This window comes from Lithobates pipiens, unplaced genomic scaffold, assembly GCF_037356315.1.
Source record: "Lithobates pipiens isolate NorthernLeopardFrog02 unplaced genomic scaffold, aLitPip1_a1.2 Scaffold_55, whole genome shotgun sequence".
NCBI lineage: Eukaryota > Metazoa > Chordata > Amphibia > Anura > Ranidae > Lithobates > Lithobates pipiens.
The window spans coordinates 3024445-3312802 of NW_027507877.1; the positions used below are offsets into that span (position 1 = coordinate 3024445).

Below are 288358 nucleotides of genomic sequence, written 5' to 3' on the forward strand. Positions count from 1 at the left end.
TACTGACCTCTGTACACTGCATTACACTGTATTATACATTAAATTCAGTTCTGTAAGCAACACCTTATTTTCTGGCAGTGGCCCTCCCGAGATTAGACTCTGGATCCGCCCCTGCATCACATGCATAGATAATTCAGTCTAAAAATATATCCTATGTCCAAACAGGATTGGTTCATGCTACTGATGTTGCAATTAGTTGTAGGCGTGAACTTGTTGTAAATTGCATAAAAGAGAAAGATATAGCTGACTGTTCAAACTGTACTTGTGTCTTGCAGAGCTGCTTTTTTAAAGAGTCATCTCCTAAAATGTCAAAGACTTATAAGTTGGAGGTAAAGACGGGGACTGACCTGGCTGCTGGCACCTGTAATGATGTCTCTATTGTCCTTGTGGGGGTGAATGGAGAAAGTGAAGAACACCGACTGTTCCATAAATGGAGCAACTTCATACCTGGAGCTGTGAGTATCACTACATAGTGCTGACAGTATTGTGGAGTAAGGAGAATTTGTTTAGCTGTCTAAGTCAATCCCAGAGCGTTTCCTCCGTTAAATTCTAATGAGGCAGCTGAAGTTTGTAGTTCTGCAACAACAAACCCCCCCCGACAGTTGTAAGAAGATTGTGTTGGGGTTATAGAGTTAGTTGTAAGAAGATTGTGTTGGGGTTATAGAGTTATTGTGTGCAGGAATATTAACAATTACCTAATAATATCAAATATTGCAATGGTCATTATTACTACTATATCTTGTCTATATCTTATCTTTTTAACTACTAGACTTCCGCCTTTCTTTATTTTTTTTGTTTTTTTTTTTTATATAAAGTTGATAGAACATAAAATCAAAAACAGAGTAACAATGACATAGTCTTGTGGATGTATTAATAATACGATGGTAATGCAATACATTTTACATGAGAACATTACTATTTATATGCCAACAATAGGTTATCCGGTAGAACAGACATAAACGATTTATTCGTATGTTTTGTAAAAGTATATATATATATATATCCCTTTCATGACTAAGCCTATTTTTGGAATTTGGTGTTTACAAGTTAAAATCCATATTTTTTGCTAGAAAATTGAACCCCCAAACATTATATATATATATTTTTTTAGCAGAGACTCTAGAGAATAAAACGGCGACTGTTGCAATATTTTATGTCACACGGTATTTGCACAGCGGTGTTTTAAATGCAACTTTTTGGGAAAGGGGACACTTTCATGAATAAAAAAAAAACAAAACAGTAAAATTAGCCCAATTTTTTTGCGTAATGTGAAAGATAATGTTACGCCGAGTAAATAGATACCAAACATGTCACACTTTATAATTGCACGCACTTGTAGATTGACGACAAAGTACGGTACCTAAAAATCTTAATAGGCGACGCTTTAAATTTTTTTTACGGTTACCAGGTTAGCGTTACAGAGGAGGTCTAGTGCTAGAATTATCGCTCTCGCTCTGACGATTGCGGCGATACCTCACATGTGTGATTTGAACACCGTTTACATACGCGGGCGCGACTTCCGTATGCGTTTTCTTTGCTTCGCGAGCTCGCGGGGACGGTGGGCGCTTTAAAAAAAAATGTTTTATTTTTTTATTTATTTTAAAATGACTAAATTGTTTAAAAAAAAAAAAAAAAAAATTGATCACTTTTATTGCTGTCACAAGGAATGTAAACATCCCTTGTGGCAGTAATAGGTGGTGACAGGTCCTCTTTATGGAGGGATCGGGAGGTCTAAAAGACCCCCCACCCCTCCTTTACACTTCAATGTATTCAGATCACCGAAAACGGCGATTCTGAATACCGGATATTTTTTAAAAAACCGGCGCCATTGGCAGCATGACGTCGCTTCCGTGTTTACGATGAGGAGACTGGAATGAAGCCGATTACGGCTTCGTTCCAGTTCCTCCCCAGCAGCCGGAGGCGTCAGATCACGAATCGGTGCTCCCGATCGAGCGGGAGCACCGGTAACAGCGGCGGGAGGGGGGGACGTCCCCTCCCGCTCCTCCGGCATAACAGCCGAGCGGCTTTTAGCTGCATCGGTTGTTATGCCTGGATAGCCAATCGCCTGCTGAAGAAAACGGTACTGGGATGATGCCTGCAGGTGCGGGCATCATCCCGGTATAACCCCCGGAAGCCGAGTACGCAGATCTGCGTACGCTCGGCGGGAAAGGGATATATATATATATTCATTTTCCAATGAGTAAGTTATACGAGATAGAAGTAATAGTTTGAGTTTGGGGGATAAGGGAGAGCGAGGGAGGGAAGTGACAGAGATGGTACAATGAAGTATAGACCAGCGAACCCGTTTTACAAACTTTTGTATACTAGTTTAGTCTATTGTATATTGAGTGTTTTATAGACTGGGGTGTTTTTGGATCCTAACCAGTTGTACCAAATCAATGTGAATTTAGTTATTTTTCCCTGTGATATGCTAATCAGTTCTTCTATTTTTTTCAATGTTATTTATTCTAAGAAACCATTCTTTTTTTGTTGGAGTAACATTCAACCGCCAGTGGCAGGGGACGCAGTGTCTTGCTGCATTTATCATGAACATTGCTAGTGATTTTAGATACTGATTTTTAGAGATCGAATTGTGCTGGGTCAAGCCTAAGGCCGCGTACACACGCGCGGACTGTTCGCCCAACTTTGTCCGTCCAACAGTTTCGGCAAACAGTCCGCTCAAACTTAGCATGGACGGACATGGCCACACACGACGGACGAACAGTTTGCTGAAACCGTGCGCGATGACGTGAACGGCACGTACGACGGGACGAAAAATACGACGTCCTATACACTGCATTATAGCTTTCGGCGTGAAAATCCTTTCTGAGCATGCGCGAGACTTAGTTGGCCGAACAAGCCTACACACGAGCGAACAGTCCGCTGAAACCTTGTTTCAGCGGACAGTTTTTCGGAATTTCCGTAAGACCTTGTTCGTCCAACTGTCCGCTGAAACTGTCCGCTGAAGCCCCACACACGAGCGGACTGTCCGCCCAAACACTGTTCAGCGGACAAGGTTGGGCGAACAGTCCGCGCGTGTGTACGCGGCCTAAGATTTTTCTGAGGTGGCGACTGAGATTGTAATTTCATATACCATTTTCCAAGAAGGTCCGGATCAGTGGGCAGGACCACCTTATATGTATCATCGAGCCTTGGTCATGTTTACATCTCTAGCCAGGGCTAGATTAACCACTAGAGATCCGCGCTATAGCCAAATGACGGCTACAGCGCGGACCTCCTTTGCCGGGACAACGTCTATTGACGTCGTCCCGTGCACGAGCGGCCTGCGTGCCCCCTGAGGTCTATTAGACTCACCTGATCACGGATCCGAGCAAGGGGTCGACCCCGACCCCTTACCACGTGATCAGCTGTCAGCCAATGACAGCTGATCATGTGATACAACGGAGTCGGGGCCGAGGAGAAAAAAAAAGAGCCGATCACCGGCGGCCGTGATCGGGACATCAGTCCCGATCACGGCCAGCTTACCAGTGCCCACCTGCCCACTGCCAGTGCCACCTCAGAATAAATAAGTGCCCCCCATCAGTGCCACCCAGCAGTGCCCATAGTGCCACCCAGCAGTGCCCACAGTGCCACCCATCAGTGCCCACAGTCTGCCTCAACAACGGTGCTGCACCCCAGTGCCACATATCCGTGCCCATCAGTGTCATCTACCAGTGCCCATCAGTGCCCATCAGTGCCGCCCATCAGTGCCCAGCAGTGTCACCTATCGGAGCCACCTATCCGTGCCCATCAGTCCCATCTATCAGTGGTACCTATCAGTGCCCCTTAGTGCCACCCATCCGTGCCACCCATCCGTGCCATCTTATCTGTGCCCATCTTTGCCCATCAGTGCCGCCTTATCTGTGTCCATCAGTACTTTGCCTATAGGTGCCACCTTATCTGTGCCTATTAGTGCTGCCTTAACTATGCCTATCAGTGCCCACCAGTGCAGCCTATCTGTGCCCATCAGTGCAGCCTATCAGTGCCGCCTCATCAGTGCACTTCAATGAAGGAGAAAAATGACCTGTTTGCTAAATTTTATAACAAACTATTAAACATGATTTTTTTGCATCTTTTTTTGTTTGTTTAGCAAAAAATAAAACTCCGAGCTGTAACTAAATACCACCAAAAGAAAGCTCTATTTGTGGGAAAAAAAATGATAAAAATTTCATTTGGGTACAGTGTTGTATGCCCGCGTAATTGTCATTCAAAGTGCATCAGCGCTGAAAGCTGAAAATTGGTCTGGGCAGGAGGGGGGTTTAAGTGCCCAGTAAGCAAGTGGTTAAGAGCATCATGTGCTTGGTGCTGAGGATTTTGGTGGACCTTTTACTGGGCACCCTTATGTGTTTCCAAGAGCCCGTGTTGGCATGCGCCCAGACTCTAAAGGGTGCATGCCAACTAGAGAAGCCTGGCATCTGACTTGCCAGGTTTGCCATAAGGGCCGTCCATTGGCGTGTGCACTCTGAGCTTAAAGAGTGCAGCCGAGAGGGCCAAACACTATGGAAGCCCCAGAATTCTGCAAGAGCCTTGCACTGGCGTGCCCCAGGCTTTCCGTTAGGACTGCTCATGCGGCGCCCAGCCTACACTAAAATTATTATTAGCGGAACACAAACATAACAGAGAACCTGCGTAAATGAGCCCTTTTATAATAGAACAGGGAGAAGGAAGCAATTACAGGAACAATGCCCTGTGTCTCTCCCTGCAGCAGCTAAAAGCTGGTGGGAGGGAGAGAAACCAGCTTTTATCTGCTGCAGAGAGCCGCACAGGGCATCTTTCTGTAATTGCTCCTCGTATCGACAACACTGATTCCTCTTGCTGTTCGGGCCTCTCTGTGTGCCGGGGCCCCCCTACAGGAGCACTGGTGGTCCCCCCCTATCAACAGCCCTGGCGGTGCCCATTATCAATTTCATCACAGTGCCCAGGCGGTGCATGCGGAATGCAAGGCCCATCAGGGGAGGACTCTGTTGGCCCATTGCTTTTCATGAGCAGTGTGTTCTTTTTGGGTGGCTGGGCCTATATTAAGGTAGGGGGCCTGGAGCTGCAGCTCCAATAGCCCCTACGTTAATCCAGCCCTGTCTCTAACATTTATTGGATATTTGAGGTGAGAATTTATGAAGCAAGGAGGGAGTTCTGTACCATCTTGTTATAATTTTGAAACCACACTCTCGGGCGGCTACATTCAGAGAGCCTTTGTGAGCATGCATATAGATTGTCTCCCAGTCTGTTTGTGATAAGTTTATGTCAAGATCCTGCTCCCATGCTTGACACGCCCTATTGGAGGAGTCTGTTTTACCCTCAAATAGTGAATTGTACAGAGTGGAAATTATATGTCTTTGTTAAATTTTTTATTTTTTTTTGAACATGGGTCTTCTAGGGCCGTAGAGACTCTAGACCAGGATTGTACAGTTTCTTTTCTGGTCAGGAAGTATCCAATGTGAGATTATATTTGGATGAATTTCTTTGTTTAGCGCCTCTCTAGAGAGAAGTGTTCCTTTTTGAACCACTTGAGACCCGCGCTATAGCCGAATGACGGCTACAGCGCGGACCTCCTTTGCCGGGACTATGTCTATTGACGTCGTCCCGTGCACGAGCGGCCTGCGCACCCCCTGAGGGGCGCGCGCGGCTCGCTCTGTGATCGGCGAGTCTATGAGACTCGCCTGATCACTGATCCGAGCAAGGGGTCGATCCCGACCCCTTACCACATGATCAGCTGTCAGCCAATGACAGCTGATCATGTGATACAACGGAGTCGGTAATCGGCTATTATTCCTCCTCGCGCTGACAGCGCGAGGAGAAAAAAAAAGAGCCGATCACCGGCGGCCGTGATCGGGACATCAGTCCCGATCACGGCCAGCCCTGCCAGTGCCCACCTGCCCCCTGCCAGTGCCATCTCATTAAAAAATAAGTGCCCCCTGTCAGTGCCACCCAGCAGTGCCCATAGTGCCACCCAGCAGTGTCCACAGTGCCACCCATCAGTGCCCACAATCTGCCTCAACAACGGTGCTGCACCCCAGTGCCACATATCCGTGCCCATCAGTGTCATCTACCAGTGCCCATCAGTGCCGCCCATCAGTGCCCAGCAGTGCCACCTATCAGAGCCACCTATCAGAGCCACCTATCAGTGCCCATCAGTCCCATCTATCAGTGGTACCTATCAGTGCCCCTTAGTGCCACCCATCCGTGCCACCCATCCGTGCCACCCTATCTGTGCCCATCTTTGCCCATCAGTGCCGCCTTATCTGTGCCCATCAGTACTGCCTTATTTGTGCCTATCGGTGCCACCTTATCTGTGCCTATTAGTGCCGCCTTAACTATGCCTATCAGTGCCCACCAGTGCAGCCTATCAGTGCCCACCAATGCAGCCTATCAGTGCCGCCTCATCAGCGCACTTCCATGAAGGAGAAAAATGACCTGTTTGCAAAATTTTATAACAAACTATTAAACATGTTTTTTTTGTTTTTTTTTGCATCTTTTTTTGTTTGTTTAGCAAAAATAAAACTCCCAACTGTAATTAAAGCGGGATTCCACCCTAAAGTGGAACCTCCGCTGATTGGATCCCTCCCCTCCTCCGGTGTCACAATTGACACCTTTCAGGGGGGAGGGGGGTGGAGATACCTGTCAAAGACAGGTATTTTCACCCACTTCCGGGCATAGACTCCCGTGGGAGTCTACGCCATTTCCTGCCCTGCCGCGCTGTCTGCTGGGACACACACGGGTCCCAGTGACAGCGTGGAGATTTCCCATTGCGCGGCGCGGCTCGCGCATGCGCAGTAGGGAACCGGGAAGTGAAGCCGATTCGCTTCACTTCCTGATTCCCTCACCTAGAATGGTGGCGGCAGCAGCCGAGAGGCCGAGCGATCGATCGGCCTCGGTTGCCGGCATCCCTGGACCCCGGGACAGGTGAGTGTCCATTTATTAAAAGTCAGCAGCTGTAGTATTTATAGCTGCTGGCTTTTAATATATATATTTTTTTTTTGGTGGAATCCCTCTTTAAATACCACCAAAAGAAAGCTCTATTTGTGGGAAAAAATGATAAAAATGTCATTTGGGTACAGTGTTGTATGACCGCGCAATTGTCATTCAAAGTGCATCAGGGGGGGGGAAGTCTGGATTGTTCCTTAGTGGGGTGAGCGGGCCAAACCATGGTGAGGGGATTCTGGGTATGAAGGTAATTCTAAATATCTCTAGAGTGGGACCTATGAGAGGGTGGGTTTTGGCGGCTATTGGATGATGTTTTGGATGTATCCATGGAAGGGATTTAGCAGGTTGGGAGAGTTGTATTTGTTCCAGTGACACCCAGTCTTTAACTATATGATGGCTGTTCCAATCCATTATTCTTGATAGAAGGGCTGCCTTGTGATATTTGCGTAAATCAGGGAACGCAATTCCTCCTTTATTTTTTTTTTGGTAGATTTAGCCTAGTGAATTTGATTCTGGGGGTGCTTACTTCTCCAGATGAAGGAAGTGCATGCTTGACGGAAAGAGGTAAAGAAAGGTAATGGTACTCTAATAGGGATTGTTTGAATGGCAGAGAAAGCGGGGCAGTATTGTCGTTTTGATTAATGAGGCTCTCCCAAACCATGACGCATTTAGTGAGTTCCATCTCTTTAACCACTTACCGACCGGCGCACGACGATGTACGTCCTATTTTTTTTGAAGAGGGATATCCCGGTAACGGCAGCAGGTGCTGCCACAACCAAGATATCCATCTCTTCAGGCGCCGGTCGTCTGTACGATAACGGTGGTCTCCGCGGCGGATTCGCCATGAGATCACCACTATTGACGGCGGGAGAGGTGCCACCCCCCTCCCGCCTCCCTCCCGCACCTTCCGCCGCTTACCGGAGCCGTCGGTAGCGGCGAAGGCGATCGGGTCCTTTTGCTAGCTGGGTATGGAGACGAGTGAGGCTAAGATGGCCCCCCCCACTCGTCTCTATACCATAGGAGGGCGGAAGTGACGTCAAAATGTCACTTCAGCCCATACCTCTTAGCCCTTGTACACACGGTCGGAGAATCCGTCGGAATGTGTCCTATGGGACCGTGTTGTCGGATAATCCGACTGTGTGTGGTCTGCATCGGACTGATTCCGTTGGAATATCTGTTGGACCCAATTTTCCAACTTGTTGGAAATATTTTTCGACCAACTGGTCCGATAGGACATACTCCGATCATGTGTAGAGAATTTTGATCGGACAAAGTGCCACGCATACTCAGATCAAATTCCTACATCAAAGCTATTGGCTACTAGCCTGAACGTAGTCCCATCGTAACGAAACGTTCTGAATGATTGGATTTTTCGACAACTTAGGCCGCGTACACACGGGCGGATTGTCTGCCCAACTTAGTCCGCTGAACCGTGTTTCAGTGGACAATCCGCTCGTGTGTGGGCTTCCGCTGACTTTTTCAGCGGACAGTCTGACGGACTAAGTCTTTCGGAATTTCCGTAATTTTGTCCGTCCAAACTTGGTTTCAGCGGACAGTCCGCTCGTGAGTAGGCAAGTTGGACGGACTAAGTATGGCGCATGCTCAGAAAGGATTTACACGGCGAAGGTTGCATTGCAGTGTATTGGACGTCGAATTTCTAGTCCCGTCGTACGTGCCGTACACGTCATCGCGCAAGTTTTCAGCGGACTGTTCGTTCATCGTGTGTGGTCAAGTCCGTTCATTCAAAAGTTGGACGGGCTGTCTGTCGGATTGTCTGACGAACTTAGTTGGGCGGATAATCCGCCCGTGTGTACGCGGCCTAAGTCCGACCGTGTGTATGCAACAGTTTCGGACAAGATCCGACTGACAAAATCCAACGGATTTGGTTGTCGAAATCTCCGACCGTGTGTACAGGGGCTTAAAGGTATATTTTTTTTTAAATGTAATTTTTATTTTATTTTATTTTTTTATTTTTTTTTGCATTTTAGTCCAATTATGAGATCTGAGGACTTTTTGACCCCCCAGATCTCATATTTAAGAGGACCTGTCATGCTTTTTTTCTATTACAAGGGATATTTACATTCCTTGTAATAGGAATAAAAGTGATCCATTTTTTTTTTAAAACAGTGTAAAAATAAATAAAATCAATTAAAATAAATAATAATAAATTTTTTTTTTTTTTAAACCCCCCCCCCCCCCGTCATGATGAGCTTACGCACAGAAGCAAGCGCATACGTGAGTAGGGCCCCGCATATGAAAACGGTGGTCAAACCACACATGTGAGGTATCGCCGCGATCGGTAGAGCGAGAGGCCAATAATTCTAGCCCCAGACCTCCTCTGTAACGCAAAAAAAATGCAACCTGTAGAATTTTTTAATTGTTGCTTATGGAGATTTTTGAGGCTAAAAGTTTGACGCCATTCCACGAGCGGGGCGCAATTTTGAAGCGTGACATGTTGGGTATCAATTTACTCGGCGTACCATTATCTTTCACAATATAAAAAAAAATTGGGCTAATTTTACTGTCTTATTTTTTTTCCCAAAAAAAGTGTGCTTGTAAGACCGCTGCGCAAATACGGTGTGAAAAAAAAGTATTTCAATGACCGCCATTTTATTGAAAAAAAAACAATATAAAATGTTTGGGGGGTTCTAAGTAATTTTCTAGCAAAAAAAAAAAAAAACAGTTTTAAACATGTAAACACCAAATCTGAAAAAGAGGCCCGGTCCTTAAGTGGTTAAATCATCCTTTATTTCTTTTAAGATTGGTGTGTAATTGAGCTTAAATAGATCATTCAATTTAGTAGGTTTTTCTATTCCTAGATATGTTATGGAATGGTTGGCCCACGAGAAGGGGGCATTTTTTTTAACATAGCCCAATTGAAGATGGGGGTAATGTGATGCTGAGGGTATTGGATTTTGAATGGTTAATTTTCAAGTTTGATATTAATTGGAATTGCTCTAGGTCGGTGATGGCGAACCTTGGCACCCCAGATGTTTTGGAACTACATTTCCCATGATGCTCATCCACTCTGCAGTGTGCCTAAGCATCATGGGAAATGTAGTTCCAAAACATCTGGGGTGCCAAGGTTCGCCATCACTGCTCTAGGTATTAAATGAGATTGGGTATAGGTATATGGGCGTCTGAGAGAAAGAGAAGCGTGTCATCTGCAAGGGCTGCAACTTTATATGTTTGGTAATGAATCTGTATTCCCTTTATGTCTGGATTAGATCAGATTCTGTTTAGTAACGGTTCCAGTGTGAGGACGAACAAGAGAGGGGATAGGGGCAACCCTGTCTTGTACCATTGTGCAAATTGAAGGCGGTAGCAGGCATGTACTGGCCATTGGGACTACCGGGAGTTTCCCGGTGGGCCGATGGCTCAGTGGGCCACTCTGATGTAAGAGGGCTGGTGATGGGACACTCTGATGTAAGGGGGTGCTGATGGGCCACTCTGATGTAAGGGGGCTGGTGATGGGACACTCTGATGTAAGGGGGTGCTGATGGGCCACTCTGATGTAAGGGGGTGCTGATGGGCCACTCTGATGTAAGGGGGCTGGTGATGGGACACTCTGATGTAAGGGGGTGCTGATGGGCCACTTTGATGTAAGGGGGCTGCTGATGGGACACTCTGATGTAAGGGGGCTGCTGATGGGACACTCTGATGTAAGGGAGTGCTGATGGGACACTCTGATGTAAGGGGGCTGGTGATGGGACACTCTGACGTAAGGGGGTGCTGATGGGACACTCTGATGTAAGGGGGCTGGTGATGGGACACTCTGACGTAAGGGGGTGCTGATGGGCCACTCTGATGTAAGGGGGCTGCTGATGGGACACTCTGATGTAAGGGGGTGCTGATGGGCCACTCTGATGTAAGGGGGTGCTGATGGGACACTCTGATGTAAGGGGGCTGGTGATGGGACACTCTGTTGTAAGCGGGCTGGTGATTGGACACTCTGTTGTAAGGGGGCTGGTGATGGGACACTCTGATATACGGGAGTGCTGATGGGACACTCAAAATGTATGTGGGCCAGTCTGGATGAAGTCCAGGGCCAAATTTCTGTCCCAGTCCAGCCCTGGGCGGTAGGGTCAGAATATAGAGCTTTTATATATGCTCTCATTCGAGGTAGAATACCAATGTGGGCAGGTGGTGGACTGACCATTCGGCCACTGCCCGAGGGCCCCATGCCACTAAGGGGTCACTAGGGGGCCCCATCAGGGTTGCCAGCCTCTGTAAAACCAGGGACAGTATGTAAAAAAAATCTGTGTTTTATTTACATCTGTCTCTGAAATGTCCCTTACCGACATCCTTTTGGTCTAAAAATCCAGAGATTATAGCTGCCCCACCTCTCCAGTACCTTCTCAGCCAATAGAAACATGTCTGTGTATCCTGTGTGATTGTATATTGTGTGGCCCCCATAATCTCTAATTGCCTGGGGGCCCCATAATCTCCTATTGCCCGGGGGCCCCATGAGTTGTCAGTCCACCCTTGAATGTGGGTTAAGACAGCGTCAACATAGTCCTAGGCCACTCTGTTGAACGCCTTCTCAGGGTAAAGGGAGAGGAAAAAAGGCTTGTTTCTTTTTGGATGTAAGCCAGTGGTTTATGTTTATTGCTTTGATCATATGGCCACGTCCTTCTCTACCGGGAATAAAGCCTACTTGATCGAGGGATATAAGGGAGGCTAATAAAGGGAGAAGTCTATTTGCTAATATTTTGGCATATATATTTACATTCGACATTGATCAGGGAAATTGGCCTATAGTTTGTAACCCGATTGTGATCTTTACCTTCTTTGGGAATAACTAGACATGTGCAAAAGGAAAAAAAAATTTTAGTTTTGTTTCGTTTTAATTCGTTAATTAATTAATTCATTTAGTTATATTCGTTAAATTCGTTTTCGGATTTCATTTCGTTTTCTACCAAATTCGAAAAATCGGTCGCATTAGAAAATATTTCAAGCAAATTCGAAAAATATTTCTACCGATTTCGAAATGATTTCAACCGCATTCTAAACTATTTCAACCGAATTCGAAAATATTTTGCGACCCGAATTTGGGGCCATGTATCTCGGGGTCACTTGGTGCTAGAAACCCCAAATTTGGAGATGTTGTAGTGCTGGTTCTATTGTGTTTGCATACCAAATTTGGTGTTTCTAGCTTTAAGTGACCCCGAGATATGTGGCCCCAAATTTGGGTCGCGAAATGTAATTCTCTGCTGCAGAAAAGTGCTTGACATTTTGTGACCCGACTTTGGGGCCACGTATCTTGGGGTCACTTGGTGATAGAAACTCCAAATTTGTATAGGTTGTAATGCCAGTTCTATTGTGTTTGCATACCAAATTTGGTGTTTCTAGCTATAAGTTACCCTGAGATATGTGGCCCAAAATTCAGGTCTCACAATGTCATTCTCTGCTGCAGAAAAGTACGTGGCATATTGTCCATATCTGGGGTCACTTGGTGGCAGATGACGTGGCAAGTGGACAATCCACAACTTGGTCACGTGCCACTCGTGGGTGGTCATGTGGCACTCGTGGCCGGGAACGTGGCACTCGTGTCATGTCATGTGGCACTCGTGGCAGGTCACGTGGCACTCTTGGACGGCCACGTGGCACTCATGGCAGGTGTTGTGGCAAGTGGACAATACACAACTTGTGGCAGGTGACGTGGCAAGTGAACAAATACAATACACAACTTGTGGCACGTGACGTGGCAAGTGGACAATGCCACATGACCAAGTTGAGGATTATCCACTTGCCACGTCACCTGCCACAAGTTGTGGGGTTCCTAGCCCCAAGTGACCCTGAGATATGGACAATATGTCAAGTACTTTTCTGCAGAAGAGAATGACCTTTTGCGCCCCAACTTTGGGGCCACTTATAGCTAGGAACCCCAAATTTGGTATGCAAACACAGTAGAACTAGCACTACAAAATCACCAAAGTCGGGTCGCAAAATGTCAAGCACTTTTCTGCAGCAGATAATGACATTTTGCGACCCGAATTTGGGGCCCCGTAACTCGGGGTCACTTGTAGCTAGAAATCCCAAATTTGGAGATGTTGTAGAGCTAGTTCTACTGTGTTTGCATACCAAATTGGGGTTCCTAGCTATAAGTGGCCCCGAGATACGTGGCCCCAAAGTTGGGTCGCAAAATGGCATTTTTCAAATTTGATTCGAATTTTGTTTGAAATCGTTAGCATTGTAATTCGGTAATTCGGATGCATCCGAATTTCCGAATAATGAAAATGTGTCCGAATTTCGATTCGGAACGAAATTGAATGCACATGTCTAGGAATAACAGATATGTGTGCTTCCAATAGTTGTTCTGGTGGATTTTGTACGGATTGGAGTGAGTGAAAAAGAATTCAAGAATCTAGCCTTTAGAATATTAGTGAATGTCTTATACTCTTGTAGGGGGTAGTCCATCTGGTCCTGAGGCTTTGACTATTTTCATGTCCTTGATAGCTTTATCGAAATCAGGGCCTGAAATCGGGGCTTCAAGTTCTTGGTCCGTGTTTGATGCTATTTGGGGTGGGGCTATATTTCTGTAGGACGTTTTGTATGAGATTTGTGCTTAAAAAAAAAAACACACAGTAAAGTTAGCCCAATTTTTGCATAATGTGAAAGATGAAGTTACGCTGAGTAAATAGATACCGAACATGTCACTCTTCAAAATTGCACAGGCTCGTGGAATGGCGCCAAACGTCGCTACTTAAAAATCCCCATAGGCGACGATTTGTTTTTTTTTTTACTGGTTATATGTTTTGAGTTACAGAGAAGGTCTAGGGCTAGAATTATTGCTCTCGCTCCAACGTTTGCAGCGATACCTCACATGTGTGGTTTGAACACCGTTTTCATATGTGGGCGGGACTTACGTATGCATTCGCTTCTGCATGCGAGCACATGGGGACAGGGGAGCTTTAAAAATTTTTTTTTTTGTGTGTTCATTTTACTTTATTTATTTTATTTTTGACATTTTTTTCCCCAAAAATAAATTTTTTTGATCACTTTTATTCCTATTACAAGGAATGTAAACATCCCTTGTAATAGGAATATGGCATGACAGGTCCTCTTTACAGTGAGATATGGGGTCAATAAGACCCCACATCTCACCTCTAAGCTGAGAAGCCTGAAAAAAAAAAAAGATTCTGGCTTTGATCGTATTGGCGAGTCGGTAGAAGCACCGGAGGGCGGTAGGAGGGGGGGGGGGGGGTGTCTATGGCTGGGTATTGCAGGGTATCACCGACTATGGCTGGGTATTGCAGGGTATCACTGACTATGACTGGGTATGGCTGGGTATCTCAGAGTATGGCGTTGCAGAGTATTGCGTTGCAGAGCATTGCAGGGTATTGGCGGGTGTTGCAGAGCATTTCAGAGTGTTGCAGGGTATTGGCAGGTGTTGCAGGGTATTGGCGGGTGTTGCAGAGCATTGCAGAGTGTTGCAGGGTATTGGCGGGTGTTGCAGAGTGTTGCAGGGTATTGGCGGGTGTTGCAGGGTATTGCAAAGTGTTGCAGGGTATTAGCGGGTGTTGCAGAGTGTTGCAGGGTATTGGCGGGTGTTGCAGAGCCTTGCAGAGTGTTGCAGGGTATTGGCGGGTGTTGCAGAGCATTGCAGAGTGTTGCAGGGTATTGGCGGGTGTTGCAGAGCATTGCAGAGTGTTGCAGGGTATTGGCGGGTGTTGCAGAGCATTGTAAAGTGTTGCAGGGTATTGCAGAGTGTTGCAGGGCATTGCAGAGTGTTGCAGGGTATTGGCGGGTGTTGCAGAGCATTGCAGAGTGTTGCAGGGTATTGGCGGGTGTTGCAGAGCATTGCATAGTGTTGCAGGGTATTGGCGGGTGTTGCAGAGCATTGCAGAGTGTTGCAGGGTATTGGCGGGTTTTGCAGAGCATTGCAAAGTGTTGCAGGGTATTGCAGAGTGTTGCAGGGTATTGCAGAGTATTGCAGAGTGTTGCACGGTATTGCAGAGTGTTACAGAGCATTGCAGAGTGTTGCAGGGTATTGGCGGGTGTTGCAGAGCATTGCAGAGTGTTGCAGGGTATTGGCGGGTGTTGCAGAGCATTGCAGAGTGTTGCAGGGTATTGGCGGGTGTTGCAGAGCATTGCAGAGTGTTGCAGGGTATTGGCGGGTTTTGCAGAGCATTGCAAAGTGTTGCAGGGTATTGCAGAGTGTTGCAGGGTATTGCAGAGTATTGCAGAGTGTTGCACGGTATTGCAGAGTGTTACAGAGCATTGCAAAGTGTTGCAGGGTATTGGCGGGTGTTGCAGAGCATTGCAGAGTGTTGCAGGGTATTGGCGGGCGTTGCAGAGCATTGCAGAATGTTGCAGGGTATTGGCGGGTGTTGCAGAGTGTTGCAGGGTATTGGCGGGTGTTGCAGAGCATTGCAGAGTGTTGCAGGGTATTGGCGGGTGTTGCAGAGCATTACAGAGTGTTGCAGGGTATTGGCGGGTGTTGCAGAGCATTGCAAAGTGTTGCAGGGTATAGCAGAGTGTTGCAGGGTGTTGCAGAGTGTTGCAGGGTATTGGCGGGTGTTGCAGAGCATTGCAAAGTGTTGCAGGGTATTGGCGGGTGTTGCAGAGCATTGCAGAGTGTTGCAGGGTATTGGCGGGTGTTGCAGAGTGTTGCAGGGTATTGGCAGGTGTTGCAGAGCATTGCAGGGTATTGGCGGGTGTTGCAGAGCATTGCAGAGTGTTGCAGGGTATTGGCGGGTGTTGCAGGGTATTGCAGAGTGTTGCAGGGTATTAGCGGGTGTTGCAGAGTGCTGCAGGGTGTTGGCGGGTGTTGCAGAGCATTGCAGAGTGTTGCAGGGTATTGGCGGGTGTTGCAGAGCATTGCAGAGTGTTGCAGGGTATTGGCGGGTGTTGCAGAGCATTGTAAAGTGTTGCAGGGTATTGCAGAGTGTTGCAGGGCATTGCAGAGTGTTGCAGGGTATTGGCGGGTGTTACAGAGCATTGCAGAGTGTTGCAGGGTATTGGCGGGTGTTGCAGAGCATTGCAGAGTGTTGCAGGGTATTGGCGGGTTTTGCAGAGCATTGCAAAGTGTTGCAGGGTATTGCAGAGTGTTGCAGGGTATTGCAGAGTATTGCAGAGTGTTGCACGGTATTGCAGAGTGTTACAGAGCATTGCAAAGTGTTGCAGGGTATTGGCGGGTGTTGCAGAGCATTGCAGAGTGTTGCAGGGTATTGGCGGGTGTTGCAGAGCATTGCAGAGTGTTGCAGGGTATTGGCGGGTTTTGCAGAGCATTGCAAAGTGTTGCAGGGTATTGCAGAGTGTTACAGAGCATTGCAGAGTGTTGCAGGGTATTGGTGGGTGTTGCAGGGTATTGGTGGGTGTTGCAGAGCATTGCAGAGTGTTGTAGAGCATTGCAGAGTGTTGCAGGGTATTGCAGAGTGTTGCAGGGTATTGCAGAGTGTTGCAGAGCATTGTAGAGTGTTGCAGGGTATTGGCGGGTGTTGCAGAGCATTGCAGAATGTTGCAGGGTATTGGCGGGTGTTGCAGAGTGTTGCAGGGTATTGGCGGGTGTTGCAGAGCATTGCAGAGTGTTGTAGGGTATTGGCGGGTGTTGCAGAGCATTACAGAGTGTTGTAGGGTATTGGCGGGTGTTGCAAAGCATTGCAAAGTGTTGCAGGGTATCGCAGAGTGTTGCAGGGTGTTGCAGAGTGTTGCAGGGTATTGGCGGGTGTTGCAGAGCATTGCAAAGTGTTGCAGGGTATTGGCGGGTGTTGCAGAGCATTGCAGAGTGTTGCATAGTGTTACAGGGTATTGCAGAGTTTTGCAGGATATTGCAGAGTATTGCAGAGTGTTGCAGGGTATTGCAGAGTGTTGCAGGATATTGCAGAGTATTGCAGAGTGTTGCAGGGTATTGCAGAGTGTTGCAGGGTATTGGCGGGTTTTGCAGAGCATTGCAGAGTGTTGCAGGGTATTGGTGGGTGTTGCAGAGCATTGCAGAGTGTTGTAGAGCATTGCAGAGTGTTGCAGGGTATTGCAGAGTGTTGCAGGGTATTGCAGAGTGTTGCAGAGCATTGTAGAGTGTTGCAGAGCATTGTAGAGTGTTGCAGGGTATTGAAGAGTGTTGCAGGGTATTGGCGGGTGTTGCAGAGCATTACAGAGTGTTGCAGGGTATTGGTGGGTGTTGTAGAGCATTGCAGAGTGTTGCAGGGTATTGCAGAGTAATGGCAGGGTATTGCAGAGTGTTGCAGGGTATTGCAGAGTATTGCAGAGTGTTGCAGGGTATTGCAGAGTAATGGCAGGGTATTGCAGAGTGTTGCAGGGTATTGCAGAGTATTCTAGAGTGTTACAGAGCATTGCAGAGTGTTGCAGGGTATTGGCGGGTGTTGCAGAGCATTGCAGAGTGTTGCAGGGAATTAGTGGGTGTTGCAGAGCATTGCAGAGTGTTGCAGGGTATTGCAGAGTGTTGCAGAGCATTGTAGAGTGTTGCAGGGTATTGCAGAATGTTGCAGGGTATTGCAGAGTGTTGCAGGGTATTGCAGAGTGTTGCAGAGCATTGTAGAGTGTTGCAGAGCATTGTAGAGTGTTGCAGGGTATTGCAGAGCATTGCAGGGCATTGGCAGGGAATTGAGGGGTTACATTTCGGTGAGCAGCGATGTGGGCACTGAAGATGCAGCCCACATCGCTGCTGACACCGATCTCTTCCCCCTCCGCTGTACCGATCGGGACAGAGAGGGGGAGGGAGGAACCGGCGTCATAACATGATGCCGGTTTGTTTACAAGTGATCGCTCCGTCATTTGACGGAGCGATCACGTGGTAATCGGCCGCGATGAGCGGACGCTCTCACGGATGCTCTCGAGTGCGTGCTCCAGGGGGCGGGGGAGAGCAGAATTCTGGGAGGCCGTTAATTACCGGCCTCTAAGAGTTAAACAACCGCCCTGAAGCCGTTAATCGGCAATGGGCGGTTGTTAAGTGGTTAAACTTCCCTCCTAAAAGTTTTTTACCTTAAAATTCCCTCCAAAACTTGGGGTGCGTGTTATACGCCGGCGCGTGTTATACGCCAATAAATACGGTACGTTTGCTATGGTGATGGGATGAGATCTCCAATTTTCCTTTGAGGAATATGTATCTGCCTTCAAGGGTATTGGAATTGGAATTCTTTAAGAAATGTGGATCTTTTTTTTTTTTCAGGGACGGTGAGTCCTTTTGCGTTTTATTGAAAACCATTTTAACCGGTTCCCGACCAGCGCATGTACGTCGGCAGAATGGCACGGGCAGGCAAATGGGCGTACCTGTACGTCCCTTTAAATTTGCTGCCCTGCCATCTTGAGCGCGCCGCCGGTGGCATGCTCCCGTGCTGGTCGGGACCCCCGTGAGTCCGGTCGCGGGGTTCAGCGGACTCGATCGCCGCGGGCATACCCGCGATCGTCTCACGGGGCGGCCGAATGACGAAATGCCGTTGTAAACAGCATTTCTCCATTCTGCCTAGCAACTAGTGACGCTGATCTCTGCTCCATGTGATTGGAGCAGAGATCGGTGTTCACTAAATGAAAGCTCAGCCCCCAACAGTTAGTAACACACCCCTAGGAACACTTAATCCCTACACTGCCACCCACTGGTTAAACCCTTCACTGCCAGTGTCATTTACACAGGAATCACTGCATTTATATAGCACTGATTACTGTATAAATGATAATGGTCCCAAAAATGTGTCAAAAATGTCCGATGTGTCCGCCATAATGTCGCAGTCACAATAAAAATCGCTGATCACCGTCATTACTAGTAAAAAAAATAATAATAAAAAATTATTAATAAAAATGCTATAAAACTATCCCTATTTTGTAAACGCTATAACTTTTGCGCAAACCAATCAATAATCGCTTATTGCGATTATTGATTGGTTTGCGAGAGATAAACCTCTCCCCGTGCTTCCTACTGAGCCTGTCACCGATCGTCTCTTCCCTTTTATAGGGAAGGATGATCAGTGACGTCACGTGGCGCCCCCCTACAATAAAAAAAACACATAACCTCACACATAACCCCTCCTCGCCCCCTAGTGGTTAACTCCTTCACTGCCAGTGTCATTTACACAGGAATCACTGCATTTATATAGCACTGATTGCGGTATAAATGACAATGGTCCCAAATATGTGTCAAAAATGTCCGATGTGTCCGCCATAATGTCGCAGTCATAATAAAAATCGGCGATCGCCGCCATTACTAGTAAAAAAAAAATATTAATAAAAATGCCATAAAACTATCCCCTATTTTGTAAACGCTATAACTTTTGTGCAAACCAATCAATAATCGCTTATTGCGATTTTTTTTTTACCAAAAATATGTAGAAGAATACTTATCGGCCTAAACTGAGGGAAAAAAATGTTTTTTTTAAATATTTTTGGGGGATATTTATTATAACAAAAAGTAAAAAAAAGAATGCGATGAAATACCACCAAAAGAAAGCTCTATCTGTGGGGAAAAAAAAGGACGTCAATTTTGTTTGGGAGCCACGTCACACACAACTAATGCCTGTTCACTAAACAATGTAAATCGATATGAATGAGCCCTTGTACACACGGTAGGAAAATTCCGATGGAAAATGTCCGTGTTGTCGGATAATCCGACCGTGTGTGGGCTCCATCGGACTTTTTTTTCCATCGGAATGTACGACCAACAAAGTTTGAGAGCTGGGCTATAAAATTTTCCGACAGCATGATCCGATCGGACTTTGTCCGATCGTGTGTAGAGAATTCCGATCGGACAAAGTGCCACGCATGCTCAGATCAAAATTACGAAGACCAAAGCTATTGGCTACTAGCCTGAACGTAGTCCCGTCGTAAACGAAATAACGTCACCACGTTCTGAACGATCGGATTTTCCGACAAACTTTGTCCGACCGTGTGTATGCAACACCAGTTTCGGACAAAATCCGTCAGAAAAAAAAAAATCTGACGGAATGTCCGACCGTGTGTACACGGGCCAAAGGTTAATTATACAATCTTAGGCATTTATGTAGATCAGCCACTAGAGGGAGCCATTCTATAAGGAAATTTAAACTTGTATAAAATAACAGATCATAAAACGTAGATTATGGGTAGAGATGGCCTTGCGGTTCGCGGTAAACTTTGCTCGTTCGCGATTCGCCAAATGCGTTTACATTGTGAAAGAACTTTGACGCATGACACATCCATCATGGGGTACAGGACTTCCAATTGAGATATTTCAGCACATGGACATACACAGCCGTGGCCAGGAAGTGCCATGGTGTTCTGAAATGCAGAAGCATTTGAGCCACAATGAAAACTGCCAGAGGACACTAGAGCCAGGGAAAAAGAGGAAAAAAAAAACAAACTGCTGCCATGGAGGAAAACCGATGTCACAGGCACCATCTTCAGACCCTACCAGTTCAGCTGCACCACTCTGGTTGTCCTGTCTTGGGCATACACGGGCTGCCCCCCCCCCCCCCCCCACCACCAGGGCATTATGCCTGGAACCACTCACCCGCCCTGGGTTCTCACACCACTTCATCAATGTGCCCGACTCTGGCCCGAAGGGGCTCATTCGTCCGGACGGGACATCAAATAAAACGTAAGTGCGCATGCTGTAAGTGGTCCAAAGAGGAGGACAAAAAAGGAACGCAGTCTCTGTCTGAGAGCTCACATTTATGGGAATGGAGTCCTATAACATCGGAGAGGAGATGGGGTTAACCCACACGTGGACTGCCATGGAGTCTGTCAGGACACATAGATAAAGGCTACCAATGAAATATAAAACCACTAAAAATGTTTTAGCACTTGAGAAATAAATAACGGGAAGACTTATTAAAACTTGACATATTTCTCTAAAAGTTTTTTTGTTGCTTTCGCTATATGTTTATTACACTGAATAATTAGTTGATCATTAATAGCCATTTTTTATGAGATTTGTTATGTTTTTTTTTTTTTTATATGAGCACAGTATTTATGCATAGGCATGGTTGCCAACTGTCCCGAATTTCCCGGGACATTCCCGGGATTAGGACATTTGTCGCAAATTAATTTTGTCCCGGGAAATTAGATTTGTCCCGGGAAATTCAAATTTCCTGTTTTTTGCCGCCGGCCGCCATTTTTAAGAAGACCAGAATCTGGTCTTCAATAGAGAACCTGTGCCGCCGCCCACCCCTGCTGCCAGTGTGTGTGAAGAGCAGTGGGCGGTGCCACAGTTCAAAGTCAGCGCGGCAACGACGGCTGCCGCTTGGAGGACAGGAGATCATATGTCCTGTCGGGGGCCAGTCCGTGCAGTGAGTATGTTGGGGCCAGTCTGTGTATGTGGGGGCCAGTCTGGGGATGTGGGGGCCAGTCTGTGGATGTGGGGGCCAGTTTGTGGATGTGGGGACCAGTCTGTGGGGGCCAGTCTGTGGATGTGGGGGCCAGTCTGTGGGGGCCAGTCTGTGGATGTGGGGGCCAGTCTGTGGGGGCCAGTCTGTGGATGTGGGGCCAGTCTGTGGGGGCCAGTCTGTGGATGTGGGGGCCAGTCTGTGGATGTGGGGGCCAGTCTGTGGGGGCCAGTCTGTGGGGGCCAGTCTGTGGATGTGGGGGCCAGTCTGTGCAGTATGTGGGGGCCGGTCTGGAGATGTGGGGGGGGGCAGTCTGGATGTCAGAGGGGCACCAGATGTAAGGAGGGGCTCCACTGATGGACACAGATGTGAGGAAGGCTGCTCTGATGGGGCACCTGATGTAAGGACAGACTCCGCTTGGGACACCTGATGGAATCTGGTGACAGGCAACGTGGCTAGTGATGCGCTCAGGGCTCCCACTGATTCTACATTATGGTGAGTTAAATGATTTAATTTCATATTACAATGTAATAATAGAAATAATGCGCTTCAATCATCCTGACACCACAACAATCATGGAGCCGGGATGATTGAAGCGCCAACACCAGGTATTTGGAGTATCTTTATCTGCTGATTTTCAAACTCTGGAAAACACATATTGCTATTGTGGTGTAGGATCAGGGGGCTGCTGTCTCTCCTTTCCCTCTCCCCCCCTCCTTTCCCTCTCCCCCCCTCCTTTCCCTCTCCCCCCTCCTTTCCCTCCCCCCCTTTCCCTCTCCCCCCCTCCTTTCCTTCTCCCCCCGTATTCATCTCAGACTCTAACCACACCCCTTTGAGCCACGTGTAAGCAAAGTCCACCGTTTTACGTAAACCACGCCCATATTTTGCCGCACCCTTTTATATGCCACACCCAGAACCACATGTCCTGCCCCCTAATTATAATACAACTCCGCCTACTGCCAAAAAAGTGTCCCATTTTTTTTTTTTTACAATGTTGGCAACTATGCATATGTTGGGAGCGCAGCTCTTTATTTAGTTGCATTATTCATAAAGTACAAAATGTATCACTTGATCTTTAATCTACTTTTTTTTTTTTTAAAGTCTGTTGATATCTACCCGCACGCCCTTTGAATTATCCATGACCAGTGCTTAGATTTGTAGTGTGTGCAAACTTCTTAAATTCTACTTTTGGCTTTCCCAGGTGACAGAGTTTACGATCCCTGTAAACGAAGACATTGGAGAACTCCTGTTTATTAGGCTGTCCATGCAGAGCTACCTAAATTTCCCTCTGGATCCCTGGTACTGCAATTATGTCAACGTGACCTGTCCCGAAGGCCAAACCTACCAATTCCCGTTGTATCAGTGGATCTTAAAAAGTGTGGAGATCCCGGAAGGGAAGGGTGAGATACGACTTTATCATTCTTATTATTATTATCGGAATTCTATTTAACTATCTCTTCTGTGTATTTCATTTTCCATGTGAGGCAGATGTGAAATATTACCGAAACATTAATGGTATGAGTTTAATTGTGGAGATCCTCAGGGCAGGACTTGGGGTGGTGCGGGCCCCTGGGCTTGGGTCACTTTCGGGGCCCTACCTTCTATACATTACTGTATTTATTGGCGTATAACACGCAACCGGCGTATAACACGCACCCCAAGTTTAGGAGGGAATTTTAAGGAAAAAAAGTTTTAGGAGGGAAGTTTAACCCCTTTCCCGCCGAGCGTACGCAGATGTGCGTACTCGGCTTCCGGGGGGTATACCGGGATGATGCCCGCACCTGCAGGCATCATCCCGGTACCGTTTTCTTCAGCAGGCGATTGGCTTTTCAGCCATAACAACCGATGTGGCTAAAAGCCACTCGGCTGTTATGCCTCCCGCCGCCTCCCGCCGCTGTTACCGGTGCTCCCGTTCGATCGGGAGCACCGATTCCACGTGCGATGCCTCCGGCCACTGGGGAGGAACTGGAACGAAGCCGTAATCGGCGTCGTTCCAGTCTCCTCATAGTAAACACGGAAGCGACATCATGACGTCACTTCCCATTTACTTGGCTGCCAATGGCGCCGGTTTTAAAGAAAATATACGGTATTCAGAATCCCCGTTTTCGGCGATCTGAATACATTGAAGTGTTAAGGAGGGGTGGGGGGGTCTTTTAGACCCCCGATCCCTCCATAAAGAGTACCTGTCACCACCTATTACTGTCACATGGGATGTTTACATTCCTTGTGACAGCAATAAAAGTGATCACATTTTATTTTTTTATTTTTTTAAACAATTTAGTCATTTTAAAATAAATAAAAAAAATAAAAAAATAAAAAATGTTTTTTTAAAGCGCCCGCCGTCCCCGCGAGCTCGCGAAGCAAAGAAAACGCATACAGAAGCCGCGTCCACGTAGGTAAACGGTGTTCAAATCACACATGTGAGGTATCGCCGCGATCGTCAGAGCGAGAGCAATAATTCTAGCACTAGACCTCCTCTGTAACGCTAACCTGGTAACCGTAAAAAAATTTTTTAAAGCGTCGCCTATTGAGATTTTTAGGCACCGTACTTTGTCGTCAATCCACAAGTGCGTGCAATTATCAGGTGTGACATGTTTGGTATCTATTTACTTGACGTAACATTATCTTTCACATTACGCAAAAAAATTGGGCTAATTTTGCTGCTTTTTTTTTTTTTTTATTCATGAAAGTGTTCCCAAAAAGTTGCGTTTAAAACACCGCTGCGCAAATACTGTGTGGCATAAAATATTGCAACAATCGCCGTTTTATTCTCTAGAGTCTCTGCTAAAAAATATATATATATATATATATATATATATATATATATATATATATATATATATATAATGTTTGGGGGTTCCAAGTAATTTTTCTAGCAAAAAATATGAATTTTAACTTGTAAACACCAAATGCCAAAAATAGGCTTAGTCATGAAAGGGTTAAGGAAAAAAAATAAATTTAAATGCCCATCAATGCAGCCTTATCAGCGTCCATCTGCAGCCTTGCCCATCCATCTGCAGCCTTGTCCATCCATCTGCAGCCTTGCCCATCCATCTGCAGCCTTGTCCAGTGTCATTTGCAGCCTTGTCATTGCAGTCTTGAAGTTTAAAAATGGAGCTGCCGAGATACATAGTCTTCTTTATCTCTGCAGCTCTCGGATCCTCTAAGCGTCTCTTGGCGGCTCTCGGCGGCTGCGGGTCCTCTCGGCGGCTGCGGGTCCTCTCACAGTCCCGAGCGGAGCCGAGAGTAGCCGAGTGTACTCGGCTCGGCTCACAGTCACGCCCAGTCCCTGTGTTGTGTCCGTCATATGGCGGGACTGGGCGTGACCGTGAGAGGTGCGTAGCCGAGTACACTTGGCTATGCATCGCGCCCACGGGGCCCCCTATTGGGGGGCGGGTGCCCATGGGCTTGAGCCAAGTCAAGCCCAATGGTAAGTCCAGCCCTGGAGATCCTTAAAGCTCTACTAAAGTTCAAATAAGCTCACTACGAAAGCGCAATTTGTCCTTCCCCACCCATCGGTGTGGTGTACTATGTGTGCTTCTATTGGCTTTGTCTTCTTTTTCGCACTCCCCTCCCCCCCCCCATTTGGCCCAACAATGGACATCTCTTCTATAGTAATGTTTGGAGATTCTTTCACGCATTTGTGTAGAAAAAGTAGAGCCTGGTTTTGAGGGTTTTTGGAAACTAGGATGTACGTAGAGGGTAGAGATTTGGGGGTTTTGCTGGAGGGGAGGGGCGGCCGTTTATAAGAATGTTTTTTTTTTATAATAGTATATTCATAGTTCCACCCATGACACAGTACTACAGTTTATTAACACAACAACCAGTTATCTCAGTCCTCTTTATTTTATTAACTGCACCATACTGGGAATATCTAATGCCAAGCTGCTATGGGGCACAGTGAAATTTAGGTATTTGGGTATCTGAATGTCAAGAAGGGCATGCCAGTAGACAACATGGTCCCTCCGGACCGACTTCGCGGTAGAGGTCGACCGATATGGGTTTTTCTCTGGCCGATGCCGATATTTAGAAATCGTGGCGGCCGATGGCCGATATATGATGCCAATTTTTTTGGGCCGATATGTTAGGCCGATTTTTTTTATTTATTTTTTCCTTTTTTTTTTTTTTTCCCCCTTCATCTCATAAAATCTAAGTTGGACACCTTTCACACTGGGGCGTTTTTTCAGGCGATTTTGGGCTAAAAATAGCGCCTGTAAATTGCCTTAAAAACGGCTCCCCTTCAGTCTGTGTGAAAGCCCGAGTGCTTTCACAATGAGGAGATGCGCTGGCAGGACGTTAGCAAAAAAAAAAAAATCCTGCAAGCAGCACCGCTCCTCCACCACTCCTGCCCATTGAAATGAATGGTCACCACTGCTTAAGCAACATGCAATGCGATTTTGCAGCAGCGCTTCACTGCCCCCTGCTAGCAGCCGAATAGCGGGGCTAAAATGACGGTAAATCGCTGCTAAAACTTGCAGCGTTTTACCGCCAACGCCTGCCCGATCCAGTGTGAAAGCAGCCTTAATAAGTGATGCAGAAAATTTCTTACACATTTATTAAACAAAACAAACCTCCAATCAGTTCACTTGTATGTATAATTTAGATAAAAAAAAAAACTATTTATTAAATAGACAAAAACAGGTACTCAAAATTTTTGGACAAAAAAAAAAAAAAGGGCTAACTTGCATTTGAAAGACCTCTGCGCAAATACCGCGTCACATAAAATATTGCAACAACCGCTATTTTATTCCCTAGGGTCTCTGCTAAAAAAAATAATATATATATATATATATATATATATATATATATATATATATATATATATATATATATATATATATATATATATAATTTTTTTGGCTTCTGAGTGATTTTCTAGCAGAAAATACTGGATTTTTACTTGTAAGCAACAAGTGTCAGAAAAGATTTAGTCTTTAAATGGTTAAATTGAGAACTTCTACACAGGGAGTTCAGCCCATTGAAGAAGAAACATTGCATCACTTTGATCTTTTCTTGGCAGCCCAGAGAGGAGGAAAGTCCTTCACTGATGTCTTCAGGCAACTTACATTGACTTCTATCACAGAAGTCTTTTGCAAGTCTCGCTGAACATGTAATCGGCTTTTTTATCAGCACAATCGGCCGATGCCGATTAATTAAAAAAATGCCAAATATCGGCCGATATATCGGTCGACCTCTACTTTACGGGATAATTTATGTTTCCTCTTGTAGACATAGCAATTCGGCTAATACTTATGTGCATGCATAGGTGCGCATACACATGCTCATTGGCATGCTCACGTGCATTTGTGAGAGATGTTGGCGCCAAAGGAGCTGTTTAAACTGCGCCAGTTCTCAGAATCAGCGCTGGCCTGTATCCTGTGACTCTGTCATTCTGCATCATCGTTCCAGTTGCTGACCCAGCTAGTCCAACATCTCTCGCCAAACTCCGCTTGCACCGACCCTGGCTTGTCCCTGACCACCTCTTCTGCATGCTCCATTTGCTTCTGTTCCACTGATTGGTTCCTGACTAGGGATGAGCTTGGTGTTCGACTCAAACATCAGCCGTTCGTCTGTTTGGCAAATTCAGAACTTTGTGGACCATTTGCACCATATTCATGTGGCGCGAACACCTGTATCTACCCTTTATTGCTGGTGTTCTCTAATACAGGCATCTGCAGGAGTTAAAGTGGGTGTTGTGTGCCTCCAGCACAGTATACACCTGTATCTACCCTTTATTGCTGGTGTTCTCTAATACAGCCATCTGCAGGAGTTAGTGGGTGTTGTGTGCCTCCAGCACAGTATACACCTGTATCTACCCTTTATTGCTGGTGTTCTCTAATACAGTCATCTGCAGGAGTTAAAGTGGGTGTTGTGTGCCTCCAGCACAGTATACACCTGTATCTACCCTTTATTGCTGGTGTTCTCTAATACAGCCATCTGCAGGAGTTAGTGGGTGTTGTGTGCCTCCAGCACAGTATACACCTGTATCTACCCTTTATTGCTGGTGTTCTCTAATACAGGCATCTGCAGGAGTTAGTGGGTGTTGTGTGCCCCCAGCACAGTATACACCTGTATCTACCCTTTATTGCTGGTGTTCTCTAATACAGCCATCTGCAGGAGTTAGTGGGTGTTGTGTGCCTCCAGCACACTATACACCTGTATCTTATTGCTGGTGTTCTCTAATACAGCCATCTTCAGGAGTTAGTGGGTGTTGTGTGCCTCCAGCGCAGTATACACCTGTATCTACCCTTTATTGCTGGTGTTCTCTAATACAGCCATCTGCAGGAGTTAGTGGGTGTTGTGTGCCTCCAGCGCAGTATACACTTGTATCTACCCTTTATTGCTGGTGTTCTCTAATACAGCCATCTGCAGGAGTTAGCGGGTGTTGTGTGCCTCCAGCGCATTATACACCTGTATCTACCCTCTATTGCTGGTGTTCTCTAATACAGCCATCTGCAGGAGTTAAAGTGGGTGTTGTGTGCCTCCAGCACAGTATACATCTATATCTACCCTTTATTGCTGGTGTTCTCTAATACAGCCATCTGCAGGAGTTAGTGGGTGTTGTGTGCCTCCAGTAGTGATGGCCCGAACCTCCGACGGGACGTTTCGCGAACGCGGACCGTGAACGAGGCCGATCGATCGCGAAACCGAACGTTTGCCGCGGGCCCCATTGACTTCAAACCTTTAGGTCGAATTTTCAGCCACGAGGTAATTATTAGCAGGGAAAACATAGTCCCACCACCTGGCCAATGACATAATACATGTATGAGGTGAATTTGGGATCGATAACTACAAGCATTCTTTTTTTATTTGGGAAATTGTTCTGACAATTCAGGACTGTGGAGCGCATGAAGGCAATGGAGGAGAGGGAAGGTCAGGGACCAGGGTAGGCAAAGAAGAGGGTGCAGGAGATGATCACCAGCAGCGTGACATACAGCAATGACACATGCACCGTTATATACAGCACTGACAGCAGCACCGTGATAGAGGGCACTGATATCAGAAGCGTGACATACAGCACTGACATCAGCACAGTGATATACAGCACTGACAGCAGCACCGTGGTAGAGAGTACTGACATCAGAAGCGTGACATTAAGCACTGACATCAGCACCGTGATATACAGCACTGACAGCAGCACCGTGACATTAAGCACTCACACCAGCACCGTGATATACAGCACTGACAGCAGCACCGTAAGCAGCCCCAGGAGTAAGTCAGCACAGCACAGGGATGGTGTGATCCCCTCATAATAAGAACCCCCAGGAGGAAGTCAGCACAGCACAGGGATGGTGTGATCCCCTCATAGTAAGCAGGCCCAGGAGAAACTCAGCACAGCACAGGGATGGTGTGATCCCCTCATAATAAGAACCCCCAGGAGGAAGTCAGCACAGCACAGGGATGGTGTGATCCCCTCATAGTAATCAGGCCCAGGAGAAACTCAGCACAGCACAGGGATGGTGTGATCCCCTCATAATAAGAACCCCCAGGAGGAAGTCAGCACAGCACAGGGATGGTGTGATCCCCTCATAGTAAGCAGGCCCAGGAGAAACTCAGCACAGCACCGGGATGGTGTGATCCCCTCATAATAAGAACCCCCAGGAGGAAGTCAGCACAGCACAGGGATATCATAAGCAGCCCCAGTAGAAATATGACACCGCTCAACCTCTTCAAAGAGGGGGGTAGGGGCATATAGTACGGTGTGCTTTTTTGGGACAAGGAAGTGAGCCAAATGAAGAAAGAAGGTCTGTGTGCTTGATTAAAAAAAATGTTTATAGACATATACATGGTCTACTGGTCACATGTGTTGAATTCCTCCAAGATCCATGCCTCATTCATTTTTAGAAATGTGAGGTAGTTAACACTGTCGTGAGCTAGGCGAGTACGCTTATCGGTCACGATCCCCCCTGCTGCTCTGAACGTCCTTTCGGACAGGACACTGGATGAGGGGCAAGCCAACAGTTCGATTGCAAATTGGGCAAGCTCTGGCAAGAGGTCAAGCCTGCCCACCCAGTAGTCCAGGGGTTCATCACTCCTCAGAGCGTCCACATCGGCCGTTAACCCAATGTAGTCGGACACCTGACGGTCTAGGCGTTCCCTGATGCTGGATCCGGATGACACCTGTCGATGGGTCAGCTGAAAGAATGACCTCATATCGGAAGTCACCAACACATCTTCAAACCGGCCTCTTCTTGCAGGCGCTGTTGGATTGGTATATAGAAGTGCCAGACCCACACTGTGGGTCTTAGTATCTGATGTCTCTAAGACCACCTCCAAAGTGTAGTGTAAACCATATACGGATAAATGCAATTGAATACAAAAACAAACCATAAATACGTGTCAAATAATGTGAATTCCCCAAACACAGTATAAGTATATCAAACTCTGTGTATGAACCCCTAAACCATAAAAATGAGAATATGAAAAAAATATTTGCTATTAAGCATAAATGGGCTATCAAAAGAATATATGTTTGTGTTTAGAGACACTCTATATAATGTCCATATAGTCATGTGTCAAAAATAATAATAATAGAATGTCCATATAGTAAAGAAACACCAGTGAAGCAAAAATTCAAATGAGGTACGGCAGTGAAGAAAAGTTCCAAACGGCTGAATTACAGATACACGAATTGAAAATCTTCTCCAAAGATGTGGTGTGCTTATCCCATCACCGAATGAATGAATTGGCTCCTTACTAGATCCAAGCGACCCCCCGTTACAGAGGGTCACCACAAGCAGCAGCAGTCAAAGGGTATCCGGATAACACTTCCTCCTCAGGTGATCACGAATCTTCCACGCGATAGGGTTATGGCTGTCACTCACTCCCAACTCGACGTGGTATCACATAAGGAAAAACATAGGCTCCAGATAGTGTAAAACCAAATGACTTTAATTTTTAAAAGCGAACGTAAACACTTACATAAAAGACTTTAAAAGCAGGTTCAAAACAAAGACGTGCACCGGCCGGATACACGCCAACGCAGAGACCAACCCGTCCTTCCTGGTCCACAAAAACGAACACGACTGGGGTGACGTCGACACGTTCGCACCGCCCTACGCGTTTCGTAATAATTTACGTCGTCCAGGGGCCCCTGGACGACGTAAATTATTACGAAACGCGTAGGGCGGTGCGAACGTGTCGACGTCACCCCAGTCGTGTTCGTTTTTGTGGACCAGGAAGGACGGGTTGGTCTCTGCGTTGGCGTGTATCCGGCCGGTGCACGTCTTTGTTTTGAACCTGCTTTTAAAGTCTTTTATGTAAGTGTTTACGTTCGCTTTTAAAAATTAAAGTCATTTGGTTTTACACTATCTGGAGCCTATGTTTTTCCTTATGTGATACCACGTCGAGTTGGGAGTGAGTGACAGCCATAACCCTATCGCGTGGAAGATTCGTGATCACCTGAGGAGGAAGTGTTATCCGGATACCCTTTGACTGCTGCTGCTTGTGGTGACCCTCTGTAACGGGGGGTCGCTTGGATCTAGTAAGGAGCCAATTCATTCATTCGGTGATGGGATAAGCACACCACATCTTTGGAGAAGATTTTCAATTCGTGTATCTGTAATTCAGCCGTTTGGAACTTTTCTTCACTGCCGTACCTCATTTGAATTTTTGCTTCACTGGTGTTTCTTTACTATATGGACATTCTATTATTATTATTTTTGACACATGACTATATGGACATTATATAGAGTGTCTCTAAACACAAACATATATTCTTTTGATAGCCCATTTATGCTTAATAGCAAATATTTTTTTCATATTCTCATTTTTATGGTTTAGGGGTTCATACACAGAGTTTGATATACTTATACTGTGTTTGGGGAATTCACATTATTTGACACGTATTTATGGTTTGTTTTTGTATTCAATTGCATTTATCCGTATATGGTTTACACTACACTTTGGAGGTGGTCTTAGAGACATCAGATACTAAGACCCACAGTGTGGGTCTGGCACTTCTATATACCCTAATCATATTGGGTATTTGTGGTTAGCGCAGTTCTTTTTTCTTTCTATTTCTGTTTGGTGTATTTTTGGTGTACATTTGAATTGCAGCTTCCGTTCAATACTATTTGTTTTTCCCGTAGCGCAGTTTTATCCTCTTTTTTCCTGCTGTTGGATTGGTACCCGCAAATCCTTCTCTGGGAGTGGGAATTGCTCCTCTGCCAGCGCACGCAAAAGCAGAATGCAGCATTTCTCGAAGCAAGGCCTGGAAGTGCTGCATTCTGACAGCCCTCTGCGACGGCGGTAACATTTCCGCCATTTTGTGCTTGTACCGGGGGTCTAAGTACGTTGCCACCCAGTACTGGTCCTTGACCCTTATGCTTTTTATACGGGGGTCCCTATTAAAACACTGGAGCATGAAGGCCCCCATTTGCACTAAAGTGGAAGCGGTGTGGTGGCCTGGCTCCTGCTCATCATCCAGGATAATGTCGTCCTCTTCATTCTCCTCTCCCCATCCACGCACAACAGGGATCCCAGAAAGGTTTAAAGCACGCTCTTCTTGCTCCTCCTCATCCGCCCCGGCACCATCCTCCTCTGACTCCTCTTCAGACTCCTGTTGTTGACTTGTCTCAGATAGAGTAGCCCCCCCTGGGAATTCATCCAGCATTGCGACTTCCTCATCTTCCCACTCCTGCTCCTCCACAGCCTGATCAATGACACGACGCAATGCACGCTCCATAAAGAAGGCATAATGTACCATGTCACTGATGGCGCCATGGCTGCGACTGACCAGTTTGGTGATCTCCTCAAATGGCCGCAGAAGTCTGCATGCGTCGCGCATGAGCAGCCACTGGCGCGGTGAAAAAAACCCCAGCTCCCCAGAACCGTTTCTTTCGCAGAGTTCATACAGGTAGACGTTAACTGCACGTTTGTGCTGGAGCAGCCTATCAAGCATATAGAAGGTTGAGTTCCATCGCGTCGGGCAATCGCAAATAAGACGTCTGACCGGCAGATGGTGTTGCCGCTGAATGTCAGCAAGGCGAGCCATGGCCGTGTAAGATCTTCTGAAATGGGCCGAGATTTTCCTTGCCTGCCGCAAGATGTCCTGGACCCCAGGGTATTTGACAAGGAATCGCTGCACGACCAAGTTTAAGACGTGTGCCATGCATGGCACGTGCGTGATTTTGCCCTGTTTCAATGCGCTAAGCAGATTGGCACCGTTGTCACACACCACTTTACCAACTGTCAAATTGAGCGGTGTTAGCCACTGATCTGCCTGTGAACGCAAAGCTGAAAGGAGTGCTGGGCCAGTGTGGCTCTTGGCTTCCAGGCACAACAGACGCAGCACGGCATGGCAACGTCTCACCTGGCATGTGGAATAGGTTCTGGGGAGCTTGGGCGGTGCAGCGGAAGAGACGCTAGCAGCGGAAAAGGAGGAGTCAGCCGAGGAGGAGAGGGAGGAGGATGGAGTAGGAGGAGGAGGAGAAGAAGAGTCAGGCCTGCATGCAATCCGTGGCGGTAAAACCAAATCTACATGGGTGCCACGGGTTACATGCTTGACGGCCGTCAGAAGGTTCACCCAGTGGGCAGTAAAAGTGATATACCTTCCCTGCCCGTGTTTGCTAGACCACGTGTCTGTGGTCAGATGTATCTTGGCACCGACACTGTGTGCCAGAGATACATTCACTTGCCGCTGAACATGGCCATATAGCTCTGGGATGCCCTTCTCTGAGAAATAATTTCTTCCTGGGATCTTCCATTGTGGTGTTCCAATGGCCACAAATTTGCGAAAGGCCTCCGAGTCCACCAGTTTATATGGCAGTAGTTGGCGGGCTATCAGTTCTGACAAGCCAGCCGTCAACCGTTGGGCAAGAGGGTTATCCGGCGTCATCATTTTTTTACGCTCGAACATTAGGCCCACGGAAGCCTGCCTTTTTGCAGAAAAACGTGAGCTTGGCGTGATGGAAGGTGGAGTGGAGGACAATTGTGAGGAGAGAAGAGAAGGAGAAGTAGAAGACGAGGCTGGACGGTGAGAGCCTGGAGTGTGGCTTTGTGTGTTACGTTGCTCCCACTGGGCTCAGTGATGGCTGCTCATGTGCCTTCTTAACCAGTTGCCGACCGCCGCACGCCGATGTACGTCGGTACAATGGCACGGGCAGGCATAAGGACATACATGTACGTCCCTTGCCTCCCGCGGGTCGGGGGCCCGATCGGGCCCCCGCCCGGTGCCTGCGGCGGTCGGTATTCGTTCGGGAGCGATCCCGGACGAGGGGACGGCCATTCATTCATGGCCACCCCCTCGCGATCGCTCCCGACGAATAGAAATCCCCGGTGACATCACTTCCTCTCCTGTAATGTAAACACAGGAGAGGAAGTGATGTATTCTCTCCTCCGTGTCGGTATTTTTCGTTCCGACACGGAGGAGAGCGGATCAGTAAGTTGCACCAACACTCTACACACACAGTAGAACATGCCAGGCACACTCACACCCCCCCTTTACCCCCCGATCACCCCCCCAATTACCCCTGCCCCCCAGTCACAGTGACACCAATGTCATTTTTTTTTTTTTTTTTTTTTTTTTTGCATTGGTGTCATTTGTGACTGTAATAACTGTTAGGGCAGTTAGAGTTAGCCCCCTTTAGTTCTAATGTACCCCCCTAACCCCCCCAATAAAGGTTTAACCCCGTGATCACCCCCCGTCGCCAGTGTCACTAAGGCTGGGTTCACATTGCAGCGGTTTATGAGAACGAATGTGATTCGCACCGCACTGCAGTGCAAATCACATCCGATCTCTGTGCGATTCGAGTTCAGCCATTCGCCGCACCCGCCGCACCCGCCACACCCGCCGCACCCGCCGCAAATTCGCACGGGACCCTTTTTTTGGCCCGCAGCAGAATCGGATCGCATGGGTGTTCACACTGATCTGGGGGTGTCAGTAACATTTCACTGACACTCCCAGCAGTTCGCATAGGGCAGTGTGAACTGCCGCCGGGAGGCATGCGATGCGGGAACCCGCCGCGGATTCGCGGCGTTTCCGCATCGCTCCAGTGTGAACCCAGCCTAATAAGCGATCATTTTTCTGATCGCCGTATTAGTGTCACAGGTGACGCTAGTTAGGCAGGTAGGTATTTAGGTTCGCCGCAGCTTTTTATAGCGCCAGGGACCCCCATATACTACCGCATAAAGCCCCCTGATTGCCCCCTAGTTAACCCTTTCACCAGTGATCACCATATAACTGTTACAGGTGACGCTGGTTGGTTAGTTATTTTTTTATAGTTTCAGGGCACCCGCCATTTATTACCTAATAAAGGTTTAACCCCCTGATCACCCGGCGGGTGTCATTTGTGACTAATAACTGTTAGGGCAGTTAGGGTTAGCCCCCTTTAGTTCTAAGGTACCCCCCTAACCCCCCCAATAAAGGTTTAACCCCGTGATCACCCCCCGTCGCCAGTGTCACTAAGGCTGGGTTCACATTGCAGCGGTTTATGAGAACGGATGTGATTCGCACCGCACTGCAGTGCAAATCACATCCGATCTCTGTGCGATTCGAGTTCAGCCATTCGCCGCACCCGCCGCACCCGCCGCAAATTCGCACGGGACCCTTTTTTTGGCCCGCAGCAGAATCGGATCGCATGGGTGTTCACACCATGCGATCCGAGTTTGCAGATCGCACTGCGATATGCGAACTGATCTGGGGGTGTCAGTAACATTTCACTGACACTCCCAGCAGTTCGCATAGGGCAGTGTGAACTGCCGCCGGGAGGCATGCGATGCGGGAACCCGCCGCGCATTCGTGGCGTTCCCGCATCGCTCCAGTGTGAACCCAGCCTAATAAGCGATCGTTTTTCTGATCGCTGTATTAGTGTCACAGGTGACGCTAGTTAGGCAGGTAGGTATTTAGGTTCGCTGCAGCTTTTTATAGCGCCAGGGACCCCCATATACTACCGCATAAAGCCCCCTAATTGCCCCCTAGTTAACCCTTTCACCAGTGATCACCATATAACTGTTACAGGTGACGCTGGTTGGTTAGTTATTTTTTTATAGTTTCAGGGCACCCGCCATTTATTACCTAGTCTCACTAGTGTACCCCTAAATTTAGGGGTGTCTACTTTCCAAAATGGGGTCATTTGGGGGGGGTTTGTGCCATCTTGGCATTTTATGGCCTTCAAAACTGTAACGCCCTTAGAAAGCCTGAAGGCGGTGCTTGGTTTTCGGGGCCCCGTACACGGCTAGGCTCCCAAAAAGTCCCACATATGTGGTATCCCCATACTCAGGAGAAGCAGCAGAATTTATTTTGGGGTGTCATTTCACATATGCCCATGGCATGCGTGAGCAATATATCATTTAGTGACAACTTTGTGAAAAAAAAAAAAAAAAAAAAAAAAGTTTGTAATTTTCCCGCAACTTGTGGCAAAATATAAAATATTCCATGAACTCAACATGCCTCTCAGCAAATAGCTTGGGGTGTCTACTTTCTAAAATGGGGTCATTTGTGGGGGTTTTGTGCCATCTTGGCATTTTATGGCCTTCAAAACTGTAATAGGTAGTGAGAAGTGAACTCAAAAATTTACGCCCTTAGAAAGCCTGAAGGCGGTGCTTGGTTTTCGGGGCCCCGTACGCGGCTAGGCTCCCAAAAAGTCCCACATATGTGGTATCCCCGTACTCAGGAGAAGCAGCAGAATTTATTTTGGGGTGTCATTTCACATATGCCCATAGCATGTGTGAGCAATATATCATTTAGTGACAACTTTGTTAAAAAAAAAAAAAAAAAAAAAAGTTTGTAATTTTCCCGCAACTTGTGGCAAAATATAAAATATTCCATGAACTCAACATGCCTCTCAGCAAATAGCTTGGGGTGTCTACTTTCTAAAATGGGGTCATTTGTGGGGGTTTTGTGCCATCTTGGCATTTTATGGCCTTCAAAACTGTAATAGGTAGTGAGACGTGAACTCAAAAATTTACGCCCTTAGAAAGCCTGAAGGCGGTGCTTGGTTTTCGGGGCCCCGTACGCAGCTAGGCTCCCAAAAAGTCCCACATATGTGGTATCCCCATACTCAGGAGAAGCAGCAGAATTTATTTTGGGGTGTCATTTCACATACGCCCATAGCATGTGTGAGCAATATATCATTTAGTGACAACTTTGTGTAAAAAAAAAAAAAATTTTTTTTTTGGTCATTATTCAATCGCTTGAGGCAAAAAAATAAAATATTCAATGGGCTCAACATGCCTCTTATCAATTTCCTTAGGGGGTCTACTTTCCAAAATGGGGTCATTTGGGGGGGTTTTGTACTGCCCTGCCATTTTAGCACCTCAAGAAATGAGATAGGCAGTCGTAAACTAAAAGCTGCGTAAATTCCAGAAAACGTACCTTAGTTTGTAGATGTGACAACTTTTGCGCAAACCAATAAATATACAATTATTGACTTTTTTTTTACCAAAGACATGTGGCTGAATACATTTTGGCCTAAATGTATGACTAAAATTGAGTTTATTGGATTTTTCTAATAACAAAAAGTAGAAAATATCATTTTTTTTCAAAATTTGCGGTCTTTTTACGTTTATATCGCAAAAAATAAAAATCGCAGAGGCAATAAAATACCATCAAAAGAAAGCTCTATTTGTGGGAAGAAAAGGACGCAAATTTTGTTTGGGTACAACATTGCATGACCGCGCAATTACCAGTTAAAGCAGCGCAGTGCCAAATTGTAAAAAGACCTCTGGTCATTTACCAGCAAAATGGTCCGGTCTGAAAGTGGTTAAGGCGGTCGTCCCTAGGTGAGTGTTGGGCTTACCGCGACTAATGCGTTGACTGCAAAGATTGCAGATGGCAACGCTATTGTCAGCAGCGGACACGTTAAAAAAAGCCCACACTCCGGAGCCATGTGCCGGTGTCCTGGGAGCGCCAGATGTGACCGTACATGGTCGATGACTCGCTCCTGATACATTTGCAGTCTGCTTTGTCCCTCCTGTGCAAAGCAAGTTATTTCTGCTTCTCCTCCCTATCTGCTGGTCCATATCTCCCTCTGAACTCCCCTCCTCTTCCTCTCTTGTGGGCACCCACGTGACATCACTAGACATGCCATCATCAACGTCACCTTCCCCACCCCTATAAGTAGAGATCTCGGAGTAGGCAGCAACACCGGGGACCAACCTCCTCCTTGGGCTGATCTGGGTACTGTCGTCAGACTGCTGAGTAGCGCTTGTTGCTACCTCCTCTTCCTGATCCAATACCAAGAGTGGCTGAGCATCAGAAATGTCCTCTTGATATGGATCGAAAAATAATTCCTGTGACTCAAGCGGAAGGTATGTGGTGGTGGTGGTGGTGGTGTTGTTGGTGGTAGTGTCTTTGGGGGTGCACATAGCAGAGAGTGAAGAAGAGGGTGCAGATCGAGAGGATGAGGAGGGTGCAGAAGAGTAAGGCTGAGTGAGCCACTCAACCAAGTCTGCTGCGTCCTTTAAAGTAATTGAACGCACCTTCTGCAACTTCCCACTTTGGCTCAAGGCTGTTGCTCCTGCCCTACCCCTACCACCCCTGCGGAAGGGCCTGCCTCTTCCTCTGCCTGTCATTTTTTAAATCACCCTGTGACAAAACTCTTAGTCCCTATACCAATGAAGGACTGCTGCAGTATAGGGCAGCAGTCAGCAGTAGTGCACCTCAACCCTATCTATTGTGGACCGATAGTGGTCCTTACAGAACAGCAGACTGTTCCGCACTCAACCCTATGTACTGTAGCACCCTAGACCAAGTTACCAGTCCTTATAAGAACTTTTGTGGACCAAGCAGGTTGTGTGTTAGTGATTAGCAGACTGTACGTCAGTCCCTATACCAATGAAGGACTGCTGCAGTATAGGGCAGCAGTCAGCAGTAGTGCACCTCAACCCTATCTATTGTGGACCGATAGCGGTCCTTACAGAACAGCAGACTGTACCTCACTCAACCCTATGTACTGTAGCACCCTAGACAGACCAAGTTACCAGTCCTGATAAAGAGCTTTGTGGAACAAGTGAGTTGTGAATGATTAGCAGACTGCAGCAGAAGGGCAGCAGTCAAGTATAATATTCTTTCTATATTTGGAAGAAAGAATATTATACGTGTACAAGCCTATTACCATACCACTGATACCAGTCCTGAAAAGAACCTTTGTGGAACTAATAGTAACAGCAAGTCTTTAAACTGACCCTCACTGCCTGACACACTGCTTCCTTCCTGTCCCTATACAAACTGGCAAAAAAGAGGAGACTGGAACGATTAGTGGTTACTGGAATAGCTCTTTTGTGGACCTGATAGTAACAGCTAATGATGATGATGATGATGATGATGACGACTAAACTGACTCTCCCTGTAGCACACAGCGCTCTGTCCCTTTCTCTAAACTGACAAAAGACACTCAGGCTGCTGCAAGAATCAGTAGCACAGCAAACCTATATACACCTAACACCTATACCAGTCCTGAAAAGAACTTTTGTGTACCAAATAGCTAGCGTTTTATCTGTCCCTACTCCACACAGCAACCTTTCCCTATAGTGACAGAAGAAAGAATGTAAAATGGCCGCCGGATCGGGTGTATTTATAGGTTAGGGGGAATGTCCAAGTGTCCATGTGCTGTCATGTCTCAATTGGCTGTCCTGTACCCCATGATAGACGTGTCATCATAGGTCAACGTTCTTTTACACATTAAACACGTAAGTCCGCCGGGGCGAACGATGGGAAAAGGCGAGCGAACGAAAAATTTGCCGCGAAATCTGCAGGAGTTAGTAGGTGTTGTGTGCCTCCAGCACACTATACACCTGTATCTTATTGCTGGTGTTCTCTAATACAGCCATCTGCAGGAGTTAGTGGGTGTTGGGTGCCTCCAGCGCACTATACACCTGTATCTTATTGCTGGTGTTCTCTAATACAGCCATCTGCAGGAGTTAGTGGGTGTTGTGTGCCTCCAGCGCGTTATACACCTGTATCTACCCTCTATTGCTGGTGTTCTCTAATACAGCCATCTGCAGGAGTTAGTAGGTGTTGTGTGCCTCCAGCGCACTATACACCTGTATCTTATTGCTGGTGTTCTCTAATACAGCCATCTGCAGGAGTTAGTGGGTGTTGGGTGCCTCCAGCGCAGTATACACCTGTATCTACCCTTTATTGCTGGTGTTCTCTAATACAGTCATCTGCAGGAGTTAGTAGGTGTTGTGTGCCTCCAGCACAGCACAGTATACACCTGTATCTACCTTTTATTGCTGGTGTTGTCTAATACAGCCATCTGCAGGAGTTAAAGTGGGTGTTGTGTGCCTCCAGCACAGTATACACCTATATCTACCCTTTATTACTGGTGTTCTCTAATACAGCCATCTGCAGGAGTTAGTGGGTGTTGTGTGCCTCCAGCGCACTATACACCTGTATCTTATTGCTGGTGTTCTCTAATACAGCCATCTGCAGGAGTTAGTGGGTGTTGTGTGCCTCCAGCGCAGTATACACCTGTATCTACCCTCTATTGCTGGTGTTCTCTAATACAGCCATCTGCAGGAGTTAGTGGGTGTTGTGTGCCTCCAGCGCAGTATACACCTGTATCTACGCTTTATTGCTGGTGTTCTCTAATACAGACATCTGCAGGAGTTAGTGGGTGTTGTGTGCCTCCATCACAGCACAGTATACACCTGTATCTACCCTTTATTGCTGGTGTTCTCTAATACAGTCATCTGCAGGAGTTAAAGTGGGTGTTGTGTGCCTCCAGCACTATATACACCTGAAGATACCCCTTATTGCTGGTGTTGTCTGTTGCATATCTTGCATATTAACCTTTACAATTAGCACTTTTGATTTCGAACGTTCGAGTCCCATAGACTTTAATAGGGCTCTAAAGTTCGTACAAATTTTAGGTCCATTTGAAGGTTCTGGTGCGAACCGGGGGGGGGGGGGGGGGTTCGGCTCATCCCTACTCCTGACTTGGCTTGTACCGTGACCATGCTCTTGCCAACTCCTGTGTACCTGATCCATCCTGCCAGTGCATGACCTGGCCTGCTTGACTCTTCTAATCTTCCTGTTGTTTCCAGTACTTGCCTTACATCCTGCTGGGCCTGCTGTTCCACAGTCTGCTACCGGTCTTAATTGGGATTGGCTGTTTGGTACTTCTATCACAGAGGTGTCAAGCTCAATTTATTCGTGGGCCCCATCAGCATTGTGGTTGCCCTCAAAAAATTATTTGTCAGTTTAGGTCAATAAATATTCTTCTGAATGAAAACGAAAAAGTCCTGCGCAAATCGTGCCACTGAAAAAATAGGATGATAAATATAAATGTGAAAAACAAGAGTCAATGGAGAACTCATATAAATAAATACACCAATCAGTGTAGGTGTATGGTGAAAAAGAGCAGGACCAAATGTTCCAAAATATCAGGCTCTCAGAACTCTCACCTCCAAGCAGGTATAATCAGGCAAAATACAGATGATCCCAGTAAACTTCTCTTTTAATTTCCTGTGCACAATTCCCAAGTGATATAGACTTCTGCCACTAGAGGGCCAATTCAAACTCTTGTATATAATGCTGCAGCATTTGTATCCTCGTGGTATAAAACTTGAAGAAAACACAGAGGGAAGGAGGGAAGGGAGAGAGAGAAGGGACTCCAATAGTGTAGTGGTTCCAATAATTCAATAAATTTATTAAGAAAAAGCAATGGACTCTCACATTTAAAAAGAAAGTTTCAAACAGATAGAGATCTGGCGTGTACCGCCAGTCTTACGTTAGTTCCGGTTTGTCCTACGGCCACTCCCTACGCGTTACGTCACCACGTGACTTCTTCATGGGGAAGTCACGTGGTGACGTAACGCGTAGGGAGTGGCCGTAGGACAAACCGGAACTAACGTAAGACTGGCGGTACACGCCAGATCTCTATCTGTTTGAAACTTTCTTTTTAAATGTGAGAGTCCATTGCTTTTTCTTAATAAATTTATTGAATTATTGGAACCACTACACTATTGGAGTCCCTTCTCTCTCTCCCTTCCCTCCTTCCCTCTGTGTTTTCTTCAAGTTTTATACCACGAGGATACAAATGCTGCAGCATTATATACAAGAGTTTGAATTGGCCCTCTAGTGGCAGAAGTCTATATCACTTGGGAATTGTGCACAGGAAATTAAAAGAGAAGTTTACTGGGATCATCTGTATTTTGCCTGATTATATCTGCTTGGAGGTGAGAGTTCTGAGAGCCTGATATTTTGGAACATTTGGTCCTGCTCTTTTTCACCATACACCTACACTGATTGGTGTATTTATTTATATGAGTTCTCCATTGACTCTTGTTTTTCACATTTATATTTATCATCCTATTTTTTCAGTGGCACGATTTGCGCAGGACTTTTTCGTTTTCATTCATTTATGTGATAGTTTGTGTTTACTATTTTTTGTCCCGCTGCATTTCTTATATTTAGCAGCACTTGCACTTTTTTCATCCCACAGGTTATTTTATTATACTTTGTAATATTTTCCATTTTTATGCACATAGATTTATTTCACGTTTAGCACTTAGTGGCGCGAGGGTCCATTTTTCACAATAAATATTCTTCTACATATTTTTTTTACTTATTTTTCCCTCCTCATTTGTCCCCCCTTCCTCCTCATTTGTCCCCCCTTCCTCCTCATTTGTCCCTCGTTCCTCCTCATTTGTCCCCGTTCCTCCTCATTTGTCCCTCGTTCCTCCTCATTTGTCCCCCGTTCCTCCTCATTTGTCCCTCGTTCCTCCTCATTTGTCCCCCGTTCCTCCTCATTTGTCTCCCGTTCCTCCTCATTTGTCCCCCGTTCCTCCTCATTTGTCTCCCGTTCCTCCTCATTTGTCCCTCGTTCCTCCTCATTTGTCCCTCGTTCCTCCTCATTTGTCCCCCGTTCCTCCTCATTTGTCCCCCGATCCTCCTCATTTGTCCCCCATTCCTCCTCATTTGTCCCCATTCCTCCTCATTTGTCCCCCGTTCTTCCTCATTTGTCCCTCATTCCTCCTCATTTGCCCCTCGTTCTTCCTCATTTGTCCCCCATTCCTCCTCATTTGTCCCCCGTGTCTCCTCATTTGTCCCCCGTGTCTCCTCATTTGTCCCTCATTCCCTCCTTATTTGTCCCTCGCTCCTCCTCATTTGTCCCTCGCTCCTCCTCATTTGTCCCCCATTCCTTCTCATTTGTCCCCCGTTCCTCCTCATTTGTCCCCTGTTCCTCCTCATTTGTCCCTCATTCCTCCTCATTTGCCCCCCTTCCTCCTCATTTGTCCCCCGTTCCTCCTCATTTGTCCCTCGTTCCTCCTCATTTGTCCCTCGTTCCTCCTCATTTGTCCACCCGTTCCTCCTCATTTGTCCACCCGTTCCTCCTCATTTGTCCCCCGTTCTTCCTCATTTGTCCCCCGTTCTTCCTCATTTGTCCCTCATTCCTCCTCATTTGCCCCTCATTCCTCCTCATTTGTCCCCCTTCCTCCTCATTTGTCCCCCGTTCCTCCTCATTTGTCCCTCGTTCCTCCTCATTTGTCCCTCGTTCCTCCTCATTTGTCCACCCGTTCCTCCTCATTTGTCCACCCGTTCCTCCTCATTTGTCCCCCGTTCTTCCTCATTTGTCCCCCGTTCCTCCTCATTTGTCCCTCGTTCCTCCTCATTTGTCCCTCATTCCTCCTCATTTGTCCCCGTTCCTCCTCATTTGTCCCCCATTCCTCCTCATTTGTCCCCCATTCCTCCTCATTTGTCCCCCATTCCTCCTCATTTGTCCCCCGTTCCCCCGTTCCTCCTCATTTGTCCCTCGTTCCTCCTCATTTATCCCCCGTTCCTCCTCATTTGTCCCCCGTTCCTCCTCATTTGTCCCCCGTTCCTCCTCATTTGTCCCTCGTTCCTCCTCATTTGTCCCCCGTTCCTCCTCATTTGTCCCCCGTTCCTCCTCATTTGTCCCTCGTTCCTCCTCATTTGTCCCTCGTTCCTCCTCATTTGTCCCCGTTCCTCCTCATTTGTCCCCCGTTCCTCCTCATTTGTCCCTCGTTCCTCCTCATTTGTCCCCCGTTCCTCCTCATTTGTCCCTCGTTCCTCCTCATTTGTCCCCCCGTTCCTCCTCATTTGTCCCCCCGTTCCTCCTCATTTGTCCCCCGTTCCTCCTCATTTATCCCCCGTTCCTCCTCATTTGTCCCTCATTTTGGTCTGATCTGTAGAGTTGTATATAAAATGCAATTTTTATCTATCAAAAAATGTTCCCAGAGCTAAACCTTTCATCTGATCTCTAAATTGCTGCATTTGTAAATTCCAAAAGTCGATATAAAGGAAGAGTAATGGTAAAAAAGCACTTGTGGGTTCAACCAATCGTGTTCTTTTTTTTTGTACAATTCTTCTTTAATGGGGCGTGGCAAGGGGGTGTGTCCTATGCCTGCGTACTTTTGCTGATTGGTGTCCCTCATTCCCATCTCAAAAAGTTGGGAGGTGTGCATATGTGCTAAATGGGGGGGGGGGGGGGGTATTGCAGTAGCAAATGTGTGAATTTATAAACTCTTTTGTTTCAGGTGTTGTGATCACTAAAAATACTTCCCCCGCTCTCCAGCAACAAAGAAAATTAGAACTGGGGAAAAAAAGAGAAACACACAAGTAAGTGATCAGCACCTACCTTCTATCTCTGTGTGGTGGAAGGGGTGTTGTAATTTATGAGGATATACAAAAATAGAGCGACAATTTTGTAAAAAAAACTCATAATTTTTTTACTTTTTGCTATAATAAATATCCCCCCAAAAAATATATATAAAAAAAAAAATTTTTTCCTCTCAGTTTAGGAGATTACCTATTCTTCATATTTTTGGTAAAAAAAAAAAAAAAAAATCACAATTAGCGATTATTGATTGACAATTTTGAAAAAAAACTGATTATTTTTTTTACTTTTTGCTATAATAAATATCCTTCAAAAAATATATAAAAACATATTTTTTTTTTCCTCTCAGTTTAGGAGATTACGTATTCTTCATATTTTTGGTAAAAAAAATAAAAAAAAAATCACAATTAGCGATTATTGATTGGTTTGCGCAAAAGTTATAAGGGATAGTTTTATAGCATTTTTATTCATTTTTTTTTTTTTACCAGTAATGGCGGCGATCAGCGATTTTTTTTTTTTTATTTTTTTTTTTATTGTGACTGTGACATTATGGCGGACACATCGGACATTTTTGACACATTTTTGGGACCATTGTCATTTATGCAGCAATCAGTGCTATACAAATGCACCGATTCCCGTGTAAATGCACTGGCAGTGAAGGAGTTAACCACTAGGGGGCGAGGAGGGTTATGTGTGAGGTTATGTGTTTGTTTTTTTTATTGTAGGGGGGCGCCACGTGACGTCACTGATCATCCTTCCCTATAAAAGGGAAGAGACGATCGGTGACAGGCTCAGTAGGAAGCACGGGGAGAGGTTTGTTAACACAGACCTCTCCTCGTGGGACACCAGTGGCGATCGGGTCCGCTGGTCCCGCGGCCACGGTCACAGAGCTCAGGACCGGGTCAGGAGTGTGCCGCCACCGGCGCGCTCCCGACCCACGGCTGGGCACTTAAAGCGGGAGTCCACCGGGACTCCGCGTTTTTTTTTTTTTTTTAAAAGCCAGCAGCTACAAATACTGCAGCTGCTGACTTTTAAATAGTGACACTTACCTGTCCAGCGCGCCCGCGATGTCGGCACCCGAAGCCGATCGCTCGCTCGGCTGCCGGGTCCCGCCGCCATCTTGGGTATGGGAATCAGGAAATGGAGCCTTTCGGCTTCATTTCCCGGTTCCCTACTGCGCATGCGCGAGCCGCGCGGCGCAATCCGGACGGTCCCCGCTGCCTCTGGGAGCTGTGTGTTTCCCAGCAGGCAGCGGGGCACTTGCTGAAGGGGGCGGGCGCTTGCGGAACGGGGGCGTAACCTACGCTCGTTCCGCAGAGAGCTAGCCCGGAAGTGGGTGCAGTTACCTGGATTATCCAGGTAACTGCACCCCCCTCCCCCCTGAAAGGTGCCGATTGTGGCGCCGGAGGGGGGGGGGGGATTCCGATGAGCGGAGGTCCATTTTAGGGTGGACCTCCGCTTTAATGAATCACGTACCGGTACGTGATTGTGCCCAGCCGTGCCATCCTGCCGACGTATATCGGCGTGAGACGGTCCTTAAGCAGTTAAATAAGAATTACGGGTTTGATGAGTTTTATGGCTTGATGCACTCTGAACACAGGAGGTCGGCCGCTTTGCCCCGGGCGCCCTTCAGAGGAATGCTTTGCATTTTCCGAATGAATACAAAGCATTCTCTGATTGGGCAAGGTGGAGAGTATAACATCACTGCTCGGCCTCTCCACCTCGTATAACCACTTAAGGACCGCCGCATGACAATGTACGTCGGCACAATGGCACCAACAGGCACACGCACGTACATGTACGTGCTTGCCCTCCAGCGGGTGGGGGGGGTCCGATCGGACCCCCTCCCGCTGGATGCGGCGGTCCGTTTCGCTTCAGGAGCGATCTGGGATGAGGGGATGGCCATTGGTCTCTGGCCACCCCCTCTTGATCGCTCCTGGCGAATGAGAAGCTTCCCCCGCCTGTGTAGTGTAAACACAGGCAGGGAGGAAGTGATGTCATTCTCCTTGGGGCAGTCTTTTTGACCGGACTGCGAGGAGAACAGAGAAAGTAAGTGTGCACCAACACTACACTGACATGTAGGTACACATAGGTACACAAATCATTTTTATGTTCACCGCCAGGTTTTTATAGCGTTAGGTACCCCCATATACTACCTAATAAAGATTTTAACCCCCTGATTGCCCCTAGTTAACCCTTTCACCAGTGATCACCGTATAAGTGTTATGGGTGACTCTGGTTAGTTTGCTTTTTATAGCATCAGGGCACCCACCATTTATTACCCAATAAAGGTTTAACCCCCTGATCACCCGGCGGGTGATATCAATTAGGTTTTAGGGTCAGGGTCTGCGTTGCCCCAGGCAGCGCTAGGTTAGTGCCAGTACCGCTAACACCCACACGCAAAGCATAAACCTCCCGTAGTGGTATAGAATCTGAACAGATCAATATCTGATCTGATCAGATCTATACTAGCGTCCCCAGCAGTTTAGGGTTCCAAAAAAAATGCATTGTTAGCAGGATCAGCCCAGATACCTGCGTTTTGCCCCTTCGCCCAGCCCACCCAAGTGCAGTATCGATCGATCACTATACAAAACACTAAACACATAACTGCAGCGATCGCCGAGTCAGGCCTGATCCCTGCCATCGCTAACAGTTTTTTTTTTGGTAGCGTTTTATATTTAAATCCGGAAGACAGTGCTTGGATTTCGGGGTCCCGTACGTGGCTAGGCTCCCAAAAAAGTCCCCCACATGTGGTATCCCCGTACTCGGGAGAAGCAGCAGAATTTATTTTGGGGTGTAATTTGACTTCTGCCCATAGCATGTGTGAGCAATATATCATTTAGTGACAACTTTGTGCAAAAAAAAAAAAAAAAAGTTTGTAATATTCCCGCAACTTGTGGCAAAATATAAAATATTCCATGGACTCAACATGCCTCTCAGTAAATAGCTTGGGGTGTCTACTTTCCAGAATGGGGTCATTTGGGGGGGTTTTGTGTTATTTTGGCATTTTATGGCCTTTGAAACTTTGATAGGTAGTGAGGAGTGAAATCAAAAATTTGCACCCTTAGAAACCCTGAAGGCAGTGATTGGTTTTCGGGGTGCCGTACACGGCTAGACTCCCAAAAAGTCCCACATATGTGGTATCCCCGTACTCAGGAGAAGCAGCAGAATATATTGTGGGGTGCAATTCCACATATAACTATGGCATGTGTGAGAAATATATCATTTAGTGACAACTTTTTGTAAACTTTTTTTTTTGTGTCATTATTCAATCACTTGGGACAAAAAAAAAATATTCAATGGGCTCAACATGCCCCTCAGCAATTTCCTTGGGGTGTCTACTTTCCAAAATGGGGTCATTTGGGGGGGGGGGGTTGTACTGCCCTGCCATTTTAGCACATCAAGAAATGAGATAGGCAGTCATAAATTAAAAGCTGTGTAAATTCCAGAAAATGTACTCTAGTTTGTAGACGCTATAACCTTTGTGCAAACAAATAAATATACGTTTATTGACATTTTTTTTTTACTAAAGACATGTGGCTGAATACATTTTGGCCTAAATGTATGACTAAAATTGAGTTTATTCGATTTTTCTTATAACAAAAAGTAGAAAATATCATTATTTTTCAAAATTTTCGCTCTTTTTCCATTTACATCGCAAAAAATAAAAATTGCAGAGGCAATCAAATACTATCAAAAGAAAGCTCTATTTGTGGGAAGAAAAGGATGCAAATTTCGTTTGGGTGCAATATTGCATGACCGCGCAATTACCAGTTAAAGCAGCGCAGTGCGAAATTGTAAAAAGACCTCTGGTCCTTAGGCTGTTAATTGGACTGGGGCTGAAGTGGTTAATCAGAAAATGCTTTGCATTCATTTTCGAAAATTCCAAAGCATTTTCCCGAATCCCGAGCTTGCTGAGAGGCTGACCTCCTGTGTTTACAAGGCATCAGGCTGACCACTCAGCAAGGGACCTGGAAGAAAGTAGAGATCACTGGAGTGGCGGTGATTTCCAGCTTCCAGGGGCATTGGCCAGGTATGGTATATACTAGCTGGACCAGTGTAACTATGTAAAAATATAAAATACCTGGAATTCATCTTTTATTTAACCTTGTTATCCATTTTATTTATCTATTTATTTATTTTTTTACATCAATAGCTATTAGACATGTGCACACTGAGATCTTTCATTTTCGGAATTTCGTTTTCATCCCAAAAATACATTTATTTATTATTTATGTCGAATCTTTTCTCTCTGTGTCGAATCTTTTCTCTTTGTGTCGAGTCTTTTCTCTCTATGTTGAATCTTCTCTCTATGTCAAATCTTTCTATGTCAAATCTTTTCTCTCTATGTCAAATCTTTTCTCTCTATGTCGAGTCTTTTCTCTCTGTTGAGTCTTTTCTCTCTATGTTAAATCTTTTCTCATTATGTCAAATTTTTTATCTCTATGTCGAATCTTTTCTCTCTGTGTCGAATCTTTTCTCTCTATGTCAAATCTTTCTATGTCAAATCTTTTCTCTCTATGTCGAGTCTTTTCTCTCTATGTCAAGTCTTTTCTCTCTGTCGAGTCTTTTCTCTCTATGTCAAATCTTTTCTCTCTATGTCGAATCTATTCTCTCTATGTCAAATCTTTTCTCTCTGTATCAAATCTTTTCTCTCTATGTCGAATCTATTCTCTCTATGTTAAATCTTTTCTCATTATGTCAAATCTTTTCTCTCTATGTCGAATCTTTTCTCTCTATGTCGAATCTTTTCTCTCTGTGTCAAATCTTTTCTCTCTGTGTCGAATCTTTTCTCTCTATGTCGAATCTTTTCTCTCTGTGTCAAATCTTTTCTCTCTGTGTCGAATCTTTTCTCTCTATGTCGAATCTATTCTCTCTGTGTCAAATCTTTTCTCTCTGTGTCAAATCTTTTCTCTCTATGTCGAATATTTTCTCTCTATGTCAAATCTTTTCTCTCTGTGTCAAATCATTTCTCTCTGTGTCGAATCTTTTCTCTCTGTGTCGAATCTTTTCTCTCTGTGTCGAATCATTTCTCTCTGTGTCGAATCATTTCTCTCTGTGTTGAATCTTTTCTCTCTGTGTCGAATCTTTTCTCTCTGTGTCAAATCTTTTCTCTCTGTGTCGAATCATTTCTCTCTGTGTCAAATCTTTTCTCTCTGTGTCGAATCTTTTCTCTCTGTGTCAAATCTTTTCTCTCTATGTCAAATCTTTTCTCTCTACGTCGAATCTTTTCTCTCTGTGTCGAATCTTTTCTCTCTATGTCGAATCTATTTTCTCTCTGTGTCAAATCTTTTCTCTCTATGTCAAATCTTTTCTCTCTATGTCGAATCTTTTCTCTCTGTGTCGAATCTTTTCTCTCTATGTCGAATCTATTTTCTCTATGTCGAATCTTTTCTCTCTGTGTCGAATCTTTTCTCTCTATGTCAAATCTTTTCTCTCTATGTCAAATCTTTTCTCTCTGTGTCGAATCTTTTCTCTCTATGTGAAATCTTTTCTCTCTATGTCGAATCTATTCTCTCTATGTCAAATCATTTCTCTCTGTGTCAAATCTTTTCTCTCTATGTCAGGGGTCTCAAACGGGTGGCCCTCCAGCTGTTGTGAAACTTAAAGTTCCATCATGCCTCTGCCTATGGGAGTCATGCTTGTAACTGTCAGCCTTGCAATGCATTATGGGACTTGTAGTTTTACAACAGCTGGAGGGTCACCAGTTTGAGACCCCTGCTCTATGTCAAATCTTTTCTCTCTATGTTGAATCTTTTCTCTCTATGTCAAATCTTTTCTCTCTATGTTGAATCTTTTCTCTCTGTGTCAAATCTTTTCTCTCTATGTTGAATCTTTTCTCTCTATGTCAAATCTTTTCTCTCTATGTTGAATCTTTTCTCTCTATATCAAATCTTTTCTCTCTATGTTGAATCTTTTCTCTCTTTTTGTATTTTCAGATTCATTTTGTATGTTTTGTGAGATTGGCTATATTCATTTTAATGTTTTAATATTTTTTTTTTCAGGAGATTATTTCTGTATGCACTTTGAGTAATCTCTGCTAGTCCAACCTACAAAGAGAAATGGAATCAGCAGATTTTTTTTTTTTTTATAGTAATGAAAAATATATGCAAACTAAAAAAAAAATGAATGGATCTGAAATAATCAATGGAATGAAATTATTTTCAGATTCATTCATTATGTTATGATTCAGAGATGGATCCACCACACCACCTCCATCCAATCCAAACACAATAAGCAGGAATCATCATCGCATTTCACTTTTATACCTTGCTGTATTTATTGCAATATGTTTCTATTTTATATGTAGTACTTTTTTTTTTTTTTTTTACAATTTTTATAATAGTGAAAAATGTTAATGCAACAGAAAAACAAAATGGATCCTGATTTAATTAGTTATATCCAAATGAAACAAATGAATCTGATTGTTGGTTATAATTTATTTTGGATTAGTTGAAATTCATTACTATTGTGATTTAGAAATGTATGTCCAGTGCCTTGCGAAAGTATTCGGCCCCCTTGAACTTTTCAACCTTTTGGCACATTTCAGGCTTCAAACATAAAGATATAAAATGTTTATTTTTTGTGAAGAATCACCAACAAGTGGGACACAATTGTGAAGTGGAACGAAATCTATTGGATTTTTGAAACTTTTTTAACTAATAAAAAAAATGAAAAGTGGGGCGTGCAAAATTATTCGCCCCCCTTGCGTTAATACTTTGTAGAGCCGCCTTTTGCTGCGATTACAGCTGCAAGTCGCTTGGGGTGTCTCTATCAGTTTTGCACATCGAGAGACTGAAATTCTTGCCCATTCTTCCTTGCAAAACAGCTGGAGCTCAGTGAGGTTGGATGGAGAGCGTTTGTGAACAGCAGTTTTCAGCTCTTTCCACAGATTCTCGATTGGATTCAGGTCTGGACTTTGACTTGGCCATTCTAACACCTGGATACGTTTATTTGTGAACCATTCCTTTGTAGATTTTGCTGTATGTTTGGGATCATTGTCTTGTTGGAAGATAAATCTCCGTCCAAGTTTCAGGTCTTTTGCAGACTCCAACAGGTTTTCATCCAGAATGGTCCTGTATTTGGCTGCATCCATCTTCCCCTCAATTTTAACCATCTTCCCTGTCCCTGCTGAAGAAAAGCAGGCCCAAACCATGATGCTGCCACCACCATGTGTGACAGTGGGGATGGTGTGTTGAGGGTGATGAGCTGTGTTGCTTTTACGCCAAACATATTGTTTTGTATTGTGGGCAAAAAGTTGGATTTTGGTTTCATGTGACCAGAGCACCTTCTTCCACATGTTTGGTGTGTCTCCCAGGTGGCTTGTGGCAAACTTTAGACGAGACTTTTTATGGATATCTTTGAGAAATGGCTTTCTTCTTGCCACTCTTCCATAAAGGGCAGATTTGTGCAGTGTACGACTGATTGTTGTCCTATGGACAGACTCTCCCACCTCAGCTGTAGTTCTCTGCAGTTCATCCAGAGTGATCATGGGCCTCTTGGCTGCATCTCTGATCAGCCTTCTCCTTGTCTGAGCTGAAAGTTTAGAGGGATGGCCAGGTCTTGGTAGATTTGCAGTGGTCTGATACTCCTTCCATTTCAAAATGATCGCTTGCACAGTGCTCCTTGGGATGTTTAAAGCTTGGGAAATCTTTTTGTATCCAAATCCGGCTTTAAACTTCTCCACAACAGTATTACGGTTCTGCCTGGTGTGTTCCTTGGTCTTCATGATGCTCTCTGCGCTTTCAACAGAACCCTGAGACTATCACAGAGCAGGTGCATTTATACAGAGACTTGATTACACACAGGTGGATTCTATTTATCACCATCAGTCATTTAGGACAACATTGGATCATTCAGAGATCCTCGCTGAACTTCTGCAGTGAGTTTGCTGCACTGAAAGTAAAGGGGCCGAATAATTTTGCACGCATCACTTTTCAGTTTTTTATTTGCTAAAAAAGTTTAAAATATCCAATAGATTTCGTTCCACTTCACAATTGTGTCCCAAAATTTTATATCTTTATGTTTGAAGCCTGAAATGTGGCAAAAGGTTGAAAAGTTCAAGGGGGCCGAATACTTTCGCAAGGCACTGTACTTCTGAACCTCTGAATAACAAAAAAATTTGGCTAAATTTCTATTCCTAACAAGACAAATTGCACATGTCTGGTGTATTATGCACTCGTTCTAATGATGGCTGTATGGCATTTCTCAGGGTAACTTTCTTGATGGTGACAATACTGGACTATAACTGTATAATGTGTGTAAAAATGGCCACTTGTAGTCCCCCATCAGAAGCCTGTATGACACAATATAGAAAAAAAAAATGGGCTAACTTTATGGTTGTCTTATTTTTTAATTTAAAAAAAGTGAATTTTTTCCACAAATTGCTCTTGTAAGACCGCTGCGCAAATACGGTGTTACAAAAAGTATTGCAACCACCACCATTTTATTCTCTAGGGTGTCTGAAAAAAATATATATAAAAGGTTTGGGGATTCTAAGTAATTTTCTAGCAAAAAAAAATAAAAAGTATTTTAACTTGTAAACAACAAATCTCAAAAAGAGGCTCGGTTCCCAAGTGGTTAAGGTTTTAAAGTTTTTGTAAACCCTTACAAACCACTTTGACCTACAGGTAAGCCTAGATTAAGGCTTACTTGTAGGTCCAAGAAATATCTCCCAAACCTATACGGTTTAGGAGATATTTGCACGAAGATGGGCACCGCTGTCTACGGGGTGCAGGTGGGCACTGGTAAGCTGGCCGTGATCGGCGCGCAGGCACACTGAGCGTGGCATCCTCGATAACGAAGATGCCGCGCAATGCCGCGCGTCTCAGCTCCTGTGCGCATGCGCGGGAGTGACGTCATCGCGGCTTCGCCGAATGACAGCGGCGGAGCTGCGAGACCCACCGAGAAGATGGATGCGGCGGACTACAGGGGACAGCAGTGACTTCGCTGGCTCCTGTGTCAGGTAAGTGACACATAATGGGCTACTATGCGATGCGATGTGATGCGATGCATAGTAGTCCATTATGCTTTACCTTTGCAGGGAATGAAAGAGGAAGTAAACTGATCAGGGTTTACTTCCTCTTTAAGTAAGTGTCAGAGTTAGAGATTTGGCCAAGGATAGAGTCAAAGGTCATGGCCAGAGTCAAAGATTGGGTTCAAAGTTCAGGTCTGTGTATTTTAGGTGGAATTATTATTATTATTATTTTTTTTTTTTAAAAAGCATTTTTTCAATTTAGTATCAGTGTCAGTTCATTTTTAGCGTGTTTTAAACAGGATGAAAAAAAAAATATGCAAATGCAAAATGCACACTTTTGTTTCTGGGCCTTACTATGGGGTACAAACAAGAAAATAATATGCATATATGAGGTATCGTTAAAATCATCAGGAGCAGGAAAATTACATTTTGGATTGTTCTTAGGTGGTGGGTTATGGTAATAGAAAGAAATATACAGATTTCGATTTTGATTTTAACCACTAGAGATCCGCGCTATAGCCAAATGATGGCTACAGCGTGGATCTCCTTTGCCGGGACGACGTCTATTGACCTCGTCCCGTGCATGAGCGCCCCCGTGCATGAGCGCCCCCTGAGGGCGCGCGCACCGTGCTCTGTGATCGGCGAGTCTATGAGACTCGCCTGATCACGGATCCGAGCAAGGGGTCGATCCCGACCCCTTACCACGTGATCAGCTGTCAGCCAATGACAGCTGATCATGTGATACAACGGAGTCGGTAAATCGGCTATTATTCCTCTTCGTGCTGACAGCGCGAGGAGAAAAAAAAAGAGCCGATCACGGCCAGCTTACCAGTGCCCACCTGCACCCCTCAGGAATAAATAAGTGCCCCCTGTAAGTGCCACCCAGCAGTGCCCACAGTGCCACCCAGCAGTGCCCACAGTGCCACACATCAGTGCTCACAGTGCCACCCACAATCTGCCTCAACAGCGGTTCTGCAGCCCAGTGCCACATATCCGTGCCCATCAGTGTCATCTACCAGTGTCGCCCATCAGTGCCCAGCAGTGCCACCTATCAGAGCCACCTATCAGTGCCCATCAGTCCCATCTATCAGTGGTACCTATCAGTGCCCCTTAGTGCCACCCACCCGTGCCATCTTATCTGTGCCCATCAGTGCCGCCTTATCTGTGCCCATCAGTACTGCCTTATCTGTGCCTATTAGCGCCGCCTTAACTATGCCTATCAGTGCCCACCAGTGCAGCCTATCAGTGCCCACCAGTGCAGCCTATCAGTGCCGCCTCATCAGCGCACTTCAATGAAGGAGAAAAATGACCTGTTTGCAAAATTTTATAACAAACTATTAAACATGATTTTATTTTTATTTTTATTTTGCATCTTTTTTTGTTTGTTTAGCAAAAAAATAAAACTCCCAGCTGTAATTAAATACCACCAAAAGAAAGCTCTATTTGTGGGAAAAAAATGATAAAAATTTAATTTGGGTACAGTGTTGCATGCCCGCGCAATTGTCATTCAAAGTGCATCAGCGCTGAAAGCTGAAAATTGGTCTGGGACTGAGGGGGGTTTAAGTGCCCAGTAAGGAAGTGGTTAAAAAAAAAAAAGATTTGTTTTACTATTTTGTACCAGTTTTCTATGATTAAAAAAAAAAAAAGAAAAATCGGGAGATACAACTTATCATTTACCACCAAATTAAAGCCCAATTTGTCCTGAAAAAAAAACAAAAAAAACAAAAACAAAAAAAAACAAAAAACAAAAACAAACAACAAGGTATAGTTCATATGGATGCAGTAAATAGTTAATGTGTACATTTTTACAAAAAACGCATGTCAAAGTTGCAAAACTGCATTTAGTTATTTAGATTCGTTTTAGCTTTGTTCATTAAGGGGTTAAATCCGCTACTTTAGAATTGCTTGTAACTAAACGCTGACTTGGTTCCAGTAACTGTACCTTTAATAATAATAATAATAATAATAATAATAATAATAATATTCTATTATGTAGGTGGAAGGTTTATGCGGAAGGTGTCCCACGTTGCATTGATTTAGCAGATGATGATCCAAAGAACCTGCCTCCGAACGAACATTACTCCTTCCAGAAGCAGGCCGATTTTACTTATACATCAAATTCCACGTATGTAACAAGCATCTATTTCACTGCAAAGAAATTCCAGACAATATAAAAATTAACATTGATGTTGAATTGCCTGCCACTGATTCAGTACACTAAAGCAAAATAAAAAAAAAATAAAAATATAAGCTACTAGTCTGTAGAAAACATGGAAATCTTGTCTAGTGCCCATGAAATGTCACTTCCAAAATGAGAAAGCGGGCACTGAACAGGTGGTATACAGGGAACTGGTGGAGGATGCACACTTGGAGGTAATTACCGTATATACTCGAGTATAAGCCGAGATTTTCAGCCTCTTTTTTGAGGCTGAAAGTGCCCCCCTCGGCTTATACTCGAGTCATCGCTGTCTGCCTGCTCGATCAGCGTGTCGAGCAGACAGACAGCGGCCATTCTATAATTCAAAAGCCGCGCCTCCGGCTCCGCCTTCGCCTGTGATAGGCGGAACACTGAATTTCCCAGCAGCCTGTGTTCCGCCTATCACGGACATCGTCTCATCCTCGTACTACGGACGAGGATGAGACGATGTCCGTGATAGGCGGAACACAGGCTGCTGGGAAATTCAGTGTTCCGCCTATCACAGGCGAAGGCGGAGGCGCGGCTTTTGAATTTTACAATGGCCGCCGAGGCGCCGACGAAGAGCGGCGATCCTGGCAAGGCACGGGACGGAGGCAAGGCACGGCACGGCACGGCACGGGACGGGACGGAGGCAAGGCACGGCACGGGACGGAGGCAAGGAGGCAAGGCACGGGACGGAGGCTCGGGACAAAGGCTCGGGACACAGGTAGGCTGGACACACACACACACACACACACACACACACACACACACACACACGGACACACACACACAGGGATGGATGGATGGAGACACACACACACAGGGATGGATGGATACACACACACACAGGGATGGATGGATGGAGACACACACACACAGGGATGGATGGATGGAGACACACACACACAGGGATGGATGGATGGATGGAGACACACACACACAGGGATGGATGGATGGATGGACACACACACACACAGGGATGGATGGATGGATGGACACACACACACACAGGGATGGATGGATGGATGGACACACACACACACAGGGATGGATGGACGGACACACAGGGATGGATGGACACACAGGGATGGACGGACACACACACAGGGATGGACAGGCATGTCTCACCCTCGGCTTATACACGAGTCAATAAGTTTGCCAGTTTTTTTGGGGGTAAATTGGGGGCCTCGGCTTATATTCGGGTCGGCCTATACTCGAGTATATACGGTAATAATAACGGAAATGTGCATTAATTAAAGCTTAAACAAACGGCTAGAGATAGCAAACAAAAATAAATTGGGGGGGGGGAGGGGTTTACTGACGCATTATAGGCTGTCTGCTTTTCCAATCCCCTAAAGCCAGCCATGAACGGCTTGAATCTCGGGGCCGGTTCAGCAGGGTCCGGCCAAGATTCAAACCATCTATGCCCCTTGTACACACGGGTCGGAGATTTCGACAACCAAATCCGTCGGATTTTGTCCGAAACTGTTGCATACACACGGTCGGACTAAGTTGTCAAAAAATCCGATCTTTTGGAACGTGATGGCGTAATTTCATTAGGATGGGACTACATTCCACTACCACCACCATGCTTCACTGATGAGGTGGTATGCTTTGGATCATGAGCAGGTCCTTTCCTTCTCCATACTCTTCTCTTCCCATCACTCAAGTTGATCTTGGTCTCATCTGTCTATAGGATGTTGTTCTATATCTGTGAAGGCTTTTTTAGATGTTTGGCAAACTCTAATCTGGCCTTCCTGTTTTTGAGGCTCACCAATGGTTTACATCTTGTGGTGACCCCTCTGTATTCACTCTGGTGAAGTCTTCTCTTGATTGTTGACTTTGACACACATAACACCTACCTCCTGGAGAGTGTTCTTGATCTGGCCAATTGTTGTAAAGCAGGAGTGCCCAACCAGTGGCCCAGGGGCCACATGTGGCCCACGGAGCCCTCTGATGTGGCCCTCGACATCCTGCTCTCTGATGGCGGGTTGGCAAGCCCATATCTTGGGTTGCCGAGCCGCCACCCCAGAGCATCAGTGTTGTTAATGAAGCTGGCGGTAGAGAAAGCAAGTGGCTATAGAGCTGCCTAAATAGATGCTTCCTGTATAACGCCACCTCCTGGTACAGGCAGAGTGATACCAAATGCACTCAGCCAGCGATACCTGAATGGAAGACTGTTATTAAAGGTAAGTTTATTACTAAAATCACAGTGTATATATGGGCATATCTCTTCTGCAGTGGTTACTGGGCTGCTTTCAAACTGATCCGCAGGTGCAGCGCAGAACACCTCTGGCGTTCCTGTGGGTTAGCTGCACTGAGCCATAGACTTCTGTTATTACCTGCAGCTGTGGGGAGATTTCAGAAAGTGCACCACACCTGCAGGATATAATAGATGTCTAAGGCAAAGTGCAGCTAACCCACAGGAAAGCCAGAGGTGTACTGCACTACACTTGTAGTGCAGGTAAACCACAGCACGTCAGTGTAAAAGCAGCATTAGGCCCATTTGGCATGATTGGTCCCCAATCCGACCCTCCATTCACCTCTATTGAGCCACAGATGTATACACCCACCTACCTCCAATCCGGTCCACTCCAGTCCACTAAAAAAAAAAAAAAAAGCAGAAAGTGGGGGGGGGGGGGGGGGGGATCCGTCCCATTCCATCATAGCAGATCAGATCGGAAGACCCATAGATTAGAGTGAGGCATGTCCGTGTCGGCTCTGCATATGCAGGGTGGACATGAACCTGTCATCCACCCGCTCCACTCATTGTGGCCCTCGATTGGTTACCAAGTCGCTTAAGTGGCCCTCACTCTTTAAAAGGTTGGGCACCCCTGTTGTAAAAAAGTTTCTTCACCACGGAAAGAATTCTCCGATCATCCACCACAATTATTTTCCGTGGTCTTCCGGGTCTTTTGGTGTTGCTGAGCTCACCGGTGCGTTCTTTGGATGTTCCAAACAGTTGATTTGGCCACACCTAATGTTTTTGCTATCTCTCTCTGATGGGTTTGTTTTGTTTTTTTCAGCCTAATGATGGCGTCACTGATAGTGACCGCTCTTTGGATCTCATATTGAGAGTTGACAGCAACAGATTCCAAATGCAAATAGCACACTAGAAATTAACTCTGGACCTTTTATCTGCTCCTTGTAAATGGGATAACGAGGGAATAACGCACACCTGGCCATTGGAACAGCTGAGCAGCCAATTGTCCCACTACATTTGGTCCCTTAAAAAGTGGGAGGCACATATACAAACTGTTGTAACTCCTACACCGTTCAACCGATTTGGATGTAAATACCCTCAAATTAAAGCTGGAAGTCTGCAGTTAAAAAAAATCTTATTTTTTTCATTTAAAATCCATTGTGGTGGTGTATAGAGCCAAAAAGGATTATAATTGTGTCAATGTCCCAATATTTATGGACTTGACTGTATATTTGGAACCTAGGGCAAAATGAAACCCAGGAGTAACCAGAAAGGTGTATGAGTACAACGTGTGTCTGAATAGGTAAAATAATAGAGAGAATAGAGACCTATACAAGAGTATATATATATCTGAAAGTGAGAGTAACTAAAAGGTGATGAATAGCCATAAAAAGCAATAAGCAATTTTTACCAGATAGAATAACTCGTGTTGTATAGTACATGGCATAGGCATGGTCAAGGTGCAGATTGACCCAGAGAAAAAAAAAAAAAAGAGATGCCCATAAGTGTATGTAGTCCTCAACAAGGTGGTATTTATAGCAATTGTGTGGCCACGGGTTTCTCCCCGAGTCACGCAAGCGCCAATTAGGGAGGGTGTCCAACCTGAGCGGTAGGGAACCTCTTGGGCATTGGCACCAAAAATTCCCTCCTGGTGTGAGAACTGATGTAAACCATGCGCCGGCATGACAACGTCAAGGAATGATGTCATACGTCCAGCGCAGGAGGCGTGGAGAGGATGCGCGATGGGAAGGACCTGCCCGATCTCCCGCACTCAGGGAAGGGGAGGGGCCCCGGAGCACATTGCAGCTCCCGGGAAAGCATTGGACTAGTCCTTCAAACCACACTTTTCAAAGACACGTAAACAGCACAAAATCATGGAATTATAGCACACAAACATGTATACCAGGCACTGTCAAATATTAACATAACATCCCGCCAGTACCACCTCTATGCCAACGACACCCAGATCCATCTCTCCACTCCTCAACTCACCCCCTCCATCTCCTCACGGATCTCCAACTTGCTGAATGACATATCAGTATGGATGTCACATCACTTCCTTAAACTCAATATTTCTAAAACTGAGCTTCTTATGTTTCCTCCTTCACGATCCCCTCCCCCCCCCCTCCCGTGACTTCACCATTAATATCAACAAGACAACCATTGGTCCCTATACACATGCCAGGGTCCTGGGTGTAATCCTTGACTCTGACCTCTCCTTCAGCCTCCGTATCCAATCACTGGCTAAATCCTGCCGCCTTCACCTCCACAACATCTCCAGAATTCCACCTTCCTGACTAATGACACCACAAAGCAACTCGTTCACTCCGCGATTATTTCCCGCCTTGATTACTGCAACTCTCTCCTTAAAGTGGTGCTGCACACACAAAAAAAAAAACAAATTCATAAAAAAATAAAAACATTTGGATTTTTTTAACTCGCCTCTAAATGCCTGTTGCTAGGGGGTCCCTCGTAGTCTGCCTTCTTCAGCGCCTGGGCTGGTGACATCACTTCCCCTCGGCGCAGGAAGGGCTCAGCTCTGCCCCCTCCCTCCCGTCAGTCATCTGGGACACGTGACAGGTCCCAGATGACTGCGTGGCTAATCGCGGTGCGCGGTGGTAAGTGTCTGATTATTAAAAGTCAGCAGCTGCAGTATTTGTAGCTGCTGACTTTTTTTATTTTATTTTTTTTCAAATGGAACTTCCTCTTTAATGGCCGATCCTTACACAGGCTCCTCCCCCTTTCAGTCTATTATGAATGCTGCTGCTAGACTAATACATCTCACTAATTGAACTCGTGACTGCCGTCCCTCTCTGCCAATCCCTTCACTGGCTTCCCCTCCCCCACCGTGCAAAATTCAAAATACTAACCACAACTTACAAAGCCATCCACAACATCGCCCCCATCTACATCACCAACCTCATCTGTAGATATCACCCAAATCGTCCCCTCCGCTCCTCCCAGGACCTCCTGCTTTCTAGCTCCCTTGTTACCTCCTCTCATGCTCGCCTTCAGGACTTCTCCAGAGCCTCTCCCATCCTCTGAAACTCCCTGTCCCGGTATATCCGATCCGCCCCTACCCTGTCCACCTTTAGGAGATCCCTGAACACTCATTTATTCAGGGAAGCCGATCCTACCCACACCAAACTGTCCCTGAGCCACCCCCCATCACTGTCCCCGAGCCACCCCCATCACTGTCCCCGAGCCACCCCCATCAAATCATTCTCTGCAGCTATCAGCTTTTGTACCACCACCCCCCTCCCTTTAGAATGTAAGCTCTACAAGCCGGGCCCTCCCGTAACCTTTTTGTATTGAACTGTAATTGTGTGGTCCCCCCTATGCATTGTAAAGCGCTGCGTAAACTGTTGGCGCTATATAAATCACGAATAATAATATGTATAGCAGAGCACCTCGATCGGGGTCTGCCATCTGACAAAAAATGACTGATTATATATACACTCCTCCATCACGGGTTCAATTATTGGGGTTATTGGGACTTTAAATGAGGCACGAATTGTAAGAACCGAGTGCCTCCATCCCTATTCAGTTAAAAATAAAAATTTAAAGTGGTTGTAAACCCTTACAAACCACTTTGACCTACAGGTAAGCCTAGATTAAGGCTTACCTGTAGGTCCAAGCAATATCTCCTAAACCTTTGGTTTAAACCTATGGTTTAGGAGATATTTGCCCGAAAACGGGCACCGCTGTCTACGGCGCATGCGCCGTAGACAGCGGCGCGCATGTGCACTGAGCGCGGCATTTCCAAGAATGGAGCTGCCGCGCGTGTCGACTCCCGTGCGCATGCGCGGGAGTGACGTCATCGCGGCTTCGCCGAATGACAGTGGTGGGGCTGCGAGACGCCACCAGCAAGATGGATGCGGCGGACTACAGGGGACAGCGGCGACTTCGCTGGCTCCTGTGTCAGGTAAGTGACATATAATGGGCTACTATGCGATGCGATGCGATGCATAGTAGTCCATTATGCTTTGCCTTTGCAGGGAATGAAAGAGGAAAGTACACCCATCAGGGTTTACTTCCTCTTTAAAAGGAGTTGGGACTTTAAATGAGGTGCGCAATAATGTCAGTAATAAGTCATATACCGTATATACTCGAGTATAAGCCGAGATTTTCAGCCCCTTTTTTTAGGCTGAAAGTGCCCCCCTCGGCTTATACTCGAGTCACCGCCGTCTGCCTACCTGATCAGCGTGTCGTGCAGACGGACGGCGGCCATTCCACTGTTCAAAAGCCGCGCCTCCCTCTCTGTGATAGGCGGAACACTCAATTTCCCAGCAGTCAGTGTTCCGCCTATCATGGACATCCTCTCATCCTCGTCCGTAGTATGAGGATGAGCGGATGTCCGTGATAGGCGGAACACTGACTGCTGGGAAATTGAGTGTTCCGCCTATCACAGACAGGGAGGCGCGGCTTTTGAACAGGGGAATGGCCGCCGTCTGTCGCAGACGAGGAGGAGAGGTGCGGCTTTTGAACAGCGGAATGGCCGCCGTATGTTTTTATGCTGTTCGGTGCAAAATGGCACACGGAGCTGCAGATGGGCACAGAGCTGCAGAAGGACACAGAGGCTGCAGATTGGCACACGGAGGCATGCACAGGACACAGGTAGGCTGCAATGGACACAGGGAGGTACACAGGGAGGTATGCAGCTGCAGATGGGCATTGTTGACCCACTTTTCCACACTTTTGCTGTAACAGTAGCTGCTGCAAGTCTCATCTTCGGCTTATACACGAGCCAATAAGTTTTGCCAGTTTTTTGGTGGTAAATTAGGGGACTCGGCTTATATTCGAGTCGACCTATACTCAAGTATATACGGTAGTAGACGCATCAATGATAATTGTATAGAAATACTGGAAATGGTGACATAATGCAATATTACACAATAATGTTGAGAGCAAATTTTAATTTTTTACCGACTAGAGATGGAGGCACTATGTGCCTCATTTTAAAGTCCAAAAACGTCTCTCTTTATTTAACCCGGGATGGAAGAGCGTATATATAATCAGTGATTCTGGCTATCTTGTCAGATGGCAGACCCTGATCGAGGTGCTCTGCTATACATATTTGGATGATATGTTCATTTTTGACCAATGTCTGGTTTACATATTTGTGTGCTTTAATTCCATGAGTTTGTGCTGTTTACATGTGTCTGTGGAGCGTGTGGTTTGATGGACTAGTCCAATGCTTCCCTGGGACCTGCGATGCGCTCCGGGGGCCCCTTCCCTGAGTGCGGAGGATCGGGTGGGTCCTTCCCTGTTGTGCCATCGACGCCACGCCTCCCACACTGGACGTATGACGTAATTCCTTGACGTTATCATGGTGGTGCGTGGTTTACATTAGCGCTCGCACCATGAGGGAATTTTTGGCACCAATGCCCGAGCGGTTTCCTACCACTTAGGTGGGCGCCTACGTGACACTAGGAGGAACCTGTGGCCACACAATTGCTATAAATACCACCCTGTTGAAGACTGCATACATATATGGGCATCTCTTTTCTCTCTGGGCCAATCTGCACATTGACCATGGCTATGCCATTTACTATACAACACGGGGTATTATATCTGGTAAAAACTGCTTATTGCTTTTTATGGCTATTCGTCACTTTTAGTTACCCTCCCTTTCAGGTATATATATATATATATATATATATATATATATATACACTCTTGTATGGGTCTCTATTCTCTCTATTATTTTACCTATTCAGACACACGTTGTACTTGTACACCTTTCTGGTTACTCCTGGGTAGGGATGAGCTGCGAGTTCGACTAGACCATTGCCTGTTCATCCATTCGGCGAACAGTGAACAATTTGGGGTGTTCGCGGCAAATTCAAAAAGCTGTGGAACACCCTGTACAAGTCTGTGGGAGAAATCTAAAGTGCTAATTTTAAAGGCTGATATACAAGTTATTGTCCTAAAAAAGTGTCTGGGGACCCGGGTCCTGCCCCAGGGGACATGTATCAAAGCAAAAAAAAAAGTTTTAAAAACGCCTGTTTTTTCAGGAGCAGTGATTTTAATAATGATTAAAGTGAAACAATAAAAGTGTAATATTCCTTTAAATTTCATACCTGGGGGGTGTCTATAGTATGCCTGTGAAGGGCCGCATGTTTCCCGTGCTTAGAACTGTCCCTGCACAAAGTGTCATTTCTTCAGGAAAAAAAAGTCATTTAAAATCACTCGCTGCTATAATGAATTGTCGGCTCCCCATAATACAGAGAACACTCATTGAAAGTCATTGATATAAAAAAAAAAAATGGTGGAGTTCCCCCAAATTCAATTGCCAGGCCCTTCAGGTCTGATATGGATTTTAAGGGGAACTCCATGCCAAATAAAAAAAAAAAATGCTGTGGAATTCCCCCCAAAAATCCATACCAGACCCTTTATCAGAGCACGCAACCTGGCAGGCTGCAGGAAAAGAGGGGGGATGAGAGAGCACCCCCCCCAACCGTACCAGGCCACATGCCCTAAACATTGGGAGGATGCTTTGGGGGTCTGTGACCCCTCAAAGCATTATGTCCCCATGTTGATAGGGACAAAGGCCTCATCCCCGCAACCCTCGCCGGTGGTTGTGGGGGTCTGCAGGCGGGGGGCTTATCAGAATCTGGAAGCCCCCTTTAACAAGGGGACCCCCAGATCCTGGCCCCCCATTTGAAATGGTAACTGGTAGATTGTACCCCTACCATTTCACAAAGAAAGTGTAAAAAAAAAAAAAAAAAAAACACAGACACTGTTGGGATAAGTCCTTTATTAAAGCGGGAGTCTGCCGGGACTCCGCGTTTTTTTTTTTTTTTTAAAGTCAGCAGCTACAAATACTGCAGCTGCTGACTTAAAATAGTGACACTTACCTGTCCAGCGCGCCCGCGATGTCGGCACCCGAAGCCGATCTCTAGATCGACACTCGGGTGCTGCCGCCGCCATCTTGGGTATGGGAATCAGGAAATGGAGCCTTTCGGCTTCATTTCCCGGTTCCCTACTGCGCATGCGCGAGTCGCGCGGCGCAATCAGGACGGTCCCCGCTGCCTCTGGGATCTGTGTGTTTCCCAGCAGGCAGCGGGGCACTTGTGCAAAGGGGCGGGCACTTGTGGAAAGGGGCGTAATCTACGCCCCTTTCCGCAGACAGCTATCCCGGAAGTGGGTGCAGTTACCTGGATTATCCAGGTAACTGCACCCCCCCTCCCCCCTGAAAGGTGCCAATTGTGGCGCCGGAGGGGGGGGGATTCCGATGAGCGGAGGTCCATTTTAGGGTGGACCTCCGCTTTAAAAAAAAAAAAAAAAGATTCCAGCGGTGGTAATCCACTCTTGCTATCCATCAATGGCTGATCTCTTCTCTGGGGTCCAGTGATGGGTGATCTCTTCCGATGGTCCAGCGCATCCTGTCTCCACCGGAGACACCGTGGGAATCCCGGCAGCCTGACAGTTCTTAGCTGAGGAGGGAGGGGCCACCCGTCACCTGACCCCACCCCCCTCTGATGCAAGGGGAAACCCGGGCTTCCCCAGTGACGTATGGGTGACCCCGCCCCCCTCTGATGTAACACAGTTCACCCATCGCTGGACCTCGGAGAAGAGATCAGCCATTGCTGAATACCAAGAGTGGATTACCACCGCTGGAATCTTTATTTTTTATTTTTAATAAAGGACTTATCCCAACGGCGTCTGTGTTTTTTTTTTTTTTTTTACAATTTATTACACTTTCTTTGTGAAATGGTAGGGGTACCATTTTAAACAGGGGGTGGGCTCTGGGGGTCCCCTTGTTAAAGGGGGGCTTACAGATTCTAAACCCCCCCGCCCGCAGACCCCCACAACCACTGGCCAGGGTTGTGAGGATGAGGCCCTTGTCCCCATCAACATGGGGACATGGTGCTTTGAGGGGTCACAGACCCCCAAAGAATCCTCCCAATGTTGAGGGCATATGGCCAGGGCATGGGGCCCTCTCTCGTCCCCCCTCTTTTCCTGCGGCCTGCCAGGTTGCGTGCTCGGATAAAGGGTCTGGTATGGATTTTTGGGGGGGGAACTCCACGCCATTTTTTCTTTTAAATTTGACACGGGGTTCCCCTTAATATCCATACCAGACCTGAAGGGCCAGGTAAGTGAATTTGGGGGGAACCCCACGCAATTGTTTTTTTTTTTTAGTTTTTTTGTTTTATCAATGACTTTCAATGACTGTTCTCTGTATTACGGGGAGCCGACAATTCATTATAGCTGCGAGTGATTTGTGATTTGTGCAGGGACAGTTCTAAGCACGGGGCACATGCGCCCCTTTACAGGCATACTATACACACCCCCCAGGTACGAAATTTAAAGGAATATTACACTTTTATTGTTTCACTTTAAGCATTATTAAAATCACTGCTCTCGAAAAAACGGCCATTTTTAAAACTTTTTTTTTGCATTGATCCATGTCCCCTGGGGCAGGACCCGGGTCCCCAAACACTTTTTAGGACAGTAACTTGCATATTAGCCTTTAAAATTAGCACTTTAGATTGTGAACGTTGGAGTCCCATAGACTTTAATAGGGTTCTAAAGTTCGTACAAATTTTAGGTCTGTTCGCAGGTTCTGGTGCAAACCGAACAGGGGGGTGTTTGGCTCATCCCTATTCGAGAGACTTGTTGCATAATATCAGAATGATACAGGTAAAGGATATACAAAACATCATGTAAGAACCATGTAGAACAAACAATAGCAACATACAAATCTAGAATGAATCCTGCACAAGGTACTCCTGGTGATTGTATGTTGAAAACAATATCATGACTATAGTATAACTGAGGTTTACTTCACTGCTGCACCAACCACCCAACTCCGATTCCTATCCCATTACCATTAAATGAGACCACACCTTTTTGGAGTCATTAGTGGCCGTAGCAGCCCCTTTATTAATCAAAACAAATAATAACATGTCAAAACAAGACATCATTAGAATTATCATTTAAACTAATAAAACTGAACTCGTTGGTCTTCTGCAGGGCATTCCCCCTCCCACCCCATTAACATAACGCGCAACATGCACTGCGGTCGTCTTAACTGTAACTAGGCCTCAAGCTGACGTGCTAGCTCAGAGACAACCAACTCTTGACCGCAGTGCACCCATTCACCATCTTCCATATAACCATCGTTATATGGCATCCCAGCAACAGGTCCATATCTCCAATGGGTCCCGCATCAACTTCTCAGTGGGGAGGGGTTATCTTCCTTTACCTGCACCGACCAACACCCGCCAACCCCTACGACATCCAGCACCCCTGTGAAAGCAAAAGAGGTTAGCACCTAATAACCAACCACAGCCCTCCGGGCCAACCAGCGCCCAAAACCCGCCATGTATTGTCTGCTTAGATAAGGGAGGGAGGGTGGGAATCTTCCTCTGCGCCGACTGACGCTGGGGGCGGGATGAGAGCTCAACTCTCGCTCTAAAACCCCGCCCCCTGGAACTTGCTACCAATCATGAGCGTTGCCCAGTTAACTAATTCATGCCCTCCTTTCGCCTACCCCGTGGTCCGTCTCCAGGCTGTCCTTTATATCTTCCCAAGTGTAAAGGGGAACCAATATTAAACCTGATCATGGCACTCCTCTGCAACTGTCTCAGGAAAAAAAATCCTTTTTTCTTCAATATAAAAGGAAAGGTAATAAGGTGAAAATATAAGGGTAAAGCAAAAGATAGAAAAAAGGGGAGAACGTGAAAGCCAATGGGAGAAGAGAGATTAAGAAAAAAAAGGGGGGAAAAGGTGAAGGGGAAAATTAAGGGAGAGAATGGAGGGGAAAGTCCGAACCCCTTTTAATTTTAAGTGTACAATTCATAATGTCTTCATAGTAATTAACAATAGTTAACATATTTTACTAAATCGATTTTTTGGAGTGCACGTGTGTCAAAAAAAATATGGTTCGTATACCATCTGGTGCTCTTCGCTGAGGAATTTTAGGGCCATAACCAGGCAATCTTTTTGCCCAAGACAAGGTTTCATCTGAACTTTCCTGGTGTCTAATGCCGCATACACACGATCGAGTTGTCTGGCGTACTTAGTCCGACATACAATCCGGCGGACTTTCTACCGAACGGACTTGGCCACACACGGACGCACAGAAAGTCCGACGTTCGCTTGCGCGATGACGTACAGCACGTACGACGGGACTAGAAAAAGGGAAGTTCAATAGCCAGAAGCCAATAGCTTCCTTTTTTCGTACTTGCTTCTGAGCATGCGTCATTCTTAGTCCGCCGGACTAGCATACTGACGAACGTATTGAAAACCCAAGTCCGACGGGAAGATTGGAGCGCAAAAATACTTTCTTAGTCCGCCGGACTTCACGCTGGAAAAGTCCGCTGAAGCCCACACACACATGATCGAATTGTCCTGCTGAAATGCGTTTCGGCGGACTAAGTACGACCGGACAATCTGATCGCGTGTACGCGGCATAAGCCTCAGTATGGCTGTTACCTGGCATGTCTGGTTTATTGGCTGTAGTCCTATGGTCTGTTAGTTCTGACCCTTCAAATAAAAGATCTGCAGGGAGAGGCTGGACGCTGTGTAGAATTTATTAGGTAGATACTTCTGTGTACCAGCATTATCCATCCATGACCGGTATTAATAATCATTGTCTATTTTCTCTTCTCTTAGTGGCTTAGAAGTACAGCTGAATAGATATGCCTCCAACACTGATTCATGGCATAACCTGGAAGACATTAAATTGGTGTCCTCCCTACGAAAATCACCATATTCAGGTGTGTAAAATTTTGCTTCTGAATCTCTGGTATACTCTTCGAAAGTGAACTTAGTAATTAAAAAAAAAAAAAAAAGGGCGACGGTTCAACACAACATAGCGAACACCCAACAAGAAAGGCACCACATCCTAAAAAATATTGCATGAGTGAAAGGGAAAACAAGGACAGAGGGATTTTCATGGTGCAACAGTAAATTTAATTATAACACGCTAGTTAGACAAAAGGAGAAAATTAAAAATATATCAAATATTTATTGAAATCAAGGTTAAAATTCATTAACACATATACAGCATGTAAAAACTTTGGTGGTCGCAAGTAATGTAATACAGCGGTATTTGTATTAGCCCTTGTACACACGGTCGGAGAATCCGTCGGAATGCGTCCTATCGGACCGTGTCGTCTGATAATCCGACTGTGTGTGGTATGCATCGGACTAATTCCGTCCGAATCTCCGTCCGACCCAATTTTCCAACATGTTGGAAATATTTCCCGACCAACTGGTTCGATCGGACATACTCCGATCATGTGTAGAGAATTTTGATCGGACCAAGTGCCACGCATGCTCAGATCAAATTCCTACATCAAAGCTATTGGCTACTAGCCTGAACGTAGTCCCGTCGTAACAAAATTATGTCATCACGTTCTGAAAGATCGGATTTTTCGACAACTTAGTCCGACCGTGTCTATGCAACAGTTTCGGACACAATCCGTCGGACTAAATCCGACGGATTTAGTTGGCAGAATCTCCGACCTGTGTGTACAAGGGGCTAAGACACACATTATCCCGACATGTTTTCGCAAAGATATTTGCTTCCTCAGGGGATGTGTGAATGTTCCAATATACAAACTTCTAAGTTGAAAGAAAACAACATAATTACACAAGTAAAGTACAAATGGAAAAAAAATGCACAGGTTCAAGAGCACCACAAAGAAAGGCGATCCCCACTAAACCCCCCCCCCCCCCGAAAAAAGACACAGAACCCACCTTTGACCACTGTAAAGATAGTGCAATCGTGGATTGGTCCACCTCAACAAATACCCATTACCATGATAGACCGCAGAGGGTAAAAAAAAGACCAGCAGGGGGACTATTAAAAATAACATGAGAAAATGTGTTTGTTTTAATTAATAAAAAAAAAAATATTAATTAAAAAAAAATATATATATATTTTTTTTTTAAACAACTGGAAAAATAAAAAATACAAAAGATTGCCAAAAAAAGGCAACCAAGGGGGTAAAAAAACCCTCCCAAATAAAGTAGCAAATGTGATCGAAAAATTACACAATACTTACATAAAACAAAAGTCCCCAAAGGGTTAATGATCGCTTATGGAAGAGAAATCCGTTACCGGAAAGCCAGTTAAGCAGGGAGGGTTTTTAGTGGGGATCGCCTTTCTTTGTGGTGCTCTCGAATCTAATTTCCGGGCTGCATTCCTGGTGTCTCCAGGGGAGGAAACCTCCTCAAAGGTAGAGCAGGAGAAGTGGCAAGCAGCCCACTCCGGCCACAGCACCCCCAGTAAGCTACATAAAGGGGGAGCTGCCAGAGGGAAGAACAGTTGATATATAGAAGTTATAAACCGAAACACCTATTAAACATCGGTTTCACAATCTGAGAGTGCAGAACAGGTAAAGTCAACTACCTTGCGACAACATTGGTAGGGGAAGTGGGGGGGGGAGGGGTTAGGGGGTAAAGGGAAAATATCGGTAGGGGTAAATCTGAGAATCGTAGCAAAGCTAGTAGAGCAGGGGATGGAGCCCCGCATTGTCTTGGTAGCTTAAATAACCTGGGATAAAATCCCAACTCACTCTGTTGGAGCCCCATGAAGATAGCAGTAACCTGGGAAGGGGAGAAGGGAGGGGAATAGACAAATTGGGGGAGTACACTGGAGTGGGGAGGATCAAAGCAGTCTTTCTAGGAAAAAAAAGAGAGGGGTCCCTTCTGGGGAAGGCCAGTCCAGAGGGTCCTGAGAAGGACCGGAGGGGTGCTGAGAAGTCCATCACCTCCTCCTAGGATCCAACTGGAACAGAGGGGTTGGGGTCAAGTTCCCAAGGGACAAAAAGTCCAAAGAATCACTTCGGGGGTACAGAATCACGGTGCCTCTTCGTTTGCTGCTTCACCCACAGTGGGGTCAAGGGGCTGTTCGGAGGGGGCCTCTTGGATGTGCTTATGCGGTTCTCCGATTGGTGGGTAGAAAGATCCTGTGAGATGAGCCCAAGATGCAGGAGAAGACGTTCCCCATTCTGGAAGTTGGTGAAGCTGTAGGTTTTTTCCTTAAACTGGAACTGCAGGCGAAAGGGAAAAGCCCATCTGTATTTGATCAGGTTTTGATTGAGAATATCCAGGAGGGGTCTGAGGGATCTCCTCTTTTGAATTGTGGTGGGAGAGATATCCACGAAGATTTGGATTTTGTTGCCATGTATGGCCAGATTGTACTGGTTTTGAGATCTTTTCATAATTTTCTCCTTTATCCCATAGTAGTGGTGCTTAACTAAGATATCCCAGGGGAGCCTATACTGGCGGGGGGATTGCAAGGCCCTGTGGGCCCTGTCCAATTCAAGCTTGTGGTCCGGAATAGGGATGAGCTTCGTGTTCGAGTCGAACATACGTTCGACTCGAACATCGGCTGTTCGCCCGTTCGGCAAATTCCGAATGTTATAGGCTGTTCGCACCAAATTCGTGTGGCGCTCACGGCCCACAATGCACTGCAGTGGCACAGTGCATTGCTGGCTCATGATTGGCCAAGCATGCACTGTGACCCCGCATGCTTGGCCAATCACAGCGCCGGCAGCGAGGAGAGCCATGATTGCCCACAGGCAGGATGCCTGCATGGCATCAGCCAAGCTATTAGGAGTGTTGACCAGAGGGGAGTGAGAGAAGCCTGCCAGCGATCTATTCAGCAGAGATCTGGTGGAGGCTGGAGGATGCCAGGAGCTCATGGTGTGTACTCACATCAGCAGAGATAGGCTGGGGGGGGGGGGGGGGGGGTGGAGGGTCGGCAATGTTGTCCTGTATGTCGGTGTCACCGCATGGGAGAGGAACGGCCGCCATCTTAGGAGGTTCAGAGGTGGTTAGGCCAAAATGTAGCTGACGGCTGACGACCGTTTTTGGCTGGCCTCTTGTCATATGGGCCTGTGCTCTGTACTGACCGGTGTTCGGGGGTGGTAAAGCTAAAGGTTCCCGCTGGCTGGAAGGTGTTATTTCTAGCACTGAAGGGCCGGAACGGTGTGGAGCTCCCGTTGAGTGTGGCGAACCGGAAGTCCCGCTCATGCGCACAAACATTCCGTTTTTTTAATGACGTGGATATTTTCTCAATATAGAACTTCTATGTTAACAATTCAGGTAATTTATCTCATCTATATATATGACTCAAATGCCTAATGACTGTCAATGGCGATATTTCTAACGTTAAATCTCTGTATAGTTCATCTTGAATAGCTCTCCTGTGGCCCCCTCAGTCGGATTATGTGGCGCAAGTGGCGCAATTGGCGTTTGTAGGCAAGATCATATATGAACCTACGCCCTAAAAATGGTAAAAATGTTTAAGCTTACTATAAACACATGATAATTATATATTGTCTATACTTTTACTATACTCAATATCTTGGTTATCATTGAAATGTGCTATCTCGGTACACTATTGTTGATAGCAATACATGTATGATATACTCTTGATCTGTATTTTCTTATTTGTTTTAGTTTATCCACTAAGTGTACCTTTAACTCCTGAGGAAGCTCGGAGGCGCGAAACATGTCGAGTGGTATACTCTGAAGTAGGCCCAGACTGGCCATAGGGCATACCGGGCGTTTGCCCGGTGGGCCACGGTCCCTGGGCTGCATTTTGTAGCAAGAGCAGCCTTTTGATGACTGGGCCGCACAGCGGGAGGTAAGCGGCGACTGCGGTCAGGACGGGGTTAACACAGACCGTGGCCGCCGCTCACCTCCCGCTATACGGGCATTCCTAAAGGCGGAAGAGCTGCCTCTTGGGGCTGCCTCTTTACTGGTATGAAGCTGTCTGTATAGAGCTGTCTCTTCACTAGTATGAGGCTGCCTCTTTACTGGTATGAGGCTGCCTCTTTACTGGTATGGGGCTGCCACTTTACTGGTATGGGGCTATCTCTTTACTGGTATGGGGCTGCCTCTTTACTGGTATGGGGCTGCCTCTTTACTGGTATGGGGCTGCCTCTTTACTGGTATGGGGCTGCCACTTTACTGGTATGGGGCTGCCACTTTACTGGTATGGGGCTGCCACTTTACTGGTATGGGGCTGCCACTTTACTGGTATGGGGCTGCCTCTTTACTGGTATGGGGCTGCCTCTTTACTGGTATGGGGCTGCCTCTTTACTGGTATGGGGCTGCCTCTTTACTGGTATGGGGCTGCCTCTTTACTGGTATGGGGCTGCCACTTTACTGGTATGGGGGCTGCCACTTTACTGGTATGGGGGCTGCCTCTTTACTGGTATGGGGGCTGCCTCTTTACTGGTATGGGGGCTGCCTCTTTACTGGTATGGGGCTGCCTCTTTACTGGTATGGGGCTGCCTCTTTACTGGTATGGGGCTGCCTCTTTACTGGTATGGGGCTGCCTCTTTACTGGTATGGGGCTGCCTCTTTACTGGTATGGGGCTGCCTCTTTACTGGTATGGGGCTGCCTCTTCACTGGTATGGGGCTGCCTCTTCACTGGTATGGGGCTGCCTCTTCACTGGTATGGGGCTGCCTCTTCACTGGTATGGGGCTGCCTCTTCACTGGTATGGGGCTGCCTCTTCACTGGTATGGGGCTGTCTGTATGGTGCTGTTTCTTTACTACTATGGAGCTGTCTATTTACCGGTATGGGGCCATCTCTTTACAGGTATATGTCCATCTACTGGTCTGACGCTGTCTTTTTGCTGGTCTGATGCCGTCTTTTTGCTGGTCTGATGCCGTCTTTTTGCTGGTCTGACGCCGTCTTTTTGCTGGTCTGACGCCGTCTCTTTGCTGGTCTGACGCCGTCTCTTTGCTGGTCTCTGGATGTCGCCTTGCTCTTTTGGGGATGTCTCTTTGCTTGTCTGGGGCCGTCTCTTTGCTTGTCTGGGGCCGTCTCTTTGCTGGTCTGATGCCGTCTTTTTGCTGGTCTGATGCCGTCTCTTTGCTGGTCTGACGCCGTCTCTTTGCTGGTCTGATGCCGTCTTTTTGCTGGTCTGATGCCGTCTCTTTGCTGGTCTGACGCCGTCTCTTTGCTGGTCTGACGCCGTCTCTTTGCTGGTCTGACGCCGTCTCTTTGCTGGTCTGGGGATGTCGCCTTGCTCTTTTGGGGCCGTCTCTTTGCTTGTCTGGGGCCGTCTCTTTGCTTGTCTGGGGCCGTCTCTTTGCTTGTCTGGGGCCGTCTCTTTGCTTGTCTGGGGCCGTCTCTTTGCTTGTCTGGGGCCGTCTCTTTGCTTGTCTGGGGCCGTCTCTTTGCTGGTCCGGGGCCGTCTCTTTGCTGGTCCGGGGCCGTCTCTTTGCTGGTCCGGGGCCGTCTCTTTGCTGGTCCGGGGCCGTCTCTTTGCTGGTCCGGGGCCGTCTCTTTGCTGGTCCGGGGCCGTCTCTTTGCTGGTCCGGGGCCGTCTCTTTGCTGGTCCGGGGCCGTCTCTTTGCTGGTCCAGGGCCGTCTCTTTGCTGGTCCGGGGCCGTCTCTTTGCTGGTCCGGGGCCGTCTCTTTGCTGGTCCGGGGCCGTCTCTTTGCTGGTCCGGGGCCGTCTCTTTGCTGGTCCGGGGCCATCTCTTTGCTGGTCTGGGGCCGTCTCTTTGCTGGTCTGGGGCCGTCTCTTTGCTGGTCTGGGGCCGTCTGTTTGCTGGTCTGGAGTCATCTTTGCTGGTTTGGGGATGTCTCTTTGTAGAATTGAGGATGGTTCTCGGGATGAATATCTGGTCACCAACCACCCCCGTGAATGCCTGCCACACATCTCTGACCTACTCCCCCCCAGGGACTGGGCTGCCCAGTTTAAAATGCCCGGGCCTGATTCTTGTCCCAGTCTGGGCCTGCTCTGAAGTGATAAATGATACACAACTTTGTTGTGTTCTATCTGAAAACATTGATGTGGATAATTTTATCTTTTATTTATTTGTGAATAATTTTGTAATTTTGTTATCGAAATAAAAAAAAGTGTGCTTTTTTTATGACATATATTTTTGTCATTATCTATTTACCACATATAGCACCTTAAAAGTCCCGGGGTTCTTGCTTAACCCCTCCCCCCCCCCCCGTCTTTGTATTTGTTTACTTACTTAGGGATGTGGTGCTAAGTCTGTCTGTGTCCACCCCGTTTGTTGTATTAGTATAATGGCGGTTTTCTTCCAACTCTCTGGTATGTGCTTTACTTAGGTCTTCCATAATGGATGTATACTTTTCTTTGTTCCTTTTGAAATCCTGCCAGCTTACACAGGATTCTTTGTGGGAAGTAAGGATGAGCCGAACACCCCCCTGTTCGGTTCGCACCAGAACCTGCGAACAGACCTAAACTTTGTGTGAACTTTAGAACCCTATTAAAGTCTATGGGACTCGAACTTTCAAAATCTAAAGTGCTCATTTTAAAGGCTAATATGCAAGTTACTGTCCTAAAAAGTGTTTGGGGACCCGGGTCCTGCCCCAGGGGACATGGATCAATGCAAAAAAAAAGTTTTAAAAACGGCGTTTTTTTCAGGAGCAGTGATTTTAATAATGATTAAAGTGAAACAATAAAAAGTGTAATATTCCTTTAAATTTCGTACCTGGGGGGTGTCTATAGTATGCCTGTGAAGGGGCGCATGTTTCCCGTGCTTAGAACTGTCCCTGCACAAAGTGTCATTTCTGCAGGAAAAAAAGTAATTTAAAATCACTTGCGGCTATATTGTCAAAAAAATGACGTGGGGTTCCCCCTAAATATCCATAGCAGACCCTTCTGGTCTGGTATGGATATAAAGGGGAACCCTCCATCAAAAAAAAAAATTGACGTGGGGGTCCCCCTAAAAATCCATACCAGACCCCCTGATGTCATACTATACTATAGACACTATGCATACTATAGACACCCTCCAGGTACCACATTTAAAGGAATATTACACTTTTATTGTTTCACTTTAACCGGTTCCCGACCAGCACATGCCGATGTACGTCGATAGAAAGGCACGAGCAGGCATATTGGCGTACAGGTACGTCCAATATTCGATGCCGCCCTGCCATCGGGAGTGCGCCGCCGGCAGCGCGCTCCCGCGCTGGTCGGGAACCCTGTGAGTCCAGTCGCGGGACCCGCGGACTCGAACGCCGCGGGCATCCCTGCGATCATCTCACGGAGCGGCCGAATGGAGGAAATGCCGTGTAAACAACATTTCTCCATTCTGCCTAGCAACTAGTGACGCTAATCTCTGCTCCATGTGATTGGAGCAGAGATCAGTGTACACTAAATGAAAGCCCAGCCCCCCCACAGTTAGTAACACACCCCTAGGAACACTTAACCCCTACACTGCCACCCACTGGTTAACCCCTTCACTGCCAGTGGCATTTACACAGGAATCGCTGCATTTATATAGCAGTGATTACTGTATAAATGACAATGGTCCCAAAAATGTCCGATGGGTCCCCCACAATGTCGCAGTCACAATAAAAATCGCTGATCGCCGCCATTACTAGTAAAAAAATAAATACCGTATATACTCGAGTATAAGCCGAGATTTTCAGCCTCTTTTTTGAGGCTGAAAGTGCCCCCCTCGGCTTATACTCGAGTCATCGCCGTCTGACTGCTCGATCAGCGTATCGAGCAGACAGACGGCGGACATACTACAATTCGAAAGCCGCGCCTCCGCCTCCGCCTCCGCCTGTGATAGGCGGAACACTCAATTTCCCAGCAGTCAGTGTTCCGCCTATCACGGACATCCTTTCATCCTCGTACTACGGACGAGGATGAGAGGATGTCCGTGATAGGCGGAACACAGGCTGCTGGGAAATTGAGTGTTCCACCTATCACAGGCGGAGGCGGAGGCGCGGCTTTTGAATTGTAGAATGGCCGCCGAGAAGAGCGGCGATCCTGGAGCGGCGATCCATCAGCACGGCACGGGACGGGACGGAGGAGGCACAGGACGACGGAGGCTCGGGACGACGGCTCGGGACGGAGGAGGCTCGGGACACAGGTAGGCTGGACACACACACAAGGCTGCACGGACACACACACAGGGATGGATGGATGGATGGACGGACACACACACACACACACACACACAGGGATGGATGGATGGATGGACACACACACACACACAGGGATGGATGGATGGACACACACACACAAGGCTGCACGGACACACACACAGGGATGGATGGATGGATGGACACACACACACACACACACACACACACACACACACACAGGGATGGATGGATGGATACACACACAGGGATGGATGGATGGACACACACACAGGGATGGATGGACGGACACACACACAGGGATGGACGGACACACAGGGATGGACAGCCATGTCTCACCCTCGGCTTATACACGAGTCAATAAGTTTTCCAGTTTTTTGGGGGGTAAATTGGGGGCCTCGGCTTATATTCGGGTCGGCCTATACTCGAGTATATACGGTAATAAAAAATTAATAAAAATGCTATAAAACTATCCCTATTTTGTAAACGCTATAACTTTTGCGCAAACCAATCAATAATCGCTTATTGCGATTTTTTTTACCAAAAATATGTAGAAAAATACGTATCGGCCTAAACTGAGGGAAAAAAATGTTTTTTTATATATTTTTGGGGGATATTTATTATAACAAAAAGTAAAAAATAATGCATTTTTTTCAAAATTGGCGCTCTATTTTTGTTTACAGCTCAAAAAATAAAAACCGCATCAAATCAAATACCACCAAAAGAAAGCTCTATTTGTGGGAAAAAAAGGACGTCAATTTTTTTGGGAGCCACGCCACACGACCGCGTAATTGTCAGTTAAAGCGACGCAGTGCCAAATCGCAAAAAGTGGTCTGGTTTTTGACCAGCAAAATGGTCCGGTCTGAAAGTGGTTAATCATTATTAAAATCACTGCTCCTGAAAAAACGGGCGTTTTTAAAACTTTTTTTTTTTTGCATTGATCCATGTCCCCTGGGGCAGGACCCGGGGCCCCAAACACTTTTTAGGACAGTAACTTGCATATTAGCCTTTAAAATGAGCACTTTAGATTTCTCCCATAGACTTGTACAGGGTGTTCCGGCTTTTTCGATATTTGCCGCAAACAGCCCAAATTGTTTACTGTTCGCTGAACAGGCGAAAAGGCAATGTTCGAGTCGAACTCGAAGCTCATCCCTAGTGGGAAGTAGACTTTCCATGTTGTGGCATCCCCGTTCCATTTTCCATTGGACTTCTCAAGTTGGAGACACCAACATTAACAAAACGGTACATTTCTCCATGAGTATATTTGGAGACAGAAAAAATATATATATACATGAAGAGGCAAAGTATGCTGCATCCTGTACAATTGAGTATTCCAGCCAAGCAGCCACTTGCTTCCGGGCAATCTACTGAGCGGGGTGTAGGACGGAGGAACGCGATCTATTACACCGGCTTGTGCCTCGCGGGGGCAAGGAGTGGGTGAGATTACTGAAAGTTTATCGCACACCCTGGGTCCGCCGTGACCGATTTCGATTGCATCATCAATGTTTGGTTTGCTGTGACAAGATTTGTGTTTGGCACATGTTTGGAGCAACTCATGTGGGGCATTTTTACATGTGGGGCAAACTGATATATGGCATCTAGGACAGTGTTTCACGCATTACGGATATCGTTCAAGTGCATTTGGCATCATATCCAGGAGTGGATGAATGCGTATGTAGAGATGACACTTTGGACAAGGTGTCTGTCATGTACAAATTTAGCTTTTGCCTCAGAACAGTAAAGGGGTTCTGAGGGGTAATTGTGCAGGTTTAACTTTGACATCAGTTTGGCTGGGCTGTGTACGGTGAGGTGCACATGGCAGGCTCAGAACCAGGCCTGGTTGAACGCTTTGGGTATCAGCGTTCCTCTGAGCCAATCAGTGGGCGAGTTTGGCCCCGCTGAGGAGTCTGGGGAAGGGTACATAAGATGTTGAGGTCACGTGTCCGTAGTTCATTTCGTGAGGCCCTAGCGGTCTTTTCCTGACTCTGGAGCGGGGTATCCCTGCGACGGGTCCTGGTCACGGGAGCGTTCGTCGCCCCGCAGCATGCTTCAGTAGGCTAACCTCAATAGACCCGCCTGGTCTAGAGTAAGGATCCGTCTGTTCCCGAGTCTCGGAACCGGCTGGTCCGAGGCGCAGTCACTGAGGGAGGATTCAAGGTGTCCGGGTGTACTCTCGGCTTGGAGGGGCACTGCAGCTCGTGTAGGCAACTGGAGGAGGACTCTTCGGAGGAGGGCCAACAAGCTGGAATCCTAAGAAGTGCCTGGTTTCTGAGTTGTGAAGGACATTGATGAATCCACGAATCCACGAATCCACGCTTTTTCCAGTACTGCCAAGGAGACAGAGCACGTTCCAGGTACTGAGGAAAAAGGTTCCTGTTCACTTTCTGTTACAAGTTACTCAAGGTCAAAGATTTCACAAGTTCTGGATCAAAGTTCTGACTGCCATAATCTCTGGCTAGAGATTTGTTCAGCCTTGAAGCGCCCAGCTGCGAGTGGCTACGCTCTGGGTGGTATTAGAGACTTTCTGATATTAGCAGTTCAAGGTACCTGAGTTTCTCCACCCTTGCCCTCTGTTCCCATACGAGACTGTGTTTGTTGGATGTTACCCCTGCAAATAAAACCTTTTCTAAAGGACTTTTATGGTGTCAGCGTCCAAAGTGTTGGGTAATAACTCTGGGAACCATTAGACCAGGAAGAACCAGCCAAAGGGAGGTAACCGGTAAGCTCAAAAGTTAAGGCCGCCCTGCCAAGGGTTACGGCCACTACACGTGTTAAGCCGAACACGAGTGTGGGAGGCAAATCTATTGGGTGAGTGTGCTTGAACAAGGGGAGTGGAGGAACGAGCACAGCGGTGTGCTGGGAGATTATCCAATTGGATTAACCTGGGTTTGATTCTACACCATTCATTGGACTGTTTTTATTTTGAGAGATTTGAATTTCACGGACATTTATCTTATAATATTGACTCTTAGTATACGCTGGGTGATTTGTTTGATTATATTTTGTCACGCTTAATTATATATATTTCTTTATGAGCAATTGAGTAACAATAGTGGTTATACTTGTTTTGCACTGAATAATCTTTTTCCTGTTTACACAGTAATTTGTGCTGCCTGTTTATATGTAACTATTTCTTATTAGGGATATTTAGAGAACGCACTACTTAGGTTGCTGTACATTGCCTTGTGAAAGTATTCGGCCCCCTTGAACTTTTCAACCTTTTGCCACATTTCAGGCTTCAAACATAAAGATATAACATTTTAATTTTTTTTGTGAAGAATCACCAACAAGTGGGACACAATTGTGAAGTGGAACAAAATCTATTGGATATTTTAAACTTTTTTAGCAAATAAAAAACTGAAAAGTGGTGCGTGCAAAATTATTCGGCCCCTTTACTTTCAGTGCAGCAAGCTCACTCCAGAAGTTCAGCGAGGATCTCTGAATGATCCAATGTTGTCCTAAATGACTGATGGTGATAAATAGAATCCACCTGTGTGTAATCAAGTCTCTGTATAAATGCACCTGCTCTGTGATAGTCTCAGGGTTCTGTTGAAAGCGCGGAGAGCATCATGAAGACCAAGGAACACACCAGGCAGGTCCGTAATACTGTTGCGGAGAAGTTTAAAGCCCGGATTTGGATACAAAAAGATTTCCCAAGCTTTAAACATCCCAAGGAGCACTGTGCAAGTGATCATTTTGAAATGGAAGGAGTATCAGACCACTGCAAATCTACCAAGACCTGGCCGCCCCTCTAAACTTTCAGCTCAGACAAGGAGAAGACTGATCAGAGATGCAGCCAAGAGGCCCATGATCACTCTGGATGAACTGCAGAGAACTACAGCTGAGGTGGGAGAGTCTGTCCATAGGACAACAATCAGTCGTACACTGCACAAATCTGCCCTTTATGGAAGAGTGGCAAGAAGAAAGCCATTTCTCAAAGATATACATAAAAAGTCTCGTCTAAAGTTTGCCACAAGCCACCTGGGAGACACACCAAACATGTGGAAGAAGGTGCTCTGGTCAGATGAAACCAAAATCAAACTTTTTGCCCACAATGCAAAACGATATGTTTGGCGTAAAAGCAACACAGCTCATCACCCTCAACACACCATCCCCACTGTCACACATGGTGGTGGCAGCATCATGGTTTGGGCCTGCTTTTCTTCAGCAGGGACAGGGAAGATGGTTAAAATTGAGGGGAAGATGGATGCAGCCAAATACAGGACCATTCTGGATGAAAACCTGTTGGAGTCTGCAAAAGACCTGAAACTTGGACGGAGATTTATCTTCCAACAAGACAATGATCCCAAACATACAGCAAAATCTACAAAGGAATGGTTCACAAATAAACGTATCCAGGTGTTAGAATGGCCAAGTCAAAGTCCAGACCTGAATCCAATCGAGAATCTGTGGAAAGAGCTGAAAACTGCTGTTCACAAACACTCTCCATCCAACCTCACTGAGCTCCAGCTGTTTTGCAAGGAAGAATGGGCAAGAATTTCAGTCTCTCGATGTGCAAAACTGATAGAGACACCCCAAGCGACTTGCAGCTGTAATCGCAGCAAAAGGGGGCTCTACAAAGTATTAATGCAAGGGGGGCGAATAATTTTGCACGCCCCACTTTTCATTTTTTTTATTAGTTAAAAAAGTTTAAAAAATCCAATAGATTTCGTTCCACTTCACAATTGTGTCCCACTTGTTGGTGATTCTTCACAAAAAAAATACAAATGTTATATCTTTATGTTTGAAGCCTGAAATGTGGCAAAAGGTTGAAAAGTTCAAGGGGGCCGAATACTTTCGCAAGGCACTGTATGTTTACAAACCTTTTCTGTGTGTTTATTAGCGCCACACACCTTATTTTATTAATAAAAATACATTAACTACCCGTTTACGATCCTCTGTAGAATGTACACTAAGCTGCACATGCGCAGCTCAGTTTAAATTCCTGCACAGTATCTGTGTGACCAGAAAATTGCATTTCTGCGCATGCACAGGAGTGATGTCAGCTTGCAACAGCCAAGGAGAAGATTCCTGCGCCAGCGAGTGACCTCCACAGGCATCGGGCCATTAGTGAGAATTCTACTTTAAGCCACTTGTATACTTGATCACCCCCCTCTGTAGCCACTTCTTTAATATCTTAATTTTTAAAGCTCTTGCATTGCAGATATAGTGAGTGACATATGGACGGAGGATACTTTCTTTGGAAGCCAATATCTGAATGGAATTAACCCCACACTGATCAAGAAATGCGTAAAGCTTCCAAATAACTTCCAAGTTAACGACGACATGGTGGCTCCATCCCTGGGGGAATGCAGCGACCTACAGAAGGAACTCGAGGTAAAGTTATTATCTGCTGTGGAGATATGGATCTTAAATTATACTATCCAATTCCAATAAAAAGTTGGGACGTCTTGTAAAAATCTACAGAAAAAAAACGGATTGCAATGATTTGCCAATCTCAAAAACCCCATATTTTATTCACAATATAAAATGCATCAAATGTTTAAACTGAGAAAATGTAAAATTTTAAGTAAAAAATAAGGTAAATTTGAAGTTGATGGCAGCAACACATCTCAAAAAAGTTAGGATAGGGCATCAAAAAGTGGTACTAAGAAGGGAGAGCTGGAAGAACACGTTGCAACTAATTATCTTATATTTTGCTCCATAATATGCACTTTTTTCCCCCAAAAAATGGGGGAAAATGTCTCTGCGTCTTATGGAGCGAATACTGACCAGGCCAACTCCTGGTTGAGCCTGTCATTCACAGAAGACAGAGCATGGAGTACGGCCGTGTGACAGGCATATGCGATGATGTTCTCACCAGTCACCAGACACAGGTAAAGCTGGAGAACATGGGACAGGTCTGGCTGCAGTACATGGGACGGGTCTGGCTACAATACATGAGGCGGGTCTGGCTGGAGTACATGGGGCGGGTCTGGCTGGAGTACATGGGGCGGGCCTGGCTGGAGTACATGGGGTGGGCCTGGCTGGAGTACATGGGGCGGGCTTGGCTGGAGTACATGGGGCGGGCCTGGCTGGAGAACATGGGACAGGTCTGGCTGGAGTACATGCGGCCGGTCTGGCTGGGGGTACATGGGGCGGGTCTGGCTGGAGAACATGGGACAGGTCTGGCTGGAGAACATGGGATAGGTCTGGCTGGAGAACATGGGACAGGTCTGGCTGGAGAACATGGGACAGGTCTGGCTGGAGAACATGGGACAGGTCTGGCTGGAGAACATGGGACAGGTCTGGCTGGAGAACATGGGGTGGGCCTGGCTTGAGTACATGGGGCGGGTCTGGCTGGAGAACATGGGACAGGTCTGGCTGGAGAACATGGGACAGGTCTGGCTGGAGAACATGGGACAGGTCTGGCTGGAGTACATGGGGCGGGTCTGGCTGGAGCACACGGGGTGGGTCTGGCTTCATGTAATTGGCACTGGTAAGGCTGCATTTAATATAAATGCAATGTAAATATTTTAGTACACATTTCATAGTACATTTCATAGTTAGGAAGGTTGAATAAAGACACCAGTCCATCCAGTTCAACCTTGGTGAGTGTCTACAATTATCCCTATCCCTGCACATACCACGCCCACTGCGCGGATCGAACGGTGCCATCTAGAACCTTTTAAAAGATGCAGTTCTCCTGGTGTGCGAGTGGAGACATAGGGCTTGTTGGGCACGTGATTCTGCAGGTTTTTGGACACAGTTGCATCAGGTTAAAGGGGACGGAGCTCAGAGGGAGTACCGTCTTCCCATATTTGTAAGCAATGTCTTCCAGGAAAAGAGGAACAGGGAGCAAGACCAAAACAGGGTTAAGAGCACCTCCTTCAAAACCAGAGATCAAACTCTTGAGGATATTATCCCAGTTTCCCCTGAAGGTCCTGCAGCTTCTGGCCTAGCTGAGCCATTACATTTGTCAGGCATTGTGGCCACGGCTGGTGCCCCTGCCTCAGCTTATGTTACTAAAGATGATTTGGCGTCTGCCATAGCTGGCCTTGAAGGTAAAATAGCGGATATGATTGCCTCGGTAACACAAGCAGGGAGAAAACGTAACAGATCTCCCTTGCCAGAGCCTGATCCTGATGGTGAGTCATCTGAGCATCAGGACTCTAATATCCAGGCAGGACCAGGGGTCCCAGACCCAGAATGGGGGGAGGATCTGGTCGCAAAGGATCAAGAAGGAGAAGCTGAGGACTCCTCAACTAGAGAATCTAGCTCGGAGGAGCCGCTCTCAGCCTCCCATTCCCAAAAATTATTTGTCCAATCTCTGACAGAGATGGCTCGAGCTGGGTTTAAATTACCCCCAGTTCAGAAGACTGGACCCTCCTGTTCTACTATTGGTTCTCTTCGACCTCAGCAAGGTTCCCAGGCATTTCCTGTGCATCCGTTATTAGAACAGGTGATCTACGCAGATTGGGATCATCCTGACAGGATATATTTACCTCCAAAAAGGTTTCCCCTCTTGTATCCTATGGAGGAGAAATTCAAGAAGTGGGGTACATTTCTGGTGGATGCTGCCATTTCCTCAGTAAATAAAAATTTGACCTGCCGGGTGGATAACGCCCAGGTATTTAAGGACCCGGCCGATAGAAAGCTAGAATCCTTGCTAAAGGCCTCCTTTGCAGTAGCTGGTTCAGCTGTTCAGCCAGAAGTAGCAGCTTTTGGCATCTGCCAGTCCTTAAAGAATCATGTTAAGAGATTGGTTAGGAACTTTCCTTGTCAAGGAGAAGCTACCGAGGAATTATCGGAGCTCCCTCGCGCCTTGTGCTTTGCAGTAGACGCGTTAAAATATTCAATCCAGCAGATGTCTCGCTGTGCACTTCTCTCTGTGCATATGCGCAGGGTCTTGTGGCTAAAAAAAAAATGGTTGGCCGAAACACCATGCAAAAAGCTTCTTGCAGCTTTTCCCTTTCATGATGAATGCCTGTTTGGCGAAGATCTGGATAGGTATATCCAAAAGATCTCAGGTGGGAAAAGCACTTTCCTCCCTGTTAATAGGAAGAATAAGCGACCCTCCTTCAAGATTCCCCATGCTCCAGGATCTAGTTCTTCTTCTCCCAATTGGTATCGATGGCCTCAGCAGTCTGGTTTTAAAAAACCGCAGGGTCAGAAAAAACCCTGGACTCAAAGGCTAAACAAGCCCAGTTCCAAGTCTACCCTGTGAAGGGGCGCGCCCGCTCTTACGGATGGGGGGGGGGAGGCTTCAGCTGTTTTTGGATGCTTGGGAAAAACAAGTTCAGGACAAGACGGTCATTTCCATCATAACGTCAGGTTACAAGATAGAGTTTCGGGAGTTTCCTCCAACTCTGTTCCTGAGCTCAAGGGTTCCGGTGGAACCAGAGAAAAGGAAATGTCTGCTCCTAGCCTTAGAGCGCCTGCAAAAGCAGGAAGTAATCATCGAGGTCCCACATGGAGAAAGGTTCAAAAGGGTTTTACTCGAGGCCCATTTTGGACCTCAAGTCTCTCAATCTTATTCTAAGCGTCCAAACTTTCCGTATGGAATCGACTCGCTCAGTGATAACATCCCTAAAAAAAGGGGATTACTTGGCGTCCATAGATATCAAGAACGCATACCTTCAGGTGCCCATCTGCATGCTGCATCAACGTTTCTGTGTTTCGTGGTAGAAGGGCGCCATTTTCAATTCGTCGCATTGCTGTTCGGTTTGGCCACGGCCCCTCGGGTCTTCACAAAAATTTTGGCCCCTGTGCTGGTGGTTCTATGATCCCAGGGAATTGCTGTGGTAGGATATCTGTACGATCTTCTCTTGAAGGATCAATCTTGTCCCGTCCTGGTCCAAAACATCTTGAGGACCGTTGAGATTTTACAACACCTAGGCTGGATTCTGAATATGAACAAATCAAACCTTCATCCCACTCAGGTATTAATGTATTTGGGCCTAAACTTGGGCACCGTCCGAGAAAAGGTGTTTCTACCCCCTGTAAGGATCAACTCCATAGTGGAGCTCGTCCGGAGGGTGAAAAGAGAAGAAAAAACATCCGTTCGGCTTTGTATGAGGTTACTGGGCAAGACCATATCATCTTTCTACGCAGTCCCTTATGCTCAATTCCACTCCAGATTGTTCCAGAACAACATTTTAAGAGCCTGGAACAAAACCACTCAAACTTTGGATCATCCTATGATCCTGTCCCCACAGACTTTACAGGGCCTAATTTGGTGGTCAAAGACCAGCAATTTAAAGGTCGGGAAATCATTTCCACCAGTGGCCTGGAAAGTTGTGACCACAGACGCCAGCCGTCTGGGCTGGGGAGCACTTCTGGAGGAAGCTTCAGTCCAGGGACAGTGGTCTCAAGCAGAAAAGACCTTGCCCATCAATCTCTTGGAGATTCGGGCAGCCCGGCTAGCTCTGCATTTCTGGACGACCAAGCTGCAGGGTCTCCCGGTCCGAGTTCAAACCGACAATTCCACAGTGGTCGTTAATATCAACCACCAAGGGGGCACCAAGAACCTAGGGGCTCAGAAAGAGGTGGGTCACATATTGAGGTGGACAGAAAGGCATGTGCCGTTTCTGTCGGCAGTATTCATACCGGGGGTGGACAATTGGAAGGCGGACTATTTAAGTCACTAAAAGTTGTTGCCAGGGGAATGGTCCCTTCATCCCTGGGTCTTTCTCCAGATTTGTCAGCATTGGGGGACCCCGCATGTGGATCTCCTGGCATCCAGGTTCCATGCCAAATTGGACAAATTTGTATCCAGAACCAACGATTCTCTTGCAGTCGGGAGGGACGCATTGGTGGCTCCTTGGCACCGGTATTCCCTGCTGTACACCTTCCCTCCAATTCAAATCCTGCCGCATCTGCTACGCAGGATACAGGAGGAGCGAAGACCAGTGATCCTAGTAGGCCCAGCCTGGCCCAGGAGGTCCTGGTACACGGAAATTGTGAAATTGGCAGTAAGGGACCCATTGCTCCTTCCGTTCACTTTTCGTTCGCTGTATTTGACGGCCTGGCTATTGAGGCCAGGGTATCAAAGGACCGCGGGGTCAGAGGTGCAGCCTTGTCCACTTTGATAAATGCTAGGAAACCGGTTTCTAGGGTTATTTACTACAGGGTTTGGAAATCATACATTTCCTGGTACGAAGGGAAAGTGCACTTAAAATTAGCATTAGGCACAATTAAGGGTCAGATTTCAGCCTTATCAGTTTTTTTCCAAAGACCAATTGCAGCCCATTCCTTGGTGTGTGCCTTTAAGGGAGTAATGCACCGAAGACCGCCGGTTAAGCCCCCCTTATGCCCATGGGACTTGAATTTGGTACCATCAACCCTTCAGAAATTACCCTTTGAGCCTATTAAGCAGATTCCTTTAGTCCTATTGACCAGGAAATTAGTCTTCTTGGTGGCCATAACTTCGGCCAGAAGAGTGTCGGAGTTAGCCGCCCTTTCATGCAGAAATCCTTACTAGATTCTGCACCAGGACAGGGCAGTCTTGCGCTCCCGTCGGGAGTTTTTGCCGAAAGTAGTTTCCAATTTTCATTTGAATCAGAATTTCATTCTGCCCTCCTTTTTTCCAAATACCAGGTCTAAGGAAGAAAAGTTACTCCACTGGCTGGATGTAGTGAGGGCTATTAAAGTCTACTTAAGGGTGTCAGCTCCTTTCAGGAAAACTGACTCTCTATTTATTTTGCCAAAGGGTCCTAAAAGAGGATTCGCCAAACTATCATCCAGGCCAGGGGCAGTTGGGACTTGTCTAAGCTGTATCTCCCTCCCCTCAGGTGCATTGCTTTAGGACATCCCAGACAGTCATGAATAAATACTCTGTGTCCCGTGATGTATGATAAAGAAAAACAGATTTTTAAATACAGCTTACCTGTAAAATCCTTTTCTTTGAATACATCACGGGACACAGAGATCCCTCCCCTCTTTTCTGTGAATTTAATTGCTTGCTACAAAACTGAGGTAATTCCCGTATGGGAGGGGTTATATGGGAGGAACCTTCTTGCTATTGGTTGCCAGTGTCCAATCACCTAGAGGTAGCGTATAACCCAGATAGTCATGAATAAATGCTCTGTGTCCCGTGATGTACTCAAAGAAAAGGATTTTACAGGTAAGCTGTATTTAAAAATCCATTTTTTGTATAGCACTGATTGCTGTATAAATGACAATGGTCCGGAAAATGTGTCAAAAATGTCTGATGTGTCTGCCATAATGTCGCAGTCATGATAAAAAACGCTGATCGCCGCCATTACTAGTAAAAAATATCTATATTAATGACAAATGCCATAAATCGATCCCCTATTTTGTAAACGCTATATCTTTTGCGCAAACCAATCAATAATCGCTTATTGCATTTTTATTTTTTTTTACCAAAAATATGTAGAAGAATACGTATCAGCCTAAACTGAGAAAAAAAAAAATTTTTTTATATATTTTTTTGAGGGTATATTTATTATATGAAAATGTCAAAATTGTCGCTTTTTTTTTTTTGTTTATAGCGCAAAAAAAAAAAAAAAAAAAAAAAAAAAACGTAGAGGGGATCAAATACCACCAAAAGAAATCTCTATTTGTGGGGAAAAAAAAAGGGACGTCAATTTTGTTTGGGAGCCACGCCGCACGACCGCGCAATTCAGTTAAAGCGACGCAGTGCCGAAACGCAAAAAGTGCTCTGGTCAGGAAGGGGGTAAATTCTTCCGGGGCTGAAGTGGTTAATGTGCATGAAATACATAAAAAAAAAATCTCCAAACGTTTTTTTTTACTTACTTTTTTATGACTGTTATGCGGTCCCTCGAAATCCACCTACTTTATCACCTCGGCTCCTGACGTCATTTCCCTCGATGCCTCCGCTCGCTACTGCTCCTGGGGAGATGTGTGTCATCCTTTCCCAGGAAGCAGTGGGCAGCGCTGAGGGCTAGGTTGCCATAACAACGGGGCGGGCACTTCCGCCGGCGACGCCCCTTTTGTTATGGCAACCTGTATACTTTACAGCGCCGCTACGGCGCATTACTGAGCATGCGTGAGAACGGGGCGGGGGCATGCTGGTCACTCAGCTGCACCACAGCCCGGGAAGATAGTGCTTGTGGGCTTCACATGCCCACAAGCACTATGGAAACTGCTACTAAACAAGAATATAAGATATATTCCTATATGAAAATCGGCAATCGGGCGCCGATTTAATCAATAAAAAGCGCGAGTTATCAAAATAAACCTCGTAACAAAAAGATATGCATCCTAAAAATAATTAAAAAATTAAAAAGTAACAGTGGGAACTCCGCTTTAAGTTTTGGATACAGTAGGGAAGGGTTGAAACCCTTGTCTGTTTTTTTCTTTTTTGCTGCGTCACAATAGGATGGATTTCCTCCGAGACGCAAGAAGTGAAAAGAAATCTGAACCTTCATAGGAGCTTCTGATCCATGTGTGTTCTTCTATCCAAAATAAACATCATTTTTGGTTTTTACATACACTTTATTTAGCTCAATGGTTTGGTCCTATGTAACAAAATAAACATTTTGCGCACGTAGAGTAAATTCATTCATTTACTGTATTTCACTGCTGATCAGATTTTGTAATTGTTACCTTTCAGAGAGGTCACATTTTCCTGGCAGATTATGAGCTTTTGAAGGATATTCCTGCTAATACTATCAATGAAAAGCGTCAATACATTGCAACCCCTATGTGTCTACTGTGGAAGAATACTCAGAATCAGCTTGTCCCGATTGCCATCCAGGTATTTTCACTTATGTATTTATGGTTTTAGCACCCTTCTACATAGACTGTGAGGTCAATTTAGTATGAGGTTACTGTAGCCAGGGGGGGGGGGCAGATTTTAGTTTGGCCTGCTCAAGACTCTACAGGCTGGAAGTTTGATTGCCTCCCCCCCGACTCTAGGAGAAGCTTTTGAGAATTAGGGCAGGTGTCAGGTCACCTTGAGGCGAAGTGACAGGTGCACACCGTAGGGATCAGGAGTGCACCGCAAGGTTGTGGACCCTACGGCTGACTGCTGCGGACAGGAGACAGGTCCCACTGGGGTTAGAGCGCAAGATTCCCTGGGGCACGGAGTCTAAGAGCCAGCAGGTGTTCACCAGAGCCTCGAGTGGTGAGGATGGACTTGGCTGCAACTGGCTCCAGGTTGCGACCCCCAGGGTCCCCCAGCTCACACCCACAGTAGGCAACAGGAGGATAGGGATGGTGAGGGACAAAGCCAAGGTCGGGGCCACAAGCAGACAGACATAGTCAGGGACACGCCAAAAGGTCAGGATCACAGGCAAACAGGGATAGTCAAGGACACGTCAAAGTCGGTAACGGAAAACAGTAGAAGAGCACACGGCAGGTAACAGGAAGCTAACACACAAATGAATACACAATGGTTGATCAGCACTGATGGCCTGCAGTGCACAGGTTAATATAGGGCTCCCTGATAGGGCCTGGGGTGGAGTCATGCTTAGAGGAGAGGTTATAAAAACCACCAGGTGGAAGTGGCTGGCCTCTTAGTCTGAACACATGAGGGGAGGTAAGCAAACGCAGGAAGATCACTGCATAACCATGACAGCAGGAGGATGCAAATACCTTGCCTAAATATTTAGTAGGGCCTAACCAAACCCTGAGGAGGTGTATCCAGATGGTGGATGGGTTCCTGTTAAATAGGCTGGAGTCCAGAGGAAAGGGTTCTTTCCCCTGTGAGGAAATAGATCTCTTTTGCCCTGGAGCACTCCTGGGCTGGATGCTGGACTTCTCATTTGGGTGGTCATGCCCATGGACTGTGTACGCTTTGGGACCCCGTGAGTAAAACCTCCTCTCGAGCTAGAGTTTTCTTGACCTTGGGCACTGAAACTTGAACTACTTCAGTCTTCCATTATTTGTGCTACTTTTTTGGTGCCTGGTTCTCAGCTGTGCACATATATACTGCCCTAGGTGAATATCATTCCCTTGAGAATTACTAGTGCTACTATCAAGTTAGAAGTCTCCTCCATTAGACATCTGCTTCGTTTTGGGGTATCTTGCATTGCTCGCAACTGGTCCGGGTGGGGGGATCATCAGGAGGACTGAGGAGCTAGATCAGGCTTTCTCAACCTTTTAACCCTAGAGGAACCCGAAAAGTTATTTTTAAAGGTCTCGAGCAACCCTTACTAAAACCAATTTATCAGGGGTCAATAGGAACAATGCCCCAGATACTGGCGACCAATAGGAATAATGCCCTCCGCTTAAAGTGGTTCTGAGGTTGCCACCCTTAAAAAGACAGCTAAAAAGATATTTGGTGTCATGCTGCTGGCATTGCTAAGTGATGTTGAACCTTGAACTCCGTAGGCATCATCAAAAAAGTGGTTCATTAGCCACCGATCAAGGAACCCCTAGCAACCTCTGGAGGAACCCCAGGGTTCCACAGAACCCTGGTTGAGAATGGCTAAGCTAGATGGTCTCTTGGAGGAAGTCCAGATGAACCAGGTCACCAAAAACATGCTACCCAGATCCTTGAGAGCAGTAAGAGACTGCACCTTGTTGTGGCCTACAGTGAGCACAGGCTGGATCTGTTCCCCCTCCGTGCACTTTTGCACATTTTGTAGCACAAAATGAGGCCCACGACGAGTTGATCTTGAGAGTCCCTGATACTTGTGTATTGCCTGGTAAAGGAGTTAAGGAAGAGCTGCCCCAATTCTGCAGATTTCAGAGAATCTGCAAAGGAAGGTAGATGGGTTGGAATACCCATATGTGCCTAAGGCTATCATGGAGGAAATAGAGAGAAAGAGAACAAAGTGGTATGGAGAGGACCTCTAAAATTACCTCTGTGTTCCCAAACATTTTAGAAACTACAGTTACCCTGCCTATTGGATAAGGTTCCTGGACATTAAGGCTAGCAGGAGTTTCTTATTCACAAAGATAGCAAATTCAAAAGTGTACAAGGACACAGTACATACAGCACTCCTAGGAGAAGTGCAGAGTCACTTAGACTATTGGAACCTTCATCTGTATCTGTAGACCATCAACAGGGTAGAGGAAGGAATGATGCAACTGGATGGATGAAAGAGTAATCAATGGATGGCTGAGCAGGAGAAAGGACTGAGACTGGAACCTCCGCAGCTCCTGCAGAAGAACTGGGTAGGATCACCTCAATGCAGAAGAAAATGAACAGCACGGCGCTGAGGTTATTATTATATAAAAATCACTTTATTAAAATAATTAGCACGCTTACATTGAAGTTAGCATGAAAAGGGAACACCTGAGACCAAACAACAGCGATCATTGTGGGGCTGTAGGCATCACTTAGCAAACAGAGACCAAGGATGACAGGGCACCAGCCAGCTCAAGGTATGGATAGTATCGGCAACGTTCTCAGCTGTCAAAATGACTGGTGGATGTCGGGAGAGGAAAGAGGGTGTGCATGCCACGCTTCCAGGGACTTTGAATTTGAAATTTGAATTTGAGAAAGGCATTTGAAAGAAAAGGCGAAGTCCCTGAAAACGCGCCATGCATACCCCCTCTCCCGACATCCACCAGGCATTTTCACAGCTGTCATCCTCGTGTGCGGCTGTGAACGCTGCTGCTACTATTCATTTGTACCCTCGTGAGGGCTGCTGAGTATAGTAGACCACCTGTCACCCTGCCCACACTTTTTACACTCCTCAGAGACCATAAAGCAGTCCTTGCATTTTGTTTGCCCAAAAGGGGGGGACTTATGGGATACCCAAGCAGGTGATCAGAACATTGCAATTTGGGACTATACATACATCCAGTATATACATCACTCTATTTCTTCTCCTTTTCAGGACCAGCTAGCACTGATTTTGTAGGCCTGACACTGGCTCAGCCAGGCCCAAAGTAGATGCCCTTTGCAGGCAGGGACAGCGGGCCCCTTTTAGTGTAGCAACAAAAATAGGGTAGTTCTTTAGTGCTCGCTGGCTGCGTGGCTACTGAGCCCAGTACCACATCTTCAGGCCCTGACAGCCCTCCTGGCTGCAGCTGCCTCTCTCCATTTCCCATGTTTCCACAGTTCTCTCACCTGGTTCTGTACCCACCTCAGACTGCAATCTCCCAGTCCTCTCAGGCGTGTCTCCCCAGTCCTCTCAACTGTGCTTCACTCACCAGCCCTCTTGACTGCATCCTGTTGGTCCTCCTTGGAGACTAGATATAGATATATAGATGATATAGATATATAGATGATATAGATATATAGATATATAGATGATATAGATATATAGATATATAGATATATAGATGATATAGATATAGATATATAGATGATATAGATATAGATATAGAGTGATATTTGGGGGTTATTTAGCCTCTGTGTAGAGCACACCAGTGAGCAGAGTCCACGCCAGTTATGCCATTTAAGGGCTTGTTGGCCCACTTTTTTTAAAAGTAAACGAAAACAAGTCCAATAACAGGAGGGTTTCAGCTTTCCACAGCAACAACGTAATAATAAACAGGAAAATACCAAGCCACCTGGCTCTCTTCAGCAGCGCTGCCGTTCAGGCTTTACACTTCAGCCCTCTTGGCCATATAACAGAGATGTTGTACAACTACTGTACCTCTTTTTATCTTCCTTGCTGCTCAGCCCACAGCTTTGGGCCCTCTGATTATACCATGCAGACATGCATGCTTCTCCCTTGCTTGCCTGGACTCCTCAGGAGGGTAGAGCCCAGAACCCTGGTCTTGGCTCTGTTGAAAGCTCAGAACCCACCTGTGCAATCATCCAGCCAGACTTCTGGCTGTTCCCAAAACCCGGTCCCAGGATTGGAGATTCCGTCCCACCCATAACACTATGGAATCTCCGGGCTCCAGGTTCCAAACTGGATTTTTGAAGACAATGAGGAAACTGAAAAGCCAGTTTAGTCTCAAACAAACAACTCCCCTGGAGCCCCTCAACCTGCCTTGTTGAGAACCCTGCATCCTTCTGCTGGTGGGGTACCATACTACCACTATCTATATCTATATATATATATATATAATTTTTAACTTCATTAACAGGTGTGTGATTGATATGAGGTGTACTTCCATGTGTAGGGTAGCAGGAAGGGACACAGTAGCCGCACCCCAACCACAGCACAGAAATGGCATACAGAGTTGAAGACAGTCAGAAGAAAGAGAAAATATGAAGTATATATTAATCTCACTTTCAGTAATATAATTCATCATAAATAGTTGGGTGAACTTTTGGAATAGTGAGAAGGACACTATTGGTAGAGCATCAGACATGCACCCAAGTCCTCTTCCTTAAAAGGCAGGGGAAAAAAAAGCACCGCTTGAATGCTACTATGTGAAAAACCGTCCAGCACTGCTGAAAGGTGCAGGTTTGCTGAGAGAGGATGTCCAGACTCCAAAATGAATAGCAAATGCTGCCAATCTGAGCCACACTGACACAAATCCACCATGAGGCTTCCGCTCGGTCTCCCACCCATCAAATGCATTTCAACCGCTAAGGGCTTAATCATAGATGCCAATTTAGCAGGTGAGGCGCATTCAAGGCGTGTGCCCGATGGGTGGGAGACTGAGCCAAAACATTATGGTGGATTCCTTTTGGTGTGGCTCACATGGTTAATGGTGGTTACTAAGGTTGAATAAAGACTCCAGTCCATCCAGTTCAACCCAAGTGAGGTGTCTACAATTGTCCCTATCCCTGCACATTGCACGCTCGCATCCGTCCCTGCCCTCAAGGAGCCCACGGCCCAAGGTTGCACGGTCGCATTGGTCCCTGGCCCCATGGGGCACACGATCCAGGGTCCATAATCCAGGGTCCCCATTCATATACTGGGGCCCATTTTGGACGGGGGCCATTTGGCCTACCTGTGTGTCTTTGGGGTGTGGGGGGGGGGGCTGGGGTGCCTGGGGGGGGGGGCTGTGCGGGGGGTGTGTGGGCTCTGGGCGGGTGGTGTTGTGGTTGGGATTTGAGCCAGTGACCCTTTTTACTGCTAGGTGAGAGTGCTAACCACTACACCACTGTGCCGCCAATTGGCTGTGTGCAGTATTTGCTATTCATTTTGGAGTCAGGGCTACTGAGTCCAGGCATTTAGCATTGACAGAAGTATGATGGTGTAAATAATGGAGAGGATTGCTTTTTTTTTTCCTTTTTTGTTCTGGATGTACATGCCACTAGTTTAAAGAAGAAGATCTATCACCAGAAGAAAATTCATCTTGTTAAATCTACCTGGGGATCCTGTGCACATAGCATTTGTCCCACATCTAAACCTGTGTAGGGATTTGTGAGCTGTGTTGTTGGATAGCTCTCTTCTGGAGTACTCCATTCCCAAGGGTGCTCAGTTCCAGGCAGGGGCGCACTGAAAACTCATGGGGCCCCCGGGCAATAGGAGAAGATTATGGGGCCCCCGGGCAATAGATTATGGGGCCACCCAGTATACACACAGACAAACAATACACACACTGTGTATACACACACAGAATACACATACACACACTGAAAAGGTACTGGAGAGGTGGGGCAGCTATAATCTTGGTATTTTTTTAAAAACACAGATTTTTAGATACTGTCCCTGGTTTTATTGAGGATGGCAACACTGATGGGGCCCCTTAGTGGCATGGGGCCCTTGGGCATTGCCAGAGTGCCCGAATGGTCAGTCCGCCCCTGGTTCCAGGCCCCCCCGCCCCCCCATTTACCAAGGCTGATGTGTTCTAGGCACCCCTTTTCCCAGGCTGCTCTCTTCCACTCGCCCCTTAACCAAGGCTGTTCTGAGCTGCTCTGCTCCAGACTCATGGCTTATCCACCTTTCACCCAAGTTACTCTGTTCCAAGCTTCCCCTCTCCTCAAGTTGTTCAGTTTCCACACCCCCCTCCTTCCCAGGCCAGACTGTGCATTCAATTACACTAGCATGCTTTGCAAGCGCTTAAGGAAAAGCAGCATGAATGAACTTTTGTTCAAGAAAACAAGTTTGTGATGCCTGGACCATTATACAAGTAATTCAATGCAATATAATGGTAAATAAAACAAGATCAAAACAGTAAAATACAATACTTTGGGTTAAATGTCATGGCCAATAAATAAATCCCATGATCTTTTTTTTGTATTCCAGATATCTCAGACCCCCGAAGAAAATGTTCCCATCTTCCTGCCCACTGACTCAAAATATGATTGGCTATTGGCCAAGATCTGGGTGCGTAGCGCTGATGTTCAGTTGCATGAAGTTGACACTCACCTTCTCCGTACACATCTCCTAGCCGAGGTCTTCTCAATTGCAACTACCAGGCAACTTCCAATGGGGCACCCAGTGCATAAGGTGAGTAAAGAGTCTGCAATTTATTAATTATATGGAGAATGACTGGATATTTTGCTGTTCCCTAGAAGAATTACCAGCAAATGAGCCATTTCTATTAAAATGACATATAACAGAGATGTCGTACAACTATTGTACCTCTTTTTATCTTCCTTGCTGCTCAGCCCACAGCTTTGGGCCCTCTGACTATACCATGCAGACATGCATGCTTCTCCCTTGCTTGCCTGGACTCCTCGGGAGGGTGGAGCCCAGAACCCTGGTCTTGGCTCTGTTATAAGCCCAGGACCCAGCTGTGCAATCAACCAGCCAGACCAGGCTGTTCCCAAAACCCGGTCCCTGGATTGGAGATTCCGTCCCACCCATAACACTATGGAATCTCCGGGCTCCAGGTTCCAAACTGGATTTTTGAAAACAATGAGGAAACTGAAAAGCCAGTTTCCTCCCAAACAAACAACTCCCCTGGAGCCCCTCAACCTGCCTTGTTGAGAACCCTGCATCCTTCTGCTGGTGGGGTACCATACTACCACAATATATATATATATATATGTCACTTACTACTGACCCCTCAGCTCTGCATCTACTATCAACCTCTACATCACCTACTCCCAACATCTGAACTCGCTTACACCTGACCCCTGAACTTTGCGTTGCTTACTATTGAACCCCTGCACTCTCTGTCCCTTTTAAGCCACAGCCAGTCTTCAATGAAAATCGCACCCAATTTTACTGCGCCGCTCGGCACCAGACTTTTTCCCAGCTGCGGGGGCTCAATCTTGCGCACACATGCCCGCTGCTTTCAGAAAATGCCCCTGACCTGAGCTCATCATTGCGCATCCTTTACAGATGCTTGTATGTGACATCACATACATCCCATACAGTACATCACATACATCACATACATCCCATACAGTACATCACATACAGTATATCACATACATCCCATACAGTACATTACATACATCACATACATCCCATACAGTACATCACATACATCCCATACAGTACATCACATACATCCCATACAGTACATCACATACATCACATACAGTACATCACATACATCACATACAGTACATCACATACATCACATATAGTACATCACATATATCACATACATCACATACAGTACATCACATACATCCCATACAGTACATTACATACATCACATACATCCCATACAGTACATCACATACATCCCATACAGTACATCACATACATCACATACATCCCATACAGTACATCACATACAGTACATCACATACATCCCATACAGTACATCACATACATCCCATACAGTACATCACATACATCCCATACAGTATATCACATACATCACATACATCCCATACAGTATATCACATACATCACATACATCCCATACAGTACATCACATACATCCCATACAGTACATCACATACATCACATACATCACATACATCACATACAGTACATCACATACATCCCATAAAGTAAGTACATCACATACATCACATACAGTACATCACATACATCACATACAGTACATCACATACATCCCATACAGTACATCCCATACATCACATACATCCCATACATCACATACATCCCATACAGTACATCACATACATCACATATAGTACATCACATACATCACATACATCCCATACAGTACATCACATACAGTACATCACATACATCCCATACAGTACATCACATATAGTACATCACATACAGTACATGACATACATCCCATACAGTACATCACATACATTCCATACAGTACATTACATACATCACATACATCCCATACAGTACATTACATACATCACATACATCCCATACAGTACATCACATACATCCCATACAGTATATCACATACATCACATACAGTACATCAAATACATCACATACATCACATACAGTACATCACATACAGTACATCAAATATATCACATCACATACAGTACATCAAATATATCACATACATCACATACAGTACATCACATACATCCCATACAGTACATCACATACATCCCATACAGTATATGACATACATCACATACATCACATACATCCCATACAGTATATCACATACATCACATACATGAATGAATGAATGAAATACTTATATAGCGCACAATGCGAACTGAATCACCTCTAGTACATCACATACAGTACATCACATACATCCCATACAGTACATCACATACAGTACATCACATACATCACATACAGTACATCACATACAAGCACGTGGGCTGGAGGCAAAAGGTGGATCAGCAGGGACTAGTGTGCCAGGACAGGTAGATGCCTCATCTCTGCTTCCCTGCACCGCTCTGCATATCACACATATCATAGATGAGAAGAAGGTACAGCAGTGGGGTAGATGAGCAGGAGGGTATGATGGTGGGGCAGATGTACAGGGAGGTACAGTGGCAGGGCAGAGCAGAAGAAGGTACATTGGTGGGACAGATGAGCAGGGGGTACAGAGGTGGGGCAGATGTACAGGGGGTTACAGCGGTGAGACAGATGGGAAGGGGGTACAGAGGTGGGCAGATGTACAAGGGGTTACAGTGGTGAGACAGATGGGAAGGGGGTACAGAGGTGGGCAGATGTACAAGGGGTTACAGTGGTGAGACAGATGGGCAGGGGGTATAGAGGTGGGGCAGATGTACAGGGGGTTACAGTGGTGAGACAGATGGGCAGGGGGTACAGAGGTGGGGCAGATATACAGGGAGTTACAGTGGTGAGACAGATGGTCAGGGGGTACAGAGGTGGGCAGATATACAGGGGGTTACAGTGGTGAGACAGATGGGCAGGGGGTACAGAGGTGGGCAGAAATACAGGGGGTTACAGTGGTGAGACAGATGGGCAGGGGGTACAGAGGTGGGGCAGATATACAGGGAGTTACAGTGGTGAGACAGATGGGCAGGGGGTACAGAGGTGGGGCAGATGTACAGGGGGTTACAGTGGTGAGACAGATGGGCAGGGGGTACAGAGGTGGGCAGATGTACAGGGGGTTACAGAGGTGGGGCAGATGTACAGGGGGTTACAGCGGTGAGACAGATGGGCAGGGGGTACAGAGGTGGGCAGATGTACAGGGGGTTACAGTGGTGAGACAGATGGGCAAGGGGTACAGAGGTGGGGCAGATATACAGGGGATTACAGTGGTGAGACAGATGGGCAGGGGGTACAGAGGTGGGGCAGATATACAGGGGGTTACAGTGGTGAGACAGATGGGCAAGGGGTACAGAGGTGGGGCAGATATACAGGTGGTTACAGTGGTGAGACAGATGGGCAGGGGGCAGATAGGTGGAGCAGATGTGCAGGGTATGACAGTGGGGGACAGTGATCTGAGGCATGAGAGTGCAGGATGTTCATTAGTCACTATTACTCTTGTAGTTTACAGCATTTATTTTATCAAAAATCATTTTCGTGATTGAGAGTGTGAAGTAAATTATTTTTTTTTGTTTTAAAATCGTCACACTCAATTTCTTTGAAAACATTTTTTGGCGCACTGTGCTCAAATGGTTGCCTGGTATAGAGGCCGCCTTTCCCCCCCCAAGCACCAGTCCATACACACCGGCTCCAATAACTCCGTCTAGGGAATGGATTTTTTTTAAATATTTATTGCTTGGAGACACTTTAAACAGGAGAGGGGTTGTTGCTCACACATCCCCAAGATGGGTGCCTCAGAACAGCAATGGAGTCCATAGGCTGCCTCAGAGGCAACAGCCCCATGAGGATGGGACCCTCTTTGCTGAGTAAAGAACAATCTCTCCAGGGCTCCAGACTAGGGATCGGCCAAACACCCCCCCCCCCCACCCCCGTGGTTCGGTTCGCAGCCAGAACACCTCGAATAGGCAAAAAGTTCTAGCGAACATGCAAACCCTATTTAAAGTCTATGGGACACAAACCTGAAATATCAAAAGTCCTCATTTTAAAGGCTTAAATGCAAGTTATTGCAATAAAAAAGTGTTTGGGGACCCGGGTCCTGCCCCAGGGGACATGGATCAATGGAAAAAAACTGTTTTTAAAACAATTGTTTTTTTTTAACCACCTCAATACCGGGGGGGGAGGGGGCACTTAAACACCTTCCTGCCCAGACCAATTTTGAGCTTTCTGCGCTGTCGCAATTTGAATAACAATTGCGCGGTCATGCTACACCGTACCCAAATGAATTTTTTTTCCCCCCACAAATAGAGCTTTCTTTTGGTGGTATTTGATCACCTCTACGGTTTTTATTTTTTTGCTAAAGCAAAAAAAAAAAAAAATGTTTTTCTTTTGTTTCAGTTTCAAAACGTTGTAAATAAGTAAGTTTTTCTCCTTCACTGATGAGCTCCGGTGAGGTGGCACGTATGAAGTGGCACTGATGAGGTGGCATTGATGGGCACTAACATGTGGCACTGGTATGTGGCACTGATAGGCGGCACTGATGGGCACTGATAGGCGGCACTGATGGGCGACGCGGATGGACACTGATAGGTGGCACAAATTGGCACTGATAGGTGGCACGGATTGGCATGGATAGCTGGTCACGAATTGGCATGGATAGCTGGCATGGATTGGGACAGGAAATTTACACTGTTAGCTGTACACTCACTACTTTACATTGTAGACAAAGTGTCATTTCTTCAGTGTTGTCACATGAAAAGATAGAAGAAAAGATTTACAAGAATGTGACTGAGGGGGGGTGTACTTACTTTTGTGAGATACTGTAGGTAGATTTCTCATGGTGGTTAAACTTCAGCTATAAATTGATAGAAGGCAATAAGGTAACCTATCATGATATTTTAGCTGTCTAACCTACAGAAAATGCCATTTCTTAAACAAATTGTTTTTTTTTGTTTTTTTTTTTTCCCTAGCTGATAATTCCACACCTTCGCTACACTCTAGAGATAAACGCCTTTGCAAGGACCCGGCTCATTGGAAAAGATGGAGTCTTTGATCGTGTAAGAACCAAATTGATGGCTACATTGCTGCTGGCTGGACTGTTCCATTATTGGCCCAGGCAAAGTGATGGCCCTTATGCCCGTGTACACACGGGCCCGGACTTTTTATCTTTTCAAATGTTTTTATTGAGATTTTTAGCAGAGTTAGTTACAACAAGGGTTACAAAAAAAAAAATATATAGTAATAAAAGTAACATAACACAGTATAATGTAGTGACAGGGTTTTCTCAGCATAAGATAGCATAGAAACAAATAATCCACAATAAAGAATAAAGTAGTATTCCTAAGTATCTAATATTCATAGTCATAAAGGGACTCGAACAAGAGTAGGTCTCTTAGAATTTGTATAATAAAGTCCGTAATATAATTATTGTAAGATTTATAAATAGCAATATGGATATCGGCCACTTCTGGACCCCAAGACACCCCTCACAGGGATCTATCTGTGTCTTGGAGTACCTAGGCCAACATCCTAAAGGAAATTCAAACACAGTAGTTATCTTTTATGAAGGAAAATAAAGATCTATTCTTACTCCGCAGCTCAATTCAGATAAACAAATATGTGATATATTTGTCACTTTGCTATGAAATTATTTTTAAAGCCATCCAAAAAAAAAAAAAAAAAAATATTAAAACGCACAGGAGTTCTTTCTTCTATATGATTAAAGAATCAGCATTATCTAAATCGCGGAAGTATAATTTTTGTACCATATACTCCAAGGTTCCCATAGTTGTTGTTCCTTAATATATAGGGATTTGTCATTAGGAAATAACAATTCATAGGAGTGATGGAGTTGGGTTAATTCTATAACTTCTGTCATAGTAGGAAGAGAGTCAGTTTTCCATTTTCTAGTTATGGATAGTCTCGCAGCTAAAAGTATATGTGTTACTACTTTACGATATTGTTTGGGAATCGTATGTAAATTCATATTCAGAATGGCTAGTTCTGGTGAAAGTTGAAGGACAATACCTGTTACGGAAGTGAGTAAATGGGAGATTGCCTGCCAGTAGTTATGTAAACTTGGGCAGTCCCACATAATATGAAATAGGGTCCCCAATTGGGTACAATTTCTCTAGCAATTAGGTGACGAGTTCCCCTTGAATTTTGCTAGGATATGTGGAGTCAGGTATTGTCTTTGAACAATTTTTTGTGCCAGTTCCCATAGTGTAACACATGCAGTGGCCCTATATATGCTTCGTAGGGAAGCCATCCATTGTTTAATTGAAAAGTCTTGCCCCAAATCTTGTTCCCATTTAAGGAAGGAAGGTAGTTTGCTGGGTATGTTTTTTCCCCTAGAATTGGGTATATTGTAGATACTCTTTTCTGTGAGGTGGCATGGTTATTGAGGAAAGACCATATTTTAATCGGGATTGAAGCTCTGAGTTGTGGATTGTGTAGCAGACACTTTTCTATTTGAATATATGTAGATCGCTCAGAATTCGGAAGCTGTAATTCATTACTTAACTGAGAAAAAGACTTTAATGAGCCCTGTTGGAAGAAGGAACCAAGTTTGATATCCCGACCCAAATTCCAGTCGTGTATTTGTACGCCAGGAATTAATGTTGGTATAATTGTTAGAGGAGGGTTTAACACCGTGATTGGAGTTTTATCCCATTTGTATGTGATGATTCTCTGCCAAGAGTGTAGCGTCGCTTTCACCGTTGGTGAGTATTGAGCTGTAATTGTGGACTTAATTTTCCTACTAAGTAACCAGAATTGCATATTAGGCTGTCGTGTGATGTCTTTCTCAATTTGTCCCCATAAAGTTTTAGGAGTAGGCAAGAACCATTCTTGCAATTGGGTCAAAAGAGTTGCGTCATAATAATCCTGTGGATCAGGTACGGTCGCACCACCTATATTTCTATGTTTAATTAGTATATGGTATGCGCAACGGGATTTTTTGCCATTCCATAGATATTTTCCCAAACTGCTTTGTAAGGATTTAAAGTAGTATTTAGGGATACATATTGGAAGGGACCTGAGTTGATATAATAATTTTGGTAAGGTCATCATTTTGAAAGCTGCCAGGCGACCGGCCCATGTAAATTCGAATTTACTAAGTGTTGTCAGATCTGTTTCAAAATGTTTCTTAAATGGTAAAAAGTTTGTTTTAAATAACTGTTTTGTTTTGTTAGTGAGAGTGATTCCTAAATAAGAAATCCCCTCGTCTTTCCAGTGGTAGGGGTATTTATTAGACAATAACTGCCTGGTTGTGTTATCTAATCCTAGGTCTAAAATATGGGACTTGGTTTCATTGATTTTATAATATGATGCTGCTCCAAATGTCGTTAGTATATTTTGGAGATTTGGGAGAGATGAAATAGGATCAGACACTATAAGCACTATGTCATCTGCGAACAGACTTATTTTTTTATCTATTTGCCCAATTTTTATACCACATAGTTTTGTGTCAGATCGTATACGTTCTGCTAGAGGTTCGATGGCTAAATTAAATATTAAAGGAGATAAGGGGCAACCTTGTCGTGTTCCATTCGAGATGCCAAAGGGCCTAGACATCATATCATTTGTGTATACTCTCACTGAGGGGCCCTTATACAGTGCAAAAATTGCCGATAAAATATTTCCATGAAAGCCGAATTTTAAAAGCACTGATTGTAAATAGCCCCAACGGACCCTATCAAACGCCTTCTCTGCATCCAAAGAAAGGAGCAGAGAAGGCGTTTGATGTCTCTCAGTGAAGTGTATAATATCAATCAGACGTCTTGTTGCATCTGAAGATTGTGGACCTTTAGTAAAGCCAGATTGATCTTTGTGAATGAGGTCTGGTATGTAGTTCATCAGTCGATTCGCTATTGCTTTGGTGTATATTTTGATGTCAATGTTCAATAATGAAATCAGTCTGAAATTTTGGGGAGCATTGGGATCTTTGCCTGGTTTCGGCAGTGTTATGATCAAGGCCTGAAGCATCTCAGCCGGAAATTCTGATTTGGATGCCGCTTCATTAAAAAGTGAGCATAAGTGGGGAGCCAGTATATCTCGAAGTAATTTATAGTATTCTCCTATCATTCCATCTGGGCCCGGAGATTTATTGTTGGGCAGTCTATAGTTCTAGCAATTTCTTCCACTGAAAATGGGACGCTAAGATCAGAGATTTGATCAGTAGTTAATGATGGGAGACTAATAGTATCTAAGAAATCACTTATTATCTTTGGGGTAGGTGTGGGAGTTTGAGAATCATCTTTAAGATTGTAAAGGGAGCTATAATAACAGCTAAATGCATTCGCTATGTCTTGGGGGTCTTGCAATTTTTCCCTAGTAATAGGGTGGTATAGATATGGAATCTTTGATTTGGAATATCTGCCTTTGATCCGAAGTGCCATGTTTTTTCCTGCTTTGTTGCTAGTATGGTAATATTTAGCTTTAAGTTTTCTAGTATGTTTTTCAAATGTATCCAATAAAGTCGTTCTGAGTTCCTGACGTAATATTTGTAGTTTAGTTTTCAGTTGTTGTGATGGGTGACATTGGTTTTGGGAATCCAATGTTTTAATGTCAGCAGTAAGTTTCTCAATGGGTTTCGTTTTATTTTTCCTGAATTGAGCATTCAGCTGCATTAGGATTCCCCTACTAAATGCTTTATGAGCACCCCATAGGGTGGCGGAGTCTGACACCGATCCCACATTATATTTAAAGAATTCAGTTATCTGGTTTTGTATAGCTGTAGCATAGGTAGGCATTTTGATAAGATATGCATTTGTTCTCCATAGAAAATGGGTCGTTTGAGAGTGTTTAGGTAGAATAGTCATACTAATTGGGGCATGATCAGTCCAAGTGATGGGTGCAATGTCAGACTCCCTCACCCGCTGCAATAACCACTTATCCGTAAAAATATAATCGATACGAGTATTGGTATTATGTACCAGGGAATGATATGTGTATTCACGATCTCCAGGATGATGGCATCTCCATACATCATAGAGAAAATTTTAAGTGCACAGTTGGTTCTGGTTTTGGGATTAGAAGTGTCTAGTTCTTGTTCATGTATTGTGTTGAAGTCTCCACAAATTATTAAGGCACCTTTTCGGCATTTACCTATTTTTCTCATCAGGCCATTCAGAAAATGGGATTGCCTTTTATTAGGCGCATACACATTTACCAATGTAGTAAGTGTATTATCAATGGTACATATTAATATGAGGTATCGTCCATTGGTATCTACAATAGATTCATGCAATTGAAAATTAACTGAATGATGTATGGCAATAAGTACTCCCCTTTTTTTCTGTTGGCCTGATGCTGTAAATATGTGAGGAAAGTTCTTATGGGTGCAAGTGGGAGTAGCGCCTGTTTTGAAATGGGTTTCTTGTATACACAATATTTGACATCGCTGGGTGTTAGCCATTTGCCACATCGACGCTTTTTTTGCTGGATGGTTAAGACCATTAGTATTTAAAGATATTAACTTTATACTCATAAAAGGATATTAATAAGATGGAAAAAGTAAGTACATACTAGCCTGATAATAGCTTTAAATTCTACTTCCATGTGAACAATCTGTAGTCTGAAATGACTATGAATGTCCAAAAATTTAGTGACTGAAAAGTTTTGATTCAAATTTTGTAGGTTCACAACATACCTGTCCCTTTGAATGCTATGAGTTGTGTATAAGATACTGTGAAGAAAAAAATAAAAGTAAAAGCACAAACAAAAATATAACCAAACATTAAACTTAACTTGCAGTGGTAAACATTTCGGGCCCGGACTTTTTGACAGCAAAGGTCCGACGGGACAAATTCGTCGGACAATTCGACCGTGTGTGTGTGTGTTGGGGGGGGAGCTTCATCGGACCTTTGCTGTCAAAAAAAAAAATCAGACGAACTTTACCTTTTTAGAACATGTTTCAAATCTTTTTTTCCGACGGACTCGAGTGCAGGGTCGAAAAAAAAAAAAAATCAGTTTGTCTGTATGCTAGTCCGGACGGAGGGAAAACCGACGTCAGGGCAGCTATTGGCTACTGGCTAGGAACTTCCTTATTCTAGTCCGGTCTTACGTCATCACGGTCAAATCCATTGGACTTTGGTGTGATCGTGTGTAGACAAGCCCGATAGAATTCAGCCCGCCAAGGTCCGGTCGTGTGTACAGTCTACAATCGGTAGAATACACAGCAATTATTTTTCTTTTTTTGTTCTCCAAAAACTTTTATTATTCTGTAAATTATTTGTATTTCTATAACTGTAAAAATGGTGTTGGTTGGGGGATGGGGTGGGGTACAGAAAGATTTGTGCATGGGGACTAAAAATCCTTGCTCTTTGTGCAAATGTCTACCTAGAACATATTTTTTTTTTTTTTTATTGAATGTACAGTATATTTATGCCGTGCTTTTTTTTTTTTTTTTGTTTTTTTAGTCCATCCTGCCTAGGCACATGTGAAAGATAATTACATAGTTACACAGTTAGTCAGGTTGAAAAAAGACACAAGTCCATCCAGTTCAACCACAAAAAAATAAAAATAATAATAATAATAATAATATTATAATAATAATATTATAATAATATAATAATATAATAATAATAATAATAATATTATAATATAATAATAATAATAATAATATTATAATAATAATAATAATAATAATAATAATAATAATAATAATAATAATAATAATATAATAATAATATTATAATAATAATATAATAATAATATTATAATAATAATATTATAATAAAATAATAAATATATATATATATATATATATATATATATATATATATATATATATATATATTATCATACTAGCCTATATACCCAATTCTATACCCACAGTTGATCCAGAGGAAGGCAAAAAACCCCAGCAGAGCATGATCCAATTTGCTAAAGCAGGGGGAAAACATTCCTTCCTGATCCCCCGAGAGGCAATCGGATTTTCCCCGGGTCAACTTTACCTATAAATGTCATCCAGATATATTACGTACACTTAGGAAATAATCCCGAACTTTCTTAAAGCAATCCACTGAGCCGACCAGATCCACCTCTGCAGGGAGTCTATTCCACATTTTCACAGCTTTTACTGTGAAGAAACCTTTCCGTATTTGGAGATGAAATCTCTTCTCCTCTAGACGTAAAGAGTGTCCCGTGTCCTCTGGGTTGACTGTAAAGTGAATAACTCAACACTAAGTTCACTATATGGACCCCTTATATATTTGTACATGTTGATCAAATCCCCCCTTAATCTCCTCTTATCAAGAGAGAATAAATTCAGTTCCTCTAATCTTTCCTCATAGCTGAGCTCCTCCATGCCTCTTATCAGTTTGGTTGCCCTTCTCTGCACTTTCTCCAGTTCCCCGATATCCTTTTTGAGAACTGGTGCCCAAAACTGAACTGCATATTCCAGATGAGGTCTTACTAATGATTTGTACAGGGGGGGCAAAATGATGTCTCTCTCTCTGGAGTCCATACCTCTCTTATACAGGAAAGGACTTTGCTCGCTTTGGAAACAGCAGCTTGGCATTGCATGTTATTATTGAGCTTTTGATCTACCAAAACCCCCCAGATCCTTCTCCACTATGGATCCCCAAGATCCTTCTCCACTATGCATCCCCCCAGATCCTTCTCCACTATGGATCCCCCCAGATCCTTCTCCACTATGGATCCCCCCAGATCCTTCTCCACTATGGATCCCCCCACATCCTTCTCCACCATGGATCCCCCAGATCCTTCTCCACTATGCATCCCCCCAGATCCTTCTCCACTATGGATCCCCCCAGATCCTTCTCCACTATGGATCCCCCCAGATCCTTCTCCACTATGGATCCCCCCAGATCCTTCTCCACCATGGATCCCCCAGATCCTTCTCCACTATGGATTCCCCCAGATCCTTCTCCACTATGGATCCCCCCAGATCCTTCTCCACTATGGATCCCCCCAGATCCTTCTCCACCATGGATCCCCCAGATCCTTCTCCACTATGGATTCCCCCAGATCCTTCTCCACTATGGATTCCCCCAGATCCTTCTCCACTATGGATCCCTCCAGATCCTTCTCCACTATGGATCCCCCCAGATCCTTCTCCACTATGGATCCCCCCAGATCCTTCTCCACTATGGATCCCCCCAGATCCTTCTCCACTATGGATTCCCCCAGTTGTACTCCCCCTAGCATGTATGATGCATATTCTTAGCCCCCAAGTGCATAACTTTACATTTCTCAACATTAAACCTCATCTGCCACATAGTCGCCCAATTAGACAGAGCATTGAGGTCGGCTTGTAAATTGGAGACATCCTGTAAGGACGTTATTGCACTGCATAGCTTGGTGTCATCTGCAAAGACGGAAATGTTACTTTTGATCCCAGACCTGATATCATTTATAAAGATATTAAAAAGTAAGGGTCCCAGTACTGAACCTTGGGGTACACCACTGATAACCTTAGACCATTCAGAGTAAGAATCATTAACCACGACTCTCTGAATTCTGTCTTTTAGCCAATTTTCTATCCATTTACAAATTGACAATTCCAAACCTGTAGACTTTACCTTACACATGAGCCGTGTGTGCGGAACTGTATCTAATGCTTTTTCAAAATCCAAATATATCACGTCCACCGCCACCCCTCTGTCCCTTTTGTAAAGGGCCTACATGCTCAGACTTGACCTTTTTACTATTAATATATTTAAAGATTTTTGTTGGGGTTTGTACTACTATCTTTTGCAATCTGTTTCATTTTGAATTTTTGCATCCTTGATTTCCTTTTTACATATTCTGTTATATTCCTTGTAACATTTAAATGACACAGCGTTCCTTCATTTTTATATTTTTTAAAAGCTCTTTTCTTATAGTTTTATAGCTGTTTTAACTTTGGCCGTGAGCCACATCGGCTTTATTTTTAACCTTTTAAACTTATTGCCCATGGGAATATACTTTGCCGTGAGATCACAAACAAGCTTTTTGAAGAATTCCCATTTCTGTTCTGTGCCCATTGGTGCCAATGTTCTCTCCCAGTCTAAGTCCTGTAGAGCAGCCCTCATCCTTGGAAAATTTGCTCTCTTGAAATTAAGTGTTTTTATCTTTCCCGTATGTGATTTTTGCTTACAGCTAACATCCAATGAAATCATGTTATGGTCACTGCTACCCAGATGTGCCTTTATCTGAACATTAGTAATATGTTCTGCATGGTTTGAGATCACCAGGTCCAACAGAGCATCATTCCTAGTTGGGGCCTCAATAAACTGGATCATAAAATTGTCCTGTAATAGGTTTATACATTTTTGCCCTTTAACTGTCCCAGCAGTGCCATTACCCCAGTCAATTTCTGGGTAGTTAAAATCCCCCATTATTATCACCGTCCCAGCCCTTGCAGCCCTTTCTATCTGTGCAAGGAGCTGAGTCTCCACCTCCTCATTAACATTGGGTGGTCTATAACAAACTCCAACGATTAACTTTGAACTACGCGCATCTGTATGCAGTTCTACCCATAATGCCTCAGACTCATCACACTCTCCATCCACCAGGTCCTCTTTCTCACTCGCTTTGAGATCACTTCTCACATACAGACAGACCCTTCCACCTTTCCTTTTTACTCTGTCTTTCCGAAAGAGTGCATAGCCAGGAATATTAATAGCCCAGTCATGTGAGGAATGAAGCCAAGTCTCAGCAATACCGATTACATCATAGCTCTCCTGATGCACCAGAGCTTCCAACTCACCTATTTTGCTTGGCAGACTTCTGGCATTGGCGAACAAACATTTTAATGTATTAATATATTTTGTCCGGTCAAATACTATCCTCTTGGGTGTTCCAAGATTACAACTAGGACTTGCTACTATATTTACCCTGGGTTTATGTGCTTTGGTTACCCTACCACTAATGCCCCTAATATTACCCCCCTACCCCTTTTGTTTTCATCAGTTGTACACAATTGTTACTGAACAGAACTAAGATAAAATGATTGCAATCTCTGTCACACATGTAGCGGCCACATCCCTTGCAGGGCGGCCTTGACTTGTTGGGCTTACCGGTTACCTTCTCTTGGCCTGCTCTTTCGCGTCTAGGGGTTCCCAGGGTTGATACCCAATGACTTAAATGCTGATACAGATAAAGTCCTTTTTAAAAGGTTTTATTTTGCAGTAGTAACATCCAATAACACAGTCTTTCATGGGAACAGGGGGCACGGGTGAAGAACTCGGGCATCTTGAACTGCAAGTCTAGCAAAGTCTCTAATACCATCCAGAGAGTAGCCACTCACAGCTGGGTACTTCAAGGCTGAACAGATCTCTAGCCAGAGATCATGGCAGTCAGCACATTGACTCAAAACTTGAAGCAATCCTATGAACATGTACAAGTGGTAACTAAGAGTGAACAGGAACCTTTTTCCTCAGTACCTGGAATGTTCTCTGTCTCCTCAATGGCACTAAAAAAGTGTGGACTCGTCAATGTCCTTCCTAACTCAGTAACCAGGTACTTCTCAGGATGCCACTTGCCAACCCTCCTCCGAAGAGTCCTCCCCCGGTCACTTCCATGAGCTGTGGCGCCTCTCCAACCTGAGAGCACACCCGGACACCTTGAATCCTCCCTCAGTTACTGCGCCTCGGACCAGCCGGCTCCGAGACTCTGGAACAGACGGATCCCTACCCCAGACCAGACGGGTCTATCAAGGACCACTGACAGGAACATGTTGCGGGATGTCGAACACCCCGTGACCGGGACCCCTCACGGGGCTACCCCGGTCTTGGAACCACAACAGACCACACGGATCTCACAAACACCTCTAACTAAACACGTGACCCACACCTCTTAAGTACCCCTTCCCAGACTCCCCAGCGGGGCCCGGCACTCCCACTGATTGGTTCAGAGAAGGCTGATACCCAATCGTCCAACCAGGCCTGGTTCTGGCCTGTCATGTGCACCTCATCGTTCACATGACCAGGCAGAACTTCCAAACACAGCCTGGCCAGACCAGTGTCAAGGCCTAACCTACACAATTAACCCCCAGAACCCCCAATTGTTCTGAGGCAAAAACTAAATTTACATGCGTGTGACATTCTGTCCAAAATTCCATCCACTACACATAACATACTTCCAATCAAGTTTTCAGGGTCTTATTTGTGCCTCCCCTCCCTTTAAAACGGTAATAAACCCAAAACCAAAGATACAGTATAAAAGATATAATATGGTATATTGCATTTTACCAATCATTAGATGTTGTGGCTGTATTTGTTTGTGGTTGTTTGTTTTTCGTTTTTTTTTTTGGGGCTTTTTTTTCCTCTGTGTTTTGACCTGGTGATCTGGCCAGTAACACACCTCTATTAGGTAAAAACGTAAAAAATGGACCCTCGCGCTACTAAGTGCTAAACGTGAAAATGTAACTAAGTACGTGTAAAAAATGGAAAATGTACCAATATACAATAAAATAACCAGTGGAGTGATACAAAAGTGCAAGTGCTACTAAATATTTAAAAATGCAGCGGGACAAAATAGTTAACACAAACTATCGCATTAAAATAAATAAAATAAAGAGTCCTGCGCAAATCGTGCCACTGAAAAAAGTATTAGATGATGAATATGAAAAAATAAAAAGTCAATAAATAATCAAAATTCAAAAAATAAACGCACCGATGAGTGAAGATATAAAGTGAGGAACAGGAGAAAAAACGGGACCAAATGTTCCAAAATAGATAAATCCAGGCTCTCAGAACTCTCACCTCAAGATGAAATAATCAGACAGAATGAAAATCACCCCAAAAACTTCTCCTTTGCTTCTCTGTATACAATAACCAAGGAATTGTAGATAAAGCATGTAGTAAACACTTCTGCCACTAGAGGGCCATTTCCAGCTCTTGAATATAATACTGCAGCTATGGACTTGTAATTCCGTGGTGTGGAACTCTTTCAAAGCGATCGTTGGTACACAGCTTTTGAGAGCCGATCACGACAGTTCATCCGAAATTATCTCCAGACTACGATATATACCATTTCCTCTTGTAAGCTTTCAATGGTTACCTAGATATGATGGGATGCCGATTTAACAGCTGCATTGTGGGAATTTTCTGAGGCTCTCATAAGTATGTAGTCCAGGCAGTTCTACTGCGTCCCACAGGCTCCTCGCACGATCCAGGTAGTTGGGAAAGGTTCTGGTGTGATGTTGTGCTGAATAGCTGTACATTCAGGAAAACCAGGAAGTAGTCAGCTCCATGCTGGCCAGCTTGAACCGGATGAGGAAATGACGTCACCCGCAGGGGGTGGGAGGAAGGGGTCAGAACTGTCTCTGTGGAATGAAAGGCTACACCATTTCATTCCACAGAGACAGTTCTGACCCCTTCCTCCCAGCCCCTGCGGGTGACGTCATTTCTTCTTCCGGTTCAAGCTGGCCAGCATGGAGCTGACTACTTCCTGGTTTTCCTGAATGTACAGCTATTCAGCACAACATCACACCAGAACCTTTCCCAACTACCTGGATCGTGCGAGGAGCCTGTGGGACGCAGTAGAACTGCCTGGACTACATACTTATGAGAGCCTCAGAAAATTCCCACAATGCAGCTGTTAAATCGGCATCCCATCATATCTAGGTAACCATTGAAAGCTTACAAGAGGAAATGGTATATATAGTAGCCTGGAGATAATTTCGGATGAACTGTCGTGATCGGCTCTCAAAAGCTGTGTACCAACGATCGCTTTGAAAGAGTTCCACACCACGGAATTACAAGTCCATAGCTGCAGTATTATATTCAAGAGCTGGAAATGGCCCTCTAGTGGCAGAAGTGTTTACTACATGCTTTACCTACAATTCCTTGGTTATTGTATACAGAGAAGCAAAGGAGAAGTTTTTGGGGTGATTTTCATTCTGTCTGATTATTTCATCTTGAGGTGAGAGTTCTGAGAGCCTGGATTTATCTATTTTGGAACATTTGGTCCCGTTTTTTCTCCTGTTCTTCACTTTATATCTTCACTCATCGGTGCGTTTATTTTTTGAATTTTGATTATTTATTGACTTTTTATTTTTTCATATTCATCATCTAATAATTTTTTCAGTGGCACGATTTGCGCAGGACTCTTTATTTTATTTACACCTCTATTAGGGCTTTTGCACATTGCAGCAAAAAAATAAATAAATAAATAAATAAATAAATCTGCTTTTACAGGCATTTGAGCTTTTATTTCTCTGCCTCAGATTTGGGTTTTTAGAGTGTCTACACTCTGGATGAAGGGGCACATTTTGGACAGCAGCATTGTCAGTCTGGGGAGAGGGGAATGCTTAAATGTACTGGCAGATTTAGACTAACAAATTGAAGCAAAACTCCAGCTAATACGTTATAAGATTATTTTTTTTTCCCTTTTTTTTTTTATTTTTTTTCCCTTGTTTTACATACATAAATAAAAATTGACCATTGTAAGCACCCCTGTCTGTGCTAAATGATTTGGCTCAACCCTCGAACTGCTACACCTGCAGGGCAAATTTTTTATTTATTTTTTATTTTTTATTTTTTTTAACAGAACAGACTTCTGACTAGTCCGATCCTTTTGGTAGTTGGGAAGGATTAGAACCCCATTGGGTTTTTATCTGCAGTCGTAGAAGGATTTATTGTGTGTAAAGATCCCTTCAACTGATTCTTTAGAAAGTAGTAAAAATTGACAGGGAGTCTACTCCTTCTCCACTATATCCAAAAAAAAAAATAAAATAAAAAAAGTTTTGGCCGAACATGCAATTTAATAAAAAAAAAAAAAAAGCAATGGCAATGAAACAGATCATGTAAACAAAAAAAAAAAGAAAATAAATCTGAGTCTGAATTTATGTGAAAATCTCCAGGTATTCCTACAAAGCAAACCCCAAAGAGACAAACTGGGAAAACAAATGTTATAGTATGTTGTGTTTTAGTGCTGCTCTTGGTACTGGTCCATGAGTTCCTTAAAGTGGTTGTAAACCCTTACAACACACTTTGACCTATAGGTAAGGCTAGATTAAGGCTTACCTGTAGGTCCAAGAAATATCTCCTAAACCTATACGGTTTAGGAGATATTTGCTTGAAGACAGGCACTGCTGCGGCGTAGACAGTGGCGTAGACAGCGGCGCGCAGGCGCACTGAGCGCAGCATCTTCAATGACTGAGACCGCGTGTCGGCTCCCGTGCGCATGCGCGGGAGTGACGTCATCGCGGCTTTGCCGAATGATAGCGGCGGAGCGGCGAGACCTCACCGAGAAGATGGATGCGCCGGACTACAGGTGACAGCGGTGACTTCGCTGGCTCCTGTGTCAGGTAAGTGACACATAATGGGCTACTATGCGATGCGATGAGATGCGATGCGATGTATAGTAGTCCATTATGCTTTACCTTTGCAGGGAATGAAAGAGGAAGTAAAACCCATCAGGGTTTACTTCCTCTTTAACCACTTGGCGCCCATACTACGTCTATTGATGTCATGGGGTTTCAGTGGTTATATCTAAATGATGCCTGAGGCCACAGACATCATTCAGATATTGCCGTTTTCAGCCGGCGATTCCCTACACCATAAGAATGATCATAGCAGCTGTTCCGCCACTTGATCGTTCTTACGGGCGGCGGGAGGGGACGCCCCGCCCTCCCGCCGCCCTCCAGTGCTTCTACCGACTCACCGTTTCCATCGGTGAGTTGGTCACAGGACCCGCCGTCCCCCGCAAGTTACCATAGAGATTTCCGGCGGACTAGATCGTCCCCGGAGTCTCTATGATCGTTCAGAGGCCGGGCGTGATGTCATAACATCGCGCCCGGCCTCCGAACGATCTGTATTCAAATTAACGGCGCCAATCTGGCTAGGAAGCCAGGATCGTTTTTTTTTTTTTTGCCATTAAAGTTCTTAATGAACTCCTATAGCCCTGATGGTGGTGGACCTTCTCATCTCCTTTTCATCACACTCTTGTTAGATTTCATTACATGACAATATTTTTACACACATTTTTGTTTTTTCTGTATTTTCTCTCAAGGCTTTGGTGACTGGGAAAGAAGGAGTCCCAGTACTTTTGAAGAAAGCAATGCCTAAGGTGACCTATAGCAGCCTTTGTCTCCCTGATGATATAAAGGAGAGAGGAATGGAGGACACTCCCAACTACTTGTATAGAGATGATGGCATGGAGATCTGGACAGCTATGGAAAGGTAAAGATCTTTGATATTCAAAAAAATGACTTATTCTAGAAAGCTTAGTCTACAACCTTCTACAGTGAGGTCCTACCTCACTGAAAACAAACGTATTGACCCCTCACAGTCTGCCTTTCGCTCGCAGCACCCCAAAGAAAATGCCTTACTAAGACTCCATAATAATTTACTAACTACTAAAACCAATGGCCACTACTCCATACTCTTACTACTGCTGCCCTAGGCCTGACTAAACCCTCTAATTTAAATATGACCCACCCCTTCCCGTTCAATACCCACTCTGTCACATGTAAACCACACCCCTTCCTCTTTAGGCTCCACCCCTCCCTTAGAGCTCCACCTCTTCCTCTCTCAACCTTAAAGTGGAAGTAAACCCTCCTATCGTTTTCAGCCAAGGAAGCTGCCATCTTGGCCTCCCTTTAATCTTTAACTGCCATGAAGCTGCACATGTGATCAGTTATGACACCAGCCATTGGATGGTTTGACAGTTTGTTTGAGAGAACAACCAATGTGACAGTTAACATTTCCGGCATGCCATGTTTTTTTCAAACTGTTAGATCAATGGGTTTACTTCCGCTTTAAAAGTGGATACCAAGTGTCTATTTGTATATTTTGTTGTTTTGTATACAATTTCAAATGTTGTATCTATTATTTTAAGAGATGGTAATCATGAAATAAAATAATGAAGAGTGCAGCCTCATCAGTGCTGCCTAATCAGTGTCCACCAGTGCAGACTATCTGTGCCCATCAGTGCTGCCGTATCAGTGCAGCCTCATCGGTGCAGCATATCAGTGCCTATCAGTGCGGCCTCATCAGCAGCCATCAGTACAGCCTTATCAGGGACCCCCAGTGCAGCCTAATCAGCGCAGCCCCATCAGGGGCCACCAGTGGAGCCTATCATTGCTGCTTTATCAGTGCAGCTTAAGAGTGCCACCTCATCACTGGCAATCAGTGCAGCCTCATCAGCGCAGCCCCATCAGGGGCCACCAGTGCAGCCTGATCAGCGCAGCCCCATCAGGGGCCACAAGTGGAGCCTATCATTGCTGCTTTATCAGTGCAGCGCTTAAGAGTGCCACCTTATCACTGGCAATCAGTGCAGCCTCATCAGCGCAGCCCCATCAGGGGCCACCAGTGCAGCCTAATCAGCGCAGCCCCATCAGGGGCCACAAGTGGAGCCTCTCATTGCTGCTTTATCAGTGCATCTCTTAAGAGTGCCACCTCATCACTGGCAATCAGTGCAGCCTCATCAGTTGCATAATATCACAGCTTATTTGTGTATCTGAATTATGTATGGATTACAGCAGGGCGCACATTGCAGTATATTCATTTTCACTGAATGTGGACTTTTTAAGGCGTTTGTAGTGATTTCAGCATGCATGGAGCACTTTGCACATACTGAAATCAATGCAAAAAGTCCACAGTGAAATTTCATGTACTGCAAAGTGTCCCTGTCACATGCATGCTGAAATCAATACAAACTAATTAAACTGTCTACATTCAGTGAAGGAGGCTGTTGGGACAGTGGTGAGAACAGGAAGGGTTGAGAGTGGCAAGCAATTCACCCCCTTTGTACGGCAAAGTTTGCAGTACATCAACTTTCACTGAATCTGGACTGTTTAAAGTGGTTGTAAGCCCTTACAAACCACTTTGACCTACAGGTAAGCCTAGATTAAGGCTTACCTGTAGGTCCAAGAAATATCTCCTAAACCTATATGGTTTAGGAGATATTTGCCCGAAAACAGGCACCGCTGTCTATGGCACATGCGCCATAGACAGCGGCGCGCAGGCGCACTGAGCGCGGCATTTCCAAGAATGGAGCTGCCACGTGTGTCGACTCCCGTGCGCATGCGCGGGAGTGACGTCATCGCGGCTTCACCGAATGACAGCGGCGGAGCTGCGAGACGCCACCAACAAGATGGATGCGGCGGACTACAGGGGACAGCGGCGACTTCGCTGGCTCCTGTGTCAGGTAAGTGACACATAATGGACTACTATGCGATGCGATGCGATGCATAGTAGTCCATTATGCTTTGCCTTTGCAGGGAATGAAAGAGGAAGTAAACTCATCCGGGTTTTACTTCCTCTTTAATGAGTTTGTGGTACCGATTACTTCATTACGTAATGATCTGTATATTAATTCAATCCATATTTATATTTGATTGGCTGCTTGTCAAATGATTTACAAAAGTAATAGTAACTTATTAATCGTACCTGCAGCAGTGCTGCTCTCGCCGCTGCCTGGGGGTTGCCCTCATGCTCCTCTCTTTCCCTCTCTCTCCTCCTATAACAGACAGACCTTGCCCCGGGCCAGGAGAACATGCAATGTAAGGATGCCGCACGGAGGAGGGTAGGCGGTGCATTAGGCTCCACCAACGTGCAGCCGGTCTGTCCAGTCACCGGCCACTTTATGGGGATGCCACCCACTCCCCCCCCCCCCCCAGGCCTGTACTGCTCCTTACTGCCCATAATAATAAGTGCCGAATGGTGAACACAGCAAGCTGGAGACTGTATATTTTGTGCGGGAGGCAGCTGAGGGAGCCGGGACTCGGGAGGATCAATTGGGGCTTTTTTTTGGTGTGGGGGTATCTTTTTTGCTCCCCCCCCCCCCCGCAAAGTTCCGCCCTAGACCTGGGCCTTGTCAGCCTAGGGCAAGACACTGCATTGTTACTACTGGACCTCTCTGCAGCCTTGGATACTGTTGACCACCCGCTCCTTCTCAATAAACTCTACTTTCTTGGTCTCCAAGATCCTCCTCTTTCCTGGTTCTCCTCCTATCTATCACAGCGTTTCTTCAGTGTTACCTACAACTCTGTCTCCTCTTACCACTTCCTCTTTCTGTAGGGGTCCCCCAAGGCTCTGTTTTAGAACCCCTTCTCTCCCCTATGTACACCTCTTCTCTTGGTCACTTAATAACCTCCCACAGTTTCTAATACCATCGCTACACTGATGACACCCAAATCTATCTCTCTACTCCTCACCTCACTCTTTCACTCTCCTCCCACATTACTAACTTACTAACTGGCACATCAACATGGATGTCGCACCACTTCCTAAAACCTAATCCTTCTTAAGCCAAGCTGGTAATATTCCCTTTAATTCATGCCCCTGACTTTTCCATCAAGATCAATAATACAACTAACCCTCCCCTCATGCCAGGGTACTCGGTGTAATCCTAGACTCTGATCTTTCCTTTCGGTCCTAAATCCATTCGCTGTCAAAAGCTTGTAGACAACATCTCCGTAATATCTCTAAAATTGGCCACTTTTAATTAAACCACCTTGCTACGCTTTACTCCCTTGTTATCTCTCGCCTTGAATCTTGCAATACCCTTCTCACAGGTCTACCTCTCCATAGGCTATTCCCTCTTCAACCTATCATGAATGCTGCTGTCAGTCTCCTCTACCTTACCAACCGCTCAGTAACTGCCTCCCCTCTCCTCAAACCCCTACACTGGTTTCCGATTGCCCAGTGAATTTAATCCAAAATACTAACAACAACATACAAATCCATTCACAAATCTGCCCCGAAATATCACCCAAACCTTCCTTTCTGCTCCTCCCAAGACTCCCTGCTCTCCAACTCTCTTTCCTCCAGGACTTCTCTAGAGCCTCGCCCATCCTCTGGAACTCTCAACCTCAGTCTGTCTAACTATCTCCTACTCTGGCCACCTTTACTCGATCCCTGGAATCTCATCTCTTCAGGGAATCTTATCATGCCTACACATAACAACTGAACTTTTAACTGTTCCATCAGCTCATCCCCCAACTGTATTACCTTTTGAACCACGTGCCCATCCCTATAAGATTGTAGAGTCTAATGGGCAGGGCCTCCATAACTCTCTTGTATGTTCTTTTATGGTAACTGTACTGTCTCCCTTTTATATTGTAAAGTGTTGTGCATACTGTTGGCTAGGGATGAGCTTGGTGTTTGAGTCAAACGCATCTTTGACTCGAACACCGACTGTTCACCTGTTCAGTAAATCCAGAACTTTGTGGGCCATTTGCGCCATATTCGTGTGGCGCTCACGGCCCATGATGCACTGAGCCATCGCAGTGCATTGCTGGCCCATGTTTGGCCAAGCATGCACTGTGACCCCGCATGCTTGGCCAATCACAGCGCCGGCAGCAAGGGAGCCAGGAGATAGCTCAGGAGGTTTAGTACACGCCCCAAACTATATAAGGCCGCCAGCGTGGCGGCCTTGTGTAGTGTGTTGGCGTGCAGAGAGAGAGCAGGATAGGCAGGGACAGTGTCATCTTTGCTTGTTAACCTAGCGCATTTACAGTGGGTGTTGTGTGCCTCCTCCACAGTATACACCTGAAGCTACCCCCAATTTCTGGTGTTGTTCTGTTTCTAACCACAGGCAGCTGCAGCAGTTACAGTTGATGTATTATGCCACCTGCACAGTATACACCTGAAGCTACCTAAATTGCTGGTGTTCTTCTGATCCTATACCACAGACAGGCAGCTGCAATAATAACAGTCAGTGTACTGTGTCATCTGCTCAGTGTGCACCTAAAGCTACCCCAATTGCTGGTTTCCCATCTCCCTGCAGGCCATTAGTATGTCTGGAAGGCCAACAAGGAGAGGAAGACAGTCAAGAGCCAATAAAAGAGGGCTAGCAGGTTCTGTGTCTAGAGACAACAGTGCTGGCCGTGGACGCGGTGCATCGTCATCAGCACGTGGCCATGGGACACACTTGTCCTTATTTTCGGCAGCTGGAAATGTTGAGCCGCATCATGCCAAAGACTTGGCAGAGTGGATGACCAAGCCCTCCTCATCCTCCTCATCCTCTCTCACCCAGGTTCAGGGTACTAGCAAGGCAGCTGCCAACGCGGCCTCTTCCCTCGTCTCAATGGCATCTGTAACGGCTCCCCTAATTATAAAGGGGGTTAACGCCGTTTGCGATGTTCCCTCTTCTGGACACACATCCACTCGCTACCAATATCCACAGCTAAACGACCCTTTCCTATAGGAGCCGATCCCTCTGGCAAAAAGACGAGACGCACTCTGTCCCTTCTGTAGTAGGAATGAATTTATTAAAAACCAACATTGTAACTTTATACACAATTCAAGGCACATGCTTTAACATGAACAAGAGCCCAGCTCCACCCACACATCCCAAGACATCTGCTAGGCTTCAAACGATCCCACCCAATACACATCTTTTCACAAAGGGTTAGCAGCCAGTCTGTCTGGCACTTTACAATACACACAAGGATAGACTTAAATGAACAATAGAAATGCAAAACAACTTAATTCCTTACAGCAATGACACTTAACCCCCACATACAGTATACATCCAATTTATATACAATGTATTATACAGCCTTGAATATGGCTATCACAGACCATATCGGGGGTTTCTTTTATTCACCCTGTGTCCAAAGTGACCCCACTGTCACAGCATCATTCACTCCTTCCCTAGACCCACCATGTCCTCCTGAGGAGTCCCCCGAACTGTTTGAGCACAGTGTTGTGAGCATGCTCCAGATGGATGCCCAGCGTTTTTTGAAGGCTCTGATGATGATACCCAGCTAGAGGAAGGCAGTAGCGTGAGCACAGAGAGAGGGGATGCTCAAGAAGGACTGCAATCTGGCAGTCATGTTCCACCAGCTGCAGCATACTGCCAGGTTTTCTCCAGTGATGAGGGAGGGGATGATGAGGTCAATGATGAGGTCATTGACTCCACGTGGGTGCCTTATAGGAGAGAGGAGGAGGAGGAGGCGGCACATCTCCAGTGGGGCAGGATGCCCTCTTGGGCCAGCTTAAGGGCACTGACTGAATCTCACCGCAGAGCTCTGCCTGGGCAGGGCGCTGCCTCTGCGCGTTATTCCAAAAGTTCTTTGGTGTGGGCCTTTTTTGAGATGAGTGCATCAGATCACACTGCTGCTATTTGCAACATATGTCTCAAGTGTATCTCACGTGGCCAAAACCATCAGCCGCTTGGGCACCACATGCTTGACCAGACATATGTTGACCTGCCATGCAGCTCGTTGGCAAGCGTACCTTAAAGACCCACACCAAAGAACAAAGTGGACCTCTCCTTGCGCCTCATCAGCTGGCATCTCCAACCCCACTATACCTTGAGTCCTCTCTAAAACCTACACTGAGAGGAATGAAGGCGTAGAATTAGGTGTGTCACAGCCAAGTACTTGCGGGCACTCTGCTAGCAGTATACCAATATCCGATTGTAACAGGCACATTTCCCTGCCCCAGCTGCTGGACCGTTGAAAGAAGTTCACTCGCTGCCATTCAAATTTCCAGAGGTTGAATGCTAGCTTGGCTAAATTGTTAGCACTTCAACTGCTGCCTTTTCAGTTGGTAGACTTGGCCCCCTTCCGTGAGTTTGTGCAATGTGCGGTTCCTCAGTGGCAGGTTCCCAAATGCCACTTTTTCTCACGGAAAGTGATTCCAGCTCTCTACCGGCATGTGGAAGGCAATGTCTATGCCTCGCTGGACAGGGCGGTCAGCGGTAAGGTGCATATTACCACTGACTCATGGTCCAGCAGGCACGGACAGGTCTTTCACGGCCTATTGGGTCACTCTTCTAGCAGCTGAGAAGGTTGCAGGGCAAGGTGCAGTAGTGTTGAAGGTTGTTCCACCACCATGCCTCCAAAATGCTACTACTGGTTGTGACACACTTCTCTCCTCCACCCTCCTCTTCTTCTTCTTCTTCTTCTTCCTTCATGGCCTCTTCCAGTGCTTTGTCCTCGGAAGCAGTGTTGCTCAGTAGGCGTTCAAAGGGATACGCAAGTACGCAGGCAAAAAGATGCCATGCCATGCTTGCGCTGGTGTGTTTGGGGGACAGGAGCCACACTGGGGCAGATATTTTGTCAACTCTGCAGGGGCAGGCCGAGAGGTGGTTAATGCCATGCCAGCTTAAGCCAGGAATAGTGGTTTGCAACAATGGCACCAACCTCCTCTCCGCCCTCCGACAACTGACCCATGTGCCCTATCTGGCTCATGTCCTTAACCTGGTGGTGCAGCGGTTCTTGAGCAGGTACCCGGGCTTACAGGATGTCCTGAGGCAGCAGGTGGAACTCAACGTTGGCCAGGCTGCAGCGGCTGCACACACAGCAGAGGGCCATTAATGAGTACCTGTGCGACTACGGCAGCAAGACAGGGTCAGGGGAGCTCAGCTTTTTTTCACCACGCCAGTGGGGAATGATTAGGGATACATGCACTGTCCTTTCACCATTTGAGGAGGCCACGAGGATGGTGAGCAGTGACAGTGCATGCATCAGTGACACTGTACCTTTTGTCCACCTGTTGGAGCATAGGCTGCATGGACTTGAGGCAGAACTGAGGCAGGAAGAGGAGGACTTCCTTGCCTCTCAAGGCCCCCTTTATCCAGACAGTGTTCCTGCAGTCCCACCCATCACACAGGAAGAGGACGAGGAGGAGGAGGATGATTGTGTCAGCATGGAGGTGGAGCCTGGCACTCAGCATCAGCAGCAGCAGTCTTTTAGGGATGATTTACAGTCCCAAGAAACCTGTGGACTTGTACGTGGCTGGGAGGAGATGGCTGATCATGTCGTCCTTAGTGACCCAGAGGACTCTGGACCAAATGCCTCAGCTAACCTACGCTGTAGGCCTCCCTGATCCTGCAAAGCCTGTGGAAGGATCCTCGTATTCTTCGGATCAAGGAGAGGGACCATTACTGGCTGGCCACTCTCCTTGATCCACGGTACAAGGGTAAGGTTGCGAACATTATCCTGCCATCGCAGAGGGATCAGAAGATGAGAAATCTCCAGGAGGCCTTGCAGAAAGGTCTGTGCAACACATTCCCGGAGACTGGGAGGTTACAAATTCCTGGTCCTGGACTACGTGTTGCTGAGGCTTCGGTCAGTCACAGAAGAAGCGTTGGAGAAGGTGGCCATCTGACCGATGTGTTCAGACAATTTTTTAGTCCGCAGCCCCAAGGTATGATCGGTACCAGCAACCACCACCAACGTCTGATTTACATGGTGCAGGAATACCTAGGGGCAAGATCAGACTTGGATACCTTTCCCAACGAAAATCCTCTGGCTTACTGGGTCTTGAGGATGGATCACTGGCCAGAGCTTGCACAGTATGCAACTGAGCTACTGGCCTGTCCTGCATCCAGCGTTCTTTCGGAGCGCACATTCAGTGCTGCTGGAGGCTTTGTAACCGATCACAGGGTGCACCTGTCCACCGATTGACCGGTTGATTAACTGACCTTCATAAAGATGAATCAGTCTTGGATCACCACCAGCTACCAAGCACCTGAAGCTGATGTAACCGAATAATTTTTTTGAAATGTCAAGACTGCCTATGCTGATGCTGAGTGACTGTCCTGTTATGTTGACTGACTATCCTCTTCCTACTCGATGATCCTGCTGATAGCTTGGAAGAACATTTTTGGTTCTGGGTGCTGCCACCAGTGGCTAAGGCCCAATTTTTCAGCCCCTGTTTAACGGGCGTGTAATTACAATTTCTAATGCATTACTTTGCAGCAGGGCTCATTCCTGCACTCCAACTAGAGTATCTGTGAGGGGTTCCAGTGTTGTGGCACCAGCACCAGTGCACAAGGCCCATTTTTTTCAGCCCCTGTTTAACAGGTGCATGTAATTACAGTTCTTGATATAATATTTCACAGCAGGGCTCGTTCCAGCGCCCACTGAGAGTAACTGCGCCGAGAGGAGGGGGGGGCGAGCGGGTCTTCATTCCCCCGCATCGCTGGACCCTGGGACAGGTAAGTGTCCGATTATTAAAAGTTAGCAGCTGCAGTATTTGTAGCTGTTGACTTTTATTTTATTTTTTTAAGGGAGTTTTTAAACTATGGACAATGCTATAAATTGGTATTTGGCACCATCTAGTGGCCTAAATGTAGAAGGGACTTTGTCTATTTTCTATTGAAGAACATAAGAGAAATGTTACAGGAAGTGACTCAATTGTTTACATTACACAAGGACTTACCTACCCACAATGCTAGCTCACCTACCCATGAACACTCAGTGACTGAACAGCATGCTGGGTAGGATATAAAAGACCCCGGGTGGCCATTTTCAGTCTCTTCTGGATGCACAACCTGCCTGCAAGGATCTGTGAGGAGGTGTTTCAAAGAGCGCGGGCCCACACCAACTGCGGAGTGAAACAACCAGCGACTCTGCCTCATACCTGTGTGCTGGAGAGACAGTGTGAGTGGGACCGAATCAGGAAGGATCCAGAGACATCTGACGGAGCCATCAGAGGATCCTGGTCATCTTGTGGAGCGGCGCGGTGTCGCCGGCTGGCGGCAGAATTGAGACTATCGGGGAGGAGGTTTCCAGCTTTGCAGACCTGGTGTGGGGAGAGGGCTGTTGCCCACAGTTCGTTGAAGCACTTTACACACTTAGACTCATACCACAGTGTTGCTGTGACCTGTAGTTCCGCAAAGGAGTCACACTCAATTAGACTGAATTCAAGCAGGCCTCAAGCCTATGTCTGCGACACCAACACTGTGCGGTTCAGAGACAAATATACAGGAGGCAGTTATAAGTGTGTCACACCACCGGAACAGTTTAAGTCATCAGGTTACATTGCCTTTTTCTCTTGTTAAAACCCTTGGATTACTATACACTGCAGTACAATAGCTAGCAGAAGACAGAAGACCAAAGGCTGCATCTTCCACTGAGAGGCCTTGTGTTCAGCTATTGTAACAAGGGACTGCATCATACATCAGGGAGAGCTTTAAGCAAATTGTACTGTACTATGTTTTTAACATTGCATTATTGTTGTGGGAAGGTGCCCAATGTCAGCTTTGGGCATTAGTCCCACTTGGAGACACGCTTGCAGGGGTTAACCAAACAAACTTTACATATTAAATTGTGAATATTCCTTGCATTGTCACATTATGTTTGTGTAGCGGTGCAGTTACCCTAATTACTGTTTATATCAGTCCTAGAAAAATTCTTGTGTTTGTGTTTAATATCCTTCAGTAAACTTATTCTAATATTTACTTACAATACAGCGAGTTTATCTTATTGTAAATCATGGAACCCGAAGTGTCAGAGGTAAGAGTAGCCCTGAATGTCCGGGATGGGCAGTGGGAAAATGAACAACTTTGCAGCTCCCAAGGGAGTAGTGCGCTTCATTAGTATGTTCTTTGTTTAGCACATGACTAGGGTAGGGAGGGGGGGGGGAATAGGATTGGCGCTATACCCTTTAAAGGTTGGAGACTAAGGTATACAATTAGCAAGAAATTTCCAGCAGGCTGGATAATAAAATAAAAGTAAAATAGATGTATGTGTCAATAAGTGTCAACAATTATTATGTCCTTTAGAGACCATAAGTGTCATAACATATCCTAAATGCATAAATCATTAAACAATTGTAACAGCATAAAATTATATAAAGTGCAAGGTGCTAGTGAATAAATTCTGGTAATTGTGACAAACCTATATAAATGAAAAGTAAAGCTTAGTATATAGAAGAAATATGTATACAAAATATATATATATATAAATATAAAAATAAAAATATATAAAGAATCGATTTATCTGTTACACGTATCAAGTCCTCACGTAGTGTAACTGTGATGAAAGGTACATATTACATAAGTGGAAAGATACAAAAAGGTGAAAAAATGTGGTAAAATTTAGCAGTAAAAAAACAAAAAATGGAAATTAGAATGATAATTAAAAATATTAAAAAGTTTAAAAGTAGTAAAGAGTGTCCCTCAAAAAGGTGATTATAAATTAGTGGGGTGTCCACTGCGAGTGAAAGTGAAGTAAAGGGTGGAGGAAATTTCAGTTGTTGTTCCCGGTGCTCTGTGGCTATTTTTATGCAGTTGCTCTCACCAGAGTTAAGGCCCCTTCCGGGGTGGATCAACCTTCACAGTATCAGCCACTGTGTAGCTCTCTGGCTGGCCTCTGTTGCAGTTCCGGGAAACCTTCGTTCCTCCGTTAAACATCCGTTCATATGCTTATATTGAGAAGGAAAGAGTCCGTTCGGCTAGCACGCTTTCTGAGTTAGTAGTGTATGCTTCGTGGCCACGCCCTACGCGTTTCGTCATCAAAGACGTCCTCTGGAGCCATTTTTTGTTTTTGTTTTTTTACTGCTAAATTTTACCACATTTTTTCACCTTTTTGTATCTTTCCACTTATGTAATATGTACCTTTCATCACAGTTACACTACGTGAGGACTTGATACGTGTAACAGATAAATCGATTCTTTATATATTTTTATTTTTATATTTATATATATATATTTTGTATACATATTTCTTCTATATACTAAGCTTTACTTTTCATTTATATAGGTTTGTCACAATTACCAGAATTTATTCACTAGCACCTTGCACTTTATATAATTTTATGCTGTTACAATTGTTTAATGATTTATGCATTTAGGATATGTTATGACACTTATGGTCTCTAAAGGACATAATAATTGTTGACACTTATTGACACATACATCTATTTTACTTTTATTTTATTATCCAGCCTGCTGGAAATTTCTTGCTAATTGTATACCTTAGTCTCCAACCTTTAAAGGGTATAGCGCCAATCCTATTCCCCCCCCCTCCCTATTTCATTTTATTCCTTCCCTTACTGGGTAGGAATTTAAATAGGGGCTGCTCTTACCCAAACCACTATCCATAGCGCGACCTACAAACCCCCTTACTTTACATGACTAGGGTAGCCAGATACCTTACTGCCCCACCAATACATGCATGCACTTACTGTTGTACTAAATGAATACACGGACACAAGAGAGCTAATTTTCCAAGGATGAGGGCTACTCTCCAGGACTTAGACTGGGAGAGAATATTCGCTTCAATGGGCACAGAACAGAAATGGGAATTCTTCAAAAAGACTGTTGGGGACCTCACGGCAAAGTATATTCCCATGGGCAATAAGTTTAAAAGGCTAAAAACAAAACCTATGTGGCTCACGGCCAAAGTTAAAAAAGCTATAAACTGTAAGAGAAGAGCTTTTAAAAAATATAAAAATGAAGGATCACTAGTGTCATTTAAATGTTACAAAGAAATTAACAGTATATGTAAAAAGGAAATCAAGGATGCAAAAATTCAAAACGAACGACAGATTGCAAAAGATAGTAGGACAAACCCCAAAAAATTCTTCAAATATATTAATAGTAAAAAGGTCAAGTCTGAGCATGTAGGCCCTTTGCAAAACAATCTAGAGTGGGTGACTGGGGACAAAGAGAAGGCTAATTTATTAAACACTTTCTTCAGCTCTGTGTACACAAAAGAGCATGGGGGAGCTCATGTCCATAATGGGGGTGGTAGTGACACAGCCCCAAATGATCCACAATGGCTCAAAAGTGATATGGTCCAGAAATACTTAGACAGAATAAAGGTGGATAAAGCACCTGGACCTGATGGCATCCACCCACCGATCCTAAAAGAATTGAGCTCTGTAATTTCAGAGCCATTGTATCTAATTTTTAGGGACTCATTAATGACGGGAATAGTCCCACTGGATTGGCGCAGGGCGAACGTGGTGCCTATATTTAAAAAGGGATCAAAGTCTTTACCAAGTAACTATAGACCTGTTAGCTTAACTTCTATAGCTGGGAAGATACTGGAGCGTTTAATAAAAGACCACATTGACGAGTTCTTGCTGAACAAAAACACTTTAAGCAACAGACAGCATGGATTCATGAAAGACAGAAGTTGTCAGACAAATCTGATTTCTTTTTATGAGGAGGTAAGTAAAACCTTGGACAGAGGGGTGGCGGTGGACGTGGTATACTTGGATTTTGCAAAAGCATTCGATACAGTTCCGCACACACGGCTCATGTGTAAGGTAAAGTCTACAGGTTTGGAAATATCAGTTTGTAAATGGATAGAAAATTGGCTAGAAGACAGAATTCAAAGAGTCGTGATTAATGATTCTTACTCTGAATGGTCTAAGGTTATCAGTGGTGTACCCCAAGGTTCAGTGTTGGGACCCTTACTTTTTAACATCTTTATAAATGATATTGGGTCTGGCATCAAAAGTAATATTTCTGTCTTTGCAGATGACACCAAGATATGCAGTGGAATAACGTCTTTACAGGATGTCTCCAATTTACAAGCCGACCTCAATACACTGTCTAATTGGGCGACTATGTGGCAGATGAGGTTTAATGTTGATAAATGTAAAGTTATGCACTTGGGGCCTAAGAATATGCATGCATCATACATGCTAGGGGGAGTACAACTGGGGGAATCCATAGTGGAGAAGGATCTGGGGGGATCCATAGTGGAGAAGGATCTGGGGGGAATCCATAGTGGAGAAGGATCTGGGGGTTTTGGTAGACCATAAGCTCAATAACAACATGCAATGCCAAGCTGCTGTTTGCAAAGCGAGCAAAGTCCTTTCTTGTATTAAGAGAGGTATGGACTCCAGAGAAAGAGATATAATTTTGCCCCTGTTCAAATCATTAGTAAGACCTCACCTGAATATGCCGTTCAGTTTTGGGCACCAGTTCTCAAAAAGGATATCGGGGAACTGGAGAAAGTGCAGAGAAGGGCAACCAAACTGATAAGAGTCATGGAGGAACTCAGCTATGAGGAGAGATTAGAGGAACTAAATGTATTCACTCTTGAGAAGAGGAGATTAAGGGGGGATGATTAACATGTTCAAATATATTAGGGGTCCATATAGTGAACTTGGTGTTGAGTTGTTCTCTGTACGGTCAACCCAGAGGACACGGGGGCACTCTTTACGTCTAGAGGAAAAGAGATTTCAGCTTCAAGTACGGAAAGGTTTCTTCACAGTTAGAGCTGTGAAAATGTGGAATAGACTCCCGCCAGAGGTGGTTCTGGCCAGCTCAGTAGATTGCTTTAAGAAAGGCTTGGATACTTTCCTGATGGTACATAATATAACTAGGTACTAACATAGGTAAAGTTGATCCGGGGAAAATCCGATCGCCTATTGGGGGATCGGGAAGGAATTTTTTTCCCCTGCTGTAGCAAATTGGAGCATGCTCTGCTGGGTTTTTTTTTCGCCTTCCTCTGGATCAATTGTGGGCATAAAATTGGGTATCTGGATTGTACGATTATTTTTTATTTTATTTATTTGTTTTTAAGGTTGAACTGGATGGACTTGTGTCTTTTTTCAACCTGGCTAACTATGTAACTATGTAACTTGCTTGGATGTAAATGGTAGACTTGTGCACAATGGAAAATTTTGTTTAGTTTCGGTTCGTTGTCATTCGTAAAATACATAATTTCGTTCTGTTATATTCGTTATGTTACGTTAATACGTTTTCGGATAATTTGTTATTATTCGTAGAGTGTCGAATTCATTTGTTCGTATTCGTTGAAATTCGCTATTTATGTATGTATAGACATTCGTGATAATGATTCGTAGTTTGGAAAGTCGTTTGTTTATTGAATCTTTTAACACACACAATGACAACGTCGCTTCTCCTCTGCTCAAATACAATACAACACCCTTCTAACTCAGTTCTCAGGAATGCACTTTGCCAGTAATCCAACCTCCGACACAAAATTAATTAGCTGATTGGACTATAAGATTTACTTTGAGCTGATTTTTTGTTTCATTAGATGTTTAAAGAAATTACTGAATCATGTCGAATTCATTCGTTATATTTCTTTCGTATTCGTCGTTATTCGTTATTTTTTTTTATTCGGATATTCGGATGCATTCGAATGTCCGAAAGATGCAAAATTCGTCCGAATTGCACAAGCCTAGTAAATGGCCTTAACAGCCTTTATTAACAAAACCAATAAAAAAAAAAACCGTCAATTTTATTTTAAATATTTTCAACAATTTTCAAACATTCAAAATATTCCAGCTCCAAAAAAAAACAAGTAATTGGCTGCTGGCCCCTGATGACCCCTTATTACATTTTGAGCCCGTGATCCTTTTTGTTAGCATCTGTCCCCAGCCGTCAACTTTCCCTTAAGGACTCGCTAACTGACCACAGACTCCCACAACTTATTAGCCGTTAATCTGGACTGACACCAGACCAACCAGAAGGACTCCATACCTGGGATGGGTCCCAACCTTTTTCAAGTGCCCCATGTTTTCTATATATATCTCCATATATATGTGCCTGTCGTCAAAGACCCAAACGCCACCATCCCTTGCTGCAATGCAGCCCCAAAAACCCAACCTTCTATTAGGGAGGGAGGGAGGGAACATTTCTCCTCTCTTGCTGACCCCCAACTGCTGCCTTTTGCTCCACCGCGGCACATGGAATGAATTGTCACACTCCTCCCATCTGCAACCATCCTCCAATAGGGTAAGTACTGCTATTTATTAACCACCCCCTCTAACCTTAACCTGTTATTCCCCTAAATTCCTTGCACCCTGTCATGTGTGTTCTACGCTTCCTCTTCAATACAGCTGCGTACATTGGCTCCTTATGCTGCCTCACTCCCTGCCCCAGTGTGAGCTTGACCAATGCATTCGGGACATAACCTCTCCGTACTTTTACCCTTGACCTTACCCTTGGCCTTACCTTTACCTCTTCACCTTCTCATTTTCCCTGTTACCTTTTTTAACTTGTATAATTCCCCCCCCTTTTCCCAATAATCAGGCCACACAGGAGTTTTGGAGTATAAATGGCCATAGCAGCCTTTTATTAACAACTCTTCAACCAATAACTTAAATAACTTTTATTAAATATATCTCTCTCTATATATATATATATATATATATATATATATATATATATATATAACCAGTGTTTTAGCAACGGCAATTTGAAACCTCCAGTCAGTTGGTCTTTGACGGTACCACGTTCCACCTTAACACTCTCCACCATTACACTGCGGGACCACAGTTACCATACCAGGCCTCCGGCCGTTTATCAGCCCGGAGACAACCACCTTTCCCGCAGTGCCACCAAATCCCGTATTCCAGCCTACCCTTCCGCTGGGATACACCAAAAGGGGGCCCATATACCTATGAGCTCCCCCCCCCCCCACACTTCCATCATCTGTTTCCTTTTGTCCCATCAAAGACCAAAAGACACCGCCGCTACATCTGCTATGACGACCCTCATCACCGAAACCTGCAAGAAAATCAAAACACAGACAACAAGACAACCAACACATAACTACCATCATTCACTATAAGACCAAAATTGGGCGGGTGGGTGGGCAACTCTCTGTACCTTCTGCTCCACGCTTGCTTTCTAAGCCCCTCCCCTTCCTTTTATACCGCTCCACCCCCTTCCATTCATCTCTTTCCTCCACCCCTAGATTCTCTTTCTTATTAACCCCCTACGCCCTAGCATCTGTCATGCCTGGCCCTCCACCCAGCTTTTAGCTTATTTCCAGGCCTCTCTTTGTTGTAAAATGACAAATAAGTGTCTAATACCAGTTCAAAAGCTTACACTGCTTGTATCTGAGAAAAAAAATGTAAAAATGTATTCTACATTCATCTGTATCTGTTTGGACTTAAGTTTTGTTGTGCATCTCCTCCATGAGAGTAGCCTTTTCTTATTTTCTTTTTTTTCCCTTTTTTTTTAGATTTGTGTCCAAAATAATTAATCACTATTATACAAGTGATGAGATGGTCAAGGAAGACCCTGAACTTCAAGCCTGGGTAGCTGAGATTTTCACGGAAGGATTCCTGGACAATGAGTCTTCAGGTATATTTTCACTCCGGGGTTCTTTAGTCAGTGTTGATAACTAAAAAAAAGGGATCTAAATCAAAAAAACATGAGTTCTAAGTTATGTCCATGTAAAGATGTGATGCACACAACCATTCAGGCCACCACTGTTAAAATATAAGTTAAAGCGGAGCTCCACCCTAAAGTGGAGCTTCCGCTCATTGGAACCCTCCCCCCCCTCCGGCGCCACAATTGGCACCTTTCAGGGGGGGAGGGGGGGTGCAGGTGCCTGTACAGTACAGGTATCTGCACCCACTTCCGGCATAGATATCTGCAGAAGCTACGCCCCTTTCCGCAGATATCTACGCCCCTTTCCGCAGAATCTACGCCCCTTTCCGAAGGTCCCCCCGCTGTCTGCTGGGAAACACATGAATCCCAGAGACAGCGGAGACCATCCTTATTGCGCAGCGCGATTTGCGCATGCGCAGTAGGGAACCGGGAAATGAAGCCGCTTCCTGATTCCCATACCCAAGATGGCGGCGGCAGCACCCCAAGAGACGATTGAGAGATCGGCTTCAGGTGCCGACATCGCGGGTGCGCTGGGCGGGTAAGTGTTCTTATTTTAAAAGTCAGCAGCTGCAGTATTTGTAGCTGCTGTCTTTTAAAAACAAAAAAAACAAAATGGCGGACTCCCGCTTTAAAACTAGGTCTCTTTTGCTAGCTGAAATGACAGAGTACTGGGGAAGGTTTCATTCTTTCTAGTGATATAACAAACATTGAATAATGACCATGTGAAATTATTCATAAAGTGCAAATCGATTTCAAAAGTGCAAAAATGGTGCAATAATCTAACATCCAATATTCTCCTAAAGTGTATAAACCATAATAAAGTGCAAATATCCAAAGGTGCAATCAAACTCCAATGAGGAAGGCGCAGGTCACCATATAATAGTTCATTAGAAAAAAAATATTATATATTCAATCCGTGTCCACGTCGTCCAATTACTATCGCCACCCGTAGCGCACCATTCGTTTACAACCAGCCTCTCACCTCAAATGGAGACCCCCTACAGGTCAAATCAAGCCTTAGTATGGAGTCAAAATGGATCCCAGCAATCAAACGGCTTCCAGCGATAGTCACAACAATCTTGATATTTGGGAGATAACTTCAGGCTCATCCAGTAAGGTGAGGACATGTAATAAAGAGGGATGGTTCCATCATGTAGTATTTCCAAACAAGTTTATTAAAAAAAAAAAACAGCAGTAACTTACAGTTTAAAATTCCTAGATCCGACTAACATGCGAGTACTTCCGGTCTCAGCCGCGACCGGAAGTGACGGGACCTGGCTCCTCCCTAAAGGGCAATAGGCTGCAATTCAGCATTCGATTTGACACGTCAAATTGCGCCAATGTGAACAGGGGCTTATGGAGTGACTCATTAATAGCTTCCCACCCTGTTCTCTCTCCCACCTGTGTATTAGCAGCATGATGAATGCAGTATGATGGGAGGGGTGGTAGTGGAGGGCAGTATGATGGGAGAGGTGGTAGTGGAGGGCAGTATGATGGGAGGGGGTTAGTGGAGGGCAGTATAATGGGAGAGGGGTAGTGGAGGGCAGTATGATGGAAGGGGTGAAAGTTGAGAGAAGAATGATGGAAGGGGTGGCAGTGGAGGGCAGTATGATGGAAGGGGTGGCAGTGGAGGGCAGTATGATAGGAGGGGTAGTGGATGGCAGTATGATGGGAGATAGTGAAAGGCAGTATGATGGGAGGGGGGTAGTGGAGGGCAGTATGATGGAAGGGGGTGCAAGTGGAGGGCAGTATGATAGGAGGGATGGCAGTGGAGGCCAGTATGATGGAAGGGGTGGCAGTGAAGGGCAGTATGATGGAAGGGGTGGGGAAAAGAGAGCCACCGCTCCAGGCCAATCCATCAGAAAGACGGCTTGATTTCCAGGCAAAGCTATGAGTAAGCACTGATTTCAGTGCGAAACGCGTCAGTATTTTTTGTTCCATATTCTCTTTTTTGCTGTTGTGATTTTTACTTGAACAATAAAGGCACAAGTTACCTCAGATTCTATCCGGGGTGCGGCTGTCCAGAGTTTCTCCTTATCTATATGATGGAAGGGGTGGCAGTGGATGGCAGTGTGATGGGAGGGGTGGCAGTGGAGGGCAGTAAGATGGGGTGGAGGGCAGTATGATGGAAGGGGGTGGCAGTGGAGGGCAGTATGATGGGAGGGGTGGCAGTGGAGGGAAATATGATGGGAGGGGTGACAGTGGAGGGCAGTATGATGGGGGTGGAGGGCAGTATGATAGGAGGGGTGGCAGTGGAGGGCAGTATGATGGGGTGGAGGGCAGTATGATGGAAGGGGGTGGCAGTGGAAGGCAGTAGGATGGGAGGGGTGGCAGTGGCGGGAAGTATGATGGGAGGGGTGGCAGTGGCGGGAAGTATGATGGGAGGGGTGGCAGTTGAGGGAAGTATGATGGGAGGGGTGGCAGTTGAGGGAAGTATGATGGGAGGGGTGGCAGTTGAGGGAAGTATGATGGGAGGGGTGGCAGTGGAGGGAAGTATGATGGTGTCAGGGCTGGCTTAGCCCTTCCTTCTCTAGGCTGGCTGCTCAGCTGTAGGCTAATTGCCAGCTCTCATCTCTCTCCACAGTTACCAGCTGTTCCTGATCATGCTCGTCTGACCTGCCTACTTAAAGCTGTCCAGCTCACTTCATATCTGCCTTCGCCTTGGTCACATCACAAGAAACCGTCTCCTGCGGTTCGCGATTTGGCACTGCGTCGCTTTAACTGACAATTGCACGGTCATGCGACATGGCTCCCAAATAAAATTGACGTCCTCCTTTTTTCCCCACAAATAGAGCTTTCTTTTGGTGGTATTTGATCACCCCTGCGTTTTTTATTTTTTGCGCTATAAACAAAAATAGAGCGACAATTTTGAAAAAAAACGCATTCTTTTTTTACTTTTTGTTATAATAAATATCCCCCAAAAATATATAAAAAAAACATTTTTTTCCCTCAATTTAGGCCGATACGTATTTTTCTACATATTTTTGGTTAAAAAATCGCAATAAGCGATTATTGATTGGTTTACGCAAAAGTTATAGCGTTTACAAAATAGGGAATAGTTTTATGGCATTTTTATGAATATTTTTTTTGTACTAGTAATGGCGGCGATCAGCGATTTTTATTATGACTCCGACATTATGGCGAACACATTGGACATTTTTGACACATTTTTGGGACCATTGTCATTTATACAGCAATCACTGCTATATAAATGCAGTGATTGCTGTGTAAATGACACTGGCAGTGAAGGAGTTAACCAGTGGGTGGCAGTGTAGGGGTTAAGTGTTCCTAGGGGCGTGTTACTAACTGTGGGTGGCTGGGCTTTGTGTTAGTGAACACTGATCTCTGCTCCAATCACATGGAGCAGAGATCAGCGTCACTAGTCGCTTGGCAGAATGGGGAAATGCTGTTTACAACGGCATTTCTCCATTCAGCCGCCCCGTGAGACGATCGCGGGTATGCCCGCGGCGATCAAGTCCGCGGGACCCACGACCGGACTCACGGGGGTCCCGACTGGCACACGAGCATGCCGCCTGCGTCGCGCTCGCGATGGCAGGGTGGAAAATTTAAAGGGAACGTACAGGTTCGCCCATTTGCCTGCCCGTGTCATTCTGGCGACGTACATCCGCGTGCGCTGGTCGGGAAGTGGTTAAAGGAGCGCTTGTGGAAGCCTCCTGTACGTTTGCCTCCAAGCTTTGCAGTCCCACCCGTGCCTCCCTCACCTCCCATGCCTCCTGGTACCGATTCCGTCAGTGAAGATTAGGGATGAGCGAACACCCCCCAGTTTGGTTCGCACCAGAACTTTCGAACGGACCGAAAATTTGTGCAAACTTTAGAACCCCATTGAAGTCTATGGGACTCGAACGGTCAAAATAAAAAGTGCTAATTTTAATGGCTAATATGCAACATATTGTCCTAAAAAGGGTTTGGGGACCTGGCTCCTGCCCCAGGGGACATGGGTCAATGCCTAAAATGTTTTTAAAAACTGCAGTTTTTTCAGGAGCACTGATTTTAATGACGCTAAAGTGAAAAAAAAGTGAAATATTACTTTAAATATCGTGCCTGGGGGGTGTCTGTAGTATTCCTGTGAAGTGTCACATGTTTCCCGTGTTTAGAACAGTCCCTGCACAAAATGACATTTAACGGAAAAAAAGTCATTTAAAACTGCTTGGGGTTTTAATGTTATATCTGGTTCCGGCAATACGGATGAAAATCATTGAGAAAAATGGCATGGGTAGCCCTCCCTGCCCATTACCAGCCCCTTTGGGTCTTGTACGGATATTAAGGGGAACCCCGTTCCCATATTAAAAAAAGGAAAGACGTGGGGCCCCCAGGCCCTATATACTCAGAAAAGCAGTATACAGGCGGTGCAAACAAGACAAGGGACTGTGTAGGTTTGTTGTGTTCAGTAGAATCTGTTTGTAATTTTGAACTGGTACATTTTTAAAGTGTAGCTCCAGTCAAAAAATCTATTTTTAAGCTTTTTGGAAAACATAGGGAAGGGTTATCACCCCTGTATAATTTGTTTTGCCGTCCGTCTTTTTTCATCTCACTTGCTGTTGTCTCCTTAAGTTTGCAAGTAGGAGATGTTTGTAAGTTGGATGTTTGAAAGTAGGGGCCTGCCCTATATGCTCTGCAGAAATGGCGGAACAAGGTGTTGGTGTTTCCACAACATTGTAAGCCCTCAAAGTGACTCTTGGTTGGCGCTGGAGCGCCCTGCTGTGAACGATTATATCAAGAATTGTAATTACATGCCATTGTTGAACAGTGGTAGAAAAATTGGGCCTTTGGTGGTCGTGGTGCTGGTGCTGGTTCCACAACACTGTAAGTCCTCACAGTTACTCTCGGTGGGCACAGGAACGGGCCCTGCTGTGAAATATTATATCAAGAATTATAATTACATGCCCCTGTTAAACAGGGGCTGGAAAATTGGGCCTTAGGCACTGCTTGCTGGTGCCACGACACTGCAACCTCTCCCATATACTCTAGTTGTAGTGCAGGAATGAGCCCTGCTGCAAAGCATTGCATCAAAAATGCACAAGTCCCTGTTAAACAGGGGCTGAAAAATTGGGCTGGTGGCATCAGCCAGAACCAAAAATGTTCTTCAAAGATATCAGCGGAGGAGGAAGAGGATAGACAATCAACATAACAGGACAGTCACTCAGCATCAGCATAGGCAGTCTTGAAGGGATGTGATATTTAAAAAAAAATTATTCGGTTACATCAGCTTCAGGTGCTTGGTAGCTGGTGGTGATCCAAGACTGATTCATCTTTATGAAGGTCAGTCGATCAGCTGAGTCGGTGGACAGGCGCACCCTGTGATCAGTAACAAAGCCACCAGCAGCACTGAAGGTGCGTTCCGAAAGAACGCTGGATGCAGGACAGGCCAGTAGCTCAATTGCATACTGTGCAAGCTCTGGCCAGTGATCCATCCTCAAGACCCAGTAAGCCAGAGGATTTTCGGTGGGAAAGGTGTCCAAGTCTGACCTTGCCCCTAGGTATTCCTGCACCATGTAAATCAGACGCTGACGGTGGTTGCTGGAACTGATCATACCTTGGGGCTGCAGACTAAAAAATTGTCTGAACACATCGGTCAGACGGCCACCTTCTCCACTGCTGCTTCTGACCGAAGCCTCAGCAACACGTTGTCCAGGACCAGGAATTTGTAACCTCCCAGTCTCTGGGAACGCGTTGCACAGACCTTTCTGCAAGGCCTCCTGGAGATGTCTCATCCTCTGTGATGGCAAGATAAGGTCTGCAACCTTACCCTTGTACCGTGGATTAAGGTGAGTGGCCAGCCAGTAATGGTCCCTCTCCTTGATCCGAAGAATACGAGGATCCTTCCGCAGGCTTTGCAGGATCAGGGAGGCCATGCAGCATAGGTTAGCTGAGGCATTCGGTCCAGAGTCCCCTTTGTCACAAAGGACAACATGATCCGCAGCTACCTCCTCCCAGACACGTACAAGTCCACGGGTTTCTTGGTACTGTAAATCATCCCTACAAGACTGCTGCTGCTGAGTGCCAGGCTCCACCTCCATGCTGACACAATCATCATCATCATCCTCCTCGTCCTCTTCCTGTGTGATGGGTGGGACAGCAGGAACACTGTCTGTATAAAGGGGGCCTTGAGAGGCAAGGAAGTCCTCCTCTTCCTGCCTCTGTTCTGCCTCAAGTGCCCTGTCCATTATTCCACGCAGCGTATGCTCCAAGAGGTGGGCAAGAGGTACAGTGTCACTGATGCATGCACTGTCACTGCTCATCATCCTTGTGGCCTCCTCAAATGTTGACAGGACAGTGCATGCATCCCTGATCATGCCCCAATGGCGTGGTGAGCAAAAACCGAGCTCCCCTGACCCTGTCCTGGTGCCGTAGTCGCACAGGTACTCATTGATGGCCCTCTGCTGCGTGTGCAGCCGCTGCAGCATGGCCAATGTTGAGTTCCACCTGGTTGGCATGTCACATATAAGGCGGTTCTTCAGCAGGATCAACTCCTTTTTGGAGCTCAGTCAGTCGAGCACAGGCATTAAATAATCAGCGGAAATGCACACAGACTTTCCTGGCCTGCTTCAAGAAATCCTGCACCACCAGGTTAAGGACTTGAGCCACACAGGACACATGGGTCAGTTGTCCCTGTCGGAGGGCAGAGAGGAGGTTGGTGCCATTGTCGCAAACCACCAATCCTGCCTTAAGCTGGCGTGGCGTTAATCACCTCTCGGCCTGCCCCAGCAGAGCTGACAAAATATCTGCCCCAGTGTGGCTCCTGTCCCCCAAACAAACCAGAGCAAGCACGGCATGGCATCACTTTGCCTGCCTACCTGCGTAGCCCCTTGAACGCCTACGGAGCACCGCTGGTTCCGAGGACAGAGCACTGGAAGAGGCCATGGAGGAAAAAGAAGAGGAGGGAGTGGAGGAGAGAGGTGTGTCACAACCAGTAGTAGCATTTTGGAGGCGTGGTGGCGGAACAACCTTCAACACTACTGCACCTTGCCCTGCATCCTTCCCAGCTACCAGAAGAGTGACCCAATGGGCCATAAAAGACAGGTAATGTCCCTGTCCATGCCTGCTGGACCATGAGTCAGCAGTAATATGCACCTTACCACTGACCGCCCTGTCCAGCGAGGCAAGGACATTGCCTTCCACATGCTGGTAGAGAGCCGGAATCAACTTGCGTGAGAAAAAGTGGCGTTTGGGGATCTGCCACTGAGGAACCGCACATTGCACAAATTCACGGAACGGGGCCGAGTCTATCAACTGAAAAGATAGCAGTTGAAGTGATAGCAAATTAGCCAAGCTAGCATTCAACCGCTGGGCATGTGGATGCCTGGGAGTGAACTTCTTTCTACGGTCCAGCAGCTGGGGCAGGGACATTTGCCTGCTATAATCGGACGTGGGTGTACTGCTAGCAGAGTGCCCGCAAGCACTTGGCTGTGGCATACCTAATTCCACACCTTCATTCCTCTCAGAGCAGGTTTCAGAGAGGACTGAAGGTCTAGTGGGGTTGGAGATCCCAGCTGATGAGGAGCAAGGAGAGGTCCGCTTTGTTCTTTGGTGTGGGTCTTTGAGGTACGCTTGCCAATGAGCTGCATGGCAGGTCAATATATGTCTGGTCAAGCATGTGGTGCCCAAGCGGCTGATGTTTTGGTCACGTGAGATACACTTGAGACATATGTTGCAAATAGCAGCAGTGCGATCTGATGCACTGGTCTCAAAAAAGGCCCACACCAAAGAACTTTTAGAATAACGCGCAGAGGCAGCGCCCTGCACAGGCATAGCTCTGTGGTGCGATTCAGTCAGTGTGCTGCCCCTAAGCTGGCCCCCGGAGGGCATCCTGCCTCATTGGAGATGTGCCTCCTCCTCCTCTCTCCTACCAGGCACCCATGTGGAGTCAGTGCCCTCATCATCCCCTACCTCTTCATCGCTGGAGCAAACCTGGCAGTATGCTGCAGCTTGTGGAACATGACTGCTAGATTGCTGTCCTTCTTGAGCATCCCCTCTCTCTGCGCTCACACTACTGCCTTCCTCTAGCCGAGTATCATCATCAGAGCTTACAAAACACTGGGCATCCTCCTGGAGCATGTACCAAACACTGTGCTCAAAGAGTTCAGGGGACTCCTCAGGAGGAAGGAGGACGTGGTGGGTCTAGGGAAGGAGTCATTGATGATGACATTGAGACGAGGGAAGAGGATGCGTTGGCAGCTGCTTTGCTAGTACCCTGAGCCTGGGTGAGAGAGGATGAGGAGGATGAAGAGGGCTTCGTCATCCACTCTACCAAGTCTTCGGCATGATGCGGCTCAACGCATCCAGCTGCCGAAAATAAGGACAAGCGTGTCCCATGGCCACGTGCTGATGATGATGCACTGCGTCCACGACCAGCACTGTTTTCTCTAGACACAGAGCCTGCTTGCCCTCTTTTATTGGCTTGTGCCTGTCTGCCTCTCCTTGTTGGGCTTCCAGACATGGTAATGGCCTGAAGGGAGATGGGAAAACCAGCAATAGGGTAGTGTATATTGTGCTGGAGGCACACAACACCCACTAACTCTTGCAGATACCTTTATTATAGAACACCAGCAATAAAGGGTAGATACAGGTGTATATTGTGCTGTGCTGGAGGCACACAACACCCACTAACTCCTGCAGATGCCTTTATTATAGAACAACAGGAATTAAAGGGTAGATACTGGTGTATACTGTTCTGTGCTGGAGGCACACAACACCCATTAACTCCTGCAGATGGCAGATGGCTCAATTAGAGAAGAGCAAAATAGGTAGATACAGGTGTCTACTGCACTCAGGGCACACAGACAACACACAGAAACTCCCACAGATGGCTGATAGCTCAATTACAGAAGAGTAATATAGTTAAATAGGTGGATACAGGTATATACTGCACTCAGGGCACACAGACAACATCCAGAAACTCCTGCAGATGGCCAATAGCTTAATTACAGAAGAGCAATAACGCTAAATAGGTAGATACAGGTGTATACTGCGCTGAAGGTACACAGACAACACCCACTAACTCCTGCAGACGCCAACACACTACACAAGGCCGCCGCACTGGCGGCCTTATATAGTGTGGTGCTTGTACTATACAGCCTGAGCTATGATTGGCCACAGGCATCCTGCCTGTGGCCAATCATGGCTCTTCTCACTGCCGGCGCTGTGATTGGCCAAGCATGCGGGGTCACAGTGCATGCTTGGCCAATCATGAGTCAGCAATGCACTGCGATGACGTAGTGCATTGTGGGCTGTGAGCGCCACACGAATTTGGCGCGAACGACCCACAGAGTTCTGGCTTCCCCGAACAGGCAAACAGCCGGTTTTCGAGTGGAACATGCGTTCGACCCAAACACCAAGCTCATCCCTAGTGAAGATGAACCCATGCACCTAGGCTTCACACGTCTCTCTGCGGATGAGAGAGCCTTTAGGAGGAGGGAGAGATTTTGCCTTTATTGTGGCCAGGCAGGTCACTTTTTGAAGTCTTGTCCTACGCATCCAGGGAACGCCCGAACCTTGAGGTCCTGTTATGGACAGACCTTAGGTGGAGTTGTTTCGTCCCCAGTTATCTAGAAGGATAAGCCCCTGGTTTCGGTCACTCTTTTTTGGGCTGAGTTGTCCATCGAGATACAGGCTCTAATTGACTCTGGGGCTGTAGGCTTGTTCATTGATGCTGCCTTTGTATCGAAGCACTCAATTCCGCTGCAGTTGCGTGACACTCCACTTGCCATTGAGGCTCTTGACGGGAGACCTTTACAGCCTGCCCATGTGACTCATGAGACGATTCCGTTGTCCATGACCATAGGGGCTCTTCACCATGAGATAATCCAATTCCAAGTTATTTCCTCACCCAGGTTTTCGCTGGTTATTGGTTATCCTTGGTTACAGAGGCACAACCCCTCTTTTGATTGGCTCCGTGCTGAGGTTCTCTCCTGGTCACCACAATGCAGTGAGACATGCTTCCTGAAGGTATGCAACGTTCTGTGCACCTCTTCACTCTCCTCCCTGCCGGAGAAGTACCGCGATTTTAGCGATGTCTGACAAAGGTCAAGCCGTTAGTTTGCCTGTCTTATGAGTGCGCAACTGACCTTCAACCTGGTGCCATACCTTCCCGTGGCCGGGTTTACCCTTTGTCGGTCTTGGAGGATAAGGCCATGGAGAAGTATGTTGCTGATGCACGTTCTCGAGGTTTCATCCGCAAATCCACCTCTCCTGCTGGTGCTGGTTTCTTCTTTGTGAAGAAGAGCGGTGAACTGAGACCTTGTATAGATTATAGGGGTCTCAATCGTGTCATGATTAAGAATGCCTACCCCGATTCCATCGATTACAGAGTTATTTGACCGCCTCAAGGGGGCAACAGTTTTCACAAAGCTTGACTTGAGAGGGACATACAATCTCATGCGCATTAAGGAGGGTGACGAGTGGAAAACTGCGTTTAATACCAGAACAGGCCCTTATGAATACCTGGTAATGCCTTTTGGCCTTTGTAATGCCCCAGCAGTTTTCCAGGAATTTATTAACGATGTCCTCCGAGATTTGTTGCAGTTATGTGTGGTGGTTTATCTCGATGACATCCTCATATTTTCCAAGTCCCTGGAGAGCCACCACACAGATGTCTGTCATGTGCTTCAGAAACTAAGAGAGAACAATCTCTATTGTAAACTGGAGAAGTGCGAGTTCCATTGTGAACAGGTTACATTCCTGGGCTATGTCATTTCCACTGCTGGTTTTTCGATGGACCCAGAGAAACTTTCGGCAGTCCTACGTTGCCTCAACCCGTGGGTTTACGTCCTCTGCAGTATTTCCTGGGCTTTGCCAACTACTATTGGAAGTTTAATCGTAACTTCTCATCTCTGGTCAAGCCTCTGACTGATATGACCAGAAAGGACGGTAACCCACAGAGTTGGTTTTCAGAGTCCATTAAGGCCTTTGAGACTCTCAAGGCTGCCTTTATTTCTGCTCCTGTGTTGGCACATCCTGATCCTACGTTGCCTTTTATCCTAGAAGTTGATGCTTCTGAGACTTGAGTTGGCGCCCTTCTATCTCCTAACTCTGAGAGCGCTATGAATCTGTGTGGCTACTCTTCCAAGAAATTGTCACCTGCTGAGTGCAATTATGAGATTGGTGACAGAGAGCTGTTGGCGATTATTTTAGCCCTGAAAGAATGGAGACATCTCCTTGAAGGTACCACTGTGCCGGTTCTTATTCTTACTGACCATAAGAATCTTACATTCCTGTCCGAGACTAAGCGACTCTCTCCCAGAAGGGCGCGATGGGCTCTTTTCTTGTCAAGTTTTAATTACATTGTCTCATTCTTACCTGGCACTAAGAATGTAAGGGCTGATGCCTTGTCACGACAATTTTCCTCCACTTCCAAGTCGGAGTCGGTTCCGGTTCCTGTGATTCCTCCTGATCATATCTTGGCTACAGTTCGCACCAGTCTTACTTCTCCTTTGGGTCACAAAATTCTTGCTGCTCAGGTCCATGCTCCTCCTGAGAAACCTTGTGACCACTGCTTTGTCCCAGAGAGTCTCTGTACTGCCGTGCTCCAGACTTACCATTCTCCCAAGGCAGCTGGCCATGCTGGGAAGAATCAACTCATTTGGGCCATTTCCCAACAATTCTGGTGGCCTAGACTATGGGCTGATGGAACTGCCTTTGTTGCTTACTGTTCCGTGTGTGCTCACAGTAAGACTCCACGACACCTTCCAGTGGGCCTCCTACAACCCATACCCAGTGGATTTCATTGTGGAGTTGCTCAGGAAGGGGTGGCAGTGGAGGGTAGTATGATGGGAGGGGTGACAGTGGAGGGAAGTATGATGGGAGGGGTGGCAGTGGAGGGAAGTATGATGGGAGGGGTTGCAGTGGAGGGAAGTATGATGGGAGGGGATAATCGGAAAGAACACACTGCTACAAAGAGCTAGGAGAGTGCTGCTCACCCCTAACAAATCAAAAATGGAACAAGTTCCCCCATAAATGGGGTTTTTAGGCAGCAAAAAAACAATGACAAATGCATATCAAAATAATATGAAAAGTATTTTAATGTTTGGTAAAAACATGAGCTCCACCTGAACAATTAAAAACGAGCTCTTATATACAGAGTACAGTAATATCAATGGATATACACTAACAGACCCAGCTATAAATAACACTGTATAATATGATAACTGTAGAAATATAGTCCTTGAAACAAAAAAAAAGAAATATAGTCCTAACGCGTTTCAACCACTAAGGGTCTTCTTCAGAGAGATGGTCTGTTAATAAAAACAAAGTTACACTAAATAAATATATCAAGTGTTGTTTGTATTGGAAATACCTTATATTTGTTAGTATAATTTACCCAATGGTGTACTTCCAAAGGAATAAAGTAAGTTGTGATACTTTTCATGGAGTTCCCCCATAGGATAATAGGATAATGCCTCAGTTTCCTTCACATATCTGGAATGTTACCCGGTCTCTATATTTTCCGTCAAGATGCCAAGGAGAGAGAGTAGGATCAGAGAACCAGAGGCGTGGCTCACGGGAGGTCACACGGATACCATAACCCCCATAAATATAGGAAGTAGGTGCAGGTGTAGGCAGCCGGACAGTGTGGTAAGTCACATCTGTGGTAAAATCCCAACATAAATAAAATCAAAAACATGTATTTGGTATATAGACACAGGGTGTATATATGGTATGAATATATTATCATACACATAATCTATGTATATAGAGAATACATCCCTAAATATCTAAATACATATATGGGATGCTTTAAGGAGGAAGAGAGAAAGAGAAAGGGACAACTTACCCAGATACGGTTTCTGAAAAAAAAAAAACTATGTTTATTTTGTATAAAAAAAGAGTGAATTGTATGCATGAGTGAGGGCAAAAAGTCAATCAGTCAAAAAATGAACCAAAAAATTAGTTAATAAAAACTCCAAGTGCTGAAAAAAAAAAAAAAAAAAAAAACACAAAAAAAAAAAAAATAAAAAAAAATAAATACATGCTGAGAAAAAATTGACAATTGAAAAGGGGAAACAATGGAAGGGTGGTCGGTGTGTATATAAATCGACATCAACATATTAATAACTAAAACAGATGGGTGAGGAGAGTATGTGTGTAAATGAGAAATACGTGTAAAAAAAAAAAAAAAGTACCTTGAAAAGGATCAAGTGTATGTGCGTAAACATAATATAGGTGTACATGAATGATTACAAGAATAATGTGACAAGTGAAGTGCTAAAAAAAAACATAAAAAACAAACGGGTATGCTAACCTAATTTAGTGGACAGTGTCTATAGTAAGAATGGAAGCTATTACCTGAATTAATGGGCTTGATAAAGAGTTACCCAAGTAGGGAAGGGAAGGACTGCAACCGGAGACCTATCCCGGGAGAAGTAACAGGCACAGTCGCTGACTCGTATTCTATGGAGTCACCCAATCTGAAATTTAGTAAGTCAATCAGAATACTCCTTTACAGGTTTCAAGATGTTACTGGAATGCAGTAAGTCAGTAAATACAAATCAAGTAGGAAATAGCCAAGCTTACCATCCGACAGGTGGAGGTTAAAAAGGTCCTTGCTCATAGAGTGAGTGTGAACTTCCTACATGAAAGGGTATTTATATAGAGCCCATGGATTTCTTGCAGGTGTAGGCCACCCACCTAAGGGCCGGTATTTGCCTATTGCCGTGTGGCCGCCTAATCAGGTCGGCCGCGTGTGGCCGCCCCGGCGTCCCGGAAGGCCGCAAGGCGGCCCCGAAATAACGTCACTTCCGCCGCAACTGCGTGACGTCAGTACGTCGCGTGCGTCCGCAGAGTGCGGACGCGTGTGAGGTATGCCTCCGGAAGTGTCCAAGGATGCCGCCGGCTAGGGAGTACGTATCCCTCATAGCTGGGCAGGACCAGCCCGCCCAATAACACAAAGGGAGGCATGCGGAGAGGCTCATGTGTAAAAACAAACAGGGGCCTCTCCTACCCTTGCCGGGGAGTCACGCCAGAGTACCAACCCATCCCCCCCACACAAAGAGGTAACTGGCGGAAGGACCATACTAGTGAGGAAAAGCATTCACCCAGGGGAAAAAAGAATCCTGTAGTGCAAATGCCGAGACATACCGCATCTGTCCAAAACCTCCCCCGACCACCGGGACTTGGATGGGGTTGGGGGTGTGGGAGTGAAGGACATAGGGAGGGACAAAGAAAAAAATAATAATAAAAAAAAAAAAACGGGGGGGGGGGAGGGAAGGAAGAGACCGGGGGGGGGGGAGAGGGCAGGGCAAATCACAGCATGACACCACAGTAACATACATTTGTTTCACCAGTCATATTGTGTAATTTCATATTATTTCACGTGTATATATGACATGCATTTACTGACATGCAAATGCATGTCTTTACTTAAAAGACGACCACAGTAGGTATATAACTACAGCAAATATATAGCAACAGAATAAGTAACATTTCTAAGTAATTAGCCATATAGAGATACATTCTATTACAAAATAACCATATATGGTACATTGTTTAGAACCCATATGATCACAATGGCTGGGAGTTTCTGACAATTTGCAAAAAGGCATAGCCGGGAAATAATGCTAAGGAATTACTTGAGAGATGATAGAGAAGAAATAGAGAGGAAATTACTTGAGAGGTGATAGGGAAGAAAAGACCAAGCAGGGGGTCAACGGGTGGTCTCTACTGTGTCCTTCCAGAGGAAAACCCCTTTAAGAAAGGAGCAAAGGAGACCGATTCATTTAGACCTGGAAAAGAGGTGGCATCCAATTTATGTATCCACCTCTGTTCACGTTGTGGTAAGGTCTTATTCCAATCACCCCCCCGAGCTGGTATATGTATTCCATCTAGGGCGGTGAATGTGAATTTGGGCATTCTATAGTTGTGTGCTGTTACAACATGTCGTCCAATTGGCAAATAATAATTACCAATTTCCATGCTATACACATGTTTGGACATACGACGATGGAATTCTTGTTTGGTTTTACCCACATAGTATGCCCCACATTCACACTCCATAAGATATACTACACCTCGTGTTTGACAATTTACAAAGTGGATGGGTCGAAAAGTAACACCATTTGGTAAGCGAAAGGTCTTATCACGTCTAATATATTTACAACACGAGCAGTGATTGCAGGGAAAGGAGCCAAAAACTGAACAGTGTTTGGATCTTTTAGGCCCCTTTCACACGTGCGGACGATATGTCCGTGTTTCATACATCCGAAATACGGACATCCATTCATCCCTATGGGATAGCGGGTGTCTGCGGATGAGCATCCGCAGACACCCGATTTCGTCCGCCTCCGCAACAGTCCGATTCTGCAGACGGAGGAAAATCCTATTTTTCTGTCCGTCTGCAGAGCGGATCGGACGAACACGGACAGACGGTCCGTGCTCGTCCAATCCCCCATAGAGGAGGGCGGAGAGCTGACAGGGCGGTCCCTGCACAGTGTGCGGAGACCGCCCTGTCTGCAGCCGGCTCAGCGGGGACAACGGAGCGATCTCGCTGAGCGAGCGGATCTTCACGGGGCGGATCATTACTGATCCGCCCCGTGTGAAAGAGGCCTTAGTTTCACTTCTGTATTCACTCTGCACTAGTTTATCATATAGCGAAGAAGCCCTTTTAAAAGAAATAGAGGGGCGTGCAGGGACAAAGCATCCGATTTTGGGATCATCTTTTAGAATGGGCCAATGTTTCTGAATAATATTACAAATAATATTATGTTGTTTAGTGAAACGCATAGTGATCCTAGGTAGATCCATGGTAGGATCGCCGCGTTCCCTCAAACAAAAGGTCCCTGCGAGGTAAAATCACAACTTTGTTATAAGCCCTGCGCAGGCACGAACTGCTGTACCCTCGTGCAAGGAATCTGGTCTGAAGTTTATAGGCCTCTTCTAAAAGTATCAAAAGTATCACAACTTACTTTATTCCTTTGGAAGTACACCATTGGGTAAATTATACTAACAAATATAAGGTATTTCCAATACAAACAACACTTGATATATTTATTTAGTGTAACTTTGTTTTTATTAACAGACCATCTCTCTGAAGAAGACCCTTAGTGGTTGAAACACGTTAGGACTATATTTCTACTGTTATCATATTATACAGTGTTATTTATAGCTGGGTCTGTTAGTGTATATCCATTGATATTACTGTACTCTGTATATAAGAGCTCGTTTTAATTGTTCAGGTGGAGCTCATGTTTTTACCAAACATTAAAATACTTTTCATATTATTTTGATATGCATTTATCATTGTTTTTTGCTACCTAAAAACCCCATTTGTGGGGGAACTTGTTCCATGTATGATGGGAGGGGTGGCAGTGGAGGGAAGTATGATGGGAGGGGTGGCAGTGGAGGGAAGTATGATGGGTGGGGTGGCAGTGGAGGGAAGTATGATGGGAGGTGTGGTAGTGGAGGGAAGTATGATGGGAGGGTTGGCAGTGGCGGGAAGTATGATGGTAGGGGTGGCAGTGGAGGGAAGTATGATGGGAGGGTTGGCAGTGGAGGGAAGTATGATGAGAGGGGGGGCAGTGGCGGGAAGTATGATGGGAGGGGTGGCAGTGGAGGGAAGTATGATGGGAGGGGTGGCAGTGGAGGGAAGTATGATGGTAGGGGTGGCAGTGGAGGGAAGTATGATGGGAGGGTTGGCAGTGGAGGGAAGTATGATGAGAGGGGTGGCAGTGGCGGGAAGTATGATGGGAGGGGTGGCAGTGGAGGGAAGTATGATGGGAGGGTTGGCAGTGGCGGGAAGTATGATGGGAGGTGTGGCAGTGGAGGGAAGTATGATGGGAGGGGTGGCAGTAGAGGGAAGTATGATGGTAGGGGTGGCAGTGGAGGGAAGTATGATGGGAGGGTTGGCAGTGGAGGGAAGTATGATGGGAGGGTTGGCAGTGGAGGGAAGTATGATGGGAGGGGTGGCAGTGGAGGGAAGTATGATGGTAGGGGTGGCAGTGGAGGGAAGTATGATGGGAGGGTTGGCAGTGGAGGGAAGTATGATGAGAGGGGTGGCAGTGGCGGGAAGTATGATGGGAGGGGTGGCAGTGGAGGGAAGTATGATGGGAGGGTTGGCAGTGGCGGGAAGTATGATGGGAGGTGTGGCAGTGGAGGGAAGTATGATGGGAGGGGTGGCAGTAGAGGGAAGTATGATGGTAGGGGTGGCAGTGGAGGGAAGTATGATGGGAGGGTTGGCAGTGGAGGGAAGTATGATGAGAGGGGTGGCAGTGGAGGGAAGTATGATGGTAGGGGTGGCAGTGGAGGGAAGTATAATGGGAGGGTTGGCAGTGGAGGGAAGTATGATGAGAGGGGTGGCAGTGGCGGGAAGTATGATGAGAGGGGTGGCAGTGGAGGGAAGTATGATGGTAGGGGTGGCAGTGGAGGGAATTATGATGGGAGGGGTGGCAGTGGAGGGAAGTATGATGAGATGGAGAGCAAGAAGTATCTCTGTCCCTGTGGGTTTCCTTAATGTGTTCAAATTTCACCTATCGATGACTGGAAAAATTATCAAACTTTCTTAGAATATTCTTTTCGTTAAAATTTTCTTTTGAAATTCTACCCAATCCTATCCAACAGGTTAGATAACTTTTATTATACATGCTATTGTTTCCCCTGAGAAAAGTTGGTGCTCCTTGTTATGCCCATTTCACACATACGGACGGTTCAGATCCACCTGTCAGTGTTTCAGGCGGACCTGAACGGATGCTCCATGTACCTATGGAGCGACGGATGTCAGCGGTGACATATCCGTTGAGATCCGATCCGCTAAATGCAGACGGATGGAAACCCTATTTTCCATCCGTCTGGCAGATCAGATGAAAAATGGTCAGTTTTCATGCGATCCCCCATAGAGGAGAGCGGGACCTGTCATCTGCCGGCTCAGTGGGGATCAACGGAGTGATCCCCGCTGAGTAAGCGGAGTCCGTCAAAACGGACATTCATATGTGAAAGAGGCCTTTAGCTGTTCACTATTCCTTGTGCCATTGCCTAAACAAGAACCGCACCCGGCCCCCCACCCTTAAATGTCCGGCCCCTCAGTGCATGTCTGCTGGCTGGCCGGAGACCCGAACAAAGCCATAATCGGTTCGGTTCTAGTAACCCAGAAGCGATGTCATGACATGACTTTTAAGTGAAAATGAGAGATTTGGGGTCTTATAGATTACTGTCACAATGGATATTTAAATTCCTTCTGACAGCAATTAAAGTGATCAGATTGTTTGTTTTTTTAATGGGTCAGTGTAAAAAAAAAAAGAAATAATAAAGAAAAAAAAAAAAAAGAAATAATAAAGAAAAAAAAAAAGTAAAACGCCCCATCCCTCCATGCGTGCGCACAGAAGCCAGCGCAAACATAAGTCGCAACCACAAGTGTAGAGAGTGTTCAGACCACACACGTGAGGTATCGCCACAATCGTTAGCGCGAAAGTAATAATTCTAGCAACAGACCTCCTCTGTAACTATAAACTGGTAGAAATGTTTAAAGCATCACCTATGGAGATGTTTAAGTACCAAAGTTTATCGCTATTCCACGAGTGTGCTCAATTTTAAAGCATAACGTGGGGGGGCTGTGTGATGAGTAGGGGGAGCTGTGTAATGTAAAGGGGTCCAGAGGTGCAGGGTGCTGTGTAATGTAAAAGGGTCTAGAGGTGCAGGGTGCTGTGTAATGTAAAGGGATTGTCATGGTTATGCAGTGATCTTCCTGTGTTTGCTTACCTCCCCTCATGTCTTCAGACTAAGAGGCCAGCCACTTCCACCTGGTGGTTTTTATAACCTCTCCTCTAAGTATGGCTCCACCCCAGGCCCTATCAGGGAGCCTTATATTAACCTGTGCACTGCATGCCATCAGTGATGATCAACCATTGTGTATTCCTTTGTGTGTTAGCTTCCTGTTTCCTGCCGTGTGCTCTGCTTCTGTTTTCCGTTACCGACTTTGGCGTGTCTTGACTATCCCTGTTTGCCTGTGATCCTGATCTTTTGGCGTGTACCCGACTATTCTTGTCTGCTTGGGGCCCCGACCTTGGCTTTGTCCCTCACCATCCCTATCCTCCTGTTGCCTACTGTGGGTGTGAGCTGGGGGACCCTGGGGGTCGCGACCTGGAGCCAGTTGCAGCCAAGTCCATCCTCACCACTCGAGGCGCTGGTGAACACCTGCTGGCTCTTAGGCCGCGTACACACGGGCGGACTGTTCGCCCAACTTTGTTCGTCCAACAGTTTCGGCAAACAGTCCGCTCAAAATTAGCATGGACGGACATGGCCACACACGACGAACGAACAGTTTGCTGAAACCGTGCGCGATGACGTGAACGGCACGTACGACGGGACGAAAAATACGACGTCCTATACACTGCATTATAACTTTCGGCGTGTAAATCCTTTCTGAGCATGCGCGGAACTTAGTTTGTCGAACAAGCCTACACACGAGCGGACTGTTCGCTGAAACAAGGTTTCAGCGGACAGTTTTTCGGAATTTCCGAAAAACCTTGTTCGTCCAACTGTCCGCTGAAACTGTCCGCTGAAAGCCCACACACGAGCGGACTGTCCGCCCAAACACTGTTCAGCGGACAAGGTTGGGCGAACAGTCCGCCCGTGTGTACGCGGCCTTAGACTCCGCGCCCCAGGGAATCTTACGCTCTAACCCCGGTGGGATCTGTCCCCCATCTGCAGCAGTCAGCCATAGGGTCCACAACCTTGCGGTGCACTCCTGATCCCTACGGGGTGCACCTGTCACTTCGCCTCAAGGTGACCTGACAGGGATCAAGAGGTGTAGGGTGCTGTGTAATGTAAAGGGGTCCAGAGGTGCAGGGTGCTGTGTAATGTAAAGGGGTCTAGAGGTGCAGTGGCTGTGTAATGTAAAGGGGTACAGGGTGCTGTGTAATGTAAAGGGGTCCAGGGGTACAGGGTGCTGTGTAATATAACGGGGTCCAGGGGTACAGGGTGCTGTGTAATATAAAGGGGTCCAGAGGTACAGGGTGCTAATTAATATAAAGGGATCCAGAGGTACAGGGTGCTGTGTAATGTAAAGAGATGCACAGATATAAAGGGGTCTGAATAAGCAGAAGAAATCACTTTCTACTAAAACTTGGTTCTCTATTTCATGACAGGAGTCCCACATTCCTTGGAAAACAGAGCTTCTCTGATCAAATACCTGACAATGGTGATCTTCAGATGTTCTGCTCAGCATGCAGCTGTCAATACTGGTCAGGTAAGAATGATATTACTGGTATGTCCTTACTGTGTAGGCAAGTAAATTGGAAACCCAGAATTTGAATTGCATAAGTTTAGCCAGTTCCAAGCATTAAAGTGTGTAACGCTATTTTTTTTGGGGGGGTTGGTGGTGGTGGTGGTGGGATGGGGCTGTCGGTCGAGAAATAGCCCTTCCCAAACAGGATATTGTGCTAAACCTGTGGGTAATTAATCGAACAAGAACCTTTTGCTAGGTGGAAGAGTGGGTTTGATAATAAAGTTGGCAGTGCCTCCAGCCAGGCCTCTATGAACAGGACGATCCCTTCCTGGGTAATTAACCAGTAATCTAATCAAAGTAAATGGTAGCAGAAAAACTACTGTAATCGGCATATAACTGTAGCACTAACCCCCGAAGGAGCTGCTGGTTAGATTTGGGCTTACCGTTACCTTTGTTTCTTCTTCTGGCATGTCTAGGGGGATGTTCCGTGGTAAATAGCCCAGTAACTCAAGACTGACAACAGATCCACTTGAATGGATTTTATTTGCAAAAACTCAGTCAATTGAACAGTCTTTCAACTTGGGATCAGAGGGTTGGAAAAGGAAGTTTAGGTTCTCTTAGTGTCAAAGTCCAAAAACATTAAAGAACTTGCTTACTTTGACTGCATCCAGAGAATAGCCATTCGCAGCTGGATGATCACTCAAGTTGGACAGTCCTTCTCTCACAAGGTCCAGTAGCCAAGAAGGTGCCCACTGAGGAACAAAGTCTTTGCCACAGACGTTGTTGCAGAACATGTAGGGAAACTAGACTTGAAACAACCTGGATCTCTCAGCCTGCTTGGCGATATCCACAAGACCGGATTCTCTCGGTTGCTTCAGCCCTTCCAGGCTCTTTGTTAAGAAAACCAACCCGTACATGGTGTTCTTCTAAAGAGTCCTCCCCTGGAATGCTTGAAGTACACTGGGTCTCTCCCAAAACCGTAGACGGCACCCAACCACCTCAGAATCCTCCTTAGTTTCCATGCCTCAGGCTAGCCAGCCCAGAGACATCAAAGTCGGGTGGATCCGCACCCCAGGCCAGAGCCTTCCTGGGGGTTGGTCAGGAGGACCAGGACCATGAAGTCAGCACATCGTAATGGACCGGAACCCCGAACCACGTGACGTCTGCATCTTAAATACCTTCTCCCAGAGGGCACAGTGAGAGGGCCACTCCCACTGACCTGGCTCCGAAAGAGAGTAACTTAAGCGCCTGACCAGACCATAGTTCCACGCCTACTAGAAGAGACAGTGCCCCCTGTGGCCAGGCTGAACATCTCGCAGCCCAATCGAACTGATGCAGAGGTCCAATTTAGACAAATTTTACCCAAACCAAACTATAGTTGAGGCGAGGTTTAACTAAAAATGCATAGCACGTGCTCTTCAGGAGCCGCCGCTACACACTCCCCCTGCTTAATTAGACGGTGTTCCCATCATCTGGGAAAGACAGGAAAATGAAACCCAGAAATAACAACTAACTTTACCCAAAAAAAAAACCTTATAGTACCTGAATGTTTGGGGTGGGAATGGGAAAAAAGGGAAGGAAAACAACAGTAAAATTTCCACATTGTATCAAACACAGAATTACACATTAAAGTTACCATCCAAGCCTGTCTATCTAACCCACCCATTCTCCTGCGGTTTGATAGATGCTCTCCGGTGAATCCTGGAAAAGAAAAAAAAACATATACAGTACTTTACACCTAGATTATTAGAATATAGGATTCCATCAATCTCCATAGATTCCTTTCCTCTAAACTCTAAAACCTCTAAAACCGTTTTTTTTTTTAACCAGTACTAACTGTTCCCACTCATGCCACCTGGTGGTATGTGTCGCTGAAATGCAGTCTCTAACTTAAAACAAATTAAATGTTCTTGACAGGCGGATAATTTTCCTTTTCTCTGTGTGACTGGCTCTTTCTAACTACCCCATAGTTCAGTAGCTTGAAGAAAATGTTGCAAAGAGGCAAAGACCAAGAGAAACCCTCCTCGCAAATTTCAAAGTCTTGACTCACCAGTAGGGATGAGCCGAACACCCCCCCCCCCCCCCCCCGGTTCGGCTCGCACCAGAGCTTTCGAATGGATCGAAAATTCGTACAAATTTTAGAACCCCATTGAAGTCTATGGGACTCGAACGTTCAAAATAAAAAGTGCTAATTTTAATGGCTAATATGCAAGATACTGTCCTAAAAAGGGTTTGGGGACCTGGCTCCTGCCCCAGGGGACATGGGTCAATGCCTAAAATGTTTTTAAAAAGGTCAGTATTTTTTGGGAGCACTGATTTTAATGACAATTAAAGTGAAAAAAAAGTGAAATATTCCTTTAAATTTCATGCCTGGGGGGGTGTCTATAGTATGCCTGTGAAGTGCCACATGTTTCCCGTGTATAGAACAGTCCCTGCACAAAATGACATGAAAAAAAGTAATTTAAAACTGCTTGCGGTTTTAATGTCATGTCTGGTTCTGGCAATACAGATGAAAATCATGGAGAAAAAAATGGCATAGGTAGCCCTCCCTGCCCATTACCAGCCCCTTTGGGTCTTGTACAGATATTAAGGGGAACCCCGTAACCAAATTAAAAAAAGGAAAGGTGTGGGGCCCCAAAGCCCTATATACTCAGAACAGCAGTATACAGGCGGTGCAAACAAGACAGGGACTGTGTAGGTTTGTTGTGTTAAGTAGAATCTGTTTGTAATTTTGAACTGGTACATTTTTAAAGTGTAGCTCCCATCAAACAATCTGTTTTTAAGCTTTTTGGAAAACATAGGGAAGGGTTATCACCCCTGTATATTTTTTTTTGCTGTCTGTCTTTTTTCATCTCACTTTCTGTTGTCTGCTTCCGTTTGCAAGGTGGAGACGTTTGTAAGTTTGATGTTTGAAAGTAGGGGCCTGCCCTATATGCTCTGCAGAATGTGGGCCTAAGGTGTTGGTGTTGCCACAACACTGTAAGCCCTCAAGACTCTTGGCAGGCGCTGGAGCGCAATGCTGTGAACAATTATATCAAGAATTGTAATTACATGCCATTGTTGGACAGTGGTAGAAAAATTGACCTTTGGTGGTTGTGGTGCTGGTGCCACAACACTATAAGTCCTCACAGTTACTCTCGGTGGGCGCAGGAACGGATCCTGCTGTGAAATATTATATCAAGAATTGTAATTACATGGCCCTGTTAAAAAGGGGCTGAAAAATTGGGCCTTAGGCACTGGTGCTGGTGCCACGACACTGCAACCTCTCCCAGAAACTCTATTTGGAGTGCAGGAATGAGCCCTGCTGCAAAGCATTGCATTACAAATTGTTATTACATGCCCTTGTTAAACAGGGGCTGAAAAATTGGGCCTTAGCCAGGGGTGGTGGCACCCAGAACCAAAAATGTTCAAGATATCAGAAGGATCATTGAGGAGGAAGAGGATAGTCAGTCAACATAACAGGACAGTCACTCAGCATCAGCATAGTCAGTCTTGAAGGGATGTGACATTTAAAAAAAAAAATATTCGGTTACATCAGCTTCAGGTGCTTGGTAGCTGGTGGTGATCCAAGACTGATTCATCTTTATGAAGGTCAGTCGCTCAGCCGAGTCGGTGGACAGGCGCACCCTGTGATTGGTTACAAAGCCACCAGCAGCACTGAAGGTGCGTTCCGAAAGAACGCTGGATGCAGGACCGGCCAGTAGCTCAATTGCATAATGTGCAAGCTCTGGCCAGTGATCCATCCTAAAGACCTTGCCCCTAGGTATTCCTGCACCATCTAAATCAGACACTGGCGATGGTTGCTGGAACCGATCATACCTTGGGGCTGCGGACTTAAAAATTGTCTGAACGCATCGGTCAGACGGCCACCTTCTCCACCTCTCCTTCTGTGACTGACCGAAGCCTCAGCAACATGTTGTCCAGGACCAGGAGTTTGTAACCTCCCAGTCTCTGAGAACGCATTGCACAGATCTTTTTGCAAGGCCTCCCGGAGATGTCTCATCCTCTGCTCCCTCTGCGACAGAAAGATAAGGTCGGCAACCTTACTCTTGTACCGTGGATCAAGGAGAGTGGCTAGCCAGTAATGGTCCCTCTCCCTGAACCGAAGAATACGAGGATCCTTCCGCAGGCTTTGCAGGATCAGGGAGGCCATGCAGCATAGGTTAACTGAGGCATTCGGTCCGGAGTCCTCTGGTCACTAAGGACAACATGATCTGCAGCCACCTCCTCCCAGCCACATACAAGTCCACAGGTTTCTTGGGACAGTTAATCATCCCTAAAAGACTGCTGCTACTGATGCTGTGTGCCAGGCTCCACCTCCATGCTGACACAATCCTCCTCCTCCTCCTCCTCGTCCTCTTCCTGTGTGATGGGTGGGATGGCAGGAATATTGTCTGGATAAAGGGGGCCTTGAGAGGCAAGGAAGTCCCCCTGTTCCTGCCTCTGTTCTGCCTCAAGTGCCCTGTCCATTATTCCACGCAGCGTATGCTCCAACAGGTGGACAAGAGGTACAGTGTCACTGATGCATCCACTGTCACTGCTCACCATCCTCGTGGCCTCCTCAAATGGTGACAGGACAGTGCATGCATCCCTGATCATGCCCCACTGGCGTGGTGAAAAAACCAAGCTCCCCTGACCCTGTCCTGGTTCCGTAGTCACACAGGTACTCATTAATGGCCCTCTTCTGCATGTGCAGCCGCTGCAGTGGGGCCAACGTTGAGTTCCATCTGGTGGGCCTGTCTCATATAATGCGGTTCTTGGGCAGGTTCACCTCCTTTTGGAGCTCAGTCAGCCGAACACTGGCATTAAATGATCGGCGGAAATACACACAGACTTTCCTGGCCTGCCTCAGGACATGTAAGCCCGGGTACCTGCCCAAGAACCGCTGCACCACCAGGTTAAGGACGTGAGCCACACAGGGCACATGGGTCAGTTGTCCCTGTCAGAGGGTGGAGAGGAGGTTGGTGCCATTGTCGTAAACCACCATTCCTGGCTTAAGCTGGCATGGCGTCAACCACCTCTCGGCTTTCCCCTGCAGAGCTGACAAAATATCTGCTCCAGTGTGGCTCCTGTCCCCCAAACAAACCAGAGCAAGCACGGCATGGCATCTTTTTGCCTGCGTACTTGCGTAGCCCCTTGAACACCTATGGAGCACCGCTGGTTCCAAAGACAAACACTGGAAGAGGCCATGGAGGAAGAAGAAGAGAAGGAGTGGAGGAGAGAGGTGTGTCACAACCAGTAGTAGCATTTTGGAGGCGTGGTGGCGGAACAACCTCCAACCCTACTGCACCTTGTCCTGCATCCTTTCCAGCTGCCAGACGAGTGACCCAATGGGTGGTGAAAGACAGGTAACATCCTTGTCCATGCCTGCTAGACCATGAGTCAGCGGTAACATGCACCTTACCGCTGACCACCCGCGAGGCATGGACATTGCCTTCCACATGCCGGTAGAGAGCCGGAATCGCCTTCCATGAGAAAAAGTGGCGTTTGGGGACCTGCCACTGAGTAACCGCACATTGCACAAACTCACGGAAGGGGGCCGAGTCTACCAACTGAAAAGGCAGCAGTTGAAGTGCTAGCAATTTAGCCAAGCTAGAATTCAACCGCTGGGCATGCGGATGGCTGGGAGTGAACTTTTTTGACGGTCCAGCAGCTGGGGCAGGCAAATTTTCCTGCTACAATCAGACATTGGTGTACTGCTAGAAGAGTGCCTGCAAGTACTTGGCTGTGACATACCTAATTCTACACCTTCATTCCTCTCAGTGCAGGTTTCAGAGAGGACTGAAGGTCTAGTGGGATTGGAGATGCCAGCTGATGAGGAGCAATGAGTGGTCCTCTTTGTTCTTTGGTGTGGGTCTTTGAGGTACACTTGCCAATGAGCTGCATGGCAGGTCAACATATGTCTGGTCAAGCATGTGGTGCCCAAGCGGCTGATGTTTTGGCCACGCGAGAAATACTTGAGACATATGTTGCAAATAGCAGTGGTGCGATCTGATGCACTTGTCTCAAAAAAGGCCCACACCAAAGAACTTTTGGAATAACGTGCAGAGGCAGCGCCCTGCACAGGCAGTGCTCTGTGGTGTGATTCATTTGGTGTGCCGCCCCTAAGCAGGCCCTCGGAGGGCATCCTGCCTCATTGGAGATGTGCCTCCTCCTCCTCCTCCTCTCTCCTACCAGGCACCCACGTGGAGTCAGTGACCTCATCATCCCCTCCCGTTTCATCACTGGAGCAAACCTGGCAGTATGCTGCAGCTGATGGAACATGACTGCCAGATTGCTGTCCTTCTTGAGTATCCCCTCTCTCTGTGCTCACGCTACTGCCTTCCTCTAGCTGGGTATCCTCATCAGAGCCTTCAAAACGCTGGGCATCCTCCTGGAGCATGTACCCAACACTGTGCTCAAACAGTTCGGGGGACTCCTCAGGAGGACGTGGTGGGTCTAGGGAAGGAGTGAATGATGCCATTGAGATGAGGGACGATGCGTTGGTAGCTGCTTTGCTAGTACCCTGAGCCTGGGTGAGAGAGGAGGAAGAGGGCTTGGTCATCCACTCTACAAAGTCTTCGGCGTGATGAAGCTCAACACGTCCTGCTGCCGAAAATAAGGACAAGTGTGTCCCGTGGCCACATGCTGATGACGATGCACCGCGTCCACGACCAGCACGGTTGCCTCTAGACACAGAGCCTGCTTGCCCTCTTTTATTGGGTCGTTACTGTCTGCCTCTCCTTGTTGGCATTCCATTCATAGTAATGGCCTGAAGGGAGATGGGAAAACCAGCAATTGGGTAGCTTTAGGTGCACAATGAGCAGATGACACAGTACATCGACTGTAATTACACCAACAATAAGGGGTAGCTTCAGATGTATACTGTGCAGGAGGCACACTACACTTACTGTGAATGCTGCAGATACCTGTATTACAGAAACAGAACAGCAGCAATAAAGGGTATCTTCAGGTGTAAACTGTGCTGGAGGCACACAACACCCACTGCAACAGCGCTAGGTTTCCAAGCAACAAAGACACTGTCCCTGCCTATCCTGCTCTTTCCTTGATCACCGCAACATACTACACAAGGCCGCCGCGCTGGCGGCCTTATATAGTGTGGGGCGTGTACTTAACCCCCCTGAGCTATATAATGTGTAGTGTACCTCTGCGCCAACTGGTTAAATGAAGAAATGAAAAGACCGCTGCTTGCACTGAAAAGGGTTACTCCTACCCAAAAATGGGTATCTGTATGTGGTAGTGCCGCGCAGTATATAGAGAAAATAAAAGAAAAGGGAGAGAAGTAGATGAGAGCAAGTGATAGTTCACTAGGATGGAAACAAGAAAAATGTGATAGGTATGTAGAAATGGACATATGCTGTGAATACGTTGTATCAATGGTCACCTCTTACAGCTAGCATATATACGTAGGCGTGATATAAACCAAAATAGTACTAGTAACAGTAATCCAAACTGAGTGAAATCTAATGCTCATGTATAATAAAATAAAGCTCAATACGTATAAAAGAAAGTGCCAAGTGTCAAAACTTATATGTGCAAAAGTCGCAAGAAAAGCATCTATATAAAATAGCCGATACCATAAAAGTGCCAAGTGTCAAACCTTAAATGTGCCAATGAAAAGCCACACAAACATATATAGCAGCAAATGAACATAGGTTAATACTCTATACAATATGTATTTCTTTGTGCAAACACTGCAAGCAGCAAAAAAGTCAAAGAATAATACATAAAAATTAAATAAATTGCTGGTGCTTTAAATAGTTGAAAGGATCAAACAAGCAGTCCATAAAGCTGAGTGTGCAAATTCTGCCAGTGCAAACTTCAACAATATTGCAAAATCAAGTGTTGGTGCTTTATAAATCATGCAAACACAGGAGTGTGGTGATCCTTTCTTCCCTCCGTCCGGTGGGTGAATAGGTGTGCCCTTACCTTACAGCTGTAAGGTTACAGCGTAATCACAATAATAATAAGAGTCTCCTTGCGTCCCCAACTGTGACACCGGGGTACACAACACACACAAGGACAGACACAGGAGATCCTACAAGCTGCGCCTATCAGCAGATATCGCCATCGCAAAACATTCTAATAATACAGTGATGTTTGGCCCTCTGGTGGCCTAGGATGGATATACAACGTATTCCAATCATTTATTATTGAAGATCCTCTGGTGGCCTAGGATGGATATACACGGTATTCCAATCATTTATTATTGAAGATCCTCCGGTGGCCTAGGATGGATATACACCGTATTCCAATCATTTATTATTGAAGATCCTCCGGTGGCCTAGGATGGATATACACCGTATTCCAATCATTTATTATTGAAGATCCTCCGGTGGCCTAGGATGGATATACACCGTATTCCAATCATTTATTATTGAAGATCCTCCGGTGGCCTAGGATGGATATACACCGTATTCCAATCATTTATTATTGAAGATCCTCCGGTGGCCTAGGATGGATATACACCGTATTCCAATCATTTATTATTGAAGATCCTCTGGTGGCCTAGGATGGATATACACCGTATTCCAATCATTTATTATTGAAGATCCTCTGGTGGCCTAGGATGGATATACACCGTATTCCAATCATTTATTATTGAAGATCCTCTGGTGGCCTAGGATGGATATACACCGTATTCCAATCATTTATTATTGAAGATCCTCCGGTGGCCTAGGATGGATATACACCGTATTCCAATCATTTATTATTGAAGATCCTCTGGTGGCCTAGGATGGATATACACGGTATTCCAATCATTTATTATTGAAGATCCTCTGGTGGCCTAGGATGGATATACACCGTATTCCAATCATTTATTATTGAAGATCCTCTGGTGGCCTAGGATGGATATACACGGTATTCCAATCATTTATTATTGAAGATCCTCTGGTGGCCTAGGATGGATATACACGGTATTCCAATCATTTATTATTGAAGATCCTCTGGTGGCCTAGGATGGATATACACCGTATTCCAATCATTTATTATTGAAGATCCTCTGGTGGCCTAGGATGGATATACACCGTATTCCAATCATTTATTATTGAAGATCCTCTGGTGGCCTAGGATGGATATACACGGTATTCCAATCATTTATTAGGGACTCACAGATAGGGACTCACAAGTGTGCAGATAGCGACTCGCAGATAGGGACTCACAAGTAGGGATGAACTCCGATGTGTTCGCATGGAACATGCGCAGAGCCCACCAGGAAGTCGGCGCAGCCGACTGCACAGGCAGTGAGACATTGCCCCAAAGCACGGTTGCAGAGATCGGCAATGTCTCACTGCCTGTTATTAGCGCAGTGCAGCGCTGTGCCGACTTTCTGGCGGGCTCTGCACGTGGTCCATGCAAACAGGCCTGAGCTCATCCCGACTCACGAGTGTGCAGATAGGGACTCACAGATAGGGACTCACAGATAGGGACTCACAAGTGTGCAGATAGGGACTCACAGATAGGGACTCACAAGTGTGCAGATAGGGACTCACAAGTGTGCAAATAGGGACTCACAGATAGGGACTCACAAGTGTGCATATAGGGACTCACAAGTGTGCAAATAGGGACTCACAGATAGGGACTCACAAGTGTGCAGATAGAGACTCACAAGTAGGGATGAACTCCAGCGTGTTCACATGGAACATACGCAGGAAGTCGGCGCAGCACTGCGCTAATTACAGGCAGTGAGACATTGCCCTGAAGCGCGGCTGCAGAGATCGGCAATGTCTCACTGCCTGTTATTAGCGCAGTGCAGCGCTGTGCAGACTTCCTGGCGGGCTCTGCACGTGGTCCATGCAAACAGGCCTGAGCTCATTCCGACTCACAAGTGTACAGATAGTGACTCACAAGTTTGCAGATAGGGACTCACAAGTTTGCAGATAGGGACTCACAAGTGTGCAAATAGGGACTCACAGATAGGGACTCACAAGTGTGCAGATAGGGACTCACAAGTGTGCAAATAGGGACTCACAGATAGGGACTCACAAGTGTGCAGATAGGGACTCACAAGTGTGCAGATAGGGACTCACAGATAGGGACTCACAAGTGTGCAAATAGGGACTCACAGATTGGGACTCACAAGTGTGCAGATAGGGACTCACAAGTGTGCAAATAGGGACTCACAGATAGGGACTCACAAGTGTGTAGATAGGAACTCCTGACTATCCTTATTAGCTTAATTGTTATCGGTGAGCTATAGGGTCAATGGAACAGGCTGGCAACATTTACTGTATAAGGAAGTCAGCAAAGGCAGTTCCCATATGTATTTGGTGTACACTTTGTGGTATCGTAACTTATGATATGTTCTTTCATTTGTGTTTGCCTCCTCTGCAGTTTGATTTCTACTCTTGGATGCCCAATGGCCCCACCACCATGAAAAAACCCCCACCCAGCACCAAAGGTTGCACTACAATGGAGACCATTTTGGAAGCGTTGCCTGATGTAAAGTGTACAGCTGCCGGTATCAGTACTGTGTGGGTTCTGAGCAATGAGCCCATAGACAGGGTGAGTGCCTGGAAGGTAGTGAGAAGTAATACATAAATATGCCTTGGGCCTTAAAACTGTATAACACATAATCTATGTCAAACAGAACCTGGCAACCTAATGCATTTCGGGGTCTAATATGGCATATCGTGATTATTTAATACTGAATGGGTGTATTGTAGAGAAACTCACACAAGCTCTCCTTCTTTACAGAGACGTCTAGGAGATTACCCTGATAAACGTTTTACAGAGAAGGAACCACAAGACTATATAAGGGAGTTCCAAAGTGATCTGCATACGATCTCCGCGCGCATTCAGAAGCGGAACAAGACCATGCGTCTGCCCTATCCCTACCTGGACCCGAGTCAGATAGAAAACGGTGTCTCCATTTAATAGTGATAGTGACGGGTCTGCTTTCTGACCCGGTTCTTTCTCTTTTGTTTGTGTTTGCATCTCTGCTTCCTACATGTGATGGTATCCATGCAGACTATAATAATGTGGATGAAATCATCTCTTCTATCAGCAATAAAAGGCTTTCTCAGTAAATATCTTTTTATGTAACAATATTTACCATATTTTCGCTGTTGTATTTCTGGTCCTCTCCTCTGGGGGGGGCCATATACTAGCGTTAGTCGTAAACTGAACATGACAACAGTTTGGAAAACATAAATACCATGTAGCGGCCATAACCCTTGCAGGGCAGCTTTGGCTTATTGGGCTTACCAGTTACCTCCTCTTGGCCGGCTCTTCCACTTCTAGGGATTCCCAGGGTTGATACCCAACGACTGACACAGATGAAGTCCTTTTAACGGGTTTTATTTTGCAGTAGTAACATCCAATAACACAGTCTCGTATAGGAACAGAGGGCACGGGGTGAAGAACTCAGGTACCTTTAACTGCAGGTCTAATAAAGTATCTAATTCCACCCAGAGAGTAGCCACTCGCAGCTGGGTACTTCAAGGCTGAGCAGATCTCTAGCCAGAGATCATGGCAGTCAGCACATTGACTCAAAACTTGAATCCTATGAACGTGTACAAGTTGTAACTAGGGGTTAACATGACATGTGAAGGACCCAACCCACAGTCACTTTTTTTTTAACCAAAGTAAGGTTTATTGAGCATGTAGAAGCAGGATACAGCATATATACACACTTAGAAACCGGTGCAACAGGCACCACATGTTACACAAGAAAAGTAAAAAAAAGGAGATGAGTAAATTCCATGTCTGACATACAACCGTGAAGTGTACAGGACAAACAGTGAACTGCTTACGCATGTTACAAATAGAAAAAAAAACCTCTAGGGCCCCCACGGGTAACCACCTCAGAGAAATCCAGGATCATAGTACCATCACGGGTACGCCGCCCTAAGTCACGCAACTGTGAGAGTTCTCTAACCATCGGTCCCAGATTTTATGAAATTTCAGAGGGCATCCCCGATTAGAGTAGATAGTTTTTTTGTATGATAGGGTCAGATTGACAGCTCTCTTCCACTGCTGGAGCGTCGGGGGATCAGGTCGGAGCCACAATCTAGCTATCTGCATCCTAGCAGTAAAAAGAGTCTCCTGTAGGAAAGTCCTAAGATATTTGTCTTCTTCTCGGAGGGGGAGAAGACCAAGGATACACTGACGGGGGCATAGTGTGAGAGGGGAGCCCATGTGATCGTGCAGAAATGCAACTACTTGTGCCCAGTATCTGCGAATGGGGGGACAGGTCCAGATAAGATGGAAAAAAGTGGCGGAAGCATCGCCACACCCGGGGCATAAGGGGCTGAAGTCAGGTTTATATTTAGTCAAGCGTCTAGGTGTAACATAGGAGCGATGGAGAATGTAAAGGTGGGTCAATCTGTCGGATAATTTGGGGGATACCTCAGTCGACACCGCCAGGGCCTCACCCCAAAGCTCGTCCTCCATGTCACCGACGTCCGCCTCCCACTTAATTTTGAGACTATAAGCATGAGCCGTGGCCCTCGGAGTGAGGAGATGTGTGTAGATAGTGGAGATGAGTTTCCGGGGGTCATCCCCGAGGACCAGGCTAGCTAGGGGCGTGCGAGTCAAGGCTGGGGGTGCGTTTCCAAACTGTGTCTGCAGCGCGTGACGGACCTGCAGGTAGCGAAAAAAAACGTGGTTAGGAAGGTCAAATTCGTCCTTGAGCGTCTGGAATGTCTTAACCCCAAGAGGAGAATAGAGATGAGACAGGTAGATAACCCCCCTGCATATCCACACCTTATAATCCGGCACTCGCAACAGTTCGGGCAAGGCAGGATTGTCCCAGAGGGGTGTATGTGCATGCAGGGAGGGGGCCCCGGATCTCATCTGTGACGTCCGCCAAACCCGGCCGTGGTGAGCGAGCATAGCACGCCCAGGCCCCAGGCGGGACAAGCCTCTGTGTCTACAAAAAATAATTTGGAAGGGGTGCGCAATCACGTCCGTCGCCGATGTACAGATCAGTAGGGAATACCTCAGCTTGTCGTACGTGCTGAGGTAGTGGAGGTGGGAGAGTTGGGAGGCCAGGTAGTATGTTTCGAAATCGGGTAATGCAGCGCCACCCAGGTGAGATGGGCACTTGAGGGTCTGCCAGGATAGTTTGTGCCTGGAGGAGCCCCAAATGAACGAATTGAGGATTGACTCCATATCGCGGAAAACACGAGACGGTACATGCAGCGGGGCGTGCCAAAATAAGTAAAGGAGCTTGGGAAGAAGGATCATTTTAACAAGACCCAGGCGGCCCATAACTCCGAGGGGGAGTCTGGACCAGACCTGAGTCTTCTGTTTCAGGAAAGGAAAGATGGGTGTCAGATTAAGACTAATATAGTCCGCGGGGGAGCGAGAACAGTAAATACCCAGGTATTTAATCCGATCCATGCGCTCGAGGGGCAGCAGGGCCTGCGTCCTCGTGGGGACGGATATGTCAATAGGGAGGATTTGGGACTTAGACCAATTGATGCGGAGACCCGAGAAGGTGCCAAAGCGCTGAATCAGTTCCAAAGCTGCCGTCAGTGAGGGACCAGCATCCTCCAGGTACAGTAGCATGTCATCAGCGTAAAGACTTACAACCTCCGACAGGCAGCCCACACGGAGACCCCGAACGTCCGGGTGGGCCCTGAGGGCAATGGCCAGGGGTTCCACAGCCAGCGCATACAGCAAGGGTGATATGGGGCACCCCTGGCGTGTACCGCGGGATAGGGAAAAAGGGTCCGAGATCTGGCCATTTACCAGGACGCGGGCGGATGGGGCCTGATAGAGAAGCTGGATCCAACGCACAAAATTAGGGCCGAAGCCAAACCTGTGCAAACATTCCCACAAATACCCCCACTCCACTGAGTCGAACGCCTTTGCGGCATCTAAACTGACCACCACCCTAGATCCAGTGTCGTTATGGGAGGCCTGCAGATTCATGAACAACCTCCTAAGATTGAAGGCCGTATTTTTGCCAGGCATGAAGCCGGTCTGATCAGCATGGACAAGACGGTGTATCACCTTATTAAGCCTAAGGGCGAGCATTTTGGCCAATATTTTGATGTCCAGCTGCAGGAGCGATATAGGGCGGTAGGATTCAGGGTAAAGGGGGTCTTTGCCCGGCTTAGGAATGAGGACCAGAAGTGCCTCACTCATAGAGCGGGGAAGTGTACCGGTGTCGAATATGTGGGTATAGAGCGAGTGAAGTTTGGGGATCAGAACCTCCTGGAATTGGGTGTAGAACTCACGGGGAAGGCCGTCCGAGCCCGGGGCCTTGGACGGTGGCAAACAAGCTATAGCCTCCTCTATACACTCCTCAGTAATAGGGGCCTCGAGCATCTCGACCTGGGAGTCCTCGAGACTTGGAAAGTCCACCGTCTGTAGTAGGGCGCGCAGGTCGTCCAAGGAGCCATTGGCTTCAGAGGTGTATAGATCAGCATAAAAGCTCCGGAATTCACAAGCCACCTCCCTCGGATCCGACAGTGCGAGCCCCCCCGCAGACGCAAGCCGGACCACCACCGGGGGCCGGTGGTCCAGGTGGGCCATATAGGATAACAGCTTCCCTGCCCGCTCGCCATACTCATAAGCTTTTTGTTTACTGTAGTATATCTTTCTCCCAGCCCTGTCAGCGTGTAGTTGGTCAGTAAGTCGGGATTGCAGCCGCAACTTGGCGGAGTTGGAGGGTGTGGGGTGCATTATAAATTCGCTCTCCAGTGCCTCCAGCTCTCGTTCGGCCTGCCGCACAGTCTGTCGAGAGGAGTCCTTAAATCGGGTAATATGCGTCGTCATCAGCATGCGGGCATGTAACTTAAAAGCCTCCCACACTGAACCACACGGGGCCGAGGCTGTATTGGTTCTAAAATAGTACTCCCACTCACGCCGGATAGCCTCCAGGTCGGGGAGGATTGTCAGCCAAAAAGGATTCAACCTCCACAGGCGAGGCGCCGGGGCGGAAGGCAGGCTGAGACTGACCCAGTAGGGCGAATGATCAGAGAGGATCCTGGTCCCGAATCCCGCCTCCCGCAATAACGGGAGCAGGACTGGGGAGAGCAGGATCATATCTATCCGAGACATGGCATTATGCGCCGGCGTGAAGCAGGAGTACGCCCTACAGCTAGGATGTCTATATCTCCAGGAATCCGTGAGGGCGAATTCGGCTAGAAACTTACCAAATCTGGTCAGCGGGGGGGGGGGGAGTGGGCGCAGGGGACGGCGTAAGGCCGCGTACACACGCGCGGACTGTTCGCCCAACTTTGTCCGTCCAACAGTTTCGGCAAACAGTCCGCTCAAACTTAGCATGGACGGACATGGCCACACACGACGGACGAACAGTTTGCTGAAATCGTGCGCGATGACGTGAACGGCACGTACGACGGGACGAAAAATACGACGTCCTATACACTGCATTATAGCTTTCGGCGTGAAAATCCTTTCTGAGCATGCGCGCAACTTTGTTTGACGAACAAGCCTACACACGAGCGGACTGTTCGCTGAAACAAGGTTTCAGCGGACAGTTTTACGGAATTTCCGAAAAACCTTGTCCGTCCAACTGTCCGCTGAAACTGTCCGCTGAAAGCCCACACACGAGCGGACTGTCCGCCCAAACACTGTTCAGCGGTGGACGAACAGTCCGCCCGTGTGTACGCGGCCTTAGTCTGTCCAAGGCGGGGGATACCACTGAATTGAAGTCACCCAACCACACAGCTGGCACCGTGGGGTGTTGCAGCATAAAGTCCAGTCCGTCACGGAGAGCATCAAACTGAAAGGGCGGGGGTATGTAGAAGGCCAATAGAAGGAGTTCCAGGCTCCCGACCGTAACATGCAAAAAAACATAGCGCCCCCGTCTGTCAGTAGGCAGAGTGTGGAGATGAAAATGGGCAGTCTTAGCCACCAGGACTGCAACCCCACAGGAGTGATTGGTATAAGGGGCATGGTACATCCATCCAACCCATGGTTTCTTAAGGGAAAGTTGTAACTGACCCGTAATATGTGTTTCAACCAGAACCATGATGTCCGCCCGCATTTGCTTAAGATGCGCGAGCACCGCCACCCGCTTGGACCTGTCACGCAGTCCCCGCACATTCCATGTAACTACCTTAAGGGTCGACATGACAGGTGCAAGATGTTATACAGGACCCCTGGGACCCGTAGTCGGCAGCCCCACCCGCGGTCAAAGGACAAGCAGGGGGAAGGGCAGCCGAGTCGCGGGAAGCAATTGTAAGCAACAGATAAACAGTCAGACATGTTAAAAAGGAAGCAAACAGAAATATAATGTGTAACCCAAACATTAAACAGAGACTAGCATTTGTGAAGTATAACTGAACAGTGCCCACACTGGACCGGCAGGGCGGTAAGCAAACACAGCAACACATAGTAGGCATGGGAGCTGAGGCCGGCCAGGGAAACCTAACTTGAAGGAACAGTGGGGGATGAACCCGGCCAAGAAGGACCAGGAAGAGCGCATGCTGGCAAAAATGATGCGCCCGGCGGGGCTCACCCCCCACCGTAAACAGGGACGAACAGAGTTCAACTGTGCAGTGCGTCCACGTAGTCAGCCTTGACATAGGGAAAAGTCAGCCAAGGGGAGTATCTGAGTCACCGGCTGCACAATGTGTCTATGGAAAGGGGGGACTCCAATAGGGTAGGACACCTGAGGTGCGCGGGGTAGGAGGGATAGGCCTGGAGGTATCCAAAAGAAATAAAAACAACAGGGGAGGGGAAGACATAGAAGTGAGGGAGGCAGAGTGGGCAATACCCAGGTGAGAGAGAGGAAAAGGGCAGCCAGGGCCCGACTTACGCACAGTTCACTCCATGACCGCCCCCCACACAACAAGGCCATCCAGGCCGGCGAAGTGCGGCAATACAACTAGCAGAGTCAAGCAGGGGCGTCATCCGGACGTTGTTCCAACCAGGAGAGCACTGCTGCGGGATCCTCAAAGAAATGTGACTTGCCGTCCCGCACCACGCGGAGCCGAGCAGGGAACATCATCGCGTAGGCTAGATGGCGAATGCGGAGCTGACGCTTGGCCTCGGTAAACTGGGCCCTCTTCTTCTGGACCTCGGTGGAAAAGTCAGGGAAAACCGCGATGCGTTTGTCCTCATAAGGAATGTTGCCTTTCTCGCGGGTAAGACGTAGAACCGCGTCGCGATCCCGGTAGTTGAGCATCTTTGCAATAAAGGTGCGCGGAGGGGCACCCGGAGGCGGCGGTCTCGAAGCCAAGCGGTGGGCGCGTTCAACTGCGAATGTGGAGGAGAAGGCCTCCCGGCCAAAATTGACAATCAGCAGATTTTCAAGGAATGTAGGGGGATCAGGGCCCTCCACCTTCTCTGGCAATCCCACAAAGCGCAAGTTGCAGCGGCGCATTCTATTTTCGAGGTCGTCTTGCTTACTGAGGACGGCAGTGAGCTGATGTTGCAGGCGCTCAGTTGTTATCTGAAGGGGGGGATGTCATCCTCCACGTGCCCCAGCCTGCGCTCCGCTTCACCGACCCTCTCCCGCAGCTTGTGGAGGTCCTGGCGAATGAGAGAGATGTCCACTTTAACCTCCTCAATCCTGGAGGTAAGAGACGTGCGGCAAAGGGTGACGGCCTCGAGGATGCGAGCAGTGTCACCAGAGGGGGGGTTCTCTGCGGCCGGTCCCGGCGCGGCGCCATCTTCCTCCACGAGGTCCGGGCCGTCCGCCCGGTATTTCCCAAGCTTGGCTATCGCGCCCTGGGACCGCTTCGGCGGCGACATAGGTGCGCGGTGTCCTCCCGTACAGAAAGGGGTGATGTACCCGGAAAAAAAAGTTCAGAGTAGTCCAGAAGGATATAGGGAAGGATGTGTAGCAGCCGGAGCTCACTCACAGTGCGTCCTACGCCATGCAGCTGCAGGCCTCGCCCCCCAACCCACAGTCACTTCAGCCCCCCGTTAACCATAATATCTCACCCCTCCAAATCCCCTCACAAATGACATGACAAGATTTTGGATTAAATGGCCTTGATGGCCTTTTATTAACAATTACTTTGAGATTAAATAAACAACATTTTAAATAACTCTTAACCCAATTTTTATGTACTTTTGGGGTCTTTGAGGGGAACCCACCCCACTGGTCACTGTGACAAACTTCTTTTTACTTTAGGCCTCCAGTCGCAAGCCCCCGGACCCGGGGACGGTACTCAACTTTCGCAGTGACCCGCCTTTTACCCCTTCCAGGTTAACCCCCTGTTAACCAGAAGGTACTGATAACCCCATCCACAGATGGGTACCAACCATGTTAACCCCATACCACAGATGGGTACCAACCATGTTAACCCCATACCACAGATGGGTACCAACCATGTTAAACCCCATACCACAGATGGGTACCAACCATGTTAAACCCCATACCACACATGGGTACCAAGCATGTTAACCCCATACCACAGATGGGCACCAAGCATGTTAACCCCATACCAAAGATGGGTACCAAGCATGCTAACTCCATACCACAGATGGGTACCAACCATGCTAACCCCATACCACAGATGGGTACCAACCATGTTAAACCCCATACCACACATGGGTACCAAGCATGTTAACCCCATACCACAGATGGGCACCAAGCATGCTAACCCCATACCACAGATGGGTACCAACCATGCTAACCCCATACCACAGATGGGTACCAACCATGTTAACCCCATGTCAAAGATGGGTACCAATCATGTTAAACCCCATACCACAGATGGGTACCAACCATGTTAAACCCCATACCACAGATGGGTACCAACCATGTTAACCCCATACCACAGATGGGTACCAACCATGTTAAACCCCATACCACAGATGGGTACCAAGCATGTTAACCTCATACCACAGATGGGTACCAACCATGTTAAACCCATACCACAGATGGGTACCAACCATGTTAACCCCATACCACAGATGGGTACCAACCATGTTAAACCCCATACCACAGATGGGTACCAAGCATGTTAACCCCATACCACAGATGGGTACCAACCATATTAACCCCATACCACAGATGGGTACCAACCATGTTAAACCCCATACCACAGATGGGTACCAAGCATGTTAACCCCCATACCACGGATGGGTACCAACCATGTTATATATGCATATAACATCCATATTCTCCTCCTTCAAAGATCCAACCACTTCCATGGGCTGTCCGTACAGCCCCTATTATAATTAACCATACTCGGGAGGGGGGGGTGGGAATCTTTTCCTCCGCCGCTCACTACTGACATCACTCCCCCTCCTGCCTACTAGCTTTCTAACCCGAGCGCCTCCCCTGCTCCGGCCACTCCCCTTTTCTTAAAGGAGGCAAATTATTTATCCCTACAAGCATGACTGTGCTGTCCACACCTGTCATGCCGTCCCTACGCTTATCCTTTTCTCTCCTTCTGCTCCGGGACTCTCTGGAACCTTTTTCCTCAGTACCTGGAACGTCTCCCGTCAATGGTACTGGAAAAGTGTGGATTCGTAAATGTCCTTTAAAACTCAGTAACCAGGCACTTCCCAGGATGCCACTTGCCGGCCCTCCTCTGAAGAGTCCTCCCCCGGTCACTTCCATGAGCTGTGACGCTTCTCCAAGCCGAGAGCACACTCGAACACCTTGAATCCTCCCTCAGTTACTGCGCCTCGGACCAGCCGGCTCCGAGACTCTGGAACAGACGGATCCCTACCCCAGACCAGGCGGGTCTACCGGAGGCATCCAACAGGAACATGTTGCGGGATGTCGAACACCCCATCACTGGGACCACTCACGGGGCTACCCCGGTCCTGGAACCACAACAGACCACACGGGTCTCACAAACTCCTCTCTCCTAAACACGTGACCCACACCTCTTAAGTACCCCCTCCCAGACTCCTCAGCAGGCCCCGGCACTCCCACTGATTGGTTCCAAGAAGGCTGATACCCAAAACATCCAACCAGGCCTGGTTCTAGCCTTGCCCCTTCCCAGTTCCCCCATATGAAGACGCATCCTATCGGGGCACTCTTGTTTGCTCAAACCCGAGTTGGGTTGTTGGCATCTATTCAGACAAGCCATCTTGGCCTTGCTGCTTCCAGCCAAGCCTGTGTGACAGGGGAGAGGGAAGAGCTGCTGCAGATGTGCACAGTGTTGGATCGAGATAGGGCACAAGTGAGTATTTGGGGAGAGAAGTGATTTTTACTTTTTTTTTTTACCTTAAAGTATAACTAAAAGCAATTTTTAGTTTTGGATAGAGTGGAGAGGGATCAGATAAGCTGTCAGTTTTTTTTTTATTGGTTTCTGTGCCCCCGATATGGAGATTCACCCTCTCTATTTGCCTTGTTTACCATTATCATAGAATGTGAAAGTAAAAGATAATCATACATTTTAGGTTGTCCCTAGAAAAGTAATAGAGGGAAAATTTTCCAATGGCATAGTTGTCAACATTGTAAAAAAATTATAGGGACAGTTTTCTGCGGAGTCTTATTATAATTAGGGGATGGGCATTCATTTGTAGGCGTGACATAGCTGAAAAAAGAACAAATGTGGCGCGCGAAGCATGGGCATGGTTTAAGCAAAATATTGGGTGTGGCTTAGAGGGGCGTGGCTCAAAGGGTGTGTGGTTAGAGTCTAAGATGAACGAAGGAGAGAGAAAAAAAAAAGAAAGAGATAGGGAGGTAGGGAAGGAGAGAGAAGGAAGAAAAGAAAGAGGGATGGAGGGACAGCAGGCCCAGAACCTACACAACAACAGAAATATGTGTATTCCAGAAAGTTTAGCAATCAGCAGATAAAGATACTCCCACACCTGGTGTTAGTGCTTCAATCATCCCAGGCGCCATGGTTGTTAAGGTGTCAGGATGATTGAAGTGCATTATTTCTATTATTACATTATAATATAAAATTAAATCATTCAATTCACCATAATGCATAATCAGCGGGAGCCCTGAGCGTGTCACTTGCCACATTGCCTGCCACCAGATGCCATCAGGTGCCCCCAGCGGAGTCCCCCCTTACATCAGGTGCCCACATCAGAGTCCTTCCTTATCAGGCATTCCCACCAGAGTCCGTCCTTATATCAGGTGCCCCCAGCAGAGTACCTCCTTGACTGAATGAAATGCTTGTATAGCTCTAGGCGCTGTGGGGAGCTTTGATCACCAGCCAAAAGAGGAAGGTCTTGAGTTTTTTCCTAAAAGGCAGGTGATTTTCTTCCAGGCGGATGTTGATTGGTAGAGCATTCCATAGCCGAGGACCTTGGACAGCGAATCTCCGATCCCCCTTGGATTTATACCGGGCTTTGGGCACGAGGAGGAGGTTTTTGTTGGCTGATCGAAGACTGCGGTTTGGTGTGTAATGATTTATTTTCTCCATTAGGTATTGCGGAGCCTCTCTATGCACGCATTTGTGGGTGAGGCAGAGGGTCTTGAACGTGATCCGATTTTTTACGGTTAGCCAATGTAAGCTCCTCAGTGAAATAGAGATGGATTCCCAGGGTTTTTTTCCTGTTATCAGCCTTGCCGCCGTGTTTTGGATCAGCTGTAATCGCGTAAGTTGATATTGTGGTAATCCTATGTAAAGCGAGTTTGCGTAGTCTAGTCGTGAATTAATGATTGTTCCAACTACCACTACTTTGTCATTCTTTGGGATAAAAGGGATGAGTCTGCGAAGCATGCGCAGCAGATGGTGAGATTCACTGACTACAGATCCTATTTGTGCATCCATTGACATTTGTGCATCTAAAATAACACCGAGACTCTTGGCTTTGGTCTTTGGATATGAGATAGTCTGCCCAAAGACGGTTGGTGGAGACCAGGAGGTTTTGGTTGCGGGCTTATGATTTGGGTGTAAGATAAGAAGCTCTGTCTTTGATTCATTGAGCTGGAGGGAGTTGGTGGTCATCCAGTCCTCTATTGATTTGAGGCAGTTTTCAAGTTGTTGTTGGTGATCTTTTTTTCCATTGATCTGGAAATAAAGTTGCGTGTCGTCAGCGTAAGAGTGGAAGCAGAGATCTGAGCATCTGATGATTTGAAGGAGTGGGCGAATGTAAATGTTGAAGAGAACGGGTGATAAAGGAGAGCCTTGAGGGACTCCGCAGGTGACTGCCTGAGTTTCGGAGAGGAATTTTCCTAGTTTCACTGTCTGTGACCGATTTCCTAGGAAGGACGCGAACCATTGGAGATCTATGTCTTGGACTCCGGCTACTTCTGTGAGGCGGACGAGTAGAGTATTGTGATCCACTGTATCAAACGCTGCACTTAGGTCTAGCGGTACGAGGAGACACGGCTCTCCGTCATCTGCGTCATCCCAAATCTTGAGGAGAGCTGTTTCTGTTCCATGACCCGGGCGGAAGCCTGATTGCAGCGGGTCCAGGAGTTTGTGAGTATCCAGGTGAAGTTGTAGCTGATGTACTACAGCTTTCTCCATGATCTTAGAAATGGTGTTGAGGCTTGTAATTGTCCTATGGTTGTTTGGGTCCTGAGGGTCCGGGTTTGGTTTTTTGAGTAGAGGTTTGACGATGCCTTGTTTGAGGATGCTGGGAACAATCCCTTCATGGAATGATCGGTTTATGAGGTGGGTTATGGTTGGAGCCACGATGTCGGAGCATTCTTTCAGTAGTTTTGTGGGGATGATGTCAATAGGTGAGGTACTGTCACGCAGTTTATTAATGATGTTTTTTGCGGTGTCTACGGTAATTGGGGATAGTGAAAATTTTGGCGGTTGCGGAATGTTGGTGCAGACATCCTCTTTATGTATTTGCTGGCTGAGGTCGGATGTTTTCTTCTGACAAATTGTTTCCCTAATGGTTTGACTTTATCGATGAAAAAATCGGACAGTTTGTCACAGTAATCCTGGGATTCACTTTCTGGGGTTCTAGGCACACCAGATTCATTACACCGGATTTTCCTTACATTAAGCATTCCCAGAAGAGTTCCTCCTTACATCAGGTGCCCCCAGCAGAGTCCCTCCTTACATTAGGCATTCCCAACAGAGTCCCTCTGTCACGTACCAGATAAGACCAGAACTGTGGGGACTGCAACAGAGGAAAACCAAATGTGTATAAGTGAAATATGAAGATTTATTAAGGGAACTGAATATTATAAATACAACCACACAGTGCAATAAACCAACCAACAGACAGAGACCCCCAAATAACAACAAACAGATATGTACAGTAAATAGGAAATACCAGGATCATAAACGATAGCAAGGCCAGGGTCATGCACGGAGGATCAGCAGATAAACAAAGGGCAGTGCCAGAATCAGAGATGCAAGCCAGGCCAAGGTGATACACAGGGAGATCAGCAGATGGGGTAAGGAACACAGGACAGGGAGAGGATGGACTAATCAGACTGCAGGGCAGTCGGTAACAGATGGGACAGGATAGGGACCAGGACAGGGAAATGGGATCAGAAACACGAGTCACAGGTTCACGGCACAGGAACAGGTTCAGAATCAGGATCAGCTCACACAGCAGCAGGTCAGGGCGCAAGGACATTACCAGGTGAGTGTTTGCTGGGTATTTATATGCCTGTAATTGGTCTCAAGTGACACCCGATTGCAAGAGGTGCTGACTGCTCCACACTGCGAGCACCCATCCGCTGGTGGACGCCAGTACTGCGGCCCAAAGATGACATAATACTATCAACAGGGAAAAGCTTCCCTGTCAGTTCCAGACTGCCAGGAGACACCTGTTGGTGGACCATAGTACTGCACACCAAATATCAGGCAGTGTCACCAGCGGATGGAATCTTCCCTGACAGTACCCCCCCCCCCAAAAGAGCAGCCTCTGGATGCTCCAAATAGCTGCTTCTGGGACAAGTCCATGGCATCAAGCTGGGCAGCAGGCAGAGTCACACTTACCTGGGTATGAAGACAGTGCAAAGTATCAAACCAGGCGATGGGCAGCTCAAGCTGGGCAGCAGGTGAAGACATAACAGGCACATTGATCTGGGCAGCAGGCTCCCGGTCGTAGGGCTGGGCAGCAGGCTCCAGGTCATCGGGCTGGGCACATTATGTAGGGCAGCGGACAGGAACACATCGGGCAGGGCAGCAGACAGAGGCACATCAGGCACTTTTGTGCATTGCAAGCACAGTTGCCTGCATGGATTAATCCACCATGTAAACAAAGCCTCAAGTTAGAATGCCAAGTCTAATGCTAAACAATGGGCTTGTCCGCGATTTGAACCCGGGACCTCTCGCACCCTGTATGCACCCACACATGTAGGGCAGCGGACAGGAACACATCGGGCAGGGCAGCAGACAGAGGCACATCAGGCTGGGCAGCAGACAGAGGCACATCAGGCTGGGCAGCAGACAGAGGCACATAGAGCCAGGCAGCAGACAGAAGCACATAGAGCTGGGCAGCAGACAGAGGCACATAGAGCTGGGCAGCAGACAGAGGCACATCGGGCTGGGCAGCAGACAGATGCACATCGGGCTGGGCAGCAGACAGAGGCACATCGGGTTGGGCAGCAAGCACTCACACATCAGGCTGGACAGCAGACAATGAGACATCAGGCTGGAAGGCAGGTACAAGGACATCAGACTGAAACACTGGCATCGGAACTTCGGGCTGGTATACAGGAACTGGGGCATCAGAGTAGATAGCTGGCTCTGAGGCGTCAGGCTGGACAGCAGGCACTGGGGCGCCAGGCTGGACAGCAGGCACCGGCACAACAGGAACATCAGACTGGGGCACAGGAACTTCAGGTGGAGACACTGGCTAGATAACAGGCAGAGGTTTGGCAGAATCAGGTGGTTTATCAGGTTTAGCTGGCATGCAAGTAGACTGGAGCAGGTTGGTTGGTGTGGAGGCAGGTTGCGTTACTGGCAGGATCAAATGGGTAGGAAAGAACTTCTGTCTCTTTTTAGGTTTAGCTACTGAAATCCTGTAGGTAACTGCAGAACTATAGGTAGGGGATAGAGCAGACTGGAGAGGAGGGTTGGAATATGGCAGGGAAAAGGTAACAGTGGCTGGGGGAAGTTCTTGAGGAATAGTGGGCCACGGGAAAGAGGCAGTTGGATTAAAGGCAGGATATGTGCAGCAGGAAGAAACAGGGTGTTGATATTTGGTGGGGAGTAGAGTATATTGGGCTGGAACTGAGGTTGCCATAGGTGATGGAGGAAGAGACTCTTGGGCAGGCAGGTGTTTGGTAGCAGAGATGGTTTGTTGTGGACTGGCTGCGGCTGATTGCAAAATACCAAACCATGCTAAAAGTAGTGGTTGTACAAACTGCGGGTTACACACTGCCTGTCTAACAAGGGATTGTACGGAATCAACACATTCTATTATCATCTGTTGGGAACAGGCTGTGTAATGCTCAAAAAAGTAAGGGGAATCATCTTCCAGAAGCCATACCAGTGATGTGACTTGATTAATACTGAAAGGGGGAGAAAAATCATCATGGCCCCCCGGGATGCAGGGCAGGGCCAGCTCTGTGCAGATTTGAATTAATGGCTGAACATCCCCAAACAGCATACAGCCCTGATCAACCCAGGAGTGAGCTAAACAAATGGTTTCCAACAGCTGATCACTGGTCCACTCTTTCAGTGTCTGGCGGAGATAGTCACCACTCTTTCAGTGTCTGGCGGAGATAGTCTCCACTCTCAGTGTCTGGCGGAGATAGTCACTACTCTCAGTGTCTGGCGGAGATAGTCACTACTCTCATTGTCTGGCGGAGATAGTCACTACTCTCAGACGCCAGCAAAGCATAATAACGAATCACCTCTAAATTCATTTCAGAAGCAACCTGAACCAAGATGGTTCCTCTGTGTAGCCACTTCTGGTCAGGGATGGCCTTGGTATTGAGATAAGACCAGAACTGTGTGGACTGCAACAGAGGAAACCCAAATGTGTATAAGTGAAATAAGAAGATTTATTAAGGGAAGTGAATAATATAAATACAACCACACAGTGTAATAATCCAAGCAACAGACAGAGACCCCCAAATAACAATAGACAGATATGGAAAATAAATGGGAAATACCAGGATCATAAACGATAGGCAGGCCAGGGTCAGGCACAGAGGATCAGTAGATAGACAAAAGGGCAGTCCAGAATCAGAGACACAAGCCAGGCCAAGGTCATACACAGGGAGATCAGCAAATGGGGTAAGGAACACAGGACAGGGAGAGGATGGACGGATCAGACTGCAGGGCAGGGATACAAGGTAACAGGTGGGACAGGGTAGGGACCAGGACAGGATCAGAAACACGGGTCACAGGTTCAGGGCACAGGACACAGGTTCAGAATCAGAACCAGAACCAGAATCAGAATGCGCCAGGGCACAAGGACAATACCAAGGCAAACAGGTGAGTGTTTGCTGGGTATTTATATGCCTGTAATTGGTCTCAAGTGACACCTGATTGCAGGAGGTGCTGACTGCTCCACACTGCCAGAACCCATCCAGTACTGCAGCCCAATGATGACATAATACTATCAACAGGGAAAAGCTCCCCTGGCAGTTCCAGTCTGCCAGGAGACACCTGCTGGTGGACCACAGTACTGCATGCCAAATATCAGGCAGTGTCATCAGCAGATGGAACCTTCCCTGACACCCTCCTTACATCAGGTGCCCCCAGCAGAGTCCCTCCTTAAATCAGGTGCCCCCAGCAGAGTCCCTCCTTACATTAGGCATGCCCAGGAGTGTCCCTCCTTACATCAGATGCCCCCAGCAAAGTCCCTTCCTTACATCAGGTGCCCGCAGCAGAGTCCCTACTTACATCAGGCATTCCCATCAGAGTCCCTCCTTACATCAGGTGCCCCCAGCAGAGTCCCTCCTTACATCAGGTGTCCCCAGCAGAGTCCCTACTTACATTAGGTATTCCCAGGGGAGTCCCTCCTTACATCAGGTGCCCCCAACAGATTCCCTCCTTACATCAGGTGCCCCCAGCAGAGTCCCTCATTACATCAGGCATTCCCAGCTGAAGTCCCTCCTTACGTCAGGTGTCCCTACATCAGGCATTCCCAGGGGAGTACCTGCTTAAATCAGGTGCCACAGCAGAGTCCTGCCTCACATCAAGTGCCCCCAGCAGAGTCCCTCCTTACATCAGGTGCCCCCACTAGAGTCCTGCCTTACATCAGGTGCCCCCAGCAGAGTCCCTCCTTAAATCAGGTGCCCCCAGCAGAGTCCCTCTTTACATCAGACATTCCCAGCAGAGTCCCTCCTTACAGCAGAGTCCCTCCTTACATCAGGTGCCCCCAGCAGAGTCATTCCTTACATCAGGTGCCCCCGGCAGAGTCCCTCCTTACATCAGGTGCCCCCGGCAAAGTCCCTCCTTACATCAGGTGCCCCCAGCAGAGTCCCTTATTACATCAGGTGCCCCCAGCAGATACCCTCCTTACATTAGGTGTCCCCAGCAGAGTCTGTCCTTACATTAGGTGCCCCCAGCAGAGTCCCAGTCCTTAGATCAGTGTCCACAGTGGAGCCCCAGTCCTTCCTTACTTCAGTGTCCCCAGCAGAGCCCAGTCCTTACATCAATGTCCCCAGCAGAGCCCAGTCCTTACATCAATGTCCCCAGCAGAGCCCAGTCCTTACATCAGTGTCCCCAGCAGAGCCCCGGTGCTTACTTACATCAGTGTCCCCAGTGAAGCCCAGTCCTTACATCAGTGTCCCCAGCAGAGCCCAGTCCTTACATCAGTGTCCCCAGCGGGACCCCAGTCCTTACATTAGCATCCCCAGTGGTGCCCCAGTGCTTCAGTGTCCCCAGCAGAGTTCCAGTCCTTACATCAGTGGCCCCAGTGGAGCCCTAGTGCTTCTGTACAACAGTGTCCTCAGTGGAGCCCAGTCCTTACATCAGTGTCCCAAGCAGAGCCATAGTTGCCCCCTCCCTATAGTTACCCCCTCCGCTATACATAGTTAACACCCTCCCCATAGTTACCCCTTGTCCATATTTACACCCCTCTCCATAGTTACCCGCCTCCCCTGTACATAGTTACCCCCTCCCCTGTACATAATTACCCCCCTGTACATGCATCCGCCATGTACACAAGACAATGCACGCTGTCCCCATACATATCTATGTTTAATATATTGAAGTAAGGGCAGGTTGGCAGGTATTACAACTGATGCCACTGGCCCAGGCTGTACACCAACATCCCTGCATACCACACAGACAGCAGAGCTAAGCAAACTCCCACAACAAGCCATGTGTTCTGTGGAAAGGAGAGGGGCCTCCGATTCGTGCAACCAATCGGTTACATTGTACAAGAGAATAGTCTACTTGTACACTGAAGAGAGAAGTGGATTGGCTGCCCCATCCCTCTCCACTGATACACGAGGAAAGACACACATTGTGACGGTGGCGGCGGCCATTTGTTTGTAGTCCGCCAGACATTTTTGCCTAAAACATTCCCGGTTTCCCAGGACAAAGACAAAATCCCGGAAATTTAATCGGGCGAGTTCCAATTTGGGACGAGGGTCCCAAAATCTGGATTGTTCAGGGAAAATCAAGACTGTTGGCAAGTATGCAATGGGGACACTTGTTCTGGTGACCTGAAGGAGCCCCAAGGAATTCCCTTAATTTGCAAGGATTTCCTCTCACTTCCTGTTTGGCTATGGGACAGGAAGTAAGTGGAAAGCTTCACAATGGGACACAGATGGTGAAAAAAAAAACTGACAGGGGTTAAAACCCTCCTTTACTCTATTATTATTCTACTTTAACCAGTTGACGTCCGTGCTATAGCCGAATGACGGCCACAGCGCAGACCTGAATTTCCAGGAGGCCGTCATATGCCGGCCTCCCCTGTGCACGTTCCATGCATGCTGTGATCACCGAGTCACTGAAACTCGGGTGATCACCAATCCGGTCCCGGCCCCTTGCCATGTGATGAGCTGTCAGCCAATGCCAGCTGATCACATGATATAAACAAAAGCTCAGTAATCAGTTTTTTTTCCTCCTCACGCTGACAGCTTGAGGAGAAAAAAAAGCAGATCACCGGCTTATCTGTAAGGGACATCAGTCCCAGAGAGGAAGAGGCAATTATGCCTCATCTATGCCCAACACTACCCCCTGCCAGTGCCACCTTCTAGTGCCCACAGTGCCACCTATCAGTAGTGATGGACGAACTTCCGGCGGGACGTTTCGCGAACGCGAACTGCAAACGCGGCGAAAAGTTGGCGAACCGCAAAGTTCGCGGCGGGCCCCATTGACTTTAATGGCAGGCAAACCTTAAAAACCTCCAGGTCATATTTTCAGCCACAAAATACTTACTAGGTGTGCACACATAGTCCCACAACATGGACACTGACATAACAAAAGTATTAAGTGAATCTGGGATCGACAACGACAAGCATTCTTTTTTTATCTGTGAAATTTTGACAATTCAGGAGCGCATGAAGGCCATGGAGGAGAAGCAAGGTCAGGCCAGGCTATGAAGGGGGTGTAGGAGATGATCAGTGCCACAGTCAGGGCAGCACAGTCCTGTGCCAGTGTCCCAGTGTGCCAAGTTTGCCAACCTGTGCTTGTGCCCTTCCCTCTGCCCGGCCCTTACCTCACCTATGCAGGGCTCCACTGTGGTGGTCCGGAGGTGCTAGTCCAGTGCTGATCCTCAGCCATGGTGCTGCCACTGCCTGCCGATTGGCTTCTCCGTTGCTATCTCTCTCACTGAAACCAGCAGCGTGATAGAGATTGAGCACTGACACCAGCACCGTGATAGAGAGCACTGAGACCACACCAACACCGTGATAGAGAGCACTGAGACCACACCAGCACCGAGATCAAGAGCACTGACACCAGTACTGAGATAGAGAGCACTGACACCACACCAGCACCGTGATAGAGAGCACTGACACCAGCACCGAGATAGAGAGCACCAAGATAGTTTGCACTGACACCAGCACCGAGATAGAGAGAGAGCACTGACATCAGCACCGAGATAGAGAGAGAGCACTGACACCAGCACCAAGATAGAGAGCACTGACACCAGCATCGAGATAGAGAAAGAGCACTGACACCAGCACTCAGATAGAGAGCTATGATACCACACCAGCACCGTGATAGAGAGCACTGAGACCACACCAGCACCGAGATAGAGAGCACTGACACTAGCACGAGATAGAGAGCACTGACACCACACCATGATAGAGAGCACTGACACCAGCACCGTGATAGAGAGAACTGACACCAGCACCATGATAGAGAGCACTAAACTGGAAGCAGTGTGGTGGCCTGGCTCCTGCTCATCATCCAGGATAATGTCGTCCTCCTCTTTCTCCTCTCCCCATCCACGCACAACAACATGAATCCCAGAAAGGTTTAAAGCATGCTCTTCTTGCTCCTCCTCATCCGCCCTGGCACCATCCTCCTCTGACTCCTCTTCAGACTCCTGTTGTTGACTTGTCTCAGATAAAGTAGCCCCCCCTGGGAATTCATCCAGCATTGCGACTTCCTCATCTTCCCGCTCCTGCTCCTCCACGGCTTGATCAATGATACGACGCAATGCATTCTCCATAAAGAAGGCATAAGGTACGATGTCACTGATGGCGCCATGGCTGTGACTGACCAGTTTGGTGATCTTATCAAATGGCCGCAGAAGTCTGCATGCATCGCGCATGAGCAGCCACTGGCACAGTGAACAAAACCCTGTTCTGCCGCAGAGTTCGTACAGGTAGTCGTTAACTGCACGTTTCTGCTGGAGAAACCTATCAAGCATATAGAAGGTTGAGTTCCATCGTGTTGGGCAATTGCAAATAAGACATCTGACCGGCAGATTGTGTCACCGCTGAATGTCAGCAAGGCGAGCCATAGCCGTTTAAGATCTTCTGAAATGGGCAGAGATTTTCCATGCCTGCCTCAAGATGTCCTGGACCCCAGGGTATTTGACAAGGAATCGCTGCACGACCAAGTTTAAGACGTGTGCCATGCATGGCATGTGCGTGATTTTGCCCTGTTTCAGTGCGCTAAGCAGATTGGCACCGTTGTCACACACCACTTTACCAACTGTCAAATTGAGCGGTGTTAGCCACTGATCTGCCTGTGAAAGCAAAGCTGAAAGGAGTGCAGGGCCAGTGTGGCTCTTGGCTTCCAGGCACAACAGACGCAGCACAGCATGGCAACGTCTCACCTGGCATGTCGAATAGGTTCTGGGGATCTTGGGCGCCGCAGCGGAAGAGAGGCTAGCAGCGGAATAGGAGGAGTCAGCCGAGGAGGAGAGGGAGGAGGATGGAGTAGGAGGAGGAGACGAAGAAGAGGCAGGCCTGCATGCAATCCATGGCGGTAAAACCAAATCTACACAGGTGCCACGTGTTACATGCTTGATGGCCATCAGAAGGTTCACCCAGTGGGCAGTAAACGTTATATACCTTCCCTGCCTGTGTTTGCTAGACCACGTGTCTGTGGTCAGATGTATCTTGGCACCGACACTGTGTGCCAGAGATACATTCACTTGACGCTGAACATGGCCATATAACTCTGGGATGCCCTTCTCTGAGAAATACTTCCTTCCTGGGACCTTCCATTGTGGTGTTCCAATGGCCACAAATTTGCGAAAGGCCTCCGAGTCCACCAGTTTATATGGCAGTAGTTGGCGGGCTATGAGTTCTGACAAGCCAGCCGTCAGCCGTTGAGCAAGAGGTTTATCCAGCGTCATAATTTTTTTTACGCTCGAACATTAGGCCCACGGAAGCCTGCCTTTTTGCAGAAAAATGTGAGCTTGGCGTGATGGAAGGTGGAGTGGAGGACAATTGTGAGGAGAGAGGAGAAGGAGAAGTAGAAGACAAGGCTGGATGGTGAGAGCCTGCAGTGTGGCTTTGTGTGTTCCATTGCTCCCACTGGGCTCGGTGATGGCTGCCCATGTGCCTTCTTAAGGCGGTCGTCCCTAGGTGAGTGTTGGGCTTACCGCGACTAATGCGTTGACTGCAATGATTGCAGATGGCAACGCTATTGTCAGCAGCGGACACGTTAAAAAAAGCCCACACTGCGGAGCCATGTGCCGGTGTCCTGGGAGCGCCAGATGTGACCATACATGGTCGATGACTCGCTCCTGATACATTTGCAGTCTGCTTTGTCCCTCCTGTGCAATGTAAGTTATTCCTGCTTCTCCTCCCTATCTGCTGGTCCATATCTCCCTCTGATCTCCCCTCCTCTTCCTCTCTTGTGGGCACCCACGTGACATCACTAGACACGTCATCATCAACGTCACCTTCCCCACCGCTATAAGTAGAGATCTCGGAGTAGGCAGCAACACCGGGGACCAACCTCCTACTTGGGCTGATCTGGGTACTGTCGCCAGACTGCTGAGTAGCGGTTGTTGCTACCTCCCCTCCTGATCCAATACCAAGAGTGGCTGCACATCAGAAATGTCCTCTTGATATGGATCGGAAAATAATTCCTGTGACTCAAGTGGAAGGTATGTGGTGGTGGTGGTGGTGGTGGTGTTTTTGGTGGTAGTGTCTTTGGGGGTGCACATAGCAGAGAGTGAAGAAGAGGGTGCAGATCGAGAGGATGAGGAGGGTGCAGAAGAGTAAGGCTGAGCGAGCCATTCAACCAAGTCTGGTGCGTCCTTTAAAGTAATTGAACGCACCTTCTGCAACTTCCCACTTTGGCTCAAGCCTGTTGCTCCTGCCCTACCCCTACCACCTCTGCGGAAGGGCCTGCCTCTTCCTCTGCCTGTTATTTTTTAAATGACCCTGTGACAAAGCTCTCAGTCCCTATACCAATGAAGGACTGCTGCAGTATAGGGCAGCGGTCAGCAGTAGTGCACCTCAACCCTATGTATTGTGGACCGATAGCGGTCCTTATAGAATAGCAGACTGTACCTCACTCAACCCTATGTACTGTAGCACCCTAGACAGACCAAGTTACCAGTCCTGATAAAGAGCTTTGTGGAACAAGTGAGTTGTGAACGATTAGCAGACTGCAGCAGAAGGGCAGCAGTCAAGTATAATATTCTTTCTATATTTGGAAGAAAGAATATTATACATGTACAAGCCTATTACCATACCACTGATACCAGTCCTGAAAAGAACCTTTGTGGAACTAATAGTAACAGCAACTCTTTAAACTGACCCTCACTGCCTGACACACTGCTTCCTGCCTGTCCCTATATGAACTGACAAAACAGAGGCTGCTGGAACAATAACTGGTTACTGGAATAGCACTTTTGTGGACCTGATAGTAACAGCTAATGATGATGATGATGATGATGATGACTAATCTGGCTGTCCCTACAGCAGACACTGCGTCCTGTCCCTTTCTCTAAACTGACAAAAGACACTCAGGCTGCTGCAACAATCAGTAGCACAGCAAACCTATATACACCTAACACCTATACCAGTCCTGAAAATAACTTTTGTGTACCAAATAGCTAGCGATTTATCTCTCCCTACTCCACACAGCAACCTTTCCCTATAGTGACAGAAGAAAGAATGTAAAATGGCCACCGGATCGGGTGTATTATTAAGTTAGGGGGAATGTCCAAGTGTCCATGTGCTGTAATGTCTCAATTGGCTGTCCTGTACCCCATGATGGATGTGTCATCAGGTCAAAGTTCTTTTACACAGTAAAAACACGGAAGTCCGCCGGGCGAACAGCGCCAATAGTCCGCCGAACGGGCGGACCGCGAACAGCCGAAATTTGCCGCGAAACGACCGCCGGGCGAACTGTTCAGCCATCACTAATAGTAACTACTATGGCTCTGTGTCCCCTGATGTATGAAATGAAAACAGCTTACCTGTAAAATCCTTTTCTTTGACGTACATCAGGGGACACAGAGGTCCTTCCCTTCTTGGTATACACTTCTATTGCTTGGCTACAAAACTGAGGACTCCCAGTAGTAGGAGGGGTTATATAGGAAGTACACTTCTTGTTTTAGGGCGTGCCAGTGTCCATCGCCTATCGGTGGCCCTATAACCCACATAGTAAGTACTATGGCTCTGTGTACCCTGGTGTACATCAAAGAAAAGGATTTTACAGGTAAGCTGTTTTAAAAAGTCTGTTTTTATGTAGCACTGGACCTGACCCCTAGAAGCTTAATGGTGACTTCCAGGGAGATCCGACATCCTTCCTTGTAGAGCGGGTGACCACCCCTCTCCATCAGTGCAGACCCCCTCAGTGCAGACCACCCCCCTCCATCAGTTCAGCCCCCCCTCGGTGCAGACCGCCCCCTCCATCAGTGCAGATCCCCCTCCATCAGTGCAGACCCCCCTCGGTGCAGGCCATCCCCTCCATCAGTACAGACCCCTCCCAGTGCAGACCACCCACCTCCATCAGTGCAGACCCCCTATCTATCAGTGCAGACCCCCCTATCCATCAGTGAAGACCCCCTCAGTGCAGGCTACCCCCTACATCAGTGCAGATCCCCCTCCATCAGTGCAGACCCCCCTCGGTGCAGGCCATCCCCTCCATCAGTACAGACCCCTCCCAGTGCAGATCACCCACCTCCATCAGTGCAGACCCCCTATCTATCAGTGCAGACCCCCCTATCCATCAGTGAAGACCCCCTCAGTGCAGGCTACCCCCTACATCAGTGCAGATCCCCCTCCATCAGTGCAGACCCCCCTCGGTGCAGGCCATCCCCTCCATCAGTACAGACCCCTCCCAGTGCAGACCACCCACCTCCATCAGTGCAGACCCCCTATCTATCAGTGCAGACCCCCCTATCCATCAGTGAAGACCCCCTCAGTGCAGGCTACCCCCCTACATCAGTGCAGACCACCCCCCTCCATCAGTGAAGACCCCCCTCAGTGCAAACCACCCCCCTCCAATGGCTGTGCTGCTATCAATCTATCCAAGCAAGAGCCGAGAACCCCCGGGCAAAGAGACAGCCCATCCCCGTGGGTCAAGTTCTAGGGCTCAGGTAAGTAAAACTGGGGGTCACTGGCAGGTCATTTTTCACCTTAATGCATAGGATGCACAATGTTTACAACCCCTTTAATCAAGAGAGGAGATTTAAAGTGGTGTTCCAGACAAAATTTTACTTTGTAGATAAATCTCCCCATATAATCCTGATGATTCATGTATTCTAGTAAAGGTACGCTGTAATCCAAGGTTCGTTTTGTATTTTTGCACCATTGATTGCTTACTTTTGTAAGTCCCAGCAGGCTGCCGCCATCTTATGTGTGGGCATCTGAAGCCAGACTGTATCCCTTCCTGCATTCCATGGTTACACAGCATGCCCCTCCAGATCTCGCACATGCTCAGAGTAGCACGAGCCGTGTAATAGGTTGTAGGTCCGGTTTCCACAGCAACAGCAAGTTCCCGCCCCTTAGTTATGGAAACTTCCCCTCCCCCTCCAGGAAGAAGGAAGTTTATCTACATTTACAAAGATTATAATTCTAGAAATATAAAAATCTCATGTAAAGGGAAATTACTTTTTAAAAGATACTAATTGTAAATTATATCCTTTGTTTCTGTGCAGATAGATAAAATCTCTTGTTATGTTTATATATATATATATATATATATATATATATATATATATATACAGAAACAAGGGATATCATTTACAATTAGCATCTTTTAAAAAGTAATTACCTTTTGTAGGAGCTGTCCCATCAAATTGTCCCCATCAAAATTGCCACATCATACTTCCACCATCAAAACTGCCCCATCACATTGCCCCATCATACTGCCCCATAAAAAATGGCCCATAAAATTGCCCCATCAAATCTGGCTCATCATATTGCACCAATCAAAATTGCCCCATTATACGGCCACCTTTAAAATTGCCCCATCAAAACTGCCCCATCATACTGCAACCATTAAAATTGCCCCTTCAAAACTGCCCCATCATACTGCCACAATCAAAACTGCACCCATCAAAACTGCCCCATCATACTGCCACCATAAAAATTGCCCCATCATATTGCCCCCCATAAAAACTGCCCCATCAAAATGCCAAATCGTATTGCCCCCATCAAAATTGCCCTCATCATTAGTAATGGTGTGTCTGTTCGTCCCCCGGGTTCTGTAGGAAATGGTGGCCTTGGCCTACTCGGTGGTTTGTATCCATGCTCCTCTCTTGTGGAGACTCTGATTGGGCTTCAGTCTATGCCGAGTTCTGGGAGTCTGGTGTGCATTGACTCTCCGATGTTGGGCAACATGTGTCAAAAGAAAACAGGACACTGGGTTGCTTGGTGGCAACAATGAGGGGCCTCTGTAAGGGTTTGGACTTCCGCTGCTGTCTCTTCATGTGATTGGTTTTAGAGTCAACAACTGTAGATGGGCACCTGGTTGGCTCCTTCACTGGGGCCTTCTGAAATTTCCCACCGACTTTTGACGCTGTTCTTCAGGCTTCATTGGGCTTGGACATACCTGTCAATAATGTCCCACATTATTTCAGCAAACCTCATGTACGCGAAGGTCCTCCTCACTGGTCCATGTGGAAATGCTCGGTATTGGCTCCAATATAGATACTAGTGTGGGTATCTGTGTATCCCTACCATATATCCCTAATATCCCTGTAATTATGTGTAGCACTTACCCTCGAAGGAGCTGCTGGTAATTGACTGGGCCTGTACTCTGCTATTTCCATGCCCAATGGTTTGGCTCAACCCGCTTGACACAGCTGTGTGAGGCCGCGTACACACGGGCGGACTGTTCGCCCAACCTTGTCCGCTGAACAGTGTTTGGGCGGACAGTCCGCTCGTGTGTGGGCTTTCAGCGGACAGTTTCAGCGGACAGTTGGACGGACAATGTCTTTCGGAAATTCCGAAAAACTGTCCGCTGAAACTGTGTTTGAGCGAACAGTCCGCCCGTGTGTGGGCTTGTCCGCTGTACTTTCGAAATGAGCGGACTGTTCCCGCTCGGAAAGTCCGCCCATTTCGAGCGCGTGTACAGGTAGGCGGGGCCCGCGAAGGAGACGTCGCGGGCTCCGCCGCCTGGAATGGGCTTAAAGGGGAACCCCAACGCCGAAAAAAATCGGCGTGGGGGTTCCCCCCAAGTCCAGACCAGACCCTTGTCCGAGCACGCTACCCTGCCGGCCAGGAAAGGGGGGCGAGCGAGCGCGCCCCCCCTCCTGAGCCGTACCAGGCCGCGTGCCCTCAACATGGGGGGTGCCTTGGGGAAGGGGGGGGCCGCGCGGCCCCCCCCACCCCAAAGCACCTTGTCCCCATGTTGATGAGGACAAGGGCCTCTTCCCGACAACCCTGGCCGTTGGTTGTCGGGGTCTGCGGGCGGGGGGCTTATCGGAATCCGGGAGCCCCCTTTAAGAAGGGGGCCCCCGGATACCGGCCCCCCACCCTATGTGAATGAGTATGGGGTACAATGTACCCCTACCCATTCACCTGTGAAATAAAGTGCAAATAAAAACACAACACAGGGGGAAAAAATATTTTATTGCACAGCCGGGGGTCTTCCGTCTTCGGGGGTCTTCTCGCCGGACTCCTCCGCTATGTGTGTGTAGCTCTTTTGCCAGCGGAGGAGTCCGGCTTTCTTCCTCCCCGCCGCCGGCCTCTTCTCCCGACTTCGGGGGTCTTGTCCCCCTCTTCGGTTCTTCTGCCGGGCCACCGCGCCTGGTCCGGTGGCCCGGTCTTCTGTCGCCGTCTTCCGTTCTTCTGTCGCCGCCTTCGGTTCTTCTGCCGGGCCACCGCGCCTTCTTGTAGCTCTTTTACAGGCGGTGGCCCGGTCTTCTGTCGCCGTCGCCGCCTTCCGTTCGTGTTCTTCTTCTTGTTCTTCTCCTGGAGATGTTGACTCGACGAGCTCTCCGGCCGGAATGCCGGGGACGCGCTGTGCGGTCACTTATATAGTGACAATGGGGCGGGGTCACATGGTATATGTCACATGGGTTGGTCACATGGGTTGATGTCACATGGGGACTATGACATCGTAAGGGGGCGGGGTCACCATGTGACATCAACCCATGTGACATATACCATGTGACCCCGCCCCATTGTCACTATATAAGTCACAGCGCAGGGCGGCTCTGGCATTCCGGCCGGAGGGAGCGACGTGTCAACATCGCCTGGAGAAGAACAAGAAGAACAAGAAGAAGAACACGAACGGAAGGCGGCGACGGCGACAGAAGACCGGGCCACCGCCTGTAAAAGAGCTACAAGAAGGCGCGGTGGCCCGGCAGAAGAACCGAAGGCGGCGACAGAAGAACGGAAGACGGCGACAGAAGACCGGGCCACCGGACCAGGCGCGGTGGCCCGGCAGAAGAACCGAAGAGGGGGACAAGACCCCCGAAGTCGGGAGAAGAGGCCGGCGGCGGGGAGGAAGAAAGCCGGACTCCTCCGCTGGCAAAAGAGCTACACACACATAGCGGAGGAGTCCGGCGAGAAGACCCCCGAAGACGGAAGACCCCCGGCTGTGCAATAAAATATTTTTTCCCCCTGTGTTGTGTTTTTATTTGTACTTTATTTCACAGGTGAATGGGTAGGGGTACATTGTACCCCATACTCATTCACATAGGGTGGGGGGCCGGTATCCAGGGGCCCCCTTCTTAAAGGGGGCTCCCGGATTCCGATAAGCCCCCCGCCCGCAGACCCCGACAACCAACGGCCAGGGTTGTCGGGAAGAGGCCCTTGTCCTCATCAACATGGGGACAAGGTGCTTTGGGGTGGGGGGGGCCGCGCGGCCCCCCCCTTCCCCAAGGCACCCCCCATGTTGAGGGCACGCGGCCTGGTACGGCTCAGGAGGGGGGGCGCGCTCGCTCGCCCCCCTTTCCTGGCCGGCCGGGTAGCGTGCTCGGACAAGGGTCTGGTCTGGACTTGGGGGGAACCCCCACGCCGATTTTTTTCGGCGTTGGGGTTCCCCTTTAAGCCCATTCCAGGCGGCGGAGCCCGCGACGTCTCCTTCGCGGGCCCCGCCTACCTGTACACGCGCTCGAAATGGGCGGATTTGCCTCCTCCTTACGTGGGCGAGTCCGTTCATTTCAAAAGTTGAGCGAACTGTTTGCCCAACCTTGTTCGTCAAACAGTCCGCTCGTGTGTGGGCAAGTCCGCTCATGCAAATTTTGAGCGGACTGTTTGACAAACTGTTTGCCGAACAAGGTTGGGCGAACAGTCCGCGCGTGTGTACGCGGCCTAACAGTGTTGGTGTGAAACCCAATGATAAAAGGACAATTGAATAGTCACAGATTATATGCACTTTACCTGTGTTGTCACCTGGGCATACACCGCTACACCTGTCTGGAGAATGAACAGACCTCACAATAGACTGTGTTAAACCAAAAGATAAGTTTACTGGAACTGGTTTGGGCTTTCAACTTATAAACCGTAATGTCATACGTCACGCTGCACCGCTCCGCAAGATAACCAGGAAACCCTCAATGGCTCCGTCAGGTGTCTCTGAATCCTTCCCGATCTGACCACGCCGATGCTCCAGCAGGCTGTAGTGTAGACTGTCTTCGGTGGTCTCAACTTTGTTCTGCACCGAGCAGGCCGCAGCTCTTTGGACGCACACCCACAGGTCCCTGTAGGCAAGCCACACGTCCCAGCAAGAAGAGAAAGGAAATGGCCATGCGGGGGCCTTTTATTACCTACCCAGCATGCAGGTCAGCCACTCGGTGTTCATGAGTAGGTGAGCGGGCATTCTGGGTAGGTGAGTCCTTTTGCAAACTAAACAGCTAAGTCACTTCCTGCTTAACTGTGTGTGGAAGTTAAAATGAGTCTTTTGCATAATACGCCAGCAGAGGGAGCCAAATATCAATCTATTTACACAGTCCTATTAAATGTATTACATGGCAAAAATACCAGCGCTACATATAGATAATCAAACGTTAAATCCACTTGATCTTACCGGATCTAATGAATATCTATTAGCCTGGATGATTTTTGGCCAGAAAATTTGATAAGGGAGGTCAGCCCCCCCCTCATTAATCACTTAAGTCTCTGATTATGTGAGAACAAATAGCTTCCAAAATAGCTGTTTGGTCAATTTTTTCATAATAAGGGCCCCCCCCCCCCCCCGCAAATAACTGTTAATATTGCTTCTTCTGTTTGAGATCTAACGCAAACAACGGTTGATCTAACAAACTGCATACGATTTATTATTTTTTTTTATTCGATTTTTGGGGGGCTAACCCGGCAGAGGTGGTGCCGTTTGGGACCATTTCCCAGCCACTCACAGTGGGAGGTGTTGGAGACTTCAGAGTAAAAGAATTTCTCTACATGCATAGTATGCAAGGTAAAACCCAAAAGTCGCGTATATCGGGCATCCCTGATGAAGTCACGTGACTGATTGGCTACCATGTATAGCTGCACCAAATTTTACATTCTCCGTTTTTTTGTTAATTGGCCCAAAAGTGTGCTGAGCTACATCTAAATGTAATAAATGGTAAAATGTACATGATGGCAGGTATTATAGGAAGACATTCCGAAGAACTCTCCATTTACAAAGTAGGCACATTTCTCAACACCACACCCGGTTGATATTGGTAAGAAATGCCAGGACTCTGTGACAGATGTGGTGGTGGGGGTTTAAACACAAGCAGGTTTTAAACACAGGTAGGAGGTTTAGATACAGGCAGAGGTGGCGGGGGGTAGAAACAGGCAGTGGTGGTGGGGGGGGGTTTAGACACAGGCAGGGGTGGCGGGGGTAGGCACAGGCAGGGGTGACTGGGGTAGGCACAAGCAGGGGTGACGGGGGGTAGACTCAGGTGGGGGGTTGGGTGGTTTAGGCACAGACAGGGGTGGCAGGAGGATTAGACACAGGCAGGGGTGGCGGAGGGGGGGTTTACACAAAGACAGGGGTGGTTTAGACACAGGCAGGGGTGGGGGATTAGACACAGACAGAGGTGGCAGGTGTTTAGACACAGGCAGGGGTGGCGTGGGGGTTTAGACACAGGCAGGGGTGGTGGGGGGGTTCAGACACAGACAGGGGTGGCAGGAGGGTTAGACACAGGCAGGGGTGGCGGAGGGGGGTTTACACAAAGACAGGGGTGGTTTAGACACAGGCAGGGGTGGGGGATTAGACACAGACAGAGGTGGCAGGTGTTTAGACACAGGCAGGGGTGGCGTGGGGGTTTAGACACAGGCAGGGGTGGCGTGGGGGTTTAGACACAGGCAGGGGTGGCGGGGGGTTTAGACACAGGTAGGGGTGGCAGGGGGTTTAGACAAGGCAGGGGTGGTGGGAGGGCTTAGACAAGGCAGGGGGATAGACGCAAGCAACGGTGGTTGGGGGTATAGACACAGGCAGGGATGGTGGTGGGTTTAGACACAGGCAGAGGTGGCAGAGGGTTTAGACAAAGACAGGGATGGTGGGGGTTTAGACACAGGAAGGGGTAGCGGGGGGGTAGACACAGGCAGGGGTGGTGGGGGTTTAGGCCCAGAGAGGGGTGATAGGGGGTTTACACACAGGTAGGGGGTTTAGACACACGCGGGGGGGCAGGGGTAGACACAGGCAGGGGTAGACACAGGCAGGGGTGGCGGGGGGTAGACACAGGCAGGAGTGGTGGGGGTTTAGACACAGCCAGGGGTGGCAGGGGGTTTAAACACAGGTAGGGGGTTTAGACACAGGCAGGGGTGGCGGGGGGTTTAGACACAGGCAGGGGTGGCGGGGGGTTTGGACACAGGCATGGGTGGCTGGGGGTTTAGACACAGGCAGGGGTGGCGGGGGGTTCAGACACAGGCAGGGGTGGCAGGGGGTTCAGACACAGGCAGGGGTGGTGGGGGGGTTCAGACACAGGCAGGGGCGGGGCAGGGGTGGTGGGGGGTTTGGACACAGGCAGGGGTGGCGGGGGGTTTAGACACAGGCAAGGGTGACAGGGGGTTCAGACAAAGGCAGGGGTGGCGGGGGGTTCAGACACAGGCAGGGGTGGCGGGGGGGTTCAGACACAGGCAGGGGCGGGGCAGGGGTGGTGGGGGGTTTGGACACAGGCAGGGGTGGCGGGGGGTTTAGACACAGGCAGGGGTGGCGGGGGGTTTGGACACAGGCATGGGTGGCTGGGGGTTTAGACACAGGCAGGGGTGGCGGGGGGTTCAGACACAGGCAGGGGTGGCAGGGGGTTCAGACACAGGCAGGGGTGGTGGGGGGGTTCAGACACAGGCAGGGGCGGGGCAGGGGTGGTGGGGGGTTTGGACACAGGCAGGGGTGGCGGGGGGTTTAGACACAGGCAAGGGTGACAGGGGGTTCAGACAAAGGCAGGGGTGGCGGGGGGTTCAGACACAGGCAGGGGTGGCGGGGGGGTTCAGACACAGGCAGGGGTGGCGGGGGGGTTCAGACACAGGCAGGGGCGGCAGGGGGGTTAGACACAGGCAGGGGCGGCAGGGGGGTTAGACATAGGCAGGGGCGGCAGGGGGGTTAGACACAGGCAGGGGTGGAAGGGGGGGTTAGGCACAGGCAGGAGCGGCAGAGGGGCGTTTACACAAAGACAGGGGTGGTTTAGACACAGGCAGGGGTGGCGGGGCGTTTAGACAAAGGCAGGGGTGGGGGGTTAGACACAGGCAGGGGTGGCGGGGGTTTAGACACAGGCAGTGGTGGCGGGAGTTTAGACACAGGCACGTGAGGTGGGGGTTTAGACACAGGCACGGGAGGTGGGGGTTTAGACACAGGCAGGGGAGGTGGGGGTTTAGACACGGGCAGGGGAGGTGAGGGTTTAGACACAGGCAGGAGTGGCAGGGGTTTAGACACAGGCAGGAGTGGCGGGGGTTTAGACACGGGCAGGAGTGGCGGGGGGTTTAGACACGGGCAGGAGTGGCAGGAGTTTAGACACAGGCACGGGAGGTGGGGGTTTAGACACAGGCAGGGGAGGTGGGGGTTTAGACACAGGCAGGGGAGGTGGGGGTTTAGACACGGGCAGGGGAGGTGGGGGGGTTTAGACATGGGCAGGGGTGGTGGGGGGTTTGGACACAGGCAGGGGTGGCGGGGGGTTTAGACACAGGCAGGGGTGGCGGGGGTTCAGACACAGGCAGGGGCGGCAGAGGGGTTTAGACACAGGCAGGGGCGGCAGGGGGGTTAGACACAGGCAGGGGGGTTATACACAGGCAGGAGTGGCAGAGGGGCGTTTACACAAAGACAGGGGTTTAGACACAGGCAGAGGTGGCGGGGCGTTTAGACAAAGGCAGGGGTGGGGGGTTAGACACAGGCAGGGGTGGCAGGGGTTTAGACACAGGCAGGGGTGGCGGGAGTTTAGACACAGGCATGTGAGGTGGGGGTTTAGACACAGGCAGGGGAGGTGGGGGTTTAGACACAGGCAGGGGAGGTGGGGGTTTAAACACAGGCAGGGGAGGTGGGGGTTTAGACACAGGCAGGGGAGGTGGGGGTTTATACACAGGCAGGGGAGGTGGGAGTTTAGACACAGGCAGAAGTGGCAGGGGTTTAGACACAGGCAGGAGTGGCGGGGGTTTAGACACAGGCAGGAGTGGCGGGGGGTTTAGACACGGGCAGGAGTGGCGGGAGTTTAGACACAGGCAGGAGTGGCGGGGGGTTTAGACACGGGCAGGAGTGGCGGGAGTTTAGACTAAAGCCCCGTACACACGAGCGGACTTTTCGACATCCAAACTCCGACGGACTGAGTCCGTCAGACTATTCGATCGTGTGTGGGCTGCAACGGACTTTTGATTCGCCAAAGTCTGACGGACTTTAGAAATGAAGCATGCTTCAAATTTTCCCGACGGAACTCCGCCGGACCCGGTCCCCTTCGAAAAATCCGCTCGTGTGTATGCTATTCCGACGGACTAAAACTGACGCTAGGGCAGCTATTGGCTACTGGCTATGAACTTCCCTATTCGAATCCAGTCGTACGTCATCACGTTCGACTCCGTCGGAGTTTGGTGTGATGGTGTGTGTCCAAGTCCGTTCGGTCGAAAAGTCCGCCAGAACTCCGCCAGAACTCCGTCGGAACTCCGGCGGAACTCCTTTGGAGGTCTGTCGGACATAAGTCCTCTCGTGTGTACGCGGCAATAGGCACGGGAGGTGGGGGTTTAGACACAGGCACGGGAGGTGGGGGTTTAGACACAGGCAGGGGAGGTGGGGGTTTAGATACAGGCAGGGGAGGTGAGGGTTTAGACACGGGCAGGGGAGGTGGGGGGGTTTAGACACGGGCAAGGGTGGTAGGGGGTTTGGACACAGGCAGGGGTGGCGGGGGGGTTCAGACACAGGCAGGGGTGGCGGGGGGTTCAGACACAGGCAGGAGTGGCGGGGGTTTAGACACGGGCAGGAGTGGTGGGGGTTTAGACACGGGCAGGAGTGGTGGGGGTTTAGACACGGGCAGGAGTGGCGGGAGTTTAGACACAGGCACAGGAGGTGGGGGTTTAGACATGGGCAGGGGAGGTGGGGGTTTAGACATGGGCAGGGGAGGTGGGGGGGTTTAGACATGGGCAGGGGAAGTGGGGGGGTTTAGACACGGGCAGGGGTGGTGGCGGGTTTGGACACAGGCAGGGGTGGCGGGGGGTTTAGACACAGTCAGGGGTGGCGGGGGGTTCAGACACAGGAAGGGGTGGCGGAGGGTTCAGACACAGGCAGGGGTGGCGGGGAGTTCAGACACAGGCAGGGGTGGCGGGGGGTTCAGACACAGGCAGGGGTGGCGGGGGGGTTCAGACACAGGCAAGGGCGGCAGGGGGGTTAGACACAGGCAGGGGCGGCAGGGGAGTTAGACACAGGCAGGTGCGGCAGGGGGGTTAGACACAGGCAGGGGCGGCAGGGGGGTTAGGCACAGACAGGGGCGGCAGGGGGGTTAGACACAGGCAGGGGTGGAAGGGGGGGTTAGGCACAGGCAGGAGTGGCAGAGGGGTGTTTACACAAAGACAGGGGTGGTTTAGACACAGGCCGAGGTGGCGGGGCGTTTAGACAAAGGCAGGGGTGGGGGGTTAGACAAAGGCAGGGGTGGCGGGGGTTTAGACACAGGCAGGGGAGGTGGGGGTTTAGACACAGGCAGGGGAGGTGGGGGTTTAGACAGAGGCAGGGGAAGTGGGGGTTTAGACAGAGGCAGGGGAAGTGGGGGTTTAGACAAAGGCAGGGGAGGTGTGGGTTTAGACACAGGCAGGGGAGGTGGGGGTTTAGACACGGGCAGGAGTGGCGGGAGTTTAGACACAGGCACGGGAGGTGGGGGTTTAGACACAGGCACGGGAGGTGGGGGTTTAGACACAGGCACGGGAGGTGGGGGTTTAGACACAGGCAGGGGAGGTGGGGGTTTAGACACAGGCACATGAGGTGGAGGGGTTTAGACACGGGCAGGAGTGGCGGGGGTTTAGACACGGGCAGGAGTGGCGGGGGTGTAGACACGGGCAGGAGTGGCAGGGGTTTAGACACGGGCAAGAGTGGCGGGGGGTTTAGACAGGGGCAGGAGTGGCGGGGGGTTTAGACAGAAATAAGGGTGGGGGGGTTTAGACATGGGCAGGGGTGGCAGGGGGAGGGGTTAAGACATGGGCAGGGGTGGCAGGGGGAGGGGTTTAGACACAGGCAGGGGTGGCGGGGGGTTTAGACACAGGCAGGGGTAGCGGGGGGTTTAGACACAGGCGGGGTGGCGGGGGGTTTTAGACACAGGCAGGAGTGGCGGGGGGTTTAGACACAGGCAGGGGTGGCGGGTGGTTCAGACACAGGCAGGGGCGGCAGGGGGGTTTAGACAGAGGCAGGGGCGGCAGGGGGGTTAGACACAGGCAGGGGGGGTTATACACAGGCAGGGGTGGAAGGGGGGTTAGGCACAGGCAGGAGTGGCAGAGGGGCGTTTACACAAAGACAGGGGTGGTTTAGACACAGGCAGAGGTAGCAGGGCGTTTAGACAAAGGCAGGGGTGGGGGGTTAGACACAGGCAGGGGTGGCGGGGGTTTAGACACAGGCAGGGGTGGCGGGAGGTTTAGACACAGGCAGGGGTGGCAGAGGGGTAGACACAGGCAGGGAAGGGGGTTTAGACACAGGCAGGGGTGGTTAGAAACAGGTGGGGTGACGGGGGGTTTAGACACAGGTGGGGTGGCGGGGGGGTTAGACATAGGCAGGGTGTGCGGGTGGGTTAGACACAGGCAGGGGTGGTGGGGGTTTAGACACAGGCACGTGAGGTGGGGGGGTTTAGACACAGGCAAGAGTGGCGGGGGTTTAGACACGGGCAGGAGTGGCGGGGGTGTAGAAACGGGCAGGAGTGGCGGGGGTTTAGACACGGGCAGGAGTGGCGGGGGGTTTAGACAGGGGCAGGAGTGGCGGGGGGTTTAGACAGAAATAAGGGTGGGGGGGTTTAGACATGTGCAGGGGTGGCAGGGGGAGGGGTTTAGACACGGGCAGGGGTGGCAGGGGGAGGGGTTTAGACACAGGCAGGGGTGGCGGGGGGTTTAGACACAGGCAGGGGTAGCGGGGGGTTTAGACACAGGCGGGGTGGCAGGGGGTTTTAGACACAGGCAGGAGTGGCGGGGGGGGTTTAGACACAGGCAGGGGTGGCGGGAGGTTTAGACACAGGCAGGGGTGGCAGAGGGGTAGACACAGGCAGGGAAGGGGGTTTAGACACAGGCAGGGGGGTTTAGACACAGGTGGGGTGGGCGGGTGGGTTAGACACAGGCAGGGGTGGCGGGAGGTTTAGACACAGGCAGGGGTGGCAGAGGGGTAGACACAGGCAGGGAAGGGGGTTTAGACACAGGCAGGGGTGGTTAGAAACAGGTGGGGTGACGGGGGGTTTAGACACAGGTGGGGTGGCGGGGGGGTTAGACATAGGCAGGGTGGGCGGGTGGGTTAGACACAGGCAGGGGTGGTGGGGGTTTAGACACAGGCAGAGGTGTGTCGTGGATATTCCACTACACTCTTGCGCTAATAAGCGACATTTTCCGTCATAATGATATAATGACTTACCTTCTGATCATATGTCTCCCCTGGTTCTCCATTCCCCAGTAAACAGACATCACCAGCATTCTTACATTCTCAAATCGGTCAGCATGTTTGAGCTCTCTGACCCGGGCATCTGCTTTTATTTACATATCAACAGGAAGCCACACCCTGGAGGGTTCACCTCCAACAGCTAAACACCTCTTACAAAGCTTGTGACCTCACAGGAGCGACACAGGATGTGAATGACCATATAAGGACATGACTAAATAAAAACATGATACAGGATAAATGAATTTATACAATAACCAATGAATGATGACTACAATTCCGTTGATAGAAATCCTCCAGAGAACAATGTATACCTGGATTATTCTACACTTCCTTGTGGATGGAAGGTTATCTGCAGATGTGAATCTTGACATGTGCTGATCAGACGCAGCAGAGACAATGAACGTATATCCGCCCACAACCGATCCTTGCAGAGCAAACATATCCCCTCAGACGATCGCCTGTGCGATGCACAGGGGCCCTTTTTCTGGCGGACATACCCCCACTCTGCAAACACCTCTCTCCAATCCCAGGAAGTTTACCACTACCTAATGGATCTCAACCAGCGTCAGTCTGCCCCAGTCAGCTCTTTAGCGCGGTGGGCGGTGGAGAACGAAAACTGGGGGGACTCTTATGACAATACATATTAAAATACATCCAATACATCTTCACATAACAGCTCCTCCTGTTTGTCATATGATCCCATGTGTCCCTCGATGAATTTCGATCTTCTTCTTAGCCCTTGTACACACGGTCGGACATTCTAACGGAAAATGTCCGATCGGACCGCGTTGTCGGATAATCCGACCGTGTGTGGGCTCGATTGGACTGTTTCCGTCGGAATATCCGACGGGCAAAGTTTTAGAGCTGGGCTATAAAACTTTCCGACAACATGATCCGATCGGGCTTTGTCCGATTGTGTGCAGAGAATCCCGTTTGGACAAAGTGACACGCATGCTCAGATCAAATTCCTAGACCAAAGCTATTGGCTACTAGTAAATAATAAAATAGTTATTCCTGCGCAGCCACCATTAACCACTTGACCACTGGGCACTTAAACACCCTTAATAACCAGACCAATTTCAGCTTTCGGTGCTCTCACATTTTGAATGACAATTACTCAGTCATGCAACACTGTACCTATATGAAATTTTTGTCCTTTTTTTCACACAAATGGAGCTTTCTTTTGGTGGTATTTAACCACTTCCCGACCAGCGCACGACGATGTACGTAGACAGAATGGCACTGGCAGGCATATTGGCGTACAGGTACGTCCAATATTCAATGCCGCCCTGCCATCGGGAGCGCGCCGCCGGCGGCGCGCTCCCGCGCTGGACGGGACCCCCATGAGTCCGGTCGCGAGACCCGCGGACTCGATCGCCGCGGGCATCCCCACGATCGTCTCACGGAGCGGCCGAATGGAGGAAATGCTGTGTAAACAACATTTCTCCATTCTGCCTAGCAACTAGTGACGCTGATCTCTGCTCCATGTGATTGGAGCAGAGATCAGTGTTCACTAAATGAAAGCCCAACCCCCCCACAGTTAGTAACACACTCCTAGGAACACTTAACCTGTACACTGCCACCCACTGGTTAACCCTTTCACTGCCAGTGTCATTTACACAGGAATCACTGCATTTATATAGCAGTGATTACTGTATAAATGACAATGGTCCTAAAAATGTGTCAAAAATGTCTGATGGGTCCCCCACAATGTCGCAGTCACAATAAAAATTGCTGATCGCCGCCATTACTAGTAAAAAAAAAAATAATAAACAATTATTAATAAAAATGCTATAAAACTATCCCTATTTTGTAAACACTATAACTTTTGCGCAAACCAATCAATAATCACTTATTGCGATTTTTTTTACCAAAAATATGTAGAAGAATACGCATTGGCCTAAACTGAGGGAAAAAAAAGTTTTTTTATATATTTTTGGGGGATATTTATTATAACAAAAAGTAAAAAAAAAATGCATTTTTTTCAAAATTGTCGCTCTATTTTTGTTTATAGCGCAAAAAATAAAAACCGCAGGGGTGATCAAATACCACCAAAAGAAAGCTCTATTTGTGGGAAAAAAAGGACGTCAATTTTGTTTGGGGGCCACGTTGCCACGACCGCGCAATTGTCAGTTAAAGCGACGCAGTGCCGAATCGCAAAAAGTGGTCTGGTCTTTGACCAGCAAAATGGTCCGGTCTGAAAGTGGTTAATCACCGCTCTTTTTTTTTTTTTTTTTTTGTGCTATAAAAGAAAAAAATACCGAAAATTCTGTAAAAAAATGAATTTTTCTTTGTTTCTGTTATAAAATTTAGCAGATTAGTAATTTTTTCTTCATAAATTTTGGCCAAAATTTATACCACTACATATCTTTGGTAAAAATAAGTAAAAATTGGTGGATATTATTTGGTCTTTGTGAAAGTTATAGAGTCCACAAGCTATGGTGCCAATATCTGAAAATTGATCACACCTGAAGTACTGACGGCCTATTTCAATTCTTGAGACCCTAACATGCCATAAAATTACAAATACCCCCCAAATGACCCCTTTTTGGAAAGAAGACATTCCAAGGTATTTAGTAAGAGGCATGATGAGTTTTTTGAATTTGTAATTTTTTCCCACAATTCTTTGCAATATCAAGATTTTTTTTACTTTTTTTTTTTTTTCACAAAATTGTCATATTATCAGTTTATTTCTCACACACAGCATATGCATACCACAAATTACACCCCAAAACACGTTCTGCTATTACTCCCGAGTACGGCGATACCACATGTGTGAGACTTTTACACAGTGTGGCCACATACAGAGGCCCAACATGCAGGGAGCGCCATCAGGCGTTCTGGAGCACCCAGGACAATTCTGACATTTCTCCCCTACATGTAAAAATCATCATTTATTTGCTAGAAAATTACATAGAATCCCAAAACATTATATATGTTTTTTTTAGCAAACACCCTGGAGAATACAATGGTGGTCGTTGCAACTTTTTATCTTGCACAGTATTTGCGCAGCAATTTTTTTAATGCGTTTTTTTGGAAAAAAAACAGATTTGTGCTTAAAAATTTTTTTAAAAAAAAGTAAAGTTAGCCCAATTTTTGCATAATGTGAAAGATGAAGTTACGCCGAGTAAATAGATACCTAACATGTCACTCTTCAAAATTGCACACGCTCGTGGAATGGCGCCAAACGTCGCTACTTAAAAATCCCCATAAGCGACGCATTAAATTTTTTTTACTGGTTATATGTTTTGAGTTGCAGAGGAGGTCTAGGGCTAGAATTATTGCTCTCGCTCTAACGTTCACGGCGATACCTCACATGCGTGGTTTGAACACCGTTTTCATATGTGGGCGGGGCTTACGTATGCGTTCGCTTCTGCATGCGAGCACATGGGGACAGGGGCGCTTTAAAAAAAAATGTTTTCCTAATTGTTCATTTTACTTTATTTATTTTAGTTTGACATTTTTTTCCCCAAAAATTAATTTTTTGATCACTTTTATTCCTATTACAAGGAATGTAAACATCCCTTGTAATAGGAATATGGCATGACAGGTCCTCTTTACAGTGAGATAGATATGGGGTCAATAAGACCCACATCTCACCTCTAAGCTGGGAAGCCTGAAAAAAAAAAAGATTCTGGCTTTGATCATATTGGCGAGTCGGTAGAAGCACCGGAGGGCGGCGGGAGGGGGGGGGATGTCTATGGCTGGGTATTGCAGGGTATCACCGAGTATGGCTGGGTATCTCCGAGTATGGCTGGGTATCTCTGATAGGGATGAGCCGAAACCCCCCTGTTCGGTTCGCACCAGAACCTGCGAACAGACCTAAACTTCGTGTGAACTTTAGAACCCTATTAAAGTCTATGGGACTCGAACATTCAAAATCTAAAGTGCAAATTTTAAAGGCTAATATGCAAGTTACTGTCCTAAAAAGTGTTTGGGGACCCGGGTCCTGCCCCAGGGGACATGGATCAATGCAAAAAAAAGTTTTAAAAATGGCCGTTTTTTCAGGAGCAGTGATTTTAATAATGATTAAAGTGAAACAATAAAAGTGTAATATTCCTTTAAATGTGGTACCTGGAGGGTGTCTATAGTATGCCTGTGAAGGGGCGCATGTTTCCCGTGCTTAGAACTGTCCCTGCACAAAGTGTCATTTATGCAGGAAAAAAAGTCTTTTAAAATCTTGCTTATCAGAATCTGTAAGCCCCCTTTAACAAGGGGACCCCCAGATCCCGGCCTCCCCCCTGTTTGAAATGGTAAAGGGGTACAAAAGTACCCCTACCATTTCACAAAGAAAGTGTAAAAATGGTTAAATAAGACAAACACACTTTTGAAAAATTTCTTTATTAAAAAAAAAAAAAAATATATATATATTTTTTATTTTTTTTTGTAATGCAGGTCTCCGTTATATCAGAGGGGGCGGGGTCACCCATACGTCACTGGGGAACCCCTAGCTTCCCTCACCAGCGTCAGAGGGGGTGGGGTCAAGTGACGGGTGGCCCCGCCCTCCTAATATAAGAAACGTCAGCGCTGGGATCCCTGCAGTGTCTCCGCACTGGAGACAGAAGACGGATGTATGGACAGCGCTGGACTGAGAGATCCCCAGTCGCTGGAGATGATCATCCATCGCTGGATAGCAAGAGTGGATTACCACCGCTGGAATCTTTTTTTATTTTTTTATTTTTAATAAAGGAATTTTTCAAAAGTGTGTTTGTCTTATTTAACTATTTTTACACTTTCTTTGTGAAATGGTAGGGGTACTTTTGTACCCCCTTACCATTTCAAACAGGGGGGGGCGGGATCTGAGGGTCCCCTTGTTAAAGGGGGCTTCCAGATTCTGATAAGCCCCCCCGCCCGCAGACCCCCACAACTACCGCTCAGGGTTGTAGTGATGAGGCTCTTGTCCCTATCAACATGGGGACATGGTGCTTTGAGGGGTCACAGACCCCCAAAGCATCCTCCCAATGTTGAGGGCATGTGGCCTGGTATGGTTCAGGAAGGAGGGGGGCCGCCCTCTTGTCCCCCCCCCTCTTTTCCTGCTGCCTGCCAGGTTGCGTGCTCGGATAAAGGGTCTGGTATGGATTTTTAGGGGGACCCCCACCTCAATTTTTTTTTTAAATTTGATGTGGGATTCCCCTTAATATCCATACCAGACCTGAAGGGTCTGGTATGGATATTTAGGGGGACCCCCACATCATTTTTTTTTTTAACCACTTTCAGACCGGACCATTTTGCTGGTAAATGACCAGAGGTCTTTTTACACTTTGGCACTGCGCTGCTTTAACTGGTAATTGCGCGGTCATGCAATGTTGTACCCAAACAAAATTTGCGTCCTTTTCTTCCCACAAATAGAGCTTTCTTTTGATGGTATTTGATTGCCTCTGCGATTTTTATTTTTTGTGATATAAACGTAAAAAGACCGCAAATTTTGAAAAAAAATGATATTTTCTACTTTTTGTTATTAGAAAAATCCAATAAACTCAATTTTAGTCATACATTTAGGCCAAAATGTATTCAGCCACATGTCTTTGGTAAAAAAAAAGTCAATAATTGTATATTTATTGGTTTGCGCAAAAGTTGTCACATCTACAAACTAAGGTACGTTTTCTGGAATTTACGCAGCTTTTAGTTTACGACTGCCTATCTCATTTCTTGAGGTGCTAAAATGGCAGGGCAGTACAAAACCCCCCCAAATGACCCCATTTTGGAAAGTAGACACTCTAAGGAAATTGATAAGTGGCATGTTGAGCCCATTGAATATTTTATTTTTTTGCCTCAAGCGATTGAATAATGACAAAAAAAAAATATTTTTTTTTTTTTACACAAAGTTGTCACTAAATGATATATTGCTCACACATGCTATGGGCATATGTGAAATGACACCCCAAAATACATTCTGCTGCTTCTCCTGAGTACGGGGATACCACATATGTGGGACTTTTTGGGAGCCTAGCCGCGTACGGGGCCCCGAAAACCAAGCACCGCCTTCAGGCTTTCTAATGGCGTAAATTTTTGAGTTCACTTCTCACTACCTATTACAGTTTTGAAGGCCATAAAATGCCAAGATGGCACAAAACCCCCACAAATGACCCCATTTTAGAAAGTAGACACCCCAAGCTATTTGCTAAGAGGCATGTTGAGTTCATGGAATATTTTATATTTTGCCACAAGTTGCGGGAAAATTACAAACTTTTTTTTTTTTTTTTTTTTTACACAAAGTTGTCACTAAATGATATATTGCTCATGCATGCCATGGGCATATGTGAAATGACACCCCAAAATAAATTCTGCTGCTTCTCCTGAGTACGGGGATACCACATATGTGGGACTTTTTGGGAGCCTAGCCGCGTACGGGGCCCCGAAACCAAGCACCGCCTTCTGGCTTTCTAAGGGCGTAAATTTCTGAGTTCACTTCTCACTACCTATTACAGTTTTGAAGGCCATAAAATGCCAAGATGGCACAAAACCCCCACAAATGACCCCATTTTAGAAAGTAGACACCCCAAGCTATTTGCTGAGAGGCATGTTGAGTCCATGGAATATTTTATATTTTGCCACAAGTTGCGGGAAAATTACAAACTTTTTTTTTTTTTTTTTTTTCACAAAGTTGTCACTAAATGATATATTGCTCACGCATGCCATGGGCATATGTGAAATGACACCCCAAAATAAATTCTGCTGCTTCTCCTGAGTACGGGGATACCACATATGTGGGACTTTTTGGGAGCCTAGCCGCGTACGGGGCCCCGAAAACCAAGCACCGCCTTCAGGCTTTCTAAGGGCGTTACAGTTTTGAAGGCCATAAAATGCCAAGATGGCACAAACCCCCCCCCAAATGACCCCATTTTGGAAAGTAGACACCCCTAAATTTAGGGGTACACTAGTGAGACTAGGTAATAAATGGCGGGTGCCCTGAAACTATAAAAAAATAACTAACCAACCAGCGTCACCTGTAACAGTTATATGGTGATCACTGGTGAAAGGGTTAACTAGGGGGCAATCAGGGGGCTTTATGCGGTAGTATATGGGGGTCCCTGGCGCTATAAAAAGCTGCGGCGAACCTAAATACCTACCTGCCTAACTAGCGTCACCTGTGACACTAATACAGCGATCAGAAAAACGATCGCTTATTAGGCTGGGTTCACACTGGAGCGATGCGGGAACGCCACGAATCCGCGGCGGGTTCCCGCATCGCATGCCTCCCGGCGGCAGTTCACACTGCCCTATGCGAACTGCTGGGAGTGTCAGTGAAATGTTAATGACACCCCCAGATCAGTTCGCATATCGCAGTGCGATCTGCAAACTTGGATCGCATGGTGTGAACACCCATGCGATCCGATTCTGCTGCGGACCAAAAAAAGGGTCCCGTGCGAGTTTGCGGCGGGTGCGGCGGGTGCGACACGAATTCAGCCATACTATCTGTATAGCTGAACTCGAATCGCACAGAGATCGGATGTGATTTGCACTGCAGTGCGGTGCGAATCACATCCGTTCTCATAAACCGCTGCAATGTGAACCCAGCCTTAGTGACACTGGCGACGGGGGGTGATCACGGGGTTAAACCTTTATTGGGGGGGTTAGGGGGGTACCTTAGAACTAAAGGAGGCTAACCCTAACTGCCCTAACAGTTATTACAGTCACAAATGACACCCGCCGGGTGATCAGGGGGTTAAACCTTTATTATTAGGTAATAAATGGCGGGTGCCCTGAAACTATAAAAAATAACTAACCAACCAGCGTCACCTGTAACAGTTATATGGTGATCACTGGTGAAAGGGTTAACTAGGGGGCAATCAGGGGGCTTTATGCGGTAGTATATGGGGGTCCCTGGCGCTATAAAAAGCTGCGGCGAACCTAAATACCTACCTGCCTAACTAGCGTCACCTGTGACACTAATACGGCGATCAGAAAATAGATCGCTTATTAGGCTGGGTTCACACTGGAGCGATGCGGGAACGCCACGAATGCGCGGCGGGTTCCCGCATCGCATGCCTCCCGGCGGCAGTTCACACTGCCCTATGCGAACTGCTGGGAGTGTCAGTGAAATGACACCCCCAGATCAGTTCGCATATCGCAGTGCGATCTGCAAACTCGGATCGCATGGTGTGAACACCCATGCGATCCGATTCTGCTGCGGGCCAAAAAAAGGGTCCCGTGCGAATTTGCGGCGGGTGCGGCGAATGGCTGAACTCGAATCGCACAGAGATCGGATGTGATTTGCACTGCAGTGCGGTGCGAATCACATTCGTTCTCATAAACCGCTGCAATGTGAACCCAGCCTTAGTGACACTGGCGACGGGGGGTGATCACGGGGTTAAACCTTTATTGGGGGGGTTGGGGGGGTACATTAGAACTAAAGGGGGCTAACCCTAACTGCCCTAACAGTTATTACAGTCACAAATGACACCAATGCAAAAAAAAAAATGACATTGGTGTCACTGTGACTGGGGGGCAGGGGTAATTGGGGGGGTGATCGGGGGGGTGTGAGTGTGCCTGGCATGTTCTACTGTGTGTGTAGAGTGTTGGTGCAACTCACCGATCCGCTCTCCTCCGTGTCGGAACGAAAAATACCGACACGGAGGAGAGAATACATCACTTCCTCTCCTGTGTTTACATTACAGGAGAGGAAGTGATGTCACGGGGGATTCCTATTCGTCGGGAGCGATCGCGAGGGGGTGGCCATGAACGAATGGCCGTCCCCTCGTCCGGGATCGCTCCCGCACGAATACCGACCGCCGCAGGCACCGGGCGGGGGCCCGATCGGGCCCCCGACCCGGGGGAAGGCAGGGACGTACATGTACGCCCATATGCCTGCCCGTGCCATGCTGTCGACGTACATCGTCGTGCGGCGGTCGGGAAGTGGTTAAAATTGACACGGGGTTCCCCTTAATATCCATATCAGACCTGAAGGGCCTGGTAATTGAATTTAGGGGAACCCCCACGCTTTTTTTTTTTTATCAATGCATGAATGAATTGTCGGCTAATACAGAGAACACTCATTGAGTGTTCTCTGTATTACGGAGACCCGACAATTTAGCCGCAAGTGATTTTAAAAGACTTTTTTTCCTGCAGAAATGACACTTTGTGCAGGGACAGTTCTAAGCACGGGAAACATGCGCCGCTTCACAGGCATACTATAGACACCCTCCAGGTACCACATTTAAAGGAATATTACACTTTTATTGTTTCACTTTAATCATTATTAAAATCACTGCTCCTGAAAAAACGGCTGTTTTTAAAAGTTTTTTTGCATTGATCCATGTCCCCTGGGGCAGGACCCGGGTCCCCAAACACTTAGGACAGTAACTTGTATATTACCCTTTAAAATTAGCACTTTAGATTTCTCCCATAGACTTGTACAGGGTGCTCCGGCTTTTCGAATTTGCCGCGAACAGCCCAAATTGTTCACTGTTCGCTGAACAGGCGAACAGGCAATGTTCGAGTCGAACATGAGTTCGACTCGAACTTGAAGCTCATCCCTAATCTCCGAGTATGTCTGGGTATCTCTGGGTATGGCAATTTATGGCAGGGTATTGCAGAGTATTGGCAGGGTATTGCAGAATATTGTCTGGAATTGTACTGCAGAGTATTGGCAGGTACTGCAGAGTATTGGAGGGTACTGCAGAGTATTAGCGGGTATTGCAGAGTATTGGCGGGTACTGCAGAGTGTTGGAGGTTACTGCAGAGTATTGGCGGGTACTGCAGAGTATTGGCGGGTATTGCATAGTATTGGCGGGTATTGCAGAGTATTGGTGGGTATTGCAGAGTATTGGTGGGTATTAGCGGGTATTGCAGACTATTAGCTGGTATTGCAGAGTATTGCAGAGTATTAGCAGGTATTGCAGAGTATTGGCGGGTACTGCAGAGTGTTGGAGGGTACTGCAGAGTATTGGCGGGTATTGCAGAGTATTGGCGGGTATTGCATAGTATTGGCGGGTATTGCAGAGTATTGGTGGGTATTGCAGAGTATTGGTGGGTATTAGCGGGTATTGCAGACTATTAGCTGGTATTGCAGAGTATTGCAGAGTATTAGCTGGTATTGCAGAGTATTAGCTGGTATTGCAGAGTATTGCACAGTATTAGCGGGTATTGCAGAGTATTGGCGGGTATTGCAGAGTATTTGCTGGTATTGCAGAGTATTGGCGGGTATTGCAGAGTATTGGTGGGTATTGCAGAGTATTGGTGGGTATTAGCGGGTATTGCAGACTATTAGCTGGTATTGCAGAGTATTGCAGAGTATTAACGGGTATTGCAGAGTATTAGCTGGTATTGCAGAGTATTTGCTGGTATTGCAGAGTATTGCAGAGTATTAACTGGTATAGCATAGTATTGGCGGGTATTGCAGAGTATTGGCGGGTATTGCAGGGTATTGCAGAGTATTAGCTGGTATTGCAGAGTATTAGCAAATATTGCAGAGTATTAGCGGGTATTGCAGAGTATTGGCGGGTATTGCAGAGTATTGCAGAGTATTAGCTGGTATTGCAGAGTATTAGCTGGTATTGGCGGGTATTGCAGAGTATTAGCTGGTATTGCAGAGTATTGCAGAGTATTAGCTGGTATTGCATAGTATTGGCGGGTATTGCAGAGTATTGGCGGGTATTGCAGGGTATTGCAGAGTATTAGCTGGTATTGCAGAGTATTAGCTGGTATTGCAGAGTATTGGCGGGTATTGCAGAGTATTGGCGGGTATTGCAGAGTATAGGCGGGTATTGCAGAGTAGTGCAGAGTATTAGCTGGTATTGCATAGTATTGGCGGGTATTGCATAGTATTGGCGGGTATTGCAGAGCATTGGCGGGTATTGCAGAGTATTGGCGGGTATTGCAGGGTATTGCAGAGTATTAGCTGGTATTGCAGAGTATTAGCTGGTATTGCAGAGTATTGCAGAGTATTAGCTGGTATTGCATAGTATTGGCGGGTATTGCAGAGTATTGCCGGGTATTGCAGAGTATTAGCTGGTATTGCAGAGTATTAGCTGGTATTGCAGAGTATTGGCGGGTATTGTAGAGTATTGGTGGGTATTGCAGAGTATTGGTGGTTATTGCAGAGTATTAGTGAGTATTGCAGAGTATTAGCGGGTATTGCAGAGTATTGGCGGGTATTGCAGAGTATTGGGGGGCATTGCAGAGTATTGGGGGGGTATTGCAGAGTATTAGCGGGTATTGCAGAGTATTGGCGGGTATTGCAGAGTATTGGGGGGCATTGCAGAGTATTGGGGGGTATTGCAGAGTATTGGCGGGTATTGCAGAGTATTGGCTGGTATTGCAGAGTATTGGCTGGTATTGCAGGGTATTGGTGGGTATTGCAGTGTATTGCTGGGTATTGCAGAGTATTGGCAGGGAATTGAGGGGTTAAATTTCGGTGAGCAGCGATGTGGGCACTGCAGATGCAGCCCACAGCACTGCTGACGCCGATCTCTTCCCCCTCCGCTGTACCGATCGGCACAGAGAGGGGGAGGGAGGAACTGGCGTCATAACATGATGCCAGTTTGTTTACAAGTGATCACTCCGTCATTTGACGGAGCGATCACGTGGTAAACGGCTGCGATGAGCGGCCGTTTACCGTGATCCGTGATGCGCCGGGTCCTATGGACCTGGCGGTCACGAATGCTCTCGAGTGCACGCCCCAGGGGGCGCACGAGAGCAGAATTCTGGGAGGACGTCATATGACGGCCTCCCAGAGTTAAACAACCGCCCTGTAGCCGTCATTCAGCTATGGGCCGGTTGCTAAGTGGTTAAAAAGCGCCATTACATTACCGAACACCGAACCCGAACATACAGTAAATTCTTTGGGTCCGGGACCCAAAAAACCCAAAGTTCGGTACGAACCCAAACCTTACAAGTTCGGTGTCGCTCAACCCTAGTTATGACATAAGGAAAATAATGTCAAATGGAAAACGAATGACTTGTGTTATATAGTTAAAACTAACAACAGAGCAAGCAATGAGAAATTATAATATTGCAAGAAAAAAAGAAAGTTGTCTTTTTGAAACATGAAACGGAAGTTCTTACACAAACAGCGTGATAGAAAACAAGCCATTGTTATGGTCATACAAGCTGGACCCAGTAATGAAGGGTTCACCCCGATATATCAGAGCTGTAGCTTTATGTAAAGGTGCTATTAGACAAAGGTACAGACATTATTTTGGTCAAACATTAAATTTTTAATGGTCCGACATTCTGCACAGCAAATATATAGCTAACTAAATGTTTGTCTAATGAAAGGTTCAAAATATGAATTTGTTTTGTTTACGTACAAATCTAACAATAAAAAATGTGTACATTTGTATCCAGCCACCTTATTGCCTCTATTGGAGGAGGCTGGAGACAAAGAAAAACCACATGTGTTACATTGATGACGTAGGAATCATCTGCTCAGAGCCCAGTGCAGGACACACTCCCTGGAGACCCAGATATTTCATTTCTTGCAGATGTGATCCCGGTTTTATACTGAGAATGGCAATACCCATACCGAGGATGCAGTTTATCACCCAGAAGGATTCTCTGTATTCAGAGTCATTGGATCCTTTTTCCCCAGCTCAAGAATCAGAGCTCGATGTTTTAGCAAAGCCTGTGAGCTATAAAAAGAGTATTGTATTTATCGGGGTATAACACGCACCCCAAGTTTAGGAGGGAATTTTAAGGAAAAAAACTTTTAGGAGGGAAATTTAAGGAAAAAAAAAAACTTACATTTAAATGCCCATCAATGCAGCCTTGTCAGTGTCCATCTGCAGCCTTGTCAGTGTCCATCTGCAGCCTGTCAGTGTCCATCTGCAGCCTGTCAGTGTCCATCATTGCACCCTTGTCAGTTTTCATCTGCAAACCTGTCACTGCAGCCTTGCCCCAGTGTCATTTACAGACTTTACAAATGGTGCCGCCGAGATACAGCGCCGGATGTCCTGTGTATCTCGGCGGCTTTCGCCCACTTTCGGCCATTCTCGGCGGCTTTCGACTGCTCTCGCTGGCTTTCGGGAGTTCTCGACCGCTTTTGGCCATTCTCGGCAGCTCTTGGCCATTCTCGGCGGCTTTCTCACAGGGGACTGGGAGAGCCGCCAGAAGCCGCGAGAACAGCCGAAAATGTCGAGAATGGGCGAGAGGCTCACAACCGGCAGGGGATCGGCGTATAACACACACCCATGATTTACCCCTGATTTTAAGGGTATGTGTTATACGCCGATAAATACAGTATATATTTGTATAGATAGTTGAGATATAGAGAGCTTTTAGTTCCAATTGAAGGGCCAGAAGTTTGTTTTTACTTCGGCAGGTAAACCAATCAAGCACGCCAAGTTAATTTGATTGTTTTCAGCCTCCCAGGTTCTTGCTGAGGTAGCCATACTAACATTAAAACTGACATATGGAAGCAGACCAGGCGACTAAGGATGCTGCATTTATAGCCCCGGACACTTGCTGGGTCTGTGCAACTCACAGATTCCACCCTAGTTCTGGCCCAGTATAGCTGGGATTAATAATTCATCATTAAGGACCCCAGAATGAGAAGAACAAGTGCTCCACAGAGGGCAAATTCTTAAGAGACAGGACTTTGGAAAAGGTGATCATTTATGTCTGCCAGACACTCTTTTCCCTCCAGCTTGACACATGGACCGTGTCATCAGTCACAAGTAGTTATGGCTGCCTTAGTAAATGAGAGTGGGATAGAGCCAGGGTTCTCCACAGTTGTTTTTATAACATACCACTTCTTGTTTTACCTCTTACCAAAGGTGTTACCAAAAGCTGAACATCCCTTCCAGAGATAACAAAAAGATATATCCAGATGCCCAAGTCAGGATCTTACGAGTATGTATTGTGTCTGTATGGACATGTTTTCTGGATGTCCAGTGGCAAATGCTACTGCAAAGGCCACAGTAAGAAGTGTTATCAGAAGTAGTTAGTAAGTACAGAGTGCAGAATCTACAGAGAGTAACAGAGGAAATCATTTTTATAGGAGAATCCTTATTAGAAGTTTTGAGGTTTTATTTTTACACCCCCTACTGTCTACAATGTAGTGGACAAAGTAGAGTAAGAAACTAGAAAACTTTTGCCTGAATGTTTTATTATATTTTATGAAGCCCCTAAGGGGATGTTGGACTCTCTCCCTATGGGATTTGGGTTGGGAGTGTGTTACTCACTTGCTTATATTTTGTCTCAGCAGCTGAAGTCCTCCATTCGGATCTCACAGAGAATGTTGCTGATCTTTTAAGGTTTTTGACAAACTCTTTTATGTGTTTTCTCCCCAATTCCAGATCCTAAAAGTTTGGAAGGATCTAAAACTAAAGCCAGGTGACTTGTGGATTGTTAAGAGACATTTATATATAAGGAAATGTTTGGAGACTCAATACAGCATCTATTTCATGTACAGTCGTGCAAAACTTGAAGGAAAAGTCACCTGGATCCACACCAGACACTGCAAAAATGACTAAATTAAAAAAAAAATCTCTGTGTTTGATTTTTTTTTCCTCTTGGAATCACAGTCTAGAGTACTATGTGATTCAATTACTTTAATTGTAAGGGATATATATACTGTATGGTGGGCATGCCCCTGAAAAAAAAATATTAACCACTTTCAGACCGGACCATTTTGCTGGTCAATGACCAGAGGTCTTTTTACAATTTGGCACTGCGCTGCTTTAACTGGTAATTGCGCGGTCATGCAATATTGTACCCAAACAAAATTTGCGTCCTTTTCTTCCCACAAATAGAGCTTTCTTTTGATGGTATTTGATTGCCTCTGCGATTTTTATTTTTTGCGATATAAACGTAAAAAGACCGCAAATTTTGAAAAAAAATTATATTTTCTACTTTTTGTTATTAGAAAAATCCAATAAACTCAATTTTAGTCATACATTTAGGCCAAAATGTATTCAGCCACATGTCTTTGGTAAAAAAAAAGTCAATAACTGTATATTTATTGGTTTGCGCAAAAGTTGTCACATCTACAAACTAAGGTACGTTTTCTGGAATTTACGCAGCTTTTAGTTTACGACTGCCTATCTCATTTCTTGAGGTGCTAAAATGGCAGGGCAGTTTTTTTTTTTTTACACAAAGTTGTCACTAAATGATATATTGCTCACGCATGCTATGGGAATATGTGAAATGACACCCCAAAATAAATTCTGCTGCTTCTCCTGAGTACGGGGATACCACATATGTGGGACTTTTTGGGAGCCTAGCCGCGTACGGGGCCCCGAAAACCAAGCACCGCCTTCAGGCTTTCTAAGGGCGTAAATTTTTGATTTCACTTCTCACTACCTATTACAGTTTTGAAGGCCATAAAATGCCAAGATGGCACAAAACCCCCACAAATTACCCCATTTTAGAAAGTAGACACCCCAAGCTATTTGCTTACAGGCATGTTGAGTCCATGGAATATTTTATATTTTGCCACAAGTTGCGGGAAAATTACAAACTTTAATTTTTTTTTATTTTTTTTTCACAAAGTTGTCACTAAATGATATATTGCTCACACATGCCATGGGCATATGTGAAATGACACCCCAAAATAAATTCTGCTGCTTCTCCTGAGTACGGGGATACCACATGTGTGGGATTTTTTGGGAGCCTAGCCGCGTACAGGGCCCCGAAAGCCAAGAACCGCCTTCAGGTTTTCTAAGGGCGTAAATATTTGACTTCACTCCTCACTACCTATTACAGTTTTGAAGGCCATAAAATGCCAAGATGGCACAAAACCCCCACAAATGACCCCATTTTAGAAAGTAGACACCCCACGCTATTTGCTGAGAGGCATGTTGAGTCCATGGAATATTTTATATTTTGCCACAAGTTGCGGGAAAATTACAAACTTTTTTTATTTATTTTTTTTTTCACAAAGTTGTCACTAAATGATATATTGCTCACGCATGCCATGGGCATATGTGAAATGACACCCCAAAATAAATTCTGCTGCTTCTCCTGAGTACGGGGATACCACATATGTGGGACTTTTTGGGAGCCTAGCCGCGTACGGGGCCCCGAAAACCAAGCACCGCCTTCAGGCTTTCTAAGGGCGTTACAGTTTTGAAGGCCATAAAATGCCAAGATGGCACAACCCCCCCAAATGACCCCATTTTGGAAAGTAGACACCCCTAAATTTAGGGGTACACTAGTGAGACTAGGTAATAAATGGCGGGTGCCCTGAAACTATAAAAAAAATAATTAACCAACCAGCGTCACCTGTAACAGTTATATGGTGATCACTGGTGAAAGGGTTAACTAGGGGGCAATCAGGGGGCTTTATGCGGTAGTATATGGGGGTCCCTGGCTCTATAAAAAGCTGCGGCGAACCTAAATACCTACCTGCCTAACTAGCGTCACTTGTGACACTAATACAGCGATCAGAAAAACAATCGCTTATTAGGCTGGGTTCACACTGGAGCGATGCGGGAACGCCACGAATCCGCGGCGGGTTCCCGCATCGCATGCCTCCCGGCGGCAGTTCACACTGCCCTATGTGAACTGCTGGGAGTGTCAGTGAAATGACACCCCCAGATCAGTTCGCATATCGCAGTGCGATCTGCAAACTCGGATCGCATGGTGTGAACACCCATGTGATCCGATTCTGCTGCGGACCAAAAAAAGGGTCCCGTGCGAGTTTGCGGCGGGTGCGGTGGGTGCGACGCGAATTCAGCCATACTATCTGTATGGCTGAACTCGAATCGCACAGAGATCGGATGTGATTTGCACTGCAGTGCGGTGCGAATCACATCCGTTCTCATAAACCGCTGCAATGTGAACCCAGCCTTAGTGACACTGGCGACGGGGGGTGATCACGGGCTTAAACCTTTATTGGGGGGGTTAGGGGGGTACCTTAGAACTAAAGGGGGCTAACCCTAACTGCCCTAACAGTTATTACAGTCACAAATGACACCCGCCGGGTGATCAGAGGGTTAAACCTTTATTAGGTAATAAATGGCGGGTGCCCTGAAACTATAAAAAAATAACTAACCAACCAGCATCACCTGTAACAGTTATATGGTGATCACTGGTGAAAGGGTTAACTAGGGGGCAATCAGGGGGCTTTATGCGGTAGTATATGGGGGTCCCTGGCGCTATAAAAAGCTGCGGCGAACCTAAATACCTACCTGCCTAACTAGCGTCACCTGTGACACTAATACAGCGATCAGAAAAATTATCGCTTATTAGGCTGGGTTCACACTGGAGCGATGCAGGAACGCCACGAATCCGCGGCGGGTTCCCGCATCGCATGCCTCCCAGCGGCAGTTCACACTGCCCTATGCGAACTGCTGGGAGTGTCAGTGAAATGTTAATGACACCCCCAGATCAGTTCGCATATCGCAGTGCGATCTGCAAACTCGGATTGCATGGTGTGAACACCCATGCGATCCGATACTGCTGCGGACCAAAAAAAGGGTCCCGTGCGTATTTGCGGCGGGTGCGGCGCGAATTCAGCCATACTATCTGTATGGCTGAACTCGAATCGCACAGAGATCGGATGTGATTTGCACTGCAGTGCGGTGCGAATCACATCCGTTCTCATAAACCGCTGCAATGTGAACCCAGCCTTAGTGACACTGGCGACGGGGGGTGATCACGGGGTTAAACCTTTATTGGGGGGGTTAGGGGGGTACCCTAGAGCTAAAGGGGGCTAACCCTAACTGCCCTAACAGTTATTACAGTCACAAATGACACCAATGCAAAAAAAAAAAATGCTATTGGTGTCACTGTGACTGGGGGGCAGGGGTGATTGGGGGGGGTGATCGGGGGGTGAAGGGGGGGTGTGAGTGTGCCTGGCATGTTCTACTGTGAAGTGTCGTGTTGGTGCAACTCACCGATCCTCTCTCCTCGGTGCCAGAACGAAAAATACCGACACGGAGGAGAGATTACATCACTTCCTCTCCTGTGTTTACATTACAGGAGAGGAAGTGATGTCACGCCTCACTTCCATTCGTCAGGAGCGATCGAGAGGGGGTGGCCATGAATGAATGGCCGCCCCCTCATCCCGGATCGCTTCTGAACGAAAACCGACCGCCGCTGGCACCGGGGGGGGGCCCGATCGGGCCCCCCACCCGCGGGAAGGCAGGGACGTACATGTACGCCCATATGCCTGCCCGTGCCATTCTGTCGAGGTACATCGTCGTGCGGCGGTCAGCAAGTCGTTAAATTTAATGGATCAGCTAGTGGGAAAATAAAATACTTTGAAATTTAAAAAAATTAGAAATGATCATCTTGACCTAGGAGGACGAGGTCCATATGGAGTAGGAGGTTGAGGTGGCGGTGGATGTGGCAGTGTAGGTGGAAGCGGTGGTGGAGGAGGGCGAGGTAGCCAACACTGGATCAAAAATACAAAAATGGCTGGGTAAGGCCGGTGATGTGTCGAATTCTGTCCCCCGTCGGATAGTGTCCACCCTGTACTGCGCTTGCTCGGTACATAGGACAAGAGGATTTAGAAAATCTCCGAAGATGAACAGCGCCTGCGCGATGAGTCCAGGTTCAAGACACACCATCCGAGGCTCAAGCCGAGAGAAGGGAGGCCGTGCCTGAAGTGCAGTGAGCGAAGCAAGCCTGTGAGTCCCAGCGTCCCAGAGGATGCTGGGACTGTGACATCATAATGGGCATGGGCATCATCTGGTGATGTCCCTATATAAGATGCCGCATGTTCTGTCATAGTGACCAGAGACAGCGACGAGGAAACATCTCCAGAAGAGAAGAACAGAAGACAGATGGCTACAGCGGCAGAAGACCGGGCTACCGCTTGTAAAAGAGCTAGAAGAAGGCGCGGTGGTTTCTCTGGGCAGGAAAAGCCCGTTCATTTCAAAAGTACGGCAGACTGGCACACACACACGGCCGTACTCTCCGCCGAAATGCGAATCCGGCGGACAGATTGGTGTGCAAAACTACTTTCTTAGTCCGCCAGACTTTTGGGTAAAAAAAAAAGTCCGCCGGAGCCCACACACAGGCGGATCGTCCGCCAGACTTTTCCACCGGATTGTTTGATCATGTGTATGTGGCATTAGTCCGCCGGACTTTTGGGTAAAAAAGTCCGCCGGAGCCTACATACAGGCGGATTGTCTGGCGGACTTGAGTCTGACGGACTTTTACACCAGATTGTTTGATCGTGTGTATAAGGCATAAGTGTTCCGCAATGTGGTCCAATATCACATTGAATCATCCCTACCAACATAAATAATACACACTGACAACACCAAACATAGAAAACACATAAATCACATACATGCAACAATGAACGGATTAGGCTCCTCTGTGGCCATACACCTGTCGATATGCCATCTAATGTGTGGATTTTAAATTATACATGATTATATAATAAGGAAAATCGGCATGTGTATGGTCCCCTTGGTAGCAATAATCAACAATGGGAATAGCTATTCTTAGATGCACCAGCTTTTCTACACATTCTATCCCCTATATAAATTGTCTTGCTAGACTATCTGACTATCTGATTAGATCGGAGGCCGTTGTATCACCACGGGTTTACAGCAGATCCCTCAAAAAATGAAGTGTTTAATCATCCGATGTACCTCGGCCACATACATACGTGGCTGAGGTACATAGATGATGTGCTGGTCATCTGGGAGGGGGACCCCAATATATATATATATATATATATATATATATATATATATATATATATATATATATATATTTAAAGAGATCCCAAGACTATCTTTAATTAAACAGAGTCCTTCTTTCCTCCTTAAACCCCTACACGAGGGGAACCATCTGCCAATTAATGCTGTTAGTACACCGTTTTGTAGCAAGCAGTTAATTGATTCAAACCTCAGGTCATTCATTTGATTTCAAATGCGCTACATATACTCGGTTTAATTTCTTCAGCACATGTTAAGCATTCAGAAAGATATGAATGTTGCTAGAGATCTTACAATAAGGTGCTCATAATATCCATAGATAAGTCACAATGTAACAAGTATCTCATGAGCTACATTACCGCTCCTTGATGTCTCCAGGCAGATACTGATTAGTGAATATCTGATTCGGCCGATATACCGATGAGCAGATTGATCGTGTATGAGATCCTTATCTGCTTATGCCTTGACATCTGAGCCATGCAATTCCTGCCATTGTATGTTCTCACCCCGGGGTGTTTGGTACTGGCTGTACTTTTATCTTATACAGACACTCCGCATTCCATACCAGAGCTGCTAGCAAGTTGTTTAGCACTCTGTGAGGGCCTGCTATCCTCATATACGTCAACGCGTTTTGCAACGTGGCGTAACATAGCTTCAACTGGACGTGTAGGAACTCAATTGCCGCCTCCCCTTTATAGTATCATGGGACGTCATTGTTCCTCCCATAGTATGTTGTTTTAGCATGTACTTAAAACAGGGCAAGCTATATATTCGCTTGAATTAACCTTTTTCAAATGTAAATAATAAGGAAATTATATAGAAAAGGTAAAAAAAAATTATAAAAGAACAGCATATAAATACTGTGTCAGTATTTATATGCTGTTCTTTTATAATTTTTTTTTACCTTTTCTATATAATTTCCTTATTATTTATATATGTACATATATATACACACAAGATGGACTATTTTGGAGAGGAAAGAGATGTTGTTATTGCTACCATTATTTTTCACAAGATTAGACACAAACAGGGCGAACAACCTACATCACTCACTCCTATTTATACTCTGAACAAAATATAGATCTAACAGCTATATTGTATCTCTTTCTCTGCAAACTGCAAGATGGAACAAATAAAAAAGAAAAGAGGGAAAGTTACAGACACATCTGAAATATCTTCCTTCTTTTTATCCCAGTCTTTCTTTTCTCAATGGACAATATAATTGAAAGAGCCCTTTTTCAAAGAGCTTATATTAAACAAATTAAGGGGACAGAGCAGTAACAGGACAAGCAAGGAAAAGAGAAGGGAGAGGCACAAGAGTGTCCCGACATATTTAAGATTATATATAAAAGGAAACATTTGATCAGGGCAGGAGAGACAGGCGGATTTTATATATGATAGTTCCATGTCCTCATTCCAAATTGATGTTCGTTTAAAAAACATTGCAAGTTTAATTCCGTATTCATTCCCATTGGTGCAAGACTTTTCAAAGTGAAAATCAACCATTTTTCCTTTTGTAGGAGGATACGATCAAAATCCCCTCTTCTTGCCGGTAATTTAAGGGCATAGATTCCATCTGTCTTTCCCTCATGGTATTGTGCAAAGTGTTTAGCCACCAGTCTCTCCTCCCTTTGTTCCTTATTTTCTCTTTGTCTCTCCCTTTTCCTTTTTGATATCTCTCAGGTGTTTCACTATGCGCACTTTCAAAGCCCTTTTCGTCTTCCCTATGTACATTTTGGGGCAGGGACACGTTATCATGTAAATTACTCTTGTAGTTGAACAGTTAATTTAAGTCCTTTATTTCAAACTGCTGGTTGCCTTCAGCATCCGGGAAAGTTGTAGCTCTTTCTACAAATGGGCATATTTGACATATTTTGTGCAAGGCATCATCCCCCTACAGCGTGGGTACTCTGACAGCCATGTAGGGTTCTGTTGCCTGACATACTCAGAGTGTATGAGGATGTCCCCCAAATTTTTAGGTCTTCGTGCTACCATCATAGGTTACATAGTTAGATATTTTAGTTACATAGTTGAATAAAGACACCAGTCCATCCAGTTCAACCTGAGTGAGTGTCTACAATTGTCCCTATCCCTGTACATTGCACACGCACATCAGTCCCTACCCTCAAGGAGCCCACAATCCAAGGTCCCCATTCATATACTAGGGCCAATTTTGGACAGAAGCCAATTAACCTACCTGCATGTCTTTGGAGTGGGGGAGGAAACCGGAGTACCCGGAGGAAACCCACGCAGGCACAGGGAGAACATGCAAACTCCAGGCAGGTAGTGTTGTGGTTGGGATTTGAACCAGCAACCCTATTTACTGCTAGGTGAGAGTGCTAACCACTACACCATTGTGTCTTTCTCCCACTATCTTTGCCAAGTCTTTATTGTTTCTTAGGATGCCCCAATGTTTTTCCAGGGTTTTACGCACGGAGCCCCATTGGGTCCCATATGTCGTAAATAATCTGAATTCGGTTCTTCCTGTTTTTTTAAGATTGGGGTTCCCATCTCTGCACAGTAAGCTTTCTCTGCTGCGGATTGCAGCTTTGCGTTTGGCGCTGCGTATCTGTTTATGGGAATACCCCCCGCTCTCGGAACCTTACATAAAGCTCCCTGGACTCTCTCTTCAGATCTGCAGCGTCAGAGCAATTTCGTTTTTAATACGCATAAACCCCCCAATTGGAATCCCATTTTTCTGCCCTGAAGGATGATGGCTTCCTGCCTGTAATAACGTATTTGCTGCTGTTTACTTCCGATATGTACATGTTTTAATTTTACCGCCCTCCAATCTAATTTTTAGATCCAGGAAGGGCAGTTCATATTTATCATAGGCATATGTAAGGTGTATGTTACGTTCATTTACATTTAACTGTTCAACAAATTCAGGGATAATATTGGGGTCCCCTTCCCAGATGACCAGCACATCATCTATGTACCTCAGCCACGTATGTACGTGGCTGAGGTACATCGGATGATTAAACACTTAATTTTCCTCCCAGCTGCCCAAATGTAGGCATGCATACGCTGGGGCCCATGCTGCTCCCATAGAGGTGCCCCTAACTTGTTGATAGTAAACAGACGAAATTTTTAAATAATTATTTTTAAGAGCAAATTGTAGTAGTTCAAGTAAGAACTCATTTTGGGCTTCAAGTGTAGGAAAGCATTTTTCCAAGAAACTTTTCACTGCTGAAATCCCAACCTCATGTGGTATTGAGGTATACAGGGATTCCACATCTATGCTCAAGAGACAGGCTTCACTTTCTATATTTAGATCTTTTAGATTAAAACTCCCAACTGTAATTAAATACCACCAAAAAAAGCTCTATTTGTGGGAAAAAAATGATAAAAATTTAATTTGGGTACAGTGTTGTATGCCTGCGCAAATGTCATTCAAAGTGCATCAGCGCTGAAAATTGGTCTGGGCAGGAGGGGGGTTTAAGTGCCCAGTAAGCAAGTGGTTAATAATTCAATATGTTCTTGAATAGGAAATGATGATAAATTGACTACTGTCATGTCTGATCTAGGGGTTTAGTCTTCAGAAATACTATTTAACGATTCTAACTCCTTGTACGGGAGCCCCTCTGTCAGGAAATGTTCCATCCGCTGATAATATCTGTCTTTTGGCGTGCAGTACTGTGGTCCACCAGCAGGTGTCTCCTGTCAGTTTTGAGCTGTCAGGAGAGCTTTTCCCTGCTGATGTTATATCATCTTTGGGCTGCAGTACTGGCGTCCACCAGCGGATGGATCCTGGCAGTATGGAGCAGGCAGCACCTCCTGCAATCAGGGGTGACTTGAGGCCAATCACAGGCCTATAAATAGCTGGCAAGCACTCATATGTTTGCCCTGGTATTGTTCCTTGTGCCCTGACCTGCTGCTTGTAAACCTGAGCGTGATTCTGAACCTGTTCCTGCGCCCTGAACCTGTGACCCGTGGTTCTGATCCTGTTTCCCTGTCCTGGTCCCTACCCTGTCCCACCTGTTACCATTATCCCTGTCCTGCAGTCTCATCAGTCCTTCCTCTCCCTGTCTTGTGTTCCTTACCCCATCTGCTGATCTCCCCGTGTATGACCTTGGCCTGGCTTGTATCTCGGATTCTGGACTGCCCTTGTTTATTTACTGATCCTCTGTGCATGACCCTGGCCTGCCTATTGTTTACGATCCTGGTATTTCCCATTTATTGTACATACCTGTCTGTTGTTGTTTGGGGGTCTCTGTTGGTTGATTATTGCACTGTGTGGTTGTATTTATATTATTCCCTTTCCTTAATAAATCATTATATTTCACTTATACACGTTTGGGTTTCCTCTGTTGCAGTCCACACAGTTCTGGTCTTATCTGATATGTGACACCCTCATTTGTTGCTCTAGTGCTTTTTCCTTCTGCTGCTTTTTGCTGCCTTGTTGTGTAGGTATATTTGGTCGGGAGGGGGTGCAGGATACTCCATCCTCCACCCCCCTTTTTCCCAAAAAAGTAACAGCTTTCTGAGAGTTCTCCCCGTCCATGTAGTTTGGAGATCTATTCTGTCTACTCCTAGACTGCAATCTATTTCCCCTTTTTATATCAGCTGCTTCTATCCCTTCTATGAGTTAGATCAAAGATTTGTCCCGTTTCAAAATCCTGAGTATCCCTCTTATATTTTGATTGTTTAATCATTTTAAGATTTTGTTGTGCTTTCTCTATTTCTTTTTTTAAAAGATCACTTTGTTTCCCGAATTCCTCATTATTATCCTTTATTTGGTCCAATCTTCGCGCTTTCTTCTATCGGATCTCTAAATTAGTTCATTTGTATTTTTCTTCTTCCACTATCAATGTCATAACAGATATCCCGTGATTAATACATAGTTCTCTCCATTTAATCAAAAATCTTTCAGTATGTAGATGTTCTGCTGGTATCGTTCTATCCCGTAGTCCACGGGGGACTATTTTGTGTTGTATATATGTTTCTAGGAAAGATACATCCCATTTTCCTATTAAGGTGTTTTACTAACAATTTCTTATGCTCCTTAAACCCGTTCCTAACTTCTTCTTTATCATGGAGCTGGGATGCCTCTCCCACAGACGCTTCACTGATTTCCCTATCTATATCTTCTCCCAAAACAAAAGCCATCCTGTGCAATATTTTAACAGCACAATTCTATGTCAGTTACAAGAATTATGGAGCAACCTTGTGTCACTCGAATCAGGATCGATTGATGTATGGTCTAGGCATGTGGTCTCGGAGAAAGATCAACTAGGATCCAAACAACATGATTTACAAAAACACAAGTTGACCACGTCTTCTGTTGTTATTTGCAAATTTAGCAACGGCAGAAAGCCCACTGAAAGAAATATATATCCTTATGTCACTCCTCGAAGTCAAGAGGCCAATAGTGATGGCTGAACAGTTCGCCCGGCGGTCGTTTCGCGGCGAATTTCGGCTGTTCGCGGTCCGCCAGTTCGGCGGACTATTGGCGCCATTCGCCCGGCGGACTTCCGTGTTTTTACTGTGTAAAGGAACTTTGACCTGATGACACATCCATCATGGGGTACAGGACAGCCAATTGAGACATTACAGCACATGGACACTTGGACATTCCCCCTAACTTATAAATACACCCGATCCAGCGGCCATTTTACATTCTTTCTTCTGTCACTATAGGGAAAGGTTGCTGTGTGGAGTAGGGAGAGATAAAACGCTAGCTATTTGGTACACAAAAGTTATTTTCAGGACTGGTATAGGTGTTAGGTGTCTATAGGTTTGCTGTGCTACTGATTGTTGCAGCAGCCTGAGTGTCTTTTGTCAGTTTAGAGAAAAGGACAGGGCGCTGTGTGCTGCTATTGTAGGGACAGCCAGATTAGTCATCATCATCATTAGCTGTTACTATCAGGTCCACAAAAGTGCTATCCCAGTAACCAGTTATTGTTCCAGTAGCCTCTGTTTTGCCAGTTCATATAGGGACAGGCAGGAAGCAGTGTGTCAGGCAGTGAGGGTCATTTTAAACAGTAGCTGTTACTATTAGTTCCACAAAGGTTCTTTTCAGGACTGGTATCAGTGGTATGGTAATAGGCTTGTACACGTATAATATTCTTTCTTCCAAATATAGAAAGAATATTATACTTGACTGCTGCCCTTCTGCTGCAGTCTGCTAATCAGTCACAACTCACTTGTTCCACAAAGCTCTTTATCAGGACTGGTAACTTGGTCTGTCTAGGGTGCTACAGTACATAGGGTTGAGTGAGGTACAGTCTGCTATTCTGTAAGGACTGGTATCGGTCCACAATACATAGGGTTGAGGTGCACTACTGCTGACCGCTTCCCTATACTGCAGCAGTCCTTCAGCAGTATAGGGACTGACGTACAGTCTGCTAATCAGTCAGTGCTTATTATGAGGGGCTCACACCATCCCTGTGCTGTGCTGATTTACTCCTGGGGCTGCTTATTATGAGGGGCTCACACCATCCCTGTGCTATGCTGATTTACTCCTGGGGCTGCTTATTATGAGGGGCTCACACCATCCCTGTGCTATGCTGATTTACTCCTGGGGCTGCTTATTATGAGGGGCTCACACCATCCCTGTGCTGTGCTGACTTACTCCTGGGGCTGCTTATTATGAGGGGCTCACACCATCCCTGTGCTGTGCTGACATCCTCCTGGGGCTGCTTATTATGAGGGGCTCACACCATCCCTGTGCTGTGCTGATTTACTCCTGGGGCTGCTTATTATGAGGGGCTCACACCATCCCTGTGCTATGCTGATTTACTCCTGGGGCTGCTTATTATGAGGGGCTCACACCATCCCTGTGCTGTGCTGACTTACTCCTGGGGCTGCTTATTATGAGGGGCTCACACCATCCCTGTGCTGTGCTGACATCCTCCTGGGGCTGCTTATTATGAGGGGCTCACACCATCCCTGTGCTGTGTTGACTTACTCCTGGGGCTGCTTATTATGAGGGGCTCACACCATCCCTGTGCTGTGCTGATTTACTCCTGGGGCTGCTTATTATGAGGGCCTCACACCATCCCTGTGCTGTGCTGACTTACTCCTGGGGCTGCTTATTATGAGGGGCTCACACCATCCCTGTGCTGTGCTGCTTTACTCCTGGGGCTGCTTATTATGAGGGGCTCACACCATCCCTGTGCTGTGCTGATTTACTCCTGGGGCTGCTTATTATGAGGGGCTCACACCATCCCTGTGCTGTGCTGACTTACTCCTGGGGCTGCTTATTATGAGGGGCTCCCACCATCCCTGTGCTATGCTGACTTCCTCCTGGGGCTGCTTACGGTGCAGGTGTCAGTGCTGTATATCACGCTGCTGATGTCAGTGCTCTCTATCACGCTGCTGCTGTCAGTGCTGTATATCACGGTGCTGGTGTCATTGCTGTATGTCACGCTGCTGCTGTCAGTGCTGTATATCACGGTGCTGGTGTCATTGCTGTATGTCACGCTGCTGATGTCAGTGCTCTGCTCTCTATCACGGTGCTGCTGTCAGTGCTGTATATCACGGTGCTGGTGTCATTGCTGTATGTCACGCTGCTGATGTCAGTGCTCTCTATCACGGTGCTGCTGTCAGTGCTGTATATCACGGTGCTGGTGTCATTGCTGTATGTCACGCTGCTGATGTCAGTGCTCTGTATCACGGTGCTGCTGTCAGATGACTCTATCACGGTGCAGGTGTCATTGCTGTATGTCACGCTGCTGATGATCATCTCCTGCACCCTCTTCTTTGCCTACCCTGGTCCCTGACCTTCCGTCTCCTCCATTGCCTTCATGCGCTCCAAAGTCCTGAATTGTCAGAACTATTTCCCATATAAAAAAAGAATGCTTGTAGTTGTCGATCCCAGATTCACCTCATACATGTGTTATGTCATTGGCCATGTGGTGGGACTATGTTTGCACAGCTAATAATTATTTTGTGGCTGCAAATTTGACCTATAGGTTTGCGAAGTTCGCCTCCCATTGAAGTCAATGGGGCCCGCCGTGAATGTTCCGGTTCGCGAACTATCGGCCGCGTTCGTCCATCACTAGTAGCCAAGAACGCATAAACAAAAGATTTTTCTCCTATTCTTGTGCCCCACTAAGGGAAGTGACGCCCAAAAAAGAAGATTTTAAATCATACATGATTATATAATAAGGAAAAATCGGTATGTGTATGGTCCCCTTGGTAGCAATAATCAACAATGGGAATAGCTATTCTTAAATGCACAAGCTTTTCTACACATTTTATCCCCTAATATAAATTGTCTAGCTAGACTATCTGATTAGATCGGAGGCCGTTGTATCACCACGGGTTTACAGCAGTTCCCTCAAAAAATTAAGTGTTTAATCATCCGATGTACCTCAGCCACGTACATACGTGGCTGAGGTACATAGATGATGTGCTGGTCATCTGGGAGGGGGACCCCTAATATTATTCCTGAATTTGTTGAACAGGTAAATGTAAATGAACGTAACATACACCTTACAAATGCCTATGATAAACATGATCTGCCCTTCCTGGATCTAAAAATTAGATTGAGGGCAGTAAAATTAAAACATGTACATATCAGAAGGAAACAGCACCAAATACGTTATTACAGGCAGGAAGCCATCATCCTTCATGGCAGAAAAATGGGATTCCAATTGGGGAGTTTATGCGTATTAAAAACGAAATTGCTCTGACGCTGCAGATCTGAGGAGGGAGTCCAGGGAGCTTTCTGTAAGGTTCCGAGAGCGGGGGGTATTCCCATAAACAGATACGCAGCGCCAAACACAAAGCTGCAATCCACAGCAGAGAAAGCTTACTGTGCAGAGATGGGAACCCCAATCTTAAACAGGAAGAAGTGGAAAAACTGGAAAAGCATTGCATCCTAAGAAACAATAAAGACTTGGCAAAGATAGTGGGATAAAGACCTATGATGGTAGCACGAAGACCTAAAAATTTGGGAGACATCCTCATACACTCTGAGAATGTCAGGCAACAGAACCCTACATGGCTGTCAGAGTACCCACGCTGTAGGGGGATGATGCCTTGCACAAAATATGTCAAATATGCCCATTTGTAGAAAGAGCTACAACTTTCCCAGATGCTGAAGGCAACCAACAGTTTGAAATAAAGGACTTAATTAACTGTTCAACTACAAGAGTAATTTACATGATACCGTGTCCCTGCCCTAAAATGTACATAGGGAAGACGAAAAGGGCTTTGAAAGCGCGCATAGGGGAACACCTGAGAGATATCAAAAAGGAAAAGGGAGAGACGTCTATGGGAGAAATCTAAAGGGCTAATTTTAAAGGCTAATATGCAAGTTACTGTCCTAAAAAGTGTTTGGGGACCCGGGTCCTGCCCCAGGGGACATGGATCAATGCAAAAAAAAAAAAAAAGTTTAAAAAAAAAAACAGCAGTTTTTTCAGGAGCAGTGATTTTAATAATGATTAAAGTGAAACAATAAAAGTGTAATATTCCTTTAAATTTCATACCTGGGGGGTGTCTATAGTATGCCTGTGAAGGGGCGCATGTTTCCCGTGCTTAGAACTGTCCCTGCACAAAGTGTCATTTCGCAAGGGGAAAAAAAGTCTTTTAAAATCACTTTCCATTGTCGGCTTCCGTAATACAGAGAGCACTCATTGACAATGGAAAGTGACGGGATCTGGGGTCCCCTTGTTAAAGGGGGATTTCAGATTCTGATAAGCCCCCCCGCCCGCAGACCCCCACAACCACCGGCCAGGGTTGTGGGGATGAGGCCCTTGTCCCCAACAACATGGGGGACATGGTGCTTTGAGGGGTCACAGACCCCCAAAGCATCCTGCCAATGTTGAGGGCATGTGGCCTGGTACGGTTCAGGAGGGGGGTGCTCTCTCGCCCCCCCCTTTTCCTGCGGCCTGCCAGGTTGTGTGCTCGGATAAAGGGTCTGGTATGGATTTTTAGGGGGACCCCCACGTCAATTTTTTTTTTTTATTTGATGTGGGGTTCCCCTTAATATTCATACCAGACTTGAAGGGCCTGGTAATTGAATTTAGGGGAACCCCCACACTTTTTTTTTTTTATATATATCAATGAATAAGTTTCCGACAATGGAAAGTGATTTTAAAGTGGAAGTAAACTCCCCTATCGTTTTCAGCCAAGGAAGCTGCCATCTTTGCCTCTGTTTAATCTTCAACTGTTATGGTGCTGCACATGTGATTCGTTATGACAGCAGCCATTGGATGGTTTGATAGTTTGGCTGAAAGCACAGCCAATGTGCAGTTAGCATTCCCAGCATGCCTTTTTTTTTTTAACTGTTTAAATCCATGGGTTTACTTCCACTTTAACCATTTTCACACCAGACCATTTTGCTGGTCAATGACCAGAGGTCTTTTTACAATTTGGCACTGGGCTGCTTTAACTGGTAATTGCGCGGTCATGCAATGTTGTACCCAAACAAAATTTGCGTCCTTTTTTCCCCACAAATAGAGCTTTCTTTTAAAGGTATTTGATTTGACTCTGCTATTTTTATTTTTTGCGATATATAAACGTAAAAAGACCAAAAATTTTGAAAAAAAAATTATATTTTCTACTTTTTGTTAGAAAAATCCAATAAACTCAATTTTAGTCATACATTTAGGCCAAATGTATTCAGCCACATGTCTTTGGTAAAAAAGTCAATAAGCGTATATTTATTGGTTTGCGCAAAAGTTGTCACGTCTACAAACTAAGGTACATTTTCTGGAATTTATGCAGCTTTTAGTTTATGACTGCCTATCTCATTTCTTGAGGTGCTAAAATGGCAGGGCAGTACCACCCCCTCCCCCCCAAATGACCCTATTTTGGAAAGTAGACACCCCAAGGAAATTGATAAGAAGCATGTTGAGCCCATTGAATATTTTCTTTTTTTGTCCCAAGCGATTGAATAATGACAAAAAAAAATATTTTTTATTTTTATTTCACAAAGTTGTCACTAAATGATATATTGCTCACACATGCCATAGTTATATGTGGAATCGCACCCCAAAATAAATTCTGCTGCTTCTCCTGAGTACGGGGATACCACATGTGTGGGACTTTTTGGGAGTCTAGCCTCTTACGGGGCCCCCGAAAGCCAAGCACTGCCTCTCAGCAAATAGCTTGGGGTGTCTACTTTCTAGAATGGGGTCATTTGGGGGGGTTTTGAACTGTCCTAGGATTTTATGCACAAAATTTAGAAGCTTATGTCACACATCACCCACTCTTCTAACCACTTGAAGACAAAGCCCTTTCTGACACTTTTTGTTTACATGAAAAAAAAAAATATATATATATATTATTTATTTTTTTTGCAAGAAGATTACTTTGAACCCCCAAACATTAAGTTTTTTTTTTTTAAAGCAAAGGCCCTACAGATTAAAATGGCGGGTGTTTCATTTTTTTTTTTTTCACACGGTATTTGCACAGCAATTTTATTTATTTATTTTATTTATTTTTTTTAACGCATTTTTTGGGGGGAAAAAACACACTTTTTAACTTTTAATGCACTAAAAATCACTATATTGCCCAAATGTTTGATGAAATAAAAAAATATGATCTTAGGCCGAGTACGTGGATACCAAACACGACATGCTTTAAAATTGCGCAGAAATGTGCAGCGGCGACAAACTACATACATTTTTAAAAGCCTTTAAATGCCTTTACAGGTGACCACTTTAGATTTACGGAGGATTTCTACTGCTAAAATTAGTACCCTCGATCTGACCTTCGCGGTGATACCTCACATGCATGGTGCAATTGCTGTCTACATATGATGCCAGACCGACGCTTGCTTTCGATGTTGCGCCTTAGCAGGGGGGGACAGGGGTGTGGTTTTTTTTTTGCTATTTTATTTTTAAACTGTTCCATATATATATATATATATATATATATATATATATATATATATATATATATATATATATATATATATATATATATATATATATATATATATATATTTCATTGTTATCTCAGGGAATGTAAATATCCCCTATGATTGCAATAGGTAGTGACAGGTACTTTTTTTTTTTTGAAAAAATGAGGGTCTATCAGACCCTAGATCTCTCCTCTGCCCTCAAAGCATCTGACCACACCAAGATCGGTGTGATAAATGCTTTCCCAATTTCCCAATGGCGCTGTTTACATTCCGCAAAATCTAAGTCATGAAATGCTCGTAGCTTCCGGTTTCTTAGGCCATAGAGATGATTGGAGCCATTCTGGTCTCTGATCAGCTCTATGGTCAGCTGGCGGAACCATCAGCTGCATTCTCAGGTTCCCTGTTGGGACAGGAGAGCCTGAGAAAACCATGGAAGACGGTTGGGGGGGGGGGGGAAACATTCCCTCCCACTGCTTGTAAAAGCAGTCTAGAGGCTAATTAGCCGCTAGGATTGCTTTTACATAAAAGCCGACCGCTGGCTGAAAAGAATGACACCTAAACCTGCAGGCATCATTCTGGTATAAGCACTCAAAGTCCAACAACATACCAGTACGTTGCTGGAACTGGTTGGGCATATATTGTAGTTTTTTTTTTTTTCATGCAGCCTGTGGGCTGAACGGAAAAAAATATATATTGATCGGTGGGCATGCCCACCATTAGAATACCTCCCTTCATCCACCCACTTCTAATGATGGGCATACATGCACCATTTATATATGCCGAAGCATGGGGGCATCCTCCCGCACAAGGTAGCAGCAAATCGCTCCTCCACCCCTTCTGCCCCCATGCTTCGGCATATATGCTCTTTTTTTAACTGTGGTGGTGAAATCGCCTCCGACAGTGCCGGAGTCATGGCTTTATGTATCGTGAGAGCAAACGCTGTTGCTGTCAAGATAAATAAATCCGCGCTGCAGCAGAATGGCGTACCTGCTAAGCAAATGATGGTTAACAATAAAACAAAGTAACATTACAGTATAACAGTAGGACTTACCATACCTGCAAAGCAAATACAAAAAAAAAAAAAATCAAAAGATAAAACATTTAACGCAACCTGTGCCTAAAATATATATATGCCGAAGCATGGGGGCATCCTCCCGCAAAAGGTAGGAGCAAATCGCTCCTCCACCCCTTCTGCCCCCATGCTTCGGCATATATGCTCTTTTTTTAACTGTGGTGGTGAAATCACCTCCGACAGTGCTGGAGTCACGGCTTTATGTATAGTGGGAGCAAATGCTGTTGCTGTCAAGATAAATAAATCCACGTTACAGCTGAATGGCGTACCTGAAAACAAAAAATGGTTAACAATAAAACATTGCAGAATAGAATACAGTACAAAGGAGCAGAACAATAGAGAGAGAGAGAGAACAATAAAACGACAACTATTTTTGTTTTTTTTAATTTTATATTTTTTTGGTTTTTTACTTTTTTTTTTTAGGTCTTGGGAGACCCTGTGAACGTGTGCCTAGCCTGTGCAATGCTGTACCCTACTCTAAAACTCAACTAGTTCATGGTAACGTTCAAAACATTCACCAATGCAAAGACCAGGATTGTCAGGACAGCGGGGACAATAATAACGGGTGTCACGCCTATATCCGCGCTTTCTGCAGACACGACATTTTCTTTGGGGGGCTCGTTGGGTACGGGTACTCGGGAGGACATGAGGATAATGCCTCTCATGCAGCCGGCTTACTGTATTTGGTTGGGGAAGGGGAGGTGGAGCAGCGCCTGGATACAGAAGGGCTCTGACGATATCCTCCTGGAATTTAAGGAAGGATCCAGTCCGTCCTGAAGCTTTGTGTAGTACATAAGCATTCAGTATAGCCAATTGGAATAAATAAACAGACACTTTTTTGTACCAGCATCTGGCCTTACGGGCAACTAGGTACGGCGCCAATAACTGGTCATTGAGGTCCACCCCTCCCATGTTAAGGTTATATTTGTGGACACAGAGGGGTTTCTCCACAATACCAGTCGCCGTATGAATTTGGACCGTCGTGTCTGCATGAAGGGAGGTAAGAACGAAAACATTCTTATTATCCCTCCACTTCATAGCGAGCAAATTATTACTGCGCAAGCAGGCTCTCTCCCCCAGCCTAAGACGGGACTCTACAAGCCGCTGGGGAAAGCCCCGGCGATTAGGTCGCATGGTGCCACATGCTCCAATCTGATGATCAAACAAGTGACTAAACAGTGGCACGCTCGTGTAATAATTGTCCACGTACAAGTGGTACCCCTTTCCGAATAAGGGTGACACCATGTCCCACACTATCTTGCCAGTGCTTCCTATGTAGTCAGGGCAGTTCTACGGCTCTACGTGACTATCTTTACCCTCATAAACCATAAAACTACGTGTATAGCCTGTGGCCCTGTCCCTTGACCTGATCTTCACCTTGATCTGGAACACTTGTTGGGAATGTATTGTTTGACAAGCGACCAGAAAACTTAATCAGGGACTCATCAACGCAGACAACTTGATGGGGAGTAAACAAGTCTGCAAAACGTTGGTTGAAGTGGTTTTTATGAGGGGCCGAATTTTGTAGAGCCAATCGTATGCAGGGTCTCCACGAGGACGACAGAGTTCATTGTCGTTGAAGTGCATGAACTGCAAAATCTGCTCGTATCGTGCCCTGGACATGGAAGCAGAGAACACGCGCATATGATGAATTGGGTCAGTGGACCAATATGACCGCAACTCGCTCTTTTTGGTTATGCCCATGTTGAGGGAGAGGCCCAGAAAGATCTTAAATTCGGAAACCGTAATTGGTTTCCAATGTCTGGCAAGTGGCGTAAAATCAACTGTTTCCACGTTAATGCCGGGTTGGCTAGTGAATGGGGGAAGTACGGGTTCTGCAGAAGTGGTGGGCACCCAATCAGGATTGGCAAATTCTGCAAGAAAGGCACTATGGGTACAACGGGCCTGTCTTTGTCTTCGTCTTGGTGGCAGCGAGACACTACTTGTGCTTGCCACCTCGCCAGCTTGAACTGCACTTATGGGACTCGCCACGTCACCACGTGCTACTGCAGTGCTGGATGTACGTCCAGGGTGTACTAGGCCGCTGGTGCTTGCCAGTTCACCAGAAGGATGAGCGGCTCTAGTACGTCTCTGCTCCATACGAGGGACCCGCAGTTCCTGCACCTCAACAGAAGAAGTTCGGGATCTGGTACGCCTGCCCTTAACAGGGAACTCGTCTCCGTTATCAGAGCTATCTGTTATGGAGCCGCTGTCTTCTACAGGATCGTATTCTGAGCCTGAATATGACAGATGAGTGACTTCCTCTTCACTATCTGTCCTGCTCAGAAACGTGTAGGTCTCTTCACTAGTGTACCTTCGCTTTGCCATTTTGGGCTCTAAATTTAGTGGTACAACTAGTGAGACTCACAGGTAAAAAAGCACCTAGCCTGTCAGCGACTGTTTCAAAACGCTACAAAAAAAACTGTGAGGCCGCGTACACACGGGCGGACTGTTCACCCAACCTTGTCCGCTGAACAGTGTTTGGGCGGACAGTCCGCTCGTGTGTGGGCTTTCAGCGGACAGTTTCAGCGGACAGTTGGACGGACAAAGTCTTTCGGAAATTCCGAAAAACTGTCCGCTGAAACTGTGTTTGAGCGAACAGTCCGCCCGTGTGTGGGCCTGTCCGCTGTACTTTCGAAATGAGCGGACTGTTCCCGCTCGGAAAGTCCGCCCATTTCGAGCGCGTGTACAGGTAGGCGGGGCCCGCGAAGGAGACGTCGCGGGCTCCGCCGCCTGGAATGGGCTTAAAGGGGAACCCCAACGCTGAAAAAAATCGGCGTGGGGGTTCCCCCAAAGTCCACACCAGACCCTTGTCCGAGCATGCTACCCGGCCGGCCAGGAAAGGGGGGCGAGCGAGCGCGCCCCCCCTCCTGAGCCGTACCAGGCCGCGTGCCCTCAACATGGGGGGGTGCCTTGGGGAAGGGGGGGCCGCGCGGCCCCCCCACCCCAAAGCACCTTGTCCCCATGTTGATGAGGACAAGGGCCTCTTCCCGACAACCCTGGCCGTTGGTTGTCGGGGTCTGCGGGCGGGGGGCTTATCGGAATCCGGGAGCCCCCTTTAAGAAGGGGGCCCCCGGATACCGGCCCCCCACCCTATGTGAATGAGTATGGGGTACAATGTACCCCTACCCATTCACCTGTGAAATAAAAGTACCCAAAAAAAAAAACACAACACAGGGGAAAAAATATTTTATTGCACAGCTCCGGGGGTCTTCCGTCTTCGGGGGTCTTCTCGCCGGACTCCTCCGCTATCTGTGTGTAGCTCTTTTACTAGCGGAGGAGTCCGGCTTTCTTCCTCCCCGCCGCCGGCCTCTTCTCCCGACTTCGGGGGTCTTGTCCCCCTCTTCGGTTCTTCTGCTGGGCCACCGCGCCTTCTTGTAGCTCTTTTGCAGGCGGTGGCCCGGTCTTCTGTCGCCGCTGCCTTCCGTTCTTCTGTCGCCGCCTTCGGTTCTTCTGCCGGGCCACCGCGCCTTCTTGTAGCTCTTTTACAGGCGGTGGCCCGGTCTTCTGTCGCCGCTGTCGCCGCCGACTTCCGTTCGTGTTCTTCTTCTTGTTCTTCTCCAGGAGATGTTGACACGTCGCTCCCTCCGGCCGGAATGCCAGAGCCGCGCTGTGCGGTCACTTATATAGTGACAATGGGGCGGGGTCACATGGTATATGTCACATGGGTTGGTCACATGGTGACCCCGCCCCCTTACGATGTCATAGTCCCCATGTGACATCAACCCATGTGACCAACCCATGTGACATATACCATGTGACCCCGCCCCATTGTCACTATATAAGTGACCGCACAGCGCGGCTCTGGCATTCCGGCCGGAGGGAGCGACGTGTCAACATCTCCTGGAGAAGAACAAGAAGAAGAACACGAACGGAAGTCGGCGGCGACAGAAGACCGGGCCACCGCCTGTAAAAGAGCTACAAGAAGGCGCGGTGGCCCGGCAGAAGAACCGAAGGCGGCGACAGAAGAACCGAAGGCAGCGGCGACAGAAGACCGGGCCACCGCCTGCAAAAGAGCTACAAGAAGGCGCGGTGGCCCGGCAGAAGAACCGAAGAGGGGGACAAGACCCCCGAAGTCGGGAGAAGAGGCCGGCGGCGGGGAGGAAGAAAGCCGGACTCCTCCGCTAGTAAAAGAGCTACACACAGATAGCGGAGGAGTCCGGCGAGAAGACCCCCGAAGACGGAAGACCCCCGGAGCTGTGCAATAAAATATTTTTTCCCCTGTGTTGTGTTTTTTTTTGGGTACTTTTATTTCACAGGTGAATGGGTAGGGGTACATTGTACCCCATACTCATTCACATAGGGTGGGGGGCCGGTATCCGGGGGCCCCCTTCTTAAAGGGGGCTCCCGGATTCCGATAAGCCCCCCGCCCGCAGACCCCGACAACCAACGGCCAGGGTTGTCGGGAAGAGGCCCTTGTCCTCATCAACATGGGGACAAGGTGCTTTGGGGTGGGGGGGCCGCGCGGCCCCCCCTTCCCCAAGGCACCCCCCCATGTTGAGGGCACGCGGCCTGGTACGGCTCAGGAGGGGGGGCGCTCGCTCGCCCCCCTTTCCTGGCCGGCCGGGTAGCGTGCTCGGACAAGGGTCTGGTGTGGACTTTGGGGGAACCCCCACGCCGATTTTTTTCGGCGTTGGGGTTCCCCTTTAAGCCCATTCCAGGCGGCGGAGCCCGCGACGTCTCCTTCGCGGGCCCCGCCTACCTGTACACGCGCTCGAAATGGGCGGATTTGCCTCCTCCTTACGTGGGCGAGTCCGTTCATTTCAAAAGTTGAGCCAACTGTTTGGCAAACAGTTCGCTGAAACAGTCCGCTCGTGTGTGGGCAAGTCCGCTCATGCAAATTTTGAGCGGACTGTTTGCCGAAACTGTTTGCCGAACAAGGTTGGGCGAACAGTCCGCGCGTGTGTACGCGGCCTTAGTGATCGCAGGGATCAGGCCTGACTCTGCGAACGCTGCAGTTATGTGTGTTGTGTTTTGTAAGTGACAGTGATCGATCGATACTGCGCTTGGGTGGGCTGGGCGGAGGGGCAAAATGCAGGTGCTAGCAGGTATCTGGGCTGATCCCGCTAACAATGCGTTTTTGGGAAACCTAAACTGCTGGCGACGCTAATATAGATCTGATCAGATATTGATCTGTTCAGATACTATATTACTAAGGGAGGTCTATGCTTTGCGCGTGGGTGTTAGTGGTACTGGCACTAACCTAGCGCTGCCTGGAGCGACGCAGACCCTGACCCTAAAACCTAACTTGTATCACCCGCTGGGTGATCAGGGGGGTTAAACCTTTATTGGGTAATAAATGGCGGGTGCCCTGAAACTATAAAAAAATAACTAACCAACCAGCGTCATCCGTAACAGTTACTGTATATGGTGATCACTGGTGAAAGGGTTAACCAGGGGGTTAAAACCTTTATGCGGTAGTATATGGGGGTCCCTGACGCTATAAAAAGCTGCGGCAAACCTAAATACCTACCTGCCTAACTAGCGTCACCTGTGACACTAATACAACGATCAGAAAAACGATCGCTTATTAGTGACACTGGTGACAGGGGGTGATCACGGGGTTAAACCTTTATTGGGGGGGTACCCTAGACCTAAAGGGGGCTAACCCTAACTGCCCTAACAGTTATTGCAGTCACAAATGACACCAATGCAATAAAAAAAAAATGCAATTGGTGTCACTGTGACTGGGGGTGCAGGGGTGATTCGGGGGGTGAAGGGGGGGGGGTGAAAGTGTGCCTGGCGTGTTCTACTGTGTAGTGTAGTGTTGGTGCAACTCACTAATCCTCTCTCCTCTGTGCCGGAACGAAAAAGACCGACACGAGGAGAGATTACATCACTTCCTCTGCCTGTGTTTACATTACAGGAGAGGAAGTGATGTAGTGCTAGCATTTCATTAGTCAGGAGCGATCACGAGAGGGTGGCCATGAATGAATGGCCGCCCCCTCATCCCAGATCGCTCCTGCACGGAAGCCGGCTGGCACTGGGGGGTGGGGCCCGATCGGGCCCCCCACCAGCGGGAAGGGATGGACGTACCTGTATGCCAATATGCCTGCCCGTGGCATTCTGCCGACGTGCAGCGGTCGGCAACTGGTTAAAAGACTTTTTTTTCCCTTGCGAAATGACACTTTGTGCAGGGACAGTTCTAAGCACGGGGAAACATGCGCCCCTTCACAGGCATACTATAGACACCCCCCAGGTACGAAATTTAAAGGAATATTACACTTTTATTGTTTCACTTTAATCATTATTAAAATCACTGCTCCTGAAAAAACGGCCATTTTTAAAACTTTTTTTTGCATTGATCCATGTCCCCTGGGGCAGGACCCGGGTCCCCAAACACTTTTTAGGACAGTAACTTGCATATTAGCCTTTAAAATTAGCACTTTAGATTTCTCCCATAGACTTGTACCGGGTGTTCCGGCTTTTCGAATTTGCCCGCGAACACCCCAGATTGTTCACTGTTCGCTGAACAGGCAATGTTCGAGTTGAACAGGAGTTCGACTCGAAGCTCATCCCTATTGGTGGCTAAACATATTGCACAATACCATGAGGGGAAGACAGATGGACTCAAAGTCAAAGGAATCTATGCCCTTAAATTACCGGCAAGAAGAGGGGATTTTGATCGTATCCTCCTACAAAAGGAAAAACGGTGGATTTTCACTTTGAAAAGTCTTGCACCACTGGGAATGAATACGGAATTAAACTTGCAATGTTTTTTAAACGAACATCAATTTGGAATAAGGACATGGAACTATCATATATAAAATCCGCCTGTCTCTCCTGCCCTGATCAAATGTTTCCTTTTTATATATAAATCTTAAATATGTCGGGACACTCTTGTGCCTTTCCCTTCTGTTTTCCTTGCTTGTCCTGTTACTGCTCTGTCTCCTTAATTTGTTTAATATAAGCTCTTTGAAAAAGGGCTCTCTCAATTATATTGTCCATTGAGAAAAGAGAGACTGGGATAAAAAGAAGGAAGATATTTCAGATTTGTCTGTGTAACTTCCCTCTTTTCTTTTACACCTCCAGATATGCAGAAAGCACTGCATTTTTTTTTTTTTGCACTAAATGGGTGTTTTTGCAATAGCAGAATACACCCAGAGTATGTAAATGGTGTATCTCACACCTACAGAAATGCAGAAAATTCTATTAAAAAAAAAAAATAATTTTCCCTAATTTTATTTTTATTTGAATGGCACAATAGAAGTGTTTTTGGACCTGAACTAGAAAATCCCGTTATCTTGTTTCTGTCCCCCTGGCCAAATGAATCCTTAATATAAGTGTGTACACTTGAAGTCAAACACTGACACACACGTAGTTCAGTATTCAGATACTTCTGCTTTTTATTTCCTGAACTCCGACTGATATACTATAGCCGGATATCATAGTATCAAATCAAAAATTAGATAAAAGACAAACGTATAAACCACAAATTATACATTATTCATTATTGTGACGGAGTATAAGCTTTTTAGCTGGGTTATGTCTAAAAAAGGGAAAAGCAAGCTTCGGTAGCTAAAGTAGAGTCTTGTTCCCAGCCCCTTCTTCCTCTTGGGTGTAGTCTCACGGTGCCGAGAACAGGCGCAATCAGGGCAGGACTTAGGGTGGTGGGGGCCCCTGGGCTTGAGTCACTTTCGGGCCCTACCTTCTATACATTACCAAATTTATCGGCGTATAACACGCACCCTAAGTTTAGGAGGGAATTTTTAAGGAAAAAAACGTACATTTAAATGCCCATCAATGCAGCCTTGTCAGTGTCATTTGCAGCCTTGTCATTGCAATCTTGAAGTTTAAAAATGGTGCCGCCGAGATACAGAGTCCTGTGTATTTCAGAGGTGATTGGGTCCTCTCTGCGGCTCTAGGGTCCTCTCGGAGGCTCTTGGCGGCTCTCGGGTCCTCTCGGTGGCTCTCAGGTCCTCCTGGCAGCTCTCGAGTCCTCTCAGTCTCTCACGGTCCCGAGCGAAGCTGAGTGTAGATGAGTGTACTTGGCTCGGCTCATAGTTACGCCCAGTGCCCGTGTTATGTCCATCATAGGGCAGGACTGGGCGTGACTGTGAGCGGAGCGGAGCTGAGCACACTCAGCCTTGTATCTCGGTGGGGCCCATGGGGCCCCCTATTGGGTGGGGCCCATGGGCTTGAGCCCAGTCAAGCCCAATGGTAAGTCCTGCCCTGGGCGCAATCTCCTTTTTGACGTTGCTCCTTTTTTAACCCTTGCAGTTTCGTTTCACATGAAGGGAGAAGCTGGCAGACATCTTAATTATGATTAAATGAGTATTATTAAGGTTGATAGCTGATAATGAAAGATAAGCACTTATATCCATAAGAGTACCAGAAATAGGCATTTCACTTATAACACTCATGATCACATCCATTACAGAAGAAAAATACACAAATGTATATATCTCACACCTCCAGATATGCAGAAAGCACTGTAAATGTTTTTGTTTTTGCACTAAATGTGTGTTTTTGGAAGAGCAGAATACACCCACGGTATGTACAGGGTGTATCTCACAGTAACATATGCAGTGCTGGTACACTGAGCTTGCAGATAAAAGTTATATTTTCTCTGGCACTGGGCTCATGGCAGTGTAAAAAGACTGTGCACTGCAACCCAACCAGGTAAATCTATGTAGACTGCTGAGTTATTAGAAGAGATTTATGAATCTGGACTCCTAGATAATTCTCTCTCCCTCAAAGCAGCAACAGGAACCTTGACCTCCACTATCTTTATCTATCTTTTTCTTTTTTTTTGTCTCTTTTTTTCTCAGAGCAGTGTAAAAAGCTTGTTCACTGCACCCACACAACCAAATCAATGTAGATCACTGATTAATTAGAGTAGATTTCAGAATCAGGACTCCTATCATATAATTCTCTCCCTCAAAGCAGCAGCCAGGAACCTTTCCCTACACTGTCTAAAGCAGAGTGACGTGCTGTGTGCCTCTAGCTTATATAGAGGCGGGGTCACATACTGCACTGGCCAATCACAGCCATGCCATTAGTAGACATGGCTGTGATGGCTTCTAAGGGCACACCAGTTAAACGAATATTGATTGGCTGCTGTGGGGCTTTTTAAAATGTGCCATTACATTGCCAAACACCGAACCCGAACATACAGTCAATTGTTCGGGTCCGGGACCCAAAAAATCAAAAGTCCGGTACGAACCCAAATTTTACCGTTTGGGTTCGCTCAACCCTATTCTCAACTAATTTACCAAAGGGGAGGATGGTAGAAACCATCTCAAACTTGAATTACTACCACATTTTAAAGTTCTTCTGAAAGGCATTTAAGGCCCCTTTCACACTGATCCGCCCCGTGATGATTTTCCTCCGTCTGCAGAATCGGACTATAGCGGAGGAGGACAATGGCGATTGTCTGCAGATGTGCATCCGCAGACACCCGCTATCCCATAGGGATGCATGTATGTCCCTATTTCATTTGCAAACGGATGGATGAAATACAGACATACTGTCGGCATGTGTGAAAGGGGCCTAATGCACATCCGCAGACGCCCGCTATTGTCCGCCTCCGCTATGGTCCGATTCTGCAGACGGAGGAAAATCCTATTTTTCAATCCGTTGGCAGAGCGGATCGGATGAACACGGACAGACGGTCGGTGCTCATCCGATCCCCCATAGAGGAGAGAGGAGAGCTGACAGGGCGGTCCCTGCACAGTGTGCAGAGACCGCCCTGTCCGCCGCCGGCTCAGCGGGGACAACGGAGCGATCCCCACTGAGCGAGCGGCTCGTCACGGGGCGGATCATTACTGATCCGTCCCGTGTGAAAGGGGCCTAAAGCTTATAGCAAACTTCAACAAGTATAAAGGTCTATAATTTCGCTTTTCCATACTTAGAAGATATAAATATTTAAATGTATCCAAGTCCATTATTCTCAGAGACCCAATCCATTCATTTATTTGTTAATTGATTAATATTAAATATTAGATTAAAGAAAACTTTCCAACAGCCACACTTTTCAAATATTTATTTGTAAAAAAAAAAATTAAAGCCATTTATTATTTTCCTTCCACTTCACAATTATGTGCCACATTGAGTTGGTTTATCACATAAAATCCCAATAAAATACTTTATAAATACTTTAAAAATGTTTCAAGAAAATCTGTTCTTGTGTAAAATTGAGATTGATTTAATAATAGATTAAAGATTGATTTAATAATAATAATAATAATAATAATAATAATAATATAACAAAATGTTACAAGAACAACATCTTAAAGGGGTTGTAAAGGTAAATATTTGTTCACCTTAATGCATTCTATGCATTAAGGTGAAAAACATCTAACAGTTCCGGTGCCCCCAGCCCCCCTGTTTTACTTACCAGACCCCTCAAAAGTCCCACGCTCGCCCCCGACGTCCTCTTCGCCGCTCAGCTTGGCCGCTGATTGGCTGGAGTGGATGGATTGAAAGCAGCGCAGCCATTGGCTTGCGCTGCTATCAATCACATCCAATGATGTGCCACGCTGGAGGCGGGGCCGAGTGATACAGTGAGTGGTTAAAGCCGCCGGCTGCATCACGGGAGCGCACCTGCAAGTGCTTCTCGCCATGCGAGGGAGCTCGCATGAACGTGAGAAGTACTTGCGGGAGGAAGCCGAGACAGCCGCCGAGGGACCCCAGAAGATCAGGTTCGGGGCCACTCTGTGCAAAACAAGCTGCACAGTGGAGGTAAGTATAACATGTTTGTTATTTTAAAAAAAATTAACTTTACAACCCCTTTAATGTATAATATAAAATAGTATTAATAAGTTTCTTATTCTTGAAATGAAGATTGTATAAATATATCTTTGTGTATGTGTGGCTCTCAGGAAATGTCAGTGTGTGTGTGTCAAGTTTCCTTGAGTCTCTGCATTCCAGCTCATGTCTGCCTTAAAGCTAAAACTGCCCAGCTCTTATAATCGCCCCCACATTTCCTTTCAAAGAAATGATTTAACGTTCCTTGTAGTTTTACAGAAACTCCGCAAATTTCAAACATATCATTCACAAGGCTGGGGGTTATTACTCTCTAAAATTCCTAAGGAGTGGGCTAAACTATGTGAGTAGCTGAAATAAGAATCATTTTAACTTGATCAATATAAGATAACTTAAATATCTGAATCAAATACTAAATATGTATCTTATTAATATTCTAATCAAGAAGTACTGCAATAATAAAGAACTTATCTTAACTAAACAAACTGAAACATTTTACATATTAACCACTTCCCGACCGGCGCACGATGATGTACGTCGGCAGACTGGCACGGGCAGGCAAATTGGCGTACAGGTACGTCCATTTGAAAGTGCCGCCCTGCCATTGCGTGCGCGTCGGTCGGGACCCCCCTGAGTCCGGTCACGAGTCCCGTGGACTCGATACCGGCAATCATTTCACGGGGAGGCTGAACGGGGGAGATGCCGATGTAAACAGCATCCCCCTGTTCTTCCTAGCAACAAGTGACACTGATCTCTGCTCCCTGTGATTGGACAATGACAATGGTCCCAAAAATGTGTCAAAAATGTCCGATGTGTCCGCCATAATGTTTCAGTCACAATAAAAAAATCGCTGATCGCCGCCATTACCAAATTTTATGCCATAAAACTATCCCCTATGTTGTAAACGCTATAAATTTTGCGCAAACCAATCAATAATTGCTTATTGTGATTTTTTATTTTTTGAAAAAAAAAAAGTAGAAGAATAGGTATCGGCCTAAACTGAGGAAAAAGTATGGGTCTGGTATGGATATTTGGGGGGGGAAATCCCATATCATTTTTTTTTTTTTTTATTTGATGCAGGGTTCCCCGTAATATCCATACCAGACCCGAAGGGCCTGGTAATTGAATTTGGGGGAACCCCACGCTTTTTTTTTTTTATCAATGGCTTTCAATGAGTGTTCTCTGTATTACGGGGAGCCGACAATTCATTTATAGCCGCAAATGATTTTAAATTACTTTTTTTTCCGGCAGAGACAGTTCTAAGCACGGGAAAAATGTGCCCCTTCAGTCATACTATATACACACCCCCCAGGTACAAAATTTAAAGGAATATTACACTTTTATTGTTTCACTTTAAGCATTATTAAAATCACTGCTCCTGAAAAAAACGTCAGTTTTTAAAACTTTTTTTTTTGCATTGATACATGTCCCCTGGGGCAGGACCCGGGTCCCCAAACACTTTTTATGACAATAACTTGCATATAAGCCTTCAAAATTAGCACTTTAGATTTTGAACGTTCGAGTCCCATAGACTTTAATAGGGTTCTAAAGTTCACAGAAAGTTTAGGTCTGTTCGCAGGTTCTGGTGCGAACTGAACGGGGGGGGGGGGGGGGGGGTGTTCGGCTCATCCTTACTCCTCAGGTAATCCAGGGAATAGCCACCCGCAACTGGATATTTCCACTGTCGGATAAATCTTGCCAAAGTCTCTGCCACAGACTTGGTTGTAAAACTTTAGACGAACACAAAGTCTCTCACAGGAACTTAGTTGTAACCGAAGGATGAAATTAGGAACTTTCTTACAGTACCAGTATCTTGCAGCCGGTCCGGCGATACCGTAAGAAATGCGGATTCAATTAGTGTCCATACAGCTCAGCTTTCAGCCTCTTACCGAGCAGCCAGCCTCGTGCATGGCCCTCTTCTGAAGAGTCCTCCCTTGGTTGCATGTTGAGTTGCTGGGCATCTCCAAAACCGAGACGGCACCAGACCACTTTAGAATCCTCCTTCCAGTTACTGTGCCTCGGACTAGCCAGCTCCAAGACTCGGAAACGGATGAATCCACACCCCAGGTCATGAGGGCCTCTGGGGTCTGGTCAGGAGGACCAGGACCGTGGAGTCAGAACATACTTCTGGACCGGAAACCCAGAACCATGTGACTTCAACACCTTAAGTACCCTCTCCCGGAATACACAGCGAGACAACACACCCACTGATTGGCTCTGAGAGAGAGATTGGTACCCAATGAGTCCAATCAGACTGCATTCCAATGCCTGTCAAAGGTTCTAACTACACCTATGACCAGGCAGAACATAGTATAGCCCAGCCAAACTGATGCCAGAACCACAATTTAGTGAAATTAACCCCAAGACCAAACTATAGTCTTAGGAAAAACTAAATTTACAAACATGGTGTGTACTCTTCAGGAGTACCGGCGCTACATTGGTTTTGCTCTTTAAATAGTAATAAAAAAAATGCTTTTATTTGGCCCTTTTTAGTCTGATAAATATACAATCAAAACATTTTGTCATATCTGTTTAATAATCACAAAATCATTGTTTACTTGGAAATATAATGCCTTCTCCGGGCATTACTCCGGGCATTACTCTCAGTCATTTCTTGCCTGTGTATGAAATGATCAATCAATGTCAATGATTCTTAGCTCACTGAGATGCATTCCTGCCAAACCACATAACAGACTTTTACTTACCAAGAAATGTGACAAGAAAAGTGATTTCTCTTTTCTCAGGAACGACAAACAAGTCTATGAAACTGAAAGATCGCAATTTGTAATCCTTCATTAAGAATAACACAAAACTAAGAAAAAAAAAATTGAAACTGTTGACTGATGGGTATGTAGATTTATATTACGGATATATATATTAAAAAAAATAATAATAATTATTCCAACAGACATTGTGAAGAAATGGGGAAACTCCCCATGAAATGAGTCCACCTGACTTCATCACTGAGGCTTTATATAAAGATCTATATAGGGGAATCAGGACCTCCTTCCTGCTGCTGGTGACCCCTCTAGTGATATAAAGATCTATATAGAGGAATCAGGACCTCCTTCCTCCTGCTGTTGATCCCTCTAGTGATATAAAGATCTATATAGAGGAATCAGGACCTCCTTCCTCCTGATGGTGACCCCTCTAGTGATATAAAGATCTATATAGAGGAATCAGGACCTCCTTCCTCCTGCTGTTGATCCCTCTAGTGATATAAAGATCTATATAGAGGAATCAGGACCTCCTTCCTCCTGCTGGTGACCCCTCTAGTGATATAAAGATCTATATAGAGGAATCAGGACCTCCTTCTTCCTGCTGTTGATCCCTCTAGGGATATAAAGATCTATATAGAGCAATCAGGACCTCATTCCTCCTGCTGGTGATCCCCCTAGTGATATAAAGATCTTTATATTTGTAGCAGATGACATTTTGGACAAAATGTCATACACATGTAAATTTAGTTTTTGCTTCAGAACAGTAGTGGGATTCTGAGGGTTAATTACGTAGGTTGGCCTTGACATCAGTCTGGCCGGGCTGTGTTGGAAGTTCTGTCTGGTCATGTGAGCACTGAGGTGCACATGACAGGCCAGAACCAGGCCTGGTTGGACGTTTTGAGTATCAACCTTCTCGGAACCAATCAGTGGGAGTGCCGAGCCCCTCTGGGGAGTCTGGGAAGGGGTACTTAAGATGGGTGGGTCACCTGTTTAGGAGAGAGGAGTTCTTGAGGCCCGTGGGGTCTGTTCTGGTTCCAGGACCAGGGTAGCCCCGTGAGGGGTCCCGGTCATGGGGTGTTCGACATCCCACAACATGTTCCTGTTAGAGGCCCTAATAGACCAGCCTGGTCTGGGGTAGGGATCCGTCTGTTCCTGAGTCTCGGAACCTGCTGGTCCGAGGCGCAGTAACTGAGGGAGGATTCAAGGTGTCCGGGTGTGCTCTCGGCTTGGAGAGGCGCCGCGGCTCGTGGAAGTGACCGGGGAGGACTCTTCGGAGGAGAGCTGACAAGTGGCATCGTGGGAACACTTCCTGTCTCAGGGTGACAACACTGATCCTCCATGGATACAGTAGAGTCAGTGAGCGTTGCCTCCATAGGGAAAGAAATGTGTGAATAGGTTGGACTTGATGGACTTTGATGTGTCTTTTTCGACCTCACCTGTCTTTTTTAACTATGTGTTACTGTAATGCCGCATACACATGACCGGACTTTGACGGACTAGGTCCGATGGTCTTCCCGACGGACTTTCAGCGGAGGTCCGATGGACTTTCTGAACGAACGGACTTGGCCACACATGAAACGGACTAAGTCCTTCGAAAGTCCGTTTGTTTTGAATGCAAGACGGGACTAAACAAGCAAGTTCAATAGCCAGTTGCCAATAGCTGACCTTGCGTCGTATTTGGTCTGTCGGACCAGCACACAGACGAACGGATTTTTTGACCGGACTCCAGTCCCTCAGAAAGATTTGAAACATGTTTTATTTCCAGGTCTGTCTAATCCCCCCCCCCCCCTCGAAAAACGATCGGACTAGCCCACACACGATCGTATTGTCCGACGGACTGATCCCATCGGACCTAGTCTGCCGGAAAGTCCGGTCGTGTGTACGCGGCATAAGAAACACTCAAAGTAATGGAGAATAAAAGAAAAGGAATGCATTCATTACATGTAAGTACTGATAAGATGAATTGTATTACAATTTTGCTCTTGGGTTAGGATACACATTGGGATCTATTTATAATGAAAAATATACAAAGCCATTGGTCCAGTGAATCAGCCTGTACATTTGTTCTGTTTGAATTGGGTAAAAATAAAAGTTCTTTGGGATATTTTCTCTTCAGAATGAATGTTATTTTATTATAGGCAGCAAAATGGAGCCGAGGAGCAGAAGAAATACATACGTCTTCTGTCATTTGTCACTCATAACCGTGGCGGAACTACCGGGGTTGCAACAGTTGCACTTTGCGACCAGGCCTTAGCATTCCGCCATTGTTGGGGGGGGGGGGGGGGGGCAGCGGGGTTACTAGTCACACGACTCTGAGCTGAGAGCGGATCTCGTACAGCTTAGAGCTGGTGTTCTATCAAATACTGTCTCCCTTCCTCCCTCCTCCTTCGTCCTCTCTTGCACTGGATGAGAGAGGAGACAGACGGACTGCTCATTCTCCCCCCCCCCCCCACCGCTCTCCTTCTGTCTATGTGCCCCCGGAAGTGTGAGCTCATTAGCTTTACACTTGACTTCCCACAAAGCACACACAGGAGTAGAGCGGCGGGGGGGGGGGGGGGGGAGAAGGAGCAGACCGGCTGTCTCCTCTCTCATCCTGGGGGCATTCATGAACACTGGATAGGTTGGATTGATGGGCACTGATAGGTGGGATTGATGAGCACAGCATACAAACAATGGGGTAATATGGCACACACTGGATGTGGCTATATATTACTGACAACAATAGGGGTGGGCTGGGTAATCAAACTGGGCATTAAAGTCCATAGATATCACAATATGTCCATGTAAGGAGAATCGTGTGCTGTCTTTTAGGAGGCTGCCAGTTCAAAAAGTTAGAGACTCTGGAACATATAAGAGACAAATAACAGCACCCTCTAAATTAGAGGGCACTGTTCTTTGTCTCTTATATTGATGAGTACTGATAGGTGGGATTGATGGACACTGATAGGTGGCACTAATGAGCACTGATAGGTGAGATTGAGCACTAATAGGCGGGATTGATGAGCACTGATAAATGGCACTGATAGTGAGCACTGATAGAAGGCACTAATAGGCATGGATAGGCTGCATTGGTGATCACTGATAGCTGGCACTGATGGGCAATGATAGGTGGGATTGATGAGCACTAATGGGTATGATTAATGAGCACTGATAGGCGGGGCCGATGAGCACTGATAGGCGGGACCGATGAGCACTGATAGTTGGGACCGATGAGCACTGATGGCCACTGATAAGGAGACACTGATACATGGCATTGATGAACGCTGATAGGTGTCACTGATGGGCATTGAGCACTGATAGGCAGCACTGATAGACATCATTGAGGTGGCACCTATGGGCACTGATAGGCAGCATTGATGAGCGATGATAGGTGGCACTGATGAGCACTAATAGGCAGCATTGATAAGCGGCATTGATGTGCACTGATAGGTGGCACTGATAGGTGGCATTGATGAGCACTGATAAGTAACACTAATAGGCAGCCTTGATGAGCGCTGATGGGCAGCCTTGATGAGCGCTGATGGGCAGCCTTGATGAGCACTGATAGGTGGCACTGATGAGCGTTGATAGGCAGCATTGATGAGCACTAATACGTGGCATTGATGGGCATTGATAGGCAGCATTGATTAGCGCTGACGGTTGGCACTGATGACGGGTGGCACTGATGATCAGGGCACTAATTATCAGTGTAAACAATTTACTGACATTGTTGTCGCTCCTTTCCTCACACAGACACAGCATGTGAGGAAAGGGCTGCCGATAACCAGCAACTCTGTTTACATGTGCTCAGCTGATTACATAGTGAGAGCCAATGTGATTGCGCTGGATGCACATCCCAGGGGACACGTGGGAGGCAGGGTTCTGGGAGGATGTCCATGGATGCCCTTCCAAAACTGGAAGCCAGCAGCTCGGATGGAAGGGGGGGTCTATCATTGTTTCTTGCATCGGGAGTCCTGAGGGTTCTAGTTACGCCTCTGAGTCATACAGTATATACTAAAACTCCTCCAGTCCCACTCGCTGTGGGACCGTGATGTAACTTTATTTCATTGGCCAACCCAATGGATAGTTTACCCCACTGCTGCAATCCACAGAACTAAAGTACAGTTTGTTTAGCAATCCATCTATCGAATCTCTCCCTAATCTAGGGTGACCAGACTTCCCCATTTTTCGGAGACAGTCCCCAGATTGAGGAAACTGTCCCCGAACCAAATCTGTCCCAGGTTTTGTCCCCAGATTGGTGGCGCCACTTCCACCACAGCAGCCATGGCACTATTTTCAATTGTTGGCTGCTCAGTCCTAGGCGGTGATCTCTTCTGCTTTCCTCTGGATTTTAGCTCCGGCCAGCCACCCGAGAGTCGGGCTGTATTGCCTCTGTTGCCTGTCCCATCAACACTTCCTAGATCCTCTCTCAATCTGACACTCCACCTAAAAAAAATTTCTGCCAAACTCCACCCACACTCCAGCCTCCTGCTTGCAATGCATGCACTGTGTTCAGCCTACCTGAGAGGGGAGGTATAATTGGTGAGTGAGCCATCTTCTCTGTGAACAACCCTCCTCTCTCACCGGATCTCTTTGCTTTGACTCTTTTCCTTCTGATTTTGTGCAGACTGGGGGGGGGGGGGGGGATTGTGCAAACGGGGAAGCATTATGCTGATGGGGGGGGGGGGGGTGTGCAGACTGGGGGGATTGTACAGACAGGGGGAGAGGGAATTGTAAAAACTGGGGGTGTGTGCAGACTGAGGGGATTGTACAGACTGGAGGCCTTTAATGTACACAGTGCTCTGGATGGTGGTCTTAGGGGTGGCCTGTAATGTACACAGTGCTCTGGATGGTGGTCTTAGGGGTGGCCTGTAATGTACACAGTGCTCTGGATGGTGGTTTGAGAGGAGGCCTGCAATGTACACAGTACACAACTGGATGTTCACTCAGGTTGGACAGTTCCTCTCTCACAAAGCCTAGCAGCCAACAAGGTGCTTTACTCAGGAACAAGTCTCTGCCACAGACGTTGTTGTAGAACATGTAGGAAAACTAAACTTGTAGAACACTCGTGTGATTCCTGGATCTTTCAGCCAGCTTGGCAATATCCACAAGACTGGATTCACTTTGGTACTTCAGCCCTTCCAGGCTCCTGCTAAGAAACCAACCCGTATGTGGTCTTCTCCCCTGGAATGCTATGAAGCTAATGGGTCTCTCCCAAACCAGAGACGGCACCTACCTCAGAATCCTCCTTTAGTTTTCCTGCCTCAGGCTAGCCAGCCCGAGACATAAAGTCGGGTGGATCCACACCCCAGGCCATAGACTTCCTGGGGGCTGGTCAGGAGGACCAGGACCATGAAGTCAGCACATCCTTCTGGACCTGAACCCCGAACTATGTGACATCCGCATCTTAAGTACCTTCTCCCAGAAAACACAGCAAGAGCGCCACTCCCATTGGGCGGGCTCCGAAAGAGAGTAATCTTAAAGCACCCAACCAGACTGTAGCTCCATGCCTGCCAGAAGAGACAGTGCCCCCTGTGGCCAGGATAGACATCCCATAGTCCAGTCAGACTGATGCTGAAGTCCAAATTTAGACAATTTCACCCAAACCAAACTGCAGTTCAGGTGTAACCTTAACTTTATAAAAACATAGCGCGTGCTTTTCAGGAGACGGCACTACAAAAAATTTAAATGTCGCCTATGGAGATTTTGAAGTACTGAAGTTTGGCGTCATTCCACAAGTGTGCGCAATTTTAAAGCATGACATGTTGGGTATCTATTTACTCAGCGTAACATCACATTATATATTAAAAAAAAAAAAAAATCAGGCTAACTTTACTGTTGTATTAATTTTTAAATGATGAAACTGTTTTTTTTTTCCCCAAAAATAAATGTTTGAAGAATTGTTGCACAAATACCGTGTGAGATAAACAGTTGCAATGACCGCTATTTTATTCTCTAGGGCAGGGATATGCAATTAGCGGCCCTCCAACTGTTGCAGAACTATAAGTTCCATGAGGCATAGCAAGACTCTGACAGCCACAAGCCTGACACCCAGAGGAAGAGGCATGATGGGACTTGTAGTTTTGCAACAGCTGGAGGTCCGCTAATTGCATATCCCTGGTATAGGGTGTCTGAGATAATTATAGAATTATATACATATAATTATGTTTGGGGCTTCTAAGTAATTTTCTAACAAAAATAATTATGATTTTTACATGTAGGAGTGGAGTGCCAGAATCACCTGTACTAAAAAAAAAAAAAAAAAAAAAAAAAAAAAAAGTGGTTGTTTTTATTTTATTTTTTTCTTGCTGAAAATGTATTTGATGGAGAAGTACAAGGCAGGAAAAAAAGTTATTTTCACACTTACCTGGTTTAACCAGTTTAACTTCAGTTTTTCGGTTGATTTACATATGAGAACTCTACATCAGAAAGGAATGCAGATCATTCAGATTATAACAGAGCCTTATATAAAAGGCCTCCCTCTCCATACAAAGAGAACATCTTCTGCTTTTGCTAAGACTTGCATTTGAACTCTGATTTCTGCTGCTAAAACCAAGAGGAGCTTCTTCTGAAACAAACCAGTGAGGTAATTATCGCTCCTGTAATTTACATGGGACCATTAACTTTTATGGGCACGGTTGTCCCTCCTAAGCCAAACCTTGTTATGTCATCAGAATGTCCTATCTGAGGAGGCATTTTTAGTCTTTATTTTGGCCCTGTTATTCTATTGTCCTCACACATTTATATATTATTTTTTTTTTTTTACTAGTTCCCCAGTACTAGATTTCTCATACCAAGACCGTCTTCTTCTTTTGAGGTGGAAGTCTGTAGTCAGAACTGCACCAACTGTGACCACCGCTTCCATTTTATTTTTTTTCTGTTTTCCGGGAACTCATAGCTAAATTTCTATGTTACCATAAATTACTTTGGTTTTCTTTCCCTAATCTTGGATTATTTTTCTGTATTCTCTGACTTGATCATACTTCACTAAATGGGTGTTTTAAAAGTTGTCTCCACATGTCTACATCTAATTTTATCTTCTTTTGAAATCATATTCTAAAGCCTCGTACACATGGTACGATTGTTGGCCAACCAAGCGTCTGAATTTTGTCTTTAGGGTGTGTGCCCAGAACTTGTCTTGCATGGCCTTCTCTAAGTGCACCAACTGCCCGCATGGCCATCCCTAAGTGCACTAACCTCCCGCATGGGCGTCCCTAAGTGCACTAACCTCCCGCATGGCCGTCCCTAAGTGCACTAACTGCCCGCATGGCCTTCCCTAAGTGCACTAACTGCCCGCATGGCCTTCCCTAAGTGCACTAACTGCCCGCATGGCCTTCCCTAAGTGCACTAACTGCCCGCATGGCCTTTTCTAAGCTGCCCGTATGGCCTTCTCTTTGTGCAATAACTGCCCGCGTGGCCTTCTCTAAGTGCACCAACTCCCCATATGGCCTTCTCTATGTGCAATAACTGCCCGCATGCCTGCACTTTGGCTGGGCTTATCTGGATTTCTTTTAGTGCATCATCTTCCCCTATGGTCTTCTCTATGTGCACTAACTGCCCACATGGCCTTCTGAGGATAAACACATTTGGGGCTTCCATCTTTTTATACAGCCCCCATCCAGTACAAAGCCCCCTCATCCGGTACACAGCCCCCTTCCCAGTACACAACTGCCATCCATTATACAGCCCCCTCCTCAGTACACAACTACCATCCATTATACAGCCCCCATCCATCATACACACCCCCCATCCAGTATACCACCACCCTCCCTACACTACCAGCATACTCTACAGTTAAGAAAAAAAAATCACTACCGGCCCCTTCCACACTGCTCCTCCTGTGTCACTCCTATTGTAAAATGAAGCTTCCATTTATCTCAATAGCTCAGTTTTTTTCCACCGACCTGGTCACATGACTGCTCTCCTCTGCTGTTTCATAGATGGTCATGTGACCAGTCTCATCCTCCAATCTAAAGCTACACTCAGGGGAGGAGGGGAGCAGCCAGAAAAAAAAGCTAGTGAGATATTTACAATGACGCGGGAGGAGCGGTGTAGGAGAAGGGGCAGGCAAGTGATTTTTTTTTTCTCAACTTTAAACTATACCGGCAGTGCTGTCCCAGAGCCAGGAGAGGCGGGACGGCCGGCTTAACACTCCCCCAATGGGTGGCTTCTGGAACGGACCATCCCATTCCTGCCCCCGTTGGTAAAACATGAGTATTGGCGTATAACATGCAGGCACTGTTTACCCTGTGTTTTCAGGGGGAAAAGGTGTGTGTTATATGCCAAAGCATACAATATATATTCCTTTGGTATACAGGAGGAGGAGACGAGGGAGCTTGAGAGTAGGAGGTCTTGAGAAGAGCGGAGAGGATGGTTTGGGTGATATTTGGAGACAAGATTGGTGATGTATCTCGGGGCAGAGTTGTGAATGGCTTTGTATGTTGAGGTTAGTATTTTGAATTTAATTCGCTGGGTGATTGGAGCAGAGGGTTGGCAGACACGGAATGGAGACCAGTGTAGGGATTGGAGGAGAGGGTTGGCAGACACTGAATGGAGACCAGTGTAGGGATTGGAGGAGAGGGTTGGCAGACACTGAATGGAGACCAGTGTAGGGATTGGAGGAGAGGGTTGGCAGACATGGAATGGAGACCAGTGTAGGGATTGGAGGAGAGGGTTGGCAGACATGGAATGGAGACCAGTGTAGGGATTGGAGGAGAGGGTTGGCAGACACTGAATGGAGACCAGTGTAGGGATTGGAGGAGAGGGTTGGCAGACATGGAATGGAGACCAGTGTAGGGATTGGAGGAGAGGGCTGGCAGACACTGAATGGAGACCATTGTAGGGATTGGAGGAGAGGGTTGGCAGATACTGAATGGAGACCAGTGTAGGGATTGGAGGAGAGGGTTGGCAGACACTGAATGGAGACCAGTGTAGGGATTGGAGGAGAGGGTTGGCAGACATGGAATGGAGACCAGTGTAGGGATTGGAGGAGAGGGTTAACAGACACTGAATGGAGACCAGTGTAGGGATTGGAGGAGAGGGTTGGCAGACATGGAATGGAGACCAGTGTAGGGATTGGAGGAGAGGGTTGGCAGACACTGAGCGGTTGGTAAGGTGTATAAGTCTGGCAGCATGATTCATGATAGACTGAAGAGGGGAGCAGCCTATGAAGAGGCAGGCCAATGAGAAGGGAGTTGCAATAGTCTTGGTGAGAGATAACAAGGAAGTGAAATATATTTATTTATGTATTTGGCTACATGCATATATTAATATGGACATATGTCATTATTCACATATGATTGATATATATTTTCTAGTTTACGCATTTATTGATGTTATACACATTTTTGCACATAGATGTATTTCTCTGCACCTCACATAATCACATGTGTGAGTTAAGGTTTGATTGTGTTCACAACATTTGAGAGCTCAGGTGATCCAATTTGATTTAATTGATTTATCAGTTTAATAGTATAATTGTCTAGTCACATGGTCTATAGCAAAAAGTATATATTTGATATTAATTTCTGTGATTATTAGCTATGAGTATTGTCAGCAAAATTTGGCCGTACGCAGAGCGCACAGCCAAATCTCCTGTTTCTAATAATAACAACAACATTTCCGTCTTAATGATATAATACTTTACCTTACAACCCACTCATCCAAATGAGCAGACATGACCATCCTCCTTACGTTCTCAAATCGGTCAGCATGACTGACCCCTCTCATCCGAGCGTCTGCTTTTATTTACATATCAACAGGAAACCACACCCTGGAGAGTTTGCCTCCAACAGCTAAACACCTCTTACAAAGCTTGTGACCTCATAGGATGTGAATGACCATATAATACTTTACCTTACAACTAGTGATGGCCGAACGGTTCGCCCGGCGGTCGTTTCGCGGCGAATTTCCGACTTTCGCCGTCCGCGGGTTCGAACGCCTTTTTCCGTCGTTCGCCCCGGCGGACTTACGTGTTTAATGTATACAAGAACTTTAACCTTTCGTGACACGTTTATCATGTGTTACAGGACAACCAATTGAGACATGACAGCTCATGGACACTTGGACATTCCCCCTAACCTATAAATACACCCGATCCGGTGGCCATTTTACATTCTTTCTTCTGTCACTGTAGGGAAAGGATCCTGTGTGGAGTAGGGACAGAGAAAACGCTAGCTATTTGGTACACAAAAGTTCTTTTCAGGACTGGTATAGGTGTTAGGTCAGCAGCCTGAGTTTCTTTTGTCAGTTTAGATAAAGGGACAGAGCGCTGTATGCTGCTATTTTAGGGACAGCTCAGCCAGATTAGTCTTTCTTCATCATCATCATCATCATCATCATTAGCTGTTACTATCAGGTCCACAAAAGAGCTGTTCCAGCTAATCGTTCCAGCCTACTCTTTTTTGCCAATTTGTATAGGGACAGGCAGGAAGCAGTGTGTCAGGCAGTGAGGATAATTTTAAAGACTTGCTGTTACTATTAGTTCCACAAAGGTTCTTTTCAGGACTGGTATCAGTGGTACGGTAATAGGCTTGTACACGTATAATATTCTTTCTTCCAAATATAGAAAGAATATTATACTTGACTGCTGCCCTTCTGCTGCAGTCTGCTAATCATTCACAACTCACTTGTTCCACAAAGCTCTTTATCAGGACTGGTAACTTGGTCTGTCTAGGGTGCTACGGTACATAGGCTTGGGTGCGGTACAGTCTGCTGTTCTGTAAGGACCGCTATCGGTCCACAATAGATAGGGTTGCCGTGCACTACTGCTGACCGCTGCCCTATACTGCAGCAGTCCTTCAGCGGTATAGGGACTGACGCACAGTCTGCTAAACACTAATACACAACCTGCTTGGTCCACAAAAGTTCTTATAAGGACTGGTAACTTGGTATAGGGTGCTACGGTACATAGGCCTGAGTGCGTTACAGTCTGCTGTTCTGTAAGGACCGCTATCGGTCCACAATACATAGGGTTGACGTGCACTACTGCTGACCGCTGCCCTATACTGCAGCAGTCCTTCAGCGGTATAGGGACTGACGCACAGTCTGCTAAACACTAACACACAACCTGCTTGGTCCACAAAAGTTCTTATAAGGACTGGTAACTTGGTATAGGGTGCTACGGTACATAGGCCTGAGTGCAGTACAGTCTGCTGTTCTGTAAGGACTGCTATCGGTCCACAATACATAGGGTTGCCGTGCACTACTGCTGACCGCTGCCCTATACTGCAGCAGTCCTTCAGCGGTATAGGGACTGACGCACAGTCTGCTAAACACTAATACACAACCTGCTTGGTCCACAAAAGTTCTTATAAGGACTGGTAACTTGGTATAGGGTGCTACGGTACATAGGCCTGAGTGCGTTACAGTCTGCTGTTCTGTAAGGACCGCTATCGGTCCACAATACATAGGGTTGCCGTGCACTACTGCTGACCGCTGCCCTATACTGCAGCAGTCCTTCATTGGTATAGGGACTGACGTACAGTCTGCTAATCACTAACACACAACCTGCTTGGTCCACAAAAGTTCTTATAAGGACTGGTAACTTGGTATAGGGTGCTACGGTACATAGGCCTGAGTGCGTTACAGTCTGCTGTTCTGTAAGGACCGCTATCGGTCCACAATACATAGGGTTGCCGTGCACTACTGCTGACCGCTGCCCTATACTGCAGCAGTCCTTCAGCGGTATAGGGACTGACGCACAGTCTGCTAAACACTAACACACAACCTGCTTGGTCCACAAAAGTTCTTATAAGGACTGGTAACTTGGTATAGGGTGCTACGGTACATAGGCCTGAGTGCAGTACAGTCTGCTGTTCTGTAAGGACCGCTATCGGTCCACAATACATAGGGTTGCCGTGCACTACTGCTGACCGCTGCCCTATACTGCAGCAGTCCTTCAGCGGTATAGGGACTGACGCACAGTCTGCTAAACACTAACACACAACCTGCTTGGTCCACAAAAGTTCTTATAAGGACTGGTAACTTGGTATAGGGTGCTACGGTACATAGGCCTGAGTGCAGTACAGTCTGCTGTTCTGTAAGGACCGCTATCGGTCCACAATACATAGGGTTGCCGTGCACTACTGCTGACCGCTGCCCTATACTGCAGCAGTCCTTCATTGGTATAGGGACTGACGTACAGTCTGCTAATCACTAACACACAACCTGCTTGGTCCACAAAAGTTCTTATAAGGACTGGTAACTTGGTATAGGGTGCTACGGTACATAGGCCTGAGTGCGTTACAGTCTGCTGTTCTGTAAGGACCGCTATCGGTCCACAATACATAGGGTTGCCGTGCACTACTGCTGACCGCTGCCCTATACTGCAGCAGTCCTTCATTGGTATAGGGACTGACGTACAGTCTGCTAATCACTAACACACAACCTGCTTGGTCCACAAAAGTTTTTATAAGGACTGGTAACTTGGTATAGGGTGCTACGGTACATAGGCCTGAGTGCAGTACAGTCTGCTGTTCTGTAAGGACCGCTATCGGTCCACAATACATAGGGTTGACGTGCACTACTGCTGACCGCTGCCCTATACTGCAGCAGTCCTTCATTGGTATAGGGACTGACGTACAGTCTGCTAATCACTAACACACAACCTGCTTGGTCCACAAAAGTTCTTATAAGGACTGGTAACTTGGTATAGGGTGCTACGGTACATAGGCCTGAGTGCAGTACAGTCTGCTGTTCTGTAAGGACCGCTATCGGTCCACAATACATAGGGTTGCCGTGCACTACTGCTGACCGCTGCCCTATACTGCAGCAGTCCTTCATTGGTATAGGGACTGACGTACAGTCTGCTAATCACTAACACACAACCTGCTTGGTCCACAAAAGTTTTTATAAGGACTGGTAACTTGGTATAGGGTGCTACGGTACATAGGCCTGAGTGCAGTACAGTCTGCTGTTCTGTAAGGACCGCTATCGGTCCACAATACATAGGGTTGACGTGCACTACTGCTGACCGCTGCCCTATACTGCAGCAGTCCTTCAGCGGTATAGGGACTAAGAGTTTTGTCACAGGGTGATTTAAAAAATGACAGGCAGAGGAAGAGGCAGGCCCTTCCGCAGGGGTGGTAGGGGTAGGGCAGGAGCAACAGCCTTGAGCCAAAGTGGGAAGTTGCAGAAGGTGCGTTCAATTACTTTAAAGGACGCACCAGACTTGGTTGAGTGGCTCACTCAGCCTTATTCTTCTGCACCCTCCTCATCCTCTCGATCTGCACCCTCTTCTTCACTCTCTGCTATGTGCACCCCCAAAGACACTACCACCAACAACACCACCACCACCACATACCTTCCGCTTGAGTGCAAATGGGGGCCTTCATGCTCCAGTGTTTTAATAGGGACCCCCGTATAAAAAGCATGAGGGTCAAGGACCAGTACTGGGTGGCAACGTACTTAGATCCCCGGTACAAACACAAAATGGCGGAAATGTTACCGCCGTCGCAGAGGGCTGTCAGAATGCAGCACTTCCAGGCCTTGCTTCGAGAAATGCTGCATTCTGCTTTTGCGTGCGCTGGCAGAGGAGCAATTCCCACTCCCAGAGAAGGATTTGCGGGTACCAATCCAACAGCGCCTGCAAGAAGAGGCCGGTTTGAAGATGTGTTGGTGACTTCGGATATGAGGTCATTCTTTCAGCCGACCCATCGACAGGTGTCATCCGGATCCAGCATCAGGGAACGCCTAGACCGTCAGGTGTCCGACTACATTGGGTTAACGGCCGATGTGGACGCTCTGAGGAGTGATGAACCCCTAGACTACTGGGTGGGCAGGCTTGACCTCTGGCCAGAGCTTGCCCAATTTGCAATCGAACTGTTGGCTTGCCCCTCATCCAGTGTCCTGTCCGAAAGGACGTTCAGCGCAGCAGGGGGGATTGTGACCGATAAGCGTACTCGCCTAGCTCACGACAGTGTTAACTACCTCACATTTCTAAAAATGAATGAGGCATGGATCTCGGAGGAATTCAACACATGTGATCAGTAGACCATGTATATGTCTATAAACAATTTTTGGAATCAAGCACACAGACCTTCTTAATTCATTTGGCTCACTTCCCTGACCCAAAAAAGCACACCGTACTATATGCCCCTACCCTCCTCTTTGAAGAGGTTGAGCGGTGTCATATTTCTACTGGGGCTGCTTATTATGAGGGGTTCCCACCATCCCTGTGCTGTGCTGACTTCCTCCTGGGTGTTCTTATTATGAGGGGCTCCCACCATCCCTGTGCTGTGCTGACTTCCTCCTGGGGGTTCTTATTATGAGGGGCTCCCACCATCCCTGTGCTGTGCTGACTTCCTCCTGGGGGTTCTTATTATGAGGGGATCACACCATCCCTGTGCTGTGCTGACTTCCTCCTGGGGCTGCTTACGGTGCTGCTGTCAGCGCTGTATGTCACGGAGCTGCTGTCAGCGCTGTATGTCACGGAGCTGCTGTCAGCGCTGTATGTCACGGAGCTGCTGTCAGCGCTGTATGTCACGGTGCTGCTGTCAGCGCTGTATGTCACGGAGCTGCTGTCAGCGCTGTATGTCACGGAGCTGCTGTCAGTGCTGTATGTCACGGAGCTGCTGTCAGCGCTGTATGTCACGGAGCTGCTGTCAGCGCTGTATGTCACGGAGCTGCTGTCAGCGCTGTATGTCACGGTGCTGCTGTCAGCGCTGTATGTCACGGAGCTGCTGTCAGCGCTGTATGTCACGGAGCTGCTGTCAGTGCTGTATGTCACGGAGCTGCTGTCAGCGCTGTATGTCACGGAGCTGCTGTCAAGCTGCTGTCAGCGCTGTATGTCACGGAGCTGCTGTCAGCGCTGTATGTCACGGTGCTGCTGTCAGCGCTGTATGTCACGGAGCTGCTGTCAGCGCTGTATGTCACGGAGCTGCTGTCAGCGCTGTATGTCACGGAGCTGCTGTCAGCGCTGTATGTCACGGTGCTGATGTCAGTGCTCTGTATTACGGTGCTGCTGTCAGTGCTCTGTATCTCCTGCACCCTCTTGTTTGCCTACCCTGGTCCCTGACCTTCCCTCTCCTCCATTGCCTTCATTAGCTCCATAGTCCTGAATTGTCAGAACAATTTCCCAAATAAAAAAAAAATGCTTGTAGTTATCGATCCCAAATTCACCTCATACATGTATTATGCTATTGTCCAGGTGGTGGGACTACGTGCTACCCCCTAATAATTACCCCGTGGCCGCAAATTCGACCTAAAGGTTTGCGAAATTCGCCTCCCATTGAAGTCAATGGAGCCCGCGGCGAACGGTCGTTTTCGCGAACGTTTGTGCCCGTTCGCGTTTCGCGTTCGCGAAACGTCCCGTCGGAAGTTCGTCCATCACTACTTACAACCCACTCATCCAAATGAGCAGACATGACCATCCTCCTTACGTTCTCAAATCGGTCAGCATGACTGACCCCTCTCATCCGAGCGTCTGCTTTTATTTACATATCAACAGGAAACCACACCCTGGAGAGTTTGCCTCCAACAGCTAAACAACTCTTACAAAGCTTGTGACCTCATAGGATGTGAATGACCATATAAGGATTTGACAACACAGAAACCCTTCCAACAGCGTTAGTTAAGCAATGCAAAACAATACAGAAGAAGGTGGTGTCTTCACAGACAGCTAATCAGACAGACATGTGTTTTCCTTGAAAAGAACCAATCACTGACATTCAAATAGACTAGCAAACTGACTAAATGCTTTCAATGATGCGAACCATACAAAACCAATGAACGATGACTACAATTCCATTGATAGAAAACCTTAATATACATTGTTCCAGAGAACAATGTATACCTGGATTGTTCTACACCTCCTTGTGGATGGAAATTTATCCACAGATGTGCGTCATGGCACCCCAAATATGTTGATCAGGCATACAGCGGTGACAAAAGCGCACCTCCACTCAAGCGGTGCCACGCAAAACCAGTATGTACGTATATCGGGTTCAGAAGTCTTACTGCTTCATTTTGTTTTAACAGATTGTGAGATAAGCCGTACCTACCTTCATTTCCAATGGCGGGCACCGAGGTGAGTGACTTTATATTCATTGCCACCAGTGTGATACCAATTCATTTATTACAAGTGGCCCAACAAGCAGAGCGAAGGACTCATAACAGCCAATCAAAATGCATCCGATACTGGTCTGCATTCTGTAATAAGAAATCCCTTTAGAAAAAGCTTTGATTGGCTGTGTCGGGTTAATAAATATTTGAAAGTATGCAAAACAAAAAAAAAAAAAATCTTTAAAAAAAAAAAAAAAAAAAAATCTTAAAAAATATATAAAGAAAAATAATTGATTTATTTTACGGTACATGGTTTTATTTTGGTGGTATTTGATCACTACTGTTTTTTTTTGCTAAACAAAAAGACCAACATTTTTGAATATTTTTTTTTTCTCCTTCATTGACGGGCACTGATAAGGTGGCAATATTGAGCACTGATGGGCGGGACTGATATGCAGCACTGATGGGCGGGACTCATGGGGGGCACTGACATGCAGCACTGATGGGAATGATAGGTGGCAATGACAGGCATTACTGATTGGCATTTGTGATGGGCACTGATTGGCATTTCTGATAAGCACCGATTGGCACCTCAGATGGGGGGCTGCACTGATAATCAATGCACTGATTATCAACACAGACCCCCCTGTCAGGAAAGCCATTGATTGTCTCTCCTCTGCTCATACCCCGTCAGAGCGAACTGAGGAAACATGATTACCGTCACTTCCTGGTTACCACTGTGATTGGTCACAGCTGATCACATGGTAAAGAACCTACATCATAGGCTCCTTACTGAGATCAGAGATGCGGTGTGTCAGAGCGACACACCGCACCACCAATCACTGCTCTGTGCCCCCCCCCAGGGGGCGTGCACGAGCGGCTTATCCCGCTGGACATCATATGACACCCAGTCAGGATAACTGGTCCCCCGCCGGCCGTCATTCTGCTATAGGCCGAGCGGGATGTGGTTAAAATGGATTTATGACAGTCCTTGATGAAACTATTTCATCTCTATTCTTGCTCTCAATTAAAGCAGTTGTAAAGGCTGAAGGTTATTTTTGCTTTCAGGCATTCAATGCATGAGAGCCTTGGCTGTCCCGGGTCCCTGTCTCCTCATTGGCTGACACAGCAGAGGGAGCCATTGGCCAGTGAGCCAGTGAGGAGGGAGCAGGGGGCAGGGCCAAGCCCTGGGTCTCTGTGTCTTTTGGACACACAGAGTGATTCTCAGGAGTGAGCACACACACCAGTGACCCCATAGCAAGCTATTGGGGGGCACCAGTCAGAGGGGACTATGAGCACCGACAGGGGATCTGATAAGAGGATCGGGGCTGCTTGGAGCAGGTAAGTAGAACATGTTGTGTTATAAAAAGCTGAAGCTTAAATCACTTTAAAATCCTGAATAGCAGTCAGTATAATTCAGAACTTCACCTCCAGTCAGACCCCGCTGGACTTCCCCATCGTTTGTACAGACACCATGAACTTTGGCATAGGTGTATGCAGCTTCTTACATTAGCAGGGGCAGACAACCTCGGCCCTCCAGCTATGGTGAAACTACGAGTCCCATGAGACACTGCAAGACCCCGACAATGTGATTTGTAGTTTCACCACAGCTGGAGTGCCGAGGTTGCCTCCCCCTGCATTAGGGTGTGCACCCCAAAGCTCAAACACACTTGCGTGTTGGTATATAAATAGAGATAAATAGAGAGAGAGAGAGGAGGAGATAAAGAGTTTTTTTTGGGTGGGATTTAAATTATCTTTTTTTTATTATATTTATTTTATATAAAACACTGATACATTGTACACTCATCACGCCCATACATCGTACACTCATCACGCCCATACATCGTACACTCATCACGCCCATACATCATACACACTCAACACGCCCATCCATCGTACACTCATCACGCCAATCCATCGTACACACTCATCACGCCCATCCATCGTACACTCATCACGCCCATCCATCGTACACTCATCACGCCCATCCATCGTACACTCATCACGCCCATCCATTGTATACTCATCACGCCCCTACACTGTACACTCATCACATCCATACATTGTACACTCATCACATCCATACATTGTACACTCATCACACCCATACACTGTACACTCATCACACCCATACATTGTACACTCATCACACCCATACATTGTACACTCATCACGCCCATACATTGTACACTCATCACGCCCATACATTGTACACTCATCACGCCCATACATTGTACACTCATCACGCCCATACATTGTACACTCATCACACCTATACATTGTATACTCATCACACCCATACATTGTACACTCATCACACCTATACATTGTATACTCATCACGCCCAGTGACTTGTGGAGATAAAATGAGAGGCACAAAATCCGATGTCTATGGGCCTCAAACTGCAAAATGTCTTCCGGGGGGGTCACCAGAACTTTTCATTGATTCTGGAAAAAAATTAGTTTTTTTTTGTTTGGTTTCAATCACCAGAATTTCTTCTGAACCTCACAATGTGTCTTTTGTGTTCCCACAGGAAAATATCGACATTGTGGACGGGTAAGTCAAGTCTTTTAACTTTTTTGTATATTCTTTTAAATAGAATTCAATATTTTACATTTGAACATACAAGTAATATCAACATTCCCTGTAACAAAAAATAAAAACATATCCAGTAAAGGAACATTAACCACTTCAGCCCTGGAAGGTTTTATCCCCTTCACGATGAGGCCATTTTTTTGCGATTTGGCACAGTGTTTCATAGTTAGTAAGGTTGAATAAAGACACCAGTCCATCCAGTTCAACCTGAGTGAGTGTCTACAATTGTCCCTATCCCTGTACATTGCACACTCACATTGGTCCCTACCCTCAAGGAGCCCACAATCCAAGGTCCCCATTCATGTACTAAGGCCAATTTTTGGACAGAAGCCAATTAACCTACCTGCATGTCTTTGGAGTGTGGGAGGAAACCGGAGAAAACCCAAGCAGGCACAGGGAGAACAGGCAAACTCCAGGCAGGTAGTGTCGTGGTTGGGGTTGGGGTTCAAACCAGCGACCCATTCTTACTGCTAGGTGAGAGTGCTAACCACTACACCACTGTGCCACCCACTGATTATTTTATTTGAATGGACAATTGCGAGGTTGTGCGACATTGTACATAGATAAAATTGACATCCTTTTTTTTCCCCTCCACAAATAGAGCTTTCTTTTGATGGTATTTGATCACCTCTGTGTGTTTTGTTTTTGTTTGTTTTTTTTGTTTGTTTTTTTTGTTTGTTTTTTTTGTTTGTTTTTTTTGTTTGTTTTTTTTGTTTGTTTTTTTTGTTTGTTTTTTTTGTTTGTTTTTTTTGTTTGTTTTTTTTTGTTTGTTTTGGTTTTTTTGTTTTGGTTTTTTTGTTTTGTTTTGTTTTTTTGTTTTTTTTGCGCTATAAAACAAAAAATGTCAATTTTGAAAAAAAAAAAAATACTTTTTGCTATAAAGCACATACAATAATAATAAAAAAAAAAAAAAAATCTTCATTAATTTAGGTCAATCTGTATTCTGCTACATATTTTTTGGTAAAGAAAAAAATCCCAATAAGCTTATATTGATTGGTTTGCGCAAAAGTTATATCCTCTACAAACTACGGGATATTTTTTATATTTTTTTTCAATTTACTAGTAATGTTGGCAATTAGCGACTTATAGCGGGACTGCGACATTGCAGCAGACAAATCGAACACTTAGTGACACTTTTTTGGGGGACCAGTGACACTAATACAGTGATCAGTGCTAAAAAAATATGCATGGTCACTGTACTAATGACACTGGCAGGGAAAGGGTTAACATCAGGGGTGATCAAAGGGTTAAATGAGTCCCATGGGCATGTGTCCTAACTGGGGGGGGGGGGGGGGTGAGCTTGTACTGTAAGACAGATCTGTGTTTCTGCTTATTAGAAACACAGGTTCTCTGTCTTCTCCTGTCACACAATGGAGATCTGCCTTGTTTACATAGACCGCCATTCTGTCTGCCTCACGAAAAATCGGTGGGTCCCAGTGTACATCAGGTCTGCTGGACCCACTGATTGGCTCCCACTGTGTCCAATCACAGCAGGAGTGGGTCTGTGCACCCCAGACCCAGAAGAAGGAATCGCGTACAGGATTTTGCACTTAAGGGCCGCCCTGCCGCAGTATATGTACATGGGGGCGGTCCTTAAGTGGTTAATGAATAAATGGTCAGGAAAAATAAGAGAACCATGTGGTACATAGGGGTGAAATTCACCAGACTGAAATGAATGCATAGGTTAGATGTACTTGTAGTTAAAGAAATGGGAAGTAAAAATAACAATGTAAAGAAACAAGGGGGAGGGGGCACAGGGTAGGGGTACGGTGTAAGGCAGTTAGCAAGCAACCACAATGATTGGCACAATTCGTCAACTGGTTTCAAGCAAAGCCTTTTCCTCATCCGAGTAATTTATCTACTTGCCGACCAGCTGACGCAGTTGTACTGAGGCACATTGGCTTCCCTGCGCAAATCGCTGTAGTTGTATGTTGGTCATTTTAAAAAGCTATAGCTATAGCCGATGCGCTTGGCTGTTGGCCGTGATGTCCAATGGCCACCAGCGATCGCTCCACAGAGAGCCAGAACAGGGATCTGTCAATGTAATCAAACGGATCCCCATTCTGTCAGGGAAGTAGCGAGATCTGCTGTTCCTAGTGATCAGGAACAGCGATATGTCCCCTCCCCCCACAGTTAGAGACACCTCCCTAGGACATACTTAACCCCTTGATCACCCCCTAGTGTTAACCCCTTCACTGCCAGTGACATTTATACAGTAATCAATGTCTACTTTTTAGGTCTGATCACTGTATAATTGTCACTGGTCCCAAAAAAAGTGTCAAAAGTGTCCGATCTGACCACTGCAATGTCACAGTCCCGCAAAAACGAACAAAAAAAAAAAAAAAACTCTAATTGCCTCCATTACTAACATGTTTCCCCAAAAATAAGCCTGGGTGTGAGGGCTTACCTAGGTTGGAGTCCATGGCGCAGAGATGTAGGCTCGCCCTTGCAAATAGACGCAGCCCACGGTAACAAAGAGATAAGCTACCTGGACTGTGAATCTGTGAACGGGGCTTGACGGGAATAGCCAAAGGATAGTCGAGGTAAAGCCACAGTCAGGGATTCCAGAAGTCGGGATAACGATAAACAAAGCCCGGGTCTGAAGCCGGGGTCAGTCTCGGAACACTGGAACTCTCCAACAGACGACTGGAGCACAAGAACACTTGGCAAACATGACAAAATGAGCTGCCAAAGCCCCCAGAGTGAGACAGGGTTTTATACCCAGCTAATTAGGTAACCTGCCTCAGCTGATCCAGGAGTGACCGGTACAAACAGAGAACTGCCCCCAGTACTTTATGCTAAACTAGGCATGGCTAGAAAGCAGGCTGAATAGAACTGAGGTGTGGCTCAGAGGTAAAGAAACAGGAGCAACAACTGATAGTCATGAGTTCAATACCACTTGGGGCGCGACCACGCCTGGCCATCAGAAAGACATGGTAGAAATCATAACCCTGGTCTTATATTAATTTTTGGAACAAGACACAGTAGGGCTTATTTTAGGGGTAGGTCTTTTAAAGGTTGTTCCTATGAATACAGCCCTGGCCTTCACTTTTACATTAACATCCTCTCCCACCCCGCATGAAGAACTTATCCAAAACCCAAGGAGTGAGAGCAGGAATACAATGATGGTCATTACAATTGAGAAAAAGAAGATTGTCCAGGTGGTACACCTCTTTGGCTTATGAGGAGAACTTATGAAAAAAATGATACGGGTGGCTAAGGGGTCTCGTGGGAGGGGGCAGGGGGTAATAGTGTCAGTTTCTTCTTGAGCAGTTACTGGCGGGAGCTTCCTTCATCCCTTCTCCTGATTCCTTCATCTGTGGGCTTTTCTTCAACCTTGATGCATGGATCCATTGTGGGCTTTGATCTCTCAGTACTGCTGTCCTGGAGACCTTGAGGACTTCAAATGGGCCTTGAAAGAGGGGGCCTGGTTGCTTGTGGACTGCAAGTTGCTTGATCAGTACTTTGTCCCCCGGGACAAAAGGATGTGTTGGTTCTGGGGAAAGAGGAGGAAAGGTGACAGCAACCTTGTCATAAGTTTCAACAAGGCTACTTACCTGGAATTTCACGTGCTCTTCCTGCAAGGAATATAGGTTAGATTTCTCACCTATCTTGGGGGCTCTTTCGGCGGGTTTTCTCATGAGGATTTTGAAGGGGGAGAGTCCTGTCCTAGCATGGGGGGTGGTCCTTATCTGGAAGAGTAGCCCTGGCAAGAAATGGAGCCAGTTTTTCATAGTACCCTGTGTTGCCTTCCTTAACTTGTAATGTTTCTGTTCACTCTTTCCACTACTCCTGCCCTCTGGGGATGGTAGGGAATGTGAAGCTTCCAGTGTATCCCCGGAACTTTCACTAATTCTTGGGTGAGTTTCGCTGTGAAAGCGGGCCCCTGGTCAGAGTATATGGTAGCGGGTAAACTGAACCTACTAATCCAATGACTGATTAAACACCTAGTGGCTATCCCCGCGGTCTCTCCTGTGATGGGAATAGCTTCCGGCCAGAAGGAAAATTTGTCTACTATCACGCAAAGATATTTGATATTACTTTTCTGTTTGGGCATGTGTGTGAAATCAATCTGTAGGTCCTGTAATGGGCCCAAAGGCGCCGGTAAGTGACCATGAAGGCCATACTTTAAACCTTTGAACATTATTCTGGGCACAATTTAGGCAGTAGTCAATTAGTTGTTCGATCAATAGGTGAGTGGTGTTAGTGCAAAAACTCTGGTTATACATTTGCCGCAGGGGCTTTTTTCCTATGTGTCCGGGGCCATGGAGATAAGATAAAATCAAAGGAGCTACTGTTTCAGGAATGCCTATGACTCCTTGGGTGCTGGCTACGTTCTTCATGCCGGGTTGGGGGAGAATGTTGGTGTCAAAGTGGAGGCCAGGGCTGCATTTATCGGAACGAGCCATATTTACCCATGCTGCACTAATGTAGCGAGCCAAATGTCTAAAGCACAAGCCGCGTCAGTCACGGGGTATCATCATCAGAAAAGAGATGGGTCATGTAACATAGCAGCCACTATACTTTTAGCCACTCACAAAGGGCAGAACAAAACATGGTGTATGCATCCACAACATAGGGCCACACAAAAGATAGTAAGTAGGCTAACAAGAGCAAAGAAGTCAGAGAAAGAGATTAACTCAGTAATGCAACATAGGAGGTCTCTCCCCCAAGCAGTCACAAAAAGGAAAACAACCAAACCTTGGAGCCAAGCTTGACCCAGAGACCTACTCAGTCTTTGAAAAAATTCCCCATCATTTTATTATGATGCATGCTTTTTGGAGGAAACAAAATCGTTCTGAATGCTGGGTGTGCTCCCATATGGGCACGGGCCAACATTCAGTCCCCATGGTTGGAAGGCCTTTCACTAAGGATAAGCCAAACACCCCCCTGTTCAGTTCGCACCAGAACCTGCAAACAGACCTAAACTTCGTGTGTACTTTAGAGCCCTATTAAAGTCTATGGGACTCGAACCTTCACATTCTAAAGTGCTCATTTTAAAGGCTAATATGCAAGTTTCTGTCCTAAAAAGTGTTTGGGGACCCGGGTCCTGCCCCAGGGGACATGGATCAATGCAAAAAAAAGTTTTAAAAATGGCCGTTTTTTCAGGAGCAGTGATTTTAATAATGATTAAAGTGAAACAATAAAAGTGTAATATTCCTTTAAATTTCGTACCTGGGGGGTGTCTATAGTATGCCTGTGAAGGGGCGCATGTTTCCCGTGCTTAGAACTGTCCCTGCACAAAGTGTCATTTCACAAGGAAAAAAGTCTTTTAAAATCATTTTCCATTGTCGGCTCCCGTAATACAGAGAACACTCAATTAGCGTTCTCTGTATTAGCTGACAATTCATTCATTAAATAAAAAAATAAATAAAGCGTGGGGGTCCCCCTAAATTCAATTACCAGGCCCTTCAGGTCTGGTATGGATATTAAGAGGAACCCCGTGTCAAATAAAAAAAAAAAAAATTGACGTGGGGGTCCCCCTAAAAATCCATACCAGACCCTTTATCCGAGCACGCAACCTGGCAGGCCGCAGGAAAAGAGGGGGGGGGAGAGAGCGCCCCCCCTCCTGAACCGTACCAGGCCACATGCCCTCAACATTGGGAGGATGCTTTGGGGGTCTGTGACCCCTCAAAGCATTAATTCCCCATGTTGATGGGGACAAGGGCCTCATCCCCACAACCCTGGCCGGTGGTTGTGGGGGGCTTATCAGAAGCTGGAAGCCCCCTTTAACAAGGGGTACCCCAGATCCCAGCCCTCCCTGTTTGAAATGTAAGGGGGTACAAAAGTACCCCTACCATTTCACAAAGAAAGTGTAAAAATGGTTAAATAAGACAAACACCCTTTTGAAAAATTCCTTTATTAAAAATAAGAAAAATAAGAGTCCAGTGGTGGTAATCCACTCTTGCTATCCAGAGACGGATGATCATCTCTCCGGGGTCCAGCGATATCTGATCCAGTGATGGGGGATCTCTCAGTCCAGCGCTGTCCATACATGCATCCGTCTTCTACCTCCACTGCGGAGACACTGTGGGGATCCCAGCACTGACGTTTCTTATATTAGGAGGGCGGGGCCACCCGTCACCTGACCCCGCCCCCTCTGATGCTGGTGAGGGAAGCCATGGGGTTCCCCAGTGACGTATGGGTGACCCCGCCCCCTCTGGTGTAACGCAGAAACCTGCGTTACATCAGAGGGGGGCGGGGTCACCCATATGTCACTCTGATGTAACGCAGAAACCTGTGTTACATCAGAGGGGGGCGGGGTCACCCATACATCACTGGGGAACCCCATGGCAATGGGGAACAGGCAATGTTCGAGTCGAACATGAGTTCAACTGGAACTCGAAGCGCATCCCTACCTGTCACCCTAGAGCAGCTGCTAAATGTCACCCAGGAGGTCCCTATTATAGATACCACTGCCATAAACAAAGCTCTCTTGTTTACTGGATACACAAGAAAGCCCGAATTCTGTTTTCTAAATGGGGCAGGAAAGAAGTTGTACAATGGGAAGTTCTGCAAATATATCCAAGTTAATTTTACCATGTTAAACCTACCCCTGGCCCGAAACGATACTATAGACATAGAGGGTTTAGCTACTTTTGATATCCCCGACCCCAATGAATGGATGGGTAATATGTCCCTGTATGACATAACCAAATGTGTAAGGGGACCCAAGAATCCGCAGGTCACTGAGTGGATAAACAGCACTCACATGGACATCCCCTGGATGGAACAGAGCGAGGATAGCATTCCTTCTTTGGGGGATTGGATGTGTTTAGTGGGATTAAGGTAGAAGCTGAGCCCCCTAAAGTGGTTCAAGCCCCTCATGTTCCCCAAGGATGGATGGTATGTTGTGCGTTATGGTGCCACGCTACCATCCCTTATCCTATGGACACAAAAACTTCAGGATAATGTACTTTTGTAGAGATGATCCCTTTAATGGGGACCACAGGGGTGGACACTCCTGTGTCCATGATACCCGCCCACGGTCATCTTGAATTTGGCAGACATAAGCGGGAAGTAACCACTTGGTGGGACAATGTCTTTGCATCCTTAGGTGGGGTTGGCATGTACAATGCACTGACAATGGTAGATGAATTTGGGATGCTAATGGATTCATGGATGAATGCCACAGCAATAGACCTAGGATTGCTTAATGAATAAGTTAGGAAAGTCTTGTTTGAACAAGAGGTAATTAACCTCCCTGGCGGTATGATTATTTCAGATTTTAGGTGCTGAAAGCGGTGCAATTATTTTGCATGAAAATTTGGCGTTTTTTATTGTAGGCCTGTAATTCTTAGGAATTAATCTCTTAAATCTGTCCAAACCAGAGTCTAGCAGACATCCCGGGTATGATAAAGTTTGAAAAACTAAATCATAAATTATAATATAATAAATAACTATAAATAATTATACCAAATAATAATATAACAATAATAACAATTATTCAATATAATGTAATCAAATCAAAAACACAGAAATTTGCTCAGTTGCAGAATTGTCGCTGTCATTACTTTTCAGTATTTGATGACGGATCTCCCCACCAATCACTATCGCTCAATTCTGCGAGTGACTCTAATTTATTATCGCTGTTTTCTAGTTGGTCTAAAATCATTTTTGATGTAAAGGGACAGTTTTGGTTGCTATGGACAATCTCCAGTTTCCAGGCATAAAGAACAGTTTTTATAATATAAAACTGCATGCAGGACACGGGGCAGACCACTAGGGACAAAAGGGGATGTGAAATAATTACATACAGCAATGTGATCTGTAAGATTACATTATACTGTATGTAATGTGTGTGTTTCACTTTTTGAATTTGGCACCGATCTCCATCCCCGTGCGTCGCAATGTTCACAGGGAACGGAGATCGGCTCCATGATGAATCAAGCGGAGGACGGCTCGCTCGTACAGCGCGGGGACATCGCTGGATCCAGGGGACAAAGGTAAGTAAACCTCCTCCTGGATTCAGCGATGTGGTCCCGAGTCTGGCTCGGGGGTTACCGCTTTTGGTATAAAACTTCTACCCCAAGCCAGACTTGGGAATACCACCAGGGGGGGTTAAACAGAGGCAAGAGAGAATGATGATGGTACTTACAGGGCTGTGTGATTTGACCGGAGACAAAAGCTTGTGCTGGAAATACATGAATAACCTTACAAAACCATCAGAAGATTTAGAGATTCCAGACTATTATGACATTATTAAAGGTCACAATGATGAGAGGGCAAAGTTACAGAACCAGATGAGATGAATGGGGGACTCATGAAATCCATTTTCAGGTATAGGAGGGTGGTTTGGTTCATTTTGGGAAAGCATCATTCATTTATTTAACCACTTCCCGACCAGCGCATGACGATGTACGTCGACAGAATGGCACGGGCAGGCATATTGGCGTACATGTACGTCCAATATTCGATGCCGCCCTGCCATCGGGAGCGCACCACCGGCGGCACGCTCCCGCGCTGGTCGGGACCCCCATGAGTCCGGTCGCGGGCCCCGCGGACTCGATCGCCGCGGGCATCCCCGCGATCGTCTCACGGAGCGGCCGAATGGAGGAAATGCAGGGAACATTTTTCCATTCTGCCTAGCAACTAGTGACGCTGATCTCTGCTCCATGTGATTGGAGCAGAGATCAGTGTACACTAAATGAAAGCCCAACCCCCCCACAGTTAGTAACACACCCCTAGGAACACTTAACCCCTACACTGCCACCCACTGGTTAACCCTTTCACTGCCAGTGTCATTTACACAGGAATCACTGCATTTATATAGCAGTGATTACTGTATAAATGACAATGGTCCCAAAAATGTGTCAAAAATGTCCGATGGGTCCCCCACAATGTCGCAGTCACAATAAAAATCGCAGATCGCCGCCATTACTAGTAAAAAAAAAAATAATAAAAAATTATTAATAAAAATGCTATAAAACTATCCCTATTTTGTAAACGCTATAACTTTAGCGCAAACCAATTAATAATCGCTTATTGCGATTTTTTTTACCAAAAATATGTAGAAGAATACGTATCGGCCTAAACTGAGGGAAAAAAATGTTTTTTTATATATTTTTGGGGGATATTTATTATAACAAAAAGTAAAAAATAATGCGTTTTTTTCAAAATTGTTGCTCTATTTTTGTTTATAGCGCAAAAAATAAAAACCGCAGGGGTGATCAAATACCACCAAAAGAAAGCTCTATTTGTGGGAAAAAAAGGACGTCAATTTTGTTTGGGAGCCACGTCGCACGACTGCGTAATTGTCAGTTAAAGCGACGCAGTGCCGAATCGCAAAAAGTGGTCTGGTCTTTGACCAGCAAAATGGTCCGGGGCTGAAAGTGGTTAAGAAAGCGGGTATGAAACTCCTTATGGTACTTATTTTAGGTCTTTCCATCTATGTGACAATCAAATTGGTATTCTGTCTTATAAGTAAGGTAGCAAAAATAAAAAACCCGGTTGATGAGCCAGAAACAGCCATGACCATGTTCTATTCAGAGCATAGGTGGTACAGTGAGTCTCTCATGATCAAAGGATGGATTGTAAGGAAATGTAGAGTTACTCTTTAGATATTGTAAGGAAAGGTAGAGTTACTCCTTGGGTCTGTTTTAGAAGATAATGTTTTAGAAAATGTTTTCATCTCATGCTAAGTTTGTGCTAAATTTTACCAGACGTGCTAAGGCGAAGTGTGAAGCAGGATGCGTCTGCGGCTAGAGTTGATATTTAGCTATTGCACGCTAAGAACATACATTATGTGTTGAGAACATTGGTCTCAAGCCAAGGTGATGAGGTCAAACATTGTGACGTTGAGTCTGTCTCTAGGCAGAATTACTATGAATATCTTTTAGGTTAATATTAATTGTATATTGTATTAACATAGTGCTTGAATGTGATTGGTTGTTCATGGGGCCTTCCCCGTATACGACCCCTTTTTGTTTATTGCATATTATTCTGTGAAGCCGGAATAAACCCTTGTATTCTTGATCATCCACACCTTGTATATGGTGTTTTGACTACCCGACCATTCAGAGTTTTTCCATTGACCATCAAAATCCAGCTCGAGCTCAGGAAAGAGGGGCTGAGATAGGACCACCTTTCAGTCTTACCATGTAATGTGCTTTTCTTCCCCTCTCCTTCCCTGCCTGACAGGAATCCCCGGAGTGAACTGTGTTAAAGAGTTTGTAAAATCCTATAATCCACTCTATTACAGCTGTATATAATGTACACTATGTTTTTTTTTTCTGTAATATAATATCGTTATAGCACTGCTCTGCGCTTCTGTGACCTGTCGGAGCTCTCTTCCCCGCAATTATATCACAGAAACATACACATTGTACATTATATACTACTGTATTAGAGTGGCTTTTAGGATTTTACAAGCATTTTAAACTAGGGCTTATTTTCAGGGTAGGCCTTATATTGCAGCCTTCCTGGAAAATAACGCTAGGTCTTATTTCCGGGTTGGTCTTATTTTCAGGGAAACATGGTAGTAAAAAAAAAAAACAACAAACATATAAATGCCATAAATCTATCCCCTATTTTGAAGGCTCCTTACAGAATGTCACCAATTTACAAGCCGACCTCAATGCTCTGTCTAATTGGACGACTATGTGGCAGATGAGGTTTAATGTTGAGAAATGTAAAGTTCTGCACTTGGGGGATAAGAATATGCATCATACACGCTAGGGGGAGTACAACTGGGGGAATCCATAGTGGAGAAGGATCTGGGGGGGTCCATAGTGGAGAAGGATCTGGGGGATCCATAGTGGAGAAGGATCTGGGGGTTTTGGTAGATCATAAGCTCAATAATAGCATGCAATGCCAAGCTGCGGTTTCCAAAGCGAGCAAAGTCCTTTCCTGTATTAAGAGAGGTATGTACTCCAGAGAGAGAGATATCATTTTGCCCCCCCTGTACAAATCATTAGTAAGACCTCATCTGGAATATGCCGTTCAGTTTTGGGCACCAGTTCTCAAAAAGGATATCGGGGAACTGGAGAAAGTGCAGAGAAGGGCAACCAAACTGATAAGAGGCATGGAGGAGCTCAGCTATGAGGAAAGATTAGAGGAACTGAATGTATTCACTCTTGAGAAGAGGAGAATAAGGGGGGATTTGATCAACATGTACAAATATATAAGGGGTCCGTATAGGGAACTTGGTGTCAAGTTATTCACTTTACAGTCAACAAAGAGGACAAGGGGGCACTCTTTACATCTAGAGGAAAAGAGATTTCATCTCCAAATACGGAAAGGTTTCTTCACAGTAAGAGCTGTGAAAATGTGGAATAGACTCCCTCCAGAGGTGGTTATGGCCAGCTCAGTGGATTGCTTTAAGAAAGGTCTGGATTATTTCCTGAATGTACAGAATATAACGGGGTACTAAAATTTATAGGTAAAGTTGATCTGGGGAAAATCCGATTGCCTCTCGGGGGATCAGGAAGGAATTTTTCCCCCTGCTTTAGCAAATTGGATCATGCTCTGCTGGGGTTTTTTGCCTTCCTCTGGATCAACTGTGGGTATAGAATTGGGTATATGGGCTGGTATGATATTTATTTTGTGTGTATATATATATATATATATATATATATATATATATATATATATATATATATATATGTAAATATATATATATATATATATATATATATATATATATATATATATAAATATATATAAATATATATATCTAAATATATATATATATATATATATATATATATATATATATATATATATATATATAAAAATATATATATATAAATATATAAAAATAAATAAATAAATATATATATATATATATATATATATATATATATTTATTTATTTTTATATACCGGTATTATATATATATATATATATATATATATATATATATATATATATATATATATATATATATATATATATAAATAAATAAATAAATAAATATAAATATTATTTATATATATTATTTATATATATATTATTTTTATATATTAAAACATTTTTTTTTTTTTGGTTGAACTGGATGGACTTGTGTCTTTTTTCAACCTGACTAACTATGTAACTTTTTTTGCGCAAACCAACCAATATACGGTTATTGCGAATTTTTTTTTTTTACCAAAAATATGAAGAAGAATACATATTAGCCTAAACTTATGAATTTTTTTTTTTGTTGGGGATATTTATTATTGCAAAAATTTTTTTTTAAAAATTGACACTCTTTTTTGTTTATAGCGCAAAAAATGAAAACCGCAGAGGTGATCAAACGCCACCAAAAAGCTCTATTTGTGGGGACAAAAAGGACATAAATTTTGTGGGGGGATCCTACAGCATTTTTTTAAACATTTTTTGTTATCTTTACTTTCATCTGTCAGTAGAGAAGCCCACTGACAGATGAAGACTCGTGGTTGTTAAGGATGCGGGTGGCTTCCCGGCCCACTGCTTAACAAACAGCTTTTTCTTCACACAGAATTCAGAACAGTCGATTTGTTTTTCGACTTGTATGCTGGCACCAGTCAATGTGCCTGACAAGGTGGGTGGCACAGTAGTATTGCAAAGGATTGAGAAAGGCTAAGCCGTCGCTTCGTTTGGATAATGTCAATAACCTACATGGTTAAGGAGATATTTTACAAAAATAGGGCACCGCTGTCTATGGCGCATGCGCACTGTAGACAGCGGCGAAGGATCACTGGGTGCGCCGCAAGTGAAGGCAAACATGCCGTCACTTAAGGCTCCCGCACGCATGCATAATAATAGCACAAAGAGGGAAAGCTATCAACACTATGCAATATAACTTCTAGGGAGCTCCCCCTACTTTATAATGTAGTCCTGTTTTAATAGTAATTGAATGCAAGGCCTTGCAATAAAGATGCACTCTTTAGTCTTCAGTCTACTGCTAGCTATTGTGTTGAAGTAATTGTAATCCAAAGGGTTTAACAAGAAAGAATAATGTAGGGTGAGCATTGGAATTGTTCTTGTTATGTAGCACACTTATAACTACCTCCAGTGTGGTGGTTGTCTCCAAATCGCACAGTGTCAGTTCTCAGTAGAATGCAGACTTGAGGCCTGCTTTAAAGTGGAGGGCCACGCTGAAAAAAAAAAAAATTATTAAAAATTAAAAAAAAATCAAAAAAAAAAATGAAAATTTGTTTTTTTTTTACTTACCAGAAGTGCCTGTTGCTAGGCACATAATCCTAATCTTCCTCTTCCTCCTCCGCGGAGATCTTCTTTCTTCTCTCCTCCGTGCGGCGTCTTCTGGGTAATGGGTCACGCTGTGTTCTGGGAACTGTGTGTTCCAGAACACAGCGCGTCCCATTCACAAAGCGCTGCGTGACTCGCGCATGCGCAGTAGGAAACGGGCAGTGAAGCCGTAAAGGCTCCACTGCCTGTTTCCCTTACAAGGAATGGCTGGCGCCGGGACCCGAGAGCCGGGGGACGGGTCGGCCTCGGGCGGCCAACATCGCGGGCGCCCTGGACAGGTAAGTGGGCTGATTAAGTCAGCAGCTGCAGTGTTTGCAGCTGCTGATTTTTTTTTTTAAACGGCCCTCCGCTTTAACTCAGTCTAAGTGTGAAACCTCCTCTGTGGGACTACAGGTCCCAGCAACACTGTGGTCTGAGTCTAAGTGTGTAGAAGAGCGTTAAGTATTATGGGCGGCTGCCCTATCACCCAACCAGGCCTTGGAGAATAGGAAACCTCAGCTCCGGTTGTCTCAGTCCTGCTTCACGCCAGCCAGCGCCCTCACACTGCTCCACTGTGCAAGACGACCGGGACCCTCAGATGGTTCCGTCAGGTGTCTCTGGATCCTACCCGATCCGGTCACTCCGCCTCTCCAACAGGTGTAAGGCAGAATCGCTGGTTGTGCCGCTGCTGCGCTCCGCAACTGAAATAGGCCGCTCTCTCTGGAACACTTCCTCTGTGATCCTTGTAGGCAGGCCACGCGTCCAGAAAAGAGAAAATGGCCACGTGTATCCTTTTACAACCTACTCAGCATGCAATTTAGTACTGAGAGTTCATGGATAGGACGCTTGGCATTGTGGGTAAGTAGGTCTTTGTATAATGTAAACAGTCACTTCCTGTAACATTTCCCCATGTTCTTGAGATAGAAATAAATGAAGTCCATTTCACATTTTGGCCACTAGATGGTGCCAAATACCAATTTTTAACACTGCCTATTAGTTTACATTACATAGCATTAACAATCAAAAATATCAGCGCTACATATAGGTAGAGCTTGAAAAAGATATAAGAATTTAGGTAGAATGGACATCTCTAAAATGTTGGGTCAGACCAGGAGAACAGGCCTGACTGCTACTTTTGAAGTAACATCCGGACCAGGGGAGACCTGGTTCAATTACAGATGAATATAGGAGTCCAGGTATTTCAGGGAATAGCCAGTCCACTTGAATTTGTAAATGTCTTGCAAGTGGGATATTTGAGGTTCCACTGAATCCACCCACTAGACATCCCACCAATTCCTTCAGTGCACCCACTTTTATTTTCACACTCTTACAAATTAGTATATGAAAAAGAAAAGTGTATTCCAAGTCATCAGTGCTTTCAAGATATACCAGTAAGGAATTATATTTTGGCCAAAAAATATGAAGCCTGCCACCATGACACAGTAGACTCTTTTGCACAGGACCCTACACTAACTGCACTACCTTTTCAGTGACCCAAACAGTCTATATATCCCCCTTATCTAAGAAATAGCTAATAAAACAAAAAACAGACCAGTCCAGCAAAGAGACATCCCAATTCAGCAAAGAGACATCCCAATTCAGCAAAGAGACATCCCAATTCAGCAAAGAGACATCCCCATACAGAATATGTGGACAGACCAGTCCACAGTGAGCACTGAGCAGTCCTGCAGGCTTAACGCAGTGCAGCAGTTCCACATGGCAGTTCCATGCAGCAGTTCCACATTGGTGGGGCAGCCAAATCAGCAGGGGGGAGGAGGAGTTCAAATGATATCACTGCACCTTCCCTCTGCAGATGCAACGAAGTGAGCTGCATCAGCTCATTCAGCGGCTACCCTGCTTTAGAAATTGCTAATTACTACAACAGCAACAACTTGGCCTTGTTGGTTGGGGCCCAGGTGGCAGTGCTGGGACATGGTCATTCTGTGCTCAGGGCAAAGATGCCAAACTGCCCCCTCCCACGTGATGGGTGATGAGCACACCGGATTATCTTTTGCAGCTGATCTCACTCCCAGTTGCAAGCACACTGGTCTCAACATCAATGTGTAGCTCCAGGCTCACCATTCAGGTTTCATCTGTACCCAAAACTATGCAGTGATGTGGTTGGGCCGACCTGCTGTGTGTTCTTTGCCTGGGTCAGTCTCCTTGAACTGACTGTAAATAGTGCTGGACCAGCCAGAGGCAAAACAAATAGCTGAGCACACATGAGGTGAGGAAGTCAGCTTGCCACACAGTACCACCTCCCCACATGAAAACAGTGTGTGGGGGGAAGCTGCCCCTCCTGCCCCCACCATTTTTCGGAGGGCATCCTATCTGATTTAGAGTGAACTTTGCAGATTTGCAGATTACAGTTTCATTTTGTTTTCATGAAATTTGTTTAATACATTTCGAACAAATTCAAAATTTTTGGAATGATTCAAATTCAGATGAGTTGAAAAATGATCGACCGAGTCAAGAATAGCTGGTGTGAAGAATAGCTGGTGGTTAAGCAGGGGGCGGGGAAGCCAGCCGCCTCATAATTAACAACTGATGACTCATCAGCTGTCAGCGGGCTTCGCCACTGACAGCTGTAATATAAATAAAACAATGGCGACAATAGAACATTGTGAGAAAAAAACAGCGTTGGGTCCCCCCAATCCTTACCAGACCCTTCAGGTCTGGTATGGATTCTAATGAGAACCCAAAATCTGTACCAGATCCTTATCCAAGTATGCAGGTCTGGAAAGGGGGGGCGAACAAGCTCCCTGGCGGTCAGCTTTCGTCACAGGCGGAGCTTTTTCTTTTTTCGGTGTTCGGCGGTGCGGTTGGTGTCATGATTGACAATAAATCTACACCAGGGGACATTGTTACATTTTATTAAATTTTTTTAATAAAGGAATTATTAAAATCAGTTTTACTGTTTTTTTTTTTCTTTATTTTTGACACTTTTTATGGTGAATGAGAAGGGGTGCAATGTACCCCACACTCATTCACATAGAGGGACAAGGTGGGATCTGGGGGCTCCCAAGTTAAAGGATGCTTCCACATTCCAATAAACCCCCTGCCCACAGACCCCCAAAACCACCATCCAGAGTTGTCGGTAAGAGGCCCTGTCCCCATCAATAGAGCCCCCCATGTTGAGGGCATGTTTCCTGGTACGATTCAGGAGGAGGGGCGCTTGCTCATTCCTCCCCCTTTCCTGGCATGCTAGGCTGTATGCTTGGATATTGGTATGGATTTGGGGGGACCCATGTCAAAAAAAAAAACTGACCCAAAGGGCCAAGTAATGACTTGGGGGGGGACCTCACACCATTTTTCTTTTTTTTTTTAAAGTCGTGCCGGCAATTGCAACTGAGAGTCAATTTAAATGTGATTTTACTTATTTTTTCTTTTGCTGAAGCAGGTTCTATACATGGTACAGATGTGCCACTTTGCAGGCAGACTAAGGGGACCTCCCATGCATTTTATTTAAAGGGATTTTTTATTTTTATTGTTTCACTTAAAGTGGGAACAATAAAAATAAAAAAATATTTTAAATATAGTGTCTGGGGGGTTCCATTAGTCTGCCTGTAAAGTGGCACATATGTACAATGTATAGAACCTGCTTCAGCAAAAATGAAATTTCTAAAGAAAAAAAAGTTTACATTTAAATTGGACTGGTGATGTCACCTGATGGCCCGCCCCCTAGTGACATCACTGTCCCAGCATGCACCTAATCTCCAAATAACCAAAAATGCATCCAAAATTATATTTGGACCAAAACAAATAGCATGTGTAGCACATGTCTAATGCAGAATGCACATTGTACATAAAGCTGGGGAAGTATTCTCTGGCTTAGAATCGGCCACTGAAATTATTTTGTGATTGCAGAGACACCCTTCCTGTATGTGGGGATCAGGGTTCTTCCCCATAGACTGTGCTGTGTCAGCCACCTTCCCTTGTGACCATTGAGTTTCTGCAGGATCATTTCACTAAAGAGGTTTTGATCTCCACTCTTTGTGGCCCCCTCACACCTGTACACACTCAGCCCCCCTAACACCTGTAAACACTCACGCCCCACACCTGTACACACTCAGGCCCCTCCCCCACACCTGTACACACTCAGACCCCTCCCCCACACCTGTACACACTCAGGCCCCTCCCCCACCTGTACGCACTCAGGCCCCTCCACACCTGTACGCACTCGGCTCCCCTCCACACCTGTACGCACTCGGCTCCCCCTCACACCTGTACGCACTCGGCTCCCCTCCACACCTGTACGCACTCGGCTCCCCCTCACACCTGTACGCACTCGGCTCCCCCTCACAATTGTACGCACTCGGCTCCCCCTCACACCTGTACGCACTCGGCTCCCCACACACCTGTACGCACTTGGCTCCCCTCACACCTGTACGCACTCGGCTCCCCTCACACCTGTACGCACTCGGCCCCCCTCACACCTGTACGCACTCGGCCCCCCTCACACCTGTACGCACTCGGCCCCCCTCTTTCCTGTACGCACTCGGCCCCCCTCACACCTGTACACACTCTGCTCCCCCCACACACACCCCCCTCAAAAAGAAGTAAGGATGCAGTAAAGATATGGCATACATGTTGTACAGGTGCAGTATACTCAATGTCCTGCCTCCAGTAGCTCAGTCCCTGCTAGCAGTGTGAACAATGGGTATGGTCCTCTCACCAGTCTCTGTGGTGTGGCTGTGAACTCTGTAGGAAGAGGGGGCCCTCAGTCTCTCCACAGAATGTCTCCAGATATTCAGTGGTGGGAAGCAGAAGATCAGTGATGCTCTGGTCACCCTGCAGCAACAGTGCAAATGCTGTAGCTGTGGTCTGTGCTGCACTGCCTTGGATGTTTCTATTGGTCTGATCTCTCAACAGTCTGGTCAGTATTCAGCAGATGTGCTCTCAGTGATGGCAAGTGGTCATTTTTTTTTGGGGGGGTAGCAAACAATAAACCCCCACATTGGGCAGTGGGCGGATTTGCATTTAACCCATGCATGCAGTGCTTCACCGGCGGCTTCCCTTGCTCTGCAGCAGCAGCAGCTCTCCTTTCCACTTCTCTCCATAGGCATCAGCGACCTCTGTTTCCTCCCTCCTCCTCCTCGGTGGCCAATCAAGAGTCTTGTCTTTTCGGGCAATTGGAAAACGGGTATCAGACCCACTTCTGATTGGCCGGATTGAGAATCAGTGTTACAACAGCGAATTATCATTTTCTGTTGTAACACCTGGGTGGGCTTGTAACGCAATGCTCTGTGCTCCAAACCACCCTATTTTGAAGCCTATTAGAGCCAATGGCTCTAATCAGGGGCTTCAAAAAGTCACTCCTGCTGCTGAAATTCCGGCGTCCTAAAAGGGGCCAGACCCCTGAATACGCAGTGACAGCTGCGACAGTGGATAGATTCATGCTATGCATGAATCTATCCATTGTTCAAATAGAGGGTGGGAAGGAGAGAGGAGTGGTGCACCAGGTACCCCTAATGGATCGCCACAGTGTGCTCTCATTATTCCCCCTATGGTTAAGAGGAAGAACCTAGCTGTACAGTCTCAGAAAAGCAGCTCTTATGCACCAGTATCTCTTGGGAATTATAGTGCAAAGAGCCTATAAGATCCACAATATGGCATATTTCCTGGGCTTCAAATCCCATGATCATCCGTGTTCTGGCTTGGCTTTCCTGGCTATAGTTCTCCCTCTGCTGACTGGAGAGGGTAGTGAAGCACAACTGCAGGAAGTGGAAGTAAACTGATTGTAAGGAGAGAAAAATGTCTCCTTCTCCATATTGCTATCATCCAGCACCTGGCTACAAGCCCCATTAAATGGGAGGTCAATGGGCCACAACCCCTAGAAACCTCCAGAGGAAACCCTAACATTTGTATTCACTCACTGAATGGAGTATAATGACTTCCTGCTCTATCCAGAAGGAAAAAGTCTTGGCTCTACAGAAACTTATTTTTGTCATGTGTGTTTTTTTTTTTTTTGTCCACTTAGATCCGAAGGGGAACCCAAATCCATCAATGCAAGGAAGATAAAAGTAAAGGAGACCCTTTCATCCTTGGGCATGAATGTTAAAGAGGTAAAGATTTTCTAGTATTTGTCTTGTAAACTTGATGCTGAACAACCAAAAACAGCCGTGTAAATTGACCAAGTGACCTTCGTATAAGTGAGCTTTCCCTTCAGCCTTCTACTATTAGATATCTCCACATGTTGTTAACTTATTCCATATCTGGGGAAAACACTGCGCTAAATCAAAAGTGAAAAGTAAGCTGCTGACACTGGAACAAACAAAGCTTAACAAAAATAAATAGTGTAGCGCTGGTATGTAAATTTATGTGTGAAAATGTAACTAAGTATACACGATACCAATGATGAATTTGGAGTTTCTAGCACCAAGTGACCCCGAGATACATGGCCCTAAAGTCGGGTCACAAAATATTTTCGAATGTGGTTGAAATAATGTCGAATCATGTTGAAATAATTTCAACTGCATTCGAAATGATTTCAACATGATTCAACATTATTTCAACCGCATTCGAAAATATTTTGTGACCTGAATTTAGGGCCATGTATCTCGGGGTCACTTGGTGGTAGATACTTCAAATTAGGATATGTTGTAGTGCTGGTATTATTGTGTTTGCATACCAAATTTGGGGTTTCTAGCTATAAGTGACCCCGAGATATGTGGCCCCAAAATCGGGTCGCAAAATGTTATTAGAGCAGAGAATAACATTTTGCGACCCGATTTTGGGGCCACATATCTCGGGGTCACTTATAGCTAGAAACCCCAAATTTGGTATGCAAACACAAAAATACTAGCACTACAACATAACCAAATTTGTAGTTTCTAGCACTAAGTGACCCCGAGATACATGGCCCTAAATTCGGGTCACAAAATATTTTCGAATGTGGTTGAAATAATGTCGAATCATGTTGAAATCATTTCGAATTCGGTAGAAATATTTTCGAATTTGGTTGAAATATTTTCGAATGTGGCCGATTTTTCGAATTCGGTAGAAAACTAAACGAAATCCAAAAACAAATTTAAGGAAGTTAATGAATATAACTAAACGAAATTCATGAATTAACGAATTAAAACGAAAAGAAACTAAACAAATTTTTTCCTTTTGCACATGTCTAGTCCCAATCAGGTACTGTGCGTTAGATAAATTCTGATGGAGGGTCCTTTATTTCAATCCTTATTTCACATTTTTGATTATTTCTTTTTCACTATGGATTTCTTATGTGATTAGCCATCACGTGTCGTGTATACTTAGTTACATTTTCACATATAGCTGTCAGCGGTTGGAATATCTGATATCTATATTCAGACTGGGAGGAAACAGTGTATGACAAAAGCACATAAGTGGAGTGTGGGACGTTTCATTACACCCCCCCCGTCTCTCTCTGTCACCCCCCCCCCCTCTGTCTCTCTCTGTCACCATGCACATGTATACAGTCTCTTACAGTGTTTTGTGTCATGTATGCAGTCTCTGATCATCTCTTGTGCCTTGTCTGCAATCTCTGACCGTTATAATGTTATAATGACATTGTTGAAAAGGATCAGAGCATGGGGGAACTTAAAACGATGCCCCACCCCTGAAAAATGTTCTGTGGATGCACATGCTACATATTCCATCTGTAACATAACTTATGGTGATCATCATTTCTTTCTTTTTTTCTGAAGAATTGTGACCCTCCTGTAATCGCGGTCTTGGGATCGGGGGGCGGACTCCGTGCCATGGTTGGTTTTCTGGGAACGATTTCCAAACTGTCTGAACTCAACCTTTTAGGTGCCGCTACATACATGGCTGGGATATCTGGATCAACATGGTATATACAGTATAACAATTTCTAAATTAATTTGTTAACTGCATAACATAACAGCAAATGTGTGGGTTTTTTTTTTTTTTTTTTTTTTTTTTTTTTTTGCCACATTGCCTCCGAAAATGTTTTCTACATTTTTCACACACATTAAGAGCTCATGCACACTGAAGCTCAAAGAAGCGGCTCTTACAAGCTTTTGAGCTTTTATGAACTCTCATTTGTTTTTTCTGCCTGGAAACACCCCTCCGTGTTAGCCAATATGTCCATGCACACTATAGCTTTTTCAGGCTTCTTCAGGCGTATGCTCCTACAAACAGAAAAAACAAAACAAACAAACTTGCATTTTTGAGTGGAGCTTTCAAGCAAAAAAGATGTCCTTCACACTGTACATATTGTACTCCTGGACAATGTAAGCAGCGCACTCCTGAGCCTTGCTCCATGTACATAGCATACTCCTGAGTCTTGTGCCCTGTACATAATGCACTCTTGAATATTGCACCCTGTACATAGTGCACTCATGCACATTGCACCCTGTACATAGTGTATTACTGAACTCTGCACCCTGTACATAGCACACTCCTGAGTCCTGTACATAGTGCACTCCCAAACCCTGCCCAAAACACACTTCTGGGTTCTGCACACTGTACATAGTGTACTTGTGAGTCCTGCGCCATGTACATATTGTACTTGTGAACCCTGTACGTAGCACACACCTGAGTCCTGCACCCTGTACATAGTACACTCCTGTGCCCTGTACATTGTGCACGTGTGAACCCTGCATTGTGTATGTAGCGTACATCTGAAGTGATCGGGAGGATGTAGAGCTGCCTCGGTCACTTTTACTAAATAGATGAACACTGGCTGAAAAAATTGTTGCCAAACTTGTGCAGCTACAGCCATGAGATTGCTTCAACCACTTGAAGTCTGGGACGTTTCAACATGGTCTCAGGACATCAAGTGATTAGACAAAAAATGAAGAACAATTCTCATCCAGACAAAGCATGATAAATGAATATCTTGCCTATCAAACATTCAACTTACTGTTTTAATGTTCCAGGTGTATGTCCTCTCTGTATTCGAAAAAAAACTGGTCAGACTTTTCAAGTATGGAAGATCTGGAGAATCGGTTACGTGAGCAAATTAAATGGGAGACTGAACGGAAATGTCCATGGGAGAAGATCAAAGAGAAATTTCTTGGCGACTCGTACTCTCTGACAGATTTCTGGGCCTATACATTTGTCCACCAGGCATTGAACACAGTAAGTCCTACATGGATCCTTTCTAAGGTTTGGAACCCAGGAGAAACTTTAGCTCTGGGGTCACTAGACTTTAGCTTCTTGGGGGGAAAAAAAAAAAAAATATATATATATATAGATAGATAGATAGATATAATAATATGGGGAGGTGTCTCCAACATGCATAAATATACAAAAGGACCCACCAAGACGTTGATAAATACAAGATTATTACCACAAATTATTTATTGAAGATAATAATAATCAAATGGACATAAAGCTCAAACAGCCAGATGGTGAGTGGATCAGGATGTAAACCCCACCCAAAAGCACTCCCCCCCTCAAAAAGCAGTCCTCCCCTATCCCAACTTTTCCCTTGAAAACCACCCACCTACCCTTCCGGTTAACACCACACTACACCCCACCAATATACTAGTTATGCTCAGGGTATACCGATAGGCCAACAGTAGCAAGAGAAGGGTGCACCGACCTAGAGCATTACCAAAAATAAATGTTATTCCAAATAAAAAGGGCAATGGTTGTACTCACATATACACAGTGTATATAGGCATATCACAGCAAAAGCTGTTTTGAGTGGGAACCCTCCTATTCAGAACCAAAATGATTCATTTTGGCTCTGAAGAAGAGGTTTCTCCCTCAAAACACGTCAACCGCTACAGAAGCCAAATGGTATTACCACACTGCTGGGTTAACTTATCAGACCTGAAGGCATTCACATTCGCTTTGGCTGTCATATGTACACTGTGAGTACAACCATCTGTTGCTTTTATTTGGAATGAACCTTATTTTGGTAATGCGCTAGGTCAGTGCACCCTTCTCTTGCTTCTATTTTACAGTCTCAAGGATACTCATTGTCCTGAGTGGGGCAGGAAGGCTGCTGGCATAGAAGGAATTTATCTGTACTGTACATCTCCAGGCCTACCACTTGAGCGCAGGAGAATGGATTTTAAAATATATCCTGATAGGCCAGCTGATGATGGTATGTTTTCAGCTTGTTAGCTATAGATATAGTCTCATATAAGCTAAATTGGTTTCCAGTGTGTACAGGACTGTGACAGTAATAAATCCCCTTTCAGCACTAATAGTCCTGCATTGTCAAGTCTAATGCTGCCCTACTATATACTCAACACCATCTGCTAAAAGCCGGGCCCAGCCAGCGAAGTCCTCGGAGAAGTCCAGCCTGAGCTCTTTTTGGCTGGGCTTCTCCTCTGGGTCACAGGGGTATAATTTGTTTTGCACTCCTGTGACCCATTTTCAGCAGAGAGCTGTCTGAAGTCCGCTCTCCATTGATGTCACCAAGATCAGTCGAGGCAGCGCTTCATCCGACTTATGTATTCTGGATCCTCCAGCTGCCTGGGCTAACAGCGGTCTCAGCCGCTCAGCAAGACTCTCCCCACCCCTCCACAGATCAGTGCTCCAATGAGAGTGGAGGAGCAGAGCAGGAGAGCCGCTGATTGAATGACAGAAGCTCTCCACTCGCGGAGGTGAGAGAACCGAGCCATCAGCAATATTCAGTGTCTCGGTTCTCATTGAAGAGGTGGCAGGGGACAGATGCACCATCCACCTAGGTAAGTATGAATATGGGATAAAAAAAATCCCATACTTCTCTTTTAAAGCATGTCTCCATCTAGAATAAGAGTCCATATAACGCAGCTGGTAGGACCCTAGGCTAGGGCAGGTGGAGTAATGTGAGAAGACCATAGTACAAGACAGTGCAAAGATGTATAGCACTGTTTATTGGTGGTGGGAGGGGGTAAGGTGGTTGTAACTGGGAGGGTAGGTGGGTGGTTTCCGGGGAGGGCGGAGTAGGAATAAGGGGAGTGTTGGGAGGACTGCTATTTGGGGAGGAAGGCTTTTGGGTCAGAGTTCCATCCTGGTCTACTCCCCATCTAGTTTGAGTTTTTTGTCCATTTTTTATAAAAAAAATTGTGGTAGACCTCTTGTAGGTGTCATATCCTTGGTGGGTGCTTTTTTTCAGCCACAAATAAGTCAACATGATTTGGCCATCCTGGCATTACTCATGACTGAAGAGATTATGGATGATCCTGCGCAGGTGGCTGCGACTGAATAATTGGGAACCGCTGCCCCTACCAATACAACCACCTAAGTGGAGTATAAGCAATAGTGACATTTAAATGGTAGGTGTGGCGATGCTCTAGTGACACAACCCCTTGCTCAGGGTCTGAGATTGACTAGGAGATCAATTGACTTCATCCTAAGTCTGGAATTGCTGCACTTCTCTCTTCTGCCGCTAGTTGGCCGGGTACCTGATGGCATTAGATAAGATAATGGGGTGACACTTGAGGAGTATCTGTGAGTGCCAAGCTAGGGACCCAGCGGAGAAGTGGGAGTGATGCTTGAGGAGGATACTAAAGTGAAGAAGATTGGAAGAGCTCAAGGGATTCAGTGGCAGTGAATCAGCAAAGTCTAGAGGGAAAGACTGGGAGCTCAGTGAGTTGAGGATCTGCAAGAAGTGACTATGAGAGTAAAGGAGTTTGTTACAACTTGTATTAGGAACTGTTCTAAGTCTGTTGCCATAGGAGACAGCATTCCTACACATGCGGATGTGGTGTCTATCAATCACAATGACATGCTTCATGTAAAGTCCCATTTCTATTTTAAATATTTATTTACAATACAATTAGGGATGGAGGGTTGCCATTGTTTAACCACTTGCCGACCGCCGCACGACGATATACGTCGGCAGAATGGCACGGGCAGGCATATGGGCGTATATATAAGTCCCTGCCTTCCCGCGGGTGGGGGGCCCGATCGGGCCCCCGCCCGGTGCCTGCGGCGGTCGGCATTCGTTCGGGAGCGATCCGGGATGAGGGGGCGGCCATTCATTCATGGCCACCCCCTCGCGATCGCTCCCGACGAATGGAAATGCTCCGTGACATCACTTCCTCTCCTGTAATGTAAACACAGGAGAGGAAGTGATGTAATCTCTCCTCCGTGTCGGTATTTTTCGTTCCGGCACCGAGGAAAGAGGATCGGTGAGTTGCACCAACACACCACACATACAGTAGAACATGCCAGGCACACTCACACCCCCCCTTTACCCCCCGATCACCCCCCCCCCAATTACCCCTGCCCCCCCAGTCACAGTGACACCAATTGTTTGCATTTTTTTTTTTTTTGCATTGGTGTCATTTGTGACTGTAATAACTGTTAGGGCAGTTAGGGTTAGCCCCCTTTAGTTCTAATGTGCCCCCCTAACCCCCCCAATAAAGGTTTAACCCCGTGATCACCCCCCGTCGCCAGTGTCACTAAGGCTGGGTTCACATTGCAGCGGTTTATGAGAACGGATGTGATTCGCACCGCACTGCAGTGCAAATCACATCCGATCTCTGTGCGATTCGAGTTCAGCCATACAGATAGTATGGCTGAATTCCCGCCGCACCCGCCGCAAACTCGCACGGGACCCTTTTTTTGGTCCGCAGCAGAATCGGATCGCATGGGTGTTCACACCATGCGATCTGAGTTTGCAGATCGCACTGCGATATGCAAACTGATCTGGGGGTGTCATTAACATTTCACTGACACTCCCAGCAGTTCGCATAGGGCAGTGTGAACTGCCGCCGGGAGGCATGCGATGCGGGAACCCGCCGCGGATTTGTGGCGTTCCTGCATCGCTCCAGTGTGAACCCAGCCTAATAAGCAATCATTTTTCTGATCGCTGTATTAGTGTCACAGGTGACGCTAGTTAGGCAGGTAGGTATTTAGGTTCACCGCAGCTTTTTATAGCGCCAGGGACCCCCATATACTACCGCATAAAGCCCCCTGATTGCCCCCTAGTTAACCCTTTCACCAGTGATCACCATATAACGGTTACAGGTGACGCTGGTTGGTTAGTTATTTTTTTATAGTTTCAGGGCACCCGCCATTTATTACCTAGTCTCACTAGTGTACCCCTAAATTTAGGGGTGTCTACTTTCCAAAATGGGGTCATTTGGGGGTGGTTTGTGCCATCTTGGCATTTTATGGCCTTCAAAACTGTAACGCCCTTAGAAAGCCTGAAGGCGGTTCTTGGTTTTTGGGGCCCCGTACGCGGCTAGGCTCCCAAAAAGTCCCACATATGTGGTATCCCCATACTCAGGAGAAGCAGCAGAATTTATTTTGGGGTGTCATTTCACATATGCCCATGGCATGCGTGAGCAATATATCATTTAGTGACAACTTTGTGAAAAAAATAAATAAAAAAAAAAGTTTGTAATTTTCCCG

At 46.5% G+C, this 288358-nt stretch overlaps 2 protein-coding genes across 2 annotated transcripts in view; both read left to right on the top strand.

Annotated features, from left to right (window-relative positions):
* The first annotated feature begins 275 nt into the window (after nucleotides 1–275).
* LOC143957717 (arachidonate 12-lipoxygenase, 12R-type-like) lies at nucleotides 276–161921 on the top strand. Its single transcript, XM_077467415.1, has 14 exons — nucleotides 276–455; nucleotides 22378–22576; nucleotides 43623–43704; nucleotides 54676–54804; nucleotides 67685–67788; nucleotides 81085–81257; nucleotides 88459–88602; nucleotides 94898–95101; nucleotides 99943–100029; nucleotides 113939–114108; nucleotides 130569–130690; nucleotides 150811–150911; nucleotides 161226–161396; nucleotides 161589–161921. Exons 1-14 carry the CDS (start codon nucleotides 306–308, stop codon nucleotides 161766–161768), a joined length of 2016 nt encoding a protein of 671 aa, XP_077323541.1. The 5' UTR covers nucleotides 276–305; the 3' UTR covers nucleotides 161769–161921.
* Nucleotides 161922–249820: 87899 nt separating this feature from the next.
* The window catches only part of LOC143957720 (cytosolic phospholipase A2 gamma-like), a 99245-nt gene continuing 60707 nt past the window's right edge, over nucleotides 249821–288358 (top strand). Inside the window, exons 1-6 of the mRNA XM_077467419.1 lie at nucleotides 249821–249905; nucleotides 259298–259346; nucleotides 261855–261877; nucleotides 281046–281130; nucleotides 282739–282884; nucleotides 283936–284137. Of these exons, the coding sequence (XP_077323545.1) occupies nucleotides 259332–259346; nucleotides 261855–261877; nucleotides 281046–281130; nucleotides 282739–282884; nucleotides 283936–284137 (471 nt within the window). The 5' untranslated portion in view covers nucleotides 249821–249905; nucleotides 259298–259331. The remainder of the gene's footprint in view (nucleotides 249906–259297; nucleotides 259347–261854; nucleotides 261878–281045; nucleotides 281131–282738; nucleotides 282885–283935; nucleotides 284138–288358) is intronic.

What these genes read in the sequence shown, in the direction of transcription:
- LOC143957717 (XM_077467415.1), top strand. Translation starts at nt 306, where the DNA reads ATGTCAAAGACTTATAAGTTGGAGGTAAAGACGGGGACTGACCTGGCT. An exon ending in ATCTGGACAGCTATGGAAAG is followed by an intron (nt 114,109 to 130,568) that starts GTAAAGATCTTT and finishes CTTTTTTTTTAG; the next exon opens with ATTTGTGTCCAAAATAATTA. An exon ending in CAGCTGTCAATACTGGTCAG is followed by an intron (nt 150,912 to 161,225) that starts GTAAGAATGATA and finishes CCTCCTCTGCAG; the next exon opens with TTTGATTTCTACTCTTGGAT.